This window comes from Alligator mississippiensis, chromosome 10 (genome assembly GCF_030867095.1).
Source record: "Alligator mississippiensis isolate rAllMis1 chromosome 10, rAllMis1, whole genome shotgun sequence".
Classification (NCBI taxonomy): domain Eukaryota; kingdom Metazoa; phylum Chordata; order Crocodylia; family Alligatoridae; genus Alligator; species Alligator mississippiensis.
This window is the reverse complement of record NC_081833.1, coordinates 64,156,587-64,444,944: the sequence shown is the minus strand read 5'-3', so window position 1 is coordinate 64,444,944 and position 288,358 is coordinate 64,156,587. Positions and strand designations below refer to the sequence as shown.

Here is a 288,358-nt window from a genome sequence, read left to right as displayed (position 1 = left end):
ATATGTATGAATATTTTCATCATTCAAATATGGGATCTTGATTCCTATTTGCTTGCTTAAGTTTCAGGGAATGTTGCATTACAGCTAAGTGCTGAAACTTCAACTGAAGCTCATGAAGCCATGAGCTAAGGGAGGATGTGTGGGGGTTTGTGGTTATGGATGTTTTGTGTGTATGGATTTTTTTGTTTTTCACCTCTAATCCTTGGACTGAAGATTCGTAGGTTTATCAGTTGGTTTGTGGATAATACAAGAGATGGTACCTCATAATCTTTCAGTTGCATCTAGAGCAGGGATTCAAGTGCAGGCTTAAGACATGTCACCATCCAAATCCTAAATTAGCTTCTAAATCAAGTTTGAAAATGAGACTGCTAAGTCACTTATGCTTTATAATGATAAACAGAGCAATGTCTAAATACTGTTTAAATCTGGGTAGTAGACTAACTGTGCCTCAACTATAAGTGAATAATATAAAATATGAATAACCGCACTTCTGTTCTTCCCCTAGGTACTATGGGGATAACATTAAAAAATGTTAGGCACATAGATACTATAAGAATGGGAGCCATATACGTACCTTAGATAGAAGTTTATGATTGTGATATTACATATACTGAGGCATTTGTATTGCAGTTGGTGGAGTTATGTGTGATCTACACAAGTATAAATGAGATTAGAATTGGTCCCAATATGCCTACAGATATGTAAACTTTCAGGAAATGCTATAATCTATAACCTTGAAGAACAGGTGGGGAAAAAATACACCGTTCAATAAAAAAGTTTAAAATCAAGCATTATATTTTTAAATAGTAACAGGTCCTGCGTTATCTTGGGCATCCATTTACTTCTACTGGCAGTTAAAATCCTGAGGGTAAGCTTTTAATTTAATGCTTTACATTAAAGAACTATGCTTGTATAGAGCATTTGCCTTCTAGCCTCTGCAAATAAATAACAAGTGTGCCATACATCACAGTCAAGTGAGTTCCATTGCCAAATGGATACAACTGCCTCAGCCATTTTTTGTGGTACTTGAAAACGGAAACATTTATTACATCCATTATAGACAGCGAAGTGATTTAAGAGCCAAAGCATTGTCGTTTATATAATGCTACAATACTTTTTAACTTTGAGAAATAAAATAAGATAGGCCAAAAATGATCTTCCCATATTAGTTTCCACCACACTAAACTGAGTAGCTCTGTAATACAAATGCTAATCCACAGCTAAACTTCTCAGTTGGACACTGAACCCAACCCCCTGACTTTGAAACTATACCCTGTTTGGAATATAATATTTTGTTCACTGTTCATTGTTCAGGTGGTCCGATAGAAACTGGAAAGATATTGGCAGCTGCAGCAAATTGTCAACTGCATACAACTAAATGATAAGCTCAGCCATAGATGGTTCTGAAGAATGCACCTTGGGGTAAAGATGGCCAGCATGGACCCATTTCTCAAAAGTATTTAGTGTAATACCTCTGTCCCCTTGAACCTTGCTATAACATTACTATTCTCAGGGCACATTTAAGATGTTAGCTGCACCTGGCCTACATTCACATAACTTTAAGATACATGACAGAGTGGCATGTACAATCATTCACAAGTGCCAGGAGCAACAAGGGGAACACAGTGTAACTAACTTGTGGTAGGGAGATGAAGCAGGCAGGATTGGGCAAGACTAGCAGGTTTGTGGGATGGAGGACTAAAAATAGCCTTGTCCAGAGTTGGGGTGGATAGGAAGAGCGCAGCCCCAGGGCTGAAGCAAGCAGCTGGGTTTTCCTAGCTCTATGGCTGTGTTCTGACTGCATACATGTGTTTAATAGTTCAGGTTAACCTTTTCCCAATCTAAGTTAGTTCACCTCTTCAGGCCCACCACTTTTTGTCCTATTTAAGCCCTCCATATGCCTACACAGATGAGCATTTCGAATGACCTAGTCCTAACTAGGTTGATCTAAATCAGGCATGGGCAAGACTTTTATTTTGAGTGGAGGACCACTTAACAAGTTTGCTGAGCTGTTGCAGGCCACAATACCTATTTTTGTCCTGATTTGTGTGTGTTTGTATGGTGTATGTAGAAGTGACTGCATAATAGCTCATAATGAAGTCTTACTCTTATGTATTGTGGAGGTGTGGAGTGGTGTGAGTAGATGTAGATGGGTGGGTCTAGGGTTTGTGGAGGGTTGTAGGTGTGTGTATGTGGGGTGTGGGGGTGTGAACTGATGTGGGTGAATGGGTACGGAGGGTTTGGGGGGGTGTTTGTGAGGATGTGTGTGTGTGTGTGTGGGTGGGTGGTTATGAGGTTTGTGGCCAGCTGTGGGGTGTGTGAAGGAGGAGGGTGGGCAGGGGGTGGGGTGTGCCTGGGGGGATCTGGGTGTATGTGCATGTAGCAGGGAGAAGGGCCTCCCTCAGAGGGATGTGGTTGTGTATGGGGGGGGCTTGTGGAGGGTGTGGGGGGGGTGAATACGGTGTTTGTGGGATATGTGATTGTGTGTGGGGGATACAGCAGACCAACTTGGGTGGGGAAGCTCCCCTGCACCAGCTGATCTGCCCCACCCCCTACCAAAGATGGCAAGGTGGGGGATCTGGGGCAGATCAGCTGGTGTGGGGACCCTGTCCCTGCCTGATCTGATCTGTCCCTGTCCTGCTGGCCCCAGGCGGCAGCACCCAGCTCCTGTCAGCTGACAGACAGATCAGAGGCCAACCAGCACCCCCAGGAGGGCTATGGGGGCCATGCCAGAGTCCTCCCCGGGGTGCATGTCCCCTATCTGCTTGCCGGGTGACAGGAGCTGGTTGCTGCTGCCTGGGGCAAGTGGCAGCACCAATCTTCCCATCGCTGGGTGCAGGCTGTGCCCAGTGCTGGTCTGTCATCTGGGCAGATCAGGGCCCCACACCCCAGGGAGGACTCTGGCATAACCCTGGCAGACCTCCTGGGGGTGCAGGCAAGCCCCCAATCTGCTTGCCAGATGAGTGGAGCTGGGTGCTACCTCCTGGGACTGGTAGCAGCAGCGATCTTCCCTTTGCTGGTCCCAGGTGGCAGCACCCAGCTTCTGTCATCTGACAGGCAGATCCATGGCTCACACCCCCTTGAGGACTCAGGCACAGCCCTGGCAGCCCTCCCGAGGTTGTGGGTGAGCCCCTGATCTGCATGCCTGCTGCATTTTATGTTTCCCCATAATAACCTATGGGCGAAATATCAGAACCGCGTTGAAACAGCAAAACACTTTTGACAAAATGAAATGGAACGCTGCTTTCAAAACTAAACAAAATTTGAAACAAAACACTGTTCCATTGAATCGTCAAAATGAAAGTTGAATCAGAATGATGCTGTTTCACACAGCCCTAATACCTGGTGATTTATGAGTATGCTGCCAGTCATGGAAGGAATAACTGGCTTCTGTCATGGACATGCCAGTCATGGAAGGAATAATGGCAGTCTGTCTTCCAGCTTCTTCTACAAAGTTTACAATTCCCATTCCTCATAACATGTAATGTTTTCTACTGGTGTAGGATACCATGGATATGTTTGCCCAGATTCTCTGTTGCAGTCAAGGAGGATAACAGATGATGCAGGACATTCTTTTGTGAACAATAGTGACTTTAGAAAGATGCTTTCAAAGAACAACCTTTATTCAGGGAAGAATCTGGACCATCAGACCATAAAATATTAAAACATTTTGTATGTTTTAATATCAATACCATGTTGCAAATTGGCTTATGAAGATTGACATTAGTAGGAGATATGACGGAGTGAGGAATACAAACTCAGTTCCTCAATAAAATTATGTCTATCTGTTTACATTTAGCTAGTGCTTTCTCTCTAATATGGCTACTGAGTGTAAATAAATACACTCAATATGGGTTTCACCCAGCATTATAAATATATAGCGTATCTCTGTTTTGTCACACTGGAAGTGTATTTCCAATATTGATTTGGAATGCAGATAAATAATAATACTCTCAGTATGGATTTGTCTCAGTTTGTGTGATATTACGCATCTCTAGAATTTCTTTTCTACACTAATAGAAATCTCTCTCTAAATTCCAGCTATAGGTAGCTGATAATACAAAGATAAGGTTATCATTCAGAGTCCTAGACTTGTATATTCATGGGTTCCAGTCTTCAAACCACAAATCCCAGGATAGTGAAAATGGCAAATAACCATATGAGCAGATTCTTGGCATTCATCATACAACGTTGACCATGATTCTACTTAAGATCCAAATATCATTGCTCCATTCACAGCCAAACCTCTTCAGTCCTTCTGTAAGTTTGCTTGTACTGCAAACACATTTTAAATTAATCTTTACCATCACATGGCTACCAAAAGTAAATAATTACATTGGGTGCATCCACACATGCATATTAAGGCTCAGCAATAGACTCTACCATATATTACACCAGAGTTTATTGCTTCTGAGCACAGCATTTACATGTGCACCTGGGACCACAACATGTTGAGCCAGGTCAGAGCAGCCCTGACTGGCAGGGGCTCCAGGGGTCAGCATGCCAGCTCAGGGGTGCTCTGACCTGTCTTAGAGTGCTGTGGAGGGGCTGGCTAGGGCAGAAGGGTACTTTTAATGCAGAACTAGCTGACTGACAGCCCCCGCACTGAAGCACCCTCATGAACCAGCCAGCCAGGTCAGTGTCTATATGTTCATTGCTACTCATGAAAAACTCTGGAGCAGGCTAGTACTTGTATTCACAAATACAGTTTATTCATTTCCTGCGGCCTAATAGGGCCGCACATGTAGACACCAAAACATTTCCTGCAGAGCTGATTAGGCAACTCTGCAGTAAACATCTTATGTAGACATGCCCATTAGGTACCAAAATAAAAATCATTCTCTTGATTCTTCAAACACATATGCATGTGTTTCCACTTGTAAGTATCCCTATCATCTTTATTTATGTGTGTAAACAACATAAGCAGATCAATTTCAAGATCAGGTCTATAGTTCTGATCGTTGTTGACACATTCTCCTGCCCAAGCAGAATTTTTCTCTCATGTGAGTGCATTATGATTTTGTTCGGTCTAGTTTAGCATGTTACCAACTCCCTTGGGAAGGTAGTTCATCTCCTAAGACTTCTCATCACCTGTATATTTTTTTTCTTCATATTTAGCCTAATTTTCCCTGTCTTAATTTAATCCTTTTCTTACTTCCTTTGTATTCTATGCTGTAATTCCTTTTCCTCCACTGTGGTTGCACTTTCCTAATATCTGTAAATTATTATCTGTATAATCATCCTGTAGTCATCTAGTCAACCTACATATATAATGTTTCTAATCTTGTTTCATAAATATTCCCTCCATCTCTTTAATCTTGTTTATAGGTTTTAAAAATCTTGTTTGATGTTTTAGATTTATACTTCTCACATTTATTATTTGTCATCTAATTCTGCCATGTATCACTTGAAGTTTCTTGGCCATCTTAGGTAATGCTATAGGAGGTCTTGTATTTTATAGTAACTCAGTGCACAATTTCTGATAATTACAATATTCCTCTTCAGGAACTCCCAGTATTAATGAATCCACAACTATAAGTTGATTCATTTCATTTTCAAGATGTTCTACTTTCCTATTAGTCATATCAAGGTGGGGGAAATGTTTTATCAGAGGTTTAATAAAACAGACTTACCAAAGTGATCATAGCTTTAAGTTTGCAAATATCAAGTGAAGTCTAGTCCTGTTGCACTGTAAAACCCTGATCAGGATTTGACCATAGCAAAGCACTGAACTGTGAGGTGAAATAATGGAATATCAAGGATAATTATTAAGTAGGACCCAGTGGAAAAAGGTATGCCACTGACAATCATGACTCATGCAGTTAGTCTTTTTCATGATCAGTTGAACTAGTTATTAGGTTTCTATGGAGATTACCCCTAAGCTTGCAATAGTAAATGGTTCAATACTTTCACTCAGGAGTTAAATCAGATATGAAAAATCAAGATAAATCAAAGCAACTCGGCCCATCTTTTATGTGTTTAGATTTGATATGCTTGACTTGCTCATTTTCAGAAAGCAAACTTTGACCTTGGAAGTCCACACCACATTGGTTATATTGCCATCAAGAACATATCCTAGTATTGGAAAGTAAGTATTAGATAACTGTGTTGGCAGTTTCAAATGTTGTATGAGGGATACAAAAATCTTTTAATTTGATGAAAATTGGTAATTGATTTGAATGTTGCAGTTCATTTGGGCATCACGTAATCAGTCTTTCTGAAGTATTGGTAAAGCTATAGAGAATGCATAAATGTAAACCAGGTACAAAGACAGGGTAGATTTGCACCATATAGACTAACCAAAGTATATAGATATAAATATATGTGTGCATCTTTGAATGCCTAAGAAGTGGGCTTTCCAATACTTTTTATCAATATTCTTGATTTTTATGTATGAAAATCCTGAGAACAAAAATAACCATGTCTAGTTCTTTGTACTTTGGGGTGAATTTTTCCCAGGCTGCAAATGAATTTTCTGTACTCTAATAATTTTCTATATGTAAAATCAGAGGCAGAACACCATAGGTAATTAATAAACCACAAGTGTACATGGCACATAGAAGAAGATTTTTTTAAAAGTAATCCTATTTTCTAGGATTTCTAAGTAACTAATGTTATGAGTAATGGTGCCATCCATTTTGCAAGCAATGAACCATTATCTTCATAACTACTGAAAAATGAGCCCCCTTTTCCCCTACCTCCCAAAAAATCAAACAAATTGAAGACCATCCTTGTAATCTCATCAAGACATCATCATTATCAAAATAGAAAACATCATTATGTCATTACACATATCTATGATGCACCCATGTATCGAATACTGTGTGCAATTCAGGTCTTCACATCTCCAAAAGGGTATAGTAGCATTAGAAAAGGCACAGAGAAAGCAAGAAAATTATCAGGGATATGGAACAGTTTCCATACTAGGAGAAATTAAAAAGGCTAGAGCTCTTTAGTTTGGAAAGGAGAAGACAGATATAATAGAGGTCTATAAAATCATGAAGCTCGTAGACAAAGTAAGCAAGGAGCTATTAGTCACCAAGTCCCAGAATACTAGAACTAGGGAGTACCCACTGAAATTGATAAGAGGCAGGTTTAAAATGAATAGGAGGAAGTATTTTTCTATGCAATGTGTAGTTGTGGAATTCATTACCCACAGGAGGTGGTAGAGGCAGATGGCACAGCCAGGTTCAAAAAGGGACTAGACAAATTCAAGGGTGGAAGATCTATTAATACTGTATCTACTGAAATCCAAGATCAGATTCCTCCATTTAACATTGGGGGGAAACACCCCTCACCTTGGAATCAAGTATGAGGCACTGGGTGGGGGCCAGGCAGCTGCTGTGGCTCGGACTCTAGCTCCAGCCCTGATACACAGCTGCTGCTACCCCCAATTCTAACCCCTACCTGCCCCTCCCCCCACAGTCTTGCCCCTGCTGGCTGCTGTTACTGGGCCTGGCTGGGGCTGTGCTCCATGCCCCTGGCTGGACCAGAGCTGGAACCTGCTGAAATGGAGCAAGGGTATGCAGTGGGAATGGGTGAGTCAGGCAGGAGTGAAGGGACTGTGGAGAGAAGAGGGAAGATGGGTGTGGAAAGGGGATGCAGTCCTGATGCTTCAGGGAGAAAGAGGCTGATGGTGTGGGCGAGTTGGTAGCAGAGCAGGCATAGTGAGGTAAGTGGTGAAGGGAAACTTGAGACTAGGGTAGAAGGACAGTTGATCTGACCCAGTATGACCGTTCTTTGTTCTTTATAATTGAGATTTGGATATCTTAAATTCAATATTTTATGCATATCTGTCCAGTTCCATATGGCTTGCTTTCACAGGTTGGGAAACATTGGTACAGAATTCCTAGTTAATAGTTCCTGTCCTTTCTTTTGGACTCTAATAACTATTAAAATACTGACATTTTAAAATATGATACAATCAACTGCACTAGCATCCATTGAAATGGAGCGGTAGTTCACATCTACAAACAATTATTTCAGCCTACATGCAAACTCAAGCACATATATTTGTCTGAAACATAATATTCATGTGCTCTGGTGAGGTGCTGGAGGACTGGAAAAGGGCCAATGTGGTCCCCATTTTCAAAAAAGGGAGGAAGGAGGACCTAGGAAACTACAGGCCTGTTAGTCTTACCTCAGTCCTGGGGAAGCTCTTTGAGAAAATTATCCAGGAGCACATCTGTAAGGGACCAGCAGGGGAGATAATGCTTAGGGGCAGCCAACATGGGTTCATTCGAGGCAGGTCCTGTCAGACCAACCTGGTGACCTTCTACAACCAGGTCACAAAATCCTTGGACTCCGGTGTCACGGTGGACGTAGTCTTTCTGGACTTTAGGAAGGCCTTTGACACTGTCTCTCACTCCATTCTCATTTAGAAATTAGGCAACTGTGGTGTCAATACTTATGCAGTCAGATGGGTCACAAATTGGCTGGAGGGCCACACCCAGAGAATGGTGGTGAATGGTTTTTTTCAACCTGGAGGGATATGGGCAGTGGGGTCCCCCAGGGCTCAGTCCTCAGGCCTGAACTGTTCAACATCTTCATCAGGGACTTGGATGAGGGGGTGAAAAGCACCTGGTTCAGATTTGTGGATGACACTAACATGTGGGGAGAAGTGGGCATGCTGGAGGAGGGACAGGCTGCAACTAGATCTAGACAGGTTACAGGGGTTGGGCGGATGAGAACAGGATGGGTTTCAATACTGACAAGTGCAAGGTGCTGAACCTGGGGAGGAAGAACCAGCAGCATACCTACAGGCTGGTGAACGCCCTTCTAGTCAGCACAGAGGCAGAAAAGGATCTTGGTGTCATTATTGATTCCAAGATGAACTTGGGCCACCAATGTGGGAACACAGTCAGCAAGGCTAACCGCACCTTGCCATGCATCCACAGATGCATCTCAAGCAGGTCCAAGGAGGTGATCCTCCCCCTCTATGTGACACTGGTCAGGCAGCAGTTGGAGTACTGCATCCAGTTCTGAGTGCCGCACTTCAGGAGGGATGTGGACAGTATGGAGAGGGTCCAGAGGAGGGCCACTTGCATGATCAGGGGGCAGGAAGGCAGGCCCTATGAGTGGAGGCTATGGGACTTGAACCTGTTCAGCCTTCACAAGAGAAGGCTGAGAGGGGATCTGGTGACCATCTACAAACTTGCCAAGGGGAACCAGCAGGCTGTGGAAGAGTCCCTGTTCCCCCGAGCACTAACAGGAGTAACACGGAATAATGGCCATAAGTTGAACAAGAGTAGATTCAGGCTAGATATCAGGAGGCACTACTTTACAGTCAGGGCGGCTAGGATCTGGAACCAACTTCCAAGGAAAGTGGTGCTCGCTCTTACCCTGAGGGTCTTCAAAAGGAGGCTAGTTAATCACCTAGCTGGGGTCATTTGACCCCAGCATCCTTTCCTGCCCATGGCAGGGGGTCGAACTTGATGATCTGCTCAGGTCTCTTCCGACCCTACCAACTATGAAACTATAAGGGTTTCTTTGTAACCTTATTAGACAGAATGCTGTATTTTTTTTAAATAATGAGAGGCTTGCCCATACCCCAATTTGGCTGGTCTGCATCTCCCCAGGAGATTGTGTTCAATGCTTTGGAAAACACTGTACTAAACAATCTCCCAGGCTTTAGTAAAAGAAGGGTTGTGGACTGATACATATTAGTGAATTTTTAATAAGAACAGAATAGCACTGTAATTTGCAATACACATTTCAGTATTTGTACCAGAGTGAAAAATTCAAATGAAGAATTTATTGTGACCTATTCTTCTCTCTAGGCATGTGTGACTCCCATAGATGTCAATGGGATTTATTTGGCCTGTAAAGGAAAATAAAACTCTTTTGGCAATAGCAGTATGCCTTGCAATAGCACCTCATTTGTGTGGTAGCCCCCTAGAAAAGGGAACCAGTGAATTTTTACTGATGAAGGCAATCTACTGGCTATTTGTGAAGAAGCAAAGAAGGACAGTTTAAGGGGAGAGAGCCTAATGGAAAAGGTCCTTTCCACATTTTGAAAATATAGTTTAAATACAATAGATGATACATGAACAGAAGGTCAAAAGGTACATCCCACTGATGGTAACACATTTTTGCTAACTCAATCAATACCTACCTGATTAGCAGCATCCATAATCATTACTGGTCAGCTATAGAGAGGGAGAAAATTCTTTGCCGTCTATAAAATACCTGAGAAAGTAACAATATTGTGAAGAAGTGCTATGGCAGTGAAAAATTACTATCTTCATTTTGGCTACTTTAGAAGCAATAGCCACTTTTTTCCAATTTGATCATAACTCTAACCTGGCTCATTAATTGGAACAGATACTCGGTCTATTTGTTTTTTTAGTGGCCCTACTAACTTAAAGGAGCTTGATTTATCAGAAGCATTGACTTAAATTAGTGTACTTACAGTGCCATATAAATCACATATAGATCAATTAACAGAGTTGTTTTAAATGAGTCAAAGTTGCTTGATTGACAAAAGTGGGTCTCAAGAATGCAAGTGACCTCCAATGGGAATTAACCACTTAACTGCTCTTAGTGCCTGTAAAAGATCTCCCTTACAATTGCTGTGCCTTATGCGGTATCAGTGAAAGCTTCTGCACTTCCCCGCTGCCAATATGCTTAAGGCGCTACATCTGAGATGGAGAAAAAACTTAATAAGTCTTCATGTTCTTGGAGACGCTGGCCTGTCTTCTGAGAATGTCAGCAAAGGTGCCAGTTAGTGGTTGGGCTTACTTCTCAAACGCAAAGTAGCCCAAGGTCTGCACCCCATTTCAATATCTATCTACATTTGCATACTATAGATTTCAAGCACTTATTACATTTTAAAGCACGTTTGTTCCCAGTATTTTTCCTTCAGACACTCTACTGGCTCAACTCTAATTTTTCCCCATCTCCGTTAATTTTATCCCCCCACAGGAAAGAATGCCTGTTCTTTTTCAGTTCTTCAATGTAGCTCTAAATATTGTCATATCAAATACAGCTTCTCTTTTTTTCCCCATACCTTGTTTTCTTCATTTTTTTAAAAATTGTTTATACATTGGCTTACAGAGAAGATCAAATGGACAGAGAGAGATGCGTCTCTCACCCCTCCCCTCTCCCCCTCCCCCCCGGCAGGTAAACCAAAGGGGGGGGGGGGGGAAATCAATGTTTATCATGATCCTCTCTCAGTGTGAAATGAACTGAGAAAGGATGTTATGTAGCATGAAATCATGTAGAATGACCTTGAAAGAATTTAAAAAGTAATCATGAACATTGCATCTGAGCCTTCAGATTTATTGCAACACAAAGATGCTGTGAGTTCACCTATTTATACTACTAAGCAAACAGAGGATTCATGATGGACATGTGTGTGATATAAAGCTCAATCCCCAGAGGGTGGTGAACACCACATAATTTACAAGTAGTGAAGCCATGACTGAGATGTTAAAGACTTCCCTCATGCTTGGAATTAATTCCGTATTAGAGATGTTTAGAGTGTAGTATTGTTATGCCACAGAGAAGGAAATGGTAACATGTTTGTTTAATCGAATTTATGTTTTGCTTTTTAATTTCATTTGCTGAGAGTAGGTATCTAGGTACTGTGGAAGCTTTTGGGGACAAATCAGATTCAGTTAGGAGCCCTGGCATTTTAAACTTTTGTGCAATTGTAACTGTTAGGGAAGTCATGAAGAAAATCTGAAATAGATAATTTCCCACCCAAAATGCCATTTTAAAGTTCATAAAATACTGAGGATATTTGTGTCTTCTAAATCACTCAGTCACTGAAATACAAATACAGTATGAGTAGGAATGGCTTGATCAAGTTCCATGTTAGTTGGTGGTTGGGATATGAGTTGGCCTCAGTCCAAATTCCAGAGGGCAGATGTTCAGATTACAGTTGTCATTTAAAGACTATAAAAGAGGACATTTAACAAAAGCCTACTAGGTTTTACCATGGGTGTGAGACGCAGAGCTATGCAAAATGTTTTCAGGGCCAAATCAACCATCTCAAACTGCATTCATGGTTCACTGTGCATAAAGAAAATTCACTCAACTGGGAAATTCATGGACTTCTTTCTGTCCTATAGTTCTGTATCCCACTCGCCAAGAAACCTCCTTTTCTATATCTCTATTTAACTTGTGCATTCAGGAGGAAAAACCCAACCCTTTACTGTTCACTGGTAAGTTTTGGTATGAAAACTTATACTGTACCTTAAGTGAATAGTGACAGGATTATCAGTGCTTCAATGTGAAGACAATGTTCATCATTCCTAAATTACAGAATTCAGTGCATACAGCATGAAGATAGGATTCTTTTTGAACATTAATTGGTTTTCCTTGTAATGCAATAGCACTATGCACACACTTGAAGTGTCTAGCAGCATGTACACACCCGTATTTTCAGACAAATTTTTCAGATTACTTTGGAAGCATTTAATTAAAAATGTTGATTGTAATGCATTTTAATTGCCCCAACTATTATACATATCTCTTCCCAATCTGAAAGGATGATGGAAAGGGGTGGTGTGGGTTACCAAAGTAATTTCACCTAAGACCTAGAACTAACCCTACTAATCAACATTTTAGTATTACTACTGCTTCTATTATTATATTAGTTTACTTTTTTTATTTTTAATATAATGTTCATAACAACTAGATGTCAGTTTGATGATAATCATTAGTTCTCATGCTGAGTTGCTCACATGGCCTACACTGTACATCTTTATTGAACATTAATTTTTGCTGAAGCTCTTAATGTTTTCTGCTTTTCAGAAAGCATCTACTAAATGGACAAGTCAATGTGACAGCCGCTACTCTGGTTTCTATCATTTTGATATCACTTATAGGTGGTAATTAAACCATGACTGTCTACAGGAATTTTAATACTTTCATTTAGCATTCATATCTATATATTCATAAGCTAAAAACTGCTACAAAATGCAATTCCCTTTCAGTACCACTCATTGTTGTCTGTCAAGTTCAATAAACCATAATATGTCATATGAACTGGACAGCTTTTATGTGTATTTTTATGTTTCTTTCAAGTTGATTTTAACAACCCAAAGGCAGAACCATTCCATGTACTGAGTAACTTTGAGATCTCTTTCAAGCCTAATATCAACCACACCTGAGTACATACTTAAAGACAGAATAAAAACTATCTTTAGCTGAAAGACTGAATCATAATTATATAGCACACTTGAGTATTGTTTTCTCTTCCATGGCGACGACTATTTATTTCTGTTTTAGAAATAAAAAGCTATATGTTCTTTTGTACTGAGTTTACTATCAGGACAAGCTATGCTGAAGTCAGAGCAGAGTGGCATTTTTTAGACTAACTCGTTCAGAGAGGCATGAGCTTTCTTAGGCTTCAGCCTATTTTATCAGATGCTATGAATGGACTTGCAAAATATAGGAGTACTAAATAGAAAGGAATAAAGTAATTTAGCCTATAAAGGCCCATCCTGTCCTGCCTTCTGCCCAACTTCAAATTAGAGAGGAGTAGTTCAGTTCCAACACATTTTCTCTGCATCTCTCTCTCTCTCCTGACATGCCACCTATGCTGGGGAGTAAAGTTCTATAATTCACAATCCCTGCTATACTCAAAAAAATTTTTGAAAAACCCAAACCCCAATCCCCCCCACCAAAAAACAAACAACAACAACAAGAAACCCTCCCTCTTCTCAGAGAAATTTTCCAGCTGAAATTTGTAGGTGAACTGCAGCTCATTTACTCTGACTGTAGCACAAAGGAGCTAAAGAATGTTTTTAGAAACACATAAATTGTGGGAAATAGTCTGGATTACAGAAAATGTGGACCACCAGTATGTGACCTGCAAACAGAGAGAACAAAGGATGAAATAGCAGAACCGCTGAAGTAAACAGAAAACTTGCTATTGACTCATCCGGGGCAGAATTTCACCCGCTTAGAATGAATATTTCAAATTATGCTTTCTTAAGTCTCTTCCTTAACATAAGGCCTGTTCGGAGGGTTCAGTCTGGGCATTCTGGAAGTAGGTTGAGTTCTGTTTTTACAACTCCCCAAAAGTCAACAATTTTAAAAACAAGTTGGCTTTTGAAGATTTTTCAAGCAATGTAATCTCTTTTCTCACTTAAGGGATATGCAGTATTGGTGTTTTGACCCCAGGGAAGGGATCAGCAACTTACAACCCATGGGGCTGGATCTAGCCCACAAAGGGATTGGATCTGGCCTGGAATTGAGCCTACATTTTACCAGCAGTGCACTGAAACCCTGCTGCAGCCTAGCTGTAGGATCCAGCCTGGATTCTACATCCAGCATTTTACTAATAGTCAGCTAATCCCCTTGCTGCCATCTCCAGCAAAGGGCTCTAAGTCATCCAGGCAGTGGCGCTGTGCAGAGGGCTGCTCTGTGCCCTGACTCTGAAGCCTCTGCTTACTAAATTAAAGAAGAAGCAAGAGACAATTAAAGTAGAGATGGGCAAAGTCCAGCCCATGGGCTGGATCCAGTCGGCCGGGGACTCCTTTTCCCAGCCACGCCTGCCTGCATGGCTTGTGCTGGTCTCCGTGGAGACCCCAGCCACACCTGTCCAGTGAAGTTCAGGCTGCAGTTGCCATGAAGACCAGCCTCAGCCACCCCAGCAAAGCAGCATAGGGGGCTGCTCTGGAGTCACTGGGAACTTGGGATGGTGGCAGGTTTCTCTGGCACCAGGGCAGAACAGCAATCTATAGCCTGTACACTCTGGACAGGGGGGGTGCAAGCAGGGTATCATGGTTCTGCCCCAGCTCCAAACTAGGCTGTCACCACTGCAAGGAGCCAGGGCAGAGCCCGTGCTTGTGCGCCCCTGCCCAGAGCGTGCAGGCTACAGATTGTGACTGCCCTGGCTCCAAAGCAAGCTGCCCCTGTCCCAAATTCCCAGGGGCTCCAGAGCTCTTGGAGCAGCTCTTGTTAAAGTGCGCTCCACCCCGCCATCCAGTGCACTTGTAGAAGTGCCCTGAGAGAAACCTTTATAAGGGGCACAAACAGACTTAACAGTTGTATGTTATTGAAGGGTAACAATGCAAACTGTTGAACACAACTGTTACATCTGCACAGTTCTGTAGCAACACAAGTGAAGCAAATCAGCTCCAACTTTACTGGTCCCTATGTGCCAATAGGGTTAAAGTTTCCTCTCTCTGTTCTGGCTGTACTGAAGAAATGTGCCATTTGCCACATGGCCCTTCCACAGCCCTAGGATTTCACATTGTGTAAATTTAATATATTTAGCATATAGATACATATGCCATATATAAGATATATGTGTATACACACACACACACACACCCCCATAGAGGCAGACCTACTCTATCCATGAACATACGCTTCTTAAATATGTGATAATGGAGAAAAATGCCAACCCTTCTGTTTCATTTCCTTTGAAAACCCCTCACAATTTATACAGCTGCATTCAAATTAAAAAGGCTGATGTCTCAACATAGAAGTTTAAAATATATATATTGAACTTGTAACCTGTAGCTAGCCAATAATTCTACTATGGCTCCACTATAGCTTAAAATTAACCTGCCTTCTATTTTGACAAAGCTCCCATAAAACAGTTGAATAACAGAAAAAAGACATATAAATAACTATCTTCTAAACTTTCTGTCGACGAATATTGTTTTCTGTCATCACAATTGCAGCATGAAATATGAAAGTTCAATTTCCCCTTCATTTCCTTTTAATAAAACTTCTGTTCATTTCATTTTTGAAGAGAGATTGGATCTAAATTACTTTGACTTCTTCTGGCCTAACTTAGGTGATTGTTACCAGAAAGAACCTGAAGCCCTTTTAAAACCCACCACAAAGAAGAAGGGTCATAGTCTGAGTTTTTGGTACTTACATTCTCATATCTCTTTCAGCACAGATTTTTTTTCATTTAGGGTTGACAATACTAACTGCCCTATACTATTATAAAATAGCATAAATATCTACTGCAGTAGTTCCCATTTAAAAATTAACATAGCGGTGTTAAGGGGTTATCTTGGTGGTAATTTTATCAGTGTTTTGACTTTTCAATGATAGCTACTACACTTCCATCCAGCTTTCTTTGAATTGTGTATTTTTAATACCAGGTGTTGTAATACACATTCTGTACTATTTTAAGGCCCTTTATAATATGAAAACCAAGCCAGGGAAAACAAGGAAACATTTGCAATTATTCTCTGCTTGTCAAAGCATATAATGTTTGACCCATTTTTTGCCACATCCTAAATTAGTGTTAATATATTAACTAAATAACCTCTAATGTCCTGTGAAGTCATTTAATGCATTAGCCAGGATAATGGTCAATCTTTTAAAAACTCCCTAAATTTGTATAGTCCAATTTGTTTCTTCTACTAAGAAAGATAAATAAAAAAACTGCTTTGTAGACTGTGGTATGACTTCATTATGCAGTTATCTATAGTTGTGTCCAAACAAAATCCACTTAGCTGTTGTAAATTTAGCACACTCAAGGTGTGTCTACATAAGATGCTTTACTGCATAGTAAACTAAGCTACTGTGCAGTAGAGCACAGAATTTAAAAGGTAATCATGAACGTTGCATCTGAGCCTTCAGATTTATTGCAACACAAAGATGCTGTGAGTTCACCTATTTATACTACTAAGCAAATAGAGGATTCATGGACATGTGTGTGATATAAAGCTCAATTCCCAGAGGGTGGGTAACAACACATAATTTACAAGTAGTGAAGTAGTGTCAAAGTAGTGAAGTAGTGAATTAGAATTGCACCGTCTACACATGTGCACATTTACTATGCAGTAGATTAGTCTGCTTCACAGTTAGATTACTAGATTTCAGCCCCTGCCTACTCCCTCGAGCAGCCAGCTCCGTGTGACATGGAGTTGCTCCGGGGAAAAGGTGAGAGGGCTGGATTCCCAGCTCCCACCCACAGCCCACAACAGCCAGCTCTGTCCAAGCAGGGCAGCTGCCGGTGAGCCCTGTGGGTCCCTGCTGGGCAGGAGGCTTGCCAGCAGCTGCTCCACACCTGGGACAGGTCCCAGCACCCCCTTGCTGGGCAGGGAACTCCAGTGTGGCAGGGAGCTTGCTGGCAGCTGTGTGTCCTGATGGGCATGGGGCCAGGAGAGCACTTCCAGCTGCAGGGACAGCTCTCTCCTGGCCCCGTGCACATTGGGTCCCCTCCTGATGTGTATAGGGTCAGGAGATAGCTGCTGCTGTCTCCAGCTGAGCTGTCTTGGCCCCATGCTCACTAGGACTGGGCTTGTGCCCCTTGCCAGTCCCCAGGCTAGCACTGGGGGGAATTTGGAGCTTCCCCTTGCTTCTGTAGGGGGGCAGAGCAGGGAGGAAGCAAATCTGCTCCCAAGAGGGAGCACATGTAAACATGCTCTGGGAAGGCTTACTACACAGTATTTTACTGCACAGTAAGCCTACCATGAATTAATAGCATGTGTAGACATGTCTTCAGGGTACATACAAGTGTTACATTTAGATTAACCTAACCAAGATTAAGTCAATCTAAATGGTATTCACAGGGTTTAGGTCACCCTAACAATTGTGCACCCCATTTAAAGTTAGTTTACCATAGAGGCAAGCTAACTTTAGATGGATAAAGGGTTAACCCAGTCTAGGAAGATTTAAGCCAATTTACTAAATGCCTGCACACATTCACAGATCTGGGAAAGACAAACCACTTGTCACAGCCCCAGGACTGTGCCATTCTTACCTCCCACCACGGACTGGGCTACTTTTAGCCTCCCCAACTATTCTGCTGCAGGCCTGCCAGGCTCTTCCCCAGCCTGAGTCACTTACCTCTGGCTGCTCACAATGCTTCCGGCAAACAGTGAAGCCCACATGTGCCTCTCCTATCATAGGTTTAGGCAGCTTAAGCTACACTGCATAAACCTAAGCCAGATACTGTGAATAGTTGCTCGCACTCTTAGTATGTAAATGTAAATTCCATGTAAATTATGGACTTTCACTTATCTGTACAAGGAAATGTCTAAGTGCTTTTTTTTATTACTATTTTTATTTATTTATTTATTTATTTATTTTGGAAAAAAAAGTTTCCTGAAGTCTGAAGGACTTGATTTTTCAGGGCTGTAGGAAATAGCATAGAGGCTGCGTTCAGAATTCTAGCAATGGTATGATCTACCGTATGTTCAATAGTCCTTTTAATATGTATGTCTTTGTGTTAAGTTGATTTAAATGCCTGGGCATGTAGGTGTTCACAGAGCTTATATTGCCCACAAAATAGTACCCCTGATCTAAGTTAGGTCACCTCAGGAGGTGAACTAAATTTACATTGACCTGAGTTAAACCACTCTAAAATAGGACAACCCAGTCTAGTGAACACCTGCATGTGTATCCACAACACAGCCCTAAAGCAGAAAAGCTCAGCCACTTGCCCCAGTGCCAGGACTATGCTGTTTCTACCACTCCAGCCCTAATTGGGTTATTTTTAGTTCCCCAACAAAACACCCCACAGACCCACCGACCCTCCTGATCCCACCCCTCCCCACCCCCCTGAGTGATATACATCTGACTGTCCATGCAGCTCCTGGCAGCAGAGAACACTGCACGCACTGCTCCCAGTTACTTTATGCCACCTAACCTAAACCAGGGGCCATGAATGCTTGTTCACACCCTATAACTGGTACCTTCAGCAAGAAGAAACATTTTGTAAGCCTCCAAAATGAGGTATGAATAGGCCAGGACTGTGAATTTGCCTATCAGCTTTTGTGGTCCCTTAAATGTTAGAGTTTTATGGGAACAATTTATGCTGATGCCAAAAGCGGATGATTTCTGTGAAAGACTGCCCACCCTCCAGTAATGTCATAAATAGATAGGAGAAAGGATGTTCAACTGTGAAGGGATTTACTACATCTATAAGGCTCCAGTCCTTTCTGTGTCTATGCAGAGTTCTACAGAGCCATGTCCACAGACTCCCTAACATTTTTCTGAATGTCAATTTAAGGTTAGTATTCTCTGGATGAGCTACCCTGTATGATATTGGTGTGATTTCATCTAAAAGTGAAGATGACTTTCTCTCTTTACTGTAAGTAGTTCAATATGTTCCAATCTATGCATTTATATCTAGATAGGTATATTGCATATACTAAATCATGTTTTAAATTAATTTTACAATATGAAGTTTTAGCCACAAGTATTCAATGCATATTGTTACCCACTTGTTCTATTTAATTATTAATATGAGTTCAAATTCTGCAAAATATCATGTAAGATGATACATCCTGTCTGCAAGCATGTAATTATACTAGTGTTATACCATTCCAGCAATCCTGTTGTTCACATGGAATCAAAGAAGTTTGGAACAATATTCCATATCTAATTTCCAGTGTGTAATTGAGAAATGTACTTCTAATTTTCTTTGTTCCTTGTTGGCAAAATATTACAGAAACCTTCATCTGACAGACTTGATTTAAAAAAAAGAGAGAGAAAAAAGAAAAGCAAGACCTCAGACCTCAATTTCACTTATTATAATAAATCAATTTCATACTCATTTGTGTTTAATCTCCATTGGAAATTTACATTATCCAATCAGAACTGAACAAGTCCCTCAGGGGAGATCAAGTGTCACATAAAAATTCAACAGGAAATTCATGCAATAAATCAGTGAAAGTAGGACTGCATATATGGAGATTTTAAACCCATCTAAATTCTATTAAAAACCTCTAAATCCTGTTTTAGACAGAACAAGAAGGGAGCTTGGGAACTGTAACATCCCTAAGAGGCCCCTCAAAGTGCACATACTAATATTTAATCATTGAAAAATCTTTATACAACCAAAATTAAGTAATTTAACATTAGTGTATATAACACATTAATTTTGTATGTCCTCTTTTTTCTGACAAGCAGCAGTTTATGTAACATAGCTGAAGTTATACCACTATGTACTTTGAATATTAACCCTTCATCAAAAGCTATTCTGTATGTCGTAGCTTGTCATAAAATAGCTACAAATGACTTTCCAAAGCTCAGCATAAAATGCCATTCGTGTACATTTTTAAGACTTTGAGTTCTACACTACATCTAACACCAGGGCTCATGTGCTGTTCAGTGGCGTTATACTAGACATCAACTCATAAGAGACTACTGACAAAAATGGAAAATGAATGTGCATAAAAGTGTGTGGTTCCTGTGCAGTAGGTATGCCTCTGCTTGTCCCTTAAATGCATGTACTTGCTGCATCGAATGTTACATCAGTTACAAGTGAGATTTCCAAGGCAACACAGGAGATTTAAATACACAATTCTCAATGATTTTCAGTGGGAATGGGGTGCCCAATAGCTTCAGAGTCCTGTAAAAACGCCAACCACAAATTGATATTATGAATTTAGTATGTTCAGCTTTGAAGGAACATTTAAGAACATAGTGGAATAGTATTGTTATACTGTCCATCTTAAGAGATCCCTTCATGTTTTAAGTCTGACAGTGAATAAATGCAACCTACCTCTGGAGTCTATCAATTCTGAAATGACTTTTTGGACATTTCTATACATTCCATAGTGTGTGTGTGTGGTACATAAGTGCATATGCTATTAAAATATGTTTATTAAAAATGAGAGAAATTTCAACCTATTTCACTTTTTAACATATCTATTTATCTGTCCATACATATGTATATACACACACACACGCATATGCATACATACATATATACATATTATTCTTATATTCTCATATACAGATTCTTTTTCCCTTTTTTATCTTATTCAGCCTGGACATTAGATAGGTAAGTCAATTCTGTGTTCTGGTTCTCAGAACATTAAAAGTCTAGCTAGCAACCTTCTAACCTTGGGGTTAATAACTCACCTCTCCTCAACTGCTGGTGAAAACAAAACAGCAATTTTTAACCTATATCTAAAGCAGTACACTTCTTTAGACCCTTCCTCGACAAAAGACATATCTCAGTCCTACTTCAGTCTGCACTGAGTCCACAAGACTGCCTTTAACTCCTATTCTGAATATATTCCCTGCTTCCCTGCACTCTGATTGATTGCCTCAGCTTTTGGGTAATGGTGTGGGGAAGTAAAAATGGACAGGGATTTGAATATTATGCAGAGTTTAACCTGAGATTCTTTTTTGAAAGGATCAGTACCAACTAGTCAAACACAGTCAATATGATCTGGTTTTTAACTACAGCCCTGCAATATTTGCCACAGACAGTTTATGAGAATGGTTAAAATAAAAAAAAAATTAAAGTGTTTCTATTAATAGACTCCATGCCTTTTTGAAAAAACATCTAAGTACTAGGCTTAATCAATTTTTCCGGCTGACCATTCACTTTAATGTTAAATAATATGCAACAGTTCAAAAAGGAAGCTAAATTATATCATTATAGGACATCAGAACTAAAGAAGAAACTTAGGAATGACAATATCCTGTTATCTGCATTGGATTACACCTTGAACAATAAGGTTGATCTTGTGAGTTGTGTCCAGGAACTGTTAAAGCACCCAGAGTGGTCACAAATTTTTAATGTAATGTTAGCAAAAGGTTATGTTAGGGCTATAAAGGAAATGTTTCACTTACTGTATTCCTAATTCTGGATGAAACTCTATCCCTGTTAATGTTAATGCAGAAACTCTCAGTGACTTTGGTGAGCTCAGAATTTCATCCAGTATTTAATTCAGTATTTCATCCAGTGACACCTGACTTTTCGTGGAAGTTTTTTGTTCATGTATTAGCTATTGTCCATTTAGTCAGACATCTAACCTCATCATATCTTTTAATGTTCTTGTTGCAGCCTGCATAACTGTGATGTTACACTCTGTTGCCCAGTTTTATAATATAGAAATTCTTTCTATAAAATAGTGTAATTTATTATATGGAAAAAGTGATTATACAGGATATTTAGTTACACATTGCAAATGTTTACATTTCCAGTTAATATATGCCCTTTGTTTCATGCGCAGTCATGCAATGACTGCTAGCCAAATACAATTCCTATTGAAGTTGCTAATGAATTTCCTGGCACCAGGATCTGCTTCTGCATCTAATGGACTATAGATACAAAGTGAGTTTCTTTTCAAATATACAGAGCTCACCCTGCTTCTAGACTGCACTGCTGCCTATCAAACATACAGAAGTAAACAACCCCAATTGAGAAGACATTTATCATATAAAATGAATGTTGAATGAAGGCTGTCCGATTCAGTTTAAAATCTTGTGCAATATATAGCACCCAACATGTACTGAACAGACATATGGATACGAACAAAATGTTGCAATTTTAAAAATAACTGCCAAATTTAAGGTACAGTAAATAATTATCTTACTGCAAATATTGAAAGCACAGGGGGAAAGATTTACATAAAAATTTATACATAATATTTAGCCAGCATGTTTTACTAGGTGGTAAACCAGAACTTAGTCGGCACATCTACATGAGACACATACTGTAGAGTATGCTAATTAGCTCCACAGTCAATATCTTGGTGTCTACATGTGTAGCCTTCGTACGCTGCAGAAAACTAAGAAACTCCATAGCAGCTTAGTACTTATAAATACAAGTACTATTGTACTGTAGAGTTTTTTCATGCAGAGCAAAGCATGTGTAGATGCTGACCTGGTTGGCTAGGGCATGAGGTTGCTTCAATGTGTGGGCTGCCTGCTGGCTAGCCCCAAAATGAAGCATCTTCATGGCCAAGCCTGCCCCTCCACAGGCTGTTGAGCCGGGGTAAAGCATCCCTGAGCTAGTAAGATGACCCCCATCTCCTCCCCTGGGGGCCCCTTGCAAGCTAAGGCTGCTCCAACCCAGCTGTGGTCCCAGGTGCACATGTAAATTCAGTGCCCAGAAGCAATATAGTCTGGCTCAATATACACTAGAGTTTATTGCTGTGCATTGATCAGGAATGCTTGCTGAGTGAGTAATCAGGAATAGTCATCATGGATTCACTAAGAGCAAGTCATGCCTGACCAATCAGATTGCTTTCCATGATAAGATGACTGGCTCTGTGGATTTGGGGAAAACAGTAGATTTGATATATCTTAACTTTGGCAAGGTTTTTGATACAGTCTCCCACAGCATTCTTGCAAGCATATTTAGGAAGTTTGGGTTGGATGAATGGACTGTAAGGTAGATAGAAAGCTGGCTGGATCATCAGGCTCAATAGGTGGTGATTAATGATTTGAGGTCTAGTTGGCAGATAGTATCAATTGGAGTGCTCCAGGGGTTGGTCCTGGAGCTGGTTTTGTTCAACATTTTTATTAACAATCTGGAAGATGGGATGCATTGCACTCTAACTAAGTTCACCAAGCTTGCAGTTGTAGTAGATATATGGAAGGGTAGTTCTAGGATTCACAGAAACCTCAACTAATTGGAGGACTGGGCCAAAAAAAATCTCATGAGGTTCAACAAGGACAAATGCAAATTCCTTCACTTGGGATGGAAGAATCCCATACATCGCTACAGGTTTAGAACCAACTAGCTAAGCAGCAGCTCTGCAAAGAAGGACCTGTGGATTACAGTGGAAAATAAAGAGGATGGATCTGGACTGTTCTCAGCTATGGCAGATGATTGAACAAAGAGCAATGGCCTCAAGTTGCACCAAGGGAGGTTTAGGTTGGCTATTAGGCAAAAACTTTCTCACCAGGAGGGTAGTGAAACACTGAAATAGGTTACCTAGAGATGTGGTGGAATCTCCATCCTTGGATGTCTTTAAGGCCTAGTTTAACAATGTCCTGGCTGAAATGATCTAGTTGGGGATGGTCCTGTTTGAGCAGGGGGTAGGACTAGATGACCTCCTGAGGTCACTTCCAACACTAATTTTCTTTGATTTTATTATTAAAATGCATGTGTAGTTGTGCCCAGTGTCTGCCATACTAGACTGGAGTGCCCCGTTCTGCGCTGCAGAATTCTCTGACATCCTGAAATAAATTAAAGTAATGTGAACCTTAGTATATTAAATATGTAAATAAATGATACAGTGCTATATAACAATACAAGATCAGTTTAAATGAAAGCATCCAAGTCTACAATGGAATGGTTTCAAGCCAAAACTTGACCCAGTGTGCAGCCCTTGGGAAAGACCTTCCACAGGTCATTTGAAAGGTAGGAGCCTTCTATTCCATTTAGTCTGTATCTCTCATGTGTCTGCCTGGATCTTCTCATTCCTGGGAGTAGAATCTACTGTGTGAAGAAAGGATGCTAATGAATGCCATTTTGCATATCTATAGTACATTTCATCTAAGGATCTCAGAGTTTCATATGCAACTTCTGATATTTTTGTCATCACTTTTGAGAATTATCTGTATTAAGCACATAGGGGATATACAGGTATTACGTTTAGATTTACCTAACCAGGTTTAAGCATTTAGAAGGATTACATGGCTTCCAAATTGGTGTACCCAATTTAAATTAATTCATTTTAGGAAGTGAACTAACTTGGATCGAGACTGAATTAACCCAATCTAGGAAAGAGTTAACTCTATACCCTGACTGCCTGCACTCATTTGCAATACAGCCCCAAAGCTGGGAAAGTCCAGCCACCCACCCCAGCCTTGGGGCTGTGTTGTTCCCAGCCCTTGGACCCTGAATGAGCTAGTTTCAGAGCCCCAATTCTCCCTCAACCAGGCAACACCCCCTACCAGTAGACCCACCCACCCCTCCCCACTTGACTCCTGGGAGTGGAGACTGGCTATACACTCTGCTTCCAGTTTAGATATAGGCAGCTTAAAGTAAATCACATGAACATAGCCTGGGCATGGCAAATGGCTTTATTCACTCATAGCTAGGAAAGATCCACGGGTCATTAAACTTGTATAGTTCAGTGAGTTCTTGCTTTTGTGAAAGCATGTTTTTAGCAGATAGAGAATTAAACTCATTCTCCCTTTTTTAAAGACCAGGCTGCTAGTATATTGAAGGATAATTTTCTGGGTAAAGCCCAGAAGGAGTTACCTCTGTAGCAGATTTTCTGTGGAGCTTTAACCAAAGTTAATTAAGGGGAATTTTCAAAAGTTTCTACTAATTTGAGACCTCTTCATATGTTGGAACTCTTCCAGATCACAACAATCAATGGGGAATTAGACACCTAGGTCACCTAGGTATTGTTAGGCATCTAAATATATCTGAAAACCTGTCCAAATCATTTTTTGAAAATTTAGGCCTGAAGTTCTATCTATAATTTACTACAACTGTAACATTGGAATAACAGTGATAAAATTCCTATTGTAAGTTATAGACATTGTAAATCTATAACTGCACTAATGCATGTTATTAAGTTTCAAACCTGTGAAAGCAAGGTACCACAAAGGTGAAAATATTATTATTGTAACTGTATTAAAAAGTTTGTTTAATGAGTAGGGATTCACCCCTCATGTGAATGGCTGTTAATGAAATACCATATTTCATTAACAGCCATACAACTACTGTGTTCTTTGGGTTTGGTGGACCAATTTCCCTGACAATGTGATAGTGATAGGTTCTATTACAAATGAAAATGTTGACTGTCCAAAGATATAATACCATGAAGTTATGGGAAGCTTGTCATCTCTTGGACATTATCTGAAGTTGAGTGGTGCCTTCCCCTCATGTATGTTTGCCAATTATTTTGGTTGTTTGGGGATTTTTTTTTCTTTTTTTCTAAGATTTCTGTTTCTCAGTGTATGGAATTTATAGGGTCACATGGCCTTTTTTAATTGAGCAGTGGTTTTCTTTATAGTTTATTAGGTGCCTAGATGTCTTTAGAGCAGGGAGGGGCAGACACTAAACAAACAGTTTAGCATTATGCTAGGGGGGAGAAACGTGATACAGGGGAAACGTGTGATATTTTTACAGGGAAAAGTTTATATTTTCCAAAGTAGCATGCACTTTATTTGTGTCTGGGGGTCTTGTATGTGCTTGAGGTCATTGTTTCATGGATAATCTTTTGAGAAAAGTCTAGTTTTAAACAGTCCTGAAATAATAATGATAGTAACAACAACAAATCCTTCTATTTTAAGGCCAAAGTCATCACATCACAGATTTAAGCTCTGATTTTCCAATATGTATATGGGCAGAACTTCTAGCACTTGGGCTACTATACAATGCATGGCAGAATGTCAGATATCCACCTAGATCTAAACATTGGATTTAAAAGTTCAGCTTTCTTTAAAATAATGATGTAAACCTGAACTATTTAAACTGCTCAGGACTTTGTTTTGATTATGCTGTTCTGTGGCTTACAAGGGAGCTAACCTTCCTGCAAGCTCACTGCAGCCGGATGACTTCAGGCGCTCATGGATTTAGGGCTATAGAACTGCAGTCTCTAGACTTCTAAGAAGTTTCTAATCTGTCACTTGCCCTGTCAAACAAAGTCAGAACAAAACCATAGGCAGGGGCCTGGACACTTCTTTTAATATAAATTAAAGGAATTAACAAGGTTGGATGTAGGTCAGCATCTCGGGAACATTTAGAAGCATGTTTGAATTATGGAATCTGATCCAGGCTTGACTCTATCTAATAAAACTTCTGATTTATAACCATGGATTTAAATGGGGGCCTCCGTCTCTTTATTTCTCATCAAATCTTCTACAGTTGTTTGGAATAGTAGATCATTTCTTTAAAGCCATCTCTGCAAAGTGGAAAACAAAGGTAACATAAAACCAGTAATCTACCATATCTAAAGGACTGTATACACATGACATTGTTGGCTGTAATGGTGAAGGTAGTAAAGGACATAGCAGACTCATACTTTTAGCCAGGTGATTACTTAAATGTGAGCATATCACAGAAAAAATTAAGTATCCTTTAACACACATTACTTGGACTCATTTGTGTAGGTTCAGGCTGAAGGACAAGGCTGCAATACAATTAACCTCTTGGTCTCTGAATATTTACATCATTTAACAATAAAAACAACCTGTAAATTAGTTTCTTTTTCACTGAGGAAGACATTATTACAGCGGAGGTTCATTATAAGTGACACACCTGTGCCGCCAACTTTTGTCCATTATTTCCTGAAGTCACGTGTAATCAGAATGGGTAGCCTGTGTGTGTTAGTAGGCCAGAGGTGCTTTAGAATATATTGAAAGAAAGCAGGAAATTATATTATTCATGTTACCCTGACATCGAATGGAAGCAATTGTAAATGTGAATATTTCATGGAAAGCCTAGCACCTTTGGCAGTATGTCTTTGGGAGCACGTCTTTGTACCGTTGTGGAATGTTTAAAGCACATAACTCAAATGGTCTTACTTCAAGAAAATACGGGTGCTTAACTTTAAGACTGTACTTAAGTTCCCAATCAAAACAGGATGATGTTAATTAGAAGCAAGTTAAGCATATGCTTAGAGACTTTCTTAAAGCAATGCCTCTGTGTATGTTGGAGGGAAACCAACCCCTGTCCAGTTAGTACCTGGTGAGAATGCTGTTTATCACCCTCAGCACGCTCCCGCCCTGGGAAAACCAGGCACTCTAGCGCCTCTGTCTCATTTATGCAACCCCCATTTCTTTTTCTGTCTCACGGCACTCTTGTTTCCCTTCCGAATTCTTGCATTTCTCACAAAAAGCCAGTCTTTCAGTGTTCATTAGTTTGCACTGAATAGAATAGATTTGTTTTAGGAAATCTCTTTGTCTGCTGATGTAGAGCACCCATATTAACTCTGTGTTAAATATTACATACAGAGAGCATCTACACAAGATGCGACATCGCCAAAGGACCGCAGTACAGTGACATAGTGTCCACAGGCACAATCTATGATGGTGCATCTATGTTGCTGTAGCAATGCGCTCCCTCATGATAGCACATTGCTACGCTAAAGTAGCAGCTAAAAATAACCGTGCGCCACCGGCACAGCTCAGTACGGGCTGTTACTGCACCATCATTTAGTACATCGAAAAGGAAATACTAAATGATGACACAGTAACAACAGCACCGTAGGAGCACACATAGGCATACTCAGTGTTTGGTATGTAGAAAATTAGATCTAAATTGCTATTCTATTTTAATGCAAATAAGCTAAAGCTAAATCAGAAAATCAACAAAGAACATAAATTAATGTTCCATTCCTACTAATGTGCCATCTCCCCCACTTTTTTGTTTTAACAGAATAAACTGGCAGATACTGGATCACATTATTTTGTTTTATTTACAGTACACCCATTTTGTTAACTTGGCAATAAAGGATGATAAAAGGAAGTGTGTTACTGTAAACTGTAATCTGAAACAGTTATAACTCTTTTTCTTCTTATCTCATGCTGTGAGTGAAAGTCTGCCAACAGTGATAAGAAAGTTCTGTTCATCAGAACCTTTTGATGTGGTATTTTGAAATATACAGTAGTAGAATACTTATTACAGAGATTTTTGATTTGCTGCAGATCATATTTTATACAGATCATTATCTGTTACACAGTTTAACTATTAATATAATGATCATTCTGTTAAAAAAAATTGTTAAATATAGAAAACTTCTATGGATGAGAGCAAATAGATGTATACCAAGAGAAAAAAACTGTGTCTTGAAGTTCATACATACAATGCTAGATACAAAGCTACACACAATGCCTTTTTAACAAACAATGGGTTTATAATTCCCCAATGGACAAATTATAACTTGTCTGTAATAGAACTCTGTAATTCAACACTAGCATACAAGAGTCCAAATTCAGACTATGGCATGCTTAAATGTGGTAACACTGTATATGGTAGGGACCAAAGAAAATGGACATTAGTAGGTAATAGCCAAGTAGCTGCAGGCAAGTAATAAAAAATAGCTGTTTACAACTAACTGCATGTTTTAGAAGAGGCTGGGAAATATAAGTGGGCTCCTGTACCAGAAAATTTAAATGGTAACTTTTTTTTTTGACTGGCTGAAAAATTAGTTGCATCTTGCAATGTTACTATAGGCAGATGACTTAAAAGAAAATCTGAGTGTTTTAATGTAATTTTAGAGTTGCAGGACAATATTATTTATGAAGTATTTGCATTACTGTAACCTTTAGGATCCCCAGTCATTGACCAGTCATGGAGCAGTCCATGAACTAGTATCCCACGTTTAAGACTTATTCATGCAGTGGACAAGCTTGATTAAACAAAACTGTATTTTAGTCAAGAGAATGAAAATGAATAGATTTTAATTTATAATCGTTGTGGTTAATCTGTATAACCATTAACTACTTGCTCTTCTCTAAAATACTTCATTTGGATCAAAATTTCTGTTATTTTCTCCTTATGGAGTCCCCTGTGGTTCAGTGGTAGAATCCTTCTCTGATGCATAGAAGACTTGGGTAAAGTTCCCAGACACTTACACAACTACAGCCATGCAGAAACCAAATATCTAGCCAAACCCAGTTTGGCCTTTGGATTCTGTCTCAGTGGCCTAAAGGGGGATGGAAGGCCTGGGCAGCCTCCACTCCCCCAAAAAACCCACTCCTGCCTAGGCATATGCGTCTAAGGTATGGGTGACCTCATGCTTACACCATGATCCGGAAGGATCAATGGTTGCCAAATGGTAATCCCCAATTTCTCCTTATAGCATACCTGGAGACTTTATATTTTTTCTTTCCAATCACTCGACTGTGAACATTTTTGGAAAACGTGGTTCATAAATGTGGCACGTCTCTATACCACCCTAGGACAGTGCTATCGATCATGACAGAGAAGCACAATATGTTCTATTAATGCATCACACCTAACTTCTCTGTCTCCAGACACACTGATTATTCCTAGTGCCTACGCTGTTCATTATATTTCTACACTTATGCACAACATTTGAGAGATTATAGATTGTCTTTTTTTATATAGATAGAGGTAAACAATTGAATGGGACTTGCTCTACATGAAGTTTGGGCTTTCATTTCTGAAAATACTAGTCTATCTGTAAATGTGTGTGCTGTATAGGATATAAAGCTTAATGGTCCACATGGTTTCATGACTGAAATCTCACTAACTTGTGTTGTTTGTTTGTTTTGTGTTCCTTTGGACCCCCCTTGAAATTGTGATACTATATAAAAATATTTCAGTGAGCAAATTGGTAAATAGAAAATGGTGCTTAGTTGCCCTAAGAAATCCTCTAAAACAGGATTTTTTGAGTTTCATTATTCATTTTGGGCCTTTACATTCACTTAAAATTAAGGCCAAAGCTATACTGTATAAAGCACTAGGTACTTCTCAAGCACCTGAACTAGAAACATTTAAAAGGAAAAAAAAAGATTAATGATGAGATATTAACTCTAATATTTGCCAGCTTTACTCATCCAGGACATTAGGACATTACTCCATCTTTCCAGGTGTCTTAAAATTATTTCATGAGAATGGAAGATTTGAATTTAAAAATGAGCTCCAAATTTGCTTGGTTATTAAATTCTAGATACTCTAAGGGTTCTGGAAAATGCCTAACTAAAGTTAAATGGCAGTTCTATTTGCTCCATCTGTTCAATTTTTATTACTGCCACAATAAAAAAAAATGAGGTATAAGGTTAGTAGTAAAACTACTTATAAAAAGCACTAATTATTAGCCTTGGTGGTTCGTCAGCAGAATACAAGGCTGATATAAAGAAAGAACTTCATGTTTAAAAGTTTAATCCACATGGGTGTCAAACTGAGTGGGCACATGCAGGCAGGCATGGATGTACACACATCACACATGCCAGTGTTCCCCATGCTACAAGGGTTTTTTGACACTGGGAGACCCAGGCCAAGTGCTGGCCCCAGCCTCCCCTACCCCACTTGGGGCAACATGCTGCGTGTCAGAGTGCGATGCAGGCGCGTTTCCCAGAGACAAGCAGCAACGGGCATATTGTACCACTGCTGCTTGTCCCTGGGGAAACGCATGTTCCCGTTCGCGGGGATGTGCCCAGTATGTGCATCTAATATCCCACCTGGCTTATCCAGGTGTGGTGTTCTGACACCACAATGACTAGTACCCAATAATGGCAAGAATAAAGTCAAATGAGGGTTCTTTTGGAATTCTTTCTTTCTTTTGTCTTACTCTTGAGAACTTTTGCTGACAAACTCCTGATTAAATGACTGCCAACAGGAGTGCAGGATTTTAGCATGCCTCTCTCTGCATTTCACAGATGGTCACCTAGCTAGATGCTTTAGGTATCAGTTCAGTACAAAGAAGGGCATGTGGTCTTATGTAGGGCTCAAAGCTTTTAGCTCATTCACCACACAACTTGTGACTTCCCAGGAAACTGGCCTGATAATATGGACAAGTTGGCTAAGAACTCTCTGACAGAATATTTCTTTTTTATAATGTATAATGGAAAATTGCTTTACCGCAAAACAGGAAATTTTTACCCAAAATGTAAACTTGTTCTTGGCTCCCCTTATTGCCTCTCACCTCCTTGGTGTGCCCAGGTATTTATAATTAAACATTCATTTTCTCTTTAACCCTAAGGGGTACCTCATGAAGTAGTCAATACCCAGCTTGAGCCAATTCCTCTTTTATGCCATGCCCAATTTTAACTGAGACTTCCTTAAAAAACATTCAGCATAATTAGCATCTGATGGCTGTTCAGTGACTGTGTGACACAATGGAGATTTTAAACCAGTCCTGCTGCAAAAATACTATTCACATCATAAACATTAAGACCAAAACTGGAACCAACTGCCTATTGTTGACATTCCTATTAGATAGGCCAAGAACGCTGTTCGTTTAGAAAGCAAAATATCCCCTATCTCACTCTGTAGTCGCTCCCTCCAAATCGCATGAATAGGTTTCATGTAAAATAGATCATGCGGCCAATTTCTGTCATGTAGATTGAGGATTTCAGTGTCCAAAACCAGCACTTTTCATGAGCCCTAAATAACTTAATTTGTTTTAAATAAAGTAAAACAAAATAATAAGGCTTTAGTCATTTGCTGGTGCCTTTCCTAGTGTTGTTTCTCCTGCCTAGTTGTTTTCTGCTGTGCTAATAATGCAGCAGCTATAGCCTGTGAAATTTCAGGCCCAGAGTCCTTTGGCCTGATCTTGTTTGTCCCTGCTATGTTACTGCCAATCTCTGCTCCAATAGAACCCTATGGGGCTGTTCCATCAAGGCTCTCAATTAAGTTTGTTCGACTGTTCACCTCCACACTCAATAAACTCCTTTTAGGCTCTCTCCTGGCACATACTCAGAAATCTAAGAATATCCAGAGCCATTCAATCACCTTGTAAAAAACAAAATAGGATCTTGGAGTCTTGAACTTAGCTGACCACCATGGCACAAGACTTAATGAAAATATAAGATCATTAGTGGTAGTATGCAGGGGTTTAGGTTGTAGCCGTGTTGGTCTAAGGATATAGGCAGACAAGGTTCCTTGGGTGAATTTGATATCTTTTATTAGACCAACCCAAATGGTTGGAGAATAGTTATTAAGCAAGCTTTCGGGTTCAAAAACCCTTCGTCAGGCTAAGGAAGCTGCAGCAGTTGGTGTGTGCTCTTCCTGGATGGATAGTGGTAGTATGTAACCACTGCCATCACCTAAGATTCACTCTGGTATTGGCTGACATTGGGATGAAGTGCTTGTCTCTAAAAACAAGTCATTCCTACTTTCAGAGTGTGTGTGTGTGTGTGTGTGTGTGTGTGTGTGTGTGTGTGTGTGTGTGTGTGTGTGTGTGTGTGTGTAAATCCAGTTCCATTTGTTATAGTTTAAATCCGTCATAGTCCAGGTCACAAGTTCCACTGTATGAGCGAAGGATCCGGGCAGTCAGTACATTAACATTCTGGTCTGTTAAATCCTATGCAGCTCTGATGCCAATGGTGATTACAAAACGATGTCTCATGGGTTTCAACATTTGACTTTCCAGGTCTTGACAACCTGTATATATTCATATTTAAAACATACATTACATACCGTAGTGAAAAATGAACGGGATTTTTTTGTTGTTTTTTTTTTCCACTTGGAATAAAGTAAAAACTTTCTGCTTAATTTTTCTTGGCTTGAGACTACAAAAATGCTGTAAAAGCTAATTCGGGGACTGCTCATTTTTTCCAATTCACATCAACTGTAGAAAACAGGTTAAGGATAAATTTAGCATTCTTAAGAAAACAGTTGTGGCTAAGGTTCTCTCACAAGTTGATAAAGGACAAAAATCCTTCTCTTTGAAGTATTAGCTTGTTGTGGTTCTCTCTTATTCATGGTGAAACAACTTAAAACACTATTATTGATATGAGTGCTGTGTATCTTATTAATAGCTATCAGAATAGAAAGTTCTGTTTCTCCACTGTATTGCATTTTGTTTCACTTTTTTACTGGGAGAGACTATGCTAGGGAACTTCTAATCATGGTAATATCAGTTATTATGATAATATATTGCATTACATCATATCAAAATTGCTATGAGCTTGATGCCTGTTAAAGATGAGCTCAGATGACCAAAGAGTGTTTCTCACATTATAGCATTACCGAGACACATGTCTATGTGTCCGCCTACTAGTCTATTAAGAAATGTAAATGCAATATATCAGTTGTGGAAAAGGTATGTCACTTTGAATCTAGAAATTACAGCATGCCAAAAAAGCTCTTTCCTATTTCAGACCTTTCTAAAGAAGCCCTACCACTTGCAAAACAACATGCAAAGGCTTGTGAGAAAAAGAAAATAAGCACGAAAGATTTTTTATTATCACTTATTCCTTAGGCTGCATATTATAACACCAAACCTACATGATTTGTACTGCATAATGTCTGATAGTTCAAAAGCATCACAACTGCATATCAAATGAGATTCAAATCATACAAGGTGTCCATGATTTTTACATTTTAATGTTGAATCTGAAGCAAGGAATTTTGCAGTGTTAGGCTCTTAACAGAATTATATTCAGCCCATTAAAACATGCTAAAAAGCTTTACAGTCCTAGAGCCCATATTATAAGAATTTCTTATATACATTTAAAGGTATACTTCCTTTTTGATTAAAATTGGGTGGAATTAAAGTACAACGTGATTTTATTTCTTAGATCTGTGCATGATCCCTCTATATAGTTAATTGCTCAGTTACAATGAACCATTACACTGGATACAGTTTACTGAGGAAACATATATGGGAGAAATTATTTGATGTTAGAAAGAGCAATGTGAACACTAGAGAAAGGCATAAGGATTATTTACTTGTGTAGCTATTAGGGCTGTGCAAAGCTTTGGTCCCTGATTTGATTCAGCAGAGATTTGGCCTGATATGGTGGCTGAATCTCTGAATCCAAATTGAATCAGGAAACCCTTTAATCTCTCTGATTGAAATCGAAACCCTCCAAATTGATTTGGAAAGATTCGGCAATTCGGACATAGACACAACTTTAAGTGGTTTCTTTCTACGTGTACCAGGCAGCTCATGAATGCTGTGATGCTGGGACGCATGGAGCATCCCACAGGAGCTCAGGGCACTCCCCATTGTGCTCGGCAGCAGACCCGGAAATGGACCAGAAGCATGCAGGGTCCCCCCTGGCTCAGTGACTGGTGCCTCCTGGGTCTGGGGGGGCACCTGGGGTCCCCCCCATGGCCAATCACTGAGCCAGGGGGGTGTGGCGGGGCCTTCCAGTGTACTCCCTGGTGGACCCAGGAGTTTGCCACCAGGTTTGCCACTGAGCACGTGGAATGCCTCCCTGTGCTTCTGTGAGACACTCCATCTGCCCCAGCATCGCACATTCACAAGCTGCACTGGTACCTCGAGGTATATAGAAAAAGCATTTAAAGCTGTGTCTGTGTCCAAATTGCTGATTCTCCAAATCAGCATCAAATCTTCAGATTTGGATTTGGCCAAATCAAATCAGGGACAGTGATCTGAATCAATGAATCGAATCACCATTCCTGATTCAGGTTGAATCCAAATTGAATAGGACCCACTTCAAACACCCTTAATATCTATGAGTGAATTCACTGAATCCTTGTAGTCTTGCCTTTCTGTCTGAACATATCTATTGCAATAGCTGATGTCTAATGCTATTATTTTATTTCACAGATTGTTTCCTTGTGGTAATTTTTTTAACTTGTTTTAAGCATGGCTGGACTGTTGTTAATGCTTTGTGTTCTCCCAGGTTTCAGTTTCTGCCTATCTCTGACTCATGAGTCTTGAACCCAGGATAACTTCTTGTCCCTTTTACTTCCCTAGCAGTAAAAAGAATCACCCTCAATTCCTGACCAATTGCAGGCTCCCTGTGTAAACTGGGGCATGCCATTAATATAACACGTTCCTCATCTGTAATGTGGACATAAAAATGCCCATTACTTATGATGATGATGGAGGAATAAAATTGCATTGATAACTGAGATGCTCTGATACTGATAGCTCAGTAAGTACTTAGTCTGAATAGAAATCTACTGGCACATGCATAGCAAACCAACATTTGAAGATGCATATATAATTTAAACAGCATTTGTACTTAGGCAATGAGCTCCATAAAAGTTTATGAGAGTGACCTGTTTTTCGGGTGTTCTGTGCTCGGGTAGCTCCTGTTAACATTAGTTAGAAGTGAATAAGGATGAAGGTGTAAATGTTGTAGGCACCAAGTTGTGAAAGTATTAATTGCACTATCTTGTCATACTTGACAATTAATATAGCTATTGGAGTTTGAACTGGAACAAAATGTATATAGCCTCAAATTTCCTCTGTAGGTTGCTCAAAAATGGAAGTGAAAATGTTGTAGAGTTTTGTTTTTGTTTTTGTTTTTTTGGGAGGGGGGGGATTGTTTGGTTTTGAAACTAATCTCAGAAAACTTATGTTCAGAGATGCATTCCACCCAGTGATTTTTTCAGGCTTTAATGCTATGCCTTTTAATCCCCAGTCTAGCAAACCGGTTGCAAACCCTGCCTTAATTTCAGTGGATGTCCATGTGACTGCAGAGGGTCATCACAGTGTGCAAAACTGAAGGATTAGGACCCTAACCAACTAACAATGCTGAATTCCTAAACTGGACCCCTTCACAACCCTTTTTGCATGAAAGCAGACAGCCCCGTAAAGGGAGAATTATGACCTCATTGAATAACTAAGAGGAGGCAAGTATTGGCCTTTATCGAAGAAAGAAAACATTAACATACAAATAAATGCATAGGGATTGCAGAAAAATTATTGGCCCACATACATTTTGTATTTGTTTAAACAGCCTTTTTTGACCTGGCTCAAGTGATTCTATTCTGCATGTCTTTCATCGAGTGGATTTTAGAAATATAAAATCAATAAAGTGCACTCTACTAAGGTGCTACTACATGTTTTATGATATCCTTTTGGTTAAAAACCCTTACATTTATGATGAAGTTCATACATTATTAATTTTTTATATTACAGTAGCAGCTACATGCTTTAAGGGAGGCATTTGGCCAGTGATTCTCAAGCAGGGTGAGGTGGTATCCTTGGGTGCCTTGAGACCTTTCAAGGGTACTGAGGGGTTCTATGAAATGTCACCACTGTTGGGTGTATGAACACGATTCACAAGGTAAGCCCAGAGACTTCAAATAGAAAACCAAAGTGTCCAAAACAGTCTGACCTGTTCTGGGCTTTCTGAGTTCTTTGCTCCAGAAGAATTACTCTATTATCTTTCTGTAGTTAAAAAAAACCCAAGTGAAATGAAAGGTCTGATATTTTCTAAGGGATACCTTGAGTCTGATGAGGCATGCCTTGAATCTAACAAGGTTGAGAACCACTGTGTACATAAATGGTAATAGTTCACACCTGTAAAAGTTTACGACCTAAATAGACAGGAGAGGCAGGAGGCAGGAAACAAGGTCTCAGAGAGGTGAAGTGATTTATCAAATGCCACATAGCAAGACGGTTGCAAATCCTGGAACTGACCCATAGTCTCCTGCTTCTCCGGCAAATGCTCTGTGACCTGAATTTACTGTATTTCTAATTGACATTACCCTTTTCCCCCATTTTCTCTGTGACACATTAAGGTGTTTCTATTGTTTTCAGCAATGAGCCTTATAGTTGTGTGCTAAGGGTTGTTTGTACAGTTTTAGGAATAGCTTACACAAGCAACCATGGGATGGTTTGGATGGGGATGTTCCTGCCGTGAGCAGAGGGTTGGACTGCAGGGGGTTGACTACATGACCTTCTAATGTTCTTTTCAGCCCTATTTTTCTGTGTTTCTGTGATAATCATCATGACTTCTTAATTACCGTTGAAAAGTACAAGAGAGCTTTGCAAGTGCACAGAGAAACAAAATATAGCAAAAACTATGAGGCAAATCTGACAGGTTTTATGACAGTAGATTATAGAAGCTAAAAATGTCAGAGAGAAGAGTTTCTCAAGAAATGAGTGAAAATAATAAAAGAAAAGATTGAGAGGGGAAACTATTGGACAAGTAAGATATAGTAGAAGGAAATTAACACAGGGTTGGAAAATATCTGAAAAGTCAAACCAGTTCCCAGTGCTCATGAGGGAGTTGAGATAAGTCGTCTAAAACAGAAACACATTTTTAGAGCATGATGCAGTAAAAAAGCAGGCAGGCACAACCTGACCTGAGCATATCTATTGTAAGCTAACCTTACAAAAGAACAGACATATTCCAGATCATTCCAGCATGTTCTGTAGGTTCCTGTAACAGTAGCATCCCTTTGAATGTGTTGTTAGGCACAGAGCACACGTATATTAAGGGACTGGAGAAAAAAAGATAGCCAACACTTTTTTTTTTTTTTTTTTATTCTTAAATAGGGCCAGGAAATTATAGACTAGTGAACCCAGGCTCCTCAGTAGTAAAGATTCTCAAACCAACTAGATATATAGAGTATGAACTGATAATAATATAGCACAAATAGTTTCAGACGCATTGTATCAGTTTAGCCACATTTAATTAACATTTTTTCATAGTATTATTGTCTTATCTTTAAATCGATCTTTCAGTAAAATGACTGACCTGATAGGCCAAATTCCCTGAACAGTGTACATATTAGGGTGGCCATTCATCCAGTTTTATAGAGGACAGCCCCGTTTTCTGCTACTCTGTCCTCTGTCCTATTAATACAAAGCTGGATGCCTTTATGTCAGACTGGTGAAAGTCTGTGGAGGAAAATAGAGGACATAAAGGTGTCTGGTTTCATATTAGAAGGACAGAGGACATAGTAGCAGAAAACCAGGCTGTCCTCTATAAAACCAGGCAAATGGGCACCCTAGCTCATAAAGAACTGGATATGCATAAGTTCATGTTTGTTCAGTTAACCACCTTGAACGTTGATTATTGTGGGCACAGAACACGCATGTGTTTCTACTTGCAAATACACGTGCAGGATTCTTGAAATTTCCATGTGCTGTAACTAGGGATGTACAGAACTGGCCATTTCATGATTTTTGCAGAAAATACAAAATCAGGCATTTTCTGTGAAAATCGGAGAAATCCACACATAAAAATGGAGCCCTGCAAAAAAGTGGGGCTCCATATGAAACTAAAAGCTTTTTCTTCCTCCTCCACTGCCCCACCTCCTGGCAGCATCCAAGATGGCTGCTGCTCCTGCCCCTGGCTGCTGATTGGGTTGGAGGGCTGCCCTCATGCAGCCTCTCAGCCCTGCAATCTGGCCAGAGAGGAATGTATCCAGCCCTGCTGCTTTTTTTTTTTTATTTGCAGCCACAGCTGCCCAGCCCAGCTGAGCCCATCCCAAAGTAAATGAGTGCTGTGGAGGGTGGTGGACAGGGATGAAGGGAGCGGGGCTGGGCCTGGGGGAGCAGAGCTAGGCCAGGGAAGAAGGCAGTGTGGCCAAGCTGTGGCGGGGGAGCGGACTTGGCTGAGGGGAGCAGAGCTGGGGTGGGGGGACCATGGCCTGGACAAGGGGGAGGGCAATGTGGCCTGGCATCAGGGTAGTGGCAGTCCATCCCTATGTAAGGCCAGGGAGGGGCAGGGGGAGCAGAGCCAGGTTGGGGTTGGGGGGCACTGAGTCCTGGCCAGGGGGTAGTGGAGTGGTGGTGCCCCATCCACACATGGGATCAAGGGTGTTAGACCCTGACTCCATGTGGCACTCAATGACTAGGGAGATGATGATCCAATTGTTCATGGATCCTGGTACTCATTAGTCAGAGCAAGCAGGGAGCAAACACCAGCACACACTGCTTGCAACAGCTTTATTCAGAATGGAGACAGCTTCGGACAAGGGTCCCTCACAGTCACACAGCCCGTGAACCAGGGGACCTGCACTGAACAATAGATTTTTCCTACATTTATACTCTTTGGTTCAAGTTTATTAACATTCACTCCGCCTTCGACCCTCCTCTTGTTCCACCCATTTCTCCTCCCATCTCAAGCTCTGCCTCTGGTTACTCTTTGCTTCATTAGCATGGAATTGCCTATGCATTCATTTCATTTACATGTCTTCTTGCCATGAGTACATGTCTAAGGCCGTGAACTCTTTTCTTTCAGTCAATGGGCAGACTTTGGAGGTTTCTTTACCAATCACCATTCACCGTTTTGCATATGTTCATCTTGGTTACATGTTATCTTCCACATTCCAATCTGTTTTTCTGTCCCATGTTGTGCCATCCCCACCCTTTTTGGGCCCCTGTATCTTATCTCATTCCTTGCTGTAGCTGGTTCACAGCACACAGACTTAACTGCTGTTTTTTTCCCAGAAAAATAGTTTACACAATTAAGATGATTACCTAACATAAACAAAATCTTATATATCTCACAACAATCCTATTATATAGTTAAAACTACTTGCCTAAGCATCTGCAAGGTTATTTTAATACACCATTTTGCCTTGTGGTCAGCAGCTTTTTCTGAGACACGGGTTAAAGCCTTGTTCCAGCTGCAAAGCCAATGCTCCTCAATAATCCAAATTATTGTTACCCTAACAAAAGGGACTTATTTTTTCCCCCATGAAGGTCAGGGCTGGGTGAGGAGAGGGGCCAGGTTAGGCCAGGGGGCAGTGGATACCCCAGCCAATCAGAGGTTTGTGGGGGGGGTGGGAGGGTGGCTGAGATCTTCCTGCAATATTGAAGCCCAGGGCCACAGAGAGCTGTAAAATTTGACCCTGGGCTCCATTTTTGAATACATCCCTAGCTATAGCAATTTAAAAAACAAAGAAACTATGGGATACTGTAGAACTGTATTTATTAAACCAGGGGTGCCAACTCATCCAGGGCTGGTCCATGGGCCAGATCAGGCTGACAGACCCCCACTTTTTACCTCTCCTATGCTGTATCCAGTGCATGTGGTGCCCTCCCTGCCTGGTCTAGCAGTGGGGCACATCCCAGCACGTGGCATGGATCCCAGACTGGCTGGAAAGAGCACCATGCATAGTGCATGTCCTGGGATGCATGCTGCATGCATCACCTACTCCAACCAGTCTCTGATCTGTCTGGCACTCCTTCTTGCTATGTAGGCAGCACCCTGCCTGCCGGTCCAGGAGGTATATCACACATGATATAGTCCTGGACTTTGTGGAGGAGAAAGGGAAGCTGCATGAAGTGCAGATCTCAGACCACCTAGGGTTCACTGTGTGTCCCAGGCCCTGTGCACATCAGGGCTGGTGTGGTGGTGTGTGGATCAGCTCAGACCCAGAGGCAGCACCAGACAACATGGATCTGCATGTCAGATGCAGCCCATGGACCGTATCTTTGATACCCCTTGCTTAAACTAATACATCAAATGAAGATTTTCAAAAGAGAAGAGTGGGGTGACTCAATGTTTAAGTGCTCAATTTAAAACCCTTTGAAAAGACTTGGTTTTGGAAATTGCTGAAAATCATACCTGATGAAAGCTGAGCTTTTTAAAGATATTCCAGGTTAAATACTCACCTGTTTCAGTGCCTAAAATGGCTATTTTCATTTAAAACTCTGGGTCAGTGTCAGCATATTTACCACAAAAAAAAAAAAAAAAATGTATGCGACTGTTACTATACTATACCATCAATAGCTAGAGATATATAATGCTGGTAAATGCTGTTTCACTTTCCAGGACCATGTCAATCCCCCAATTCAATTCTAGTCATATCTCTGGCTTGTGCAAGCACTGATAATTTTACTGAACTATGTGATTTAGACATAGGCCTTTTCATGGATGAAGAGGAGGCCACAAATACAATTTTTTGTATTGACCTAACCAAGTTTTGTTTGAACCTAAGTCTCCAGAGGTATAAATAAAGCACTTAGATATTGAGTCCTGGAAGAGAAATGTTCCTGGAATTTGAGGCTCTATTTGATAGGGAAAGCATTTTGAAGACTCAGTCAAGTGATTCAGGCTCATAAAGGAAGAAGGGCATAGGTATAGGGTTGGGCATTCTTGTGAAATACAAAGACAGAACTAATTTTTAAAATAAGTTTTTTCTATGCCACCTAACTTATTCCTGCAAGTCAGTTTCTATCGCTTTCTTTAAAATGGTGAACTATGTTTAATTCAGTAGAGTAGTAAGTATGGTGCAGCTTTTGGGGTCATATTCATTTATTCCCATAATGCCTATAAATATTTAAAAAGTGCAAACTTCAGTCTACAAACTTCTTGCAAATTTGTATTAATTTCTTCCAGTGGTAGCCAGATCTGCTACCAGTATTTTAAATTAAACATTGTGTCTGATATTTACTCTTGGAGTGTGCAAAAGTCAAAGGAGACAATTTGTCAGCTCATTCATATTATGCTTCTGAAGCCAGTTAACTAATCAGTCTAACAGAAAAGAACTAAGATAAATGGAGGCCATTTTACCATGTAGAAAAGTATACATGAAGATAAATTTTGCACATTTTGCTTCATTTCATCTGCAGTTATCATTGCCATAATTGCTTCTGAAAACTCAAGGTGCTCTTCATATTGCTGGTATGTTATAAACATTTTAAAGCTGTCTTGCAAGACGTGTAGTTTGTAATACTGACATTTCCTTTACTCTGTTTTAATGTACATAATACACCAATCCACTAAGAAAAATCTATCATTTAAATTGGAATTAATTTGGCAGATATAAAAAAAGAACTATTAACTAGGACATGTAAAATTGTTGGCTTCCTTTTGCCATATTTATGTATGTAAGAAATCCTGGGATTTTTTTCCCCCATGTTTTTATAAATCTTATTGCCATTTCCAACAGAGGGTCCCTTTGTTCATAGTGAAAAACGATGACAATCCAACTTCAAATATTCTAGATGCAAGGATTTTTTCTGCCTGCCACATCTCCCATTGACTCCAGTAAGTTCAGAATTTCCACCTTTACCTGCCCTAAATTAAGGAGGCTAAAATCTGGATGCAGTTGATAATAGCTATTAGAAGTTTATCACTGCAATATACTGCGCTAACCAAGGGTGAAGAAAGATGTGAAAACTGAAGAAGCCCTGAAGTCCCAAAATGCATTAAAAAATGACTCAGTATGAAAAATTTATTTCAGGGGTGAGGGTTGGATTTTCAAAGCTGGAATCATTGGGTTGCGTGGAGTGTAAAATCACTTCTGAATAGGGCCCTGATCATTTTCAAACATTTTCTGCATCCTCAGGTGCCCTGCTCTGACTCTATCAGCTTTACTACATCTGAGAATTCCACTTTCAAGCCAAACAGAAAGAAAAGTTGTAAAAGACCTTTTCATCTATCCAGCTAAACCCTGACATTATGAATTAATTAGTTATGCTGGAGTATTTAGATTTATATATAAAAATATCAGGATTTGTAATGTGGCTCAGTTTTGTGTGATCCTGTGTTGGATGAGTGTCCATATGAGAGAGTAGACCCAAGGGGCCCATATTAAAGTTGCTGTAAGGGTTTATTAGTTTTTCTCAGTAAGCCAGATTTCTTCTGTTGTAGACTGTGAGATTCTTAAATAGACCCACTCGTCTTGGCACCCTGCATGCTTAAAAAAAATCTCATTATAAAAGCTTCAGCTTTGTGCCAGAAGAAGCACAGGAGTGGGACTCTGTTTGCTTTTTAATGGCTTGTCAGAAATTTAATGCAGTTTTATTGCATTACATTTTCAACTACTCCAGCTGCCATAAGAAATATATAGCTAAACAATAACCTCAAAAAGGTAAGGCATGCGTGATATTCTTAACATACCGATGCCAACTGGGGTTAGTTCAGAATTTCCAATCCCACATTGCTTTGGATTATTTAGGCTCTTCAGGCCTTTTTGAAAAAAGTCCTTATGAGCTTAAATTAATATAGTTCACTGGCAGGAGAGTTTATGCTATAAGCCAAAAATGTGTGGGTCATCAAATGTTTTAAAGCTACATAATGAACTTCATTAATAATTTATTATATACATAAAGGGTTTTTTAAATAAAAAGTTTTTGTTTAATTTAATTACAAACAGTTTTCCTCATTCGTTCCATCTTTCACTTGACAACTTTCAGATTTGTCCCTGGGATCCATGCTTTATAAAATCTCCAGTTTGGATTCAGACTTCTATTTATTTGTTAGCATTGAATTCTTGTCCATTTTTCCATCTAATTTACCATATTGAATCAAAAGTTTAAAATACGGAACCTATAGCCCTGGAAAGTTTAACACACTGAGGAATAGGCTTTATAGTATCATCCATGGAAATTATAGTTTTAGCATCTTGCTTTATACAGATATTTAACTTCAAGTTATGCTGAAGGTTATGTTGAAGTCTAATGGAAGTCCAATAGGATTGCTCATTTGCTTAAAATTAGGCATGTGCTTTACTAGTCAGGGCCGTAAAGGGTGGTATATATCTGGCACATTGTTTGTATGCACTCCATAATCTTCATTGACTGTTTCTCATCTGACAATGCTCAGATTTGATCTTAGGTACCTAAAGCATTAGTTCCAGTGCTGTTTAATCAAATAAGCTGATTTGAAAAGAATGCTTTTCCAATATGAATTTTCCACTGAATTCATCGTGAGTTCTGAAATTTACAGAACCATAAGAAATAATGAATATGCAGTGGTCATCTGAATCCTTATGATGATAATCCTATAAATAATAACAAACTGAACTTATCCATGTTGTATATTAAATATGTATTAAGGACCAGTTCTATATGGCAGGTTTACTAGTTTTCCAAAGAAACTTCCTTCCTTAGTTCTGCCAAATACACAATAATATTTGTAAGGTATACATAAGGTGATCATATTATTTTGAGGAAATCTGGGACAGGATAAGGAAATCTGGGATGGTGGGGTACACACATGTGTATGCCCACCCACCCACAGCTCCCAGGGGCCCTGATGGCGGAGCAGGGCAGGGTGGGACAGCATGGAGGCCTGTAGCCAGGCTCCATCTCCTCAGCACAGTGGCTGGGGCTGAAGCTCAGGCACCCGTGTGGGACAAGCCCACCACTGCCAAGGCCCAGGCTGTGTATGGCGGCCCTAGGCAGCTGCCAGCAGTGGTAGGGAGTGGCCCCTGTATGGCACCTCCCAGGCTCCTTCAACCCACACTGCATGGTCACATGGCACCTCCCCATTGCCACTGGCAGATGCTCAGGGCTGCCACATGCAGCCCGGGCCTCAGCAGCAGCTGCAGAACCAGCACACATGGCTGCTGCTGATGGGCAGACATCCTGGTTCGCCCCACGCAGGTGCTCAAGCCACTGCCCTGTTCTTATCCCAGGCAGGAGGAGTGGTGCTCAGCACATCTCCCCCCTCTCCCCCCCCCCCCCCCCAGCTTTCATCCACGGCTCAGGAGGAGGTGGCCCAGGCACATGCAGGTGGCATGGTGCCACTAGTCCAGGATGGGCTGGCCAGAGGCTTGGAACAGCCAATGAAATCTGGAACTGTCCTGGCCAAACTGGGACATATGGTCACCCTAGGTATATAGGCTAAGTTTCCTAAGACACAAATAAATCAAGAACTAGAATCTTCAGCAACGAGTACAGCGAGCTTCCATTTCCTTACTGAGCTAGCCCTACTGAGCTAGTTCTTCTACTGCACTGGGCTGTCCATGGCCAGCTTTGTTACCATTAATTACAGTAAACACATATCTAACCTTTCTAGGAAACCTCACAAAGAGTATTTATAAAGAAGGGGATTTGATTTTTTGAAATAATGGGATACAGACAAGGCAATGGCTTGCCTTTTCTTTCCCCAAGATATATGGTCCATTTCAAGCAAGTTACATTTCTCTTTTGTGTCCTTTAGCCTACCCCAAGTGGCTTGCAGTGTTTATCAACTTTAATCAACATGACTGACAGGAAACCTGATAATAGAGAATAGCTGTCTCCACTGGTGGGGCAAAAATCTTTTGAAATGTCAGTAGTGAATATGCTGTATTTACATTTCTTTGGGACTCTAGCTCTTAAAAGATTTTCATCTTTTACACTGGAGGGATGAAAGTAAAGGTTATTTAACTATCCATCAGAAATTGTATCTTATGACAGCATGACAAAATATTCCTGCTTTTAAAAGTACAGAATGCCTGTCTTGCATCTCCAGCAGCCCTTTCAATTCCCTACCAAGTTCATGGCCACTGTTTGTCCTCTAATAATGAAAAAGCTGTTCATCATTGCTTTGGTGCTAGCTCTGGAAGTTTCCTTTGAAAGCCCATATTGGTTTTGTATATGATCAATATATTCCTTTACTGATAGTTGTGGTAAAGAAGTAAAACAGATAAGAGAAACTACAAGGCCATCTTAAATTATAGCAAGGGACACCCTCTGTGAGCAGAGAGTTTCAGAAGAAAACTTGGAAAACCTATCTTTAATTATCTTTGGAGTTAAGTTAAAGTGATGAAAGTCCTCTGGTCTTTCCCCATCCACAAAAGTAAAGAAGCTCCAGAGCAACTAATTGCATACATTTTCTTAACCCAGTGGATCCTACAGATGACCCTAAAGAAACTTTAGTGAATCAGCAACTGCTTTGGCCTCTAACATTTCCATTCTTTAGAGCAGTATCTTGTTTTCTATTCCATAGTCTGAATTAGGTTTCCCTTTGGATTTTAAAACCACCATGCCTTCCTGACATCATCTCACAAACTCAATAAGATTAAAAAAAAAAAAATGGTGACAAGGGACTCTGGGACTGGGAGCAGAGAACAAAGTCTGGAACCTGAAAAAAATGGGGATGCTCAGGAGCAGGAACTAGCTAGCTTTTAAGACCTAAATTAAAGCAGATTTCCTAATCTCCATTGGATTTGTTGATTATTCTGTAGTATCTTGTGTTCTATTTAACTGGTCCAACCAGTGATATGCAGAGCTAAGACACTCGAGCAGAACTAATCAAACATGAAAAATATGGTTTCACTAAAATTTCAAAAACTGGTGTTTGTTTTATTTCACAGGGTTTCAAATGGACCATTTTGTGGTTGAATATGATTTTTTCCAAGGGTTTTTTGTTTGTTTGTTTCAGACTTTTTTTACTGATTTTTTTCTTTTTTTTTTTTTTACAAAGGTTAATTAGTAAATGTTTCTCGCCTTTCATAGTTGTTAGGGGCTAGAAGGGACTTCACAAATCATTGGGTCCAGCTTCCTGCCCCCCGCACTTGGACAGGAAAGACTGCTGGGATCAGATGACCCCAGATAGATGAGCATCAAGATGTTTTTTGAAGATTGCCAGGGTGGGGGACTGTACCACCCCTGGGGGGAGCCTGTTCCAAACCCTCAGCACTGGACTTGTATAGTTTTTCCATATGTCCAGCCTGAAGTAATCTTCAATTAGTTTGTAGCCATTATTTCTTGTCCTCCCCTGGGGGGCCTTGGTGAACAGATGCTCCCCCAGGCCCTGATGTATGCCCCTATATACTTATAGGCCACCACCAATTCACCTCTGAGTCTTCTCTTCTCCAGGCTAAACAGTCCCAAGTCTTTCAGCCTCTCCTCATGTGACTTGATCTCCAGGCCTCTAATCATGCATGTGGCCCTCCTTTGGACTCTTTAAATATGATTTTGGTAAAATTTCAAAATACTTCAGAAAAATTTTTGAAAACCTGAAGCTGACAATCTTTCCCGCTACACAATTACTTTTCCCTCTTTTAATTAATTCCATTTTCAACAACAACAAGTGGAACGAGTTGACAGAAATTTTTCACAACCAGGTAGACTTATATATTTGTTCTTCTCACTCTTTCTTATCTCCAACTGTTTAATAAATATTTTAATAAAGGAAAGTTTATAAAGGTGAAGTTAATCTTATTGATAGATTGATTAGCCAGGGCACTTTTTTTTCATCAATTTAGAGCCATTAGAAGGTCACCTGGGGTTCACAACCCAACCGTGTGTTCTTTTCTGCTTTCTTTTTAAAGCACTATATAGCTAGTTCCAGTCCGTTCTACCCACTCATTGCCCAGGGGTGGAATCACATAGGTTGACACATTCATCTACTATCAGACCAATCAGTATCCAGAAAGAAAGATAACAGGAGGCACTGAGCAGCTTTCAATCATTTCCAAGAACCTTCACTGACAGCTTTGGTAAGGGAATCGGGATTTTGCTGGCTGGCTGAGAGACAGCTGTAGTTGCCTTAAAGGACTAAGGGGACAGTAATTGAGCTCATTTGGCAACTGACAACTGTTGATGAGAACTGAGCCTGGCAGAGCACATAGAAGTGCAGAAGTCCTCACCCACCAGAGGTCTCTATCTCTCCTGTCCTTGTGATCCCTTTTCATGCTTCAGGAGGCTTTCTTCCACTCCCTTATACACCAAAATATCTTCCCTTTGTTCAGGATGAGCTGTCTCCCCCAAGAAAAGATCACTGACAGTTAGAAACAATATGCTTTCCAGTTCTGTGCTGCTTTTTTTTTTTTTTTAATTCACACAGCTGCTACAGGATAGAAAACGGGCACTTGGACAAGAAGTGATGAGAGACAATCCATTAAAGGAAAAAAGTGTGTGGATTTGCAATTTGATGTGGAAAAATTGGACCCTCTCAATCACTTTACATAAACTAATTTGGAGTCTTGCTGTGGAGATGAATCATTACCCTGTTTATATATGCCATCAATAGAAAGATTTAGGATTCCTAGATTTGTTACACAAAGTCAGCCTTATTCCATTTAATCTTCATCAGTGCTTCTGTCTTCCAGTTTATCTTCCAACGTGTTTAATGGAAAAGAAAATGTATAATCAGGTAATTTTCTGGAATTATTTTTGGTATTAAGAAGGCTTTCTTTTGACAACAGTGTTAACTATACTTTGTGGCATATGCATTGGGATTACATGTGCAATACTTGGCAAGTCAAGTACATTGAGTTGTATAACTACAGTCACACTCACTTTCTCATTTAACAATCAAAATGCTCTTATCTCTAGCTCTGGCTCTTTTTTTTTTTTTTCTTGTACCCATGATAACTGCATGCAAGCATGGCTTTATATGACAGCTTTTTGAGCCAGTTTTACTATAATGGCAAAATTTTCAGCAAACAAAGAAGGAGGCCTAGAATTATATGCAGTATAGAGATAATTACTATTTCAATGTTCTGTGTGGCTAGAGCCAAAGCGAACAGTTATATTCACATGCTGAACTACAGGTGATAATACTGCCTGAGTCATGGGCAGTGACTCTACAAGGGAAGAAAACTATGCCAGCCCTTCTACTGGCACAGATGAATTTGCCCTCTGCAGGAGCTCTAGCACCTGGGCTGACGCACTGGAGCAGGGCCAGTGCTCTGCATGCTCATTTGTTTTTCCCATTTCTGTCTCACACACCTCAACAAGAAAGGGACCAACAAGAGAGTAGCAACTGCTCTCCATTGGCTATAGGCACCAGCTACAGGCACTCCACATAAGTGCATTTCTTACATCTGATTTATCTCCAATCCAAGTGCATAGGAGAATGTATAGTTGAGCCCAGTTGTTTCAGACATTTGCCTGATACATGTGGAAGGATGTTTAATTCTTAAAAAGAGACTTACAGAGATGATTCAGGTATTGGATTAGAGCTGAAATATCTGAGTCTGAATGCTGCAGGAATTGCTGACAAGCAATCCCATGGAAAAACAAGATAATAACCAAATTGCAAAATAATTGAGCATATAGAAAGACATAAGGAAGAAGCAGAGTGATACTAATTGGTGACTGTGACTACCCAGACATACAATAGTGTACATTGGTGAAATAAAGCTAGAGAACTGTTAGTGAGGTAAAGCTAGAGAATTTTGTATGGAAGGAGCACTGGAACACCTTTATATGCATCAACTGAAACTGAAAAAAAAAATGATAAATTCTAAATGCTGAAATACCACATTAGTAGGTATAAATGAGAATACTATCCTAGGGAAGATTAAGTCATAACATAGTTAGTTTTCATATGCAAATCAAAGTTTGACATTATCATTTCAAATCTTTCTTATGGAGATGTATTTTGAAAAGTGTAATAGGAACCTAATAAAACCTGAAAGCTGAAAAAAGAAAAAAAAAATGACTTCAGAATGGAAAATGTATGTAATAAGTAGGAAAGATTGGGTAGAGGCAGTAATGAGGATATAATATTTTACTAATGTGGCTACTTTTCTCCAAGAGTCTCAGAGTACTTTGCAGATATTATATAGCCTCATGTTCCCATTTAAGCTAAGTATTATTTTTGTGCCCATTTTTAGAAAAGAATATGCTGACACACAGAGGTCACAGAATGAGTCAAGTGGCAATCCAGTTCCCTCTGTCACCAAGAGACACACTTGAGAGGTGAGCTGCAATGGAAAATAGGTACTGCTTAATTTAAAGGTGTCTTCACATAGCATAGCCCATGCACGTGTTATGAGTAAAATCACATTTGAATGAAACCATGGTGTTCTACATAGGTATGAAAAGGGAGAAGGGAGGGGAGCACATATCCGTTTTATTTGCCATTAGGGCTGTGCAAAGCTTTGGTCGCCAATTCGATTCGGAGGAAATTCAGCCCGATTCGGCAACTGAATCTCCAAATCCAAATTGAATTAGAAGACCCTTTAATCTCTCTGAATCGAATCAGAAGCCTCTGATTTGATTTGGAGAGATTTAATGATTTGGACATAGATTCAGCTTTATATGTTTTTTTACATACCTCAAGGTACCAGGTGGCTTATGAACGCTGAGATGGTGGGGCGGATGAAGTGCCCCACAGGAGTGCAGGGGAGGTCCCCAGCGCACTCATCAATGGACCCAGAAGTGGAGCAGAAGCACTTTTGGTCCACTTCCAGGTCCACTGTGGAGCACAGTGGGGATTCCCCCCCACCCCTACCCCCCAGCTCAGCGATTGGTACCTACTGGGTCTGGGGGTCCCCCAGGGTCCCCCAGCAGCCAATTGCCAGGTCGGTTGCAGCCCCCACCCCCCAGTGTGCTCCCCAGTGGACCCAGAAGTGGACAGAAAGTACTTCCAGTCCACTTCTGGGTTCATCACTAAGCATTCTCATAAGCATTCTCACCCCATTCTCATAAAAGCACTAGACAACTGCAGCATTGATGCTTACACAGTCAGATGGGTGTCTAATTGGCTCAATGGTCACACCCAGAGAGTGATGGTTGACAGGTCATTTTTGACGTGGAGGGGTGTGGGCAGTGGAATTCCCCAGAGCTCGATCCTCAGGCCTGTGCTATTCAACATCTTTAGCAGCAGCTTGGAGGTGGGTGTGGAAAGCACGCTGTCCAAATTCGCTGATGACACAAAGATGTGGGGAGAATTGGGCACACTGGAGGGGAGGGACAGAATCCGACTAGATCTAGACAGGTTACAGAGGTGGGCAGATGAGAATAGAATGGGATTCAATGCAGATAAGAGCAAGGTGCTGCATCTAGGGAGAAGGAACCAGCAACACACTTATAGGCTGTGGAACACCCTTCTCCACAACACAGTGGCTGAAAGGGATTTTGGAGTCATTGTTGACTCCAGGATGAACATGAACCACCAACATGAGGAAGCAGTCATAAGGCAAACTGCACCTTGTCGTGCATCTACTGATTCATCACAAGCCTGTCCAGGGAGGTGATCCTTCCCCACTATGCAGCACTGGTCAGGCTGCTGTTGGGGTATTGCATCCAGTTCTGGGTGCTGCACTTCAAGAGGGATGTGGCTAGCATTGAGAGTGTCCAGAGGAGGGCCACTCACATGGTCAGGAGGCAGCAGGCCAGGCCCTATGAAGATAGACTAAAGGGCCTGAATCTATTCAGCCTCCACAAGAGAAGACTGAGAGGAGATCTGGTGACCATCTGTAAACTCACCAGGGGGGACCAGCGGAAAATAAGTGAGGCTCTGTTCCCCTGGGCACCACCTGGGATAACAAGGAATAAAGATCACAAATTGATTGAGAGCAGGTTCAGGCTTGGTATCAGGAGGCATTACTTTACAGTTAGGGCTGCCAGGCTCTGCAATGTACTCCCAAGGGAGGTGGTGCTCTCCCCTACCGTGGGGATCTTCAAGAGGAGATTGGATAGGTATCTGGCTGGGGTATTATGATCCTAGCACTCATTCCTTCCCAAGGCAGAGGGTCAGACTTGATGATCTGTTCAGGTCCCTTCTGACCCTAGAAACTATGAAACATGCAGGAGGTGCCCCTGCACTCCTGTGAAATGCTCCATCCACCCCAGCATCGCAGCATTCACAAGCCACACCTGTTACCTTGAGGTATGTAGAAAAAACATTTAAAGGTGTGTCTATGGCCAAATCAATGATTCTTCGAATCCGTGTCAAATCTTCAGATTTGGATTCAGCCAATTCGAATTGGGATATTGATCCAAATCAGTTAATCAAATCACTGTCCACCAAATCAGGCCAAATCCGAATCGAATATGGCCTGCTTCGCAGACCCTTATTTGCCACGTTGAAAACTTGAAAAAAAACTTAAGTTGAACAAAGCATTTAGTCTTTGGTGTATTTATACACATTTTTGTAGTCTGGAAACAATATTCTGAATAAAAACAATCAACATATTTCTTTTAGTTATTTTCAAAATAGGGTTTTAACTTTTGGCATTTTTTTTTTCCTTTACAAAAACAATTTTAAAAAGTGGTAATAATTAATAGGTTATTTTAATCTACCCACATCTTAATTGTTTTGGTGACAAACATTTCAGCTAAATGTTTGTTTTTTCTGGGCAGGTCTACACGCGCAATTAATGTGCTTCAGTGAAGTCTGGCACAGTTTGCTGTTGTGTCACCTGCTCCCGGGTGCAGCATCTTATAGAATAATAGAAAAAAAGAACCAGAAGGGACCTGTAAGATCATCAATTCCAGTCCCCCACTGCTCAGATGGGCTCAGCAAGATGCCTATCCAGCCTCATCTTGAACACCTCCAAGGGGGATGATAGCACCACCTCTGCCGAGAGTGTGTTCCAGATTCTGGTGACCCTTATAGAGAAGTTCTTACTTATAACTATCCTGAATTTACCCTCTATTACCTTATGCCCCTTGGTCCTCATCCTCCCTTGGGAGGCCTTCCTGAAGAGTTGCTCCCCTAGTTCCTGGTGCTCACCTCTGATGTTCTTCTAGGTGACTATCAAGTCACTTCTTAGTCTTCTCTTACTCAGGCTGAACAGACCCAGTTCCTGGAGTCTCTCCTCATAGGGCCTATCCTCCATGCCCTTGACCATATGGGTGGCCCTTCTTTGTACCGTCTCAAGCTTATTCGTGTCCTTCTTGACATGCAGTGCCCAGAACTGGACACAGTACTCCAGCTGAGGCCTCACCAGTGCTGAGTAGAGAGGGATCTATTGGCCACACATCCACTGATGCATACCAGAGTTCTATTTGCCCTTCTGGCAAGCTCATTGCACTGCTGACTCATATTCATCTTTTGGTCAATCATGAGCCCCAGGTCTTGCTCAGATGCTGTACCAGCCAGTGGAGCACTACCCATCATGTAGTAGTGATGAGGGTTCTTCCTACCCAGGTGAAGGACCTTGCACGTATCCCTGTTAAACTGCATTCAATTTCATTCTGCCCAAGATTCCAGTCTGTCAAGGTCATCCTGGATCCTAGCCTTATCTTCCAATGTGCCCATGTTTCCCCACAGCTTGGTATCATCCATGAACTTAATCACTGAGCGCTCCACCCCATCATCCAAGTCATTAATATATTGAAGAGCATGGGTCCTAGCACTGATCCCTGTGGGACACCACTGGAGATGGCCCTCCAAGAGGAGACCACCCCATCAATTACCATGCTCTAGGAGCAGCCTCTGTGTGAATTGTCCACCCACCTCACTGTACACTGGTCCAGCCCAGCAGCCTCCAGTTTGTTTCAGAGTATCCCGTGGGACACAGAATCAAAGACTTTACTGAAGTCTAAGTAAATCACATCAACCTTGTGTCCAGATGGCTAGTTACCTGGTTGTAGAAGGACACAAAGTTTGTCAGGCATGATCTACCCTCAACAAAGTCATACTAGTTCCTTCTTAATTCTTTGTCAGCTACCAGCTTGTCACTGATGGTCTCCTTAATACATTTTTCAAAGATTTTACCCAGGACTGAGGTCAGACTAACCAGTCTGTAGTTTGCAGTTTCCATTTTTTGAAGATTGGCACCACATTGGCCATCTTCCAGTTGTCCAAGACCACTCCTGAGTTTCATAGCTCTGCAAACAGCTTGACCAGTGGCACTGCTATAAGCTTAACCAGTTCTTTCAGGACTCTTGGGTGCAGGTGGTCAAACCCAGCAGATTTGAAAACATCCAAATGTCGTAGGAGTTTCCTTACCTGCTCAGGACTGATTTCATGTGGCCTGTTGTCTTCACCATGCTCCTCAGGCCTCTGGCCAGGTGAAAAGTCCTTGTTTGATTTCAGGAATACTGACGTGAAGTATGTATTTAGGAGTTCTGCTTTTTTCAGGGGCATCATAGAAGGACTTTTATTGTCTTTTATTGTCTTTTATTTTGGTGGCCAGCTTGATCTCCATGCTTGCCTTATCCTTCCATGTTTTATATCTACAGGCCATAGAGAGACAGGTGTATTCTTCCCTGGTTGCCGAGCCTTTCTTCCAGTGCTTGTATGTTTCTATTTTTCTTCTTGGCCCTGAGCTCATGTGAAGACACTGCACCCAGGAACAGCTGACATGGAGCAGAGGGCCCAGGGCATCAGCCTGGGGCTGGATAAGGAACAAGGGTGCTACAATGTGGGGCTAAGTGGCAGGCAGCTCCTGCACTATAGCACCTTCATGCCCCAGCCAGCCCTGGTCACTGTATGCACATGAGTTTGATTGCATGTAACTACTCTGCTATCAAGTTATCTCAGGCAGTAGTATCCTACAGTGGAGTTAATTTGTTTAGGATGCAGACAGAAGCGACAATTTTTGCCCAATCTGACCACAGAAAGCAGTCTATAGCCGTTACCAAACATAAGTGCATGGCTAAAAACAACTTAAAAATGGCCAATTAGGTGAAAATCTGACCCCTCGTTGCATGAGGTATCAGATAAAGATGTTTCAAAATGTAGCATCTTCTGTAACTTGGGTCTGCAGAGCTCCCAGCCTGTCACTGCTTTCAGAATAGGAAGGGGGAAAGGGAGTTGAAGGAATTCAGTGTAGGGTTTTTTCAGGCACCCCTGGAAGGTGGGTGGATGTATTTGAGCACCCCCCGCAGGTGATGCCAAGAATGAGCTCCCTCCCCTGCCTTCCCCCCTCCCATTATGAAAACAGGGAGCCCTGGCCATTGCTGTGGGAACCTGGCTACAGGCTCAGCAGCTATATTCCCCACCCCCTGTAATGAACAGTGAACTTGTTTGTCTGGAGTAATGTTGTAACTCAGAGCACTTTGTAGAAATCATTCTGATTTACAGCTGGGAGCTGCACTTCTGTCTTCACCTTTACTGAGTCCTAATATAGGCATATGTGTAGACTGTGATCTTTACTGCAGAGCTAATTAGTCAACTTGGGAGTAAAGTGCATGTGTAAATGTGCCCTCTATGTACAGTGTATATGTGAATATTGGGTAAGGGTGCTTTTACTGTCTGGTAATAGAACCAAATTTCAAGACTTGTGCCATTACTTCCATATTTCCAGTTTGGTGACATTCAATCCTGTTAGTGGTATCCATTCTGTAGGATTTGGGGAATCACTTCCCTAACATTCAGCACACTGAGCTTGGCTGGGTACTGAATATCTGATTTGGAAGAAGTAACAAACTGCGAAGTAGCAGCAATGTTCTTCCATCAATATCTCAGTCCTTTCACCTTTTGGGGTTGGGAATGCAAGCACCATCTTGTCTGTTTAATAACAACCCCAAATACACCACTCTTGTATCTCTCACATTCCTGGGGACAGTTGCACAAAAAGTCTACAAAACTGATCATTAGACTAAGCAGGGAGGCTTTATAACTCTACTGATACACTGTAAATCCTGACACCTGATCAACAGCAGAGGTTGTTTCTGGGTAGAAACCTCAGTACTTGCTGAGAAAAGCATCTATTAATATATTTGAGCCTTAGTCTCTCCATCAACAATATGTACAGAATAGTACTTGCATACCTCAGTGGAAAGGCAAGATGCACTCTAGAAAATTATTCTGAAATCCTTCTATAAAAGAGCAAAGTATTATTATTATTATGTATTACCCTTAAGGCAAAGACAGTATAATGAGCCACTATTTTGTAGTTCTCATCAGGAACTGTAAGAAAAATTGTGCCCTGTCGCCACAGTGCAGGATCATGAGGCCTACATGATGGCAATGTGTGCACCAAAAAATTGAGCATATACACTTAATAAGAAAAGCATAACTACTCAATTGAGAAGGACAGCAAAGAATGAATTTCATTGTTTCCCTGTTTCTGAAAGGGCAAGTATCAGCCACACACTAAAGTAAAAATTAACAAAATATTATATTTCTGCCATTGAAACAGAGCAGAAAACAAGGCAATCAGAACTATGAAGAGTTGACAACTCACCAGCCACTGGTAAATAACTGCCCAGAATTCTGAGGGAAGTACTAAATGAAAGCAAAAGCCTTGTTTAAGGTGTCCAGTGACTTGCTATACATGACCTTAGAGCAAGAAGAGAAGCATGGATTTTTATTTAAGAAAGAAAAGCCAAGGAAAGGATGATGAGAAAAATGGGATTGAGGAAGGCTGAGTGACAATGACCATATCTCCAGGAGCAGTGGACTGTGCAGTTGTTAGTGCACAATCATTTAGTACTTACATAACTGAGAACTAAATGCCAGAGCAGAAACTCGAGTTACTGCCCAGTAGCGTCCCTGCATGGTTTTTTTCTGATGCTACTGTGCAGTAGCAATGAGCTGCACACAGTAGCTCATTACTACTGTGCAGTAGCATTACATCATGGTTGGTGCTTCCCCCTCCTCCTAACACTACTGCGCAGTAACTCATTGATACTGTGCAATAGAGCTCTGTGAAATTTCACTGGTTGTTTCATTTTGACACTCTTTCAACTCATTTCAAGCTCGAAACAGCAAAATTGAAATGAAGAGAAGGGCTTTGAAACAGCCTCGAAACAAAATGAGGCTATTCGAAGCATTTCAAAAGTTTTGAAACATTAGGAGTTTCAAAGCAGCCAGCAGCCAGGTGGTAGGACATGGAGAGCCAGGGCTCCACAGCCCCATGTAGCTCATCCAGGCAGGAAGCACAGCTCTGGCCCTCCCCACCTCCCATGGCCAGGATGTGGGGAAGCCAATCACAGTACAGGGAAAGGGAACTGAGCCCTGGGCTCAGTTCCCTTCCCCAGCACTGCAATTGGGCTGGGGATCCAATCACCCAGTTCCCCTTCCCATCCTTATGATCATTCTGGGGAAGGCAACTCAGCCCAGCTGGGCTGAGTTCCCCTGCCCAGTGATACAATCCCACTGGAGAAAGGAACTCAGCTCAGCTGGGCTGAGTTGCCTTCCCCAGCATGATCATAGTGCTGGGAAGAGGAACTCAGCTCAGCTGGGCTGAGTTGCCTTCCCTAGCCCGATCGTAGTGCTGAGGATGGGAACTGAGCGATCAGTCTCATTTTCCTTCCCCAGCTCCCCTGTCCCAGGCGGCAGCACCCAGCTTCCCTCCCTCATCTGGCAAGCAGACCAGGGGCCTGCAACCCCAGGAGGACTGGTACAGCTCATGCAGCCCTCCCAGGCTTGCAGGCCCCAATCTGCCTGCTGGATGAAAGAAACTGTTTTAAGCTTTCCCATTATAGCCTATTGGCAAAATGTTGAAACAGTGTCACTGTTTCGACAAAACGAAACAGAACAGCAGTTTTGAAACAAAATGAAATTCAAAACAAAATACTGTTCCATCAAATCCTCGACATGCAAGTTGAAACACAATGGTGTCATTTCGCACAGCCCTACTGCACAGTAGCATGTTATGTAGACATGGCCAATGAGACTAGAAAATGTTTACCTTCCTAGGGGGTCCATGTGGAATTATAACTGTATGAAAACTTAACCATTCAATATCATTTTCCACAAAGTAGCTTGCAAAAAAATCTGCATCAGTCTACACTTTAGGAAAATAAAATAAGTAATTTGCACAGGCCACAGAACACATCTGAAGGCACAGACATTTCTGGGATGAAATTCAAGAGGGAAAAGCACATGCAGTAATAGAAAATAATGCAGGAAAGGGTTAGTTGCAATGTTAGAAAACAGCATATTGGGGTCACTTTTGTTTACTGTATAATGCCTTGACCTAAATTTGCAAATGATATAAATAGAGAAGGGAAGATAAAGGAATTATAGAAGAACAGGACAAATGCATTTGAAGTGGTCTAAATATATTCAATTTAGAAGCTGATAAGTAGCTTGTTCAGTTCAGTACACAGAAATGTGAAGTAATAAGATTACGGACCAAAAATAATCAAAGAAGATATAGCCAAAAGGAAAACATGACAAATAATATAATCCATAATGACTGGGTCCTTTTCACTGAGGAAAAAGCAGCACTTTCCAATACAACCTGTTGCATGAGATCTTGTTAGCTTCATGGAACACTGTGAAAGAAAATGTCAATTCCCTTTGCTTCCTTATCCACTTAGCCCCTTGTTTAGAAAGTTATATAAGCAGTTGGATCACTTCAGGCTGGTGACTCCCATTCCCCATTCCATAGGTAGGGAGTAGTAAAGCCCTGCAAAAACCACTGAATTAAGTATGTTATCTTAGATAATTGGCTTGCACACTGGATGTTCTGTGCACTAATTGACTATAGGAGATACACAAGGAGTAGTTATGTATGTATTAGTAGTATGTATTTACTTCAGATTACAGAATTTATAGTATGGGGCAAAGGTCCCTGAACCTATGAAATGACAAATTAACCCTTGTAGACAAAAAAAATATATACTGTTCACTCCATTTAGTACAAATAGTTTAAAAACAAAAAAAAAAGTTGTTTTGATTTCCATAGACTGGTGGCATCACGTCCTTTGCAATCCAGGTGAGATGAAGCTGTAGGTTGCAGAGGGTGATTCATTTGATCATTCAGAGTCTTTTTTATATATATATATTTTGAGTATCAGAAACTTGAGTCAAGATCAAGTTCTGCTAAAGGAATGCTTGTTATTGTTGAGGTGCCCAGATACAGTGGAAAGAATACATATGAGTTTTTATCAGAAGTGATCCTTTACCCAAATAATTAAGGAACCAGTTAGCCTATGTCTAGTTCAAAGCCAGTTTACTATTTATATTTTTAAGAGACAGTTGCTGTGTTGGAGGAATTACACTGAGCGTTTTCAGTACACTATTGTCTAGCAAAATAACTCCTTAATTGGATTTGTTCAAAGTAATGATAACAAGATTTAAAACACAGGGTTGACACAAGAAAATATAGTGTAGAAAGACCATTCTGTGTCTTGAGCTGTCAACTAAAACTATATTGAATTTTGCAGAGCAAATTCAAATAAAAGTGTTGAGATTAAAAGTGATATAGCAGCAACAGTGAGATCAGAATCCCTCCAAAAATTAGATTAAAACCTCCTCTGGGCCATAAAAACCTTATTATCTCGACATGACTAGATCAATCATTGCAAAACAATTATCTTAACAAGTTAAACTAGTGCATTGGTATGATACAGAGAAAGTTAGACCATAATTTTCCTCTAGTTGGTATGAAAAAATAGGATATAAAGTCCAGACAATGTAGAATTCCAAGTAAAACAGACACTTCTCAACTTCATTGTGACAAATAAGCCACAAAGTCAATCTGTAAACATCAATACAAGCCTTCTTTAAGCAACAAAAGTTTGGGTTATATTGAATTGTGAAGTAGGACAAGAACAGTAACTCTTATGGCTTATTCATTTTTGTACAAACTTATTTAACACTATTGTTATCTCTTCACTTCCATTACTCCAAGTAGCCCCGTTTCAGTGAAAACAATGACACATTGTATTTCAGTGGTGCCTATCATGAGAGGACATCAAGGAATATGCTATATATTTCCAAATTAATTTGATATAACTTCATATTTTATCTAATGTCTTGGAATCCGATGTGTGGTAGTATCATTGCTTTACGTCTGGGAACCAAAGCACAAAAAGGGTACGGGTGACCTGAGAATGGCCACTAAAGTTAGTGACGGAGCTAGAAGTTCAACCTAATTTCAGAGCATTGTAACCCTATTCTTAGCCACAACTCTGCACTCAAAAATAAACATTTGCTTTGTTGATTGGATAGTGTATTAAGCTTAATTTGATTTGTTCTATTTGAAATCTTCTTTTCATAACATATTTTTGTTCTTTTTGTGAAGCAACATTTTTCCAAATCCTACAAGTTTTATGAAAAAAAACTCACTAATTTGGTTTCAAATGTGCAGATTTTTGTCTAGGTTAATTGCATAAAAAATAATTCTAAGATGAACATGATTTATGCCAAAGGACATGTTGCACATGAGCTCTTATTATAGCAATCCATTAGCATCCGTTGACATTTTTGCCTGGTGGGCTGGCTGGTGGTCAGTCTGCAGGCAAAAGCAGCCAGTGGTCCTGATCTGGAAGTCAGAGGGGGGTGCAGCAGGGCCCCATCTGGATGTGTGGAGGAGGGTGGGGGGCAGCTCAACCCCCAAAGCACCTACAGGGGAAAGGGGTCTTCACACAGCTACACCCCAACCCTGTGAAAGGAAGCGGCATAACCCAGCTCTGATCCAGGGGTGTGGCCTGGCCCCAACTCAACCGTGCAGAAGGAATAAGTTGTGTCCTAGCACTGACTTAGGCACATGGGAGGCGGGGCATGGCCCAGCTCCAATCCAGCCATGGGGCTTGGGAGTTTAGCAGGGGTGGGGTGGGAGGGGTGGTAGCAGTATTAATTGCCACTGCTCCCTCACTGCCAAATTTCCTGACCCATGGGGCGCCCCAATAGCTGAATGCTATGGCACCGTAGCCTGGGTTTGGCCCACAGATTGGAGGTTGAGCACCTACATTAGCATCATTTCCAAATAATATATAAGCTTTGTCTATATTTTACACCTTTTGAGGAGCCTATTTAACCATCATGTTTATAAGCAGAATTCCCCCTTGAAAACAGTCAATTACTTTCAAAGGGGAGTTTGGCCTAAAAGACAGGAATTTAACATGAAATCAATATGAATATAATTGGGAGTTCTTTAAAAAAAAATTATGAATGTTGGGTCCCAAATGAGCAAAAAGTAATTCCTTTGCATTATGAATTAATTGTCTTGAAGTGATCATTACGAGAAATGATGCAATTTTTTTATATTCACTGAATAAGATCACTGATGAGCTTGTGACAAACTCTTCATATCAATTTTGAACTAAACATTATTCCAGTATGCAGATACTGTAGGATATATTTATTTTGAACACATTTTTATTACCAACTTTTATAAATTCCTGGAAATAAAGATTCAGTACATTCAAAATACTGGAAGTCATTAACAATGGTGGGAGTAGAGATGATACTGAAATAAATGGCTTCACAGATCCATGAAGGACAGCTGGTATCAGATAGCCATACATAAATAATAAGTTTAACATTTCATTTTTGTATAATTGCCACGTAGTTCTTCAGGTTTTATTAGCCCAGACAACTCATAATAATTATGATAAACAGACATTGTCATTAAAAATCAGGAGAAATTTGATAAGATTAAGTATAATGCAATACATCTTCCTTGCTTGCAGATTCAGTATAATAAATTACCCTTAGGCTTCAGAACGAGGCATTGTATAATTGAGGAAAACAGATCAATTTTTAAGGATACTTATTTAAATGCAAAATAGACTTTTTGAGAATGGTAAACTTGATTAAAATCCCCCTTTAAGTGCAAATCATAAACAACAATATCTAATACTCACAGGCCATAACCATCATATTAATAATACAACTTATTGTTTAGATATAACTGTAAGGCCTTAATGACATGGCAGCTGTAATTTACTTTAAAAATTAGAAATTATGAACTCTGAAATCTTCTAATGTGACTGAAATGCACACAATGACTAAGTGCATCTTGTAGTTTGTAACTGAAAGGCTTTGGATCATAGTTTGAAGACTCGTGATTTGAAGGTGCCACACATCAGTTTCCTCCCTGTGATTTTATGTTCTGTATGTCTGTAGTTTGTGGTGGTTTGGCTTTTTTTGTTTTGTTTAGTTTTACAATATATTGAGTTTAGGTCTAAATCTGAAAAAGGGCTGATGAGGCTAAAATGAGACTTAGGTACCAATAAATCTCCTCAATTCAAAAGTATAATCTCTGGGTATGATCTGCTGAACGGGTTAGTGAAAACAGGCAGGTCAGATTCCTGTGTAGCTAGATCACAAGTATAAGAGATTCAACGAAGTTGGGCCTTTAGCAATAAGCCCCAAATAGCCATAGGGGAAGTTGTTGCTTCTTAAAGATTGGCTACATTACTTCAAAATTATGTATGGCTATATAATTGCCAAAGGCAAAGGTTGCATATATACATGTATTGGTATAAGTTATGTCAGGATTGTTGCAGTGTAGTTATTAGATTGTTAAGAGTAGAATTAGAGTAGGACTCTAAATAGAGATTTAGTATTTGGAAGCATTCACCAGTATTGGATAGAGCAAAATTCAATCGTGTTTTAAATGATTCTGTCTTGTACTGTGATCATTCCCCTGCATGATGACCCCTCTGTATATCCTTTTATGTTTAGGAGAGAGCCACATTACCTCTTAATTGTTATCCTTATGTTCTGGAATATTAACTCAAAAAATAAATATCAGCAAAACCAAGCTTAGATGATGATGATGATTATAATAATAATAATAATAACAATACTATTATTATTATTATTAGACAAATCAATAAGATGTCCTCAGATATAGCACAGTCAGAACAGTTTCTTTCTTATCAGGCTTTCTCTACACAATTTGTTCTGACTGATCCAACCTTGGACAGACCCTCTGTTCCTTTTCCAAATAGTTGTCTGATAAAGATAAGAGCTTCTCTTGTCCTACTCACAGGAGCAGAAAAAAGTGACCATCTCTGGGGAATATGAGATGAAAAGAATAAAATTTCACTGCTTCCAAATTAGGATCCTTCTGCCGACTGAAATCTTATGGATTCAGAGAAGACCCTTAAACCCAGCATTTTCCGCCACAGCTGAAGCACCAGCATGTTTTGCAGGGAAAGCAACATATATAGACTCATGTTCACCAACAAATATGGTCTTTAACATCCCTTCACAAAATGTCACCATCCTCATCCCTGCCATCTCATGATTATAAACAGTTTCAAGAGATTTTCAGCAGAATCATATAGATTTTTCAACTGGAATTAAAGACTATACATATATATATATTTGATGTTATTTATTCTGCCCTAGCAAATTGAATGGAGGCGACTATCATTGAAGACAAATCTTACCTGCCTCAGAATGGTGTTGTACAGAATAATGATTACTAAATATTTGTAGATTCTTGTCACTTCTCCATAATTTCTCTTCAGACACTAGGGCTGAATTGTGGAAGGGAATAACACTAAAACCATGAAACTCAGTTCATGCTTTGGCAGATGCATGCTGTTTGCTACATGGAAGCACTGTTGAGCTTATGATGCATTTACCACAAATAACTGCATTTTACCTCCTAGGGCCAATTTTGGAAGAATGTAAAGAAAATGTTATCTCACATAATGTCTTATGACAATACTGTCAACACGGTAGTACTCCTCATGGACTGCCATGCACAGCTATCTTAATAGTTGTGTTTGGCAATGTGCAGCATAAATACCTTATGCACTTTCTCAAGCTCTTTCTCTGATTCATATTTACGCCAATGAAAAGCCAGCCATCTGAAAACACTGTGACAACTCATTTTGCTGTAAGGGCTAGCTAAATCAATGAACCATTTTGTTTTACACTACCACAATGTGTTCAGTATTGTCCACACATGCCTTGAAGAGCCTCCAATCAAAAAAGAAAAGAAACAGATGCAGAGAAGAGAAATAGAGGAATAAAACCTATACTTTTATGATCTCTCAAAATAAATGTCACCCATCCATAACACCTATTTCTATTAGCTCTCCATTCTACAGTAGATAGGGAAGTAGGAATTCTTCAGGAAAGATTGGAAGAAAGAGAAAAAATAATGCAGAAGAAAAAATGCAGCTAAAGGTGCAGTGTTGAGACTGGCACTGTTGGTACAGAAGAATGATTGAGGGTAAAGCAAGAGATGTGAATAAGTAAGTAGGAAGATGTAAACTTGTGAATAGTGCTGAAGGAAAGAAGTAGAAGCTTGGCCTTGATGTGATAGAAAGGAGAGATCACCAAAGAGTTATGGAGGGACATGGTCTAATAATTGGAAATGCAGTAGATAGGGTTATTTTTTTCTGTTTCTTTGGGGTTTTTTGTTTTGTTTTTGTTTTGTGGGTTTTTTTTTGTTTTGGGGGGTTTTTTTTGTTTTTTTTATTTTATGGGGACAGTTATTAAGGTGCTAGAGAGGCAAAGAATGGGACGCAAATGGGTTCCAGAAGAGACATTTGATAAAATATTTACAATAAAAATACAGGTTAAGTTCTCATAATAAATATTTATATTTAAGCAGATCTTTCTTATTTAGATAACGATACCATTGCATGCAGGATTAGATGGACTACTGATCTCAGCGATTAAGGCATTCCTCCATCTCTGTAATAGCAAATAGCAGACTAGTTATTTCAAGCAGGACTGTCCAACTGGCAGCCCATAGGCCATATGCAATCTCTGTGCTCTCACCCAACCACTGCTCCCCACATTACTCTGGCTGTAACAGAAACCAGAGACTCTGGATTCCCCCTCCCTCCTCAGGCTGCTCCTTGCTGCCCTTGTTCCAGGAACAGGGCACCAGGGCCAGCCCATCCATGCCTGAGAAACCTGCAGCCAGAGGGGGCCCTGCAGCCAAGGGGCCCCATGCAGCCGGTCACTCACCACACCCCGACACCCCAGGCCGCCAGTGCTGCTACCAGCTTCATTGGCCCGCATTAATGCATGGGGAAATTGGGCACGTGCCCAGGGGCCCCTTCCAACTCAGGGCCCCCGGATCCTTTTAAACTTAATGCCTATTTTCAGCAAAAAGTTTAAAACTATGGCTTTCACATTTGCTTCCCTGGCAGCTGGAAGCAGGGCCCCCCCCTCCACCAATAGGGCTGAGGGAAGGGGGACAGGTCTGGGGTCTTGCCTGTAGAGCCATACCTGCAGGATGAGTGGTGCCGCACCTGGGCAGGAGGGGGCCAAGATGGGCTGGGAGAGCCTGCCTCACTTGGAAGGCAGTTGGAGCCAGGCCGGCTGGGCCAGAAGCAGTGTGCCATGCTTCACCTCTGTGAACCATAGTGCTAGAGCCCCCCAAAATTCATGTTAGCCCCCCACAGCTGAGCTACCCCTCCCAGGGCTGCCTGCCTGCCTGCAGAGACATGGCGTGGCACTCCCCACTGGGCCCAAACCAGTCCAGTCCTCTGAATCTGTAGAGCTGCTCAGGATGGCCAAGCAGCAGTCCCCTGCAAGTGAGTGACAGGGAGGGTGGCGGGGGGAGAGGGTGGAGGGCTGTCTGTGTGGGGGGAGGGCTGTGTGTGTGTGATATCTTTTATTAGACCAACTAAATAGGTAGAAACATTTTTCTTAGTAAGCTTTTGAGTTTAAAAAGCCTTGGTCAAGCTGGGGAAGCATCTGCAGTTGGTGTGTGTGCTTTTCCAAAGAGGATGCAGCGGTGGCAGATGACAGATCAAGGAGCAATGGTCTCAAGTTGCAGCAAAGGAAGATTAGTTTAGATATAAGGAAAAAACGTTCTCACTAGGAGGACAGTAAAGCACTAGAACAGGTTTTCCATAGAGGTTGTGGGATCCCCATCCTTGGAGGCATTTAAGAACCAGCTAGACAAAGCCCTGGCTGGATTGATCTAGTTAGAGATCTTCCTGCTTTGAGTAGGGGGCTGGACTAGAGGTCCCTGCCAACCCTAATTTTCTATGTTTCTAAGTTGAAACAACTGGATGACTCAGAAGGCAAGGGATACACATAAAACATTTTATAATTGCATTCATTGGTACAGTCCAACCCAGGCCAGTTAGGTATCTGTTTGACCTAAGTGGAGTGGTCTAAGCCTTTTTTCTAGTGCATGTTCCAAAAATCACAACCAATGAAAATAAGCATTAATAGCTAAATTATGGAAGTCTTGAACAAGATTTCCAGCTGTGTGATTTCCACTGAATGTTGTGAGAAAGCACACTTTTAGAAAAAATTGTTAAGCTTTGAAAGCTTGCCCTTAAGGTTATAAATAGGAATAAAAAAGCTTTTATGTATCTTCCACATATGATATTTTGAAAGAAATTAAACATCAAACGCTACATTTAGGTAATGTCATTAAGATGCTTCTAAAAACAGAAAAAGGCATGGAAATTCAAAGTTAACACTGACAATCCATCTTCAATGTATTCCCATACAAAATGTAAAGAAAAGGCCTTAGGATGATGTGTCAGTTTTAATTCAGAATTTTTAGGCTTTTTCCTTTGTATTACAAGTCTAATATAAATTATGTGTGTGTGTGTGTACATATCTTTTATTTTATTTTTGTTATAAAGTCTATTATCATGAATAATTAATTCAATAACTTAAATATTTCTAAAGGATCCTGTATGCACAAAGGATCATGTAAATGCAATATGACTTTTTACAGTTTACATTTAGTCTATTTATATACATTTTAGTATAAACATAATACGCATATGATTTATTCTGCTATTGATATATATGCATTAGTCTAAAATCGCGGAGGAGATAGATACCCTGTGTTTTGCTTATTATTTCAAGTAGCAGGAAGGCTCTGGTTCTGGGAGGCAAATACAATTGTAAGGTTTCTGGTTTGAAATTGTGTGTTTTTTGCCAAAAGATTTTTTTATTTGAAAAGCCCATTATGGGTATTGAAGGATTATATTTTTAAGAGCCTTTTTACTTTCAGAGTTCATGAATAATAGACCAAAAAATATAATACTTGAGAGATATTGCAATGCACTTAGTTAATAATCCAGTCTCTAAACATGTTGGAAGGATCTGAAGTAGTGAAACATATCAGTTTTCTTTATATGTTAGACAGGAATATGTTGCTAGACCTCATGTTTCCTTTTATAATCACTCACACTGGAAAGTAATACAATAACTATGTATATGCTGTGAAAAGCAACACAGGAAGGGAGAAAAAAATTCAACCTATGGACAATTTTGGGAAGAAAATGGGAAAACAGAACTACTTTGTCCCATTGTTGAATCTCCCCTAGAGAAAGATAAAAATTCCAGTATATGAAGTGACTGCAGAAGAAGATAGCATGCAGTGTGATTTTAGGAAACCCAAGATATTTAATAATTTGTGTACTGCAGAAGTCTTCTGCAGTACACAAACCTGACATGTTTGCAACTATGCTACTGAATTGACAATCAGTTTAGTATAGCTCATCTGTGATGCCAACTGCAACGTAATCCCAATAATCTTAATAAAATAAAATATGGGAATGGACACTCACCCAAGAACAGGTATTAGAAAAAGTAAAATGATTATCAAGGCACATGTTCTGAAGTACTTTATCCCAGGGGAGCAGCAAGCACTACAAGTGTGATGCCTTAGAAGCTGATGGACTAGTGTTAATTCAAAACAACAGCTGTATAGCACTTGCAAGAAGAGCTTTGACAGAGAAAAGAAATATGCTTAGGTAGAAAAGGAGTTGTTGGCTGTGTTCTTTGGGATGGGAGGATTCAGTGAGTTCACCTCTAATCACAAGGTTTAGATCACCACAGAAAATGTACTGGAGAAACTCCTGCCAAGTGCAGCTCAACAACCATAATGCATGAGATTGAATCTCCAAAACAATGAGTTAAGGATAAGGTACTGCTTGGAAAGTCAATGTTCGTAGCAGATGCGCTAGGACATACTTAGCACAGTACAGCAAACATGGCTTCATTGAACATGAGAAAGCATATCAACACATCTCTGTTAGGAGGTCCCAGGCAGTCTGACAAAGCACCATATAAGTTGGATTCTACAGACAACAAAATAATTCATATACCAGTACTAGTCAAAACACAAAGAGAAAGTGGCATTGGAAACTATCTCCTACTACTTACCAGGTGAAAGATGGGTTGGTTATTTTCAAGCAGGTTTTGTTTACAAGGAACTGAGTAAATAGTACTATCATATTTCTGACCATGTATTATGACGTGTGTGTGTGTGTGTGTGTGTGTGTGTGTATGTGTGTGTATAGATAGATAGATATCTCTATATCTATATAGAGAGAGATATCTATCAATATCCATATCAATAGATATAGATAATTATCTATATCTATATCTGTGAGAGGGGCAGTGAAAGCCCCTCTAGAGGGTCCTGGTCCCTCACCCTACATGCCCCGAAACCTACTACAAGGATCCCAGTGAGTGGCAACTGGGAGGAATCATGGGCACAGGTTCCGCCTGCAGCTGTGGATTGGCAAGAGATGAGGGTGGAGCCTCTGAGAGTTGCAGGCTGCTCAAATAGCAGCTGGACAAGCAGCTGAGTGGCCAGCAGAGGGAGAAAGAAATGCCAACCAGGAGACGCCAGCTGCGGGGGAGGGAGATCACCCAGCTGGGCACGGAGGGAGAAGGAGACGCCAACCAGGAGATGCCGGCTGTCAGAAGGAAGATCGCCTGGCTGAAGATGGGAGAGGTAGAGCTCGAGCTTCCAGGGAGGAGATCATGGACACTTTTCTACTAGAACAGTTCCTCATAGACCTGGAGGAGAACACCCAGCGATGGGTACACTGGCACCTCCCCAAAACATCACAAGAGGCTCTCCAGTTGGCAGAGGACTACAACTGTGCCCAGAGTGAGCTACCCTGGGACTGGGTGGGAACGTATGGGAATACTAAACTTAACGAAATGCAGGGAGACTGGGAAAGTAGAGCCCCTGCCTGAACCCTGCTGACAGGGTCAATGTGTTTCTGTTGTGGAAAAAGGGGTAATTTCTCAAGAGAGTGCCCAGCAAACCCCTGGCTCATGACCCAAGAGTTGGAGGGGCAATGAGATAGCCGAGGCAGCCACCCCACACCATGAGACACATCCCCAGTTGAAATAATGGACTGTAGCTTGGGTAGCACAGAGGAAGCCACCCAAAGAAACAAACTGATGGTGATGGCGGTGGTGGCAGGATGGGCCGTCCGTGCTATCCTGGACATGGGGTGTGATCAGACGCTGGTCAAGGCTGGACTGGTATCAGGCGATGAAGGAACCAGGGTTAACTCTATCAAGATGCTCTGCCTGAATGGGCAGATCTCCACCTATCCCAGACAGAGGGTTCAGGTGACCATACAAGGGGTCACTACAGAAATGTCCGTGGGGATCACGGTAGACCTACCCTGCCAGATGATCCTGGTCCGGGATTGGCCAGAGATATATGAGGTCCTGGAGGATAAACAGACTCAGGGAGACTGGCGCCAGGGGCTCCTAGGAGAAGGAACCAATGAAGACTGAGGAAAGGAAGAAGGAGATATTTGGCATCTGGGGTCCCTCACTAGTGGGGCCCAGTTCCAGGAGGCACAACGAGAGGAGCCAACATTCCAAACCTTCTGGGAGAACAAAGTCACCAGACAGGACCAGCAAGTGGTGCAGCCAGAACTTTGCAACCAGCTACCCCATTGTGAGGTGAGGGGAGGGCTCCTGTACCACATTACGAAGGGACGGGGAGGAGAGGAGCTGGTAGCCCAGCTCCTGGTGCCCGAACCATGCCAGATACACCTGTTACGGCTGGCCCATACAAACCTCCTTGGAGGGCACCTGGGCTGTGAGAAGACAGCAGCCCGGTTGATGGAGAGGTTTTTCTGGCCACATCTCCACCAGGATGTGAAGCAATTCTGCGCCACTTTCCCCGAGTGTCAATGGGTAAGCCTGAGAAACCCCCCTACAGCCCATACCAGTTATCGGGGAATCCTTTTCACGGGTGGCCTTAGACATTGTAGGCCCATTGCTCAAATCCTCTGCCGGGCACAAGTTTATACAAGTATTGATTGACTATGCAACTCATTACCCAGAGACCATCCCATTGAGGTCAGTAGCAGGTCCTTGGGTGGCAGAGGGACTCCTTAAGTGGATCTCCTGGGTGGGAATACCTCGTGAGATTGTCATGGATCAGGGTACAAATTTTGTCGCATGTGATGGGAGGCCTCTGTCGGGTCCTGCGTATAAAACATCTGCACATCTCAGTATATCACCCACAAACAAATGGGTTAGTGGAGCGCTTCAATGGGACTCTTAAGACCATGCTCTGACAGTGCACACAAGAGGACCTCTGATGGTGGGATCTGCTGATTCCTCCCCTATTGTTTGCAATAAGGGAAGCTCCCCAAATGTCGTTCAGCTTCACTCCGTTCAAACTAGTTTTTGGGGATACCCCTCAGAGCCTATTGGATGTGGCTCAGGAAGGATGGGAAAGACCAGAGTAGGGGGGAACCCCTTCCTCCCAGTATGTACAGGCATTGAGAAAGCATCTGTAGAAGGTGAGCCAGGTGGCAGGGGATAACTTGAGAGGTCCAGAAGCGGCAAAAATGGCAGTTTGACAGGACGAATGGGAGTTCCAAGTTGGACAGAAAGTACTCATGCTACTCCCCAGCTCCATGAGTAAATTCTTGACCTGCTAGCAGGGACCATTCCAGATTGTCTGGAGGATAGGCCAAGTCGACTATGAGGTCCTGAGACCTGGACACCGGTGAGAAAAACAAATCTATCATGTTAATCTGCTGAAGCAGTGGCAGGAGCCAGAAGAGTTCTTAGCTATGCCGGTATTCAAGAGTGAGGAACTGAGCAGGACCTGAGATGAACCAACAGGCAGAGAAGTATCCATAGACCAAGACTTGATGACTGAACAGAAGAGACAGTTGGCCCGCCTAGTACGAGATTTTGCCAATGTGTTCAGCAAGATGCCTGGGAGAGCCCGAGGCATGGTCCATAAGATTGTTGTGCCCGAAGGGACAATAGTCAGAGAAAGGTGGAAGCAAATACCGTATCACCAATATCCGGTGGTGAGAGTAGAGATAAGAAAGATGCTAGAACAGGGGATCGTTAGGGAATCTCAAAGTCTGTGGTGCAGCCCTACAGTAATGGTCCCAAAGGCTGATGGGAGACAGTGGTTATGTATTGACTTCCACAAGCTAAAGACTATCACACAATTTGATGCTTTCCCAATGCCTCAAGTAGGGGAGCTACTGGAAAGAATAGGGCAAGCATGGTTTATATCCACCTTTGACTTAGCCAAGGGTTATTGGCAAATACCTTTATGCCTGGAAGATAGGGCAAAGACAGTGTTTGGGACCCCGTGGAGCCTATATGAGTTCTGCAGGATGCCCTTTTGTCTCAACAGAGCTGCAGCAACCTTTCAAAGGTTGATAGACTGGATACTAGCCCCACATCATCAATATGCAGCCGCATATATTGATGATATTGTAGTGTACACAGAGACATGGGACCAACACATGAGGGCACTTTGAGCAGTACTGCAGGAGCTGAGACAGGCAGGCTTGATGATTCATCCTAAGAAATGCATTCTGGGCCAAGCCAATATGAAATATCTTGGGTTTCTGGTGGGACAAGGCCAAATTAAACCCTGGGCTGACAAAGTAGCCACTATACAGAGGTATGAAGTCCAGCAGACTGAAAAACAGATATGAGCATTCTTAGGCCTGGCCAGCTATTATAAACGGTTCATTCTGAACTTTGCAAGCCTTACAGCACCCCTTACAGACAACATCAAAGGGTGGGGGAATGGAGCCGTAACACTAGGGGAAGAGCAAAGGAGGGCTTTCAAAGAAGTCAAATGGGCCCTCTGCAGGGATATGGTTCTAAACATGCCAGATTTTTCCATGCTACTTGGCCTGCAGGTCATCGCATCACGCCAAGCGCTGAGTGCCACCTTGTTACAAAAAGTGGAGGGAACCGAAAGGCCTGTAGCTTATGCAAGCAGGGAACTCAATGATCATGAAACAAGGCAGAAACAATTGGTGACAGACAGGGGGGGATAAGGCTGAACTCCTCAACGAGTTCTTTGCCTCAGTTTTCCTAAGTGAGGGGCATGACAAGTCTCTCACTGGGGTTGTAGAGAGGCAGCAGCAAGGTGCCAGACTTCCATGCGTAGACCCTGAGATGGTGCAGAGGCACCTGGAAGAATTGGATGCCTTTAAGTCAGCAGGCCCGGATGAGCTCCATCCGAGGGTGCTGAAGGCACTGGCCGATGTCATTGCAGAGCCACTGGTGGGAATATTTGAAAGCTCGTGGCGCATGGGCCAAGTCCCAGAGGACTGGAAAAGGGCCAACGTGGTCCCCATTTTCAAAAAGGGGAGGAAGGAGGACCCGGGCAACTATAGGCCAGTCAGTCTCACCTCCATCCTTGGCAAAGTCTTTGAAAAAATTATCAAGGCTCACATTTGTGAGAGCCCTGCAGGACAAATTATGCTGAGGGGAAATCAGCACAGGTTCGTGGCAGGCAGATCGTGCCTGACCAATCTAGTTTCTTTTTATGACCAGGTTACGAAACGCCTGGACACAGGAGGAGGGGTGGATGTCGTATACTTAGACTTCAGGAAGGCCTTCGATACGGTATCCCACCCCATACTGGTGAACAAGTTAAGAGGCTGTGACTTGGACGACTACACAGTGCGGTGGGTAGTGAATTGGCTGGAGGGTCACACCCAGAGAGTCGTGGTGGATGGGTCGGTTTTGACCTGGAAGGGTGTGGGCAGTGGGGTCCCGCAGGGTTCGGTCCTTGAACCGATACTCTTTAATGTCTTCATCAGTGACTTGGATGAGGGAGTGAAATGTACTCTGACCAAGTTTGCAGATGACACAAAGCTATGGGGAGAGGTGGACACGCCGGAGGGCAGGGAACAGCTGCAGGCAGACCTGGATAGATTGGACATATGGGCAGAAAACAACAGAATGCAGTTCAACAAGGAGAAATGCAAAGTGCTGCACCTAGGGAGGAAAAATGTCCAGCACACCTACAGCCTAGGGAATGACCTGCTGGGTGGCACGGAAGTGGAAAGGGATCTTGGAGTCCTAGTGGACTCCAAGATGAACATGAGTCGGCAGTGTAACGAAGCCATCAAAAAGGCCAATGGCACTTTATCGTGCATCAGCAGATGCATGACGAATAGGTCCAAGGAGGTGATACTTCCCCTCTATCGGGCGCTGGTCAGACCTCAGTTGGAGTACTGCATGCAATTCTGGGCACCGCAATTCAAGAGGGATGCGGATAACCTGGAGACGGTCCAGAGAAGGGCCACGTGTATGGTTAAGGGCCTGAAGACCAAGCCCTACGAGGAGAGACTAGAGAAACTGGACCTTTTCAGCCTCCACAAGAAAAGGTTGAGAGGCGACCTTGTGGCCGCCTATAAGTTCATCACGGGGGCACAGAAGGGAATTGGTGAGTATTTATTCACCAAGGCGCCCCCGGGGGTTACAAGAAATAATGGCCACAAGCTAGCAGAGAGCAGATTTAGATTGGACATTAGGAAACACTTCTTCACAGTTCGAGTGGCCAGGGTCTGGAACGGGCTCCCAAGGGAGGTGGTGCTCTCCCCTACCCTGGGGGTCTTCAAGAGGAGGTTAGGTGAGCATCTAGCTGGGGTCATCTAGACCCAGCACTCTTTCCTGCTTATGGAAGGGGTCGGACTGGATGATCTATTGAGGTCCCTTCCAACCCTAACATCTGTGAATCTATGAATCTAAGGTATGCCACTATTTAAAGGGAATGTTTAGCCCTAAAGTGGGGAATAGCATATTTTTGATATTACCTGCTGGGTAGAGAATTCACAGTCATAATGGCCCATGCGCCCTTGAAGTGGCTAAAAATGGCTAGGACAGACAACACTAGGATAACACGGTGGACATTGGCTCTTCAGTCATTCCAGTTCTCAGTAGAATACAGACCCAGGAAGAATAACGTAGTAACTGACTTTTTGTCCCACTACCATTCAAGGAACACACCAAAGGAACCTCCAGATCGCTGAGAGGAAGACCTAACACGCACACAGTCAGTGCCAGATTATAATGGAAGAGCGACTACCGACGTCTTGAGGGAGGGGATATGTGAGAGGGGAAGTGAAAGCCTCTCTAGGGGGTCCTGGACCCCTACCCCATGCACCCCGATACCTACTGCAAGGATCCTGATGAACAGCAGCCAGGAGGAATCGTGGGCACAGGCTCTGCAATTCTGGAGCTGCCTGCAGCTGCAGAATGGTGAGGGATGAGGGTGGAGCCTCTGAGATCCATGGGCTGCTCAGATAGCAGCTGGAAAAAAACAGCTGAGTGATCAACAGAGGGAGAAGGAGATGCTGGCTGTCAGGAGGAAAATCGCCCAGCTGAAGACAGGAGAGGCAGAGCTGAGCGGCGAGCAGAGGGCTCCAGCCTGGCAGGGAGGAATCCCTAGCCAAGGGAAACCCATGTTCCCTGGGAGCAATTCTGTGGCCCCACCAGGGAATCCAGGTACAGTGGCAGGAGGCATTGGCAGGGAGCGGTTACTCCCCATGAGGGGCATGGTGGGGAGACAAGAGCAACCCGGCTTGGGAACTCCGCACCCCACCACTGATCCAGGGAAAATGGAGAGTGACCCCAGGTCAGCCGGGGGTCCAAGGTGGCCAAACTGAGGAGGTGGATCTGGGAGGGGCATGGGATGGCGGCCCAACCCTACAGTCACCCAGAGCACAGGGACGAGTGAGTACCCCATGCTTTTGCTTCAGTTTCTCTATTTTTGAGCCATCAAGAGGCACTGGGAGACAGGATCCTGGGGTCATTCGATGGAGGCCAGATGTTAGTTTCAGTTGGGTTCATCAGATGCCCTAGCTAGCCCGAAGACGGGGCAGGCTTATGCACCCCAGCCGGACTGAAGCCAAGGAACTGGCTACGGGGAAGGTGGAACTGGCCTGGAAGACTCGATCTAGTCCAAGGTGGACAAGTTGGGCAAGAAGAGAGATCATCCAGGAGAAGACCTGCTGAGTCCAGCATTCGTCCGGGCTATGAATGTGGTAAGGGTGGGGTAAAGGGGAGGTTTGCAGCCCCATGAAGAAAGAACCGGGATTGAAACTTCTTCACTCACTGAAGGAAACTGTCTCCCCAGCAAAAAACATCAAAGACATGGCAAGAGAGTAGGAGTAGCACCCATACCATCTAGGTGGTACCTGAGCCTAAATCTCACCCTGATGTTGCTTGGAGGCAAGGCGCCCATCAAGAAGAGGCCGAAGCCTTATAACACCTACCAGCAACAATATCGATATCTATATATCTATGGATATAGATATATATGCTTCACTCTTGCAAATAGAGACATATTTGTAATAGCGGACCCCAAAGTTCTGGAGGTAAGGCCATTTCTGTACCATGTACTAGCTAGTTACCTCTGATCATATGGAGTTAGCAAACATTTGAACAAAAGACATAGCAGCAACAAAAATGGTTCGAAGGAAAGCTCTAGTAACTGTTATGTAACTTAGGCAATTGAAAGGTTGCAACAGGAAGGTAGACTGTTGGGACAAGCCAGAATGTGAACTGTAGTAGTTATAACACTTCTGTAAATAATTCTCTTAAAGCCTGGTTTAGTTTTATAAGCATGGAGTCCTCTCATGTTATTACCTACCTAGCAGGTGGGACAGGAAATGCATACTTTTAGATTCCAGTTCTTACACTTTGCTAACCTAAAATCTAGGCCTCCAGGGTATTGTAAAGAAAACAATACTTTGCCAGTTTTGCCCCTGGGGAAAAAAAAATCTCAGTGAAAAATGTTGACCAGCTGTGATAATAATCTCTTTTACTGACAAAAGATAGTGCCTTTCACTTGCAAATTCATTGTCAATCCCATGCAACTTGATGTGTAAATGCATAGGTCTTGTCCAGGCCATGAAAATCAATGGAAAGCCTAATGACTTCAGTATGCCCTGGGTGAGCTTCCATGTGTCAGCTCTGCCTTTTTGGGAATTATATAGAACAGTGTTTATTTTTTGTACTTGGAATAAATCTATATTTTGAGCATATCTTAATGATATAAATATATACTTACATCTACTTAGAATTATTTTATAAATCTATATTAGATTTCATATTACATCATTATAAATGAATTAGCTATAGCTGGATAACATTAAATAGATATATAATTTACTCCTGACTCTGTCACTCTTTTATAGATAGTATATTTTACACGGGATATTTATAGTGGGCTTCCTTATTTAACCACTGACATTGAGTGATCCTTCCAGCCTTGATTCAGGTATGATTAAACAAAGATGTTATAGCACTTAGTGACACACAGAGAAGCAAGTTCTCTTCTTGGTTATCTTATATATTCAGCATAACTAGTGTGTGAAGGAAGCTAGTCAGTATCTTTTATAAACCAATGAAAGGAAGAGCAGAATTTGCTGCACTGTGCACATCTACACAAGATGTTTACTGCGGAGCTAATTAGTAGGGCTGTGTGAAGCTTCAGGTGCTGATTCAATTTGAAGGAGATTTGGCTGGATTTGGGAGACCAATAAAAAGGTCCGAATTGATTTGAAGCTCTCCAAATTGATTCAGAAAAGATTCGGAGAGCTTCACAGAGATTCAGAGATTCGAGCAGTTCCTGCTCGATGTGGCAGGGAGCTGGACCTGGACTCTGTGTGGTAAGTAGGGGCTGGGAGGGCTGGAGGAAAGGGCAGGGGCCCATTGCGGGACCCCCACCAGGCCCCATCCCCTGCCTACTCCCCCAGCCACCCTGAGGTCCCCCCCAACCACTCTCCCAGCCTTGTCAATGGCTGGCCCATCCAGTCCCAGTGCCCTGGTGCTTTAAAAAAAAAACAAAAAAGCCCCGCACTCACAATATCCTGCCAAGTGGTGGGGGAGGCAATCCCTGCTTCCCCACATTGTCCCACACTGTGTGGAAGGGGGGCCTCTGCCACAAGGCCCCATCCCCTGCCTACTCTCCCAGACCCATCAATGGCTGCCCTGCCTGGCCCCAGCGTCTGGCTCTTAAAAAAAAACAAAACAAAACAAAACAAAATCCCTGAACTCACCAGCTGCTGCAGCATCCATTTGGCCTTCTGGGGACTCATGGCAGAGCCCTCCCCCATGTAGCGTGGGGCAGTTGGGAGACAGTGGGGATTGCCCCCCCCTGTGTGGCAGGAGCTGGTGAGTGTGGGGCTTTTCTTTTTTAAGAACTGGGAATCTGGGGCTGGGTGGGACAGCCATTGATGGGGCTGGGAGAATGGGTGGGGGATGGGGGCTCATGACAGAACCCCACATGCAGCACAGGGCAGTGGGGGGCAGTTGGAATTCCCACCTCCTCCATCCCACCTGGCAGGAACAGGTGAGTGCGGGGCTTTTTTATTTTGCTTTTTTTTTTTCCTCGGGTGGGGTAGTCATTGATGAGGCTGTGATAGCAGGTGGGGAATGGGGCCTGTCTGATTCAGAGATTCAGCCGACAGCAGCAGCCAACTCTCTGAATCAGATTCAGCTGAATCGATTAGGGACAGTGATTCAAATCACCGAACTGAATCACTGTCCCTGAATCAGCTGAATCCAGATCCAAAGTGCATACTAGCTGCTTTGCACAGGCCTACTAATTAGTTCCACTGTAAATGTTTTGGCATCTACATGTACAGACCTATTAGGCAACAGGAAACTAATAAATTCTACAGCAGGTTAGTATTTGTAAATACAAGTACTATCCTGCTGCAGAGTTTTTTCATATACAGCAACTCGTGTAGATGCTGACCTGGCAGGCAGGGATACAAGGGTGCTTCAGTGCAGGGGGCTGCCTACCAGCTAGACCCGCACTGAAGTACCCCCATGCCCTTGCCAGCCCCTCCACAGTACTTGAGGCAGGTCAGAGCAGCCCCAGGCTGGCAGGCTGATCCCCCTGGGCCCCTACCAGTCCAGGGCTGCTCCAACCCAACTTAATGTGCTATGGTCCCAAGTGCACATATCAACACAGTGCCCAGAAGCAATAAACTCTGGCATGATATGCAGTGGAGTTTATTGCTGTCCATTAATATGCATGTGTAGATGCCCCCACTGTGTAGAAATAAAGAAGCACTTGTTCTGAAAAAAAAATCATCTCTTGAAAAATTTCATATCACTATCCCTAAATAATGGAAGTGTCTTTTAATAATAATAACAATCTTAATGCCTGATGTGGATTATTAAATCTCTATCAATTTATTTCTGAAGGGGAACAGCTGGGATATATTAGTAAAAATCATGGAACATATACAAGGAAAACTGAAAGGTAAATAAAATGGAAGTGTGGTATCTGCAAAAAAGTGCCAGACTACAGACAGGTTAGCCATTTAAACAGCCAAGTTAAACAACTACATGGATTTATTACTGCCTAGAGGCCATGCTGGCACCAGCCATGTAGAACTCTATTAGGGGAACCCCTATGTCACTTCATTTGATTGCTATGCTGCTTTCATACAACTGATTATTTTTTGTATATTTGTTTCCCTATTATTTTGATTTCATATACATTGAACGTTGTATTTTAATCTATGGATACATACATAATTTCTCCAGAGACATTGAAAGTTATGAATTTCTTTGATGGATCTGACATTGTGAAAGATGAACCTTAATCTATCAATAATCCATACTTGATACATAGCTGAAATATTGGTAAAATGCAGCTATATAAAACAATGCAAATACAGTCATTTTAATTACAGAGTGATCTTTACTGAAGCAAATAAATTCCAGCCAGGGACAATTAACATATAAGCCAAGAGCAAGTTAAGTTAACTCTTAAAGTTATGAAGTGAAAGGAAAAATTAGAGACATTTGAAATGAGAGTGGTTTCCAGAGCTAGATTGGCAGAAGAGATGAGTCAACCAGGAGGCAATAAGGAGAACAAAGTTTATTATCCTTCTGCCTTCTGATCAAAATTTTCTGAAATGTTGATGAATATTGGCCTGATACAAGAAGCCTGTCACAAAATGCAATCTCTTACACCCCTACATTAAAACACAAAAAATAAGTGAAGTATGTGGGAGAAGTACAGTAGGGTAAGAGGATACCTACTAGGGGTATATGAAACAGGCTGTATTAGATTTGGATTTGGATTCAGCCCAAATCAGGGACAATGATTCGATTAATTGATTTGGATCGCTGTCCCCAATTCGATTCAGCCAAATCCAAATCTGAAGACTCAATGCTGATTCGGAGATTCAGCGATTCGGCCATAGACACAGCTTAAATATTTTTTCTACATACCTCAAGGTACCAGGCGTGGCTTGTGAATGCTGTATGCTGGAGCAGATGGAGCATCCCACAGGAGGGGGGTGGGGGGTGGCCCTGCATGCTCAGCGGTGAACCCGGAAGTGGACTGGAATTACTTGTGGTCCACATCCGGCTCCACTGCTGAGTATGCAGGGGGGCTCCCCCATGCCTCCTGGCTCAGCAATTGGCCACAGGTGGACCCTGGGTGCCCCCCGAGACCCAGGAGGCACCAGTCGCTAAGCTAGGGGGCTCTGGGGAGGTGGCCCTGCATGCTCCCCAGTGGACCCGGAAGTGGACTGGAAGTTCTTCTGGTCCATTTCCTGGTCTGCTGCTGAGTGCACTGGGGACCTCCCCACACACTCCTGTGGGATGCTCCATCTGCCCCACCATCACAGCATTCACCAGCCACTTGGTACCTTGAGTTATATAGAAAAACTATTTAAAGCTGAGTCTATGTCCAAATTGCTGAATCCTTCTGAATGTCGCTGAATCGATTCAGAGAGTTATAATTCGATTCAGAGATTAAAAGGTCCTCTAATTTGATTTGGATTTGGAGATTTGGCCACTGAATTGGGCCTAATCTCTGCCTAGTTGAAGCAGGGACCAAAACTTCACACAGCCCTAATACCTACAACCAAGGATGGTATCTTTCATACCGTGCAAAACTGAAAAAAGATTAGAAAACCTGAGCACATTTGGAGAATAAAGAGTGTTTTGTTTTATGTGGTGTTTTGTTTAAGTTTGCCTCACGTAAATCTAAGTGGGACCTATTGAAGTGAGCACTGCAAAAATTTTATGAATTTTGGTTTGGATTAGGCAATTTGAGTTGTAGGCTATTTAGGGATTTAGTGCAGATCATTTCAGAGATAAATCAGTGAGATGTGATTTTTTTTTTTTTTCAAATAGCAATGTCCAAAATAATATCCAGTATGGATCCAAGTCACATCAGAAGAATATCAGTTTCATCAAAGGGAAGCTGAAAAACTTTCACTGTGGATACACATGCTGGATATTTAGAGGCAAGTGGTCAGATAGCAAAAAAGAATGATGAGATCTTGCAGAAGGCACAGTTATCAACAGCTGTGCAAATAGCACAAGCCAGAAGGTGAACTTTCCTTGCCAGCATACTGAGAATTTCAGATTACAGGCTCCCAACACAAACTCCTGGTAGCTCCAAGGCAAAAGAAGAAAGGTTGATAGCTGAGCCCGCTGGACCTTCAGATATCCATGTGTGTATGGTCTCTTCCTCATCCACACACCCAACCACTGAGAAATGACATTATTTTTGGCTATGAGCTGATATCAAGGGGTTTGCTTCCTTTTCCCATTCCCCTTTTTCCTTACACAAGAAATTATTGTTTAAACTTTTATAACTCTAGAGACTGTAAGAATAATGATAAGTCTTAACATTATTTTGATTTCCCCCCTATACCAGGAGTGAGAAAATAATGTTGGAAGGGACTTTAGGAGGTCATCTAGTACAACACTTTGCTCAAGACAGGAGCATCCCTGATTAAACCATTTTAGTCCAGTGGCTGTCTAAACTTCTGTAAAAAATGGACAACTTCCACACCTTCTGTGAGTAGCCTGTTCAAATACTTGAACACTCTCATAAGCAAGAAAGTTCATCCTAATAGCCAACCTAAATTTCCCTTGCTTCAATTGAAGACAGTTGTTCCTTGCCCTGTTCCCTGTGGAGAAGATTTGCATTCTGGTTGAGAAATTTTAAAGCCTTCTAAGTTATTCTAAATCTTTATCTACTTATATGAAAGGACAATTATAATTCTCCTTGGGTATTCAATTGCAGCTAAATAATAAAAATGTAACTATAGCTAAATAAAACTATAGTTAAATTTAAATAAAAACGAGTGCAAAAAATGGCAACGGCTTCCCCTGTACTCTGGGTGCCCTGATGAATCCTTACACTGCTGTTTTGTGGTCCTTTTTGCTTAGGTTTCATTGATATGAACAGGGCAATTCAATACCAACAATGCTGTATGCGACTAGCTAGAAACAAGCAGAAAGGAAATTTCTGAGACTAGCAACAGGAGGACCTCTGAACACAAACAACGGTAGAGCAATCAATTCACAGAAACCACTTAAGGAGGTTTTAAAGAATATCCTTATCAAAGTTCATATACCTTTACTGTACCTGCTTTATGATAACTCGTGAATCATTTCTCTCTTTCCGTATCTTCACATTACTGGATTTTGCTAACTCCGATGCTGATGTTTTCACTTCTAAATTCAGCTCTTTTAAAACGAACCTTTTTCTGTGTCATTGCAGGAAAGGCTGTCAAGCTGCGAAAAAAATATTAAAGAAATCTTCATTAACGACATAGGATCCAATTCTGAGCTGATATATAGGGTGAACTAACGTAGAAACTTTGACCATGATTTTGGAACCTGAGAAGAAGCTATACCTTATATATATAAGGTAGCTATCTATACTTTATATGTGTTATCTGTGATTAGCTAGCATGTTGCATTTTTCCATACTGACTTTTCCACGGTCATACATGCTGTTGTCACTTTCAGGTTGAATTAATGGTATGTTATTCTCTTTAGGCTATCTTGAGAACCAATGAGAAGTTCCAGGCAGTGCGTATATCAGTGGACTAGGGTTTAGTATAGCAGGTTGTTATCACAAAGCTACAGCTGTGCACTGTCTTTAGATCTGCTTCTGGCTACCATTCAAGTTACTGGTTCAGTCTATAAAACTATTACATGGGAATCTGGCAACCTTAAAAAAACAGCTTGTCTGCCTATATACTGTAATGATAGCTAAATAACATCTCTTGGAAAATCTCTGGATGCAAAGCTGGAAATTGGAGGCAGAAAATTCTCAGTGGAAATTCTCCAACTATAGAACTTTCCTTCACTTTCCAAATTAAAACTTTGGTATATAGTGTATTTTTTCTTCCAAGCCCTTGCCTAATCTGTAGCATCTCTTCCTATGCATACATATGCAGCTTCTTTATTAACTGAAGTGTGCTTTCCTATGTAATATGCACAGATGCCATAGAAACATGGAAACCATAAATTGTTTTTTAAAAAAGAAAACAAGTCCACTCTTGACTGAATTACATTCTGCCCATTGTAACTTATGAAATGATGTGTGAGAGGCAAATAGAAAGAGACATTATTCATCTGAAAATTCCCATCATTTGCCCTACATAAAGTAGACTCTGTATCTTCAGTACTCTCTATTGTAGGTATAAGTGATTCTGTAAATACAAATACTAGCTATGTCTATTTATCAATGGTAAATTTGGTGGGATTTTAACCATGTTTACTCCTATATGAGAAATAATTATATAATTTATGTACTACATCAAATAACCCTACAGTTCACATTCCTCATCAGTAGTGTAACTGGATGGGGGTAACACGGGTCAGCTGCCCTGGGTACCACCATTGTGGGATAGCAAAAAAATAGCTGTGACTGCAGGGGCTGCTTAGCTATCCCTTTGTCTCTTACAGAGAGTGTTTGTTTGTTGTAATGCCTTTTCTCAGATTTTTTATCATATGAAAACTCAATACAAAAGGAAACAACAACACAGGATATAGGGATATAGCAGCTTGATTCGAGCTCCATCAAATACATGGAAGTCTTTCTTGGGCAGTTAGATCAGGCCCCTGAATTATTTTCTTTGCTGTAACTGTATAAATAGGACCTCTATACAAAAAGTTAACTAATTATATAGTCTTTTTTATTTTATTTTTTTTGCATTCATCAACTACACATGCATTTAATTGCAGAAGGAATCAGGACTCATGGTAGAAGTGATATATTTTATTAGGCAACTAGATTTTTGCAAAAAAAAAAAATCTTTATTTGCAAGCTTTTGGGCACAAGCACACTTCTTCAGACATAAGAGAAAAGCTTGTAAAAGTTCTTCCAGGTAGAAACGAAAGCTCCTATTTCATAGGAGAATTGAAGGGGTGGTAAAATCTGCTGTTTGGAACAGTTCATATTATGCAGAGTAGGCTCAGAAAAAAAGTTGGACTAGTCTGTTTACCTCGAAGTTGTTTGGTGGTAAGCAGGATGTAGTCATATTTCCTTCTGGTTATGGTGTTTCATATTTCACAGAAGAGTAAAAGGATGGAATGCTCTTCTGGGCAAGAATTTCTTATGTGAGGTATCTCTGGGCTCTGTGATAATGCAAATTACCTCGAAAAAGGCAGGAGCAGGGTCTCAGTTTTCAGGTGATAAAACTTGTTTCCTCCTTGTAGAATTATAAAGATTTCATATTAAAAATCAGTGAAAATTCAATATCTTCCATGTGTCAGGTATCCAGGTGGTAGCTGTATTGGACTAGAGGCAAAAGGAATCAGAACTCATGGTAGAGGTGATACCTTTAAATGCAAATGCATATATGTGTACATAATTTTGCAGATCAGGCCTGCCGTGTCAATAATCTTAACCAATAAATTGCTTTTAAATTGTATCTATTATAAGTGGAAAATTAGAAGTAAACTTGTTGACTCTGCTATCTTCAGAGTCAACAAGGTATCATTACTGAGATACATGTTCACTGGAATACATGTTTCCCAGAGTTGCTGTATTTTCCAGCTTGTTTTGACAGAAGCTCATGAATTTGTAGATGGTGACATGATATCTGTTTACATCTTGTTGTTAAGGTCAACATCAAGATTTGATGTCCTCAACAGCTTGTTAGTATCGATAGTTCAAGTTTCTCGCTCGCGTATCACCTACTTGCTGTTAACTACTTTTCTGCTGGCTTCTCAAATAAATATTCCATTCCAAAGGCAATGGCAAGTATGCAGAGAAGCTTGAGTATCAACATTTTTATTTGTAATTATCTTTTTTTCCTTTTCAGGTCAGATTTTTATTATACAGTGGAAGAGCAATGGGTATGTGAAACAAGGCTTTTATGTTTATAGTTCCAAATATAGCCCAAGTTTGGGCAGTCACCATATCCTAGTTAAAAGTTTAGAGACATATTTTTGTTTGTGTTTTTTTTTTTCAATTCAGTTAACATGGCTTTCATGAAAAAGTTATTTAAATTGGTCTCTCTATACAGGTATAACCTTTGACCTTATCTTGGAAACAAAGAAAATAAGCAATCAGTAGTAAATCATAGAATCTTGGGTTGTGTGAAGCTTTGGGTGCTGGAAGAGATTTGGCCCAATTCAGGGGCTGAATCTCTAAATCCAAATTGAATCAGGCAGCCAGTTAAAAGGTCCGAATTGATTCAAAACTCTCTGGATCAATTCTGAAAAGATTCGGAGAGCTTCAGTGATTTGGGCAGTCCCCACCCACTGCAGCAGGGAGCTGGACCTGGACTCTGAGCTGGTAAGTAGGGGGTGGGGAAGTGGGGCTGAATGAGGCTCTTGGTGCTTTGAAAAAAAGGCCCTACTCAGTGGCTGCTGCCTGATGGGGGGGGGTGATCCCCGCTGCCCCACAGTGCCCCATGCTGCATGTGGGGCTGTGCCATAAGCCCTCCAACCCCCACCTGCTCCCCCAACCCCCCATGGCTGCCCTGCCTGCCCCAGCACCAGCTGTTTATGGAAAAAAAAAGAAAAAATACCCAAAACTCACTGTTTCCTGCAGCAGCCTCTGGGCTTCTGGGTGCTCATGCAGAGTACTCCCATCTGGTTTGGAACAGTAGGGGGCAGCGGGGATCCCCTCCCACCAGGCAGGAACCGGTGAGTCAGGCCCTTTTTTGTTTTTTGTTTTTTGTTTTCTTAAAGGGCCAGGAGCTGGGGTGGGTGGGGCAGCCATGGCAGGGCTTAGACAGTGGAAGGTTGGGGGGCTTATGACACAGCCCCCCATGCAGCGTGGAGCAGTGGGGGGGCAGCAGGGATCACCCCCCTTGCCTGGCAGCAGCCGGTGAGTGAGGGCTTTTTTTTTTCCAAAGTGCCAGGAGCTGGGGTGGGCAGGGAAGCCATTTCCGGGACTGGGAGAGCGGGTGGGGGATGGGGCCTGTGTGATTCAGAGATTCGTCTGATTTGGCAGCAGCCAAATTTCTGAATCAGATTTGGCGGAATCTATTCAGGACAGTGATTCGAATCACCAAATTGAATCACTCCCCCTGAACTGGCCGAATCTGAAGCGAATACTAGCCGCTTCACACAGGCCTAATAGAATCCTTATTATGCATGTGATATGCTGCCGGTTAGATACACAGATGCTTCAAGCAATGTACAAGAAAATAAAAAGGCTACTGATTAATCATTCTAAAGATAAAGGTGTAAAAGATGAAGGTTCTCTCTTATCTGAATGCTGGTAAGTAAAGCAAATCAGATTAAAGATGAAATGTTTGCCTCTTGTCCCTTAGCCCTGGTAAAATCTGTGCTTATCTGCAGAGAGTCAGCTATATTTGTGCTTCAAAATCCAAACATCTGTCTTCAGACAATGTTTTCTTTTTTTATTAACCTCCATCCCAACCCAGCATCTGTGCAGTAATTCTGAATCAGAGTTCTAAAGATTTTAAACATCCAACATATAACAGAGATCAACCTAATAGCATCTCTGAATATGAAGAAAGAAAATAGATGAATCAAAAGCCGTGTATTAACTGAGTGCAAAATTACATTCACTCAGTATCATTCATTTAATTTCTGGTAGAAACACATACCTCTAACATTTTCATGATATACTATGGCTACATCTTTATGATATCATGGGAGATAAAATCACTTTCATTAGAAAGAATGGCACATTATTATAAAGGTGAGAATGCAAAATATAAACAAATCTTTATACCACAATATGGAACAATGGCAAATAATCCCTTGCTGCTGGATAACAAGCAACCTTGCTTTCTTTTTGTAAAATTATTTATTTCTAAGAAAAAGCAAGTGATCAAAATGTACCAACCAAAATAAATAGAATGTAGTTTTCCTTTCTTTAGCTGACATTACAATGAAAGGAGAACAACATGTTAAATCCAAGTATTATAACATGGCACTATCATTGGTATCATTAAATATACAGGAAATGATTGATATTTAAAGCCCTATCATTTTGTATCATGCTCAACAGTTTTGGCTAGCCAAAATTTTAAAACCACACATTTTCTTGGTCATAACATTTAATTAAAATATTTAACCACCCTGCAAGATATGATCACAAAAACTATTTTAATTTTTTTTCAGGTTTTTCAAGTATTTGCTTTAAAGCATTCTTTTAAAAAGATCAGCAAACACAGTAAAACTAAAGTGATTTGATTTAAAATATTGCCCATTCACAATGGTTGGCTTCATCATCCATTCTGTGTTCAGCTTCCCCAAGTCTAAATAACTGTGGAAGTTGAATAGATGGTGACACTTATGTTCACTGCTGGGAAAAAGCAGGAATAGAATTTCTTCCTGGCTTTGTAAAAGATCTGTATTAATGCTACTATTGAAATTCAAGCTGTTGTTGACAATTCATATGTGCCTAAATTCATATATGTATGTGTATATATATATATATATATATATGGCTCAGTTATCTGAAGGGCTTAGCACTCGCACCACCATAAATGTAGATACCTAACTTTAAGCACCCAAGCATGAATTTAGGTGAATTCTTGACACCACTTAAGCAAAATGGGAGTTTCGATATTGATTTTAGTAGAAGCAGTATAGTAGAAACTCATGGCAGCATCCTGAGTCTTTTCATAGTAATTTTCAGCTAACTATTTTTCTGTGTATTTGTTTATAATTTAGATTTCCCTAATGCACCAAAATAGACATATTAATTATTCTGTTATTATGTATCACCAAGAGTGAGCTCAGAGCAAAATGTAGAGAGACTCCTTCTTTGCTCTGATGATCTTACAAGTCTAAAAGACAAAGCATATAGGATGAACTGGTAAATCCAGGGAGGAAATACCTTAAAGGTTTTTAATTATTATTATTTTGAGCTCAGTGATTGTTACTGTTACAGAAAATGTAAGGTTTTGGGAAGGATTTGAAAGAAGAAATAGTGGTTACCAGGCAACCAGGAATTGAGTATGTAATTGAGTGTGTAGTAACCTCACTGTTTTCATCCCTCTTATTACTTGGGATGAGTGGTACTAGCCTAGGGAGCCATTTTAAAATTATTGGTAGACTCTGATTCTGACGGATATCAATTTCCTTCAGCATATTAAGTAGGAAAGTGATGGTCCCTAGGAAATGCTTTGGACAAGAGATGGTCCACACAATCATTAACGGAAGAGGAGGTAGCTCTTAAGATATTAAGTTTACTCTCTTTGGTCTGTACTATGAAAAGCCTGGAAAAAATGTAGGAATCAATTGTAAAAATAAACTTAGACCAGGTACACACATTATTTTTTAGGTGTTATGTACACCCTATTGGCCCGGTGCCTGGGTTGGGGTATAGAAGCCCACTGAGAGACCCCCATGGCCACATAAGCAGGCATAGTGACAGGGAGCAGACTGGGCTGGAGATGTCTGTCACTGACTTGGCAGTGCTCAACAATCTCCAGGAACCTGGGGAGGCTGTGGTCACTCTGGGAAATGTGCTTGTGCACCCCCAACCCACAGGCCTGGCTCTGGCAGTGCGTGCAGTCTCACCTCTCTACCCTCACTGAAGGGCAAACTTCAGTTCTGTTCCTTTCTGACTTAAAGTAGGGTGCTTACAGAAACCCATGTAGGTTTGAGCCAATTCTTCCTCAGGCTTCTTAAATGTCCGTACTTAGCCTTATTCAATTTACTTGGTTTCTGGTGTGCTTTCACTATCATGAAGTATTAATCTTTGGCCTGGACATGTTTGTTTCACTTTATTTCGTTCCTCCATTAATTTATATTATAGGTTATGTTTATAGACAGATGAGATTCTTTGAGTAGATATGATGTCTTTTATTAAAACAACTAAATAGTTGGAAAAATTGTTCTTTGCGAGCTTTTGGGCACAAATATCCTCTTCAGGCATAGGGAGAGTCTGTTGGTGTTTGTGTGTTCTCTTGGCTAGAATAGAAACCAATATGCATAATGCAGGGCTATAAAAATGCAAATACATAGCAGTGAGGATCTGAGGGAATGGGACACAATAGAGAGAGAATAGAGACAAGAGAAATGGGAGAAGAATTCCCTCAGATCCTCACTGCCATGCATTTGAATTTTAATAGGCCTGCACATGGGCAACTGGTGCCTCCAGAGTCTGAGGGGGGTACCAGCAGCTGATCTCTAACTGAGAAGGAAGGTCCCCCAGTGGCCAATTGCTGACCTGGGGAGGGGGGAGTGCTCTTAATGTTGCCGCCACTTCTCAGTGCTGGCCTATCACCAATCTCGGGGGGGGGGGGGGGATGGGGGACTGACCAGCACTTCACTCAGTGAGGGCCAATCTCAAGGGGAGGGACATGTGCCCCCCCCCCCATGTTCCCTCTACGCAACACCTATGGGCCTGCATGTGGCATATTGGCTTCTATTCTACCCAGAAAAGCACACAAACACCAACAGACTCTCCCTCTGTCTAAAGAAGGGTGTTAATGCCCAAAAGCTTGCAAAGAACAATTTTCCAACTATTTCGTTTGTTTAGTAAAAGATATAATATTTATCCAAAGAACCTTGATTGTCTATGTCCTTAGACCAACACGGCTACATCCAACAACCCTGATTTATTTTTCTTGCACTTACCAATTGGCAATACCTTGACTTTAATATTTTTATCAGTGACATAAAAATAGTCTGAGATTTCTTTTTCTACTGGATGGAATTAGAACTGGCCAGTAATTTTTCAATGATTGAAACCATTTCCCCACCTGCTGTGTATATATTTGTAGACATACTATTTGTTGTCTGGATTTGTTTATTTTTATGTGAAATTATAACAACAACATGACATTATCCAAAAGTTAACCTAGACAACACTCAGTTTAACAGCATATATATAGATAAATGGGGGAAAATATAACTGGGTTAACTCCTCACTGAGTTGTGTATGAACTGGGACAAAACTTTTAAGTTTGGTCATTCATGATTCATGGAAAACTGACTGCTTATATGAGACTGGATATTCCACTTGTTCACAGATCCTCAGTTAATTAAAACTTTCCATATGCTACCTTTCTACATAAGCAGTTACTATAGTGGACAAAGGCAAGTTTTGTGTTTTCAAATGTGCCAGGAGGTGGTCCACAAAATCATTAATGGAAGAAGAGATGCTTATAAGATAGTACATTTACTGTCTGTTGTCTGTTCTATGAGAAGCCTGGAAAAAAAATCTCCCTAGGTTAAGTGCATGTTAAGCCTTATGATCTCCTTGACATGTAGCTATTCCTCTAGAAGCCTTTTTTTTCTCACTGCAATTGCTGATACTAATAATTTATTTCCATTTGAATAATGATTCTGTTCTTCTCATAACATGCTTTTCAGCTACTCTGAATATGGGGTGGTTGGGAAGTAGGAATAAGGATAGTTATCTATTATTGTCCACCCTAAAGTGATTTGTTTCCTAGTATTAGTATTTAGCTAAATAAGGGCTGAGGAAATATCTTATTCCACATACTGGTGCTTAGTCCTATGACATACCCGACTAAGGTGGAGAATCTAATTTGTTTTGGTGACACATTTTAATGAATTTTGTCCTTAAAAATCTTAATAAACATTAATGTTTAAGTTTTTATACAAAAATCAGAGTGTTCTTGTGGATTACTGTGACAGTTACATATTTATTTGGTTCAGTGACTAAGTATGAGTTAGCAGGAGGAGGTCATCATCAACCCTCATACTGATAGTCAATCTGTCTGTCAGCAATTGGTGGCCAAATTTTCAAATTATTGGATGCCTAAAGACGCAGTTAAAATGTAGAATTTTCAAAATTGTATATGCATGTGTCTAATGCTTATGACAAATCTGTCCCTAGAAAAGCAGCTGAAGGGCAGGGAAGGTGTTGGTGAAGAATGACAACATGAGCAGAACAGTCATCACAAATTCCAAGAACCATTCATCTCTAATTCCACAGAGCACTCCCCCATCAAAACTTTAAAGAACCAATTATCCCCAAATAGTAGAGGGTTTAACTGAAACTAACAATCGGGTAACTTGCCACCTGGACAAGGGCCTTCTCCAATCAGAATAGGGGAAATGAGGTTGATGTCATATACATGGACTGCCAAAAGGCCTTTAACCTGGTCTCCCATAGTGTCCTCATGGTCAAACTGGGAAAACATGGCCTTGACTACTTTATGGTCTGGTGGCTAGGTAACGCTCTGTGGTAGGACCCAAAGGGTATTGATTGATGGAACTGAGTCATCATGGTGGAAAGTAACCAGTGGCATCCCTCAGGGTTCAGTACTTGGACCAGTGCTCTTCAACATGTTCAGCAATGATTTAGGGTATTATAAGCAATCTGGTACAGATTGCTGACAGCACCAAACTATGGGGAAGCATGATCACGCTCAAAGATAGGCTGGCAATACAGGCTGACCTGGACAGGCTCATGAAGTGGGCGGGCCTCAACCTGATGTCATTTAATACAGAGAAATGCAAAGTGCTCCATCTGGGGAGAAATCACCTACAACACACAGGCTTGGCAGTGCTTTTCTTGCCAGCACTACAACTGAACGGACCTGGGTGTCATGAATGACAACAAAATGAACATGAGCCAATACGATGCCATAGCTGGAAGAGCTAATCAAACACTGGCATGCATACACCAAAGCATCTTGAGCAAGGCAAAAGATCTTATCCTCCCGCTGTACTAGGCCTAGGTGAGACTGCAGCTGGAGTACTGAGTCCAGTTCTGGGTGCCACACTTCAAAAAGGATCTGGAGAAGCTCAAGAGAGTCCAAAGGAGGGCCACGCACATGATTAGGGGTGTGGAGACCAAGTCATACAAGGAAAGGCTGAGGGTCAGCCTGGAGAAGATAAGGTTCAAGGGGGCCTTGGTGACAGCCTAGAAATATATTAGGGGAGTACATCAGGGCTTAGGGGAGCATCTAGTCACCAAGGTCCCCCAAGGGAGGACAAGAAATAATGGGCACAAACTGATTGAAGATCACTTCAGGCTAGATGTAAGGACAAACTTCTTTACAAGCTGAGGGCCGAGGGTTTGGAACAGGCTACCCCCAGAGGTGGTACAGTCATGAACCACCTGGTGATCTTCAAAAAAAATCTTGATGCCCATCTGACTGGGGTCATCTGATCTCAGCAGTCTTTCCTGCCCAAATGCAGGAGGGCTGGACCTGATGATCTGTAAGGTTCCTTCCATCCCCTAACAACTATGAAACTATCAAATATTTTCCATTGGATTCCTGTAGGGAATATAACGTTTCTTATATTGCCTCAGAATTTGGATAGAAGCATTAGTGGGGCCTCTGCTGCAATCACTGGTCTTCTTTTGGAAGAGAATTTATTACAGTAATTTCTGCCAGTGGGCACAAAAACTCTTCACTATGAAACAGCTGAGGATAATCTCTGTAAAGGTATATGGCTGCCTACCTCACAAAGTGTGCCAGATCTATACAGATGTAGTCTTGATGGAAATATCCTTATGCACAGGATATAATATGTTGCTTTATGTGAGAACGCTTGGAGTTGGCATGGCAGAAAGAAAGAAAGAAAGAAAGAATTGTTGGTAATCTTTTTAACAAAAGTTTTTTACTCCCTTTCTTTGCATTGAAGTTCCTTTCTGTTATGGTGATGCTACTGACTGCTGATGGCATACTAGATTTTGTGAACCCCTCCGCCCAGTCATTTTTTGATATTTTTTTTTTTTATCCCTGGTCAACACATTCATAGCTTTTCATATATTGTCTAGCTGGATAATTATACACATCGGCACATAGAGTTCATGCATACAAAAGCATTGGAAGTCCCTGCATACATTCATTCCCTAGGGATTGTCACCATTACAGTATACTTACTTCCTTGGTTACCAAAAGTCCCATTACCATAATCATAAATGTCCTTAATGTGAATCCCTAATATTTCATATTCCTCTGAAGCTGGAGCCCTGATTATACTATCTAAAGAGCTTAGTAAGGGGATGCAAGCTAAAATTTATGATAAGGCAAAATTCTAAACTTTTTAATTTCCAGAAAATGTATCCATTCTTAACTTGTGCTGCCAAAGCAATAATTTTGTGTTATATTCCTTCTTTCTGGGTTCACTTAAATCAAACTCAATGGAGAAGTCAAACATTTGAACTGGGGAGAAAGATAATTTCTTTGTATTATTACTTGTTTAGATCCTCAATGTGATGTCAACAATATCACAATATTTTCTATGGTGTTTAAGTACAGGTAAAGTCTGTACCCCAATACCTGCTGCTATATATAGGACTCTTACTTGCAGGCAACAGAAATTAGCAGTGTTTCATGGGCAATAGCTCACTTCTACCTGCTGTTACCAAAATAGCCCATTTTTAAAAGCTAAAATCATACCAGACTGTACTGTGTTCACGTTCGGTTACTTTGTGGCATAAGATAACAGGCAACCTACTGCAAATTGACAGGCAAGTTATGCTAAATAGAGACCTCATACTGTTTTGTTCTAAGTGCATATGAAGAATCATTTAGGGTGATGTCTGTGCTGCCTATAAGTAAGTGGAGGTAAATACACAGAACAATTTGTAAGAATATGGCATATTCCCCAAATTTAAGCATGTTATAGAGTAGTGTTTTTATTTAGCATCACTTGTTTTAACATAAAGAAGCTTATATTCTAACCCTTATTCACAACAGATTTGACTTTACTCTGCAAGGGTATGTACAAGCATTTCATTTAGCTCAGCATAACTAGGTTTAGGTCAATTTAAATGCCCAATTGTGTAGGTGTGCAGAGGGCCCCAAAAATGGTGCACCTGATCTGTTAGTGCATCTGAATAGGTACACTAACTTAGATCGAGATCAGGTTAACCCAACCTAAGAAGGAGTTAACCCAATGCCACGAACACCTGTACATGTTTGCAGCATAGCCCTGGGGCTGGGAAAGGCCAGGTGCTCACCCTAGGCATTATTCAGACCCTCCGACCCTGACTGGGCTATTTGTAGCCCTCCAACCTTCCCTTCACATGGAACCACTAATCACCCCTCATGGACCTGCCATCACCCTCTGATCCCTCAACCCCCCCCCCTTCCATCCTCCCCACCCCATCCAAGACCCACTAGATCCTGCCCACCCCTTCCCCCACCCCAAATTATTTACACTGGTTTGCCTGTGCAGCTCCCAGGAGTAGTACATGACTGTGAGCACCCCAGTAAATCCACTGAAATCACAGGAGTTACTTGCAAAAAAAAGTTAATACTCACATCAGATAAAGGGGGCAGAACTTTAACTAAAACTATTTGCCAACTGAGGGATTTGGTGATTGTAGGTACACCATCCAAAATGTTTTGCAAAAGTATCATGGAGCAAAAGTCCTGATGGTAAATTTATATATATCAATCTGATTTTTGAAAAAGCATGATCTATCTCTTGTCCACAAAAGTTAATGCATTATTTGTGCAGGGAGAGAAGACTTTGGTTGTGAATATAATAAAGCTTAGATCCAGTGCATAAAGCCTATAAAATATATTCAAGATGCAAGTACAAGGAATTTTTACATTTTAAAATAAAAAAAGTCACAGGACAGACATTTTTCTTTGAGTAAGATCAGGCTAATGGTAAGTAGGACTTTTATTGCCACTATCCAGCATCCAATATGTAATCTCTAATCAGGCTTCTTTATTTTTATTTTATATGTTTTGTAAGTTCAAGAACTTTTTAAATTGCCTTCACTAGATGAAGAAGGTCATGCCCTTTAAGACTCTTACTCTACTGATTTGGAGGAAAAGAATTTCTCCAAGAAGTTTTCCAAATTTGAGAAAGCCTCCAGATAGCTATAATTTTAATGAGTGGCTCTAGAAATAGAACACTTCTCTTTTTTCCCACCCCTTTGGAGGTACATGCTATATAATGTTTTTTCATATTATGTTTGAACTTCTTTCATATTTGAAGCTAACTGCACATGAAAACTGAGCCTTCTCAAGCTACTTTTACCATTTGGACTCAAAGCAGAGCAATTTTTATTGCTGTCACTTCTCCTTTGTTATCTTATCTTTCCATCACACTCTCCATTAGCTCGATCATAGGACTGTTATGACTTTTACTGCTGCTATTATATATGGACTATTAAATCATTTACCATTCTCCAAAACATATTTGTTCATAAAAGTCTAATTTTAAGGGTTAAACATTCAGCTCAACATTATCACATTGGTAATCAAAGGAGTAATAGCACAAAATAATCCAGGATAAGATGCACTGTAATTCAGTTTTAGGAACACAATCTATTTGTAGCTGTAAAAAAAAAAATATTTGTTTGGATGGTTGGTTATTTTTCTCCTTGTGCTGCTTACTTTGACATTTTCTCAACATGGAAATAAAAGAGGGGACTATAATATGAGATGCAGCAATACAATGCACACTTCATTGGACATTAAGCAACTTAACTGATATGTTTTAATAATTTTTTTGTGGGCCAAATCCTGATTACCAAAGCTGTGCACTGCTGAGTTCTAGCAGTACACAGCTCTCCTCATGGCTTGGGGTAGTAGCAAATATATAACTGCTGCAAAGATACCTCTCTTGAAACAAGGTGAAGAAAACTTAGTTGCAAATCCAACAAGCCTAGCACTGCTTCTAGCCACACAGCTCCCAATATGCAGACACATGGAAGAAATCTGTATATATATCTGGATATCCAGAATCTTCTCTCCTCCTCCTTGGCCATAAGATTTGTCATACACAGTAAGATTTGTCACTCTGTTAAAAAACAATAAGATAATATTTCATACATCCCAATATTAACATATACTAGTAATACTATTATATAGCAACAATAACATGAGGAATGTTGTCTGTGTGATCGTTTCTTCATTGATCATGCAGAAAGCTCCAAACCTGAGTTACATAATCACAGGCTCTTTTGAAACACTGTGGTGCAAACAAAACATGTGTAGTACTGTTTTCCCTGTTCCAAAAGATCTAAAAATGGGGAGATAAACCCCAAATCAGCCAAAGTCCAATGGAAGTCAAAATGCTTTAAAAAGTTAGGCAAACACTTGAGAAGCTAAACTCAGTTCTTTTTGAGTTTGGTTTTAGAAAAAGTTTCAAGTTCAAACTGGTACAGGGAAAGAGCAGCTAGTACTGTGTTGGAAAAAAACATTTACTTATGCCTAATTGAAGTCATCTTCCTGTCTCTAATTATAATAACAACTGAAAATGTGCTAAATGTAATGGGACAAATTCAGTGCCCTTGAGCCTAGCTAGATTGTGCAAGGTATAGATCATTGCGAAATTGGATGTAATGTGGTTTTACTTCTATGGGCTTGCATGCTTTAACCAATATTCACTGTATGAGGTATATACCAGTCTTTTATCCAATGTCTTATTCTACTTTTCTGTTCCTAAAACCTCAATGTGACTTAGGTAGATGATAAGCTAACTCTGCTGAAAAAAATGCTCAAGTGTCATCAATACCTATAAACAATGTTTACTTTCCCTTCCCATATTCATGTCAGCCTCATGAGCAGTCAAGAACAAAAACATTGCAGTTCCGCAGCTAATTCCTTGTGACACCTTGGAAATGTAAGAACAAACCTCAATAGAATGCAACCATTATCTACAATCTAAAGTAAAATGTAATGCACTACATTACGTTAAGCCATAAGATATAATTCAGCATAATGCATCTTTAACTGGATGAGGTTGTTCGATGGGTAATAATATCATAACAAAATAAAACAAAGAATCTCTGTCACCTACTGTTTATGGTTTGTAAAATCTCTACTTAAATCATGTTCTCAAATAAGAGATTAGGTATTATAGCCTTTATACATGGAAAATAAAATTCCATTGTTTTAGGTTTGCTAGTAAAGCAGTCAGAAAGATATATAGATATATCTATATATAGATATAGATATATCTATATAGATAGATAGATATCTATATAGATATACCTATATATATTCCCGGAAGTATGTAGAGCTCTCTCTCTCTCTCTCTCTGGGGATTTTAAGAGTATTTCAGCATTCAAGTTTACAAGCCACCTTATTCAAATACTTAGTTAAGTACTTGCTTACACATCTGCTTAAAGTTATTTTTCATCAAAGTAAAAAAATTTAAAATGAAGCACTCAAGGAGAGGAGAGCTCTCTTCCAGTACCTGATCCAAAACCCTTCAATGTTAATATCAGTAAGCCCTGGGTTAGGCCTTTTGTTAAACCTTCAGTTTCTGACTCATTCTACCTTCAAAAACTTCCTACTTTTTCTAATGTAATTATTGAATAGATGCATTGACTTATATTATAATGAGTACTGTCCTGGTCTATACTGAATTCATAAAGTAACTTTATGTTTCAGGATACATAAAGATTAAAATCATTGTTTGCTTTTTTCAGAAGTTTGGCTGAGACATTTTTTGGCTGAGGTCTGGCCTTCATCAGGAACTGTTGTGGAAGACTCATCTTTCACTCTGGACGCCTAACTTAATGAAGCTGTTGCTTGCCAAGTAAGTGCTAAGGATGTTATGTAAAGAACACTGGAACACCGAAGGCTGGATGGCATGGGACCACTCTTGCCAGTATCAGTAAAGCATGCTTAGTTTCATGTTTCTGATGCATTGATATAGGATAATAGAATCATAAAAGTTCAAGCTGGAAGGGACTTCAGGAGGTCCTCCAGTCCAGCCCCCTGCTTGAAGCAAAACCATCCCCATCTCGATCATCCTAGCCAAAGCTTTGTGTAGCTAGGTCTTGAAAACCTCCAAGGATGGAGATTCAACACCCTCTCTTGGTAACCTGTTCTCAAATTGTTTACTACCCTCCTAGTGATAAAATTCTTCCTAATATCTAACTTAAACTTCCCTTGCTGCAACTTGAGACTGTTGCTTCTTGTTCTGTCATCTGCCACCACTGAGAACAGTCCGGCTTCAGCCTCTTTCGAATCCTGCTTCAGGTAGTTGAAAGCTGCTATTAAGTCCCCTCTCAGTCTCCTCTTCTCTAGACCAAATAAATCCAGCTCCCTCAGTCTTTCCTCATAAGCCATGTCCCCTAGCCCTCTCACCATCTTTGTTGCCCTCTGCTGGACTCTCTCCAATTTATCCACATATTTTCTGTAGTGGGGGTCCCAAAACTGAACACAGTAGTCCAGATATGGCTTCACCAGTGCTGAATAAAGGGGAATAATCACTTCCATTGACCTGATGGCAACACTCCTACCAATGTGGCCGTGGATGCCGTTAGCCTTCTTGGCAACAAGGGCACACTGCTGGCTCATATTCAGCTTCTTGTCCACTGTAACTCGCAGGTCCTTTTCTGAAGAGCTGCTGCCCAGCCAGTCAGCCCCCAGGCTGTACAGGTGCATGGGATTGTTCCCTCCTAAGTTCAGGACTTTGAACCTGTCTTTGTTGAACTTCTTGAGATTCCTTTTGGCCCAATCCTCCAATATGTCTAGGTTACTTGGAATCCTAGCCCTACCCTCCAGCATATCTACTTGGTGTCATCTGCAAATGTGGTGAGGCTGCACTCCATCCCATCTTCCAGGTCATTGATGAAAACAGTGAAAACAACTGGCCTCAGAACTGACCTCTGGGGCACTTCACTTGATACAAGCTGCCAACTAGACATTGAGTCATTGATTGCTACCCTGTGATCCTGATGCTCCATCCAGTTTTCTATCCACCTTAGAGTCCATTCATCCATCCCGTACTTCCTTATCTTGCCTGGGAGAATGTTGTAGGAGACTATCAAAAGCCCTGCTAAAATCAAGGTACGCCACATCCATCAGTCTCCCTGCATACACAGAGCCAGTCACCTCATGTTAGAAGGCAATCAGGTTGGTCAGGCATGATTTGTCCCTGGTGACTCCATGCTGACTATTTCTAATCACCCTTTTTGTCCTCCAATTGCTTGGTAATGGATTCCTTGAAGATCTGGTCCATGATTTTTCTTGGGACTGAGGTGAGACTGACTGGTCTGTAGTTCCTTGGATCCCCCTTTTTTCCCTTTCTTAAATATGGGCACTATGTTTGCCTTTTTCCAATCATCCAGGATATGCCAAGTTTCTGAATGAACAATAGTTTCAGGGTTGAGAAATCACCTAGGATGAAATGGAAAAAGAATAACCATACTTAGTATTTCTAAGGAAAGAGGACCAGAAAAGAAATGAAAGGGAAAAGTTTAAGAAAGAGAGAACATTATTTTTTTTTCCTTAAAAATCAGCCTTTACACAGATAAAATTCTCCAAAATAAGGAATTTGTAAAGACAATTTGGCCTGTTGTAAGTTTTTTTGAAGAAGTTAGATGGTTACTACTAATGTTTTGGGGAGTAGGGGGAATAGCAGCAGTGCTTTTAAGATATCAGGAAAAGATACAGAGAGATTCTTGCCACTTAATTGATTTTAGAGCTGGTAAGTTAGATGCTAGATGGTTATGAAAGTTTGTCAGTGCCTTGTAGTTTATGCTCTCAACAGGAACAGTTGAATTCATATTGAATTTTGTCAAGTGTGTCTACCCAGTAATTACCCAAACTATTCTTCAAGAAGGTCCAGACAGCAGTTGGATACATTTCTAGAAATTACTTGTCAAATAAATGAAATGCAAAAAAAACATGTAATACTCAGCAAAAGAATACGTATACAAGTATATACTGGACTTAGTGTATATTATTTAAAAGACTGGACAATAATGTGTTTGTTTGGAAAATGATAGAGAAGTGTGTTGGCTTTTGGGTAACATTTACATTCATTATATTAAACAACTGGAAGAGTTTGAAAACACAACTGCATCCTTTTATCTTTGTAAGTAGAAGTGGCTGACAAGATATTTGATGGGCTATCTCCCTTCAAAAAGTTTCTTCATATCCTGCTGAGAAAGACTGACAATGACTCTGAAGGATAAGAGAAGACACAGAATTTCTATTAATTTCTTGAATTGTAAGTTATAAGTACTTGTCTAATGAATTAAGCATTTTATTCTGTCCTTGGCTTTTTGATCTATCAAGCATTAATAGTGTAGTAATAAACCACTCAGAAAAGGGTTGTAACGATAAACACTAATACCAAAGCCCTGTCTTTAGACATGAGGTAATCAGACCACTGACAACTTCCTGTTCCACTGAAGTTACAAGGATGGAAACCAATATTTTAATCCAAAATTACAGTGCCATGAAGATAAATAATGAGTCTTAGGTAAATATTCATGATGTATCTCAGTTGTCAGCCCTGCTATATCTGTTGATATTATTACTTTGTTTGAAATAAATAGTTTAAATTTTAATTTCTCTAGTATTTTTTAACATACGGAAAAGAACTTGCATTACTCAAGTCAATGCCATTGCCTAACCCACTGACTTCAAGGGCAGAGTGCTGGTTCAGATTCATGTCCACTAATGCAAGAGTCTACACAGCTAAGATAATAAAAAATGCCTTTTATAACAAATCAGAATATAATGTCTTGCAGTGTTCTTTACCTCAGGCTACCTGACTAGAGAGAGATGTTTTCCTGCATTCATTAACAGGAAACACTGTAAATCCCCATAAAGTTTTAATGTCAGCCCTAAAACAAAGTATATACCCATGCACGTATAATATATTTCCTGAATAGGAGATGTTGATGATAACCTTGTTTTCCAGACAAATACAGTATTTATGAATGTCACATTGTAAAAATATGTGCAAATGTAATCTAAATTATGAATAGCTTGATTAACAAAAACCAAGTGAACTCCTTCCATTGAGAAGGGTTAAAAATGAGGTCATGGTTTTACATTTAGCCATTTTTTGAGTAAATAATGAATTCAGGCAGAAGTGTCTCACAAAAGATTTCTCAAGCTAACAAGTTGAGTCAGGACAGTACAAATGATGCCAAGGGACAAATACTCATATCATTTGAGAAAAATGGAATTGAAGGGTATAGGACAAGAGCAATAAGTGTCAGTGCAGGCAGAATGTGACTGAATCAGTTAATGTGAGTAGATTGGAGATGTCAATTAAAATAGATGCTTGAGCATATCAATAGATAAGGTTGAAATCACAGTATTTGCAACATTCAGAGAAAGTACACTGCCACATCAGGCTATGTTAAGAGCTTTACACCTGTGAAACTAAGTAGAATCAAGTCGTGACAGTTCTCCTTATTTTGGAAATACAGCAAGCATGATTAAGTCGAGTTCACAGAACATTTTCATGTTAGTGACATGTCATCCATGTGAGGATATCTCCACACATCTACCATACTCCATAAATTCCATTGTATCAGCCCTTTCTGGAAAAAACTTGATTAGCTACCCATTGAGTAGCTACCCCATTCTGCCTCAGCCTGGGATAAAGTACCCAGAGATTGAATGTGCATTGAGTTGCTGACCTCTTACACTTTCTCCCACCCTCCCTTCCCCTCCCTACTTTTCTGCCCTTTGTCCTCCTAATTTCCAGCTATTTGCTTTTTCACACACAGCCTCTTTTCTACCTTGAATTATTAGGACTGAAGAGTCTCCCTTGTTCACCTTTGACTTTTTTCCTCCCCCACTTCCCTCCCTGTCCCTGTTTTATCTTTTGCTTTCCTAATTTCTACTGATTTACATTCTCATTGACATCCTATCACACTTTCAGCTTCTATCATTCCTTGGAGCCTCAGAACAGCACAGATTTCCTATGCCTGAAGAAGGGTGATTGTGCCCAAAAGCTTGCTAAGAACTTTTCCCCAACTACACAGTTCATCTAATAATAGATATCACATCTACTCAAAGATCCTTGCATGCCTATGTCCTTAAACCAACATGGCTACAACCAAAAACCCAGCAGCATAGAGTTGACTAGCAGCAGCTTCCCAGCCCTTTGGGAATGTCCAGATATCCTCACGATGATAGCAACCTAGACAATTATTGCATTGGCTCAAAGAAAGGATGGTCAACCTAGTTACCAGTCATGGAAATAAATCGCCCAGGCAGAGTAAGATGGAATAGTGGATAAATGTGGTATTGGCCACTTTTTAGTGAAAAAAATGGTTATACATGTACCTCCTCCAATGAATATATTTTGTTCAGTGAATTCAATGTATTCTTTAATATCAGTCTAGCCCTATTTTTTTTTCAGCTGAATTTGCCTCAGCATAGCACCTCTTCTTTCTATCTCCACAGCATCAATATTTACATGGTCCATGTAAATATGTAAAATACTAAGCTAAAATACCATGTAAAAAATGTAAGATACTAAGCTACTAGTAGCAGTTTATCACACATGGTCAGCTGCCATAGCATCTAAGAATGAGCGCCTATGATCGCCAGCCATGTTTAGCAATCATTTTGTCATTAACTAGTATCTTGCTGGGTTATAATAATTATGAGAATCCCTTAGAAGCACTGGTTCTCTTCTGTTTGGCAGTGGGTTAGCCATATCATTCATCACTAAAGGAAGCCTAGAAATGGAAGATTAATCTTTGCAGTACTAAAAAGTGGAATTTACTGCAGAAGAAGAATTATTTTACATTGGAAAAAAAACAAACCAAAGGGAGTGAAAAACTAAAACCATAATAAAAGACAGAAGGCATGGCTTCATGTAGCAGCATGAGGCTTTTTCTAGTTATGCACCATGTTATCTGAGGTTTGAATGCTGCCTGAGGAGACTGAGTAATCCTGCTGAAAGAGTGGCTCTTCAACTCCATCAGGATAGAAGAGAGGTGAAAAATGTTTTCATTTTTCATCAGTATTCTCTGATTCTTGCTTGTGTTACCAATAAAGGCAAACATCAGACTATCTAAGTATGCTCTGTCTGCAAAGAGGAACACTGCCTGTTCACTAGTACCAAGGTATCAGTTCTGGATGAATGTCACGTAAGCAGGCTTTAGATTTCAAAGTGGGGTTACCAGATGCATTAGCAACATTTCCATTTCCATTAACTTTTATAGGCATCCAAATAAGGCTAAACTTTATGGTTGGACCTGTGCAGAATTCAGTTGGATGTTTCCAAGACTTCAAAATTGTTAATATATTTTTCAATTGTATATTATTTCTATTCAGGTGATATGGAATTTCCTCCTCCAGATCATGTCAAAATGCTAATTGTATCTCTTTCCAAGGTCATCTGCTTGAATCAAGTTCTTCTTGGTTATGTTGAGAATGGGTGTAACAATACCCACTCCTGTGTCTATTCCAAGTCATTTTAAAGTGACATTGAAATGTTGAGTCTGAAGACAGTCAGGCAAGAATGCTAAGGATGGTGGTGCGTCATTACATGCTCTTTGAAGTACCAGAGGTACCACAGAATGTCTGCTATTGAAAGTTTTCCTTAATTATTATTTTTACTGCCAGACTTTTAAACCATACAATATCAGCTTTCTTTAGACTTTGCTTCTCAGTTCCTTTTATGGTAAAGCTGAATACTATGGAACAGCTGAAAGTCTGCCAAATATTTAAATGACAAGGTTATAAATATACAGACAGAAATGTCCACACTACACCTTTCCCCCTTAAAAATACAGTTCTGTTGGTCTGAGCCAAAACAGACATTAATTCAGTACATGTAACTTGTTTTGTCATTAACTTTACAATTTATAAAGTGTCCAGGGTCTCCCAGCCTTTTTAGACTGAAATAGTTATTCTGAGCTAATGTGGCTACGAGAGAATTCTGGAGCAACTATTACAGAGGGAGATTATGTTCTTCGGAGAAAACAGTAAAATGCCTTACAAGATGCAGAGGCCAAGATGCAAGGCCCTCTGCTGTCTTCTGCCCCCCACCCTGATTTTTATAAGTAGGATAAACTTCATTGTGCAAGCTTCCCCCATTCTGTATGGTAGGTGGGAGATTAACTATCTCTGTTTCCAACTCTGTTCCAGGCCCATGAATTCATGTTTTCTGTATACAGAGACTCAAGACTTGGTAAACAGGGACCCAGCAGGCCTGGAATGGGGTATATTTTTCTCCCCTCTGGGGTTGTGTTATCTTTTCCTCGTTCCCATGACTTCTCCCTGGCATCTGTGGCCAAAAGGGGGTCTCTTTTCCACTAGGAAACAAAGGCAGAAAGCTGAGACTGCTGGGGCACCAAGTGCCAATACATGCCCATGGGTCCAAACTCTGTGGAGTGGATCTAGTTTCTCTCATATTCCTAGGGACTTGTCTGGTTTAAGAGTAGGTCTTTTGGACAATTCCACAGAGGGCACAAACTGTTCACCTAAACAGAACAACCAAAAATAAATTACATAAGAGATTGTTCATAGAAATTTCCTTCTGCAGATCATACCCAGCCTCAGGATTTCCATGTCAAGGAGATTTTAGTGCATCTTTCCCTAGACTCTTTGTCACCCAGGACCTGGTTCTGTCATCTTTGCTCATGTCAGGCCTGATTCTCATTTAAAAGATATGAGACTTTATATCTTTGTGTCACTGTACCAGAGTGTCAAAGTAGCAACTCTATTCTCTTCTATTCAATTTTCTATGTTATCTCTATCTGCATCATACCTTTCATTTACTGCATTAAGAGAAATGAGTAGAATCTGTCTGACTTCTTTTATTTTCTCTCTGAGATTTCCCTCTGAAGTATTTTGTTTTGGTAGGATTGTATTATTTGTTTTTATTTAATGTACAAGCCATATACTTTATTTTTAAGTAGGCACTGTGTACATGGAGTAGAAAGTCATGCTTGTGAGATCTTTACAACACAGACAGAAGTTACATTTGTTGCATGATTGGTCCTTTGAAAGCACTCTACAGCTGTGCCCTGACAAAAGTGCACAGCTACAGAGCACTTTAAAAGTGCCTGATCACATGACAAATGAACTCTTATTATTACCTGAGGGGTCAAATGAAAGTGTTGCAAAGTAGAACACCTTCATTATCTTCTGTCTGATTGGGGTATCAGCCCGGGCCTTACCCTAGTGCTGCCTGCATGATGGGAGAGGGAAGAAGGGGTCCAATCCATCCACTCCCACTTCAGTGCAGGTTGGGAAAACCCCAGCCTGATCTCCCTTCCCTCCTTTCTCCCCATTCCCATCATGCAGATAGCACTAGAGATGGGGGGGAGGGGTTATGAGCTAGAGGAGAAAAGCTGCAGATGTGCAGCTCCTCGGCTGGATTGACTCCAAAGTTTGCTCTCTCACCCTCCCAACCCAACAGCGAACATTGGTTGGGTCAGGAGGGTCAGTCTAACTCGGGGGTGTCCAACCTTTTTGAATGTGGGGCCGGACTTTTTATCACCCACTGGGCTGGTAAGCCATATTCAAAGATCTCACAGGAAACGATATCACATCACTCCCCCACCCCCCAAATCAAAGTCCAGTGTTTACTTTCCTTTCCCATCACAGCACCTCGGGCCTCAGAAAACAGCTTCGAGGGCCACATGGTGGCCTGCAGGCTGTATGTTGGACAAGCCTGGTCTAACTCATGGCACTTTCTGTGAAGTGCCATGAGTTAGACCAGGGAGCTGCATATTTGTGCACACCCTCAGTTACTGTAAGAGCTCATTCCAATGTCTCATACAGGTCCTAAATAACATCCTGTCTTCTGCTCAGAAGCACTTTTCTGTACTATTAAAAAGAACCATATGAATCAGCCTTAACGTAACTCAGATTCAGGGACATTGGGCATGTCTACACGTTCATTCAGTTACTGTGCATTTAAGTTAATACTTGCTTAATGAAGTACTACTTAAATGCATAGTAACTTGTGTTACTGCATAGTAGTACTGGCACTTTTTTTGTGATGCTTACTCTGCAGTAGCCTAATAACACGGCACAGTATCATATTAGCACGATTTTTGACCAGCCCGCTACTGTGCAGTAAGTGTCTCATGTAGACACTAGGCTCTGTGAAGTGGCTAGTATTCAGTTAACATTCAGAATGAGTCAATTTGGGGGACAGTGATTTGATTTGGTGATTCCAATCACTGTCCTGATTTGATTCAGCTGAATCTGATTCAGAGATTCAGCTGCTGCCAAATCAGCTGAATCTCTGAATCAAACAGACCCCATCCCCGGCCTGCTCTCTACCCCATCAATGGCTGCCCCACCTGGCCCCAGCATCCTCGCTCTTAAAAAAAGAAAAAAAAATTCCCACACTCACCAGATCCTGCCAGGTGTGGGGTGATCCCCGCTGCCCCCCACTGTCCCATGCTGGCTGGGGGGGCTCTAATCCCTTGCCTGCCCTCCCAGCCTCCCCCCACCCCAGTTGCCTCACCTGACCCCAGCTTCCCAGGTCTTAAAACAAAGAGCTGGGAAGTTGCTAAGTGGGAAGGAGGGGATCCCCACTGCCCCCCACTATCCCATGCTGCATGGGGGAGCTCTGCCATGAGCTCCCAGAAGCCCCATTGTCCACTGCAGCAGCCAGTGACTGTGGGGCTTTTTTTCTTTTTTCTTTTTTTTTTTAAGATCCAGATGCTGGGGCCAGGTGGGGCAAATATTGAGGGGCTGGGAGGGCAGGCAGGGGATGGGAGCTCATGGCAGAGCCCCCCATGCAGCATGGGGCAGTGGAGGGTAGCGGGGATTACCCCCTGCCTAGCAGAGTGTGAGGTGAATGCATGTCTTTTTTTCTGTTTGTTTTAAGGGCCGGGATGCTGGGGCTGGGCAGGGCAGGCATTGACATGACTGGGAGAGCAGGTGGGGGTCAGGTGCTACTCAGGGGGGCTGGGGGATCAGGCAGGGGATGGGGCCTGATGGAGGTCCCCCATGGTCCCCTCCCCCCAGCCCTTCCCCCTGCCCCCTACTTACCAGCACGAAGTCCAGGTCCAGCTCCCTACAGCAGCGAGTGGGGACTGCCCAAATCTCTGAAGCTCTCCAAATGTTTTCCAGATTGATTCTGAGAGCTTCAAATTGATTCAGACCTTTTTATTGGCCTCCTGATTCAATTCAGATTTGGAAATCCGGGTGCTGAATCAAGCCGAATCTCTTCTGAATTGAATCAGCACCCGAAGCTTCACACAGCCCTAGTAGACATGCCCACTGGATAAGCGTTTACTCCACAAACATTTTCATTCATTTCAGTGCAATAAGTTATGGGCCAGCCAAGAGAGCCAGGGTAGCAGAAAGATACACAAAATAGTGAATGGGGACTAAACTTAAGACAACTGTTATAAAAAAAAATAACTCCAGCACTAAGCTGTATGCGTGTTTGGAAAGCTATAAAGTATGCTTGGTAAAATCTGGCATATGTAATCCAACCACTTGCTCTTGTAATATATTATACTATTTTTGACATTGGGTTCTGTGATTAAATTGCATAAAAAACTTGTGAAAATAAGGCTGTAATATTTTGTCAGCAGGATGTGTTAGGAGAGGAGAGAGTTTGTGCATGTATTTATTTCTCTACAATTAGTGAATGCTTTTTGTGATCATAACTACTAAATGTTGCCAATACTATTAGAATTACTAGTATAGTAAACTCATGCCATCACCTTGAAACATTAAAAGGCAGCTATATGCCATTCAGAAGTATAACTATGCCAGAACTAGCACTCATTTAAAAAAAATAGATTATTTTCAAACAGATGGTTAAACTATCCCATACAACCATAATCTAAACTCTACATAAGATTACCCTCAACCCTGACACAATACAGACCCAGCACCCTAACCTGCCACAGGTAAAGCAGGGAAACCACAATGTCCCGCTTTTATAAAATGCTGTCAATATATGCTCAAGAGGTCCTGGGTAGAAGGATACACCCTGTACTGCAGAGGAAAGCGAAAATTCCCGCAGTCCAAAGCATTCTAAACATGGAGTAAAATTCCGTCCTGACTCCAAATATGGTGATTGGTCTGACCCTGAGTGGAGGTGCAAGGCCCTCTAGCCAGGAACTTCTGGCTTTGCTCCAAGTAGGAGAATTGGCACACCCCAGTTGAAGTCCCCAGTCTTAGCTGTAGGCAACATCTAATGCCTCTGAGCAGACTTAAAAACACTCTGATGCAAATAGCAGAAAAAAACCAGAAGCATGGGAAAATATCCATGGTAGAACAAAACTATGCCTACTTCATCCTTGACACTGACTATCTAACCTCTTCTTGAACACTGCCAGTGATGGAGAGTCTACAACTTCCCTAAAACTGTCTATTCCGCTGCCTCGTGATTCTTACAGTGAGGAAGTTTTTCCAGATATCCAATCTAAATTTACTTTGTTGCAATTTCAACCCATTTGGTCTGTGTCCTCCTCTGTGCAGCAAGAGAGAAAATTTCCTCTTCTTCATGGCAACCCTTCAAGTATTTGAAGATGGCTGTCATGTCCCCTCTTAAGCACCTTTTCCACAAGCTGCTTACTCCCTTTGGCTGCCAGTACTCCACTGCACACGTATTTGTTGCTGGATGCTAATAGTATCAGTTGAACCCCACTGCAATGTTACTACATTCCTGGTGCATTCAGTCAGCAATATGCCACTTGCAGTGTTCCAGGGAGGAAGAGTGGCTTTATGGTTAAGGATTTAGATTGTGATGATTTGAGTTCAGTGCATGGATCTGCCACAGGCTTCTAACATGACTTTGAGCAAGTCACAGTCTATTGAGTGCAAGCCATTTACCAAAATTTACCAGCAGGAATGAAATGGTACTGAAGTGGATCTCAAGTCTCTATTTACTCTATTACTATTATTTACCATCTCCAATTATTGATCCTCTTCCCTATTACCTGAAACAGTCCTCTAGCCTCTGTGAATGTGTTTACTTGAGGCAGCAGACTGCTTGGTCATGCTACCAAGGAAATAAACCTCACCCAAATTCTCCTGCCTCATATGTGTCAACCCCAGAAAGGAGGCTAGGAGGACATTCTTGGGGCTGTTACTTTGAAATCTGATGGAAACCTAGGTTTTGGGCATAGTGCTAGGGTTGTCCCTCAAGGCTTCATTGCCCCCTAATTTGGGGGTTTGATGCATGTGAAAAAGGGGTGGGTGGAAATGGCCTATTTCCTCAGTGACATAACCAAACACTCTGCTCCACCAGAGTAGACTTTGTAACATGGTTGGGCTTTGTCACATGTTACACTTAGCATGCATTTTATACTAAGCATTACTATGAATTAGAAAGTTTTCTGAGCAGCTGCATGGTAATGCTTACTATACTTTAAATAGAACATGTCCTAAGCATTGGAGCCATTAAAGACTCAAATGGGTTGCAGTGTGCTGTGGTGGCTGGGACCAACAAATATCAATCCCAGACTTCCAACCACCCTGGAGTTGGTTCAATCAGCCATGTTTCTCTAAAGAATAGAGGTCCATTTGCCAGTCCCAGCCTTGGCGCTGCACTGGAATCCCCTGAACATATTACCTTCATGAAGCAGTCAGACCTTAGGTCAACATGTTAGGTAATATGATCTGAAGGTAATCTTTGCCAGAAAAGTCCTAATTTTGCTACACTATGATGACACTTAGCATGTGTTTACTGCTTGAATGCAGAGATGGTCACATTTTAAAGAGCAGTTAGCATGTACTAAGTGTAACTTGTGACAGTTTCTCTTCAGAGACCCGTACAGAGTCGCAGCAAAAGAGAGACTATGCATGTTAGTCTGGTAGCAGCATTCTTTCAACACCCAATGTCTTGAAAGTGAGGCTCTTGGCCACAGGCCTTTTCCTGGTGGTTTTTAGGTATCAACCTTCTCTGCAGCTATTTTTAGCACACAAATGAGCTTCAACAAAGGGTTTAACAATTCCATTTACTTTAGAGAGCTCTGTGACTGACTTTGCTTCCAAGGCTCCTAATAACTAGGGAGATTATATTATTTTTAAGGAAACCTGGGACACTGCCCCTGCCCCTCAAGTCAGCAGTGCTGCTGCAGGCAGAGGCAGCCAGGCAGGGGCATGGGGTATAGTCCGGAGGGAAGGTGGAAACTGCCTGGCACACCATGCTGCTCTGCCTCCCTACCAGACTATGCCCTGTGATTCTGGGGCTTCAATTTTAAGCTTCACCAACCCCCAGGACCAGCCAGTGAAATCTGGGACTGTCCTGGCCAAACCAGGATGTATGCTCACCCTACTGATGACAAGCTACTAATGCCTTTTTCCTAGAAATAGCTGTGAGAAGCTAGGACACAATAAAAGAACTTGCCTTATTTCTGAATAGAAAAAAAATATTTTCACCCCCTCTCAATTACTCCTGCTACCCAGAAAGCAATGGAAAACATTTTGCTCAAGTTATGACTGAGAAAACAACATATTCAAAAAGATATCAACTGAAATGCCCCCATCTACTCTTTCCCCCTTACCATCCTGCTTTTTGCCAGGAAAGGGAATGAAACAGTACAAAGGGATGTTTGGTTTTGGATAAATGAGCTTGCCCCCAAGAGCAGAAAATGAAGACTGCATCCCAAGAGACCCTTCAAGGGCAGAAGGAGAGCTGTGCTATACAACATTACAGAGATTCCAGATAATACTGTGCCCCCTGGGACTGCCTAAGGAAACTGCTGTAACTTCTGTCAATCCCCAAGTATGTCTAGTTATGTTAGAGCAGCCCAGGGGAGAGTGTGTGTGTGTTGGGGACATAAAGATGATTTAAAGCCATCTCCTCCTGGGATGTACTGTGTGTAACTTGGAATATTTCCAATTATTCCTTAGATAAGTTGCTATGTGATTGGCCCTCTATACACATTACGGGTATCGCACAATCATTGAATTAATTGCTCAATTACCTTAAAACCAGTAACACGTGCAAATTACTTATTGCATGACAAAAAGGTCCAACCAACTATGAAGTTAGACCTTGATGATGTGTACTAGATTTATAGCTGGTTGATATCCAGTTCTAATTTGCACATGTAGCAGGAGCTGGGAGCCCTATCAGCTGACAGAGCTCCTAGCCACAGAAGTGCACCATGCCTAGCATGAAACCCTTGGGCTTACAGTTTCATGGCAGCCACAGTCCTCAATGTTATGGGGTGTGTGAGGCTCCAGGCTGTATAAAAGTATTCCAAAGTCTCCAGGGTGTATAAAACCTCCGGCCCCACATGTGCAGCCAGACCAAGGGCCCTGTCAAGTGCAGGACTCTCGATCCCAGCTGCACATGGCCCCTGCAGCTGGGACTCCCCCCCCCCTCAGCAAAGGGGGCTCCCAGCTATAGGAGCATGTTTCTTGCTGATGCAGAGGGAGCCCAGGATCTGGCTTTCCCTACTCCAGCAATAAGGCACGATTAGATCTAATACATGTTCCCGCAATCATACCTCCTGCCATGCACATGTGGCATAGTTCTGCTAGCATTATGAATTTTTGTTTTCTAATGCAAGGAAATGACAATAGTTCTGTGTTCTGTTCTGGTCTATAGAAATGTAACTATATCCATGTGCAATTTTGTTCTGTTTTCCAAGGTGGCTAACAATTTTGGAGGGAGCTGTTTTGTATGTGTTTTCCTGAATTTTTTTCCTGAAGTTTCAGGTCCAAACAAAATTTAACACTCAAAGGAAATCTCAGTTCAAACTGCCAAATCTTGCCTGGCTTGAAATTGAAGCTATGCAAAACCTCCATATTTAGTTCAGTTCTGAATGGCTGCTATAAATCTCTGCTCTGATCCCAAGAGGTGCATTAAAGTTCACTCCACACTTAAGCCAAGTTTCTTTGAAATGATTACTAATTTCAACCCTTTATGTACCTTCTGCCAAGTTTTAGGTTTGTAAGAAAACCTGATATAAGAAAAAAATTGGCGGTTCGCCCTCTTTTTTATGTGCCATTGTGAAAGTTTGACGAAACTCTAAGTGTGACACTGGCACAGCATATGAAAGTCAGCATATCCTTGGGATTTTTTTTTCATGATTTCAACCAAGTCAAATCACTAGGGGCTAAGTCCCGACCCTTCAATTTTTTCCGCCCTCAGGCAAATTCCTGTTTAAATCAATAGAATTTTCTTAAGTAGGAATCAATGACAAACCCAGTATTCAGAATCTGGTCCTTGGAATCTTTCATCTGAACCTGCATATAGGACAATATCACAAAAGAGATCACAATGCGAATAATCTTTGGAGGGTTTTATTTTTCTTGAGATAAATTTACCACATACATGGATGTAGAAAGACACATAGGTATGTACAGCCATTACATTCAGTTTGACAAATCAATCAAAATGCCCATTTGTGCAGGCATTCAGAGAGGTTAAATCGGGCAAAATGGCAGGCCTGATCTGAGTTAGTTCACCTGAGGGGAACAGGTTAACTTGATCTATCAAACACCTTTATGCATTCAGAGTGCAGCTTCAGGGCTGGGGAAACCCAATGCTGACCCCCATCCGAGGCTGCCATCTTCCTACCTGCACCCCCCCCCCTCCAGCCCGACACTGGACCCCCCCACTCCCCCGCAGGGACCATTAGCCCCTCCCCTGATCCCACCCCATGTTACTTACCCCAGGTTGCCCATGCAGCTCCCAGCACCAGAGAATGGCTGTACATGTGATTTCCAATCTGTTCACGTGGCTTACTTTAAGCTATGTGAATATAGACCAGGTGCGGCAAATGGCTGTATGCACACATACATTACAAAAAGGAATGGCCTAAAACTCTGTTCTTGTCATTTGTTCATTATTAAGTTTATTACCTCTGAAATGAGGCTGCAGCAGTTATTCTATTCTCGTGCTGCTCTGAACATGCACAGAGAGTTGTTTATTAACCGCTCTTTTGTTTAAAGAGGATGACAGGGTAAGCTAAGTGAAAGACTTGGAGCTGCTCAGCAGCTGGGGAACAGCTACGCGGGAGTGTTTAACATTTGAAATAACTGCCTGACCAAAACCCAACTACCTATAAAATATATTTACTGCTGAACAACAGACATCAGCTGAATAGGCCTCTGCACTAGTAAATGTAAATTCTATTTGGTAAAATCAGTGGCTGCAGCAGTACATGAATAACTACATGAAACTTCATGAAAATGTTTAGTTCACCGAAAAATGTTTAGTTGTACTAAATGAAAATGCTTCTTTTCACTAAATATTTTGTCTGGAATCCCACACTTTCAAAACCTACATGAGGGAGATTTGGGAAAGGAAGTCTCTGTAGGAAACCCACTGCAGACAGCACCGTACGTACACTCCCTGTGGCCCCGGGAGAACTTTTAGTATTGGGGTCTCCTTTGCCAGAGATAATGATAATAATTAAAAAATTACTATTTCTGCGGCCCCTTTCTGTCTGGGCCCTGGGTGGCCGCCCAGCTCATCCATGCTTGTGTCTTCCCCTGTCACCCTGCTTGGTTTGAGCTCTCTCTGGAGTTAGCTGAAGGCCTGTCCCCAACCCTGGAGGAAAGGATTCAAGAGCACTCATGCAGAAACCCCTTACCGCTTTACTCCTGGTGCTCTGGCCATACCATGGGTGCCTGCCTCAAATGGAATCTCACCCTCCCATTTTTGTAACAGCCCCCAATACATCTTTAAAGAGAAAGCATCCTGAGACTCTATTATGATTTGGGCCGGAGCTGGAAGTAAGTACTTGTCCCTGGCCTACCTTCTCTTTCCTCCTTCCTCCATACTATAAATGTTCCTGAATTCTTGAACAGCCTCCACAAGGTCCAGAAAAGAAAGGCATCCTGGGAAAAAAAAATCACTAATCTCATTCTTCCACTTGGGTGGAGAGGGAAAATCTGTGCAAGGAAAGCATCTCCTGCAAGCAGATTTAGGTGGGAATGATCTGGACTAGCATTTTTTAACCCAGGGCTACTATAGGAAGTTCCTTTCAGCACGGTTGAAAGCAGCTGTTTGCACTGTATTTATCTCAAATAATGTGGGATGAGGATTATAAAGTAACTTTGTTGTTGAATATGGAGCCTAGTCCAAAATTTTGAGAACCACAGAGCTGGTTTATTACTTTGACTATGATTTACGTAAATTAAAAGGGCCCTTTAATTTGAAAATTATGCTTCTGTGCAGACTTCATAAGTACTTAAGCCATCAAGAAGATAATATGCAGCAACTCAGGTACAACAAAAACAAAAGCAAAGTAAGAAAATACTGGACTTCATAGCTATGAGATTTTTTTGCCTAATATAGAGAGCTACTAATCAGATATGTGACTCCAAATGTATTCTTTTTCATTAATTTCCGAGTCATATTCTCTCCATTTAAAAGATGAAATCCCAATCTAGTAGTTAAAGGTCAAGCTGTGTTCCCCTCACTTCCTAAATATCCTTAGTAAAAAATATTCTTCAGTTCAATTCACATGAAATAGAATCCAGTTTGTTTTTTCCATAGTTGAAGTGGTTCTGCATTGCTAACCAGAAGAAAAGGGCAATGCTTGGTAAAGTAAGAAAGCCTAAATGAAAACACAGGCAGTGGGTATAAAATATGTTGAGTAAGATTGATGTCACAAAAGTTACCTCAAAAAAGTGGTATGCTGTAAGTGCCTTTCCTTTTCAGCTCAGTATTATTTGTTCATCAGTCAATAGCCATAAAAGATAAACTTAATTGAGTTAGAGGAACAAAAAGGGGTCTTAATCATACTATTTTCTAGGGACTATCAAAATGAAAAGGATTAACGATCCCACAGTTATTTTGTCCATCAGTTGACTAGATGGACATAAAATGCATTTTGCTTTTCATTATATTTTATGGTTCCCTAAACATGTATGTTTTTGCGTTTAATACACACATACACACAGAGCTGGATCTGGCTGAACATTGAAAACCTATTGCAAAAACATTTGAATTTGTTTTCATGAAATGTTTGTTCTGAAAGCTGGCTAAGGATTTCCACTTCGGAAATACATCATATGTCTACTTCGGAATACATCATATTCCTATGTTGACAGTAAAGTCTCTTATGATTTGGAAAGAAAACTTCTTTGTACTGTTTTCCATGTATAGTTAGAGACATGCTTGGCTTGCTAAGTTTAGAACTGAGCCTTGTTTAAATCCAAACTCTACCTCCATTTGAGGCCCATTTTTAATTGTGACAGCATCAGTCTTTTCAGGTTTTTTAGAAATTAAGGCCGTGATGTTTTCTTGTACAATAACTATTCTTTCTGTCTTTAGTCTACCTGATGTCTGCCTGAGGGTGACTGGTAGTTTTGCTACAGTGGATCTTTTTTACATTGATTCTGGCCTCTTACATGTAGACTATGACCTAGAGGATTGACGGTTGTCTACTACTAAATAGTTGTACACTAAAAAAAACCCAACAAATTGCATTCAACTGTTCACATAGTTGTTACTGTATTTGTTAAAGTAATGAGGAAATAGACATTGACTTGATTTGAATGATACTGTAGGTATTTCTGCAAAAGGAAAAAACATTTCTCTTCTAAAATACACCTGTTCAAAAAAATATAAAACAGTTACAGGAAAGAATATATTATGTGGAAGCTGTGCTGAAAATAAAATACATGTGGTAAACAAATGTTAACTTTCTGCTTTGCCCCTTAGAAAAAGGAGGAAGCTTGTAGCATGGTAATTAACACCCACTGATCACACTGCACAGATTAAAAAACAGGTCCTACCCTCAATACCTACCTTTATGAAAACAATCTCTTCAATTAATCTAATCCAGAAGAGAACAAGTTTTTCTTTCATCTCCTTGTTATTCTGGCCCCCCACCCCCTACCTGTTAACTCGTTTTCCCCATTTACCACACAGAAATCCATATATCACTTTAGGGTGAAAATTCCCTGACCTTAAAATACACTCAGCTAAGCCCTTTCAAAAAGAGATTGAGATGTCACAGATATAGGAATTATGAAATCAGGTTACCCAATGTATGTTGGAACAGAAATGTAGTTCTTACAGTGGTCTCTTTGTTACATAGAACAATTTCAGCTCTGAAAGTGGGCACTTCCCTATTTGGCCAGCCATCTAATAGCAAGCATAAGAGCTAGGGACAAAAACTACACTTATATTGGTGTAAGTCATTGGAAACCAGTTCAAATCTGTAATACCACAGAAATTTGGTACACAGAAACTGCTTTCAAAGTGGCCGAAACTGGTTTAAGACAAACCTGGATGGATATAGTATCAGACTTAACTGATTTAAGTTAAATCAGTTTAGTGAATTTCTGTCCCAGATCCCCTCCAGATTCAAGTTAACCCACAGCATCCCAGGATGCTTTGCACCTCCCCCACAAAGACCCCCTTGCAGGGTGGGCAGGCTAGCCTTGGCCCAAGCTGTCTGCTCTAACGGAGCAGGAAGGCCTGCTCTAGCTTCTCCCAGTTTCTGGCCTGAGCCACTGTAGGCATGTGGCTACACTTCAGAAATCAAAAGTGGTTCACTTGCTTATTGGTTTTGTCTACAAAGCTTAGGCTAACCTGCAAAGATTGAATTGATTCAACCTTGGACTTTTTGACTGTCTGTACTTAGCCAATGAGACAGATAAATAGCTGCTATCAGAAAGCACCAATAACGTCCATTTAATTAAAATGCGAAGTAGGAATTTTTTTTTGTAATGATTAGAATGCATATTATTGGGCAGATGCTAGATAGCTTTAAGTTGACCAAATATACCTGTAACATGCTTGTGTAATTAGGATGATTGCTTGGACAAATTGGGTTGCTTTATATTTGGGTTAGGTTAGCATACAGAACAAGTGGTACATTCACATGTGCAGTCATGATACCTGTGAATTTCAATTAGATGGTCCTTTTGTATATGCTGCTGCATGTCCAAATATTCAAAAAGCTAATGGGTACTCATTAGCAGTTTATAGGCTTTCTTCTTAGTTTTATTTTTAAAATTTATTTCTCATTGCAAATATACAGCACCTAGCAGTGGCACTGTCAAACATGCTGCCCTTTTCCCTACTGGCTATCCCCTAAATTGGAAGTAGCATAGCCAAGTACAAACAGCACCACCAGCAGGTAAATTAGCATGGGGGCAGGTTAATTGGTCCTATCACTCAGCAGTGCCAGTTAGACTACTTGAAGTGCCATGTGATTGTAGTTATATTGCTTCTGATTTAGGATGCAGCCTGTCTGGAGCAACATGGTGTACCTCAGGGTAGTGACCCTGCTACAGTCATTTTACTGTGTAGCTAATATAAAGATTCCTACCCTGCTCCATCAGAGTTATGTACAGAGTATTCATGGTACGTAATTTTCATTTTTCCCTTTTATCCTGGTTGTGCCTTATTCACAACTCAAATAGCAAATACCCTAACCTGGCTGCTACTAAGGTTTCTTTGTACAGCTGCTTCTCTCAAAATCTCTAGTGCCTTCTGCTTCAGACACTAAATTCCTTTTATATGTTAGTTGGAGGGAACATGATGTATATCCATGAGTAGTAATAATTACACTTTAGCTTCATGCTGAATTCTAGCACCTGAATTTAAGGTCGGGCATCAGAGGATTCCTGCATTCTCGTATAGGCAGAGGGTAAGGGAAGTTGAACTGGAAGGGCATGTGTTGTGCTGATGAATCCATTTTGAAGTTCACTTTCATTTTCACTAACAAATGGGCTCTGCCCCTTCCAAGCACTTATATGGACAGGACCACATACCCCTTCCATTGATTTGTACAAGTTGTTTTGTTTTAAAATGTAAAAAATGATTTGGTCTAAAATATAATATTGTCTTCCTCCTTGGGCATTCCTGTCCCACATGAGGACCACATTAGGCAGTGCCATAATAAAGCAAGACATTCCCACCACTATGGGATTACTTAGGGGTATAGAGATAATGTTGCCACCTTGGCCATTTGTAGACATGCTTACCATTTTCCAAATCTTATTAACTAATTCACATCATGCCGTTCAAATAAAATTTCAATTTGAATTAAGGATTAATAGACAATCATTGACCATTAGGGAGGTTTTCCTGCATTTTTGCACTTCAGGGCCACAAAACTGTACTCACGTGCTACGGCACTAGCAATAGTGAGCCCTAGATACCTTCCATATATATGTTAATTAATAGAGTTTAAATTGCCTAGTTTGGACTGCCGTAGTCTGCATTAACTTTAATCCTTATTCAACGGGGATTAGTTCATTTGGACTGGAGCCAATTTTAATTTGGACTACAGATGTCCATGTGATGGCTGTAGTCCAGATTAAACCTAGCAAAACATAACAGCCTTTAAATGGCCCTTAGTGCTGTACTAGAATCAAACCAATGAATGCCTCCAAAGCAGCAAACATATGGGTGTGTGCTCACTGTTGGTACTGGATTTAGGACCCAGCCCTTATACCTTTGTTCCGGGCGAGCAGAACCCTCAAACCGACCATGACCTTTCCAATCGATAATAGGCACATTTATTGATACAGAGTGATAACAAAAAAGCAACAATACAAACAATCAAGCAATTCTATATCTATCGATCCTAGGGCTGTCATCAGAATCAAAGTACATCTGGTCAGGATGCAGGCTCCACTCTGAGGCTCTCTCTCTTAGGTGTCTGCAGTCTGGAGGTGGGATGCTGAGGCCCAGAGCCCTCCTCCAGTGGGGTGCATGAGACAGGCTACTGGTATGCCTTTGGTCCATGCAGACCTTGGGGACCCTTCTCAGGGGACAAGGTCAGAGCAGAGATGGAAACAGGGACAAGAAGAGACAAGACAGAGGGAGAGAAGGAGGGACAGCAAGGAGGACCAGGGAGGAACCTTTTGTTAATCTCAAGTCTCTGCTTTTGGATTCTCCTGCCCTTCTGATAGCTCGTCATCTTGGCTATCTCTGATTGGTTGTCTCTCTGGGGTCACACATCCACATAGCCTTCCAAGCCTTCTCCTAGTTTGGTTTGTTCCCCCATAACTTGGACTCAGCCCCCATCCTGCTCTGGAGCCTTGTAGCTGGTGTCACATAACTTGTGTTATGGGACAGTATGGTACATACTTCCTTGGTTCCCAGGCTATGCATCCTTGTTGTGCTAAACAATCTGCCTGCCTTGAAGGCTGTGATCTCGTCTTATGGCATGCTCCCCTTCATTCTCAAGCTGTGTCCATTCATTGGCCTTGTGCTAGAGAGCCCATCTGCTTTCAGGGCTATATGGAACTGTGTGAGACTCAAGCTCTTTAGAAATCAGTTAACCCCTGCTGCCCATCTTGAACCCTTATAATACATATGTCTATACCTATAAGCCAATTACCCAAAAAACAGACCTTTAAATACCATTTTCAAGCCAACACTTAGCACTGTCATAATGCATCCTAGATTGGGCTGCATATGAGTTAGGCAGAAGAATAAGTATTTGGAAAATTTGCCAGGTTTTAGCCTGAGCTAGAGTTCTGAGCAGCTCAGTACATTAAGATTTAGGTGGGTCTACCCCTAAACTCAGTAGGCACTTCTACATGGGCATTAATGCACCATGGTTACTGCACATTAAGTTTAGTACCTGTAATAACCGGGACTAACTAAATGCATAATAACCAGTTCTACTGTGCAGTAATGCCAGCACAGTAGCATGGCTTTTCCTGTGACACACTAATGCACAGTAGAATTAGTCTACTGAACATTTAGCCTCTTATTTAGATGTTCCCAGGAGTACCTAAAAGTTAGCCATTGGCATTGCTTTCAACTTAATCTGCAGGTTCCAGTTTCAGTACCCACCAGCTCTTTTAGAGCAAGCTATTACCTTCATGCACAGGCTGTAGCTATTCCAGGTATTGTTGTTTCATTTCTGATACTTTGTTTGTATGAAAGGAATTGAAATCCATCTTCTTGGGTGCTCTTTTGGGAGTAACTTAGTCCATTAATGTCATTGAACCAGAGTTGTTAATTCTTGGGCATTAGTTGAGCAATGGTAGAAGCAAGTGTAAGAAGGGAACGAAGCTGATCATTAATGATCTTACATATGTTTGAAGCAACAATGAAAATTTTCAATTTCCACACCATTAGGAGCTTGAAGAACTATAAAAATGCATTTTGCAACCTTCATATAGATAAATGATTACCACTCTCAGAGCCTTGACTATCATTTTAACAAATGATTATTGGCTGGATTCCAACTTTGGACCTTGACTTCAGCAATAATATAATTTTAACTACATAAAAATAAATTGTTATTGAAACCATTTCCTGTAACCTCTTCACATTACAATTCCTGATATAAAACACTAAATTGAAAATGTCTGGGAAATAGACTGTCATGGAACTGATACCAAGGTTCTTTAATCTCTCTATTCTGGTGAATTTATAGGCATGCCCATGTTGATTTATTATTGAAATTTATTTTCCTTAAAGCAGCTGTATGACATAGAAGCTAGGATGACATATAAAATGTAGTCAAAGGTAAATTAAAGAACTTAAACAGTAAAATAGAAAGAAGTGAGTAGTTATCATCTGATTATAACTGAGTGCATTAGACAGCTCAGTATCCTTGCAAACACTTAATATATTAAGAACATCAGTCATTAGGGTAGTCATGAGAGTCTTGCTGCTATTGTGTATCACTTTTATAAGGAAATGAGCTCTTGAGTTCTATGTAGGATAGAAAAACAACATGTTCTTAGAAAAATGGAGTTTTCAATGCCTATGCGTACTACAATGCCTAAGGCCTGATTCCCCTTCTCTTTATACCATGTGGATTTAGAAGCCACTCTATTGGAATTACAGGCATAGGCAGTGTATAATGGGTGTTGAATTGGATCTATGTGAATGTCATTTATTTAATATACATAAGGTAAATAAGGGGGCTTTCAAAGTGAGTTAGGTAGTGCTCTGTGCATCTGTAGGAAGAAGGTGTAAGAAACATGCTCAACACAATGGCATAATTTCATGACTGGATGAGCATGCAGAGGGTACCAGAGAGCAATAGACAGATTCTCAGAGTGTTCAGGGAATTCATGTTGTGGTGGTGGTGATAGATAATACTAGTTCTTATGCAGTGGTTCTCATCACTGGATGTTAAAGTGCCTTACAAAAGAGACACACATCATTATCCCAACTTTACAGACTCAGAAATATTCGCAGCGCTCCCATGGGACAAAACTAACACTTGCTGCTCCAACAACATAGTCCTTACATGAGTGGCTCTGTGAATCATCTATCAGTTTTAAAGCAATTTAGGATACTTCAGGTGAAATCGTGTCCCCACTAAATTATTTCAACAAAATGCCCATTGATTTCAATGAGGATAGATTCATGAATTTTTTTCAGCGTTATAATTTGATTTTCTAGTACTTTGGAATGATAGACACTTAGGTTAAATAGATAAAACTCCTTTAAAAAAACAAAAAGTTCAATACAAAAACCTAATTTTTGACTGACCTTAAATAATTTTCCTGCTTTTCTATCCAAAATGAAAAACTAAAAAATGGTTTCATTTTATTTTTTGATTTTTTAAAAATATTTTTTCAAAATTAAATGCAGCTAAATTTCAAAACAAAAAGCAAAAACATTTCACTTCCGAATTCTCAAACTGGATCATACTGTTTTTTAATCATTTTCTGGGGAGGGCATGCTGAATATGACATAAATTGGTCAACTTGAGTGGACATTTTGGATGAAAAAACTATTTAATAAAAAAATTGCTCTGTTCAGAATAACAAAAGACCTTACAAACTAGCTATTTTGAATGTACTTTGCAGAACTAACAGAAAAAATATTTACAAGAGCAATGCAAGTCCACTTCATGGTCAGTATGCCTCCTATCTTTTAAAAAAAAAATTTAAAAGATGCAGCCTATTTTTACATCAAAAGTCCAACTCATTGAAACAAGGACACCCTGTACTATGGACACCAAAGAAACATTGCATACTAATTCACAGGCCTTCACACACTGAATATTTAATCAATATAATACATAGAACATATTATTATTATATTATGCATTTTAGCTGTAGGATATCCCAGAAAAAAACGCAAAGAGAAAACAATAATGGGCATCCTGAGTCTAATCCACAGAAAATATAGATTTGAGCAGATCCATTGATGTTAATAGACCCATGTAGTTTTATACTACCTGAAGATCTCCTACATATTTTGGAATTCAATTTAACAGGGAAGGTATATGTGCTGAAAATAGCTAAACTACTGTTAAAGTCTCAGAGGGCTGTCCACCATGCTTGAATACTAAAATTCTGGACATTTTCACGCTACATCTAGTCAAAAATTAAATGTAAAAATGCAAGGAAAAAAAAATCAAATGTAGTATTCTCCCCACTTTCTAGTCCACACACAAGTGCAAAATCATAATACTAAACTGATGTTGATAAAGGAAATGCTACAGTGGATTGTTGAATAAGGTAGAGAAAGTCCATAAGGTTTCATCGTTTCATAGTAGCTAGGGTCAGGAGGGACCTGAACAAATCATCTAGCCTGACCCCCTGCCACAGGCAGGAATGAATGCTGGGTTCACAAGACCCCAGACAGGTGATCATCCAACCTCCTCTTGAATTTGTCCAAGGTAGGGGCGAGGACCACTTCCCTGAGAAGTTGGTTCCACATTTTGGCCACTCTAACAGTAAAATATTGCCTTCTGATCTCTAACCTAAACCTATTCTCCATCAGCTTATTACCATTGTTCCTTGTCACTCCAGGTGGTGCTGGGGAGAAAAGGGTTCTGTCTATTTGCTGTTGATCTCCCCTGTTGGCAGCCACCAGGTCCCCCCTGGTGGCCAAAAGTCACATAGAGGGGGAGTATCACCTTTCTGGACCGGCTTGAGATGCACCTTTGGATGTATGACAAGGTATGGCTGGCCTTGCTGGTTGCGGTCTGGCATTGGCGCCTCATATTCATCTTGGAGTTAATAATGACTCCAAGATCCCATACCGCCTCTGTGCTTTCAAGAAGGGAACTCCCCAGCCTGTATGTATGCTGTGGATTCCTTCTCCCAAGGTGCAGCACCCTGCATTTGTCTACGTTGAACCCCATCCTATTCTCATCTGCCCACTTTTGTAATTGGTCTAAATCTAGTTGCAGCCTCTCTCTCCCTTCAAGTGTGTCCACCTCGCCCCACATCTTAGTGTCATCAGCAAATTTGGACAACGTGCTTTCCACCCCCTCGTCCAAGTCGCTGATGAAGATGTTAAACAGTATGGGCCTGAGGACCAAGCCCTGGGGTACCCCACTGCGCACATCTCACCAGGTTGAGTACAACCCATCTACCACTACTTTCTGGGTGCGCCCCATCAGCCAATTTTTTACCCATCCAACTGTGCAGGCATCAGTGCTGCAGTTGCTTAATTTATTGATGAGGATGGGGTGAGAGACAGTGTCAAAGGCCTTCTTAGGGTCTAGAAAGACTACTTCTACAGCGACACCATCATCCAAGGATTTAGTTACTTGGTCATAAAAGGCAATCAAGTTGGTCTGGCAGGACCTGCCTTTGATAAACCCATGCTGATTGCCCCTGAGCATGATCTCCCCTGCAGGCCCCCCACAGATGTGCTCCTTGATGATTCTCCCCAAGATCTTCCCGAGCACAGAGGTGAGGTGTACAGGCGTATAGTTACTTGGGTCCTCCTTCCTCCCCTTCTTGAAAATTGGGACCACATTAGCCAGTTTCCAGTCCCCTGGCACCTGGCCAGATGATCACAAATGCTCATACAGCCGGGCCAAGGGCTCCACGATGACCCCTGCCAGCTCCCTCCGCACCCTTGGGTGTTTGAATTTTAAGAAATTTTTAAGAATTTCTTTAATTTTAAGAATTTTTAAAGCTTGTAAATGGAAATAGTGGAGAATAAAGACTTGGGGGTTAATTTAGGATAATTGTGCGATTCAAAATATATAATGGGCTTCTTTGACTTATCTTCAAAAAGGGAAATTCGAGGAAAAGTTAAGGACTTAGATCCTCAGTGGCTGTAAATCATAAGTTCTGTAATTTATATCTGCTAAGGACCTGTTTGCAAAATTATTTTCCAGCAGTATCTCTGGGAGTTCCTAGTTTACACGGGCTATGCTATCTTATCAGCAAACCTTTTCTTGGGAATTGGAGTATGGTGAAACCAGCAACTATGCAAACTATTCCATAATAAACTGTTTTAACAGCCACATTTTTAAAACATCTTTTCCAGTCTGTTGTCAACTCAAATGCTAGACATTAATTCTCAGTTGCATCATAAATGTCAAGTATATATGGTTTAAATGAGTACATTCTTTGTTCAATCCACATGCATCTTTCCTGCTTTCTCAAGTGTTAGACACATAACACAAGAACAATGCAAGAAGAGGAAACTGGTGTTCTGTTAAAGTTAATTTATGCTGCACTGATCAGGAAAAAAGGCATAAATAGGAATTTTTATATTGCTTTAAGGTAAGACAGTCATCATAACAGTTATGGTTCCAATTCAACAGATCACTTAAATATGTGTCTAACATTGAGCAGAAAAGCAATTCTACCCCTATTCAGTCAAGTATGTTGGATCAGAGCCTAAAACAGGACTATAATTTGCAACTGTATTGCAAACCTTGAGGTTGTCTCTGCCATATTAGACCCCCAAAGATCTAAGTAATTACCCTGGGATGTTATGTTAGCATAGTCAAGCAAGTACTATTGCTACTATTAAAAAAATAATTATTTGTGCTTTCTATAGCTCTGTCAATGCTTTACATGCTATTTCTCATCTTGATCAGAGATTACCATTTTTCTAATAGATAACATGCTAAAAAGTCTCAACTGATATATAAAATTGAATTCATAATGGCTAATATGGCTCTTCCAGCATCGACTTTGTTTTAATAATGTTTTCTTCAAATACTTCAATTAATACCATGTGTTCTGTCTGAATAATTCTTCCTGGACACGATTCAAATGATGTTTGACATGCAAGTGAAAAATGAAAGACAATGTATTCTATATCAGGTATACCATAAGCATGCCAGTTTTAGATAATGCTAGTTAATCCTAAATGAACTTTACTGACCTGTTCAGTGTCACTACACATAATTTATAGTGTGCAAAGATAAATTATGCTGATTTTTCCCCTGCCCTCAACAAAGAAGACTCAAGAGCAGATTGCTGTCACAAGATCTCGTATCACTAAAACTGTGTTACAGACATTCAGGCCACCCAGTCTAACTTACTTCACTCAGGCAAGGACCTGACACTAGTTAGGTAGATCTAAGTTTGAGTTATACAGGAGTTCAGGAAAGTTAGATCAGTCTAAAAATAGTTGACTCAATCTAAATTAACCCCACCTCCAATGTACGCCTAACTTAGATAGGGTTGGTCTTTTTTAGTATGATCTAATTGTCCTGAACTTTTGTACAGATCCCATCACAGGCCGAGGGGTAACAGTGCCCAGCCACTAGCCCCAGCTGTGAGGATGCACTTTACCTACCCCCCCCCCCATGGCACTGAGCTACTTTTAGCTGCCCAGTTCCTCCTCCCTCTCCAAGACAGACACCTCCCACCTGCCAACCCCCACATCCTGCAAGTTGTTCCAAGCACTGGTTTTACCAGCAATTGCCAGTGTTGAGAGCAGAGAAATTAAGTCAGAAGAGATGGCTGGTAGGCAGGATGCAGCATGGTTCATCTTAAAATAGCTCCTGGTCCCCGAGTGGGGGTGTGGGAAAGAGAGTCCCCACATCCTAAGCCCCACCACAGATCCTACTAGTCCTCCTGATCCCACCAAACCCTCCAAGACCCTCCCAATTCCTCCCTATGGATGTCATCTTCCCCCCAATCCCTTCCAAAGGCCCTGCTTTCCCACACAATCCCTTTCACACTGGGAAAGCACAGCCTGTGGGAGTGATCTGGGGGCAGATGGCATCCATAGGGAGAAACTGCAAGGATCTTGGGTGGCTTGTATCCTCACCCCCACTACTAGTCCCCCTATCCCAATTTACTTTAGATCAGGTGGCCATATTTAACTTAATCTAACCTCCCCCTAACTTTCCTGAATGTCTGTATCCAGTCCCAGTCTTCATCACTGTTACAAGATACAACAGTATGTTGACTTACACATTAACATCAGTCATTAAATTTTAGTTGTCAAAAAAAACCCCATGAGGTTGTCTTTTTAATGCATTGTCTTTGTTTTTTATTGTTTCCTAATTTGCCATCATTTTCCCAACTATCAGTGCAAATTAGCAAGGTTGTACTATATTTCAATTAATCAACAATGGAAATTGCCTTGTATTCTCAAGGTCCAAAGATCTTCAGATAGTATGAAATGTAAGTCTTAACAGAAAATTGAATAGTATGTTACTATAGAACTAAAAACTTCACTATCTTTCAAGGATTAATTTAAGAGGCTTTGTGAAGTGTTATTTTGCTATTGGCTAGGAGCACCTGGAGATGGACAAAGTTGATCTATTATTGTAATAAGTGTTCTAGCCTCTGTTTGTTTAATTTATTTGTAGTCAGAAGGTCCTGCTGAAGAGAGAGAGAAGTGAGGAGATGGTGGAGAGATATTGGCACATGCAACTTTTGAGCTCTAAACTTTTCTGTATGTCATGAAATGGATGTGTTTTGTTAAGGATTGCCAAGCAGATGTTCTGTGGTTCTTCAGTACACAGGAAATGCCTGGCTTGCATACTAATGGGTATATCAGGAGTCTATCCAGAACTTCTAGATACATGACTTTTTAGGTATAGTAAATACTAGTTGTGAAACAGACAGTATGGGAAGCAAAGCTACAAATTCTACATTTAGGAGTTCTTTCTCAGAAAGGGGGAATATATATGAGTAAGCAGCACTGTTCATTATTCTTGGCTTTCTTTGCTCTTACTCATGGGGGGGTTACACAAGTAAGTGATAATTCAGTTAACACTTCATTTAATTCAGTACTTCTCTAGAAAAGGCCTTGTTCACAGTCCAACATCTCTATTTCATTTTTTTTTAATAATTCAGAAGGTGGGTAGCCTTTGCTTCTCTGCTTGATCTTCTGGGGGGGGGGAAGGGTGTTGTTCGTGAGGGCAGATAAGCAATCTACTTGTAGGTATCTAGCCCAAACTATCTATAATTTAATTGTATCAGTAGTGACACAGTGGGAAACAAGTAACAACCATCTCTTCTATCTCAATTTTAAAACGAGAGGAACCATCAGCCTTTCGGTGGGATCATGGCTGATTGGAGACAACCGTAATGGCTACTCACAGAACTGAATGTGCAGGCCTTGTTTTTACTTTCATTCTCACAACCATCTCCTTCTCTTTCCAAAGTTGGCAGTTCTGTGTCTTGGTCAGAGAGACTTCTCCCATCTCACAGATCCTTCTGACCTAGATTTGACCCTTTCTTTGAATGGTTGTAAGATGAACATTAATTACCCAGATAACTGCAACCTAAGACTGCCGGATGAATTTAAGCAGTCAACCATCCAACAAAGAGATTTTCATCAATATTCACTATACTTAAAGTGCAGCAGAGCAGATATGCAAAGTAATACTGATATTAATCTGGCAGAGAACAAGTGTGTTGGCATGGTTATGGAAGAAGAGAGACAATTCTTTTCCCTGCTACCTGCCCTCTTTCTCTGAAGTGTGGGTGCTCATGCTGATGTATGTCGTAGTTTTTTAAATGGCAAAAGCAGCTCCCATACATCATCTTGTTCTTAGACCTTAAAAAATGGCATGGTTTTTCCTTACATTTCAGTGGAACAAGTGAAATTCCAGATTAAAATAAGGCTGTCTTGGGGCCCAGACTTCTGACTTCTTTATAGCCAGTTGCTTAAATTTTTGGTTGATATAAAGTTTAAATTCAGAGAACATAGCTGCACTCTGGAAGACAAAGATAAAACAGATAGACTTACTGAGATCCCCCAAATGTTTGTTTGCCTCCAATTTTTTAAATATCAGATTACATTTGTATTGTAATTGCTCTGTATTGGCATGCTGTCGCTCTGATGATACAATTTCTGTTATGAAAGAAGCAAAGTTTTCCAGCTTGAGTAACGCTCCTTAGGTGGCTTTCTCAGATTTTAACATAGTTATTGGTGTTCTCAAGTGAGCCTTTAACAGAAGTGAACCATTTAAGGGTTTGCCCTCATCTAGTTATAAATTAGTGTTTGAATATCTATCAGTATGCAAAACATTCATTTGCTACCAGAGTTAGAGCTCCTTATTATACCAGGAAGAATTTGAGTTTTAATTAGCATTTTCTCTGGTGTACTAAACCCACAGAGATTACTACACTTAGTAAAATTTAATTAACTTGACAAAAGATCCTAATTGTTTTCATGCCACTGGTCCTTTGTGGGACTAAAAATAATACCCTTCAAATTAAGCAGCTACAACCAACCTTTCTTTTGGCTGTCCTACATTTTAAAAAAAATCAAAATTATATTTGGTAGGATGTTTTGTACACTGTGGGATCGGGATTGTTTGCTCAGAAATGGAGATTTTCTGGCCATAGGTAAAGATAAAAGCTTGTTAGTCAAAAGACCTCAGCTGACATTATTCTTTCAGTCATCTTATTGGGATTTACAAAGCAGAGAATGGGAGGTTTATTGATTTATGTAGGTGCACAGAATAATCAACGCGTTATACTATTAATTTAAATCAATAAATGGGATAGTGCAGGGGGGAAGAAAAATTAACGTATAATGTAATCAGAATAAACAACCTATATCAACCTCAAGTGAAAAATGCTTGAGAATGACATAGAATTTAAAAATCTTCATGTATCACCCCACTTCTCCCTGCATCTCAAATGCAGCAGCACACATGATATACTGAAATTTGTTTCATTAATGAAACTTAATTCCTTAATGTTTGGTAAGCCCTGTGAGCTATTCAGCTTGGAAGAACGGGAGTAGAGGAATGTTTTATTGTCCACCGTCTTTGCTTGTTTGGGAAACACTGTATCCCAAGTGATTCACTCTAGGAACATCAGATCATTATACCTATTATAATACTGAGGAAAAAAAAAACCCAAAAAACTTGAGTCTCAGTGTGTCTTTACACTCCATAATTCAAGATTAGTTATTTGTGAAAAGAGATCAGGAAGAATACCAGACGTCTATAAGTGTTTCTACTAGGCTTAGGTGGCACATGCTGTTGCTAATAAAACCAGTTTAATCAGCTACAGAGGTACAATTATGCCAGTATAACCCCTTATATGCTCACTTTTACTCTTCTTGAAAGACATAAACTGGCATTTCTATCCATAATGAGAACAATAAGAGTGCCTACCTGGGGATTATGCTGGGATAACAAACCTGATTCAAATCCATATTTTAATTGATTTAAAAAAATCCCGTGTGACCAATATTCTATTCTGTCTGTGCCTACCATCCTCAACTTCTGCCTCTGTCCAAGCGCTTGGTTGTTTTATAACTTCTGATAACATTATCTCAGCAGGAGATCCCTCCAGATTGGCTGCTAACACTTCTTTTTTCTGTTTACATGCCAACCTCCTCTTGTGCTTTCTTTCCTCCCAACTTCAGGGAATGCAGAAGGTGCCTCAATTCTGCATCAGGATTCATTAGTAAAATGATAGTAAATAGTAATCTTTTTCTGCGTAAATTATAAGTGTTTTCTGAATTGATATGGACAACCCCTATCAATCCAATTTTAATTAGCATAATTAAATACAGATTATATTTATTTTACCCTAATAAACACATTGTGAATGTTACAAAAGACTGCTTCTTGCTAAGCACGGCACAGTTGTTTTGCAGCAGCATCTAGTGATATAGAGAGGTAAACATTTAGAATTAAACTCCCACTAGTAATTCTCTACAGGTCTAATGGAAATTAATCTGAAGTCTTGTCAGAGACTGTGACTTTACAGATATAAGACAAAGGGAGCAAGGAACAGAGACACAGGCTATGAGAAAAATCCAACTTCAAAAAGTACTTCAGAAAATCACACAAAGGATTTGCTACAAAAGACTTTATGCAACTGAATAATGCTTCTAGATGTTGATCACAATGCTATTGTTCTGATTATATATTGAGTTTTTCCTGTTACTGAAATTTAACACAGAAGTTACACAAGGCCCCATTTAAAACTATCAAGAATAGATTGGTTATTATATGCAAACTTGTAGAGATTTCCGTCTGAAAAAAAATTACACCCAGGATGCATTCATTTCTGGATATAAGCCAATAACAAACAAAATGTAAAGAATAATGTAAAAATACTGAAAACTGTGTGTGTCTACAAGTTCATTAAAGCACTGTAGTTATTGTGCATTAAGTTTAGTACTTGGTTAACCAAGTACTAAATCAATGTGCAGTAGCACCAGCGCGCAGGTTCTTAGTGACCCTTACTGCATAGTAGCCTAATAGTATATTAGCATGGTTTTTGAAGAGCACACTACTGTGCAGTGTTATCAGGCTACTGCACAGTTAATGACTTGTGTACACTTGCCCACTGAATATTGCCTTGGACTTAAGCATTGTACAGAACATTAGTGTGATCTGGATCCTGGTAGTTCTGGAAATCACACTATAATCAGCCAGGATCAAGGGTGTGGCAGAGAAAGGAAAAGAACATGGGAATGCAAGGGGCTGCAGTTTTGGGGGGGGGGACCTAGCCCTAAGGTTCAGCATTCACTGGAACATGCCCACCAAACTTGACATTGTTGGGGGTAGGAGCAGGTGAGGTAGCAGCTCTTCTCACTTGGTAGCCTCACTCCCAGAAAGACCATTTGCCAAATATCATGGATGCTAAGACGCAGATTGGAGTGAATGTGAGAGGTGTATCTAGCATCAAAAGCAACAGGATTCTGTAGTATGGTACAGCCTGGGGAGGGTGCCATTAATTAAAGCAATCTATGGACTTCTCTAACTTTTGCCAACAGTCCATACAGTAAATCAAAATTTAGATAGCAGAAGATTGGAGTTAAGCCCCCTTGACACTACATTCCACTAGTCCTTGGGCTTGCCATCTGTTATTACGTCGGCTTCTCAAATTGTAGCACAAATCTGCCCTTCCTCCTCCACTGTCTGTGTGCATGTATATGTACGAATATGCACATATGCAGAAAGGAAAGGGGAACATATATATATATATAAAGCTTTCTTGGCTAAAGGGAACCTGAAGACATAACAAGTTTCAGAAGAATAATTAGAACACAGTAGAATGGCTTTTGTAGTTAGCTAGGAAGTAAAAAGGGAATGGAAGATGTGATTTCCATAGAGGGAATAAATGTGTTTTCCAGAAAGCTATGAGGATCAATAGCTCAAAGGCCACTGAAATGTCTGTTGTGTTAAGTTTTAGCATACTATCTACCACTAGCTAATGGAAAGTGAAGGAATCCATTTGTCATATGTATTGTGATAAAACTCCATAGTCCTTGTTTGTGAACATATAATCACATTGTAAAGCAAGAGGAAGCCTATGTTCTTTGTTTCATAATTTAGAAATATAGACTTGTTTGGGGTTTTTTTTTCCCACCAGACAGACAGACCAGTCCACATAGGCATTGGACAATGTTTTTTTTTTTCTCCAAAGGTAATATTTTATACCTTAAAGTTTCATTTTGTTCAGTTTAAAATGTGCAAAAGCCACCCTTTCCCCATATTCTAGGCTTCCTTGACATAATCTAAAAGCATATACCAATAAAAAACACCTAACTAAAAATTAGTTATACTGTCCAATCTGACCCCAAACAGAAACCTAGGCAGATTATAGGTAAAAAAACTCAACTTGCAGACAAATTGCCTGCCAAATTTTTACCTACTTCCCTCAGTGCACTCTGTTTTAACCTGGCCGGGGGGGGAGGGGGTATAGTGCAGTGCCCTTCAAGCCAGCACATTCAACTTATGCCTGATGAAGGAATAGGTTGAGTTTCACAACCAGAGGTTGTTTCTGACAGAACACATGAACTGTTTATGTATTTTATATGAAAGAGTCATAGGGCAAAATACATAAACTCCTTGGCACAGAGATCAGAACTTAAGGCTCCCTCCCTGTCTCTTCCTTCCCCATCCAAGCCAAGAAGTGCAATAAATACTAAGGAGTCATGCTCAGTAGGGCTGTGCAAAATTTCATCGGCAGTTTCGTTTCAACACTATTTCAACTCCTTTCGAGCTTGAAACAGCAAAATTGAGACAAAACAGAGAGCTTTGAAACAGCCTTGAAATGAAATGAGGCAAGTAAAAATGTTTCGAAATTTTTTAAATGTTTTGAGTTTCAAAGCTCAAGCTGGGCTTGCCTGCAGGAAAACAGAAACAAAAGTAAGGAGAGGGAGGGGGAAGGGGGAAGGGGGTGGCGGGGCGGGGGGGGGGGGAGAGAAGTACTGCTCTCATTATTGACTGTGTAGCTGGTCAGTGACTGTGATCCTTCCCTGAGGTCTCTTCCAATCCCAGTGCTCTGGGGGAGAGATGGAAAAAGTGCATAAAAGGCAGCATTGTTTGAACTGCCCTGCTTTCTGCCTTGGTGTCAGTTACTGAGCTGTGTGTTCCAGTTTTGCCTGTTAGCAGCTACAGGTGCAGGGCGCCAGAACCCAGACTCCCCCTGCAGCTATCTCCTTGGCAGCTGGCAGGCTTTGTGGCCACGGCAGGGCCTAGCAGGCCTGCAGCTTTCACACCCCTGTGCCCTAAGACAAACACAGTCAGTTGTACAAGCACCCATGTCACAAGTTTTGCCTGTCAGCAGTTACAGCTGCAGGGCCCCAGAACTCAGAAGCCCCTGCACTGATCTCCTTGACAGCTGGCAGGCTTCATGGCCTCAGCAGGGGCTAGCAAGTCTGCATCTTTCATCCTGCTGCACCTTAACACACACAAAGCATCACCCATGTCATGAGTTTTGCTTGTCCACAGCTTGAGGACAAGGGGTCCCCAAAACCCCAATACCTATCTTCTTGAAATTTGGCAGGCTTTGTGGCCTCAGCAGGGGCTACCACCCTTGCAGTTTTGATCCCACTGTGGCTTAACACATACATGTGACATGAATTTTTCTTTCCAGAATTTGGGGTGCAGTTTCCCCGAAACTCCAGCACCTAGCTCCTTGAAACTTGGCAGAATTCATGCCCTCAGAGGGAGCTACCATTCCTACCATCTAAATCAGGGCAGAAATGACAAAGTTATAATCTGTTTTGAGCTTCTCCATTATAGCCTATGGGCAAAATGCCGAAACAATGAAACTGTTCTGATGAAATGAAATGGAACAGTGGTTTCAAATCAAAACAAAATTCGAAAAGAAACACTGTTCCGTTGAAACGATGAAACATAAGTTGAAGTGGAACGGTGCCATTTTGCACAGCCCTAAACTCAGTTTAACTGTCTATCTCTGTTCTAGTGGATCTTTAAGTGTTCCATCCGTAGTGGAAAAACTCAGCCGGAAGGGCTGAGCGTGCAGCTCACACGTCCACCATCTGTACATAATATTTAGTTATATGGGCAAATAATCAGGGCACTCTTAGTGGAAATGCAGATTTGCATCTCCTTAGATGGAGAAGGGAATTTAGCCAAGATCTGTTGCAAAAGAGGAAGTGGATATCCCTCCAATGTTCTAGCAGACTTGATTTATTATGAGCTCTAGTTCATGCCTAATCCTCAGTGGGCTTCTCAAACCAGGCACTTCCTTGTCTGCATTCTCCAATCACATAGCCATTCTCTCATCATGACTAACATTCATAAAAGACTACCAGATAGGGCTGTGCAAATCTTTAGTTACCGATTTGATGTGTCAGAGATTTGGCCCGATTCAGCAGCCAAATCTCTAAATCTGAAGTGAATCAGGAGACCCTTTAATCTCTCTGAATCAAATTGGAACCTTCCAAATTGATGAGAGAGTTGATGATTCAGACATAGGCACAGCTTTATATGTTATTTCTACATATCTCAAGGTACCAGGTAGCTCATGAATGCTGAGATGGTGGGATGGATGCAGCATCCCACAGGAGCACTGGGGGGTCTCCAATGTGCTTGGTGGTGGACACAGAAATGGACCAGAAGCACTTCCAGTCCACTTCTGGGTCCACCACAAACCGCCTGGGGGATCCCCCCATCCCTTGGTTTGGTGATTGGTGCCTCTTGGGTCTAAGGGGCACCCGGGGTTCCCCCGTGGCCAATTGCTGAGCCAGAGGGGTGGGGGGGGGTGTCCTCCATGTGCTTAGCAGCAGACCCAGAAGTGGACCAGAAGTACATCCTGGTCTGCTGTTGAGCACCTGGGGGCTCCCCTCGCACTCCTGTGGGACGCTCCATCCATCCCACCATCTCAGCATTCACAAGCCGTGCCTGGTACCTTGAGGTATGTAGAAAAAACATTTAAAGCTATGTCTATGGCTGAATCGCTGATTCTCTTAATCAGCATCAAATCTTCAGATTCAGATTTGGCCCAATCAAATTGGGACAGTAATCCGAATCAATTAATCGAATCACTGTCCCCGATTTGGGCCAGATCTGAATTGAATATGGCCTGTTTTGCACACCCCTACTACCAGGTGCAAGAATGTTTGGGCTGGCATGTATCCCATTGTATGCAATAGTCCAGGCATTCTCCTGGGTTTAGGGGTATGCAGGTCTGAATCCCTACTCTGCTTTATTTGAAGCAAACTCCTCCAGGGCTTCTGTACAGTTGCCTAAAGAATGGGTTCTTTGCTAATGTGGGATGAATCTCTCTCAATCTCTCCTGTTGAAACTGTTCTATTTTGTACAAATTACTATCAATAGGATATTGCATGAATAGGGACACAGCTGTGTGTCATTAAGTCCCATGAAGATACCCCAGCTCACATTTCCACACTAACCCATACGCAGATTGAGCAAGATGGCTGACAAGGAAGATTATCTGAGAAAAAAAACCTGCAGAATCAGGTCTTGAACTAACTGGGCTGCTGTGAAATTTTATGAGAGCAAGTGCTCACACTGCAAGACTTTTTCTTTATTTAGCTCACAGCATTAACTACAATTTCTGAAACAAAAGCTCTTTGGGGCAAGGATTATTTCTCTGTTTTGTTTGAAAGGGACATACCAAAACCAAGGTCCTGGCTGAGGTTCCTGGGTGCTGCCACAATAAAAAATAATAATAACAAGTAATGATGCAAAATTGAAGTGAAAAATATTAAGCCTTTTAAAAACACAGCACTGGAACGTTCTATTGTTATTCCTGGCTCTACAAAATGTCTTCATTTCCTCCAACACTTTTAGTGCTCTAATGCCATGCAGCAGCAGCCTCCTAATAGGGTGAGATCATACAAAAAACTATTTTCCTCACATTCCTTCTCATTCTTTCGGGAATGTTTGCTCTGATTGCAGTCACTTTTGATTTTGTAACATTGTTGGAATCTCACGCTGTAATAAGTTGATGATGATTAGGGCTGCTCTCTTGTCTCATCCATTGCCCGGAAGCCTTCAGCGTTAGTCTTTCTACATGATAGATGTGTTAACACCTTACATGTCTCAATATTTTCTTTAAATAGTGAATCCGGGACAGAAAAATATGAACAGCTTCCTATTTATCAAACGAAAGACCATTTTGACAAAGAGGGGGTATTTCCAAGAGGGAGGAGGAGGGAGGCTCACAATAAGTCTTATTTGTATCTGCAATTATTAAACACATATGTTAAAGGGCTGTAATGGAAATGACAAGTCCAGCTCAGACCTCCACTCTCTACTGTTCAATAATATTTCTTGCATCTTTTAACAACATACTAACAGCCTCCCCATCATGAAAAAGGTCACTGTACATTTTCTTATTTAAAGTAATATGCAGATACCATGTATTTTTGCCCAGCTTGACATTCTATTTAAAGAAAATTGGTGCAAAAAGTGATGTCTGTCTTTCTCTTTTTTCTTTTCTTTGTACCGTTAATGAATCATTGATGGCATTATATAAAGAAAAGGGACTTTACCTCACTGATTTAACAGCCTGGGAATAGCAGCTTGGAATATTCTAATATTCTCATCATAATTTATAGGAATGCATTAGCTCATGGGGGGGGGGGGGGAAAGGACTGTTTTCAGCAGTTTTCCATGACCTGACCCACTGTTCACCTCTAGTATTCAACATTTAGCATCTATAATAAGAAGGTGGATATTTAATAAAATAATTAATCATGATACAATTTTCTGATCCAGCATTTTCAGTCACCTTTGGAATTCTACATTCTACTTTAACAATGTATTCATTTTGAAAATTAAAAAGCTTAATTGAAAATTGTAATGACTAAAAGCAATTCTAATTAGCATAAAGTACAGACATTTAACAGGAATGTTGAAGACACAGGAAACAATCAGAATAAACTCTTGAAAAAGTGTGAAGTTTAAAATGTCATTAGCCAGAATACACTCCATATTAACCATGGTGCTTTTGGGAAAGATGGGAGAACACTGAAATAATCTGCTTCTCATTATCTTCTATATAGATCCAGCTCTATTCATCTTGTACTATTCAAATAGCCTTTCTTTTTCCATGTTAGATGCATTTGCAAGAATGGAGTATTTTGAATAAGGCATATTTTATGTTAAAAGTACATATTATTTATAAGGCATTTAAGAAAAAGGTACAATTTAAAAGTACATTTAGAATGTGCTTTTTTTTTTTTTAAAGGAAACCTTATGAAGAAAGAATGCATGCTAAGTCTTAAAGTTAAATCATTGGACATTTTTAGATTTTATTTTTTTAATCACAGATTTATCACAGGTCCTTTATCTTTAATGGCGATAACAGTCTGGCCCTCAGCAAAATACTACTTTTTTTGCTGACTTGAGCTCATGAAGGTGTGCTTGCAATATACCTGGAGGAACATAGTGTACATTATGGAGTTAGCTTATTTGGGGGGCTAAGAGACTTTGTCAAAATCTATGGAGATTAAATGGTAGTAACCTCTGATATTCCATTACGAAAGGCCTTTATATGAGACATAATTATAGCAAATTTTAAGTTTCTAGATTGTGAGTGGTATTTCTTTGCTCCAAATAAATACATTTATTTTAAGCATATATTTATTTTGAATTAAAATCTTTGCAAAACAGAATGAGTTATTAACAGCCAGCTCCTTAGGTAGTATAAGTAATATAACCCCATTGATACTAGTAGTTATGCTAATTTTCATCATCTAAAGTCCTAAATTATGAAAATGGTGCATTTTGCAAGAAATCTGTTTATACCATGTTTAACCAGCCAGTTACACTGTTAATCCACAGTGACAGATTTCCTTGTGAATACAGCAGAGATGTTACTTCCTCGTGGCACCAATTTTCTTCCAGTTTGATGCTGTTTCCTAAGTTTTGCCAATCATGAGCATTTTCAAGAACATTGAAAAGACAAGTTAATAGTTTACTAAGGAAAAAAAAAACAAATTGATGGGGGGAAAACAGCTGCTGCATTTAAAAACTGATGGAGAATGTCAATGCAATAAATGAAGGCAGTGCAATTAAAGAAAAGGAAAATGCTCAGAGAATGTAATTTGGGGAAAATGTTTCTCAGCTTTGAATTTCTGTCAAGGGTGGTTTAAGCACTTTCTCTTGATCAACAAAAATCACAGTTGTATTACAGTATTTTCAGTCAAGCTCAATGATTTCAAATGAAGATCCACAAACTAGACGGTAAAAGTAAATGAAGTCGAAGTGAATCTTCAAAGCTATGTGTGACTGTGTTTCTTTTTTCCTGATCTCCACAGTGAGTTGAGCTCTGTATTTCATACAGCATATTGCATATATGTGCTTTTCTAAGATAGTTCCACTTACATATCATCTGTACTGAACCATATAAAGTAATAATTTGAGACCAATACAATAGCAGCAATGATAAAGCAATAAAAACCTTTAGAAAATGTTGTCCAAGCAGATTTTCTTGAAACCCACTTCGAATTTGAGCCGTGTTTCATTTGTGTGAGGGTATGTGTATGGGTGTGAGCATGTGAATTTTTCTTGGCCTTCTTATGGTCTTTTAGTAACAGCTTTAATTATGATCTAAGAAGATTTATTCTGTTTTTCCTCAAGTGCAGCTCCATGGACTTTAGAAGAAGTACTTGTGGGTTACAGAGCTAGGAGACCTGAAGGAGGCCCAGGGAGAGATGATTATAAATAAGTTGGTCTAATCAGAGGCTAATAATTTCAATTAAAAACCTTGGTAAATTCAGGTGAGAGGAAGAAAAGTGTTTCCTTTTATTTTCTGTCTTTTTTTCCTGTCCTTTTTCCAAGTTCACATTCCCTCACCTTTGCACACCCTCTTCAGAGGTATCAAAAAGAAGAACCTCTTCAGTAGATGGAAATGATCCAATTCCATACATGTCTTTACTTATACAATGATCTCTTTTTAGCACACAGCAGCTCTTCACACCACTAAGTAGTTTCCCTGTTTCTGAGCTATTCAGATTCAGATTCATGGTGAAGTTATGCCAAGGGTTGGACCCCAAAGATTTCTACCCTTTCTTGCACAAGCCCAGATCATCAACATACTAAGGTTCAAATAGATCTAAATACAAGTCAGACCTAATTCCCATTGATTTCAAAGGAAGGTAAGGCACAAATAGGAATTAGATGCTTAAATCAGCTCCATCGGCTCCCAGTGCTCCTCCACAAGCAAACAAAGCAGGAACTGACCAAAGCAGGATGGCATGGTGTATTGGAGATTAAAGTGAACTATATCTGTTCTTGAAAGTTTCTTAATCCATAGATGCTTCTCAAGCAAATCCCAGGACGTCATTATCCCATTGTACTCAGCCTTGGTGAGGCCACAGCTGGAGTACTGTGTCCAGTTTTGGGCTCCACAATTCAAAAAGGATGTGGAGAAGCTTGAGAGAGTTCAGAGGAGAGCTACGTGCATGATCAGAGGTCAGGAAAACAGACCTTATGATGACAGGCTGAGAGCTACGGGACTCTTCAGCCTGGAAAAGCGCAGGCTCAGGGGTGATCTGGTGGCCACCTGTACGTTTATTAGGGGTGCTCACCAGGATCTGGAGGAACATCTGTTCATCAGAGCGCCCCAAGGGATAACAAGGTCAAACAGTCACAAACTCCTTCAGGACCATTTCAGGCTGGACATAAGGAAGAATTTCTTTACAGTCTGAGCCCCCAAGGTCTGGAATAGACTGTCGCTGGAGGTGGTTCAAGCACCTACTTTGAACGCCTTCAAGATAAATTTGAATGTTTATCCTGCTAGGATCCTGTGACCCCTGCTGACTTCTGCCCCTGGGGTAGGGCGCTGGACTCAATGATCTTCTGAGGTCCCTTCCAGCCCTAATGTCTATGAAATCTATGAAATCTTAATTGGAAACCCCTAGCATCCCACAGGCCATGCCAATGTGTGTGGGCAGCTTGTGTAGGCATATCTGACTAGCCCTGCACTGGCAGGCCCAGTCTTTGAGAGCTGCTAAGTACTTACCCAGGTTTCTGAGTGGGCTTAAGTCTGCTCCTAAGCCTACTTTGCTGTGGCTAAGTTCCTGCTATTAACCTAGCCAGCTAGCGTAAAGCTAATATAGAGATTTCTGCATGATACCTCTGTATTGCAGTGTAACCACACCAGCCAGAGATTGGTACACAGGTGGATCCAGGGGGGTGCAGTGGTGCATTTTCACCCCCCTTTGATTCCTGGCCCACCAAACTTTAACTGGGGAAAACTCTTGTGTTTATATGATGATGTGTTACCCCCTCCTTCCAAATTCTAGATCTGCCCATGTCTGGGTAAGAGCAAATGTAGGGTGGCAGGAAACTACTTCATATATACCCAAAACAGAGTCCTTAAACCTTTTGAAACGTTTGGAAAGAAAAGGAGACATAGCATGGCAAATAGAGCTTGGTTCCCATTCAGTGTGAGAATTTGCAGGTTCCAGGCTACCTTTTGATGGCAGGAATTGGAAGCACATGGTTACTTTCAGGGAGACCACACCGCTACACTGTCCCTGCTTGCAGGTCTTTGCCAAAACACCTGTGCTCTGGGCAGAGTATTATCAATGAACCAGATAAATGCAGTTCAGACAGGCCAGCTTCTCTTGTACTGTCCAGCCCCATGAGTGTTAGTCCTTGATCACTTTAAATTCCCCTTGCAGTCAGTAGGAGTACCGACTTAATTAGAGCCCATCCTAGTAGGGCCAATAGTGTCAGCAGTCACTCCTTTCACAACTGGGAAGTACATTTTAATTAGTATGGTAAATTATTATAACACCTGAATAAATGAAAATGCATCCAACAGAAGCCCCCTTTTTTACCATTGACAAATGAACCCACCCTTTAAGGGGGAGGTGGGGAAGCAAATACCTATAACATATATTAAGCTTCATTTCTCTGTGGATTTTTTATTCTTGTTTTTATTCTAACCCTTTAACATCATCTGTCTTGTCTCTTGTTTTTGCTTGAGTACTACAAAATGATCTTTCACTCTATTACTAGCCTTTGCAGACCATTATCCTGCCCCAGAGGAAACTCTATATCTAATGTTTCTCTCCGGAATTCTACAATGCTTCTAACCTTTGCCTTGCTTCTATAAAGCAATGCACTCTGGCAGACTCTAGCTGTCTCTTATCTCTCTGATCCATACAAAGGTGTCAGAACGTCCCAGGGAACCATTAATCAACGGCCCCGTTCTGACATCAGCTCCTTAGAAGTATTCCTGCACCCACAGTGCATTTGGAGATCGAGAGCAAATAGTCCAAGGAAGCTTTTACCACTGGTATCTTTCATAGATTATCTCCCCTGATAGATGACAGTATTGATAATTAAACATTTATGTTTTAGAAGCCTGGAAAAGTATTAAAATACATGGTTTAAATTTACATGAGAGGAACAATGTCATTGTATTCAAGATACTTGACATAACAGTTTGGGAAAGGTTATTGTGCCGCTGCAAATGCCGCATTGATTTGCTCGGTGTCATTATTTCATTTGAAACACCTTTATAAAGGAAAGATTCAAAGCGAGAAAATAGAGAGAAAGCAGAAACAAAAAAATACAACAGGAATCCCTCCATCTGCCTGTCACCCCTGGATCATTAGATTATAGGGTATTTCAGAGAAGGGGTAGGTCATGGATTCATGTCTGTGAAGCAACATGTGCACTTAAGGCAAGATCTATATGCCTCATAATAATTAATAATTTACTACAACCATATCATCTTGGGCTTTGATCTCATTGGGCCCACTAAGAAGCTAATTAATCATTAGGCCTGATTAGTATGTGGATAAGAGACCTTCTGGAACAACAAGAAACAAAGTGCTGTTAAACGTGCTGTTAGCAATTCAGTCTCAATCTCATCTCTATCAGTAGAGAGTACCCCGGCTCTCTGGAAGTCAATTCATTGCATGTGATGAAGTAGCCTGTAGCTCACAGAAGTTTATGCCTTTCTGAACAAGCTAGTCTTTAAGGTGCTCTCCTGGGCTGTCTTATCCCCATCAGCATAAGGGGCATTGTGCTGTTAGAGATGGTGCGTATTGCATGAGACCATTTTTGCTCCTCAAAAATCCTGGTGCTTTTAATAACTTTTTAAGGGTGCTAAAACCTAAAAAGGGTTTTTAACAAGTCATTTGGGTGTGTGATGAAGGAAGCTAAATTAACTGGATTCTGTTTGCAGTTCTGGTGGGCAGCACGTTGCGGGGCTCAGTGTGGGCAGGCTTTACCTTAAAGATTGCTTGTAAGTAGTTCCTTAAGTAAGCCATCTAGATGCCCTTTTCACCCCAGGGCCAGGTGGCAATCTAGACCTGACAGCAGGTCACAGAGACTGCTCTTGGACTCATTCCCCGTGACACATGTTTCATTGTATTGGGTGAGGTTGTACCCAGGTTAAGACCAAAGTTTTGGAAAGGTTTCGTTGCAAATGTGGCTGATTGGGCTGGAGAAGATGAAAAGCTCTGACAGAGCTGGTGGAGAGAGGAGATCCCAGGGAGGGTAGAGTAAAGTCTGAGTGAAGACAGAGGGAATTGGACCGGCACAATAAAGACTGGCTGTTCTGTAGCAAAGTCTGCTGTGCTGTTTGGGATGTTGGCACTCTGACTACTCCTCTTGAAAAAAGAAAACACCCTCTCTCCTTCCTGGGAGCTGGCCAGACAGGAGGAGCTCTCAGGGGTGGGGAAGCCAGGGACTGAACAGAGCCAGGGTCTCAAAGCCAGATGCTTGCCACTTGTGAAGCCATGCTAGGGCTGGCTGCAGGAGGTCTTCGCAGGAGATGGTGACAGAATAAGGCTGTTTCTGGGAGAGTCCCAAGGAAGAGCTTTTCGTTTCCCCTCAAAACGGGGCAGGTTGATCATAAGCTTGTTTTTTGGTGACATGGGGAAAGTACATTTTGTTTGCTTTCAGCACCAACCAGAGAGAACATTCACTTCCTTTCCTTAACCTTGTGAAGTAATTTTTCTGTGCTGTGCAGGTCTACCCCACATGCAGGAGGATTTCAATGATGCGGAAAGTGAAGTGTAACTAGCTATAAAGGCAAATATTGCAAATTTTCACTGCAAATTCAATCAAGGATTTGCATGAGTAAGGGTGTACAGGATTAGTTTCATTCTTTTCAAAGTGCTTGGGGCTGATTTAGGATTAAAGGACTGCAGCAATAAGGTTTTTCTTTTAACAATGAAGCTGCCAGATAGGAGGAATATATCCTTAGTAGTTTACCAAGAGTTTTTCCTGGCCAGATTGATTTGTCTAATCCATTTGTAGTGAGGGAGGCTTTTCTATTCATCTGGAAATACAAAGAATTTCAGCCACATGATCTACATAAGACAAAGAATGCAAAGCAAACAAATGCATATGTAACATTCTCCCCTCTGCAGCTTAGATTCACATTCAAACTGTGTCTGAGTGTGATGCACACATTATATGGATCTTGTATTGTCTATCTCTGAGTATGAGGAAGTTACAAGTGTGGTTCTCACTTTCTCAGGAAAATATCAAGCATGTAAATTAATTCTTTCTGTAGGTAGATTTAATGTTCCCATCAACACTGTCTTAGTTTGCCTCCAGGAACCTATACAATAAAACAAAATAATCTTGTTAATGTAGACTTAGGCTTGACTCGCGGCCTTCTAGAACATTAACTTCAACAAAACTGAGACTTCTAAAAGTAAAGCAGGACATGAAGTTAGGTGCAAGCTAGTCAAAAGGCCAATAGACGTAGGAGACAGAATTGGCCAGTATGGTATTAGCCTTGCTGTCTCATTACATATACTTTTGGGAGAAGAGGGAGAAGAGTTCCCTCCTCCACAGAGACTGAGGGGACTCCTCATCTTAGCTCATGCAAGAAGCAAGGATAGATGTAGTGCAAAATATGAATACAAATTCTTATTTTTCCATAAAGCTAAGACAGTACCCTCCAGTTTAACTTCTTAGAATCTAAGTTGGTTTTGAGCAGCGATGTGGTGGGGCCATCTTCAGGTGGCAGTGTGGGTCCAGGGCTGGGTGGCAGGATGGAGGCACATTTGGGCAGTAACAGAGGCAGCACAGACCCTGGGGCATGTGGCAGTGTGGGGCTGCACTTCAACACCAGAGTGGGACTTTGCTTGTGCAGCAGCATGGGCTCAGGGGCTGCTGCTGATGGCCATCTCCTTTGGGTCCAGGGACCCTGTATTCTGTAGCAGGCCACACCCTGAACTTCCAGTAACCCAATGGATTCCTGACAGCCCAAATGAAATGGCTCTGCAGGCTGAATCTAGCCCCTGGGTCATATGTTTGATACCCCTAGCTTAGATGAAAGCAGAATATAAATGCAAGTTGTTACTTCCCACGAAGACAAGCCTATGTATGTTCCCACAGATTAGATTTATTTTGCAGAGGTTAAAGGCCTAATTTTTCAGGAGTGCTAAGCACTCACAACTCCATGTGAAATCAGTGGGGTCAATGGCACCCTTGGAAAGCCATCTACATGTTCTGGCCAGGATCACTCAGCAGATAAGTATCAGAGACAGAGCAAAGGGGGAAACCTGAATTCCATTCTGCTGCTCTAAGTTTCTAATCAGTAAAAATGCTGCTTCAGATCTGAGTTTCCAGGAAGCCATTTATATGCTAGAAATACATCAATGCTATCCTCCCCTTTAGAGAGTACATATGAATTCCATTATAGCCCATATTCATTCAAGTTTACATGTATCAGTAATGAAGATGCCTTTTAAGTTATAGTATCGGACACATTACATGCTAGATAGCTTAGTATTACTGAAATGTCTCTTTATGCAGAAAGTATCCTGAGATACAGACATTTAATTGAAGTGGTCAGGACTTTCCCATCTCAGACATATAACATACTAGCTTTTTTCAAAGGTTTTATTTCTGTTGAGGGTAATTGCAAAGAGGAAAATTAAAATAATTTTTTTTTTTTTTAATGTTCCTCAGTTTCTTGATCAGGAATCTGATAAATGGTTGTATAAAAAGTCAATGGTTTCTTTCATAAATGACACTGAATGGGTTGCAAGTCTGCAAGGGAAGAGTTTTTGAATATGTAAGTCTATGAGAAAATGAACAACAACATCTCAAAAACATTTTGGCCCTTAGATTTGCAGAATGCTTTTCTGTGCCAAGAAAGAGCGAGCCGTTGTCCTCAGGCACAGTTCGATGACTAGAATCTGATCTAAAGACCACTGAAAATAGGAGAGAGTCTGGAAACAGGGAGACAAAGTTAGAGCTCACGGCACTGTTGTGGTGGGGCAGAGAAAAAATAAGCATGATTGATTTCTTACAAGGTGCTGGAATGTCTTTCTGATCATCATTGGGAGGCCATAACAGGATGGAGAAGCTAAAATTCATCCTTTAAAGTGGTGAAATGAGGACCATCAGGTAAGTGATCACATAAAAGATTGCTATGGACGGGTTCGAAAAGATTAAGATCCCCCAAAATAAAAAGTTTTTGTTTTTATTTGGGGGGGGACGGGGGTGTTGCAGGGGTGGAGTTTACAGCTTTTTACTTCTACATGCCAAGAGCAAACTGTCTAAAAATGAATTGCTTGAGACACTTTATATTCTATTAATGCAAATAGTTTAGTTATTTAAAATACAGGTTATAAATGGCATTCTGTAATCTTCTTGGTTAGTTACAGAGAAATGAAACAAACATCAGATATGCACTTTCTGGTCCTACTGTACATAGAAAAACAAAAATCACATAGAGAAACTTCAGACAAAATGTGTCTAGAGTCCAAGAATAGACTTCAAGAAGATCCCAAAAGAGCCATTATTGGAAGAATCAATTGGCGAGGCATAGTAAAACTACAATGGTAATTCATTCAGCAAAGTGAAGTGTATTATTCATAAAAGATCACACGTAGCCCACATATACTCTACCTGATTGCAACAGAAGACAACAAAAATAGGCTTGAAATAAATGTGTAGCATAGAAATGCTGTTTTATTTTAATAAGTTGTGACTAAGTAAACATTTGTCCTATAGGGGAAAACAGCGCATGCAACAATGAAGAGGAAAAAAAAAACCCACTGTAGCATTTTTTAAGGGAGACAGTATTTAATTATTTTGCAATTGCAGCATTATTGAAATGATGTTGTATAAACAAGTATTAAATGACTGCGCAGTAACCTGAGTTACTATACAGTAGTGCCGACAAACATCTTTTTTGTGATGCTACTGCACAGTAGCCTAATACTACTGTGTAATAGCATCACATCATGGTTGTTATCACACGACACTACTGCATAGTAGTATCAGGCTACTACTGTGCAGCCAGCGTCTCGTGTAGACATGTCCAGGGTATAGAAACTGAAGCTGTTATTACCCAGGTAGCATAACTGAGAACAACTTCATTTTATAATATGCTCACTTTCCTTCTCACCACACTCTTTAGGGGAAGCCTGGCTGCGTTATTAGAGTCATGTACAGAAGTTACACTTATTGCGCAGTAGGCACGCAGAAAGCACTCTATAGCCGTAACCAAACAGATAGTCAGGGCATGTTGAGCACTGTAGAAATGGTGGATCCTGCTCTAAGATAACCCTGGACAGATGCAGTATCAGACTTCAGCACTGTAGGTTAGAGTGCCATAATGGACATCTGTACCATATCCCATTTTGACTCATAGTAGGTCGCATTCTGCCAACATCCCATGGAGCATTGTGGCACCCTGCTCACCCCTTCTCCCTGGGCAGTGCTCTAGCCTTGGCCAGAGCTCACGTGGTCTGCCTGAGCACCGAGCTGACCCTTCCCCTGGGCTGTCACTAACAAGAGTCACTGAGGCCCTACCTCCCCTGAGCTGAGCCTTGTTGCCTCCAGCCAGTTATGAGCCACTGTCTGGTATTATCACTCAGTGTGCAGTTTCCACCTACCCCATCTGGGCAGTTGTAAAGATTGCAACTTTTGATTAAGTGCTGTGCTGAGTGTGAAAACCGCATTCACAGAGGGGGGCTGTCGGAGACGTTCACCTTGTACAGTGTTGTTTTGAAGCATCTGTATCCAGATCTTAGTCTGTTTAGTTTGACTCACACTTCTCTGTCAAGGTCATGCCCAATGGGGGACTTTTTGGACTTGGAAGGAATAGATTTCAGGCAAGATTACTCTGAACAATCATTTCATTTTCATTCACCTCACCCCTGCCTAAACTTAGCACGACACACAAGGCCACAGTATCCAGCCTGCCGGGCTCTCCTCAGGCCCAGACACCTGGCAGCAGGGGGTGGTCGGGGTCTATCTTCTTATGCCACTTGATCTAATGCCCAAGAGTAAGGGAATACATCTGTGTGTATTCTAGCGGTGCATCCCATTATTAGTATCTGTGCATTGTTAAGTGCAGTGTTGAGCTTCATAGTGCGACAGCTTTTGGATCATACAGGAGCACAGTAATCTGCTGGGGCATATGCCATTGTAAATGCGGATCTATGCACTTTGAAGTTGTGCTGTCTAGACATCTTAAGACAGATACCCAAGCAGAGACTTTACTACTGACTTTGTGAATGTGACGGTTATAAGTAAGGGAGCAGTCTAATGCGACTCCTTGGGAAGTTGGGTACGCTCATGGTGAAGGCTCTGGTTGCCTACTCTGATATTTAGCATTTTCTTGACTTAACTATTGTCTATGTGGGAGACTGATGATACTGATTTATTGATGCATCTCACCAACCTCATGCCTCTCAAACAGCCCCTTTCTCCCCCATCTCTGCCCCAATTCCTGCATCACCTGCTTGGAATGAAGGTACAGAGCCAGAATCAGTCGCCACTACTGTTGTTGGAGGCTAATCAGTTTGTATTACATTGGATGGGGCCATAAATCTGTGTAATTGGCAACTGGCCACCCCATCCCTGAAGGTCGGGTTGCTTTCCTGAGAGAGGAATTCTCCCTAGCAACTCCCCTACACACCATCCCTCCTCCTGGGGAACCAGAGAAGGCTCATCCCCCCTGGTCCCTGAAGCCTGGGTTTCCTACCCAACCCGGCTCTCACAGAAGGGAAATGGAATCCAGGTGTCTGGGTTTTCCCAGCTGGGAGATGTAACGCAAGCATTTTATGCTGTGGTCAGTGCTGGGTCATGAGGAGCTGTGCAGGTTCTGGCCCTGAGCTGGGAAAGGGTCTGGACAGGAAGACTCACCAGAGGTCCCTTGCAGTCTCCCCTGTCTGCAGGTTCCACATCTGTGCACAGGAGGCCTGGTTGTGGAGCCCAGGATACTGGATCCAGGATATTTGGCTGGAGACCTGGAGACATGTGCATGGATGGTGCCAGCAACCTGAGGACAAAAGGGCACCTGCAATGTAGGGTGTTGAAATGGGCAGGTTGGTGACTGCTTGTGCCATGGCACTTGAATGTGCTGCCCAAGCTCAGGAACGTACTGTGAACGTCCAGGGACAAGTTCTCCAGATGGTTGCCACTACAGAGATGAGAGAGTCACACTGCCAGGAGCAGGAGTTCACGCACAGGGTCAAAGATCGCTTGGGCTTTTTCTATAACACCCCGGAGTGGCGTCAGCACCATCTCCCAAGGGGACACTGTTGCCCTCCTAGGCTGGAGTGGTGGAACAGACTGCTGCTCACCCCCTGCCCCCCAGCATGGACAGCTCTGCTCTGGGGACTCCTCACTGGGATGACATACCCAAGCACCCCAAGTGGGGGCCCTGGATGGCTCCCAAGGGGCAATGTTCCACACTGCTCATTGACTGGGAGATGCTGGGGGGTGAGGGGACCCCAGGACAGCAGATATGGCATGTGGGAGTCTTGGACCCATGATCGAAAAAGCCAGGAAGGCATTCAGTGGCACCCACTCTGGGGAGCAGTAGTGCAGGAGGGGAGGGGGACCAGGCTGCCTGAGACCTTATGCCAGGGCCAGCATTGACTCAGCCCTCCTTCCAGGGCCAAGTCCCTACTCCCAGCCACTGGTGGTCAGCAGAATAGGTGCACAGCCCCAAAGGGAATGAGGGCGAGCAGGCCACCAGGCCAGGTCACTGCAGATGCAGGTCCTGCTGTTGGAGAGTAGTGCAGCCTCTGCAAAGAAAGGCTGGGGTCCAAGTTCTGGAGCAGGCAGGGTTCCAGTTTTCCTTTGTTATGCACACAAACAGTTTGGAAGCTGCTACATTAAATTAAATGAAGGGATGGCAGTTTCATGTGCACATTCCCGCTGCTGTCCCACGGTTTCATGTTTTGTTAATTTGAGCCTCCATGGCTGCCCATCCCCATCCCCCACCCCCCCAACATCATAACTGCCCAGTGCAGCCAGGGTCTTTCCCCAGTCTCTCCATGTTAACTGCAAAGAAGGTTTTCAAGTTCTGGAGTGGGCAACATTGCACCGTTTTTGTTTAATAAACACACTAAAAGTTTGGCAACCACATTTTAAACTGAGATACATCTCTTCCTCACACCACATTCCCCTGCACCCTGGCATGTGCCAATGTGGGGGCACAGTTGGGGGTGGGAGAGGAGAAGCAGGGAGGTGCTCAGGCAGCCTGGGTTGCGGGCAGAGGAGCCCGTGGCAAGAGACCCATGGTCCAGTGCCAGAGTGTGGGTACTTCAGCCCGACTCAGCCTGGGAAGGTTCCTGGTCTATGTGGGCAAGGAGCTACTCACCCAGGGCTTTGCAGATCTGGGCAGCCTGTGGTGGAGCAGTGCTGGGACTACCAATATCATCAGGGATGGGATACAGGCATCCGAGACATGCACATTCATGAACACACACACACAGAACCCAGGTGTTGAAGCACACACATACATTTAGCAAGTGCAGGGCATGCTGGGTAGGCAGGGGCAGGATGGCCACCTGATAACTCAGGGCCATGATAAACCGCTGCTGCATCAGGAGCAGGCAAGTAGCCATGATGTCTCCCACCAGCCAATCAGGGGTTGGACGGCCATTCAGCTCTGCCTGGGAGTCTCTGACAGCTTAGGGAGCACATGAGGCATGATGGGAGATGTGCAAGAGCCCCCCTACCTGGTGCACTTGGGCTGTGTAGACCAGTTCTGAGTCTTGTCCCCCTCGCCCCTGGGGGAACCTGTGTTCTGCTTCCTCCCAAATTAAATCGGGTGCTTAGAGTAAAGCTCAAAAGTTAGAGCTCTTCCACCACTACCTTCTTGAACTCCTGGACTTAGCCTAGGTGCCCAGAGATAGCTGCCTACTGGGATTTTCAAAAGCACTTATACCCCTAAACCATTTCAGTCAGAGCTAAGTGCCTGGAAGGATTTTTACTACTTACTTTCCTCCATTTTTAGGCAGATAAGTATTTCTTAACTCCCTCCCCGCTACAGTTCCTTTTTTTTTTCTTTCAGGCCCATTTTTCTGAGATGCTGAGCATGCTCACCACCTCCTCACAGAATCAACTCTTCGTGGTGAGCTCACCGTACGAAAAACGAAGTTACAAGAAGAATTCTGTTAGTTTAAAAACCTTAAAAGTAAAATCCCACTAGGGAGAGGAGGTTTGGAAATAAAGGGATAAGCTAATTAGTTTTAATTAGGTCAGACTGGGTAGGCTGATTGCCATAATTAACATAGCCTAATGATTGTCCTTGGGGATTGCGCTTGGATGCACCAAGTGAAATCTGGTGAAGGTGGGAATCTACTCTGCTTTTGTGGTGTGAGAAGGTTTGCAGCTTCTAAGATGAATATGTGAGCAAGGAGCGTGTGTGGGAGGCTGAGAGCTTGGAAGGCTCAGAACAGAGCATGTGTTACAGATCACTTAGGGGAAATGTAGGTTAGTGTGCTGGGAGGTTGCATGGTCTGGGTTAAAGGCAGTTCCCTCTGGAGGGAAGCGTGTGTGGGCTGGGAAGCACTGACGGGGTAATGACAAGGGAACTGGGTGTAGTCTAGAAGTGGTTAGAGATCTCTGCATCCAAGCAAGCTGCAGCATTGCTTAATTTAAGATGAGTCTCTAGGGCCTAGAAAGGAAACACGTTCAAGCAACTTACATATCCGATAAATCCATAGACCCATCCTGTAGGTTTTCTTGCAGGCTGAGCTGACTGAACCTTATAAGCCTATAGACCTGTGCATGTAAATATTTAAGTGCACGTAAAGACTCGTGAGCATTAGACTTTAACATTCTTATAGTATAGTATCACTTCGTTTTTGAGCCTCTGCTACTGAACGTACGTAATACGCTTTCCCTCTGTGTCTATCTCTGTGAAAATGTCTTACCTTTAAATCAGCAGGTCTCTGCGACTTGGCAATAATTATGTGAAATAGGCTTGGATGCTAGCCAAAAGGAGAGAAGTAGTTAACAGTTAAAGAGGCTAAAAACGAGAGAGAACAAGAGACACAGACTGATCTAACAACCTGAGAAAGCAATGGATAAACCTCCCTAGTGCTTCTGGCTCCTGGTTGCTTATGAGGAAGGACTCAAACTTGAAACCACCCTTGGCCTTACCCTGTTAGCCTCATTCAAATGCATGGGTGAAGCAAGCGGAATATGTTTAGTCCGCTCAGTCTTCCTGAAAGGCAAATCTAGGTAACAGGAAGAAAGGATCTTTTGCAAAGAGATTTCTCGGTTCAGTTTAAAAAAAAAACCCTCTACTCTTAGAGGTACTGCAGTCTGGGATCTTGTGGCTTTATTTCACTCAATTACAAACAGAATGGAAAGAAAAATTTTCTGTTACAAAATCTGAAGTCAGCGGAGGAAGGGTGCGTGGCACTCTGGGTAACTGGCTGCCATCATGATCGTTTTAATACAGGATATGCCTTCTTTGGTAGACGTCTTGTAAATTGAAGGGCTGGATAATGACTCAGCTGAGAAAGCCAGGCCTCAAGTTCTTAACCATGTAAGTGGAAAAAAATGACGTGTGTAGAACTATAATTTTTCCATGAAAAGAATATCAATTCTATTCTCTTATTTATTGTTAGCATGACTACTTGATATGTTTCAAAGTGGTTTAACTTAAAGAAATACAGGCTTTCTTCTGTCTGGCAATGACCCGTACAATGTCCTGCCAGCTGTATCTTAAAACAAGAAAGAGTCAGCTTGAAGTCAGAAAGAACAGTATGGGTAATTCTTCAGGTAGTCGGGTCCTTGTTTCTCAGGTGGAGTGGGTAAATATCTGCTTGAGTTACTACTATATTATAATCTTCCAACAGCAGCTAAGTGGTTTAAAATCATTCCTAAACTGTGAACCCAGGAAACTATTGATGGACACATTTGTTCAATCAAAGGGACTGTTATTTTCCCTACCATCTCCTCCAGCTAGTTTCAACAACCCGCCATCATCATCTTATCTTGTGGAGATTCATCCAACTCTCATCCATGGCCCAGTCACAGCCAGACATTTAGCCCCACCCTTACTACAAGTTTTCTTGCAAGCAAATGGTGACTGAGGCCAGCGTTTATACTAGTATATTGAAAATTAGGGTAGCTTTGAAAAATCAAAATGAGAAAAGATCATAGTAGAAATTAGGGGATGCATAGAAAGTGCACTGTACCTCTGCAATTTATAGATGTGGTACACAGCATGACAACCCCTTGGTCAAGCCAATGGGTATATTCAAAAACTGACGAACAAAATGAATGAGTCCTCTTGAAACTTCTGCTAAAAGAAACACTACACACACTTAACTAGCATAAGCTAGTTCATTATAACAAAAGAGTACCTTCAAGTTTAAAACTAATGATGACTTTCAGGCATGGTGTAATTATTGCACCACTGGGACCTCATATGTCACCAAACTTTCAAATGTAAAGGTTGTGCCAACAAAATTAAGCCATATACTCCTATTAATTGAAGCAGTGGATTTCCAGTTACACAATATTAGTTTTAATGTTAAGACTATTAGAAACCCTATGACTTTCTTCTGACTATTGATTTGCAATGCTAAGATGGCACCTTTTAAAATGATCAAGGCTAGTGTGAGGATGGTATTCACACAGGTAGTATTATAAATAAAAGTTACTGTCCTAGATGTCATCAGCAAGTTAAGCATTTAAATAACCTTGGAGGAGTGGTAGTTTTGCAAGCAGAGGGTAGAGAACCAGCTAGAAAAATGTGGATGAGGACATCTACTATTAAAATAACTTCCTTCAAAATTGCCTTTATCTGATGCTTTCAAAGCACTTTACGTTCACGAAACCTTTCAGAATCTTTGTGAAAAGATCCAGAAATGCAGGCACCTTTGCCATACCACTTTGACAGTGAACAGTGACACCCGGTAACCAGTCTGAACAGGAAGTGGAATTCCATTGTGGGGATGTAAGGATCTGAACCGGAATTTGACCGGGGCACATGGGTTAGCAATCTTATTCTTACAAAATAGTATCATGAAATCCTCAGAAACTGGTGCTCAGGACTTCTGTCTTGCATCTGAGCTGAAAGACAGAAATGCTTTCTGCAACACTGTGAAGGAATAAAGGCAAGCACATGAATGACAGCTGGTTTTTGTTGTAATGAAAACTGATCTGCAAAACTGCCAGCAGAAACACTCAGAAAATCATGACTCAGACCCACCAAAATGATTAATTTAAAACCCTGAGATTTAAAAATAATAAATGTGGGGTCTTTTTATTTGCCTTTTCATTTTTGAGCCTTTACATTTACATTTTCCACCTTTCTTCTAGAACCACAAGGACTGGAGATAAAAGAGGAGATTCTCACGTTAACATATGACTCCAAGAATTGGTATGTTACTTAAAACACCAAAATAGTGCAAGTCCCCTGATAAAACTACTTGGAATGTTGTTCCGTCTTTGAGGCTCGCTCTTTCATGACCTTCCTGCACGCCTCCCGTTAGACGGGTACTGGCAAGCACCCCTAGATACCCACGAGTAAGAGAGAGAGTCTCTCCTCCCATGAGTATTATGGAAATCAGATTTCATTGGTTACCCAAATCTGAATGTGCAGCAGATTTGCTTTCCTGCTGTTTTCTCAGAGACAAACCATATATGGTTCCAAAGCAGAGGTAGAGACTCAGATTTGTTAGCAGCTTTGCAAACCTGTTTGAAAGTCAGTTCAGCTCTCACAACTGAAAAATCCTTAGTATTTATGTTGTAGGACTTTCAAACTACCTTTTTGCACTGGACTTCTTTAAGCAAACTTTACATGCTCTGCTACATTAGATAACCATACTGTTATGGTAAGATTTGAGTATGGTTCAAATATTAAAGGAAAATAAGATCTATCTAACAATACCTACGCTTCAATTCACAAGCCATTCTACCATGGTATTTATATGGCCCTCATTGCCATAATTGTTGGCACTGTTTGTGTCTATCCTCAGAACAGCCTGGTGAAGAAAGCATTTTCTTTTACACCACTTCATGGGGAGTTAATTGGGACTCAGCTGCTCGAGTGATCACAGAGGTCTTGAACCTAAGTCTTAAGCAAACACTCTATTTGCTGGATTGTCCCTATCTTGTAACTACTCTCATATGTAATATAGTAGAAATAACCACATACGGAAAAGCTAATGTAGTGGTTATCAACCTGCAGCCAACGGGCTGCATGCAGTCCAGGCAGCACGCTACTGCATCCCATGTGACATCCTGTTAAAATATGGATGTTTTAAATGGATACACAAGCAGTAAGTTGTGTGGGTGCAGCCCACATAACACATTGAAAGCTGCAAGTATGGCCCACTGTGGCAAACAGGTTGAGAACTAATGGGCTAATGAAATGGTCCCTAAATAACCACCAACCTAATGCTCATTTTAGTAATCCACAGGAGGCAACCTCCCTGATTCATACAAACCTCTCTCACTTGCATATCCCATTCTGCTTTCAGCAAGCCCCATCATCATTAGAAAGGGCCACTATTGAACAAGCATGCTTTTTTGCAATAAAACTCTTTTTTCAAACCCCTTACAAAGACTGGTGATTGTTTTTTAAACCCAAGTTAAATCATAATATTGCTTGTTAAGTATCACCAATAGTTGATGTGCCATGGAGTACAGCAGTTGCTACAGAAGCTGTATTTAAGGACTATCAAAACAATTAGTCAGACCTATAAGAAAACAAGAAATTTAATACCAGTTAAATCAAGGTTGCTGGACTATACGCTAATCTGCTGGAAATCTTAAATTAGATTCACATATGTCAGCATGAGTCAATGACATCTTCGCAGAAGCAGGAGAAGCAGTTTTACTTGGAAAACCAATTCTAGGAATCGCTGTAATCTACACATGAAAAATTCAATAGCTATAAAAGGTAAAATACAGAATCAGCCACACCCACATGACATAAATACAAAAGTGTTTCTTGCATCACCAAGGGCCTATGCTCTGGAATAGCAGTCTCCAGCTGAAAACTGCAATGAGTAATCCTATGTCAGTTAATTTGCATCAACTGTCCCAATTTGCATCAACGGTCCAAAGCATTACTCTACCACCCACCCTGAGAAACTGCACAGCTCCAGGAACAGATCAGGAATCAAATGTAGCTCTGATAGTTTGGTCTGCCCCTCATTTTTGGAGGTAGGCAGAGGAAATGAGCCTTGCACATTGCAAGCTAGTTGCCCATTATTGCTCTTTTGATGCATCTACATGAGACATTTACTGTGGCACTGATGAATTAGCTCTCCAGTAAACATCTTGGCATCTACATCTGCAGGCCAGTTAGGTTGGAGTAAACTAATTTTTCACTGCATGGTAGTGCACATGTAGATGCTGATGAGGGTGGCTGGGGCATGAGAGTGCTTTAGTGTGGAGGCTGCTACTAGGCCTGCTGGTCAGCCCCACACTGGAATGCCCTTGTGCCCCAGCCAGCCCCTCTGCAGTATGTTGAGTCCAGTTGAAGCAGCCCTGGGTTGGCAGGTTGACTGTCTGGGCCCACTGCCAGCCAGGGCTGCCCCAAACCCTGGGTGCATGTTCAAACAGCACGCCTGGGAGCAATAAACTCTGGGGCAATAAACACTGGAATTTATTGCTTCGCATAAATTGCATGTGCAGCCACACCCTTCGAGGAATTTGGGGCAATTTTGCTTTAAACTTACCCCTGCTCCTTGATGGCAGGGGCTTCATGAGGCCCCACTCTGCGGTCACAGAGTGACCTGATCAGAGCAACACTCGGGAAGGCTCAGCTCTCAGTTCCTACTGGAAGGTTTGTGTGGGACTGTTCGAATTTAGGGGGGAAGCGGGGGCCATTAATCTGCTTAAATGACAGCTTTTGCTCTGTTTATTTGCTGCTCTTTCTTTATTGTTTTTCATTATTTTTAACTGACAGTATTGTAGGACTGTGGGAAAGATGAACTTTCCATCTACCGAGGTGCTGATTGCAATTGACAGCCTATCAGCCTGGGTAGAATATCAGCTCTTGATACAATTGACTAAACTATCTCCGAGTAATCCATCGCTTGGTTTCCTGAGTCAGTGCTCAAAGCTAGGAGCTTTGCTAAAACCACTGCAGCTGCATCTCTCAGAGCTCACAGGGCCCAGTTCCAGGAAGTGCTAATACCACCTGAGTATCTGCAACTTCCTCATTATCTCCAATTCCCACTGAGCCTTGCCATCTTTTGCAATCAGGCCCCAGTTATTACCCAAATAAATACTAGCATGAGGCAGACCTGTAATATGCATTTTATTTATTTATTTATTTATTTTTAATGCAGCAACATATATTTTGCCTTACAAAACATTTTTACATAGAAATGCTGCAGAGGTACTCCAGAAAAATTTGGCTGAGACACTGACAACATCAGATGCATGTATTAGTCAGGCAGTGTTGTTTCAGATGAATATTAATTTCACCAAAGAATATGGAAACAGAGGGCTTTTCAGCTTCTGGTTTCCGAACAGCATTTTTCTTTCTAATAATCGACCAATTAAGAGAAGAAAAAGACCAAACAAAACAGATTGCCTATATATTTTGGAGCAATTGCATATGATTTTTCTGTGAGACTTTTGCTGAATCTCTGGGTGTCATTGGCACATTATCAAACCTGAGATTGACAGGTGAAAAATTCTATCCCTACTACAGGTTAATATTGTCCAAGTTTACGTGCAGCTATCTCTGCCTTGGCCAGCATTAACTGCTGTGTTGTGATATATAATTGCATGAACTTAATGAACCCTGGCTTTTGGCCTCATGAGTAAAATAATTTTAAAAGGAGGAATTGTAGCACAGATGCTGGTGTGAAGTAAAACTATGGGATGAGGAAGGGAAAAACCCAGCAGAAGGTATGGTACATGAGCATGTATTACAGATACTAAAAGTCTTAGTTCTTAAGGCAATGAAAACTTTTGTTTCGTATTAGATTCAAAAGGAGTTGTTGCATTCTTAAAGCTAAGCACGTGATGATAGGCTTTGATGCAGCCTTCGAGCTGGCAATATTTCTACTGTACTGCTTTGTAATATTCTTTTATTCTTACTAGTTAGTATAAGGTAGTGGTGATGCCAGCAGTGTTTATAATAAGGTTGTTACAGAAAATATATGAAATCTTCCCTAGGTATCTACTTGTAAGTGCTTGTTAAGCATTCAGTTTTTTACTGCCATCCAATTATGTTGTTGAGTAAGGTATCATTCTTCAAGCAAAAGGAAGGAGTATAGCTTCAGTCAGGCAGACGGTAAGATAGATTTCAGCTTGTAGAGGGGTGTGTTGATTAAAATATTATCATGCTGGAGAGTTAAACTGTTTTATAATATTGCCTATAAAATTCACTATAAGATTTTTCCCCCTCCCATTTTGATTCACAGCAATTTCATTTATTTAGATAAAAAAAGAAAACAAAAAATAATGTGGTTAGTTCCATAATTAGGGAGAAACTTTCAAAGGGTCCCTGGTAGTACAAACACCAATCCTGTTAAAAGAGGAATCTTGAGCAATGCTTTGAAAATACCCCCCCTTAGTTTGGGATTTTTTTAAAGTCTTGCAGCTGGCATCTGCAGAGTGACTTTGAAGCCTCTTTCATGATTTTTTTTTTTAAATGCTGTTGGCACAGGGAAGATTTAAGGTACTTGACTAATTTTTAATCAGGGACATGAGTGGGGATATAATAGCTATGAGGATTTCTTTCACTCGACTTAGCTTAGGAGTACAGTAGAGGAAGCCTGCTGATTGAGGAGTAACACTCCCAGTACTGAAGATGACTGCGCAGCATAACAACAGAGCATTACACGCTTCATTCTTTTGTTGCCAAACCAAAGGAAGGAACAAATAGAAGAATGGATGTTAAATAAATCTAGTGCAAATGAAAGCAATTACTCTCAGGCCAAAAGCCAGTTTTGTCTTTCATGAAACAGATGCAAGAAAAATATTCCCTGGAATTCTAGAGACCTTGGGGTTTGGGTAACGTAACAGTCACATGAATAGCTAATTATCAGTCATTTCTCACCATTTAGCTGCTGTGGTTCCATGACATTGAAAACTTCCATGTAACTTGTTAAAGATATAACTGCATTTTGTTTCCTTAAACTTGCATAGAAATTCCATCATGAGAAACCATACTGAACCCCAAATTTGGAGTCTTCATCAGTGCACAGGGGTGGACCCAGAGTGGGTACGGTGGTGCCCTCCCCTCCTTTCAGACCATGCCCTTGGAGCAGCAGCTAGGGGATTAAGTCCCTGGATCAGATAAAAATTCCCGTTCTCTCCCCAGTGACTGCTGGCACAGCAGTGGCAGTGGTCCTGGGCACCCAGTCACCCCAGGAGTTCTTTGAGAGCCTGGGGGCAGGCTCATGGAGGGGGAAACCACCCATCCCCACCACCACCACTGTCCCCAGCCAAGCCTAGATCCCCACGTAGCCCATTTGCATTTGCAGCAACTTCTCCCATCCATGGAGCAGCCAAAAACAGGTAGAACAATGATAGCTTCAGGCAAGGAAGGGAGGATGGGAAGTGAGGGCCCATGTCACTGAGCTTGGAGGGGAAGGGGACAGCATTCTTACCAAGTTTGGGCACTTAAAACAGTCCCCCAGCTGCTGCTGCTCCTCCTGCAGCATCGTCTGCCCACCTAAGGGGGAATAGGGGATGCAGCCACTCCTGAAGCACTGATCACTGCTCCTGCACCCCACCTTAAAAAAAAAAACCCTGCACCTGCCCATGGCAGTGCACGATCAGAGGCTCTGTGGAGATGTTGGGCAGCACACGAGCGTTACAAGGCAAAACGTGTGCAGCTCAGGCAGAATCTTTAAAGAACTGAATAGCCAAACCTCAGCAAACACGTGAACTGAATTTTTTTTAAAAGGCTTATCCTGGCAACATTTCGGCACAGTTTTATGGGGACAGCTAAATATAAATCCCTGACAAAAAGGTTCCCCTCCTGCCAAATTTCAAATCCCTGCTCCAAGGCATGAAAGCTTTTGATCTTTGCAATGAAAACAGTTGTCAGAATTATTTTTAACATGGTAAAACAAAGCATTTCCCCTCCTCTTGCTCACGGAGAAAGGCTGAAACTTTTTTGCTAAAACTTTCTGGGGGAAAAAAAGCTTGAAACACAGGCACCATGAAAAATGTCAGTCCCCCACAGTTAGCATGCTAAAGAATGGGTGACGCAAATTATTTTATAATATGAAGTCATGGTGCTACTCATTCTGACTCACAGAAGATTTAGCAGGGCAACCTGACAAACAGTAGTGATCAACCCTACCCTGTGGTAAGCAGAAGGTATACTGGGACAATTTACCCCTAAATGAATGGTACACTGAATTACCACTGTTTAGCTTCCACTTACTGTGGGAAGAGGGCAAGCAGATAAATGTTACTGTTTCAAGCTGATATAAATCTTCATGCCCCTTTAATATGGCAAACCTATTTTCTCTGCTCATACCCTGAGATCAAAGTGGCCTCTTTTATGTCTTTCAGTCCCAAAATATATGCAATGTTTTTTAAAGACTATAACAGAAGATGCAATATGCTATGCATCATTGCATCTAGCACATATGTCTTTTTCGTATAGGATGTTGCCATTGCGCAAAGCACAATATATATAAGTAAATTCAGTCAAAAAATGAAATCAACCTTCGATTTAAAAAGCAAAACAAAAAAACAGCATCGTCTGCACATCAACAGTCTACATTGAAAGGCAATCCCAGATTGTAGGGGAAATAGCTGCCAATCTGAATAAGGAAGAACATAGTCAGATGGCAGGGAAGTATTTGTACTAGTTGTATTAACAGAAGCAGTGACCTTTACACACTCCAAAACAAGCCATATGGGCCTTGGATCACAGCAACCGTGTGTCAGACAACACTCCTGAATCATTTTTTAACATGGCAGAAATAGTCCATTTTCAAGACCAATAGAAAACATCACATAAGAAATCTTTGTTCTTAGTATCCTCCATTTTAAAAGAAGGGAAATGCACATTTCTGTGTAACCACTTCTCAAAACCTTCACCAGAAAGTTTGTATAAATGTTGGCCTATCTATTGTTTCGGATGGGAAACAGATGGGCTGTAGTTTATAATTCCATCCACAGGCCAAATTAAATTCACTGGCTTGTTCTTACTAGAATTAATGAAAGTTGAATAACATGCACTGGCAGCCCTTAAAGCCCTCTGACTTTTTTGGCAATGTAAGACTACCATGCCTGTAAGTACACATACAGTCGCATTCTTCCCCAGTGGAACGCCACTGAATTCAGGAGATTTAAATTAGGGGTGACTTTGGCCCAATGTCCTCACTATGTCTTCACTGCTAAGGCCTTCGTGCTCCTGATAGTCATCTGTGAAGCAGGAAGAACTGCAAAAGTAACTGAGCATAGGAGTTGTGTTTATCCATTAAGCCTCTGAGAATCAAATTGTATTCCTCCTTGACAGATCTTCATCTGAAACAACTTAACCCAGTATTGTAAATTTGCTTGATGAAGAGTAATATGCTGGCTTTTGCATGCAGTTGACAATTATATTAATGGAGTATTCAAGGTGGCTGGGGTGGTAAACAGAACAAATTTAAAATGTAATCTGGAAGATACTGGAAAAGAAAATAGCATCTCTCAGAGTCACAAAGCAAAGACCAAATCCATTTTGTGACCTTTTCTTCAGTGAAGCTAAAAACAGGCTGAACTATGTTTGGAGAATCTCAAATAGTTTTGTAGTTCTTGTATCAGAAATGTGAGTCTAACCAAGTCTTCAGCATTGCAATGAGGAGGGCTTCAAAGTATTAGACCAACGACCAACTCGAAGTGTTCAGAGGGAAAAAAATGAGAATGAAACCATCTGGTAGATAAATAACTGAAAGTTGGCCCATTAAATTCAACAATGCTCGACACCTCACTTGGCTATTCAGCTGTGAACCAAGAGACTTCAGTGAACTCAGTGCTTAAAAGATATGTTATGCTTTATAGCAGTACTCTAATCTGACTTCTTCCACTGCCATGACAGCAGAAATGTTCCAAACCAACAGGGCAATCTCTGCATGCTGCAAAATTGGAAAGGAGCCCAGCAGAGAGGCAGCCAGGCTTTCCAGGTTCTGTCACTAATTTTAAAAGTCAAAGGAGTCAGATGCTGCAAAGAAAGAGAGATTTTAAGAACTGAAAGTTTAGATCAGGCAACTATGGCCTCAGTCCAGTGGAATATTGCACCCCAACAAATCTCCAGAGCCCTTCAGATATAAAGATACTACCTTCCACCAAGGGCCAGAACATGCTTCCTCCACATTTTATGATCCGTAGAGCTATCACCAAGCTATCGCTCACACTCCTGCCTGTCTGTGATTCTAAGTCAGTATATTCCTTACGTTATGCCTATCTTCCAATGCCAACCAAATTTCCTTTAGGTTATTATTAGGCCTGTAGAGTGGTTTTCACTGATCAGAGTTCCATCACAGCTCTTTTATTATCTATTTTAGTGCAGCTTGCAATCGGTTAAAAAAAAAAAAAATCAGTTAGCAACTATGAGGCACTTTTGCTGCTCCTCCTCCCCTGCCCCCAACACTTCTGAACCAGCATCAATATGACCTGAAAAAAAATAGCAAAGTTGAGGCACTCTGTCCCTTCTCCACCTGTTTGAGTCCTTGGGTCCTAAAATGCATGGACTGTCACTTCTGTAAGGTAGCCTAGTTTCATGCTGTGAAGAGCTCTTCAATGCCTTTTTAATTCCTCACCCATACATATTAGCAACAAAGCACTTGGTGTTGCAAGCTTACCATTTAAAGTTCAGCCAAGAGATTTCTGAATGTTCTCGTTTATGCTGTCCACTGCTGAGCACCATCCTGTGAATATTATATGCTGGATTGCAGGTAATGCAAATGCCATACTGCTAATTTATATATATGTGTTTAATTTTATTTTTTTTCCTGTGTACCCTTGCTCACATGTAAGATGACTCCTATACATATTTTTTATTACCTTTATTACTCTTTACCTTTATTACTCTTTTGTACTGAACAAGATGACCCTGCCACTTTCAGATTTACGACTGCAAACACTTTTAGCTTTGCAAGTCTGGACGGAGGTACGGGGGAAAAAATAAAATATGTTGCACTTTTATCATGTGTGTTTGTGATGGTAGCCTGGTGTCAGATGCCAAACTGACTGCCGATTTGCAATGCCTCTGCTTTCCCTGTCCCCCCCCCTCCCCTCCAGCCCTCCCACATTTGCACTTGGTTTTGACTTCACTGGCTTTTCTCAGCACCAATGAAATACCTTTGCAACCAGCTGCAGTGCCATGTAGGAAGTCTTGGAATAAAAAGGGCATGTTTTATTTAGCAAAGCTACTTGGTTGCACATGCTCACAGATTATGTTCATCCAGTCATGCAGGGCTGCTTGGATTACATTACAGTAGTGTCACAATTATATTTTACTAGATTTACTAAGCTGAGCGCTACCCTTTCTTTTCAGTAGCAAATGCTTGATAGTAAAGGTATGTAAGATTAGTTTACCAGAAAATAATGTCACAATTGCATGTAATAAGGAAATCTTGTGCTGATAAGCATTTCTAGGTTTCCACCTTAAAAACCAAAATGGGCAGTAGCTTCTCATAGTTATGAGCCTTTTGGTTCAAAATGTAGTGCTTTCAAGTAAAATGCCAGAAGAAATTAGATTTCTCAGACTAAAGGTGCCTTATTACTGACAGCCCTGAAGAAGAGAGAGCATGTTCAATGAATGGCCTCTCGAGGATAGGTCAAATGTATACCAGCACTCAACAGACATCAGGTATCTACAACTTTCATTGTAGACATTGTACAACACAAAGAGGTTCATATTAGCAAGTACACCAGAGGGAAAAGATACCTTGTTTCAGTTTTTATATTCATCAAAACTCACTTGGAATTGATGACTAAGCAACAGGGTTGTTTTATATATTAGAAGAGTGTGCAATAGACCTATGACCATTGTAGAAAATTTTATTAAAAGATCCAATAGAACCAGCAGAGACCATCTGAATCTGCCATTATCAGCAAGTCATTATAGAACTTATTAAGTGAAGGTTTGGTGCTGTCATAGATCCTAAAGGTTGACATAAATTTTTCATACACGTTGAACTTTGCTAAATGTGCTTCCAGTTGATTAATGATGTCTTTCTTCAGTGTTCTAATAAGAACAAGAAAATATGAGATCAGGCTGTAGCTAGGAAAGTAATCTACTGCATGGGAGGACATCTTCAGCAATGGTGGAACAATAGGACCTTGCGAAAGAGCCTTACCTAACGCAGTTTATTACCTTGTGAAATATTGCTTCTACTACTCAATGACCAAAGTCAATGGCACAGCGCACAAGGTGTGAAAAGTACAGATTTCAAGATTATTATATTCATAGGAGTGAACTTATGACCAATGAGAGATAAAGGAAAATATAACCTATGACTCTGGGACCTGGAAAGATGTTTTTTGGTCTTGAAGGAGTATTTAGAAATTATAGTTTCATATTTTTGAATCAGATTTATGAGCTGAAGAAAAAGATGACTGTTTCTGGTAGCACTGAGAATGTACCCTGATGTCCAAATGTATGCACGAAAGGAAAAAACAAACTACATTTGCAGTTTTGTTCCAAAATATTCCTGTTCAGACTACTCTTTTAAAAAGCGAAAAATTGTTTATACTGCAGTAGGAAATGGGTGCAGGTGCCTAGTCTTGCACAAATTTCAAATCAATGAATGTTGTGCTGCTGGGGAAATCTCACATAACACTTGAACTCTAGTTGTTGTCTGACTCCTTCTCCTCCTCAAAGAGAATTATTTCAAAGCTATTGTTCATTCATCTTCATGTCATGAAGATGAATGAACAATAGGAATATTGACAATTGCAAACCGTTGAATTAGGCCCCAGCACCACAGGACTGGGATTGGCTTAAAGCCATGAGATAGTTTTGTTTCATTTTTGTTATGTTTTGGTTCTTTTCATTCACCTTCTACAGTTTGTCATTTTTAGGGTTTGTATTTTCAGATCTTTGTCTTGTTCAAGGACTACTCCCACTGAAAAAATGCAAGCCAAGATTCTTAGGAAATCCCTTGCAAGAGCGATGGCTCCAAGATAAAAAATACATCAAATATTGAGAGACTTGGGATAAAAATTGTAGTGCTAGCAATGCTGCAGAAGTCAGCTGCTCTCCTTTCATGAGTTTGTCACTCCCGTCATTGTGAACATGCCCTGGCACCTAGTATGCTCTAACAGCATGTCTGGGTGGACCGCTCTGCACAAGTTCACATTACACCTCAGCGACAGGGGCAAGCCCAGACAAAGCATAACAAATCAGTGGTTTCTTTTTTTTTTACATGAATACAGTAAGTAACGGTCATAGTACTCTTGGACTAGGTTGAACTGCTCTTTTTTTAGCAGCAGAATGACGAAGTAGGTGTTCTGAGAATGATGTGTAGGTCAACCAGAGCCACATTGGACAGGCAGATTTGGGCTAGAGATTAAGATGACTGCCTAACATAATAAAGAATCTGTGATGTGTCAAATTACACTCAGTGATCCAAGTGGGAAGATCTGTAACACCATACAGTGAGGGAGTCCTTAATTCTATGAGTAAATTAACTAAGTAAGGTTGCAGCAATGCACATTGAGAAGATTATTTATTCCAATGTATGATTTAGTTCACCCAATGCAAAAAACTTTTCAAAAGTGGGTGTCATTCTATTGCTTTTTTAGTGTCTACCTGGCATTTTTCGCCCTTCTCTAACCAGATAAATCTATTCCTGGATGTGTAGCTCTGCGCATGTGGATAACTATCTAGGTGCACAGATTGGGATGTGCATTGTCAGAAAATTATGTAATTGCCTGAGACTTCCTCTCTTCTCCCCCAAAACCAAAGCACTGATAATAATCAGAGAGCATGGTTTCCTAGTCTTCCCTTTTTCCACAGAAAAAAAAGGGGAACTTGAACCTGGGCCTCCCTGATTTCCTAGCATAGTTCATTAACCATCATGTTACAAGTCAGCCACTGTTGAGGATGTTCTCAGGTACTCCCTTTAAAGCTGATCTCCTTGTCAGCTATGACAGGAAGAAATGTGGAAATATATAGGGCCATGGTGCTGAGCAGCTGGATTAAATAGGTGCTGTCCTGCAATAGATGTGTGCCTATGGTTTCTAAACCAGGCTCTTACTACTAATGGGGTAGAAAATTCCCACCTGCACGCCTATCTTTATTATTTTCCCAGCAGCAACGATGATAGTAGTGGTTCAGCTTCAAAAGGTGGAAGTACAGCTTAAAAGGCTGATGTGGTATACCATTTGGTGTACTCTGCTAGAACAACCAGAAGCCCAAGCTCAAACCTCTTGGGCAAGCAGGGCATAGAGCTCAAGTTCTACAATATCCTGGGTGAGTGCCCTGGCTTTATTTTGGATGGCGAGAAGTAGGATTCCTGCTTTTCTCTTTGCCTCCTTCATGAGCCTAAGGCGAGGAGTCATGCATGGGTTTTAATCAACTCCAGTCCTCAGGACATAAGGATCACAAGGGATTTGTGTACAAGACACCGCGGCTGTTACTCACTCTGCCCAGGCTGCGTGTCTGTTTTGGTACATCTACACAAGGCTACACAACATAAAATGGTGCCATCTAAGGAACACGGGTTGGGTGTTAGTAAAGTACTAGTGACTTAAGATGGGCTTAGCCAGATCACATTATTTTTTTTTTTTTTGCTTTCCTTGGAGGCAGCAATGACAATGGTAGTGCAGGTTTTGGGATTCAGCCAGCACAACATTTGAAATGTGGCAGGATAGCACCCATTAGCAGCAGCTTCAGGCACCTGTACCCCACCCCAGCCCCAGGCGATCCCTTCCACCAGAACTTAAGTGGTACATGACCTGAGGCCTAGAGAACAGGAATCCTGCTTCTGATGGCTTTGGAGGCCATTAGGAGGAGGGGAGAGGAAGAAAGGGAGGGAAAGGTGGTTGTCGGGGGGCAGGCATGTATGTAGTTTTCTTAGGTGCTGTGTGTGGAAGGGGGGAAGGTAGGGTTACCATACATCTGGGTTTTCCCGGACAGGTCCTCCTTTTTTTGACCCCTGTGCTGTATCCAGGCAGGGGGGCAGGGGCTGTGGGTGGGAGTGAGGGGAACTGGGGACAGGATGGGTGACTGTGGGTTTGGGGTGCAGGGCACTGGCAGCACCAGGGGGCTGTGGGTCAGGAGTGAGGGGCATCAGCAAGGGGTGGAGGGCAGGGTACTGCTGTTCAGGAGTGAGGGGCATTGGCAGGGCTGGGGTCAGGGGGCCCAGAGTGAGGGGCAGCAGCAGGGCTGGGGGGGGGGGGAAACGTGTGGCTTGTCAGTGAGGGGCCACAGAATGGGCAGAGGCAGGGTACCACTCCCTCCCCTCCCCGCCCAATCATACTCCCCCCTGCCCCCTGGCAGTCTGGTGATAAGCAGCAGTGGTATATGCGGGTGGCAGGGGTATGTGGCAGCAGGGCAGCGTTGTCACTGGGATTCAGACTCTCTACCTGCCCCCCACCCCACAACATGCCCCACGCTCAAAAACTTCTCCCACTGAAATAGAGAGGTAGAGGAGAATTGGAGGAGCTTGGGGCTGGAGCAGGGGGCTGGGACCTGGGAAATAGAGAGAGCATCCAGGGATCCAGCAAGGAGTCCCAGGATTTGGCAATATTTCAGGCACCTAGGACTCATTAGACCAGCGGTCAGCACATTTTTGGGCAGACTGCCAAAAGCACCCGCAAGCTTGACTTGTAAGATATTGCATGCCGGGGCAGATGGCAGGGGAGCTGTGAGATGCCCGATCCTTGTTGTGGCAGCACAGCTCTGACCTCTTCCCCACCATCCACCCTGAGGCACATGTGACAAACAAAATGTCTTTACATGCTATGCTCTGGCACCCATGCCAGGCGTTGCCTACCCCTGCATTAGGCCTCAAGTGGCAAGGCTGCATAGCTGGCCCATCTGCCAGGCTGTCAACCCTGAGCTCCCTCCTTCTGCTGGTAGAGAAGAGTTTTGGAACTGGGCAGAGGGGACATACATCTATGCAGATGACTTTTTGTTGTGTTTCGAAGTGGTTTGAACTGTTTCAAATTGTATGTCTGGCCACACCCCATGGCTGTGGCGGGGGCAGGCAAGTGTGTGTGTGTGTGTGTGCGTGTGTGTGTTTGCGCGCATGCTGGTATGGGTGGGGGGTTGAAATCATGGATCAGTCTTATGCTTAACCCAGTTCCCCATTCTATCCCCCCAACCCCTAGCCCTTAACATAAATGTTTCAAGATCTTGATAGCATTAAGCTCTCCACTCCCCTACCCCCACACACAGTCTCATGCCTCTCTCCATCAATTCAATCCTCCCTCCCAGCAAGACTTCTGTGTTAGCTTTAGCAGTGGCACTAGGATACTTTCTTTTTGCACAGAGGAGAGGTGTCCCAGAGCTGAGAGAATAATTTAAAAATAACTAATGTTGTAGCTGTATCTATCGAGCCAGTTCCTGTGCACACAGGATCATTTAGAAATATATGATGTGACATGGCAAAGTACAGGGAAATCCAGGGGGTGTTGAATCATACCAGAAGCAGGGCCTTAGGCAAAATTTGCCAATGAGGTCACTTAATGGAAAAAACAAAACCAAAAACCAACACCCCCCACCCTTACCCCCAAATAAGGTGCCCAAGGGCCTCATGCAATGCCTGGAGAGAGTGTGCAAGTGAGTTAGGGTCCCAGGAATGTATCTCACTACGTGGTGAGCCACTGTCTCATGCTAGTCACTAGGGAAGGCTGCGGTGCAGTCTGAGGGCCATGCTTCATGGGCATAGAGCTAGATTGATGCTGCAGCTAAGGGACTCTCTGGGCCTCTGGATGCCTCCAGTCAATGCCTTCCTCCAGTCAATAATTATTGTGCTGCAGTGGGTCACCAGGCTCACACTGCCTCCTCCAGCTTCTGTTTCCTAGGAGCCAGCCAGCACTGCCCATGCAACATGGCAGCCTTTGTGAGCAGTGACTTTGCCTAAACTGTCACATACCAGAAGGGAGTTAGCACACAGTCCTAAGAAACTTGGGTGCAAGTCCCTGCAGTAAATCAGCTTCACTGTGGAATGAAAATATAGTGCCCTCGTCCTAGGCGCCATATACCGCACATGCCTGGCTGTCCTTTGGTTTGGGCCTCATCTCCTTAAAACACTTACCAGAAAGGCCAGGACAGAAGGAGGCCTGGTTAGAAAAGTCCACTGGGACTAATACGAGAACAAGGTGGTGCAGGGGGGTTTTGAACCATTAGCAGCACTGTGCATGACCACTAGCAGAAATGCAAGCGTTTCCCCTGATGGGCCCATCTAGCAGACATGCTCTGAGTATGCCTAGTATAAAGTAAAGTAAAGGCTTACCCTCGCCCCTCCACTTTTAATTTTAAACCTGTAATGACACGTTGGTGACCAGATTTGAGTTTCTTCATGCTTTTATCCAGCAAGAGCCACAGAAGCAGACTCAAATCTGTATTGTTCCTGGTCAAGGACCTGATAGAGTCCCCCAACCAGCATACTATGAAGCAGGCAGACTCTAGGCTCTTGCTGAATGTGAGGACTGCATGTGTCAAAGGGCCAGATGCCCGACTACAGGCAAGCCTTTGAGTCTGGCTAGGCTATTCACCAATGAGATGGTACATTTATGTATTTAGGTTTATTATGGTATATTAGCAAGTCATTGGTTAAAAAGCAGACCTCACCATGGGTGCAGGAACCAAAGCCAAGCACTTTGTTTTTGAAGGCATGAGGCTAAAACACCAAGGGTGCAGAAACACGCGCACCCTATTGACACATGGCATAGCATTCTTCTGGGCTTATACATCTTGCACATTTGACTGCCTGCCCACTGGATCAGTGTCAACAGTAGGGTAGAGAAAACCAGGCTTCCCCTACAAGGGGCTGGTCTAGTGGATTGGGCTCTTTGCAAGAACATAAAAGATGTAGGTTTGAAGCCCCCCCCCGGATGAGAACCCAGTTTCTTGACAAGTGCTTTTTAGGTGAAATGGGAGCACCAGCACAACCACATGTAATAGTTGCAGCTGCGCTCAACTCAAACACACTGTTGATACCTAAATGCTTGGCATTACCTGTCTAGTACCTGCGAAGCTGAGTCACACTAGGGAAGCACCTAGGTCTGCCCATTCACTGTATAGGAAGTCTTGGCACTTCACCTTGTCACTATGGATCCCCTCCTTGGGGCAAGGTACCTGCATTTCAGGTGGATGTGCCTTAGGGTAAGGTAATATCCACAGCTTAATCCATGGTGTTGAAGAAGGTAGGTTACTCTGGAAAAGCAGCAAGTGAAGTGGATGTCACTACATTTTCCTTGCTAAAAAGACCTGCCACCTTTTGAATTATACTGGTGGTTGAGTTATATTTGTGGCCAAAAGAAAAAAAAAGATGGTTTATTCTGGCTCCTCTGCAAGTTTTAGGTGAGTTCAGTAGGAAGATCAGGAGGAATACACTAAACTGTTAGTCACCCCATCACAGCTCCAGTTTTGAATGGTGTCCTATAACTCTCCAGAATATAAAATAAAAGGTCTAATTCTTGTCATACCCATGTCAATGGCAAATCTCTTCCTGCTGATTGTAGTAGGAAAAGTATGGTAACACACGTCCTCTAAGCATGGAAACTAATATAACAGAAGCTACTAACAAATCATAAAGCCTAATAATGCTTTCCAGCTAGGCTAAGATATTCAGACCCAATACATACTAATTCATCACTGTGTTTCCCAAGCAGACAGTGCTGAGCATTTTCATCATGCATTCAGTCCAATGTAAAGTGATTTTTTTTTCAAGTGAGCCAATGTACACTTTGCTGGGAACAGTAGAGCAAAATTACTGAAATGATTACAGAAAGCAAATGTTTAGGCACTTACACAACTGAAATGGTATTCCTTACATCAGTGGTGGTGGGGGTGGGCAGCCTTTTTTGGCAGGCATACCACAAATTAGCCCCATGTGCCACTCCAAGCCTCTTTGCAGGCCCAATGTGCTGCTCTGATTTCTGCTTCCTTTCTTGTGCTCCCTACCCAATTTGCTGCTTTGCTTTCTGCTTCTCAGCTCTATCTGCTGCTGTGCTTCCTGTTCCTTCCCCAATGTCACTTGGCACACACAGAAGCTGCCTTGGCCCCTTGTGAAGCCCATCCTACCGTTTGGCCACCCCTTCTTTACAAGGTGAGTGTCTTGCACTTAGTACAGGGATTTAGGTTGTAGCCGTGTTGGTCTAAGGACATAGGCAGACAAGGTTCCTTGGGTGAATTTGATATCTTTTATTAGACCAACCCAAATAGTTGGAGAAAAGTTATTAAGCAAGCTTTCGGGTTCAAAAACCTTGTCTGCCTATTGCACTTAGTACTACATTTGCATACACAGTTGCTTTGTGTTAGTGATGATACTGGGAAGCACAGACAACTATACACAGTGCACTGTCAGTATTTTGTATGAGATGGGGCAATATGTAACATCACTGGGGCACAGGCTTTCTGTGAGAAGATACAATTACATTTAAAACCTACACCAGGTTAATGACTGTTACAATAGCCTATTTTTCTAGGAATGATAGCCTGTGGGACAAGATTAAAAGCATCATTTTGTCTGCTACTCTTTCCATACCAGTCCATCTCCCTGAACAGTTTAAGCATTATGGTGTCTTCTCTGGGCGTACTCTCTAGTTGTGGATCTAATCCAATGCCTACTGAAGTCAACAGGAGCCTTGCTATTGACTTACATGGATAATGGATAGAGAATTTCATGATTTAGGCTTAGCCAGTCAAGAAACAGAGACATCCAGTGAGTGACCAATGCAAATCAAATGACATCCTAGGATGCTCAGTCCTTAGGGCATTGTCACAAGCAAACACCATAGCTTGCAGTCTACTTCACATTATCTTAAAGACCCTAGCTCAGTGTACAGCCACCTAGCAACTGGAGAAGCCCTGGGGCTTATGAGCTTTGAAGACACAGCTGGATTTGGGATTTGGGCCTGGAGTGAGGTTTGTGTTGTAGAGCTCATCACAAACAAATATTGCTTTTCTTTTCCTTTCTTTTTTTTTTTTGCAGGAACAAATCATTTTGGTGAGTCTACCACCTCAAATTTACAAATGACGTTCCCATAAATCCATAGCCAGCATTGGATGGCATCAACAAGGAGTTAACCAATAATCCTTTCACATACTCAAATTTCATATTCACTGGAAGGAAAAAAATCAGTAATTGCCAAAGGAAAAAGGACAAGATCAGCAGGGAAAGAAATTTATTTTCAAGCTTCTAAGAGAGCGCTACAAACAATAGAGACTAAAAATCAAGCATTTAAAACTATTGAAACATGTACTTGACAATGTCCTTATAAAAAAAATAAACATAAAAATGTAAAATAAAAATGCAGTTAATAATTCTAAAACTTCTCGAATAGCAAAATAAAAGCATACAGCATCAATGATGATGATGGAAACTTACCAGTAGTTTTACTTTTTTCTCTGTTAATTTGTCATTTTCCCCCCTTTATTTAAATTTATGTTGGAGAAATGTGCAAAACTAGCAAAATATTCTTTGGATTATAAACACTGAAAAATCAACAACCAAAGAAATCAGAACCAAGTTAAGAAGAATAAACTACAGACTTATATAGAAAGTATATAAAGTGAAATATTATGACAAAACATTGTATAGCAAATTTGCTCTTCTGCAAACTCTGATCTATACAACATAGGGATATAATGGGGAAGGTGAATATGGATATATAGTTAAAAACATTTTTCTTAATTTTTAATTAAATTTATGACTAACTAAATACATGATCTTTACATAAAGAATACATCAAATATAAGATTTCCTCTTGGGTGAAGCATTTGGATACCTGACTGCAAATATAGGATGGGATTTATAATGTAAAAGATGGAAAAAATGCATATCAATTCTATTTATTGCCTCTTCCCATATTGCAGCTGTTGAGCTCTGATCCTTGACAGCAAACTATATTGAATTTAGCAGGATTACAACTGTACACAGATGCTGAAAATGTTGATGCACAGAAGAAATTCGGATCCCTTGCTCATTCTGAACTAGTATTAAAAGTTATAGAACATTTTTAGATTAAAAGTATACATTACACAGAACAACTTACTCTGAAAGAACTCTATATTTCTCTTATTAAGAATTAAAATGTTTTGTTTTCTGTAGGTGATGCAATTTAACTGCAGTAAACTAAAAGAAACATTTTTTTTAAGTGCCAGAACCATAATTAATACTCAGATAAGGTAACTGTCAGGTGCAGCAGTCTATAGGGATCTTATCGTTAAACTGGGTCAGGTGTAAGTCTTTTAAACCCATAGAAGCTTAGCATGGAGATTAACAAGTGTGGGGTAAATTGTAAGTGCAGTGTATTGCCATCCATTTTTAAAGTTGTTCTGATATCCCTAAAAGTTCTACACTATAAGATAAATACGCATTACATGGGAAAGTTTAAAAGAAATTAAATTAAATCCAGAGTGCAATAGTTCTGAAAGGTATTGCTGTACTCTGGAAACAGCCACAAGCTGTAGCTAGAGACGCTACAAAATGTTCACCAGACATTACAGATTTTTATCTAAAAACATTTGTAAAATGTATTTGATTTTAAATAATCACTTAACAAGGCAACAAAACAACTACAAACACATAATAAATAGGGCTATTAAAAGTCATAATTGTAGTAAATTAGTCAGGACTAGAAATGGGATATTAGAAACACTATGGGTTGTTTTTTTCTTCTTAAATGCTTAATAACCAAAACAAGAATTAAAAAAGAATCATTTTATTTCAAAGTCTGCTTCTTATATTGAAGCACATATTAAAGCAACAGTACAATGTTCATAAAATATAAGTGTGATGCTGTAACATTTCTTACATGTCAGAATACTGATATTTGTATGTATACTAAAATAAGAACTTTAAAATTGTACAAATAGATACATTAAAAATGACATAGAAATAGGGCGCCTCCCACTGCAACAAGACAGAGTTTTTATATCTGGCACGTATTAGTTCAAGATGAAAGTATAAGCAAAAAGATTTACAAGAATCAGCAGTAACAAGTTTGATGCTCAAGAGACATTATAATTGTACATTGTACTGTACATACATCATATGGGTTTAAGCTGGCTGAATATTATATATTTCAAGTTTAAAAATGCACTACCATATAGAGTGTCCATAGTTTAAGGCGAAATTACAGCTCAGAACTGTTGTCCTCTCTAATTTGTGGAAGCTTCTTTGACATAAAAGATTTAGATGTTCATAATACATAAAAGATATCCCTCATTTGTAGGTTCACGTTTAGAATTTTCCTTCATTTAAATATTTTGTACTTCATAAGTGGTTTATTTCTCTAGTGAAGTTGATAACCAACTTCTGTATTTGCCTTTTGTAAGAAAAGGTACTTCACAGTATTTACCACTTTGATGTCCTTTTTAATCAAAGGAATCCTCTCTGTCAAACTTAAATGTTTAAATGAGACTTTTCTTGGTTTTTAAAAAAATACCTGCTTACATTTCTTCTGGATTCTTCAGAACATCAGACACAGTTCTTAAGGCCAAATTTGTAACTTTATTGTTAAGAATCATCATCAAAAGTGTCTTTGGAGCCATATAAGTCTGCAAGTTTCTTAAATCGAGGTCCCCAGTTTTGTAGATAGTCATAGTCCAAATCAGAATCTGTTGTCGCTGACTCTAAGGAGCTAAGTGAACCAGCCACTGAGCCTCTTCCTTCATAGCCATAGATCTGAATAGAGTCATAAGGAGGAGCAGTTGGATCATTATCAGCCTCTTGTATTCTTGTGTTGATAAAATCATCAACATCAACACTATTTGGAGCTGGCCGAAGCCCTGGCCTTGGCATATACTGATACTCAGGTTTTATATCTTTACGAGGAATAAATCCATTGATGCCATCAGGGTTCTGCAAAGTAGCAATGTCAAAGGCTTCAGTGTCCTCTTCTCCACCCCCTTCATCATCATAGGTAATAATGTTCTCTCGGACATCTTCTTCTTCAAAGACAATAAGGGGCTCCTTCTTCTGCCTTTTCAGTGTTACAAACAATACTACAATGACTACAGAAAAAAAAATACAAGAAGGAAAGTTAGGCCACTCTCCAAGTCTACTTTCATACATGCTTAGGCGGTTTCAAAAAACCTATCTGAGCAATCCTCAGGATGTTTCTGGTGCTCCACGACTTCTGTCACTGGCAAGTCTCCTAAGCTACTTATTTGTCCCTTTTTCCCCCTCAACACAAGGGAGATTAGAGTCATATAGTAGACACACCTCACTGCATTTTAGCACAGTAAGGAACCTGACACCTGGAAAAAAATCCTCAAATCAAAAACTTTATGCCCTGACTCTTTTAACCACTGTTATGGACTGAGTAACATGATGATTCGTAAGGGGATTTAGAGGGTGCCCAACAGAGTTTATCAATACTGTCCGGAACACAATAAAGAGCATACATCAGGCTCGATAGGACCATTACTCCAGAGAAATGGAAGCAAAGGCTTTTAAAGAAGGGGACCTTTTGGGGAGAATATAACAAATATCAAATGTGGATAAATCTGGATGAACATTTAAATGCAAGCAAATGAAAGAATAGAAGGTAGGGACTTTCCTTACCTAACAAAATCACGATGCAAGCAAGAATGGCAATTAAAGCTCCTGTGCTAAGTCCAGCATTGAGGATGTAGGCTTCAGCATTACATGAGAGCATGGAGCCCTGACTATCACAGCCACAGACTTTAATAGTCAGCGTATTGGTGCTGCTCATGGGAGGGATTCCACCATCACTTATAACAATAGGAAGAAGGTATAGGTCCTGCTTTTGTCGACTAAAGCCTCCACGTCTAACGAGAACATCTGCTGTGTTATCTGCTTGAACAAAGGAAATACTCATTAATCAGACAATTTATCCTCAGCCTTGTCTTGTTCATAAATACTGAAGTTATATTTTGCTGCAGTTGCTTTGACCTTTCTAACGCTTTATTCATATCAGTAAAGTTTTTCTTTCCTTCCTAATGGCAACAAGAGCAATTAAGTATTATACTTTGCTACACACAATACTGAATTTTCTACTTTAGGTATTCCAGTTCAACATGTAGAATTCCAATGCGAGAAAAAACGCTCACTTAAAAAAAATAAGCATGTCACAAGAAAGGACCCGATTCTGCTAATAATCAACATGGACTATGGTGCTCACTGCTGCAAACAGGACTCCATCCAACTTTTCCAGGAATTCACAGTCCACAGCACTAAGCCACAGAGTAAGCATTGCCAGGACACTGGTTCTCACCCAATAAGGCAATGGGGACGTGGAAAGAAGAACACCCATTGATTTACCAAATTTTGGTATCGGCAGCTTTTGTTTCACTGATCATGGTATCAAGATCTTTGTGTTCAAGAGAAACCGGAGGACTAAATCTTTCTGAAAAAAAATATCCTAACTGAATACAATGCTGTTTGAAATCAAAGTAAGATATACACAACAAACAGCCAAATAAGACCTCCAGTATTCCGAGTGGCCATTATGGTGAAACATATTTAAGTGAATAATATTTGACAGAGCAATATATCATCGCGAGACTCTTTGATCCAAGAAAATATAAACCATGATGACACAAAAACCTAAACAACAAATTACATCATTTTTCTGAACAATCTGAAGTGTTTCTTTTTTTCTGAATAAAGTTCAAGTGTTTTTTGGAGCTATAGTTTACAGTGAACAAGTGTTTCACTGTAAACTATAGCTCATTACTTTCCTTTTTATCTTAGTGATGCAGTCTGAATTTCAGTTTGGATAATATCTCAGTATTATCCAAATTATTATCCCAGTATGGGGCAACAAAATTAACCAGAAGACTACGTAAAATCTGATGCAATTTGCATCGTTTCCCACTTCTGTTCAGTCAGGAAATACCACGAAAACTTGAACACGGTTTGTGGTATTTCTCAGCCTGAACCAGAACGCACAAAACTGCAAACCCTTAAGATGTGTGGCAGAAATAATTTTTTCCAAGTTGTTCAGACTCTCAGAAAAGTTTTGATTTATTTAAAATCCAGATCAGATTGCCCAAGCCTGTTCGTCAGCCCCTTCTTCATCTAAGAGAAAAAAAAAAACAAAAAAATGTAAAACAGTTCTTTTATCTACTGAAAAAAGTTTCTTCCCTTCCTCCGACCAAATGGCACCATTTTGCTTCTGCTTTTGGGTACTACAGGTGATTAATCATTTTCCTGTGGAAGACTCAGCGTAAATTTCAGAATTTAATAATGTGATTCATAAAACTTCATTTAATGATCTGACCAGTGCCATTTCTATAAAAAGCTGTGAATAAATTAGACCTAATGGGAAGATCCTTGTTTCTTACATTAAAACTAATGGAGAAAACTTTTAGAATGAAAAATTGATGGGGATTTCTTTGTGCATATTACTACAGGAAGGGAACAATATCTGCCACAGTTGCCAGCCCTGGTGGATCTACAGGTGTCCGTAGGGGATTAGGGTCATCTAATAAGACAGCGAAGACATTCATTCTGTGGGCATGAACAGATAACACATTTGTGCCAGTGTTGCTTACATTGCTTTCACACATTGAAGTAAGTTATAATGGGCTCCAGTGCTGAAAGATGAGCAGCCAGCTTGGGGAAGCTGCATGTAGTGGTTGTTATTACAGAGCCTTGCTGATAGATGTCAAGAAAACGGGTCATAGCCTACTTGCTTTAAGCAAACAACTCGCTTAAAATTGCTGGAAACATGATCTTTACACAGGTATAAGGTATTTACACTGGTATAGTTTTACCCCTCTTTCTTTGGAAAAACTAGGCAAAGATACTCCAGTGTAGGAGTTCCTTTTGTTTGCCTGCTCCTTTTCTACACCAGATTGAACGTTATCTGTCCAAGCCGCATGCCCTCTAGCTTTTTTGAAGATGGAATCCAGCAAAAGTGGTTCATGGAAAGGATGATACTGCTCAGCTCTTTTCCATACAAGTCCTATTTGATTTATCTTTCCACTGTCACCTAGGCCCTCTTTACACTGGCCATGCATTGTGCACCCACCTCTAGCACAGACCTCAGCCTGAATGAGGAGGGCTCTGCTATACCAGAAGACAAGTATGCTTCCACAGAGGCAGCTGAGTCCTGCCAGATGGGACAGCTGTTTTGCATGTTCATAGTGGGCACGAACCGGTCATTTTGGCTTTTTTTATTTGGAGCTCTGAACAGACTCGCAACAATGTGCTGTGTCTTGAAATTTGGCATCTGGTGCCTTATCTGCATTTTTAGCTTTAAGTAATATCAGCAACTAATATGTTGCATATTGACATACAGTCAAACCATTCCACAGCATTCTCTGTTCTGCAGATAATGATCCATTTCTTGTCAGGCAAATAAAGCCTCACGAGAGGACAGATTTCCATCATGACAAAGAAACTCGCAGACTGATGGAGGAGGGTTACCTCTGCTGTAGTGGATGCAGCTGCCTGAAAACTACAGATGAGGCTTTGAGAGCACTACTTCCAGATCCAACAAATCCCAAATTGTTATCTGCTAGGCAATCAAAATACTTACAATTTATAGTATTATCTGATCGGCTAATTCCCTTGGTGATTTGATTACCTTATGGTAATGAAACTTCAATGTAATATTACCATATAGATAGGCCACAAATCAAAGATCTAAGCCATAGTCACCTTTTTCTTGTGTGCCATACGATAGAAGATCATTTCCACTCTGAATACCTTGTATGGACTGGCAATTTGGATTGTACTTTGTGCAGAGTTCATCAAATTAATATGTAGCAATAACTGTGCTATACATACAGTAAATTTTACCTCTGAAGCTGATAGTTTTAAATGCACTATACTTTTGCTAGCTCTTGGCAGTTAAAAAAATATTCCAACACTAGAAATAAGAAAAAGATGGCAAAATTTCAGCCCAGATGTCAGTTGGCAAAACTCCAGGGAATTGGATAGAATTACCCCATGGCTGAATTTGTTCCCATATCTAACTTAATTCCTGGTTCTGTGTTTTTCTAAGTATTCTTCCCCCCACCCTCTGCCCACTAAATGAGAAGTAATTAAATACCAAGGCTATTTATACAGTCTTGTAAGTTTTTCCATATTTAATCTGTAATCACGAGCCAAGGTTTAGAATGGGTAAGTCCGATAAAACAACTGGGTGAACATAACTGAAAGATCCCATTTTTACCTCAACAAATTACTTCTCATTAAACAGCATCAGCCTCCAGGTATTCCAGGGAGTCAGAAAAAAACTTTGAAACTTATTTAAACATTTTTAAAGAGTAAAAAGGAGGGCCAATCAAAAGCAACAAAGAAAGATCAGGGTTTCTGTGGGTGCTCTTTTACTGGACCAACTGCATGGTTGGGATAGACTTAAACAATCTTTCTTCTTCAGGTCAGATAACACTTGACCTGAAGAAAAATGCACTGCTTTCAGAAGCTTGTCTGTGTCTATCCTAATCATGCAGCTGGCCCAATAAAAAGATATAAGCTGCAAAAATCCTTGCTTTTCAAATATTTCTTGTACCATCATGGTTACAACATCATTGCAACCCATAGGAAAGATTAGTTGCTTCCTCTACTTTCCTCATGTCCATGACTCATGTCCAGAAAGAACATATTATCTGAAGGAGACAGGAAAAGCTTATTAAGATAAAGATATTATATGATCCAGAATAGTACGTTCATCATTTTCATGTCTCTGCGTGCAAAAATACAGCGTAATTTGTGATCCAGGTAAAGTGATATTTTTAAGCCAAGAAACACAAAAAACCGCAACTGAACAAAATAGTCCTATTTTTTTCTGACATAGCCCATGTTGCAACTACTTGGCTAGCAATCTAAGGTAACACAATCCCAAATACCTTCTTGCTACAATCTATGAAAGAAAGGACTTTCATTTTTTCAGGCTCTGTTCTCTGAGGAACCCCATCAGCCAGGTATCACAAAGTGATAAGGTGACCAGTAGTCTTTGTGAAATTATTAGCATTGAAAGTAAAAATGGCATCACATCCACCATTATTTATTTCCAAATCTTTCCTTTTCCTCTTTGCCTCTAAGAGTCTTGCCAAAGGTTTCCAAGTTCCTTTCTCCACAAAAGTGACTGTTATTTTAGTTCTATTATACTGTTAATGCATTTTTCTTAAAGAAACAAACAGTTGTTCGATAAGGGAAGCTAACTGCAGAGTCCATGCTGTTATCTACTTTTTCAGAGGTGACAGGGTTGACTCAGCAGGGAGGACCAAATGACCTTCTGGCTCTAATTGCCTTGAATCACCATCAGGCAGTGATTATTACTGGGGAAAATTTCATGATAGAAAAAAAAAAAGGAGAATCGCACCAGTGAACACATCTATTATTGAAGGTCTCAAAGGATCAAAGATGTGCCACTGAAAGTCTGAGAGCATGTTGGTATTGAAATAAGATTGAATTTCGCCACTTCAATGGCAGTGCGATTGGATCCTGAGTCTTTAGGAAATCTTTTTATATATTTATCCATTCCAGAATATTATTTCAAATTATCAGTGACAAGGAGTAAGAGGAGAAAATTGGTCCTTCTGTAGAGGACTATACAAGGCTAAGACACCACTTTTAACTCTGTTAACTATATTTGGTCTTCTGGTGGCTCTTTTCACAAGATGAATTGGTCACAATGGCCTTAGGGTGGATCTGGGGCTAAAAGCAGGAAATGCATGTCTGAGCAATCTGGCGCTTTATTTTAGTTTTTTTCAAAGCTAGTACAGGCCTTTCAAAACACCCTGCTTTCAATGGAAATAGGGTCAGACATCAAATGTATACACGGTCTGGGCAAACGTACTGATGTTTACTTACATGGTATAATGTAAATAAACACTCAGCGCTCAAGTAATTTGATGCTTTATCACAGCGTGAGATAACCCATTATCTCATGTTTTCTATGGAAAATAGTCTCAGCTGAAAAACTTGGTAACACAGTAGGCTATTAATAGGATATAGAATGTGATTACTTTTTTGGATTACTGCAATATGTAATTACTTCTGGAGCTGGTAGAAAGAAACTCTATTAAATGATAATTATAGGACTGTATTCACTATAAAGTTCTGTAATAGACCTAAACATTGGAGTTTTCATTAACTGGTCTCCACAGCTAATAAAGCCATTTTTCTTTGAAACTAGCAATATCCCCTGAAAAGTGGCATGATATAAAAATTACTCTGATTTACAAATGAAAAAGAAACTTTAAATGATCACATAATTTATTTCACTTGCAAATTGTAACACATCCTCTCTCTGAAACAGTTTACTATCTTGAAGTACAAAGAAGTCTAACTTCTTCATTTTGCATTCTAAAATAATCTTTTAAGTTAAATTAACTACTTTGGTAAAATTTTCTTATAAAGTGTAGGTGAATATATTAACTACATTAAAGAATGTATAAAAATTCTGGAGATATAACATAGAAATGTAAAAGGAAAGGAAGGATTTTGTTACACTGTTATTTATCTTCTCTAAAACAAAATAATGTGGACTTAAAACACCATTGTCTTTTTTAAATAATCTACTGCAGTGGTGCCACATAAAGCCATTATATTCAGTAGACCACCAGCATTTCCATTATAAAGCCTTCAATCTGGGTTAATTTTTTCATTGAAAGAAAAAAAAAAAAAAAGCTGAATTTGATGCATGTGGAAATGGAGGATTAAAAGAATTGGCTGGAGTTGGGCACTGCTAACATCTCCGTGCAGCTGTTTCAATGAATCTTAATTCTGACCTGGGATGCCCCTCTGATATTTTAGACCTGAATTTGTTTGAATCGATTGCCAGTTATACAAAATTATGCCAATTTTTCTGGTAGGCTTGTGATACAAACTAATATCCATTAGGCATTTCACTGATACTGCTAAACTCATTCCTAATCTCAATTTGAAACAGGTCTTTAAAGGTGAAAGTCTAGCCCATTATCTGTCTGTGCAGTCTTGTCCTTCCCAGAGACTTTCAAGGTGAAACCTGGCCTACAAGATCTCAGGTGAAGAATCTCAAATGTTCTTGTTTTTTTAAATTGTCTTTTAAAACAACATATTCAATTAAGTTTACTATTTTAAAGTAAAGAAAAATTAAAAAATAAATGTATGTTGTATGCAGGGACCTTTATCTGTTTCATATCTGGCTGTTCCAGATTGAGGTTTAATTTTAAGTACCCATAGTCCTTCAGTCTTATTAAGTGCACTGCAAGATATTTGGCCAGTGAATTCTGATGGTATTTCTATTTCAGGTTAATATTCAGGAAGGAAGAAAAGGTGCCAAAATAAGGCAGTTAGTTTTATAAGTCTAGTAAATTTTAAACCAGAGAATTTCATGGGTGAATTGAGTGGCTCAGTACTCCCCTGTGTTTTTATGATCATGACAATCTGGAGTAACCTCTTTGATTTCATGATTTAAATCAATACAACTGGGACCACAATCTTAAGAAACAAGCTAGTTCTCTCTCAAGTACTACGCTTCAATTTTTAAAAATACTTTCCTGGAAAATTAAATACTTTGGTTTCTGTGGCAGGAAAATAATCATGTTAATAATCATGAATTTGTGGAACTATTATAGCATGTATATGATTTATATTATGTGTGTGATTATGAAACCTACCACGTGTCTTTATAATATTAAGGACGGTGAACATGCACTGTAATATTCCAAGGAAAATCTCTACCCATCCAATTGTTATTGTTTGGTTTGGGGGTTTTTGGGGAGGAGGGGGCTGCAAACCTTAAGAGGCAGATAGGCAGTCAAGGTTAATGGAAATATTGCTGTATTATATTATAATTGTCATTAGTTTTCTATGTTCACTTTTCTAGACACAAGTATATAATGAACCTTGCTACAAACCTCTGTTGTCTCTGAGTGTAAAATTTGGATTATGAATAATTTCAGGTGGTAAACTGAAGATAAATCTTGGTCCATTGGCAGCATCATCCTTGTCATCAGCAGTAATTGTAATAAATGGCTGAAAAAGAAAGGTAGTCTGTAAACAAGTAGATCCTTTGTGGGTACATTGCACATTGCATTCTAATAAGGCTTTTAATATTAGGAATTTTGAAAGCCAAAGGTAAAAAGGAAAAAGGAAAGTATTTACTCTTATAAATGTGCTGAGGACAAAAGCTTAAATATATTACCTTTTGTATTACTGTACTTAATCAATACAAATCAATACAATATGAATGAATTCTGGGCAGATTTGAGGATATCCGTATATGTCCCTGAACTGGCAATCGTTTAAGCTGAAATACTTGGTTCATACATGGATCCATATTCTAGTTCAGGGGTTGTCAACATCCAGCACGTGTGCCACAAGTGGCATGGGCAGTCTGTGTGTGTGGCGCACAGCACGTCAGAGAGGGTACAGGCAGCACCGTGGCAGATAGGGCAAGGAGTGGAAAGCAGAGCAGCAGATCAGACAGGAAGAACAGGGCATCGAACAGAAAGCCAGGCAGCAGACTGGACCAAGAAAGGAGATTGGAGTGGCACTCTGGAGAGCAAGGGGCTTAATTTGTGGCACACCTGCCAAAAAAGTTGGCCTCTACTCTTCTAATTGATCCTAACCCTATCCAAAAGCTAGTGGTAGGAAGGATAATCTTAACTGATTTATATATGGACAGAGTGTGAATGTATACATGTTTGGGCTACACTGTCCCAGAAAGCAGTGCATTTTTCTACTGTCTGAACGCCCTATCATTGTGCTTCTGCTGTATGAATGCTGGCATATGCTTATGGGCTGCACCATTCAGAATGTAGACTTTAAAGTGTTGTGGGTTTGTACTGTTTTGTTTCACCTCTGCTGGCAAACAAAAAAGTGCTTCTTTATTTGCTCAAAGTACCTATGCCAAAACTTTAAAATAACAGCCCAGCTGCTAACTCCCACACAAAGCAGAGCTCAAACCCCTAAAGAAAGAATGTGCCCGCCAGGGGAACATAACAGACAAATGATACCTGATTGCTCTGAGAATTTTCACAAATAAATGCTTCATAGACTGCTGCAAATTTTGGAGCATTGTCATTGACATCAAGGACCTTAATTGCTACAGGAACTTTGGCTTCCTGGTGTCGATTGTCTATAAGAAAAAATAAATAAATAAAATAAAATGGAAACAAAAATGCTATTTTGGTTCTATCAAAGTACAACCAAATCAAAAAATCAAAAATGAAGCATTTCTGCTTTGTATTATTTCAGCTGCTGTATGTCATATAAACAATGAGAGCAATACAGCACTTGTATGACTGAGCTAAAATCCTCAGTGGAAAACTTACGAGCTTCAGTTGCAAAGACAGAGATGTTATGCCAGGCAATTTCTTCCCTATCCAGAGGTTTTATGGTCTTAATGTAACCATCTTCTGGATTGATACTAAAATATCTTTCAAGGTCAGTGTGACGATCGATTGAATACCTAAAAGAGATTGAAATTTCGTAATTAAACATAAGAATTATTTACTGGCATGGTGATTAACTGTTTGTTTTATAGTATATTGCCTATTATATTGCTTGTTTTACCACAATTTTCAAACATCCACTTAGTAGTATATGTTTTGCCAAATAAACATTTTAAATAGCTTTATACCTTAGTTAATAGTGAGGAGATGAAACTATAAAACACACATGTGAAATACTCAGAAGAAAGAGGGTATACAGGAAAGCTGTAACTTGGAATTAAAAGTTAACACTTAGTTATTTCTATTGCAACTGCGCTGGTAGAAAAAAATTCCTACAATAGTACCTGTTTGGTAGTTTATGGCATATATACCATATAATGGTAGTTGGTTTCTGTGAATACTGCAATATCTAAAATATAAACACAGCTATGACACATTTACATCAAACATTTCCTAATTATATGACCCTGAGAAAATGTGGAAAAGGACATCTTATGCAAAGACGTATATAAACATACTATATCATTGCACTTATTTACATTGTCATTAATATTGTTCCTTCCAAAATTTAGGAGGTCACCTAATTCTGTGTACCAACTGAAAAAGTCAACCTCTATCTATTTATCCATCCATCCATCCATCCATCCACCCATCCACCCATGTAGCCATACAAACAAAGTATACCTTATAGCACTATTTGCAACATCTGGGTCTTTGGCATGTACTCTTCCAACCACAGTACCAAGGTTTGAATTCTCCTGTACTTCAAGGATATAACTGGGTGCTAAAAAGATAGGGGGCTCATCAGCATCCTCCACTGTAATCTTTACAGTAACTGTATCCTTGAAAGGTCCATTGCTGATGAACTTAGGATCAATATGTACATTGGCTGCTTCTACCTTCAGACTGTAGAACTTCTGGGTTTCAAAATCTAAAACCTGTAAGAAGATGGTGCATTCATTGGACAGAGCTAACAAAATTGGAAAGTTAAGAGTCAACATATATGGTCATAAGCAATTCCTTAGTGCCTGACAACAGAATGCTTATAAAACAGATACATGGTAGGTTTCAATATATCTGGAGCCAAGTGTATGAAACTTTTAAAATATTTGGGGCTAGACCCGATGATCTCTTGAGGTCCCTTCCAGCCCCTAATGTCTATAATGTCTATGGAAAATGTCATACAGATTGAAAGAAAGGGGCTACACCACCGATTTTGTGAAGAAAAGGGCTAAACAATGAGGAAGACCCTTTGTCCTGCTCTGCATTCACTATGTTGCTCTGGAAACCATCCCCTTCTCCTCAGCTGGGGATGTCCTTACTGATTTGCAGTTCCAGCACCAAGAGTATGTTATGAGGAGGATGCAGTAAGGAAAGGAGGTGGCTTTCCCAAGGTAGAGCAGAAAAGAGCCGTAACTCTCCTTTTTATGCCAAACAAGCCTCCCGCCCAGGAAGAGAAGCTGTAGTGGCCCTATGCTAAATAGTGAATGCTCCAGAAGCTGACTCCATCTGCTTGAGAGTCGATGGTGGTGAACTGGAACCAAATACCTACCACAGAGTTGAGGATCTGGCATATATAAGGGAAACAGATGCTGGCATTGATCATCTGACACAGTTACCAGATCATACAAGCTCTTCCTAATGATAAAACTATTAACTAAATTGTATTTGTGCTTAGCATGGTGTCTTTCTGAATTGAATAGCCAATTCTCAACAGGTGAACAGAACAGCCCTTAATGTATAAATATTAAGATACTAGCAGAAAATTGCTGGTTCAGGACACGTATGAAAAGGAAATGAAAGATATAACACATGTTGTCTTTCATACGTTCATGCTTGAGGAAGCAAGGAAATGACAATTCATACTAAGGATTGTTCTAGGCATACTTCAATAGTGATAAAAACTATAATTTAAAGATGTTCCCTAACTAAGGAGACTGGGAAGCATTGGGAATTGGAGGACGGTTTCTAAGTTCTGAGAAGAGCTGGGACTTGGGAGATTGTTTCTCAATTAAGCCAGTTAGTCAGAGGCAGACATAGGGCTTGCTTACTGGTCCAAAATAAATCCTGTTGTGTAGTTCTTCTCATTCACATAGGCCTATGTTTATTGAACCCAACAAGCACTACAGCTTTCAGGCACATAATCTAATGCATCTGAACTATTTGGCATAAGCTAGTCAGCAGCTGGGATCCTATATGAGACCTTGAGAGCTAATAGCAGCAATGAAATTGGGTATAAGGAGGCTCCTTTTTCAAAAAGAAATGCGACTGGATAATTGATAAATTCCAGTTCAGTTAACTGTACTAAAACACATTGTTATCTAAATATTGTAGGGGCATTAGCTTTGTAATTATTTCATTAGCTGAGGATCTGGTGATAGACTAGGAATACACAAACATCCCTGATTCTGTACTGCTTGAATGGATACTTCAAAAGCAACAGATTTCTCAGTACTGGCATGACAGAAACATGGGATTAAATCCTATTATCCCATGTTAATTAGTTACTAGGATGTGGGTTGCATTCATAGGGTATGGGAAGATGAGGTTTCCATAGCCATTTCTTCTCTGTTATTAAAACTAGGCTTGGACCTGCTAAATGCTGAGCACTTCTTGTTATCACTCTCAATTTTCACTGAAAGCAATAGGAGTGGAGATTGCTTAGAGTCTCACAGGACTACTCGGTACTGCACTGGATTAAAACCTGTTGGTTTGGTAGCTGATGTGAGACACAGATCTCAGATGTTACATTGTTAGGGTGGGAATAACACAGGGCACTGATTTGTTTGCTTGTCATATTTGCTTGTTTGTTCAAATCCAGGTATTGCCTTTTTGATGCAACAGAGTAACAACATTGTTACACTAGAGATTCAACTACTCATCTCTTAGGCGCATATTCTTATTATATTAGAGATTTTATTAAGCTGGCAGGCATGTCCATGGCATGGCAGTATGGAAAAGAACCCCCTCTTCCCAGTTGAGGTCCTGATTTTGAAAAAAAAAAAGTTTATCCCCATAAAAATTGATTTAGAAGCAGGCCAGTTAATAGATAAATGTCCAATTTCTTCCACATTAGCAGCTGTTTGGGCTATGATTCACATAGCACAGGTGCATATTGCAGAAGGTAACAAGTAATGAGCAAAGCAGGGAGTGCAGTGGAATAAAATTCTGCATTAATGAGACATTGCTGCTTGGCCCTCAAGGTACAGGACTGAAGCCAGAGAAGGGAGCTTGTAGCAAGTGCTCATGTGAATTCTTAGGACCATGACCGCTCAGAAATGCCAATTCTTAACTTGGATCCAATCTTATTTTTACCCTGCTTTGAGAGTAAGGAAGTGAGTGCATAGGAAGCTCCAGATTTCACCCTTGGGGAGTATGCCTGAGTTTGTCTTAGTTGTTGCATGTACAGTTTCACTTGCCCCTGAGCTGAAGGGCAGTGATGCCACAGCTCTTGGAATGACAATTTGAGATCAACACTTTCTAGTGATGTAAAGAACAGAGAACCTGCGGCCATCTCAATACAAATTAAACCAACACAAAGTGTTTGGTTGGTCTCAGTGCTGTGCAAGGCTTTATTAGAATAGAAATTTATTTTAGCATGGCTTTCTATTAGGTGTCCAGATTGCTATTTGCAGTCACATTAGCAATGTATCCAAAGGGAACTGTTTCAGGGTTGTGGACACAAACTATTTGAGATGAGTCTAAGTTAGTCAAACTGCAGAATCATTTGATAGGGATATAAGATTGTGCTATGTGCTTTTCTTACTTTCACAGAATCATAAAGTAGAGAGCACTACCCTTTTCATGCCATGTACCCCAACCCTTTTCTTTCTATATATACAAAATGTCAGGGAAGGAATGCTGATTTTAAAAAACAGTGTAAAAAAAAATCAAAATACAAACCCTCTATGTTTTGCACAATTTTTAAAATTCAGGTGACACTGTCAACTTGAAAATGAATACTTGATTAAAACCAAAGTAATCCCAGCATTTATTTCTGAATTAATACTCCGTATGTCTTGAGGAGCAAAAGGTGTTGATTGCTCAAGTGGCAGCTGGGCACAGAATGACTTTAAAGACTAAAAATATGTTAAAAAGCACAGAAAAGTCTTTATGTAATGCTGCTTTCTGTTCATAAGTATGCCCTTCCATTCTGGTTCAAGGCATGATTAGATAACAGTGAAATGGGATACTGAAACTTAATCACAGCTTCATAAACAAATTACATAAAATTGCATTTATCATAATTTTAGCTTGAGTACTGATCTACTGCTGTTCTAGTTTATCTCAGAAAAGAAATGAAGAGTGAGAAGTACAGTGACAAGTTGGAAAGAGCAGCATTGTTTACCTTCTTAAGCTTTACAACACCTTCCTGAGTCTCATAATCCGTTGTAATTTCGAACATATCCATACCATCTCCATCAATGATGCTGTAGCTCACTAAGCCGTTTTCTCCAATATCTGGATCTTTGGCCTTCACTCTTCCTACTTCTTCACCTGGAACGGCTGCTTCTGATACTGACATCTGGTACACACCTATGCCAAAATAATCATAATGTACATATTCAGTTGGCTTCTTCCAGTATTTGTAGTTTGGCTCATTCTATTCATATGTGTGAAGAAAGAACAAGAAATGGTTTAATTTTCAAATTAAGCAAATGCAGTAGTGTTGTCCTCCAAAGGAATGGTCATACTAGAAATTTCTTTGAAACAGAAATCATATGTGAAAGCTTAGACTGTGTTGGTAATCCATATATGTTAAAATTACCTTCCCAATTTCATATACTACAACCTTTACTTCTAATGCTCCTAGAGCAGTTAAAAGGCCAAATAGTCATTCAGTCAGAATACAGGAATTATTGTGACAAAGTTATCATTCATATGAGGCACGTTATTACAAAACTTGAGAGAAATATTACATTTCAAATGACTCATGGTATGACCTTCAGTTCCAAGAAGTCTAGCAAAGTACCTTCCCCTTCATTCAGAAGCCACAAATTATGGAGCAGGATTTGGATCAGACCTCCCTGCTGTGTCATCTAAAGGAATAAATCTGTTGCTTCCCAAAGCTCTAACTTAGAAAATGAACTTGTATTCATTGAAAATACTGAAACATCAGATGGGTCAGTATGCACTCGCTTGTGTGTGCATAAAGAAAAGAATGAGGAGGTTTTTCTACCTTAAAGCTGTACTTGAACAGGATGGATACATCAGTAGCCCTTGTTCAAGGGAACTGATAGACTATACAACCCACTGACCTCAGGATACATTCCTGCAGAAAGAGGGCTGCAATATAAGCACACTCCCTATATACAAGGGTTTCCAGGAAAATCACAATCAACAGCTCCTGTTGCCCCTTGCCCATATCTGAGCTTAAATGTTTTGACTCACACATGTTAACTATTTCAGCATTCTTTGCATTACCAATAGCCTTGGTGTTGACATGAGTATAATCAGAAAAGCATGCAGCCATGAAGTCGAAATATACTGGAATAAATCCATGCCTGCTAACATTGTATACACATCAGCCGCATTCTACCGTGCTTGAACTTGTCTCATTAACTGCAAAAAAAAAAAATTGCAAGCAAAAAAAGCCCAACAAACCAAAACCCTAGCTGTAGTCAGAAAACAAAACACATAACCAAAGTATATTAAACAATACAGGTATGAGCTGTGGCTAAAAAATCATTAGGGCATCAAAGGTATGTAGTTGTGTTAAATGGGTACATTTGTATAGCCCAAAGATATCATGTTTCTTTGTGGGTAGGGAGAAGGGAGTTTTATTTATTTATGTATTGTTTTTATTTATTTATTGTTTTATTTATTCACATCATCCAGTGATATTAAATACAGCAGACAATGGATGACAGAATCCCCCTGCCCTGCCCTGAGAATAGGATTAGTTTTGAGGGGCCATGCCTATGCGTCCATATAGTTCAGAAGACTAATTTTGCTAAATTCAGTGGAGAATAATTAAATGAGATCAAATACGTGTGAAAACTGAATAGTCAGCTTGGCCATCAAAACTCTTATTTGTCCTAATGAGCATGCTTATACCACCATTTTGAAATTTTAATTGAGCTTATTTTGATTTGTTCTGCCATTTGTAGACAAAACTAATCAAAAGGGAGTGATGGTCCATCCTGCAACCATGGACTGTATGAACAGTCCTTAATTTTATACAAGTAAAGACAGTAGTATTGAAAAATACATAAAATGGAAAAGCACGATGTTCACTCACTTATTGGGTCATCTAAGAGCTGAAAAAATTGTTAGCAGGATGTGCAATGTTTTTTTTTTTTTTTCATCTCAGGCCAAGATAAGCAAGATATGCCTAGCCTGAGAAATTCCTAGGCACTGGAGGGTGCAGCCGACATGAAATAGCATACATCATCTGCCTATATCCATCAGTAAACAGAAGAGAGACAGAAGACAGGGTAGAGATACACCTGATAGACTAAGTGAATTGTAGATGTATAAGCTACAGATGTATAAGCTACAGACTACAAAAGTGGACAGATGAGAATAGGATGGGGTTCAATGTAGACAAATGCAGGGTGCTGTACCTGGGGAGAAGGAATCCACAGCATGCATACAGGCTGGGGAGTTCCCTTCTTGACAGCACAGAGGCAGAAAGGGAGCTTGGAGTCATTATTGACTCCAAGATGAACATGAGCCACCAATACCAGACCGCAGCCAGCAAGGCCAGCCATACCTTGTCATGCATCCAAAGGTGCATCTCAAGCCGGTCCGGAGAGGTGATACTCCCCCTCTATGTGACTTTGGTCAGGCCGCAGTTGAAGTACTGCGTCCAGTACTGGGCTCCGCACTTCAAAAGGGATGTGGCCAGCCTGGAGAGGGTTCAGAGGAGGGCCACCCACTTGGTGAGAGGGCAGCAGGACAGACCCTACGAGGAGAGACTGAGGAATCTGAACCTGTTCAGCCTCAGCAAGAGGAGGCTGAGGGGGGACCTGGTGGCTGCCTACAAGCTCATCAGGGGAGAACAACAGCAAATAGGCAGAGCCCTTTTCTCCCCAGCACCACCTGGGGTGATGAGGAACAATGGTCATAAGCTGATGGAGAATAGGTTTAGGTTAGAGATCAGAAGGCAATATTTTACAGTTAGGGTGACCAAAATGTGGAACCAACTTCCCAGGGAAGTGGTCCTCGCCCCTACCTTGGACAAATTCAAGAGGAGGTTGGATGGTCACCTGTCTGGGGTCTTGTGAACCCAGCATTCATTCCTGCCTGTGGCAGGGGGTCAGGCTGGATGATCTGTTCAGGTCGCTCCTGACCCTAGCTACTATGAAACTATGAAACTATAAGCTCTTGTAAGCAAGAGCTCACAGGGCCACAGGGCTAGTTACCTCAATGTTATTGATAGAAGTGGATGCACAGCTTAGCTGTAGTTTGGAAATAGCTTGGCCAAATAGGTACCGCTATTATACTTTTATTAGTATAAGTGCTAGGAAACTGGTCTAAACCCATAACAGTACAGAAATTTGGTGTGCATAAACTAGTTTAAAAATGGTGGAACCTGGTCTATTTTAGACCTGGATCGATGTGTACTCAAACTTAATTGATTTAGGCTAGACCAGTGCATCAAACTTCTGTACCAGATCCCTTACCGATTCTTGTCACTCAGGTCACTGTCTGCCAGTATCCCAGGTGCCTTTGTGGATCCCTACTAGTTCCCCTTGCAGGCAGGTGTACTACCATTTGCCCTGTATGCCCAGCCACCCTGAGTGCCCAGCCAGCCCTCCCACCAGGCTCTCTCGGAGCCAAGTGGCTGACAATGATATGGGAGTAGGCATGCTCACCCATGCCCTGCAGCCTGCTCAGGCTCCCTGTGGCTGCCCCCACTCATGGGGGCATAGGGTCCCTGGGTGGATGTGTGGGAGCCCACCCTCGGATCCCTGCGCCCCCGTGAGTAGGCACAGCCACAGGGAGCACGGCCGAGCTGCAGGGGATGGGCGAGAAGCCTACAGTTGACAGAAGCCTGTAGCTGACAATGATGCGGGAGGCGAGGAAGCATGCTTGCCTGTGTCTGGCAGCCAGTCAGGGATGGCCCAACCACTCAGCTCCTCTCAGTAGTCTCTAGCAGCCCAGACAGCCCATTGGCAGGCATGCAGGAGTGCCCCCAATCTCCTGGCCTGGCCAGTGCAGGCAACCTGCGTGCCACCCTCCCCTAAAGTGTGAATGTGTGTTCTGTTCAGTCCTGACCTAACGCTTACAGAAACCTGCATAAGTCTTATCAATTCCACCTCTGCCTTTTTGAACATCTGTACTTAGCCAGGGAGAGCTGAAAGGCAGAGGGCAAAGCCACGTGCAAACCTCCTTAGAGCACTATCTGTCTCCTAGCAGGAGCCTTCTTGAGTGTATAGGCTGCCATACGGTGTACCCCATGATCACTGTACATCTCCAAACAGAAGTTTTTGATGCACAGGATGTGAGAGTTTAGAGACCTAGTCTTTTAACTCTTGTACCACTTCCTTCATCATACTTTTGGCAGACTATCAAAGATTTCATCTGGTTGTTATAGTGTAAGCAGAATGTTAAACACAGGACCTCTACTCTGAGCAATCTTTTACCTTTTCAGCATACACATCATGAAAAATGGAGTTGTAAGATATATATCAAGCTCTCCAAGGTAATCACTACTGCAGTGCAAGTCTTTCCCTTAAGGCATATTTTCCAGTGCTTTTGCCAGCCTCCCGGTAGCTGACTCAGTGATAGGGACTTCCCTCCTTTCTGTAGAAGTCTAGACCACAGCTGACTGATCTCACCATAGGTATGTTTTTAATATAAAATGGTCCAGTGGCTTTAAAAATGAAATATGGAGCTAGAAGCCTCCTGAGCTTTAATCCTGGCTTTGAAAATGACTCACTTTGTTGCACTGGACAAATCATTTAAATGTCTCAGCATGCCATTAGTAAAACTGGGAAAATAATACTGGTTTCATATGCATGTTGCAATACTCCACTTCTCAGCATTTCTCCAGAGAGTGTAACTGCTTTATATTATGGTTAGTAACTGCTGTTATTTCGTAAAGGGTTTGCCACTTACTCTGTGGGAACTTTGGTGGGTTGTCATTGACATCAGTTAGTGTAATTGTCACTTTGGTTGTCCCTGAGAGTCCTCCCATGTGTCCTCCCATATCCTTTGCCTGTATTACAACGTGATATTCTTCCTTGGCTTCACGGTCCATGTTGGGAAGGGCAGTTCTAATAATGCCTAGAATTAAAATAAAAATAAACAACTTAATTTTTTTTAAATAATGAAAAGCAGCTCCTGCATTTCTTACAGTGTCTTGCAGATACACCACACTTATTGTGTATAGCAACAGTGGCCAAATTCTCCCTTATCTTTTGAACATTGCATACTATACAGGCACAGCTGAACCTATGAGTACTTGGGGGAATTCTCCATGGCACAGAGCCTACATAGTTTCTGTACCATCACCATGCACAAGGGGAATGGATCTGTCTCAGTGACAGCTCCTTAGTATAAAGGTCCCTAGATGCTCTAAAATGTTCCAGGAGATGAATTTACTGAACAGCTTAGCCAGGACTGAGGGAGAATGAAGTGGTGTAAAGATATCTACACACACACACACACACACACACACACACACGTGCACGTGCACACACACACGCACACTACACGCACCCTTGGCTGTCACTGAAAGTCTGAACCAATATGTATAATTCTTTATTTTAACAGACTCTAAAAAGCTATAATAGTCCACACAAATAAACCCTGTTCAGTAATACCTGTTTGAGCTTCCACAGAGAAGTACGGTTGACCTTCAAGAATACTATAAACCAATTTGGCACTGTTCCCATAGGTAGGATCATCAGCATCTGAGGCTGTTACCTGAATAACTGATGTACCTTAAAAGGACAGAAAGGGAGAAAGGAATGCTTGTTAAAAGTAGATGCATTTGTAAAAGCCACTCTAAGATGTTTTCAGCTAAAGCACAGAGGTGCCTGGTATGCATGGCTGTCTCCAAATTTTATTCTTTAGATTTAATAATTACTGGGACTAACTTTGCAATTTATATACTAAGCAACAGAATCTCCATAATGCTTAAAGCAATTTTGCAAGGAAGTAATAAAAGACTGTAAAAGGAATTAATGAACATTTCTGACCAGGGAATTTCTATTCCATCAGATACTTTTTCTTTAGCAAAGATTGCATACTACTACTTTTGATAATAAATAGCCACCCAAGACAGCCTGTTTGCTAGGATTAGCTACATTCACTTAGCTACAATCTGCACAAATAGGTTCACAGGAATGTTGATAACTGGATTCTCCAAAGCAGAGGTAGGCTTTTTGTTGCTTGCTTGATTTAAACCAGGAGAAAATATAAGGGAAAATATGGTATCATTCCCTAGCTTATGGGTTCATTAAGCAACTCAGTCAAGGAAATGAACAGCATTGTACACCCTGAACCACAAATCCTGGTTAGAGCCTTTTCATAGTCTTTTAGTTGGAAGAACGACCCTATTTCCTGAACTGCTTGCACTGCTACTCTCACAGTCATATTCAGTTTCTGTAGCAGAGCTTGAAGTCTTCAGCCATTTGTTCTGACTCTCTGATAATATTTCAGCAATTAGTTGAGACCAAATAAAATTTACCTCCCGAAGTTTGGAAGATGATACTCAGTTCAAGTTGAGATGTCAAAGCTCCAAAAATGGAAACTAAGCCTGTATTTTTCTGTACATACCTACATTGGACCTCTCTGGCACGTTGGCATGGTAGTTTTCATGAAGAAACTCAGGTGGGTTGTCATTTATATCTTGAACTTTAACAATGAACTCTGAAGGTGGTTCCAAAGGTCTGTTAGTGTTCCTGTCTACAGCTTGTGCTGTTAGAGTGTATTGAGCTCTCTCTTCCCGGTCCAGTGTCTTTGTTGCATGGATGTTCCCTGATTTGTCATCAATAACAAAAATGATTCCTGCGCCTTCACCTGAGAGAATGTATTTAATGTTTCCATCCCCAGAATCAATATCCGAATGAAGCTATAAAATGAGAAACAGATATACTGTAACATGGGAATATACACTGTAAACATCCAAGCCTTAAAATATTGAATTACTATGTATTTTGTCTGGATTTACCAAAATTTTGCCTTGGACTGCAAGCCCTTGCGATTGTGGGTATGCTTACACAGCAGCTACAGAAGTGACGGCAGGGAACCGTACAGGTAAATGAGCTACCTGTAAATAGCTAGCACAGGATCTGGTAGCAGTTTTAACTGAAGCAGTTTGAAGCTCAGCATGGGACAATTTATCCTCTGTTCCTCAGCAAAGTAAAATTAGCCCACACTCCTGTGGCTAGTTTATACTCCTCACACTACATGGTAATCACTAGTGTGATGGCAGTAAAATAGGGCTGTGTGAAGCTTCGCTAGCCAATTTGATTCGGAGGAGATTCGGCCCGATTTGGGGACCGAAATTCCGAATCCAAATTGGATCAGAAGAACAATTAAAAACTTTGAATTGATTCAAAGCATCCAAATCAATTCGGAAAGAGATTCAGAAAAGATCTGGTGATTTGGCCATAGACTAAACAGGCAGCTGACAGCTGCCTCCAGCCATTAAGTCTGTTGGGGTTGGGGGATGGGGGAGGGAACAGGCATGGGGGAGAGAGGGATTGGGGTTGGGACAAGCTGCCCAGCTGGGGTGGGGGGCACAGGACTTGGGTAGGGCAGTTGATGCGGGATGCAGGCATGGCAGCACTGGGAGCAGGGGCTATGCCCTGCTGCCGCTTGCTAAGCCAGGCTGGGAGAGGCAGGATGTGGATGTGGTTCACTCCGGGCAGAAGGGGACAAGTGGCAGTAGGGCATAGCCCCCACTCCCAGCACTGCTTCACCCGCATCCTGTGCTCCCCCATGCCAGCTGGCAAGTGGCATCAGGGCATAGCCCCCACTCCCAGTGCTACCGCGCCTGCATCCCATGCCCTCCCATGCCAGCTGGCAAGCAGCCACAGTGCAGTGTCCCCACTCCCAGTGCTGATGCAGGTATGGCAGCACTGGGAGAGGGGGCTCTGCCCTGCTGCCGCTTGCCCAACCAGGGGAGGTGGGGGAGGAGGCATGATGTAGGAGTGTCTCGCTCAGCATAGAAGGGGGCAAGTGGCAGCAGGGCATAGCCCCCACTCCCAGCGCTGCTGCACCTGCATCCCACACTCTCGCCCTTGCCGGCTGGCAACTGGCAACAGCACCCACCCTTCTGCACTGGCTGGCAAGCAGCGACAGCACAGACTCCCCACTCCCAGCACTGATGTGGCTGTGGCAGCGCTGGAGAGGGAGCTTTGCCCTGCTGCCACTTGCCCAACTGGCACAGGGGTGGCAAGATGCAGATGTGGCTTGCTCTGGGCAGAAGGGGGCAAGTGGCAGCAGTGGCCATGCCTGCATCCGTGCTGGGAGTGGGAGCTGCTGCTTCCCCCTACCACCCAGAAGGAGCCACACCTACACCCCTCCCCACCCTTGCCCCGACTGGGTAAATGGCAGCAGGGCAAAGCCCCCACTGTGAGCACTGCTGCGTTCGCATCCTGTACCCTCCTGTCCCCCTCCCTGAGTAATGTGCCCCTCTGCCCCAGCTGGGCAGCTTGTCCCAGCCCCAATCCCTCTCCCCCCACACACCCCTTTCCTCCTCCCTCCCCCAACCACAACAGACTTTCTAGCTAGAGGCAGCTGTGTCAGCTACTTGTTTAGTCTATGGCCAAATCTCCGAAGCGACACCAAATCTTTTTGATCTAACTCAGCCAAATCAAATCAGGACAGTGATTCAAATCTCTGAATCAAATTACTGTCCTCCACATCGGCTAAATCTGAAGTGAATACTTGCTGCTTCGTACAGGCCTACAGTAAAGACATAGCTCGTGTCTTTGCATGTATTTGCACAGCCCCTAGCACCATGAAACTATGAACAGTCTCTAGCTGCAACTGCAACAGAAACAATAAATTATAATAGGAAGAGGATCAACCTATAAATGTGTTCAGACTAAGAGTTGCCTGTAAGAAAGATTCACAAAGCTCTTGTTCCTCAAAGCTAAAATATATTTTAGACACAAAGGGGTGGGAGAAGTAGAACTATGAGGTAGTTATTGCCTTCTATTTGTTCAAATTAAGATAGAGGGAAGAGACACTTAATGTGAAGGGATTAATACTCTTCATATTAATCAGATTTTGCTAAACTGCATTTAAAAGTGGTTCAGTGACACATGGGGCTGTTACAATTGTACCAAGCATTGGTTTCCAGCCAATTTCCAACTTGCCTTAGAGTCTAAATTTGACCTTCTATTTAATATTAAAAATACTAATTTTGCTTTCCAACATATTCACCCTGTGATATTGTATAATAACAAACATAGTAAATGGTATTACAGTAATTTGTGAGTGTTTTCTTAACTTTCTTAACTTGTAGGAGTAATACAGACTTCTTGGGACAAACTGTTTTTTCTGGCAGAATTTGATTCCCTTGTTCTGATTCCCCATCATGTTATATCAGACTGATGCTAATTCACAGGAGTAATACACTCCTAAGACAGGTACAGCACATTGAAACATCAGGCTCAGTATATGCTACATATTCTAACATATTTTAATCATAATGAGTAATATCTTATAAAGCAGAAAACAAAGATATGGTAAACTCAGCAATTTACTTTTCTAATATTGGTGTGTCAGGTCAAATCCATTTTAAATGCTTATTTTAGGACTCTTCTGTTTGGTATATAGGTTGCTATTTTCTAGGCCAGCCTTAAAACAATGAGAAAAGTATTCTAAGTGACAGGAAACCAAAACTAAGACAGATATGAGGTTTTATTTGGACAGATTAGCCATTTGGGGATCAAGCTTGTTGTCCATTCAGAGTCAGCAGAAAAGTGCTAATCTGCCTTAAGTAGTGATTCAGAGCCTACTGAAGTCAATGAAAAGACTCCCATTAACTTCAATGGACTTTGGATTGGACTCTCACCAAACTACAGATTAAATGATTAATATTGGATTTATCAGCAAGTTCTGATTAGGCAACTGATGTGGAAGAGAAGTACGAGAGGAACAAAGCATCTTATACATGATGCACGAAATAGCACATACGGAAATATAGATATTTCTTACCCTGCCCACTAGTACAGGATCTGGTCCTGTATATTCTTCTATTACAAAGAACTGATTCCACACCCAGCCTCTTTTTGAACGATGCAGGACTTGCCCTTCTTTTCCTTTTTCATGGTGACCATGAAGTGACGGCCTTGAATGGTTAAGCTTTTCCGTAGACGTAGCATGACTATAGTACAGCATGCCCAGGCATATAAGAGCAGCATGTAAACAACTGTCCTCCTTCATTTTTGGTTAGTTTATAGGCACAGGAGTATTGAACAATCTACCCCTTCTAGCCTGAGCCACCTTGAAAGTTGAAAACTGAATTACTGGAAAATTTCAGATGTAAAGTCCTGTGTATAGGATGCCACCACTCATGAAGTGCATCACTTTAATGCTCTGCAGGTTCCCAGATCAATTCCTAAAAAAAAAAAGAGAGACACCAAAAATGTCAGTTCTTTCCTTCTCTTGAAACAGTTATAATTAAAAGCTAATTGCCATTTTAAAATTAAACTAGCATCAATTTAGCATAGGTGTAATGCCCATTGTCCACTTCGAGATAATAACAGCACTCAGGAATACTTTGATACAATAATTACCAACTATGAATGCTTTAAGTAACAAGGGTTTTCTTTGGTGGTTTGCCAGTAAAATTCCTCGCTGTCAACTACAAAATCTGTACAATTTTAAATTGTAATTTTCCTTTTCTCTTGGTTTAGTAGAAAATGATACAGATAAAGCTCTGCTCTGGGGTGTGCCTACATGGTTGATCTCTGGCTCTTGGTCTCTAGCCTTCCCTAGAGCAGCTGCTGGAAATGATTATAGAGTACTTGCACTGCCGTATGCCAGCAGGTTGTTGGGGTATACTTGGGGAGGGCTCAGCCAGAGCTCACTGGCTCTGTGGTGCAGTCATGCTCTTGAGCACCAGTGTCTGGGATCCACAAAGCCCCATCCACAGAGTTGAAAGCAACATAAATCTAGTGGGAAAATAATAGGAGATTCTGAGGATGTGCGGTTGTCTTCATCTTTCACTCTCTGAGACAATGGTTCTTTAGGCTGTAAGACGTGCCTCTCAACTTGCAATTCACAGCCCTAAACTTTGTGATGAAGGTATGTGTCAAAGTCCTTTGTTTCAAAAACCAAAGAGAAGTCAGCTTTTACTTTCCAAAAGTGGTAGCAGTGATGGTGCCTTTCCCTTTATGCAACAGATCAATAGGTGAAGCACACGCCAAAGCCATGCAAGAGCTAAATTCAATTTCCTCCTTTGCCTGATGGGATATGTACACATATCCCCCACATCCTGGGAGAATGCATCAATTACCAATCTATAGGGTTGTCTGAGGTGGGAGTGCTCTCAATACATCCTGTGGAAGCAGAGATGGGAACGCATGTTTCCTTATTATCAGCACAAGACCTATGCTCATTTTCCTTGCAAGGCAGAACATCTTCTAAATGGAAGGACTGAGAGTGCTTCCCCCTCCCCAGAGTGCAGTGTAACAGGGGGGTAGAATATTTCCCTGGAAAGTGGGAGTTTGAGGTTCAAATCCCCTAAGGCAGAAAAGAGAATTTCCTGGCTTGGTAAGTTTCTAACCACTGAGGGTAGACACAATCACTCTGTAGTCACACTCTCAAAACTAACCTGCTTTGATTGTTCTGAAAATCCTTACTTGGTCCGGCCATGAAGGCAAAATAACCAGAACACCTAGCTGGTGGATCTTAATGGGGCTTTCATGTGCTGCTTAGCACTGTTAAGACAGAGCGCATCTACACATGCGCTTTAATACACAGTATCCTATTTTACTGCACATTAAAGCATTGCATTAAAAAAAATGCAAATACTCTAATGCATGGTAAAATAGGCTATTGAGCATTAAGCATCACTAAAAAAAAATGTACTTTTGCTACTGCACAAGAGGGTAGTATAATATGCATTGATTTAGTACCTCACATTGCAGGTACTAAATTCAATGAGCATTAGGAAAAGTGCATTAATGCATGTGTAGACATGCCCACAGAGTAGCTTCTGGATGTGACCGGAAGCCTTTCGGCATCTCAGGAACTTTTATGTTAGAAATTTAGATGCCTTTGTACTTTAAGGTGCTCTCAACATTAGGATCATGCTAAAAAGGGGTTCTGGGAATCTAACTTTTGGACTCAGGCACTTAAAGTGGCAGTTGTGTACTTATGCCCATCCAAAACTTCTCTGTGTATCTAGCCCTGAATGCCTTGACATATTCCCACATGCAAATTCAGCCCTTTTCTCTACCTTTTCCATCGACCTTAACTATCATAAATTAATAGAAACATCTGCAGACACTTTTATAATATAACCCTTGGCAGCAGCAACCATTCTCGGTGTTTCTGACATTTTAATTGTTAGGATGACATTATCCATTTCTTCATTTCTGATCATTTCTCTGAAACTAGGTCAGAGTCAAAGTTTGGACCTGAGACTGCTTGATACAGTGAATCCTGCACTAGGGCTACACCTCCAGGGGCTAACTTCCCATCCTAAAGAACCATTTTTATGCATCCCTGGGGTTTCTATTATGGTGTTTTTCAATGTGCTTCTAATAATCAAGAAATTCTTACTTGTTTTAAATTTCAGCGTAATACACTTTGGGTCTGCTACAGAATACTAACAAAATACTAATTTCAGCCTATATTTTAATATCAGGCACACACTCATACATACATATGCTTCCCAATTTATATATATACATATATATAGCAGCGCAGAGGGGACATACATGGGAATTCTGGAATAATGAGTGCTAAATGTCTTGCTTTCTTTGTGGTGGGGATGGTTGCGCCAGTTTTGAGATGGTTGACTTCGGAAAATGGAGTTGGGAGAATCTTGACCTGGAATTTCCTTTAAAAAAAGGTTACCTATATTATATATAAACCACCCATATATGTCCCCTCTGCACTGCTTTAGATTCAGACACTCAGATTTCAGGAATGGGGTATGTATAGGGCTTTTCACATAAGGCAAAGAGACTAAGCTCCCATTTTTACTGTCACCCAAAAAAACCCAGCTCGCCCCCAGCTTTAATTATGTATCAAACTCAGTTTCAGTGTATATATTCTAGTGACTTCAATGTGATTTATGCATATATTTTAAAATATAATCTGGCACAGGGGGAGGAATTGACTGAATTTTCTTCCTTAATCATATTAATTGAAAACAGTTTTACTATCCCTTTTAATTCCTTCATTATTATTTCCTTCATGTTATATTATAGAAGAGTCATAAAAGGATAGGAGTCTGGAAAGACAAGAACACTACCTACCACTAGTACACACAAGAGAAGAAAGCCAATATTGCTCAAGATAATGCTTTGAAAATTCATTTTAGTCAGAAATACATTTTAGCTAAAAATGCTACTTTAAGTTTTCCTTCCTGGGTTTATTTCTGGTAGCCACTTTGTTAGTAAATCAAATTATTTTTTATACCAGAAGTATAAGAGGCTGAAAAAAGACTCTTAAAACCCTTGTAATAGTGAGTTATTTAGGGGGAAGAAGGGGGGAACATCAGTATGAAATACTTGTATCTCTGCTAATTAGAATTTTTTTAAGAGAAAATGGACATATATTGTATCTTACATTTGAGTAGAAAAGTTAAACTGAAAAACTTATTATTAGCTAAACTTCTCTGGCAGTCTAGTAACCAATTATTAAATCCTGCTCTCTGTCATGATCCTGAGTTACTTAGCCTATACTAAGAATGTTATAGAAATATTTTCTAGAAAGCATCTTTCCAACTAAAGTCAATGCTAGTTGCACAGGAAAAGTACATTTACATCCATCATGAAGTGCAGAAGTGCAGTAATTAATTTTGCTGGCACTTCCATTTTTGCAGTAGGGTCCCAACACCCTCAGGAAGATGGATGGGGAAGGCTGCCCTGTTTTGGTACTGATGTATTGTTAAAACCTATTTAAGTGCCAGTTTAACAAATGAACACTTTCATTAACAGATTTGGGGTAAAAAAGCTTTAAAAGAACAAAAATTTGCACATCTGAATTCTGTTCTATGGGTCATTAATTTCAAATGATGCTATCACCCGTGAAACAAGAAAGTAGACAAATATTTCCATTATAACCAAAATGTCATATAACTTTAGTATATGTATTGTTATGTAACTTTCAGAAAAAGCTTTATAAAAATTGCTTTACAAGACAGGAATAGATGTCCTGGTACACACATGTGTTTACTACCACTTATTTAAGCATGAAGCACTAGACACAAAACATTAACCATATATCCATACTTACTTTACTAATTAGGGTTTAAAGTGGTAATTAGTAGGGCTATGTGAAGCTTTGGTTGCTGATTCAACTTGGAGGAGATTTGGCCTGATTCAGCAGCCACATCTCCAAATCTGAATTGAATCTGGAGACCAATAAAAAGATCTGAATTGATTCAAAGCTCTCCCAATCAATTCAGAAAATATTCAGAGAGCTTCAGAGAGATTTGGAGATTTGGGCAGTCCCCACTCACTGCTGCAGGAAACTGGACCTGGATTTGGCCAGTAAGTAGGGGGCAGGGGCTGGAGGAGGGGAACCATGGGGGAACCCCTGCCAGGCCCCATCCCCTGCCTGCTCCCCCAGCCCCCATAAAAGCCCCCTGCCCACTCCCCCAGCCCTGTCAATGGCTGCCCTGCCTGCCCTCAGCATCCTGGCTCTTAAAAAAAACAAAAAGCCCCACACTTAACAGCTCCTGCCAGGCCAGGGGAGTGATCCCCGCTGCCCCCCACTGTCCCATGCTGTGTGGGGGGCTATGCCATGAGACCTCAGACCTCACCTGCTCTCCCAGCCCTGTCAATGGCTGCCCTGCTTGACCCCAGCATCCTGGCTCTTTAAAGAAAATAAAAATAAAAAGCTCTGCACTCACTGGCTGCTTCTGCAGCCTTCGGGGCTTCTGGGAGCTTGTGGAAGAGCCCCCCACACAGCATGGAGCAGTGGGGGGCAGCAGGGATTGCCCCCATGCCTGGCAGGAGCCAGTCAGGGCGGGGCTTTTAAAAAAAAAATTATTAAAGAGTCAGGAGCTTGGGACTTGGAGTGTGGGCAGGAGATGGGGGCTCACGGAAAAGCCCCCCACACAGCATAGGGCCATTGACTGGGCTGAGAGAGCAGTGCGGAATGGGACATGTTTGATTCAGAGACTCGGCCAATTTGGTGGTGGCTGAATCTCTGAATCAGAATTGGCTGAAACGATTCGGGACAGTGATTTGAATCACCGAATTGAATCACTGTCCCCCGAATCAGCCGAATCTGAATCTGAAGTAAATACTAACTGCTTCACAATCTTTTATTTTTAAATCTCAGCATATGTGGGTGTGTGGGCACAGAGGGACAGGGTTATGCATTTATAATACAGATGTTTCCACTGTATCTAAAAATGGCTCTTTCTAAGTCATGCAAACATTTACTGCTGGCAAAACCAATGTGACTGTTCATACTAGCTGCTTCATGTACCACGTGTTGGGCAATAACATGGAAAGTTTCCATGACTGTAAAAACTAACTGATTTTTTATTAAAATAACTATTTACCCAGAAGCTGCAGCTACATATAGAATTCTAGCTAAAATACTGAAATGTAACTCAGCTGTTGAGGGCAAACCATTTGTTAGGCCTTGAACCAGCCAACATGAAAACACACAAAATCAAATTTATAGCCCAGTTCTTCTCTTTCTTTTGGCTAACACTAGAGGGAAAATCCCTCATCATTCCCAAAGCATGAAATAAGGATCTGGGAATTGAACTTGAAGCAGATGATTGGACTGTTTCTCTGGTTAATATCCATAAATCCTCAACAAGTACAGTTTTATTCAGATGCTATATGACATTGCACATCTACAGAACAGTTAGAATAATTCACTGGAAATAGTGCCATTTTTTATTAAATCATTTGTGGGGGGAAATATATTTAAAAATTATTATTCACCTGCTCTACGCTCTTCCTAAAATATGACAAACAATCTAGATGGATCTGTATTCACAACTGACTCAAATGCCACAGCCTGAATTTTGCACTGTGGTTTGGGATTGCGTAAAATATAATTTCTGAGTTCGAACTAAAAATTCTCCTTCAAAATGACTACTAATCTAACTGTCTTACTCCTTTCTATACTTACCAAGAATAACCTATAATAATGGTTTGAGATAATATGGATTTAGAAGCAGCTAACAGATTTTATTTGCTAACAAATTCCTGTGTTATGGATATTGAATACTAGTCCTACTGTGGATACAGAGAAACAAGAATGAATTAGCTACCTCACACTATTAAATCATAGAAACACAACCAGACTTGATTTATGCATAATGGTTACCTGAAATGTGAAGGACAAAGTAAACAGGAATTCCACACTGAAAAAAAGTAACATGGTGCATCTACGTGAGATACTACATTGCCATTGTGACAAACTACAGTGACGTATCTCATGCCTACGGTAATGTAGCATTGGCGGGCATGAACTGTGATGCCACTGCTACTGTGTAGTGGGATTGGAAATGACCCATGCAGTGTCGGGACTGCGCAGGACCAGTGGTTACTGTGCAGTCAGGCACGCATGTAGATGTGTCCACTATAGTGAGATCGACACGTAGTGAGTGGGCATACCTCTATACCAGGGGTGGGCAAAATGGCACATCCAGCTGACGGCTGGACTCCATTTCCTAGCAGTCCCTGCCCACATTGCTGCTTTTGGTTTTCCATGGAGACCCCAGAAGCAGTGGTACGGTGACATTGCAGGGCAAGGGTTTCCACAGAGACCAGCCTCAGCAGTGCTGGCAGGGGTGGCTGGGAAATGGAGTCCCCCATGGGCCTGATCTGCTAGGCAAGGACCCTCTTTACACCTGAAAACCATTCTACTATAATTGTGGTATATTTCCCTGTGGGCTACCAACCTACTCCACAGGTTGCCACCAAGTAGGAATGGGGCTGGGCTCCTGTCCGCTTTGGAACAATGAGTTCCCCAAGATGCATGAACGGAGCAGTCCCTGGCCGTCTTGGTACCCAGAGATCATAATTCTGCTAGGCTTTCACAAGCAAGAGGCTAGGAGAGGGATACATTTTTCCTTCTCCTACACATACAGGTGAGGGGTAATTAGAATACTCATATCTAATTACAAGTTCAATATTGAACCTACACCGATTTAACTGTATTGTGGATATGGATAGTTCAAATAATAGCAAAATGCAAACACTAAATTCTGTTCTTCACAACAGATCATCTTTAGTGAATAACATTAAGCTATGGTGTAACCCAGCAGAATTTGTTCCGTTCTGTGTAAAATAGTTCTCTCTGTAAAAAGGCAATTTGCCATGCAAAACTTCAGTTTAAAGACTCAAACAAAAACCGTGATGATTATTTACTCATGACTCATAGACAAAACTAAAAAGCCAGAAGAGATTATTTTAATGACAAGACCAGAGTCTCGGAAGTTGTGTCTAGCCAATTTTCAATTTCTTTTTCTATATATAGCAGAAATAATCCCGATACAGCCAAGTTAGCATCCCATGTGTGCCACTATTAAACGACAATATGCCAAGCTATAATAGACTAAACAATCCCTATGAGTTGTCTAGCCAAAGACTGTTACACGATACATTAAAATAGTAGTTGTTCCTCAGGGATACATTTGACACCATATATTCAAGAGTATGTTGTAATGACAAAATGATGGATGATTGTATTTTGAGCGATTTTGCAGAAATATTGAGTAAAATTTCACAAATGCAGAGTCCAAATAAAAGTCTAGCTGTAGGAAGAATTAGTTGAGAGAGAGAAATAATCCTGTTTTCTTTAACAATAATTTTATTAACATAGTTGCAGTAGAATTTCAGCATAAACTCTTCCCTGAATAAATGATTAAATAGTACATTATGGTGGTTCACATTAGCTTTTAAGTTGATATTTTGGTGTTGGATTTGGCTTATAAACCTGCTAGTATTCAATTGTAAATCACTCTGTCAATCCAAACAGGACCTATGTGTTTCTTTGTACTTAACTGAATGAGCTACCACTACCCGAATGTGAAGCAGAACAGGAGAGACAACAACCAGTGGGCATCTATTATACTCTTAACTGGCAGTGCATACATGGAAATGGGTGGGAAAATGACACAACATTAACGCCTCTTCTTTACATCTATCCACCAGACAGAACAGTTTAGCCAGCATGGAGGAAGAATTTGAATCCATTCTACTCCTCAACATGTCCATTTTTAAGGAGTTCCTTATATGAAGCCCGATAGGCTGTAAGCAGTTGTTTTAACTAACCCAGGACTGATTGTCCTGGGATTTGACCCAGATTAAAAAACGGTATGGCACAGCTCTATACCGAAGCTGCCCTTCCAAACTGCATTTCTGCTTCTGTGTCAGTAGGTGGCAGTGAGAACACACTACCTGACTAGCATGTCCCTGGAATGAACCGCAATAAATGGGCAGACATACAACAGGATATCCCAGGAAAAGGTACTGGTGTGTTTTATCCAGCATACTTCAGAGGGACTTGAAGCCGGATAATGGATGTGTATGTCTATGTGACCCCAGGAAAAAAAAAAAAAAGCTTTCTTCTGGGACAAATGCAACATCTGTTCATAGCTACAGTAATTCCAGGATCTATTCTTCCGCAGCTAAAAAATCCCCTTTCTCCTAGAGTGATATGACTACAACTGCACTATGAAGCAAGCAAGGTAGTAGTCCCCCAGAGTAACTGGGAAGGTACTAGTATCAGAGATGTTTGCATTAAGAAACCAAACTGGTTCAAGAGAGCCTAAACTTGTTCCTCTTTAGGATATGCTATGAACCTATTTTAGGCTTTTATTAAGGAAACTAAGTTGAAGGGGGTGGAGAATGGTTCACTACCTGTGCATACATTCACAAGTGAATGCTATTTTTGAGAAATATGTTTATCCTGATACTGCATGTTTAGGGAAATTTTATCCCTGCTAGTTTTGCATCTTAAAATGATAAATACCCACACACATTTTACTAAATAGTTTACAGATATGTACATAAATGATTTAGTGATAAATGTTATTGAAGGAGAGTGGGTTGCCAATTCTTAGTGCAGGGGGAAAAAAATCTGTAACTGCAAAAGGTATAGCTCTAGCCACTCGTTTTCACTGCATGTTGATAGATATCTAGTTTTTAAATTACTGCTTTTCAGCAGCTAAGGATTTTTTCCCCTCTTCCTTTTGTCTCTGTTAAAGAAAATGTCACTTAAAGGTGTTCAAGTAAATCTAGTTTCTAGTTGAGAATTTTTTATGAGGCAAAGTAATATATGCAGATTCAAGCAACTTAGCACAATAGCACATTGAAATGTATTTTCTTCTCCCTTTTTAACTGAGTTCTTTTTTTCTTTATCAGACCAACTGATGCATTCTCTTTGCTTTAGAAAATCACACTTGTGCAATGTACCTGTGGGATGTAAGAGACCTCACATTTTATATATCCTAGGTATGTCATCATGCAGAAGTCTGCTCTGCCATGTCATCATGCAGAACCCTTACATTTTATGTCACGCTTAGAAGGACAAATGGTGACACTGCAATCCTGAGAAGTACTAAGAACCTGCAGTGAGTTGTTGGGTGCTGGTACTAGATCTCAGAAGTGGGATTAGGACCATCTTTTCCCTGTCTCTGGTGTGGAGGATGGAGATGAGAGTGGTGTGAGAACCAAGAATGTCTATTGCAGGGATTGCACCATGGGAGCTAAAACATCCCAAAAGGAATTGGAAAGAAGTAAAAGAGACTGCCTAGTTGCTAAAGTGACCAGGTCTCCTAAAGCAAGCCAGAAATATTATGCCAGAGTTTGGTAGCTTGTGCACCCCTCCTGTACATCAGGAGAGACACACATCTTTCCAAACTTCCTTTTTGCTCCCTCTACTTCCAACAGCCACCCTGGTTTCATGCAGAGCTGTGGTCTCTAACCAACACATCTTATTGGAAAGGAAAGCAAAAATGAAGACCCCAGCCTCAGAAAGTAACTTGACTAGTCCCGTATTAAACTGTGAGATCATTCACAAGTTAGGTATGTGCTAGAACCCAGGTCTATAAAACCAATACAGCCTACTGTAAAACATTTGGACTGAATGGGTAATCGTGAGAGTAAAGCTAGAATGATGTGTTGTATAAATTAAACCCCCACAATATGCATATTGCTTTACATCGTAGTTTTTCTGTGGTGGGCTAAATATGCTTGGTGGGCTTCAGTAAAAAAGTGCTGTCAATTAATTTGATAGCTTCACATTTTCTTTTCTACTAAAAGACAATGATTATTACTCAAATCTCTTGTTAAAGTAAAGATTTTCAAGTTTTAGCCATGACTGGTGAATCTCATTCTTTCTGAGGAGTACATCAAACACAGGCCACCAAAGTCCCAATAGGCACTTCTGAAGCACTCAACTTTTTCTTCTCTTTGAAACCTAATTCTGATCCCAGTGGAGGAGTAGCAAAAAAAACCTCTCACTGTTTTCAATGGTAACAGAAAATAATTTAACTCACAAAATATAATTATGTTTTCCTCACTGAATTTAGTCCAAATCCTGCCATTTTCCATATTTATTGACAATTTCTACCTGAAGTATTCTATTGGGCAATAGTCAGTCAGCCAGTGTGTGCATAATTGCTGACCCATGCGATAGTATCCTCAGCAGCCATGTGCAGTTCCTGTAGTCTGCCACTGAACTTAGTCAGTGGGAAGTCACTGACAATATGCAACATGGTGTGTGCTTTTCCACAGCTAAATCCGGATTGTCACAAAGACCCCAATGGTAGAGGTTGGTCAACTAGGCAATGGTGAAACTTCCTCTGGTTCCAGGGGTTGCGAGAGAGGGATAAATAACTACTGTTCTAGGTCCCCATCATGCACAGATTTAGCATTATGCATGGCGGACAGTGTAACTAAGTCTTCTCATTCTGTTCTGTGTGTATGACTTCTCATTTGGTCTGTGGCTAAGCTCCTGAGTGCTACCATAATATAAATATCAACAAAGAATAATGAACTTTATTGTTACTGCTACTGTTGTTTGCAGGATTGGAGGATTATTGCTTTGACAAATTTTTACCTTAAAAATGCTCCACGGGTTTTGTCAAATCCTATTCTATGTACTTTTATCGAAAGAAATCCTCTGCGTTTTTGTATTTGTATTATTGTATTTTATAGTACTGTATTGGATTACTGAGATGTTTAAATCCAATAATCCCCAGATGTTCCTAAGCATAGTTTTTGAAATGTAGCCATATTTTTTCTATGGCAGTTTTTGAGATTCAATATCAGGAAACCATAGACTAAAACATAAAATGATGGCTCTTTGAAAATAAAAGTCATTTTGTAGGAAGGAGGAGGAAAAATAAGCATCCTCACTAATATGATGTGATATTTGCTTTCAGTATCTGCCTCTGAAATCATCACTGAAGGAAATTATTTTTCCCTGACCTTAGTTTAATTTGCAGTCATTCAAGGGGAGTGAAATTGCCAAGCACTGCACCCAGTACAAGCAGTAAAAGGAGGAAGACAACTCAGTACATTACAAAGTGAATGACATAGCAATAGGCCTGAGAGAGTGATATTAAAAGGCTTGGGAAATGAAAAATGGTTGTAAACAGAGTTTTACATTTACTTGCTGCCCTGGGGAGATCCACTTGAGATAAATGTGACAGAGACTGTCTTTTTTAAGCATAAACTCTGCGGGAAAATAACTAGCAGGAGAAAGGTAGTCTTATTAAAGAACATGGTGATTGATAGAGTCATTTGAAATAATGACTGAGGTCCTGGAAGAGTTTATTTTAAATAATAATTGTGTACTTGCGCATCTCAGAGAAAGTAGAACTCCCATAATATACTGTGAGCTCAAAATGCAATATAACTCTAGCCTAGGTCCGCTCTAGTTTTAAGACGGTTTGCTATTATATAAGTAAGTGGTTATAGATGATGCCCTGAGGAGGAAATAACTGACAACCGAAGTCAAGTTTCTTTGGACTAATACATGTTATGTTCACATGTAAAGAACTCTGAGGATTTTTTACTAAGAGCTTGTACATGAAAAGACAACATTGCCCTCACATGTTTATGTTAATTTGATTTCAGTCAAATAAAGCACTGAAATGGAAAATCAGAGTCAAAGACCATTTGAAAGACAATCCAATGTGTCCAAAAGCTAAGTACTAAAGGATGAGCCCACCTACAGATCAAAAAATAATCCTGTGCACATTAGGTGAAATCCTTCTATTTACACCCAGGCACCTCTGAGTTTCATGTTCTCCCATTGATGTAGCAAATCAAATTGAGTCAGCAGGAAAGCTCAGAAGTTCTTCCTTGGAAGCTGTTTTTAAAATTGCTATTGGGCGCTTTAAACAAATCATGATACTTTGAGGATGTTCAGCAATGTAGGGAATTAGTTCATCCAGGGCTGCTCTGACCACAGCCTTTCCATAGGCAGTGGATGCATCTACATGTGTGCTTTACTCTGGAGGTGACTAATTAGCTCTGCAGTACAGTGTCACTGTCTACACATATGCCTGTATTGAGGCACGGTAAATTAATTAACTCCTCTGTAAAATAGCATTGGCCAGGACAAGTACTTCCCTATGGCAGTCATGTAGTGCACTAAAATGGATGTGTAGACTGGGACTGGGACTGGCTGGGGCACAAGCATGCTACAGTGAGAGGGCTGCCTCCCAGCTAGCCACCAACTGGAGACTGGGACTGACCCCCAGGTCCCCTGCCAGCCCAGGACTGCTCTGCCCTAGCTCAGATTGCTGTGCTTCTGGACACACATGTATACACTGTGCCCAGGAGCCATTAACTCGGGTGCAAATTGCACTGGAATTTATTTCTGCATGCTAACTGCATGTGTAGATGCACCCAGCATCACTCACTTTGAGCCAGCTATAGGACCCTTGGTAGAGTTGAAGCTGTAGGCATCTTGCCCCACTACCAATGTACCTTTAAAAGATTTTTCAGCTGTCAGGTTTTCGGTTATCTTGGTCAAAATCAATGTAACTGAGTAGTAAATCTACTATATAATATTCAATGGATTTTGCACAGTCTTTCCTTTCCAGCGAAGACCAAATGATATATAAGTTTATTGCCATTTATTCTTGAGCATTTTCTGCATGTGGGAATAAGTAATATGGAATACCTTTTCAAGTACAATATCACTATTCCAGAATGGCTTAACTTTATAAGCGCTTCTATGATACAAGTGAGAGAAGCAACTATGTCAAATAATTTTTTTTTTTTCTTTTCAGGATCCTACTATAGAACAATTTATCCTTTAATATCTATTCCAGTCAACTTCTGCATGTAAACATGGTGTCTGGAATATGTTTTTGCCACTACTAATGCAATCTGATTAGACTACTTACATCTACTCTGCTGGGGATAATCACTTCATCAACAAGTGCAAAACATTTTCAAAAGACTGGAATCTATTAAAGTCCAGCAACCATAGTGGCTATTATTTAAAGAGGTTTGCTTAATTAGATAGTAACACTTATAACAGTGGACAGAATAGTGAATTACTAAGGGCACGTCTACACACAAAGATCACATGGGTCTACAAGTGATCACCAACTACGTTGACATAGCGGTTGCTTCCCAGTTATAATGTGCCCGTACTGCTCCATGCTTTAGTACTTCCAAAAGGAAGCACTAAAACACAGCAGCGTGTAGATGTGTCCTAAGTGTCCCATTCATTTGCAGGAGAGATAAGGGTGAGAGCTAAACTTCTAATCAAAGGCTCTGTTCTTTTTCAACTCTTTTTTTTTTTAAAACTACTGAAACCCAGGCCAGGTGCAGACATTACACTTTTTCCGGTTTAGGCACTTGGAAACTGGTGTGTACCCGTAACAAAACAGAAGTCTGAGAGGCACAGACTGCTTTAAAATTGGTAGCTCCAAGTCTAAGATAGATCTGGATTAATGTAGTATCAGACTTACTCGAGCTAGGTTAGACCAGTGTATCAAATGTCAGTGCCAGGTCTGCTCATGAATCAAGGTAGGTCACTGTTCACCAGTATCCCAGGTGCCTGTGCTGTGCCCCACACCCCACCTCCCTTGCAGGGAGCTATGGACAACCTAGCTGGCCTCATTCCAAAGCTCTCTGTCTGTCAGCTGCAGGCAGGATAAAGACAGCGTGACTTGTGAGCTGCTGGGTGGAGGTGGTGCCAGCTGCACACCCCAAGTTCCTGGGCCACAGAGAATCCCTCCCCTGTCCTGAGCCCCAGGACCCTCTGCTGGAGCAGCCCCAGGAAAGGCTCACAGAATTTCTACCCTGACGCCACAAAAGCCAGTGCCAAATTTCCAGCTTCTCTGCAGATGCAGGTTCAGTTCCCTGGGGGTGCGGCAGCCATGCCCTTGCAGCTGCATAGAAGAGGCTTCAGCCATGAATTTGGGACTGTGCCCGGGATGAGATGAGGGGTGAGGTTGGGAATCCAGAGTTGCTCCAGCACATCCCCTCCCCTGTCCTGAGCCCCAGGATCCTGGGCTGAAGCAGCTCTGGGAAGAGCTCACAGGATTTCCCTCTCCCCAGAGCCAGCCCCAAATTTCCAGCTGAAGCCACTTCTCTACTAACATGGGCTCTGGTCCCCAGGGAAGGGTGGCAGCCATGCCCTTGCAGCTGTAGAGAAGTGGCTTCAGCCAGGAACTCGGCACTGGCTCCAAGGGAGGGGCGGGGGGAAATCCTGCAAGCCCTTCTCAGAGCCTCTCAAGTGCATGGTCCTGGGGCTCAGGACAAGTGAGGGACACACTGTGCCCTGCTGACCCAGCTGGGAATGCAGTGTGTGCTGCTGGCACCACCGCCCCCTAGCAGCTCATGAATCACAATCTTCTCCTGCCTCTGTCCTGTCTGGGGTGGACCCCAACTCCCTCCACCCTGGACAAAGCCCAGAGACCTCCCATGCTGCTGAGCAAGAGCGAGCATGCCTCCCTCCACTGGCTACCTGCAGCTGTCAATTGCAGATGATAGGTCAGCGGGGGGAAGACATATGCCCGACAGCCAATCAGGGATGGATGCATTTGGCTGCCCTTGGCAATACCTGGCATGCAGGGAGGCATGCAGGATCACCCCCATCTTCTGGCCTCAGCCACTGAGAGCATCTGCCTGCCCCCCCAACCAAAGATGAAACGTGAGTCCCATTCGCTCCCAGTCAAATCCACACAGTTTAGAGAAACCGGCATAGATTGGACTGATTTTGCCCTGGGCTTTTTGAATCTCTGTATTTAGCCCCAAACTTTGACTTCAGCATTATTATTATTTTATATAGTGTTTGCATTAATGTGGCGCACTGATTGTTCTCTCATGAAATGAAAGAACACATCTAAATGCAGGACTAACAAAAAACAATTTACAGCAATCCTTTTCATTTATATCCCATGCAAAACAACAAAGGATAAATTCTGTATGAATAGTGTTTTATACAAACATGTTCAAAAAGAAATTAATTTCAGAATGAAGGAACAGATGAAGAACTATTTCAAAGGTGCAGGAAATGGAAAAAACAAGGATTAGGAATTTCTGAGCTATAATCCTTACTTTGCCACTAACTTTCTGGATGGCCTTTTGCAAATCCCTTCACTTCTTTTTATTTCAGAAGAGAAATACTCAGAATTATTACCACATTAAAGTTTGTTTTTTCTAACAGTTAATGAAGATCTCTAGGCATCAAAAGTATGCAGTGTTCTATGCAGGTGGTCAGCTCTACCTACAGAGGTACAGAAACAAGCTGAAAAGTCTGGGTAAAAGAAGATATTGCAGGTGCATTTTAATATAAGCACCACGTGGGAATCATCTTGTTCAACAGACACCACTTAAGATCTTAAATATATAAAAGCTTTCCCAGATAGTGCGTGTCTACTTGTAAGCAATTCAGTAAGTTTGAAGGATGAGTCTATTTTTTATTTAGTTCCTCTACGTGAAGGTAAGCTTCTCCAGGAAAGGGCATAAATGCCACATACGAGTGAGACACCATAACTCATTTTTCACAGATGTAAGATTATGTCTGAACATAAATGGCATGGTAGCCTTGATTCACCCAAATACCTTGCTTATCCAATGACAGGAGCCATGGGAAAGGAAGCTACCAAATGTGCCCAATGGCAGGCTAATGCAGAAAAGTCTACAAGCATGCTTTTAAAATAAAGTAGCTATATTCCAACAAGTTAGCTGGATTAGTGACTATCATTTTGAAAACACCTGTATGTGTATTCATACAATGCTTTTAAATTTGCTTGTCTTGCTTCAAGCACATCTTGCTTAAAGTGTGACAGTGGGAACACTGTCACATTTCACTTCCTCAGTCCTTAAAGCTACCACACAATAGCAATATTTTCTCAGGCTGAGACATCCTAGGCTAAGACTGTCTGTTCTTCTGTGAAATAGATCAGAACTGAATCTTTTCAGTGTTCTTACCCCTTTAGGTGAGGATAATTTCCAAATTTGGTCCTGTATGCTGCTAAAATATGCAGTTAGAACAGCCACTGAATCTTAGAGATAGGTAGATTAACCTGTCAACTACTGGCAGAGGTGACCCGAGCAGGGTGTGGGGCCTAAGGCTAATCAACCCATGTGGGGTCCTGCCCCCGCTTTGATCCCAGACCCAAAGAACCTGCTGCTCCCATCGGCAGCGGTGGCAGTGGGCGGTTGTGAGTAGCTGGACGTGGAGCCGCCGCTCCGCCAGGCTCTGCACCACCGCTGCTCCGTCCAGCTCCAGGGGGCCCCCCCAAAGCACACCCCAATTCACACCCTCCCCCAGGACAGCCCTGACCACTGACCACTGGGCCTGCCCACTTGTAATCAAAATCAGTATTTCATTTGAACAATATATTTTTTTTAAATGCAGTATGTTTTTCATTGCATTTTAGTCTGAGTTCATTCTGTTTACTGAGTTCATTCTATTGACTATCCTCCAAAGGAACCACTATCATTTCCCACAGATTATTATTATTTGGCACTTATCATAGAAGAAGAGGGGGGAAAAAGAAAACAAATTAAAAAGAAGAGTAAGAGTGATTAAACATGTACATCTGAGGAAAGACAAGTTCAGCTTAAAAAGATTTCATAGATTTTAGGGTTGGAAGGGACCTCAGGAGATCATTGAGTTAAACCACCTGCCCTGGGCTGGAAAGAGCACTAGGGTCAGATGACCCCAGGCAGGTGCTTGTCCAGTCTCTTCTTAAAGACATCCAGGGTAGGGGAGAGCACCACCTCCCTTGGAAGCTCATTCTAAATTCTAGTAACCCTTACCATAAAGTTCTTCCTGATGTCCAATCTAAATCTGCTCTCTGTTGGTTTGTGACCATTGTTTCTAGTTACCCCAAGGTGCGCCCTGGTAAACAGAGCACAGGAAACCCTCACTATTCGTGGGTTTGGCATTCACGATTTCAAATGTTTGTGAATGACAAACCTGCATTTTACATACACTTTAGACACTTATAGGAGCTCCCCAGGAGCTCTGTGCTTGCTGCCGCCGCCACGCTCCTGCCAGAGCCATGCCCCCCCCAGCCACTGGGGGCACTGCATTCATGAACACAGACTGCGTTCATGAACATAGTGCCTTATTCGTGGATTTCGCCATTTGCAGGGGATACAAGAATGTATCCCCTGTGAACGGCGAGGGTTGCCTGTATCTCCTATTCCTGGCTGACCCCCCTGATGAATTTGTAGATGGCCACAAGATCACCTTATGATCAGCAATAGACTAATTTTTCATATGGAATACACTCTAAAGTTCATCTTATTTTTATGAAAATATTATTCTCAAAAAATGTTGCACAGATGAGACATTTCAATTCAACCACTTTCCAGTATTAAAAATCTCCTCTTAGTGATAATATTAAATAAAATGCTCTTGGAACAATTATGCTTTTCTGGGAAAAGCACTTTTAGGGAGAAGAACTGGGAGAGATTATGCCTCTAAATAAATCTCTCTAAATATATATATGGACTTTTTAATATTTATTGGACGAGAAAAACATGTGGAAAATGTTTTTCCTATTTTTTTTTCCTTTTTACCTGGCACTAGAAACCTGAAATGACAGTTGACAACACTAGGAACTTCTACAGAGAGTACATTAAGGACAATAGAGCTTGGGAGTCAATGGGAAGCTCTTAAAATCTTTTATGTCAATCACTGCACAGCTAGTCTAAAACAAGGATTCAAATTACCTAACATTTTAGAAATGAGTAACTGGTGGACAAAATGTATGAAGGTGAGTGAAAACACAAAACTGATGGGTAGGTACACTGGCTATTCTTGCATTCTGCATTCAAGTGAGTCTACAGCTTGTTTGCTAGAGTTTGAGACTTTGGAGAACTGGTTGCTGTATTTGTTAAGAAGATTTTGCTTTAGGTCATTAATCAGTTCAAACTCCTCTAACCTCTGTCAGTTTTATCATTTTAGAAATAAAGAAAAGTGATGCTTTCACAGTTCATGGTCTAATCCACAAGTAATTTTCTGAATATGTAATTTTATGTTTTATACATTCTTCCCACTTGCTTACAAGTCAGTCTGAAATTGCTAGTTGCAAGGTGCTGAACATACCATGAAATGAGTTTCTATTTGTTTTGAGATCACTTTTAATAATTGGTTATATCTTTGACTCATACTTCTAAAAACTGGCCATATACTGTCAAGAACCTGTGGCATCTCATGGACCAGCTGCTAGGATGCTTTTATCTATCATTTTGTCTTTACCTTAGCCATGAAAACCTCAGAACCTCAAGCAGTTCCACTATGATTGATACTCCACTACATTTTGCTCAGATTACACAAGTTCTCTCTCAAAGAACCTGGTGTGTATCACAGGGAAACCTATGACATAAAAAATTCCAAAAGGTCACTAGTATATGTTGTATAGTTGTAATACTGAACATGCATATTATCCCTTTTGTATCTCTTCTGTAAACAGGTTTCAAAATACTTAAGGCAATCTGATTGTGGAGCGGTATTCAAACTATGACCCTTTACATTATTCTATAGAGAACTGATGACAGGTTAAGCTTCTGGAACATCAACCCCATCTTCCCCTATTGTGCAGGAGAGTAAAGAAGTAGGGTTTCTGCTAGAAAACATGCAAGGAGTAAAACAGAGATTTGATACTGTACATCCTTTCCCCAATCTAACAGGTGCAATTCCTACCCCATGTAGGCAGTACAATGCCTGAGGTGAAGAAACTGGGTAGGCAGCATGGAGTAGCTTCAGCATCTAGCAATACAAGAGCTCACGTCTTGCTTGAATGCAAAGGCTTTCAGGCTCTGGTAGATACAACACGTAAGATGTAATTAACCAGTTAATCACATCTTAAATAGTAATCCAGTCACACGTCGATGCAGTTAACAGAGTGATAAAACAAGGAAAGGTATACCAAAATTGTTATACAAAATATGTGTAATAGCTCTGTGGCTGATTCCCATTACACCTTAAATTAAACATGGGGCCAGACTGTCAGAGTAGGCACTGCCTGAGAAACTTCTCAAGGAAGTTTGAGCAAGTTTATCCTCTCTTTTCTTTAGCAAGTGCTAACGATGATCTGCAGGCTAATCCAAATATATACCTGTATATGTGGCTCAGAATTAGACCCAAGGAATAATACATAATTTCATCAAGAAACCACTTCATCCTCTGGGTTCTATGGGCAAGACTGCCATGTATACTATACTGCTCAATCTATATTTTAGATTAATATAATGCACAGATATCTACAGATGCAGACAAATGTTGCTCACATATGCATACTTCATTTATAGATGGGTATATCCAGATATAGGTTTCATCGTATAAAACAAATTGGCACAAATGAGTGGTGAGGTAACAATGAGGTGGAGAAAGCAAATGTTAATTGAATTCTTGTCCATTAAGTGGGTTTAATTAAATAGTGTAAAAATTAATTGCTTTTCCACAGTTAAGTTATGCAAACTTGTTAAAATTCCACAGCTCACAGGTATAGTAAGTAATTCTATATCATCAGGGCTAGGGAGAGAAATTACAAATAAACTAATATAAATGATCGGAAACCAGTTCAGATCTGTAAGGCTAGGGACAGACATTACACATAAACTGATTTAAGTGATCAGAAACCTGTTTAAACCTGTAACAGAACAGATGTTCAGTGCACATAAACCAGTTTGAAAATGGCTGAAACCAGTTTGAGATAAACCTGGCTGAATGTAGTATCAGACTTAACTGATTTGGATCAAATCAGTTTATGCAATGTCTGCCCCAGACCCCTTCCTGGTTTAAGTTAAATCAGAATTCTCCAGCGTCCCAGTTGCTTTGTATCTCTGGGTGAGGCTCTGCTCTCTGCTCCAACCCAGCCTTCTGGGTTATCCCTCCCCTCTGCTCTCTGGCTGTGGCTCTGGCAAAACCTGGAGGTACAGGGCATCTGCCTGGCTTCCTCCTGCTCCCTCCCCTGCCCCACCCAACTCCCTGCTGAAGCAGGGATTCCTGCCTCCCTTCTGCCTTACACAGACACCTCTCAGCATTAGCTAGAATACTACATGCTGGCTACGGTCCATGCTATGAGAAACAAGGCAGACAGGACAGTGTTGCTTAGGGCTTTTTGGAGCTAATCAACAGGTAGTTGGTAATGTCCCTTGATTCCTTCTTTGGAACAAGTTGTTTAAGAAGAGCTTGAACTAATCTGAGATCCATTCATTTTGCTGATGGGGTGATAATGCCCCCTGCCATGTAACTAACCTGCAAAGATTGAATCAATTCAGGCTCAAGCTTTTTGAATGTCTGTCCCTAGCCTAACAGAACAGAAGTTCAGTGCACATAGAACTCTTTAAAATAGTTGAAACAGGTTTAAGATAATCTTGGATGGATGTAGTATTAGACTTAACTGATTTAGGTTAAATTGGTTTATTTTTCTGTCCCAGAACCCCTCCAGATTCCAGATTAAAGTTAACTCATAGACCCCCCAGCATCCCAGGATGTTTTGCACCTCCCCCACAAACCCCCCTCCTCTGCAGTGTGGGCAGGCTAGACTTGGTCCAAGCTATCTGCTCCAGCTGAGCAGGGAGGTGTGCTCTAGCATCCCAGCTTCTGGCCTGGGCCACTGAAGACATGTGGCTGCAATTCCAGAATCAACGGTGAATGTCTGTTCACTTGGTTATTGGTTCAGTCTACCCAGCTTTAACTAATCTGCAAAAATTTAAGTGATTCAGCCTCTGGCTTTTTGACTGTTTGTGCTTAGCTCAGAAGAACAAAAGACATTACTGTTAACCATACATGATTTCACATAGTTTAGAGAAAGTAGATTCTGATTTGGAAGGCAAGAAGAAAATGTGAAGAATAAGATTTTAACTTAACCAACAACTGGGCGAACAGACAGCTATATATATGTCATTACACCTTTTTTTACACCATTTTCTATAGGTGTGGGGAAAGAAAGTATTTAAAGATAAATTAATTGTTCTTTCCTCTATGTATAAGGTTCTCTATTGAAACATCCATAGTTCTGCTTTCTCCTAGAGTCATTGAATGAAAGGCTATTTTTGAACAAATACAATTTTCTGCAGAATTCTAACTCAAAAAACTCTATTGTATGTTACACCAGGTATCCTGAATACACTACTATTGTATTGTTTTGTTTATGTTGCAAGAATGCAGCAAATCAGCAGTAACCGCTGGGTTATTGGCTTTGCTGTGATATAGCACAACAGAGCCTTTGTTAGGCTCTCTTTGGAGCCATTTGTACATTGTGGTTCATTGAAAGAAAGGCTGTTTCCTGGGATAACATTTTTTCTCCAATGTTTAGGTAGGGAAAAAGGGAATAGTATCTATGGACATTTAAATAAAAAGAAAAAATATCTATATATTACACGCTGAACACTGAAATGAATAGAACAATGTACAATGCACAAAATAAATTAAAAATACAGAATTCCCCCCCCCCAAGATAACTGAGTTTTAGTAACTGTTAAGTGTTACTTGTAATTAGAGTAAGCAAAGAACTTTTCTGAATGACAGGATTTCTTTACCTTCATACCACCTCAACTCAACAAAGTATAAACAGTGAATTTATGCAAGTTGTCAATCTGGCTAGCATGCTTATTGGATTGATGAAACTTTTCAAACTGTGTGTTCGTTTTTCCTTTAGCCCTATGCCCAATGCTAACTCCCTAAGCACATTGATACAAGACTGGCAAAGCAGGCCATCTGTCTCCACAAGGGTCATTTATCTTCAATAGAGGAGAATGGGCTACACTACACACTTCTTTTTCTTCATATATGGGAAGTTTCCAGCAGAATCAGCCAATACTCATTGGAGTCAAGCTGAGACCACTAGTTATCTGCCCCACAGAGACAGTACACACCACAGCAAGCTTATTTTTTGCATTTAACATCCTAAGCATATTGCACAATGTCATATTTGACTTTTAAACATGTATTAGGCTAAGTACTACATTTCCTGAGCCATAGGCGACTGGTTGAGGGCACACAGGGGTGCACATGCCCCCCTGGATGGGGCCAGTGCCCCCCCAACAGCTGACACTGATGCTGTCAGTAGGGCTGGTGCCCCCCTGACAGGGCCGCTGCCGTTGGCAGGTTCTGCCAGTGCCCCTCCAAATTCAGGAGGCACCAGTCACTCATATCCTGAGCTCTCCCATAACCTTGTAGCCTTCAATAAAAGACTGTTTGTTCACCTTTAGAAGCAGTCAGCGTATCACTAAATCTCTATTGTGTGAAATGTCTTTTGAAAATGTGTGCAAAACATGTTACTCGTGTTCCTTTTGCACTATGTTTTTGTGCACTTAAGAGAGTAAGAAAACATGTTACATTGACTCCATTGCACTTTTAGGCACAACATTAGGAGAGGGGTAACTCCAGGGAGTAGCTTCAAGGAACACCATCTCAGACAGCACTGAGCTGTTTCAATTCTTCCTTACTTCTTGTTCTGGACTAAGAAATAGTTATTTGCTTCTGGCTCTATGCACCTACTTGACCGGCCAATAAATGGAGGGAAGACTTCATCCACTCCCTGCTTTCGTCTGTGGACTTCCATGGGGTTAATCCAATATACAGTACAATCCTCATTGGTATATACACACAGGGCTTGAATTATAGTGGAACTCGGGGGGGGGGGGGCTGAGTCCCCCCATAAGAGATGAAAGCCCCCCAGCTCACCCCACGCCTCAGGCAGCAGTGGTGGCTCCTTCCAGCTGCCAACACCGCAGACCCCCCTCAAGTGTCAGAATGTCATTCGAACCCTGTATATGCATATACAAAACCATGCCCACACATATGTATGTGTGTCTGTGTGTACATATATATATATATATATATATATATATATGTACACACCTGAATATATGTTTATTGTTTTGCTTTCATTTTTTATGAAATATTCACTTCTTATCAAGTTAAAAGCTATAGATTAGTTGTCTGTGGAAATGTTACAAAATATTACATCTATGAACAGAGTATGTATCTCAAGTATAGCTTTCTCTTGTAAAGGACTAGAAGTATAGGTTTTGCCTAAAACCTTGAAACAAACCTTCATTTATGAGATAGGGGAATCATTTTTATTCCACTACATGAATTCAGTGGGCTGCCACAGGCCAGTCATAATCTGTTATTGTTTCCCTGCAACCCTGTGCTATTAATTTTTCTTTTTAATGAACTGTCCAGTCTAGTTTAGCTATGGGAACTATGATGGAGCTGCAATATAAATGGTTTATGTCATGCCTTTGTCAAAAACCTTTCCCCTACAGCACTAGAATATAATTGAAAAGCCGTTTCAAAATAAAATAACTGAATGGTTGCAAATGCAGGTTGTCAGGAATAAAGTGGGAAAATCCTATTTCAGAAATGCACTGTATTAGATCTAACCAATCCCAATTTGTGTGACTTTATTAGCATTCTTTATACAAATTAATAAAACCACATAAATCACAAGGTTGGTAAGGTCTATTAGTATGTATTTCAGAAAGATTCCTGAATTTATAAAGGTTGTTCTTTAGCAACGAGTAAGGCGGCAATAATTGGTCCTGGTAAATGTCTCAAGTGAATTAAATATGCAATATGTAGGGATATTTTTTATAATATGCAGCACAACACCTTGCTTGAGGCAGTAAATTAGCTTCTGGGTACAATTCAAGGTATTGTTTATTATCTACAAAACCCTGAAAGGTCTACCACCTGCAATCTCTTTCTAAGCCCTATCTCAGCGGTTGCACTTTGATGGGACATATTTCTGCAGTGAATCTCCAGGGAATGAATTTTTGAGGCCTGATTAATTTCAATGGGAATTAAAGGCTAAATATTTTTGAGGACCTGATCCATATGCATTCTTAATTATGAGAATGGACTAATTTGTGTTTTAGAAATTATTTTTTCTAGTAGTGTCATTCTAGTAGTGAACATTTAAGATACAAGAGAAGCATTATAACTTTCATTCTTGATCACGCTTTCTACTTCATGGATGGCTTTGACCAGCGTTTACGTTATTCAGGGTAATTTTAATATATTATCATGTATGTTTTTATCTATATATAATGGCATAATTAATTTCCTGAATCTGTTCATTGTGGCTTGAAGGAGGTGAGTAAGGATTGACACCACACAGAAACATTAGTTTACCAATTTAAAGTTCTAGCTAGCTTTCCCCAATCTAAAGCATGCAGAGCATCATGGGAGTCCCACAAGTCAATATTGTGAGTGATGTTGTCTGGCCAACAATCCAGCAAAGTATTATGTGAGAGTAAAGCAGCCCAATTACATCTCCCAGGAGGCATTATGGTAGCTCAGTCAGTTGTCGAGATAATCTTTGTTCACTGACCTGACCGGGAACAAAATATTTCATCAACCTGACCCAACCCAAGAGCAAATATAACAATTTTGGCAAAACTGGCATGTTCGGCTGAAAACTGTAATATGAAAAAGATGTATTTTCAATTGAAAAAACATTGACAAAAAATCCTAATTAACCATATGAAGAAGCAACACATGCTTATGAAAGATGATAAAGTGGGAACAGATTCTTTCTTTTTATTGTGTTTTGTGTACCATAGCTATATGTAGCAAATTATGCTACTATATATATAGTAATGCTTTGAAGAGGAAACGTGTCCTGTATCTACTTTAACTATCTTTCCAAAGATGGGATTTTTTTTTTTGCTCACGCAACTTCTGAGGTATTCCCACAAGGCAGAGTTTGCATATGCTATTCCAGCTTGTCAAACTGACTATATTATGAATGAAAGGGACCTGGGGGTAATAACAGACCACAGTATGAATATAAGCTGGCAGTGCAATACTGTAGCCGGTAGGGCAAATAATACTCTGGCATGTGTCAACTGATGCATCTCCAGGAAAATCAAAGAAGTGATTCTTACACTTTACTCAGCACCGGTGAGACCATGGCTAGAGTACTGTGTCCACTTCTGGGCACCACACTTTAACAAGGACATGGACAAGCTTGAGAGAGTCCAAAAAAGAGCCACCCATATGATCAGAGTCTTACATAGCAAGTCATACAAGGAAAGGCTGAGGGATCTGGGACTCTTCAGCCTGAAGAAAATAAGGCTGAGAGGGGACCTGGTAGCAGCTTATCTCTACACTAGGGGAGTACATCAAGGGCTCGGTAAGCAACTGTCCACCAGGGTACCCAAGGGAAAAACCAGGAGTAATGGCCACAAATTCCTGGAAGATCAATTCAGGCTCAACATTAGGAAAAACTTCTTCACTGTCAAGGGGTCCAGAGTATGGAATAACTCCCTCCAGAGGTGGTGCCTACCCTGGAAAATTCCCTCCAGAGGTGATTACCTACCCTGGAAATCTTCAAGAGGAGACTGGACAGTCACCTTGCTGGGGTCACCTGATCCCCACTTATCTTTCCTGCTTGGTGCAGGAGGCTGGACCCAATGATCTTCCAAGGCCCTTTCTGACCTTACAATCTATAAATCTATTAACTGGGACTGTTAATAAACCAATCTGGCTCTCCAAACTTACTCCAGGAAAGCACTCATACATATGATGAATATTAAGTGAGTATTTTACTGAAGCCAAAGGGACTACTCAATAGCTAATTACCTATGATTCAGTGTTTAATTTAATCCAAACCTTAATATCCAACCAAAATTTATGTAGTCACCTACTTCTTCCTAAATATCAAGTGTTTAATCATGTAATTAAGATTTTTCTTCATATACTGAACAAAAAAAAATAAACTCTAAGATTAGGGACAGAAGTTATACATAAACTGAATTAAGTAATCAGAAACTGGTTTTAATCTGTAACAGAACAGAAGTTCAGTGCACATAAAGCAGTTTCAAAATGGCTGAAACTGGTTTAAAATGAACCTGGTTGAATGCAGTATCAGACTTAACTGTTTTGGGTCAAACCTGTTTATGAAACTTCTTTTCCACAACCCTTCCTGGTTCAAATTAAAACAGAGTCCCCCAGCATCCCAGCATTTTGTAGCCCTGGGCTGGGCTGCGCTGCCTGCTCCATCAGAGAAGGGTTGTGAGGGGGTGGGGCAGGGACTTCCCCCTCCCCAGGCAAAACCCAGCTGCAGCTTAGGGCCAGGGCCAGGAGTTAAATTTCCCTTCCCCCGAGTACAGAGCTGCCCTGCCCTGCCCTGCTCTGCTAAGAACTTACTGCTGGCTGTGACTGCAGACTACAAATCACAGAGGTACCTGGAAGCAGGAAGAGGAAGAGATGAGCAACCCTGCAGAATCCTTCTGCTGTGATTCTGAACTGCAAATCCCAGAGGCCTTGGGGGCAGCAAGAAGAGGAAGCAAACACACAGTCTATGCAGGTTATATGCCAGAGAGGTGTGGTCTAGCATCCCCTGGCTTCTGGCCTGAGCCAGGCAGGTATGTGGCTGCATTTCCTGAATCAAAAGTGAATGTCTGTCTACTTGTTTCTCAGTTTAATCTTGGCAGCTTAGACTAACATTCAAAGACTGAATTGATTCAGCCCTGGGCGTTTTGACTGTCTGTACTTAACCTAACAGTCTGTAACCCTTTACATCCAACTACAGGATGGCCATATAAGCACCGGTTTGCATTTCCTCATACATTACATAAGGGTCTGCTACAATACTTATTTTCTCCAAAGATCCTAGTATAGAACATGAAATTGAATTCCCATAATTTGTTAGTGTAAGGTCACCTTGTATATACTGTTCACAGTAACTAAACCAACTGCTTAAAATTCATAAGTACAGGTCTTAAAAAGCAAGTAAATACTGAAGTAGGAAAGGAAACATGATATATGTAACATGATATATGTTTGTGTGCAACATAATAAAGCAAGCTGTGGGAGGCCTACTGTATTTTCGAGATACAGTTAGATCATATTCAAATTTACTAAAACTGCTAAAAGAGACGAGCATTTTAAACATATGAAGCCTGAACATTTTCTTCTTATAGGACTGGTACAAAAGCAAATATATGAAACTGCCTTCTTTCAGTCTAAAAACATCTTTCTTTCAAAAAAGAAGAAAAGGAAGAAACTGTTGCTAACAACGTGTAAAAATAATTCAGAAACTGTATAACTGAGATACCCAAATCCAGTGAGATCAGTGGCCATCTTTATTTTAGGCCTCTAGAAGATGTATAAATAAAGGTGTGGTGGAATTTGATGCAGGATCCCCAAAATCACACTTCCTACCATGCCACAGGTGCATGGGAGAAGGTATGACTGTGGGATCCAGCATCAGATACCATCACATCTTATTGCTGGTGCAGGAGGAGCCAGGGATCATGATCCTGGGTTCCCCCTGCACCGACAAATATCAAGCTCCCATATTGTACATCCCTATGGCTGGGAGCTCCAGCCTGGCCACAGATTCAGTTAATGGTATGCTAGGAACCAGTCACAAAGTGATTACACATTTTTTGCATAATAACTTGTGGCTTATTCCTTGTTTTAACATGCCATTAACTGCTTTCACATGTGAATAGGTTTCAACATGAGTTGTGGTTAACTGACAGTCTAAGTTTAACGTGTGCTAGGGGCCTTAGATCCTGTTCCTATAGGCTCTGACTTCAGGAGAATATCCATGTCTGTAGCTAAGTCAGAGCTTTAGAGCTTCCTCATTTCTGTACATGCGCCACTTTGCAGCATAGGCAAGGAAGTGAGGGCCCAGGCAGTGTCCAAGTTTGTGTTATGTGAACAAGCTCACTAGAGGCATTCTGTCGGCACTCTGCTCCTTTGTTTCAGTAACAATAGCTGGACATAAATATTTTACCTTGGTTACTGTTTGATTATTTAGATACTGAAACACATTTGCATCCCAGAATAGACACAGCAGGAGTGAAATCATTTAAGAAAAAAAAATCCTTCAAAATGAAATGGAGAATTTCAAGAGCCATATGGATACTCAGGTTTACATGACAATCAACAAGGCAATGCTTGTTCATTCTTCTTTACAGGGAGGCAATTCAAATCCCAAACAAAGTGGATATCCTGAAATCACTCTGCAGGGAGTCTTCTTTTAGAAAGGGTTGCATCCTTGGTAACTTCCCTAACTCTGAAATGTAAAAGAGCCCAAGGCAGTTAACATGGGGTGTTTACAAAGTAAGATACCTTATTAACTCAAGTCAAATATGGACAAACATACATTTTAGCCACTTTAAAAGGGAGTGCCCGTCATTCCTCAGAAGCAAGAATCAGCTGTTATGCTGTAACTTCTATCGGCTTGATACCTGGGTCCTATGAATTAACTCAGAGATATCAAACCCGCCTGAGACCCCAGACTGGATTCAGACCATCGGACTCCTTGAAGGATGGATCCAGCCTGGAATGTGGGTTCAGCTGCCGTGGCCATCGCAGTGGCAGTGGGTCTGGAGATGGTGGTGGTGGGTGTGGGAGAAGGGGTATGAATGCATAGCAATGCTCAAGGAGTGGCAGCAACAAGCTAACTTGCCGCTGATGGCCATGGCCAGCAGGGCCAAAGGGCCTCCATGGCAGGCCATAGCTCCAGGCAGGCCAGATAGAGAAGTTCCATAATCCATATTATTGGCATTGCTGAGTTAGCTAAATCACTCTAACTTTGAACTGAATGAAACATGACTACACATGTATCATAACAGAATCGTGCAGATATAACAGTTGCATTGTAATAGCTTATATTAGTTTCCTTTGGTAACACAATTGTCACATCTGTCTATATCTTTAGATTTAGGCTTCAAATAATTTTAATTTCTTTTTACTTTTTTCAAGTGCAAGTGGTGGGTCTTTTATTTTGCCTCCAAGTCTGTTATTCAAAGAAAATCTACTTTGGAGTGCAGGTCTGAGCCAATAATAATCAGAGCAGAAGTAGGCCCAAGGAAACCAGAATAAGAAGGGGTGCCCCAATAGACAAGCTAAACCAGAACTGATTAATTCTACTGAGAGCCTTGATAACTGAACTTCAGGTATTCACATGCACATGGTAGGCCTAATCCTACTTCGACTGAAATTGATTTCCAAATCCTACTCATTACATATTCCAGGGTCTGCCCAGAACCATTCATTTAGAGCAAGTTTTTATTTTTCCTTTGTAGTGCAGATTTTTGTGCTATACACATGTGAACTGCAATTATTTGAAGCCATATCCTGCACCCTTTACTCAAGCTAAAAGCTCTTTATCTTCATTCTTAGAAAATCAAAAGAAGGAAAAAGCATAGATAGCAAAATTTAGCTCTTGAATTTTGGTAAGGAAGAAGCCTTGTGAGAGACACAAAAATACATGGACCAACTTCTTCCTAGTTTAAAGGAAGATGCACATAGATTTCCTCAAGAAATAAAATGAGGTGCTGTCAGTGAAGCTACTGAATCCATTCTGTTGCAGCACAACACTAATTGCTGCAGTCTACCTTAACAACTGAGCGAAACTCAGATACCCACATCCTATGTAGCTGTTCACAGGAATGTTGTAGTGTACTGCCTATTTGGCTGCCAGAAATAAGGTTATCATCATTCAAGGACATTTCCACAGAAATGAAGCATCTGTCAAGCAGGACTTCAGTGCCCCAAATGTAAGAAGCTGAGAATGAGTCAGCTAGACACAGAGATTATATATTCTAGCCTTGTATATTTTATTTAAAACAATTCAAAAGCTTCTTTACATCCAATGTTGTTAAAAGTGACATTATATACAGAGTGTAGGTTTGTGCTTTCATTTTAGAAAACTATAGACAATTCTGTATTCAAGAAGTCTCACTTCAGGGGAACTACTCATACCAGGAATAGGACATCAGAAAAACAAAGACTGTGAGAGGTTAAAGACTGACGGCTGAAGCACTAAGCAGCAGAAGCAAAACCATTTTTAAAGTTTGTAAGGTTTTCCCTTACAGCCCTGGCTCCATATTGTCAGCAGTGTCCTTCTCCTAAGCCTAACAGTCAACATCAAAATCTCATGTAACACAAGCATAAATGACTGTTTTAAGATTAATGACATGCAGAAGATAAAAAACAGAGAGCTAATGAATGCCTTGTCCATGTAGACTTGAAATCAAAATATTACAGAGCATCACATCTGACTGATATGATTATCAGCCCTTGTTTTAGAAAATTCTTTAGTGTCACTCCAGCACCCTCAGTGATACGTGTCTTTTTGCAAGTTTGCAAGAGATGTGCTGTGAACTTTTAAGCACAAAATGAAATGTGTGCAATATGAAGATTGCAACTTGTTAAGGACTGCTTCATGGGACCATCTCAACAAGATAGTCAACATCCTAGGACATACCTTGCCTGAGCAACATTTAATGCCAGTGGACACCTACTATGAAGAAAATCAATAGGTAAAAGAACAGGTTACTAGTTACTGAATTTTCGAAGCTTTTGTAGCAACAAAGTGCCACCTGCACATACATAAATTATCAAGTTTAAGTTCATAGAATCAGACTTCTTACTCACCTTCATCCATTGGTAACTTGCTGCCAATTTATATAACATATTCCACCCATTTGAATGGCCACTTAATGAATCTGTGATGATAGTGCAGATGTATGTTTTGTGCTGCCACTTATCCAATAGCTCAGCTCTTGCTGCAAAGAATGAAAAGCTCATTTGAAATCACAGGCAACATTGCAGCCACAATAAAACGAAAGATCCCTCCACCATCCCCAAAACACCCTAATTTTTAAGTCACCCATACAGCTCAATGATATTTGGAGACTGGCAGTTATTACACACTCTCACACACACACACACACACACACATGCTAGTGACAGAATTAACAAGAAATGTTATCCACACAGGCCTTTATTGGAAAAATGTTCCCATAATTAAAGTGCTGGAGGTCATATCAATATCCTCTCATATCTTTCTCTCTACCTCCTGGACAAATAGGATCTATTAGGAAAAAATGTGCTCTGGAAACATTATTCAGTGCAACAGACACTGTAGTAAAAAAAAAGAAAGTAACAGTACAGTTACAAATCAGGTATCGTTGGCCAATAGGAAGATGCTTCCAGCATTTCTAAGTGCTTTAAGGCATATTAAAAATCAGTTACTTCAGTATTGTGACTAAGAAAAGGTATTAAATGGAAACTGCCTGTATATTAGCGAACATATATTTCTATAGTAAGCTCTACTGGGGAATTGGAAAATAAGCTACAGCTGCCTTTGCTGACTGGCAGGTAAATGGAGTACACCTATAATTGGCAAGGCAATGCCATGGTCCTGGCAGTTTCCTTTGGAAGACAAGAAAATTAACTGTATTTACATTATTTGATTTGTTCAAACATCCTAGAGCTATATATGGCTTTCCTGATGCTTCTATATAGCCTAGATGGAAGTGTAGTCTACTAGCAAGAACAATTATTTTCTGATATTTTCATTTGCACTTTCCTTTCCATACAAATATAAACAGTAGGTGCAGGAGAAGGAAATTAAAACTCAAGTACTCTTATTCCTACTTAAAAACTAAGCAGCAGCAAAACAATAAAACAAAAATGGAATAACACAGCCATTTTACAGAGCTAAACAATTCTAAACATGCTATAACAACAGATTAACCCCTGGGAAAGGTGCTAAGGCTTCATAGTAGCTGAATAGTTGAGGGATTACACAATGTTCACTCTTCATTTCTTATATAAGCAGATGTGTCCAACCTAAAGGTGCCAGCCTACTCCTGAAGATATCTATAATATATTTTCCTAACATTTCTTCCAGGTTGCGGTGAGTTAGAATGTTTCTCCCGAGCTCTATAGGTATGACCTATTTGTTTGATGTCTTTCTCTAAACTCAGATACTGTACCCATTCACTTTCACAGCCAATGCACAATTGGTCTGGCTATGGCTTCATTAATATGATTAAAAGAATGGGAATTATTTCTCAGATTAAACACATGTTCTTAATCTCACAAGTGCACAGATGACAGAGCTAACCAAGATGATGCATAGAATGGTTATATACATCCACAATGGAGAGCCGTTTGACCTCTCTTAGAAATATCACAGAAATGGTAGATGCCTGGAAGATACCTTCAGTGGCTGAGTCCAGACATGCACGGCCATGTGGTATGTGATGCCACAGAGCTGTCTGTGATGCCACACACCACGCATTCAGGCATTTCCTATGCTGCTACCTTGCAGCGTGGGGAGGTGGGGGGGGTGGAGAGTTGATGGTGGAGATCCCGGGGTCAAAAAAAAGCCCGTGTAGAAAAAAAACAGGGTGGCACACATGGCTGCAGTGTGCGCCAACTAAAACCAAAGCCTGGCCTGCAGGAGCTACTCTCAGGTTGCCAGCCAGGCTCCCAGCTGCAGGAGTCTCACAGCTGCAGATTCCCCAGCCCCCAAGATCCCAGCTAAGGCCGCTGTGGCCAGCACAGTTGCCGGCCCTAGCCTCCCCTACTCGACCCAGGGTAACCTTATGTGTGCCAGAGCACACGTGGCTTAGGAATTCCCCAGGGACAAGTAAGAGCGGCACAAGATGTGCCGCTACTCCTAGTTCATGGCAAACCATATATCTGCACTTGTCTGGACATGACCAGTAAGGTCTGAACGCTCACTTTTGATCCAGATAAAACATAGACTCTACAGGTGCTTACAGGCAATATATTTAGATTGACCTAACTACAGTTAGTTCAAGCTAAATATCCAATTGTGCAGGCATTCAGAGAGTTTAAACAGACCAAAACATGGTACCTGATCAAAATTAGTTTACCTCGGGAGGTGTACGAGGTTAGACTGAGAAAGAGTTAAACCAGTCTAGGAAAGGGCTAACCCAATTTTGCTAATTCTTGTATGCATTTGCAGCTCAACCTCGGGACTGTGAAAGCCTAGCCTCTTCAACTAACCCCCTACCCTTACTGGGCTATATTTAATCCCGAGGCCATGACTGGGTAACTGTCTCCATGGACCCAATTCCACCCCGTACCAGCCGAGACCTGTTAGTCACTCCCCCACCCTGAGTTACATGGCTCCCAGCAGTGGAAAATGCCTGTAACACACTGCTCCTGGTCTATATTTAAGTGGCTTAAAGTAAGCTGCATGAACACAGACTGGGTGCAGTCCATGTGCATTTGGGATAGTTCTTCGTATGCTAAAGAACATCCACTTTAAAAAAATATATATTTAACTGCTTGATTACCTAAGGGAATATATTGGTATAAAAAATATAGTTGTTGGATCCCTACAGATTTTGATCGTATAAATTCTTTCACTTAGAGAAGTGCATAAATGCTTACTGATCCTCATTGTGTTTGGAAGCGAAACATTATTTTGTTCTAAAATTGTATTGCCCATCTATTGCTATTACCGTATATGGGCATGCATGCCTGTACTATGTGTGTGTGTAAACTATGTATATTAGCAGCTGCACTCATATATTTAGTTTATGTATATTTATAAAATAAATCCTTTTGTAGTTCCATTTTATATTCTTAAATACATGTCCTTATATAAATATTTTAAGTATAAAATTCTAAACTAGTTTTTCAGTCTTTCAGAAAATATTACATACCTCTTTCTGCACTAACTACATTAAAAATATTAAAGCCTAATGAAAGCAGTTTACCATTAGTAGGCATCAGATTAATGCTAAAATAAGGCTCAGTCCTGTATAAATATCCAGGAGGAGTTTCCTTACATCAAGCAGAATTCCACATGCATATAGGTGTCAAACTGCACAGATTCCCTTAGCAACAGTAGGCCCCTAATTAAGAACACGCATATGTAATTAGAGAGAACTGCCACATTACACAGAATGAAAACAGTATGATTGTTACTCCAAATTACCCAATGACCACTACTAAAAGCTAATCAAAGAGAGATGCATCTTATGTTCCTAGAGCTAATGCTATGCAGGTGACACAATAATTACTAAGTACTTCAGCATGAAATAATTACAGTGGGACAATTGCTGCCCTCAGTTATACTTGTTCAAGCTGGGTGAAATCAGTGGGAGTGCACAGGAATAATGAAGGAAACAGTCTAACCATGTAACCCCCAGTAAACTGGATTATTCAAAGAAAAATCTAAGTCTGTATTTCTAGTAAAATAATAAAATTGTATACATTTTCAGAAATATGCTATTTTTCCTTCCATGACAAATTATTTTCTTTACAGATGTTTAAACATTTCCTAAATATTTAAATAATAAATATGTGATATAGCTGTGGACCAGCTGTAGGTTTTGGTCTCTTTAAGATTTTCTTTCTTGTAATACATTTACTATATCTTGTACAGTTATAAATTTCTCATATGAAATATTTATAATTAACACATTACCTCAGATCCTGAGTTTTAACCTAGACCTACACAGCTCAGGAAAGGCTTGCTAGGATGATCTTTATGCCTAGGTACAGACATGATATGTACTGCATGCAGAAAGCACTCTATAGCTGTAACAGAATAGACATGCATGGCTCAGAGAGCATTTTAAAAATGGTGGATCCCACTCTAAGTTAACCCTCGATGGAAGTGCTATCAGACTAAAGCGCTTTAGGTTACAATGGTTTTTTGAACGTGTGTGCTATATCCCATTAGGTGTTAAACTAGATTGCACTTGCTAGCATCCCAGGGGCCCCTCGCAGGGCAGCATACACGCCTCATGCAGAGCTTGTCTACTCTGCCTGAGCACTGAGCTAGCCCTGCCCCCTCAGCGGTCACTGACCTGAGCCAGTGACAGCCTCTGATCCCAGCCCCATGTTCACCCTCCAGCCAGCTGTGAGCTGCGGCCTGGTAGGGGCAGGGAGTGGAGAAGGTGGATTTCTGTCTGAGCAGCCACCCCAGTCCCTTGATGTGCTGCAGCCAGGCCAGGGGGCTCCTTTCCTCCAGCTGCAGCCAGGAGCTGCAGTGCAGTGGCACCTTTCACCATGCAAGGAACTGTGGAAGGGCAGGCGGTGTAAAAGGAGCCCCTTGCCAGAAGGGCTACCCCAGCTTCCCATCTTGGGTCTTGATGAGTGCTGGGCTGGGCCAGACCCCTGCCCCCCATATCAGGAGGGGTTTTTTCCACCCCTCCCCCTGCCAGAGTTCCTGGTGTAGCGAAAAGCAGCACAGCCACACACTACCACTCCAGCTGGCTTTCTGCTGGGAGTGGGATTGGGGGGGCATGTGTATATGTGTGTGTGTGTCTGTGTGTGCGCGCGTGTGTGTGGGTCTCCACCCTGGGCCCAGTGGGGCCATGGTACAGTGGAGCAAGGAGTGGAGGTGCCATTGCTGGCATTCAGTGAGGCATTGCACATGCATGCAAGTGTATGTGTGTGCATGCATGCATGTGTGCGTGGGTCTCCAGCCTGGCCCTGAGTGGGCCTATGGCATGGTGGAAACTGGAGCTGCTACCACTGCTACTTCCACTGCTGCTAGCATTTGGCAGAGCATAGGGCTTCGGTGTGTGTGTGGATGCATGTGTGTGTGTGTGTGTGTGTGTGTGTGTGTGTGTGTGTGTGTGTGTGAGGTCATGGCACATCAGGACAGGGAGCACAGCAACTGCTGCTGCTGCTGCTGTTGTTGCTTGGTGAGGTACAGGATTTAGCGGGGAGTGCCTGTGTCTGTGTCCAAGTTGACCTGAGTGATCCTGTTCTCAACCTCTCTTATCTCCTTCCCCAGTCCATGGCAGATCCAGGTGGGACAGATGCCTCCATCCCCCATCATGGCTCCGAGATGACTGTGGGCCTGCCCCTGCTGACATTTGGCAGACAGGCTCCTCTGCCTGGATCCAGGCCCCTGGGTGTCTCCAGCCTGGCCCAGAGGTCCCTTCCAGCCCTGCTTCTCTGTCATTCTCTGATTCCTGCCACTGATGGAGCAGTAAGTGGGGAAAACTGCTCCCATGCACCAGACACCCAATCAGGGACAGCTTGCCCATTCGAGTTCACGTAGGAGTCTCCATCATCCTGGACAGTCTGTGGAGTATGCTGGGGGGTGTGCAGGAGCTCCAACAGATAGAACACTTATGTCATGGGCTTTTTGAACATCTGTACTTAGCCTATGTCATCCCAATCTTTGTCTGTCTAAGGGCTGGGCCAGTTCAGTGGGATAAGGTAAAGAATTTTAAATGCTGCTCTAGATTATGTTAGTCACCTAACGCAGGTGATTTGGCAGTCGCAAATCAGCATAGTTTAAGAAAGCCAAGCCTTCTTTGCCAGAAGCTGGTAAGGAAGGAAAGCAATGGGGTCCCTCTTCAATGAAAAGAACCATCTTTCATCAGGTATACTGGCTTAGGTCTAGAATGCACAAGGGTGTTAGAAAGATCAGCCACACTATATCCTTAGGCCTAGGCAAATTTATTTCACACAAACTATCCAAGTGCATGCCCAGATGATAAAAGTTTGCCAGTCTTGTAACTGACTGAACATGTCAGATATGCATGGAGGTCCAATATTATGCATGGAGGTCCAACATTATAAGGGACTGAACACTTCCTAGAAGGTGTATGGAGTCCTTAACTTCCCTTGCTTTTAACCTTCAATGAGAATGCTTTATAGCAGGAGTTCCCAAAGATTTTATGCTGCAACCCAGCAAACCACGGCCCAGAAGTGGCTGTGGCTCAGCAGTCACAGCTGACCACAGCTGACCACAGCTGGAATTTCCAGACAGAAGACTGGTAAGGATACCCTCACCCCCTGGGCGGTGGGGTGGGCCAAACCCAGTGCTGCCGTGGGCCCTGCAAAAGAAGCCACAGCCTCTCCGCCCAGGTCTAGAGGGCCACGGTTTGCTGGTCCACAGCCACTTCCGGTCTGGTAGCTGACCGTGCTGCAGACCAGCAGCCAACCTGCCACGGCCTGAGGATTGAGAGGCCATGCTTTATAGGGTCAGAATATATGTTTCAAAGAAATCACAAAAGAAACTTCTACCAATGGTAGGTAGCACAGCTGTTTGGATTTACTGCAAAGCAGTGATAGAATTGCCCCAATATGACCTTGTGGTGTAGATGTTCATGCTTTTGATGACCACCTGATACCTTTACATGCTCTTTCAAAGGGAGGACTTTACCAAGTATGCTATCTCATCCTTTACATACTAGTAAATAATCTTAGCAAATGGGACAATGTTATAGCCGGTATCTGTTTTTAAAACAACTGTCAAAAAATTATTAAAGGACAAAATAAGGGCAATTATTGCAAAATATTCTCAGAATATACACCAATATAATTTTAAATACATGCAGAAACATTGGAATTATGCAGGTATTGCAAATGCTGGTCTATTTGAACAGTTTTGAAATTAATTTACATCAGTCTTTCTCCCCCTGTGAATTTACTTTCTGTTCACATCAATGAAATCAATATAAAAAAAATACTTGCAAAAATATTGAGAGAGAGAAAATTTCAAAGTTTCATGAACAACTATTCATGGAAGACAATCTGAAATTTGCATAAGTATTTGGATCAGAAACACTTCTCACTCACCTCATCCCACCACAGAAAGTAAATCATGGACACTGACAGACTTGGGGAAAAAAAGGCACTCAACTGGAAGTAGCAACATGTTAAATTCGATCCACCTCTACAGAGTGTAGATGGACTGGGCGCTTCAGTGGACTTTTCCAAAGCTGATTCAATCAGCTATTAGATAAAAGCACCAAAAAGCTTGACTAAAGGACCCGATCTTTACAGATGTTGGAAAAGCTGGGTACAATTAATGTGCTGCCTCTTCTGGACATTTGTTGGCTCAGCAAGGGAGCATGCTCAGTTTCAAGTAAAGTGCTATTTGTTTTGGTTTTTTTCTACTTGCAAGCAGCCCATGTGACTTATTTGACCAGTAACAACTTCAACAACCAAGACAACTTGCAACTTCAGATATCTGTAATCAATCCGTGGTTGAAAAAAAATGAAAAATATATTCACCGAACACATTCAAATAATGAGTAAAATTGACGAAAAGCTCAATCTGCTCATGGATATTTTGCATGCATATTAGGTTCAATGGAAGAAAACTAATGTAGCTGCTATGGATCATGACGTAGTATGCAATCTCTCAGTGACTAATATGCTAAACACTTGATTCATGAATATACACCATGTTGACAAGGTTTTTATGCAGTGTACTGTGAAGAATACATTGCACTCTTAAAATAAAGGTTTTTGCAATTAAAGTCCTTGTTTTTTGTATAGGTAACTCACTGTTTGAAATGATACAAATGAAGCAAATGAGGGTAAGACTGGAAATGGGATATTTTTTTCCATTTTGATTCATTGCTAACTTGATCCCAAAAATATTTATGGATGCCTCTGCAAGACAAGATAGAGAACTTTGTAATGTAAAATTCACTTGCTTTTTGAAAAACCCATCCTCAATGAGTTGGAAGGATATAGATTTCCATTCTCAGCGCATGATGTAACACATTTATGTGCTATCGATTTTTAAAATCTAGTCTGGACTTAATGTAGGTTGGGTAGGAATCATCATGTTGATTGCCAGTCTCCAGCTCTAACCATTATAGGCAATGAAGCTTCCTCATGTACATTTAAAGATGTAAGACAATGGAGTCACCAATGCACCTTATAATTTAACTGTCAGACAAAGGCTCCATTACCCTTACGCAGCATTTATGTAGTCAACATGGCCTACAAATCAATATTTCTTACTTATATTGATCATTCCTTGCAGCAAATATCAAATAATTTTGCATTTTCACCTCAGGGAAGCAGAAAGAAATTCCATAAGCAATGATTTTTCATGACAAACATGCCTGAAAACTGTTCTTCCAGTCCCATCTTGTACATTAGTACAGAAAGTATAAAATATAATTCAGCTTAATAATTCTGATACATATTTAAAGGATACTACCCTACATTGTCTGAGCTCGGATTTTATGGGGTTTTCCTTATCCCATCACACAAGCTGTATGCTACATTGCAACCATTTATTCAAGTAGTACTGTGGTTTACAGTCTCTAAAAAAAAAAAAAAAAAATCTAAAGCACCAAAAAGCCTTCTGTATTTACAGAAGACCATTTTAAAAGACTAATTATAATTACAAGAAAACATTAATAAACAGCCAATGCACAGTTCTTGTGTTCCAAATGGATTTGACATAGTGGCCCTTTAACTTCAACTCTTAACAAGATTATTTCTTTATTTCTTTATTGCAAAGTAAGCCATGTCTTAAGAGTTGGTTTATATGAAGTGACAACTTTAGCAATTTTGCAAGTGTTGTTAGCTACATGCAAAAACCCCATTGTCACTATGGTAATTACTTTACAATGCCTAATGTTAAATGGACAGTCCTGTGGCCCAAGAAGCAGCTGAATCCTGCATTGTCCGTGCATGAAAAAAAGATTTGCGAGTCTGAAAAGCAGAGGAACGGAATCTCACAGCTTCTTAGACTTTGCACTGAAAGGGCCATTGTAACATCATCATAAATCCTGGGTTCCCTAGGCACTTGACAACTAAAGCAGTGGACAATAGAATTCTTGTGTCGAACAAAACACTCCTTGTCTGCCAAAGGGCTTATCTGCTTCATTTACAAATGTCTTTCATTGTACCAAAATAATTCCCTATTAGAAAAACTATTAGGAGCAGAACTAAATAAATATTCGCAGCTCTGTGGTACGTTCAAAGAAATGAATAAAATAATATAATCAAGAAACATGAAAAATATAAGACTTGTACAAACTCTTTTGCTTCTCTCTGTGCTCTGCAATTCCTCTCACTGCATCTTCGGAGCTATTTATTCACTACATCTATATTTCATGAAATGGATAACATCTAAGGTACACTGCATTTACCAAAATAAAGGAAGCAGGTTGTTTAACTTGAAGGATTTCACGTAAGAGAAGAAACTGTTGTAGGTGCTGCAGAAAGAGCTAAACGCTTTGTTGTTTTTTACAACCTTCACAGCAGAGTGAGAAAAAAATATTTATGGGGATAAAAAGAGATGAAGAAAAGAAAGAGAAAATTTAGAATAAATATTAAAAACAAATGTTCCTGCTAGTAAAAGATATCAAGGTATGAGCCAGTTTTCAAAGTGAAATGACAGTAGCCAATATCTTACTATATTTAACACTACTTTGCTCAAAATATTGGGATATTTACAGTACAGTGATGTGAGCACTAAAACAGAAATACTTCCAAAGTATTTATTTGTACCTCTATTGTCTTTAATTTCCACAAACTTTTTTTTAAGCTTAACAAGATAAAATTATTCAAGGAGAGAGAATTTCTAGTCCGTAACAGACTCATGAGGAATAACCTTTACAGATATTGGTGAAATAACAGCAATTGGAAAACACTTTCAAAGACATCACAATAATCCATACAGCTAAAATATAAAATAAAGAGGGGTTGAGATTTTGTAATTATTTATTGTGACTTGTTTTTTCTTGTTTAACTCTGGAGTACAATTTTACACTAGCAATGCAGATAGACTGGATGATATAATTGTTTCCTTTCTGGTCTAACTGCTAAGAATCTACAAAAGGATATAAGAAATGGTCATGGAGAAACTGAATATAGAATCTTTAAGAAAGTGCCAGAAATTAAGTATCCAGGATGCTCACCTTGGTCAGGGACACCATAGTTAAAAATATCTCAGAGAGTTTAAGAGAATAAACTATAAATACACAAATTACAAAGATTTAGGCTTGTAGCCTCTTATGAAAAGGACACAAAACTGGATGGGGATTCAGATCTATCCCCACCTCTGACATAGACATGCTGTATGACCTCAACATAAATACGAAAAATATTTGAGATATTGAGAATCATGATCAATGGATATTTGATCTTATACCTGTATGCAAATGCAATATGGCAGAGGTGGTCAGCCTGCAGCACACATGCCACAACTGGCACAGGCAACCTCTGTATATGGCAGGGACAGGCAGCACAGCTGCAGAGAGGGCAGAGAGCAGAAGATAGAGCAGGAGATCAGGAAGGAAGCACAGGCTGGGAAGCAAAAAGCAGACCAGCAGATCTGGCAAAGGAAAGAGATTGAAGTAGCGCAAGGAGAGGATGTGGGGCTAATTTGTGGCAAACCTCCCAAAACGCTTGGCCACTACTGCAGTAAGGGAAATGAAGAAGGTAGTACATAAGCTTTAAGACTAGATTATATCCAACCACTCTAGCTCAGAAGTATTTCCAAAACAGAGAACAGAAGTATGATATTTAACTACCTTGCACCTCTGAGAAAGAAATAGCATGAGCACACTGAAGCAGACTGGGCAGGGTCCTGAACCAAGCTCCTTCAAGTTCTAGTTAAGTGTCCCCACTATTAAGTTTTGGAGTAATTTCCTCCTACCTCTCTTTGGCTCTATCCAACATTTAATTATTTATGCAAGTGAAACAGCTTCAATAACCTGTTGATTAGGGAAGTGTGTTAGATATAGAAGATCCAGGTTCAACTCTAACTTCTTTATATCAAGCACTTGAAACTCTGTCTCCTACATCCCAGGGCATGTCCTGACCTCCTCATTGTTGGCTGTTCTGCAGAGTCTCACTACATTTCTCTGGTTGAAACTATACTACTTTGTAGAAATAATAAAGGCTTAAGATCCAACTCTGCCTGATTTAGACCCAGGGACTTACACCTGAGTCTCCCCATCCAAGGTGAGTGCCCTAAACACATCAGGGGTACATCCTTTTGAAATCACGAAAAATGTTATGGGGCTATTTCCCATACAGCCTTACCAGGTAAGCCTTAGTCTCTACTGTGTGTCTCATTACATTACAAAACCACAGCACCTTTGCCAGTCCATGCTCAGGAATGGCTTATGATGGGAATAAAAAGGGTCTTGCTAATCAAAACTGAAATGCTTTCGTATAAGCATCCATCGCATTTAACCACATTGGGCCTATTATTATCAAGTGACACTAGTCTGTCACGTTATGGGCATCAGGTTATTTCTACAGGGTAAATATACTTGTTTCAGTGGCAATGCCTTCAAGTACAGTGGGCTGCTCTGGGTGGGCTGCCTCTTAAACCAGAAACAGTGTAACTGCATCTGAGCTGCTCCAGGTGCGCTGCCTGCCACTATCACTCAGCAGTCACAGCTAACCAACTAGAAGCCCTCTGTGGAAGCAGCTAAACAGCTTCCAGTTTAAGAGGTGGCCCACCCAGAGCACTGCAGAGAGCTTGACATGAAGCTGCCAGGGATAGTAAATTCACCATAACGACAGCCTTTCTAGTTTAATCCTGCACCATGCTAAGTACCCTCTGTGGATGCAAGGAAAGCTGAGGTTGGTTGGCCTCTCCTAAGAGATGCTTCCCACAAAGGAAAATATTTTAAAGGATAATAGTACGCCAGCAATCCAAAACAATTCATAAGAAAAGACAATACTGAAGGAAAATGTCCAGATGCTTAGCTCTTCCCTTGGTTTCACCATTTCTGCTAGGTAATGTACACTTGTGAAACAAAGAATACATGTGAAAAAAGAACACATGCAGAAACATAAATCCTACAGAGAACATAAATGAAAACCAAACACTGAACTAAAGAAATAAAAAAAAAATAACAAGCTGTGTAAAGAAATATATACAAATGAATCTGTAAATGCAAATTACACAGGGCGAACAGAGCACAGTTCTGTATTGGGAGTTCAGAGCCATCATCAGAACTATTGTCTTGGTCCAGGCTGCTCATGCCCATGTGCATAATGGATAGCAATGGTGGTAGGTCTATTCAACATCTGCTGCAGCAGCTGAGGGTGCTCACCCTTCCCATCACAAGAGAGTTTTCCTTCCTTTCATATTTGTATCTGCAGGCAGAAGATGGGCCTTAGGAAACAAAATCCATATTAATCAGACTTATGCTTGTCTAGCCCACTATTGTTCAAGCACCAAGAATGCAAGTGGATTCAGGGGCCCACGGATCACGTCCTGCATTACCTTAAATACCATTAACCAAGTCCTCTGTTTCTATAAATCCAACTTCCTTGAGCTAAATTTTAGGAGAGAATAGGGAAATCAAGTAAATCTGCCTGTATAGATTATGTCACACATATATTTATGTGAGAACTAGCCCCAAATCTGGGAGTATATCCACAGACAAACATTGAGCGTGAAGGCAAAAACATGGACAACCCAGGAACAAACCTGGAAATCAATGGAAGTAGCAGATGGAAATTTCCTGCATTTGGAAATATTTTGAGTTTGTACACTAAAAGGTAGCTTTCCTATATCAAACTGTCCATTAGACTAATGTATAATAAGTCTTCTAATCACAGGGGGTAAAACTATGCTGTATATTTTCCCATCAGGTTAATACACTGATATTAAACATAGACAACAAAGTTGATAAAAGACAGAACAAAACCCACCTTTTTACTCTAAATTGGGAAAGATCCTTCTTTCCTACTACATTTTACTCAATCAGTGCATTTCCCACAGTAGCAATTACAGAGAACCAGGGTTAGCCTGACCCTCTTAAAATCACTGGGTGGTTTGCTATTGCCCTCAATGTGCCCTGTTATGTCGCCCTGTCTCCATTAAAGCTCTGACCCCTCATAAGAAAAAATGAAATATTTTCATACATTTTAGCATCATATTTTTAGTTCAGGGATTTTCTTCCCCCTCCCTCCTTTTTGTTTTCAGACTTTTCCCCTTTCCCACCCGTCTTTTCTTTCTATCCTATGTCGAAGGGCCTGATCCTATTTCAGTTATGACCAATAACATCTTTCCCACTGACTTCCCTGAATTTGGTCCCTACTGTATCTTTCTTTCCTGTCATCCTCAGTTCCTTTCCTCTAGCTTTCTTCTGTTCTTTTTTTCAACTTCTCCTAGTGACCTGAAAAGAAAACCTAAAAATTGAGAACTGAAGTATGCACTAAATCCCCCTATTAGACAAGCTGTAGGGGACACTCAGCACAAAAATAAACTTCAACTAACCTTTCAAAAAATCTTTATATAATGTCCCATAAAACCATCCTGCTGCTTCCAGGTCCACTACAGACTCCCCAAGAAAGAATAATTCCAGGACATGAGACAGATCAGTAGGCTGCTTTAGCTCAGAAATGGGCCAAGGGCTCAAGAAACAGATGGAGCTCTTTTGTCTGAGGTCTTCCCCCCCCCCCCCCACTTCCCTCTAATATTAATAAATAAAGATAAGAGAAATTATTTGAAATCACTGCAGAGATCTGATATTTCTGAATCCACATATGTTTGATTCAAATGACTGAACTGGAGAGCTGTATGATTCATTTTGAAAGCCTGCACAAAACCCGAAAAAGACTCTTCAAAGGCTTTAAAGATTTTTCAAAAGTTTGATTTCAACTTCTTTCTGTCCTGAATGTCCCTTAGCATTACCATGGCATATTCATGTATATATTAATCATAATATCATTTTTGAGGTCACCTTTAAAGTGCTCTCTTTCTTTATTTCTCTCTCTCTGCCACCTCACCATCTTTTTCTTTTTCTTACAGGGTAGAGAAAGAAAGATAAACAACCCCATAACAGAACCAGGTATGAAAAATGTACCTTGCATTTCATGGGTGGTATTTGTTGAAGTAAAAACTAATAAAAAAATTAGGAACATCTCGATCCTAGCAACAGTCTCTTTAAAAATCCCTAGTAGAATTGAACAATGTTACTTGACTGATGCTATTCCTAACAATGTAGCATTTTTAAAGATGTCATTTCCAGGAATAAAATTAAAGATATTGCAAAACATCAATGAATAAATATAGTATTTTGAAATATTTGCAAGCAATAAGAGTATTCCATTACAGTGTGCAATTTTCTCCAAAACTAACACAGCTCCCTGGATATTCAGCTATGTTTATAGTTCAGATGATATGATATTTTATCTCCTCTCAGTTCAGGCTATTTTACTCTAGAAATTACAATGTATTTCTAATAGGCAGTTATTTCCTCTGTATTTAGTAATATGCCTGCCTATCTAGTTTTGAGAGTGAAGGCATAAATACTGTGCTTCAATTCCACAATATAATGAAATGCTCATAATTCTGAAGTTCACAGCTAAAATTAACCATAATGTTCTACAATATTAATTTAACATTTCTCTTCTGTTCATTATGTTTCCAAATACCACGGAGACTTTAATTTTCTATGTTATAATTATTATAAGCTATGACCAAAAGCATATTATGAGATTTCTATAAAAACTGTTATTGAAATATTCATATCCAAACAACAACATAACAAATGTATGCTGTATTCAAGAGCCAGTTGTGTATTGCACACTTGAGCAAAACTCCCCCTCCAGCTAATGGGAGTTTTCCTGAGTATACAATCTCCACTCAACCTACAGAAATATATTGACTTTAAATAATGCTAAAAAGCCTCTATAGTAGCAGCCACTAACATCAAGACAATTACAAATGCAGACTTAACAGCAAGACCATTAAAGATGCAAACTTATTTCAAAATTTCAAAATCTAGCTATGCTAAAATGTTAGGGAAATAGGACAGGAGAACCTGTAGTTGAGGCACTATCTGTATTAATATATGAGGTACTATCTATATAAGAAACTAGTCTCTAGATCTCCCAGTCATGTCTTTCAAAAATGCTTTGGGATGTTCTTTCTATCCTTGAGCTACACCAGACAATTCTGATGTTAACCTTTACAATCAGAACCCGCATTCATATGACTTAAATACAGAACACAGGAGTAGTCTATGGCTAATAATAGATAACAATAAGCTCAAACAACTCAAAATGGTCCCCTTTGGTAGCTGTATAGCAAAATAGATCTCCAATGAAAGAAGGAAGACAACTATATGCAAGAAAGCTGAATTAAAAGTAATTGTATGTATTCATATGTTGGAAATCGTCTCCCTTGTGACCAAATTGGTATAGAGATAGGAGAAGTTTCCTGGCCTGACTCTCACCACCTGTATGATCTTGGGTAAGTTCCTGTGTTTCCTTCTCTAAAAAGAACAGATGAAAAGGATTACCTATGGTACCTCATATGGATACTGTGAAGCTAAATTATTTCACATTTGTAAAGCATCTTACTATGCTAGAACTTTATAGTTCCAAAATATTCATTGACAATTCCTATGTCTATTTCAGTCATAGTTTATTCCTATAGGTACCTTCAATTTTCCTCTAATGTAATATATGAAATGCTATTATAGCAAAAATGGATGAGGGAAGTTGGTAGCAGAATGGTTAAGGTGTCTCAGTACAATTCCAGAGATGTAAGTTGGGCCCTACTCTGGACTCATGCCAAAGGCTGCAGTTGACTCTGATGTACATGGATACCTGGCCATTTGGCCTGGGAAGTCAGAGACGTTGAGAGGTGACATCATTCCCCTGTATAGAGAGGTAGTTAGCCATGTTAACAGAGGGCAATGGAAATGGTTATGGAGCTGGGGCACATGACTTAGGAGCAGAGGCTGAGGGGACTGGGCTTATTTAGTCTGGAGAAGAGAAGACTGAGGCAGGATTTAATAGCAGATTTCAACTCCCTAAAGGGTTGTTCCAAAGAGGATGGAGCTGGACTGTTCTTAGTGGTGGCAGATGACAAAACAAGGACCAATGGTCTCAAGTAGCAGCAAGGAAAGTTTAGGTTAGATATCAGGAAAAACTCTCATTAGGAGGGAAGTAAACAGGCTACCCAGAAGAGCTGTGGATCATGCTACCCAGAACATGGTTGTGGAATAGGTTACCCAGAGAGGTTGTGAAATCTCCATCCTTGGAGGCTTTTAAGACCTCGTTAGCAAAAGCCTTGGCTGGGTAATGTAGTCCTGCTTTCAGCAGGGGGTTGGATTTGATGACCTGCTGAGGTCCTTTCAACCCTAATTTTCTATGTATTTTCTACAATACTGTGTTAGTTTGAAGTCAGGCAGAAAGCAGGGTAGATATGCACCTTATAGATGAAATAAGATATATATAGAGCGTAAGCTTTTATGAACTCGAGCTCGCTTCAGCAGATGCTGTGAAAAGTCAGGCACAGAGAACACCTCTGGCAACAATAATTGGCATGACTGAACTATACCAGCCTGTGTGCCACCAGGCCTAGGTGGCCCTCTGAAAGCTATATTTACAGACTTAATATTCAATTTTACAAGCAGCAGCTGTTGTTCTAGTAATAAAACGGCTATTCATGTATCTTCACTGGTACTTTGCAAATTAATCAGAGGTGTGGATAATCTGACTTTTCTAAATAAACTAATTATTTTGAGTTATGAAGACACTAAACCCAGGGAGAATTTCTAAAAACTAATTACCTAATAGGTTTTACCTGAGAGTGGGTGGACACATTTACTGCAACAAGTTGCTGAACCTCTACTTAGTGTTCATGGCAATTATAATGATCATGTAGTCATTTTATAACAGACAGTCTTTTTTAACTTGTCATTTACCATGCTAAACAGAAGCAGAATTGCTTTTAAAAAAGTCCAAAAAATCCCTACTGTTAAAATTATGAATGGGTATATGGTAAAGTTTGAGAATAAGGGCATTATTTTTTCCTGATTAATGAATAATCTAGACCAGGGGGGAAAAAAATCAGAGTGTTACTATACTGGTGTCTACAACTACCAATGCATGTATGGAGAGAAGGGGGGGGGGGGGGGGGGAAGGAATAGAGATAGAATGAGGATGTAATGGTGACTCAGTTTTCAGAGAATGTTGATTAATGAGAGTTAATCATGGTTCTGCATCAGATTTTTGATATGCAATGATCTTTTATTTTTAATTAGCATTTTAATAATGAGTCAGCACATAGAAAAAAGCCACTCCTAATGCCCACTAGGAAGCTGAGCAATCGCAAATCAAATAAACTAAATACAATTTTCATTTAAAAGTGGTGACAACAATCTTCCAGGGTAGCTTGTGATGCATCACTAGATTGAAAATAGTTAGTCCATGGCATCCTGCAATAATCTATAACCTCAGAAGGTTACTCAAGATGTAACATGTTACCACTGTATACTCTATATACAGAATTTTCACATCACAGCAACTTGTGAATCTCAAGGTTGACTTCTGCACTATGCTGCACAAGCATCCTGGGATGCAGAAAGGAAAGGGGAAGTGAACATGCAAGAGAGCCCTTCATAACTTAGTGAAAGCACATCCTTTGGATGTTTTGTGTCAGCAACTGTACAATGTCCACAATGGTGTATATTCTGATATTGGTAGACAATAACAAGCAAATCACTCAAGTTCTCATGGTTTTGTCACACAGGCTAGGCACAGACATTCAAAAATCCTGACCCTGAATTGATTCAATCTTTGCAGGTGAATCTAATCTGGATAGGCTAAATCGGTTTGTAATTGCACAGACATCCCAGAAATGCAGGCACATGCCTGCAGTGACTCAGGCTAGAAGCTGGGGGGCACAGTCTTCCCTTGCCTTCCACAGGGCTGAGCTGAGGGGAAGGCATGGCCAGGCCCTGGCAGGATGCTATGATTAGGGAGCTCCCCCCCCCCAAAAAAAACAAAACAACCCAGCAGGCAGTTGATAAGACAGTGTTTATCACCCCTAATCCAGTGTTTATCAGCCTATTAAAAAAACAAAGAAAACAAAAGCTTCTCTCCATTAGTTCAAGCTCTTCTTAAACAACTTTTTCCAAGGAACGAATGAAGGGACGTTATCAACTACTTGTTGATTAGCTCCAAAAGCCCTAAGCCGACACAGTCCTGTCTGCCTTTGTCCTATTTTCCACAGCATGGACCATAGCCAGAATGTGGTCTGCTAGCTAATGCTGAGAGGTATCTGTGTAAGGCAGAGGAGAGGGGGGAATCCCTGCTTAGCAGGAGTTGGGGGGAGCAGGGGGAAGCCAGGCAGATGCCTGCAGTCTCTGCCAGATCCAGCCAGGGAGCAGAGGGGAGGGACCAGCTCTGCTGTGGAGGAGAGCCCCACCCAGTCCAGAGAACATGCCAGGATGCTGGGGGAATCTGGTTTAACTTAAACCAGAAGGGGGTCTGGGACAGACATTGCATAAACTGGTTTGACCCAAATCAGTTAAGTCTGATACTACATTCAACCAGGTTTATCTCAAACCAGTTTCAGCCATTTTCAAACTGGTTTATGTGCACTGAACATCTGTTGTGTTACAGGTTTAAATCAGTTGCTGACCACTTAAAACAAGTTTATGTGTAATATCTGGCCCAAGCCACAGTCCACAACTAACGCTTTTCCTTCATACAAACCTAGCTGTAGTAAGATGCTATCCTTCATGTTATAATTTGCATTCATTTCTAACATGTCACTCTGACTTAAACTTTGATATTACCAAAAACATATGCACAAATCACTAGGTTGTTAATTCCCTCCCTCCCCCCGCCCCCACACCTTATTCCCCAGTTCCATCATCTCATGACTTTCCTTTCAATAATTAAAAAAGAAATGAAACTCTCTAGAGACTTGTGTGTCCAGTTTAGATATACTTTTAATTCTTGCAATGAACAATAATGGTTATATTTTCATCAGCCCTTTTTAACTATGTATGTGAAAATAATAGAGAAGATTGTCCAATATGATGGATGGATTTAGGAACAAAAGTTGGATTGATAATCATTGGGACCTGGCTCCTGAATCCTTCCAAATGCAGTTGATTTTCAACAAAACTTGTTAGAAAATTCTTAAGCATTTTTGAAAATGTTCTCCTCAAACAGCAGAATCAAACCTCACATTTTAACATGACAAATCCTCAGGTGCAATGAAAGTAATCACATAAGCAATTTCTCAGTACCTTTGTGCAAATGTGTGTGTGTGTGGAGGGGGGAGGTCTACGTACAAAACAGATTCACTTGTAAAATGCGAGGACCGTGTTTAGTGGTCCTGATAAAAATAATAATTTCAATCCTTAAAAGTATAACTGACTAGCTTTGGTGAGCCAGCAGGCTCCCATGTTAGCCATATGCCTTCATATGTCTCTTTAGTAGAAGTGTGTTACAGCTCCTGCTGTTTCATTCTTCATTCTTAGAGAAAATGTTACAAGGCCATAAGGACTCTCAAACATTTGTTGACATTTCTTTTGGGTCAGCCTTAGGAGACATGCAAGAGTTCAGCCATATGGCAATGTTTAGTTGCATGAGGGAATGGGTCATTTCAATGAAAAGCAGTATTTAGCTGCAAAACACTTCAGTCACCATGAACATTTCTGCTTGGCAAAAATCCAGAAATTTCACATTCTCAGAGCAAGCTGCCTGCTATCGGTTCAGTTATTATTCTGAAATATATTTGTACAGACCTTCTCACCAATAATACTTAGAGATGGAATGCCAGGTCAAAATAATTTTACTTGACTTTACATTTGGAAAATGGTGGGAAAGAATATGTGCACAGAATGCAATTGCCTAACTTTGTCAATTAAGAGCTGTTGCTTTAATTCTGAAATGCAGAATACTTGATTACAGTGATAAACAGTTCAGCAGCAATGGATGCAGATTTAAAATGGAGGGAAATGAACTTGCAAAATGTATTTTTTTCCATTTCTATTATAATGCCACTTCTATAATCATAAAATAAAGTAAATATCAGTTGGCTGTAAGCTCACAAGTACACTTGCTCATGCTGTTTGTGCTTTGAAATTAAAAAGGAGCACATGGCTAAATCCTATTTTTGTTCATCTAAGGAACCTTCATCATAGTTTGCCCCCCCCCCCCCCGCCCAATGTAGGGATTCAAATTACCCTGATAAGATGCCCCCTAAGCCAGGGGTGGGCAAGATGTGGCCTGCCAGATGCAGCCCACCAGGCCATTCTATCCAGCCCACAGGACCCTTAAAATATTTAGAAAATTAATATTTATCTGCCCCTGGTGGCCGGCATGTGGTCCTCAATGACTTGCCAAAACTCAGTAAGTGGCCCTCCGCCCCTGCCCCCCCAAAATAATTGCCTGCCCCTGCCCTAAGCAGACAACAGAGAAGGAGAACAACCCACCCTCCTTTTGCCCAACAGCTTAATGGTTACAGGAAGAGAAATATTATTTTTGGAGGAAGGGACCCTGAGTTCTGACCACTTTTCCCAATGCTGTTTATCAAATAATTAAATAATAGAGAATGCACATATGGTCCATGTAAGAATGCAAGATGGAATTACTCAGCAGCTTAATGCTAAGGGTAACCCCTTGGAAGTGGACTTCATTGGTTCTGGTTCCTGTTCCCCAATGCTGTTTCCCTATTCTCTCCTCCCTCCACATGATCACACTCCTTTGTACTTGATCATTGGAAGCAAAATGGAATCTGGGTCACAGAGCTAAACCATGACTCTGTGACAAACAGAGAGTAAGGGGCAGTGCACTGCTACACTGCTCCAGGAAATACTGCAAGCTGAGGCACGATACAAATATTGTGACATAAAACGGAGCATCTGGTGAAAGGACAAACTGGCCCAACTGGATCACAAGAGATAAGTCATAATGCTGTAGAGGCTCATAGATGCATAGATTGTAAGGCTGGAAGGGACCTCGGAAGATCACTGCGCTCAGCTACGTGCACTAAGCAGGAAAGATAACTGGGAGTCAGGTGACCCCAGCAAGGTGACTGTCTAGTCTTGTCTTGAAGATTTCCAGGGTAGGCGATTGCACCACCTCTGGAGGGAGCTTATTCCACAGTCTGGACACCCTGACTGTGAAGAAGTTTTTCCTAATGTTGAGCTCCTCACCCCCACAGCACAGAAACCTGAAAAGTGGAGAGTCAGCACAGAGAGGCAAAGCAGATGCATCTTCATATTGCCTTGTATGAAAGTACTTCTTGTCCCACAGCCTGGTCCATTAGCAGCACAGCACAGTGTCTAAATGTTGTTTAAGCAATGGGTTGTTTTTTTTTTAATAAATAGGGAATTGAGCCCTTGCCACAAACACATGAAGGTAATTCTTCACCTTAAAAATACTCCCACTTGCAGCAATCATATGCTTTCCAAATGGAAAAAAAAAAAAAAGGTTATACTTGACCAAGTGTCAAAAAACAATCTTTGAGAAGATGGGTTAGTTGGAGATGTGCCGTAGGCAAGCAACCACGGAATGTGAGCACCTAGTACTTGCAAGTAGTTCCAGCAGATAACTCATCAACAGCTAATATACGGATTTAGGAATCAGAGGATTTTAATTGGATTTTTCAGGAGTGTTAGCATGTCACAGAATTTTGAATCAATGCTGCCATTAAGTAAGCTTCTCTGGGACAGTAGAGAAGAAAAGATTAAATGAGTTAATCCTGAAAGAAATAAAAAGGTACTCAACCTAAGCATTCCCACACTGATTTTGGATACCATATGTCCAAGTCAAAATAATTGTTCAAAGTTGGCTGTGGTGATATAGTTGCAATACACTTATATATAAATGACTGAGGTAGATAGAAAAAAGTAACCAAATTTACAGATGAAAATGAATGATGATTTATTTTTAGCAAGTATAACCTGAGTTTTATCCAGGCAGTTTCAAAAAGATATGTGCATTATGCTCTGAGCTTCTTTGGGAGTTTATTAGATGTCACTAAGTGGTTGAATGGACATATTAAAAACTGTTCAACAATTGTGTTGCTGTTTCATCCCAATTACAGCCTGTAAAACCATCAAACATCATAACCTTTCCAATCAATCAAAGGACAAGGCTAAATACAAGGGTTCTATGTATATAACTGAAATCTATTTAACGATCAAAATAGAACAGAAAGAAGACATTAAGTAGAAAAAATCACAAGATCCAAAACAGAACATGGGGAATGTGTATAATGCACAACTGAGATCCTATTTTCAGCCAGACTTCATCCCAGATAATGAAGTACTTGCAGCCGTATTTTAAATCCTACAGTGAATCACATAAACAAATACTAGGACTCTTTATCGGGTTCCTGGAAAACAGGCTATAATTTTTTTAAAGGCCCTATTTGTTGAATTGGCTATTTTTGGTTAAATGTCAATTAAAAAAATATGAAGAACAGTGGAATCAAAACACAAATAGTGGAAACTTTAATAATAAAAAAGCCACATTCTAGGAGTCCTATAGCAACATGAGTTAGTCATGACTGGCCATATGGGCTATGGACATAAGTTACACATAAACTGGTTTAAGTAATCAGCAACTGGTTTAAACCTGTAACAGAACAGAAACTCAGTGGACATAAACCAGTTTCAAAATGGCTAAAACTGGTTTAAGATAAACCTGGTTGAATGTAGAATCAGACTTAACTGATTTGGATCAAACCGGTTTATGAAACCTCTGTCCCAGACCCCTTCATGGTTCAATTTAAATCACAGCCCCACCCCCCAAGATCCCAGCATGCTTTGCCGCCCTGGGCTAGGCTGTGCTGTGCTGTGTGCTCCAGAGAGCAGGGCTGGCCCCACCCCTCTGAACCCTAGTTGGAGAAGTGAGGGCTGGTTGACCAGGTGCTGGTGGGGAACAATCCTGGCTGGGGTTGTGGCCCAGTCTGCAGGGGTGGGGGCTGTCCCACCAGGCAGACCCTGGCTGGGGTCTGGGGCCAGGGAGGGGAGTTAAACATCCCTTCCTCCACTAAAGTTTACTGCTGGCTATGACTGGATTACAAACATCCCTTCTCCCACTAAAGTTTACTGCGGGCTATCACTTCTTCATGGAAGCATCATGAAGAAGTGATAAGCAACCCTGCAGAGTCCTTCTGCTGTGATTTTGGACTGCAAATCCCAGAGACCTCAGGAGAAGCAGGAAGAAGAAATGAACACACCGCCCATGCTGGCTACATGCCAAACACCCATGCTCTAGCACCCCCTGGCTTCTGGCCTGAGCCACTGCAGACATGTGGCGGCACTCCCTGAATCAAAGGTAAATGTCTGTTTACTTTCAATTCAAACTCTGCAGCTTAGACTAACCTGCAAAGATTGAATCGATTCAGCCTTAGGCTTTTTTACTGTCTGTACTTAGCCCCACTGTGATCTGAATGTTGTTAAATTTCACACAACTTTCACACCCTGAACAAAATAGTGTACATACTGTATTTAGTTACTTATCAAAAAGTTTTATATTGAGTGGTCTGGCAGAAATATGGATAACTATCCTTTCAGAAAGTTTTGCAAAACAGTAGTTTACTAAGAGTTTGCAAAATGTAATTTATCATAATTTGAAAATTACCTATCTAATTACCTATTTTATTTTAATATTATCTCTTGCCACTAAATTGTTTCATATAAACCAAGTGAAGCCAGGAATTTGATGCTAAGGAGGGCAATATCACAGATCATGAATATAGACCAACAAAAAATTAAAAATATGGCTGTAAGAATGAACTAGACCTTCAGAGGTAGCATTAAATCAGACAAACACTAATTGCTAGTCACCTGGACTCAGACTTGATGAGACAGGGCCACTGAAAATACTTCAGACATATGCTAAAGTATTAGCTGAAGAATTTGGCTAAAAGAGAAGGCCCAAACTGTTCAAAGAAGAAAAGTTGCACTTTCTAAAGAAGCTAGTGTCCTCAACGGAAATCCATTGTAGGGGAAAAAAAAAACCCCCTACTGCACAGCCAATGCCAATAAATCAAAATTAGCAGTTGGAAACAAATTGTCTAACATAGCAGTACCCCAGATGGTAACTGAATCTGCAGCTTATGGATATGGAAAGCCAGATGGATCAACTGATATATCACCAGAACAGAAAAAAAATAACAACCGCTGAATAAAATGGACTATGTGACTTGGTGAAACTTCAGTAAGGGAAACCAGCAAAGAACCAAAGCAACCAGCTTGTAGGGGGAAGAAGCATATAAAATGCTAAAACATTAACTTTCGGATTAAAAAGAACATCTCCATATTCAAAAAGCTTCATTCAGTCACAAATTGCTCTAGTTTTTAAATGCTTGCAAAGTTTAATAAAGTTGGTAACTATGATAAAGCAACTGGTAGTTTAATAAGGCGTCGTTTTTAAACTGAATTCCCTCTCTCTCCAGCACTGTAATAGGGGATTGGGAAAATAAGTTCAATTTTCCCAAAAAACCTTAACATACCAGTCAGCATTGGTCAGTAGATTCAGGATGCATGGAGCAACAATAGACCTGTACAATCTGCTGGAAGAAGGTCAATGAACTCACAACATTTACATCCCAGAATCCCTGCAACAAGTCCAACAGGACAAAATGCCATATTCTGCCCCAGGATGTTACGGTCCTGATTCAGACCAACAAGCCAGGAATGCCACACGTAGTTCTGCAAGGCACATTAGTGGTTTCAATTAATTATGAGCCCCTTAATTAAATAAACAAGGTTTGAATTCAGATCTCATTTTTGCCATGATTCTGCAACATGCAGTGTATGCATCATTGCTGCTCCCTCTGTTGCGTGCTACATATTGTGCGACACAATATCATTCACTGGCTGCAACTTATGGGTCTCAGGATTACAGCAATCTTCATGTTTTAGAGGTCAGCGATTTTTTACTGGGCACCATGTGGATGCAATTCCAGAAGGTGTCAGTTGTATTGAGAAATAGCAAGTCTCAGATACTGAGATGCTGCTGTTATACAAATCAGGAACAAAAACTCAGTCTTCTGATTCACAGCTGTGGGCTGCATGACATCTGTGACATCAACTGCATATTTTTAGAAGAGACCAGAGTCCTGCTATATTGAATTGTTTGCTTCTAGAAGAACTGAATATGAGGAAAGACCCAGGCGTTCTTTTGTTTGCCTAAAGAAAAAAGACCTTCCAGAGACTTTTTCTTATGCTATATTGCAGAAAATGTATCAGCTACTTGGCTAGCTAATTAAGACAGTGCAATGTATATTCAGCTATCTATTCTTCCCTCATTTTCATGACAAGAAAATAAAGATGTTCTGATAGACCCATGGGCTACTACAAGAACTGTATGAATACTGCCAAAAATATTCTATAAATATTCATTTTAATGTAATTCTTTTTGACCAGGCTCTGACGCTGTGTATTCCATTTTCACAAATATTCATTGAATAAGCTTACTTTACTATCGGGCCTATTTGCTGAAACACAAAATGTTAAGTGGCTATCACAGAATGGTCTTAGAAAGCAGATTTTGAATTTGTAATTGCTAGTATTCAAACCAGAAACCTAATTCTGGAGCTGCACTTAACCACTGACAGCGCTAAATTCTACCATATAAGTTTTATATCCAGTCAAAATAGCTTTGAATGCATCCAGTGGCTCACAAACAAGTAACAGACTTAATATATGATCCCTTAAATAATGCACATCAGTAACTTTATGCTTTCAATGTACTCGGGTGCATAAAGATGCTGACATGCATAACTGTTTGTAGAGTTATAGGCAGAAGGGAGTGAACTCGTGTATAGTTTTCAAAGTCTAAATTAAAAGACAATGAGTGGACATTTTGCAATCAGAAAAGAAAAATGGTATTCACTGAATAAATGATGCATCATAAATTAACAGACAACTTTAATAAAATAAAATAAACTACACTAGCAAAAGCTAAAAGAATATATACATATATATGATGGATATTACAAAAACATCCATGTATTATGCAAGTTTTAAAAATAAACTTTGAGGAATATACAAATCTGAATATTAATTACAGAAAAAAATTCAGTAGGAGTTCATTCCAGCTCTTCTCAAATCAATTAGTTTTTCAGTTGACTTCAACATCCAATAGCTCAGGCCCAAGAGATCATCCAGTATTCAATTAAATCAATATATATTAATAGTATAATATTTTTAGTTTTAAGAATTGCTATAATAATCTACTTAGAGCTTTTTTCATTTATCTGATACGATTACAAAATAGATATAATCCATTACTCACATATATAGACAGAAATGCATGAAAAGATCAACTTAGTTCATGTTTACAAATATAATAAAAAATGTTATTCAAAATGAATCCTTCCACACTAATGGTACAGCAATATTTGTATTTTTTTGCTTGCTCGGCTTCTTGTTGAAATCTTAAATAGAAAGTTCTGATTTCTCAAGATGACTTTCTCATCCTAAATGAGCTGGCTCATAGGCCACTGACTCTCAATCAGGATGCCGTGGCACTCTGGGGTACCCTACGATCCTTTCAAGGGTGCCAGGGGGCACCACACAATGTTAGCACTGTAAGGTGTGCAAACATGATTCACAAGATAAACCCAGCATTTTCCAACAGGAATCTGTAGAGTTAAAAACATTCTAACTGTTGTGGTCTTCCCAGTTCTTTGCAACAGAAGTGCTCTATTTTTTTTCTGTAGTAAAAAAGGAGTGAAAACTAACACCTTGCATTTTCTGAGAGGTGCCTTGAGTCAAACAAAGGGTGCCTGCAGTCTTAAAAGATTGAGCACTGCTGTCATAGGTGTTACTTCTTTCTACTTTGTTGCCATCTAACTAAACATACTTCCACACTTCATCATTATTAACATGACCATGATCAATCTGAAGTCTCAAAAAGACTTTTGTTCTATTCCCTAGTATCCTTCTGTACTGTAATATTACAGTTACTGCAGGGTTATCAAATCTAAATGGCTCACTGATAAAAGCTTATAAAGATTTGCATGCTATGAGTTTTTAATCACTTCTGCTGCTTCTAACAAATATTCTGAAGTATCCTTTATTCTTCATAGCAAACAGCTTGCGGGTATGTGTCAGCTATATTATGCTTGCTTCATGTATATTAAATATCAAATGATATAGGTGAGATTATCAAGTTTCCTAATCTTAGCTGTGGAGATATGGTACGATAAAAAGGTCAAGCTCAAACACAGTTTTGAGCATGGTGTAACTGCTGTTTTTTTCCAGCTTATCTCATCATTGGAAATTCAAATCACAAAGCTTGACTGTGATCTTATGTCAAGTTGTGACAAATCTTTAAGATGATTACAATACTCATAGCTAGGACGTCTCTTTGGGCCATGACATGTTACACTTAGGATAGATTACCTGCACTTAAAATGCACACGTCTATGCACTGAAGCAGTAAGAAATATGTGCAATTGCAGCAGAGCAAAGTTACAGCCTTTTGCAGAAAGAGTTTCTCCAGCTTGTGTTACATAACACATGTTCAGCTGTTGTTAGACTGATTCACGGAGATAATGCAAGTTCATTGCTACAGTGTAGCACAGGGGCTGACACCAACAATCGGTTGCTTGTCAGGCCCAACCCTGGCTTGCATAGGAGCTGATTCAAGACTGCCAGCAGCAGAGATGTGGTTTGCCCAGTGGATCCAGCTGCACGTATATGTCCAGCAGCAGAAGCAGCACCCTCTCCCAGGATCAGCTCCCTGTGTCTCCCTCTGTCTGCCGCCAGCAGCAGAAACCTGTCTCACCCTAGGATACCAAGGGCAGCAATGTCAAGCTGGGCAGTGCTCGGCACATGGCAAGGAGGGCACGGGCTCTGGTAGCGGGGGTTGTGCATTCTTCCAGTTGTGATATGAGATTTAGCATCCAGTGCCAGGGTCAAGTTGGAGGGGAGGGGGAACAGATGGCTCCTGCTCTGTCCAGAGCAGGCTGAGATCATAGCAAGCATTACCATGCAACTGGTCAAAACACATTGTCACTTTTAAAACAGTAATGCTTACTGCAATCTAAATAAAACACATACTAAGCATCCTGTAAACCAGGGCCCTTTATCTTAGATAACCATTCCCAACACTTCTGGATGCTCCCAAATTTTAACTACCTGGAGCTCAGGTTCTAGCAAGAAATATTAAGTTACATATGAGCAACCTTGCCCGGCAGCTCACTCAATGTTAAAGTCACAAATGCCAAGCAATAATTCCTATTATAAGTCTTGGAGAATTGGAAAGGTTTGTCCAAGCAAAGAACTTTTTAAGAACCAAAGTAAATGTACATAATAAATTAATTTAAATTAAAAAAATAATAATCCCTATTGCATCTAAACCTGGTGCAGCTCTCAATTCAGCCAATGTCATCTTCTTTTGTTATCCAAAGGAAAAATATAGCAACAATGAGGTGGGTGGCTGATTCATTTGCTATCTGCCAATTGTTTAACATGAACAGTCCTTTAAGGTCAGGTTATAGCAAAGAAGCCAAGCATTTCACCTGCATGGTTCTGAATTTTTTACAAAGATATTACCACACTGAAATACACTAAATTGGGCTGTAATTCTGGCTATGTGATGGTAAGATGCATTCCTGACACCACATTATTACAACTGTCTTAAAGTCTGAAGCAAGCACCCAACTGCCCTGGCTTCTGGATAGAAATTTAAGGTCTGATCCCAAGCATGTTAAGTAGACATAAGCAAATTTTTCCTAGCCCTGGTTCGTTCACTTGGATAAACTAATATTAACTTATTTTTAATTTCTTGCATTAAACAAAAGCAGTACATTGTCAGGTGCCTCTGGTTGGAGATTAGCACCTTGAAACAGATGTGTGGGCTTCCCTCATCTAATAGTAACACAATGTTATCTAAGCTGAGCTAATATATTTGGTTGATTATATTTTTGAGCCGAACACAACTTTTGCCCTGAATGACTGCCATGGTATTATTAGAATCCATTTGTTTCATCCAGCATGCCAATACCTTGCCCAATTTACACCAAGAGTTAAGCTAATTTTATTTAGCAAGTACATATTTTTAGCATAGCATGCCTTACAGCTCATATTTCTGACACCGTTTCTTCTCCTGTTTATTGTGGATCAAAGCTCTTTTTCAGTATGCAACACTGAGTTCCAGGAACATGATTTTCTAAGCCTGCTATGGGGTTTTTCTTGTATTCAGAGAAGCTGAGGACAACATTAAAAATCCAAAGCAATATATATAAAATGCAGCATAGTAACAGAAAATAAGGTGCATGTAAAAGTTTTATTTAGAGCTATTTCTCTCACACACGCACATACACAAACTCACACACACGCAGCGAAGATTTCATAGTCTCATAGATTCATTTAACTGCTATCATTTCCAGATGGTCCACATTTTGAAGAGTAGAAAAGAACATAAACTGGAGAAAAAGTAAATGACAGCACCAACAGCATAAAAGCCAATTTTCATATCTGAAAACTGAGGACAAATTTACTTTCAAGTCATTATTCTAATATGTAACCATCTCATTTTAAATTTGTTACAAGGTTAAGACCTCCAAAACATAAACCCATGGATAGATTTCACACAAAACTATTCTGACTGACAAGAAACAAAGTCCATAGATAGTTCCACTAAAAAGAATATGCATATGAACCTCAGGAGTGACTCCTGCCACTTGCACCTTGAACCCCTTCCTAATGACTCCTCACTTCTGACAAGGATCTTTAACAAAAGACTTGGTACTTCCCTGTCGCAATAGCTGTACCTGAAAAAAGGGCAAACTGGTTGGACTGTACTCTAAGGAAAGCTACTATCCAAGTGACTATGTAAAAGTAAGGCAATAAAATTTATAACTTCGCACTGATGCTTCCTCAGTTATCAAGAATAATGAAGTGCTTTTATACACAGCCAAGAAGTACCAGAAAACCAGGTGTGTTGCAATAATATTTGCTTTCATGGTGGGCAAGAAAGAAAAGAGATGTATTGATTTCCTGGACTCTTTCATCCCTGTTTATTTAATACTGACATATCTGAAGATCCAATATATAATCAAGTCCTGGAGGGTGTTTTTCCTTCCACTCCGTGAAAGAATTATACTGAGTTCAGGTTGGGTCTATAAACTGAAGAGAGAGGGAGAATCACAATAGAAAGCATCACTGAATACACTTCCCTAAATAAAGAATTCAGAAATGCTTAGCATATTAACTTGAGAGAATGCCAAACAGAAAAACCCAAAGAAAACAAGAAATAATAATGAGGAAACGTAACGTATAAACTAAAGATACAATAAAAGTAATTAAATAAATCATCATCATAAATAATAATGTCTTGCACTTAAAATATTTTACATAGAACTCTATATGTGGAAAAACAGTAGATAATAATGCAGTTATGTACTGTATAATAATGCACGTGTACAATACATATATTTTGCAAACAACCTTACTACTGGCATTTCTGAACTTCAGAACACTTAATTTTGCAAATGGACCTGTATAGCTTTGTATATAATAATAGTTTATTGAAAGGGGACTCTCATGAGCTGATGCTTAATCTTTGGTTGCATACCACTTTTCTCAGGTATACATACATTTGGTTCTGCTTTATGAGCATGTTTTATGCAATATCTGGGTAATGCCTAAAGAGACAGGCAAGTCATTTGCATGAGGGGTCAGATGAAGACATTTCAAAACATAGCATCTTCTGTAACTTGAGCCTGCCTGCCGGCCTTGGAGACATTTTCAGGATGGGGGGGGGAAGGAAACAGGAGGGGGGTCAGTCTGGGTTTTTTTGAGACCCCAATGGAGGGTGGGGTGGGTGGATTGGGGCGGGAGGAGGGCTCCAGTTCACCTGCCCTACCCTTCAGCACTGGCTTGGGAACCCCTAGAAGGAGCTCCCTCTGCTCCCCTTCCCCCCTCTCATTCTGGAAACAGCACCCAAGCTGAGAGAGGAGGGGACGTTGCTATGAGAAACTGGCTGGAGGCTCACAGCCAGCAGATGGGCTTCTCAACTCCCACACTTCCCCGGACCCAACAGTGAACTTCTGTTTGGTCCGGGGAATCATTGCAACTCAGAAGCCTTCCTGAAAAGCATTTTGAGCTACAGCAAGGAGCTGCACTTCTGTCTGTACCCACAGAGAAGCAAAAAGGCATGCCCAAGAGCACACATTCAATAAGCAACAGAGCCCCAAGAATTAAACCAATGTTTTTTAACTGTTCAGTAATCTAGATCAGAAAACTATCATGCTAAGCCATGTACTCTGTTCATTGGTCTGTCTACTTTTCCAGTCTTTGAAATTCTTCTATCATTTGCTATTTTTCCTGTAACATTATTTGGTTAAACAATGTTATGATATTGAAGGAGTTTTAAACAATTAGGATGAAATCAAGAGATTGTTAGGATAGTTTCCTACCAAAACATGTCCCAACCTGCCCAGAACATCATTTAGACCTGGTATACACTTAAAACATTCGTCAGCATATTTATGTTGGTTAGGGATGTGATTTTTTTTTCCTTACCTAGAACTAACACGTCTCTGCAGGTAAATACTCTAGAGGAGAGAGAATGCTTCTGGCAAAACTGTAACAGGTACTACAACATATTTCTTCTAAGGAATGGTATCCTTTTGCTGGTATAAGCTGCATCCACACTAGGAGGGCTTGCTACTCCAGCTGCACTGGTACAGCTAGACCAGGAAACCCTTTCCAGTATAAGATGAATAAAAGAAGTCTTTATAACAGATACTTTTAACTTAGAATATTCTTTATATATTTTTAACTTGCTATAACTGTAAAGAAGTTTAATCTTAAATAAAAATGTTTTGGGATAGTTAAGGAAGATAATTTGTTTAAAAAGGGGCATGTTTTTCTTTGAAAGTGAATTTTGTTTTCTATTATTGACCAAACCTAAAACCAATTATAAATACCAATAGGGATTAAAGAAGTAATTTCAGACATCTTACCTATAAAGGGTTTTTTCTATATCCTGCAGCTCCATCAATCTTGGCTAATGGCTTTTTTCTTTTCTCAGAATGCAGAAGCAGCTGCCAACGATGGCAGAAAAAATATAAGCACCTTCCATTTTCCACAGATTGCATATAACGGACCATATTCCCCAGTGCAATTATGGGCTGCAAGACTCCTTAAAGACGCTTCTGGGATGGGGTGTGGAGAGGCTGCACAGTGCAGACAGGTTGAGGAAAGCTCATGCAGGATGAGTACCACATTTATTTTAGAGTTGTTTTTCATATGGACTTCAATCAGTCTAGCAAAAAAAGCAATCTGTGGAGTCACTTTATTGTGCAGGGGCAGATAATGTCAAGCATAGCCAATGGATTGACAGCTACTTTCCAGACTTGTGCAAAGGTGGACCCAGGACAGAGAATTGGCCCATGTAGGGTTCTGTCTTATGCATAAAATCTCTTCATATATATTTTTTCAGAGCTATATCCATAAGTCTGGTCTCTTGCATTCAACTGTTGATTCTACCATAGTGGACATGAGTGAAAATAATAACAACATGTTATTTGACAAGTTAAAAGACATGTCTACAAAAGATTTAAAACCTTGTATCAACTCCAGGATATAGAACATTCTCTTCTAAGTAAGGAGGAGACACAGAAAACTTGGTGTGCTTCTTTTCTGCCCTACATTTAATCTAACAGATGGACAAAAAGGCTGGTAGGGTTCTGTGAGAGACTGGGAAAAAAAGATACAGTTGAATTCAGAACGAGTTTTATATTTCAAGAATCTGCCATGGCTGTGAAAGCTGGATCTGAGTAACAATCCAATTTAATTTCTGTGTTTTGCAGAAGGAAAGAACTGAATATGAAGTTGGAAACCGATTCTCAGATGAGTTATTTGCTGAGTATGCTACAGGATGAATACATGTCCCTCTGAATTGAATTTTTTTCAGGGAAGGGTTTCTACAAGGTCAGTCACAGTGAGAAACTATTATCTTAATTTTGTGCCCAGTCCAACTTTTGGGGAACAATGAATTAAAAAGAGTGAAAGCACTGGCTCTTTTCTATATGAGGAAACATAAGCATTATAAAATCATAGAAAATGAAGGGACCTCAGGAGGTCATCTAGTCCAACCCCCTGTTCAAAGCAGGACCATCCCCAACTAGATCATCAAGATCCCCAACAAGGCTTTGTTTAGCTGGAGTTTCCCACTTCTCGGGGTAACCTGTTCCAATGTTTTACTACCCTCCTAGTGAGAAAATTCTTCCTAATATCTAACCTAAACTTCCCTTTTTGCAACTTGAGACCATTGCTTCTTGCTGTCATCTGCCACCACTGAGAACAGTCTGGCTCCATCCTCTTTCAACCCCCCCTCCCCTTCAGGTAGTCGACGGCTGCAATTAAATGCTGCCTCAGTCTTCTCCAGACTAAATAAGCCCAGTTCCCTCAGCCTCTCCTCATAAGTCATGTCCCCCAGCCCCAAACCATTTTTGTTGCCCTTCACTGGACTCTCTCCAATTTGTCCATATCCCTTCTGTAGTGGGGGGCCCAAAACTGAGCCAATACTCCAGAAGTGGCTTCACCAGTGCTGAATAGAAAAGAATAATCACTTCCCTTGCCCTGCTGGCAACACTCCTACCAATGCAACCCAGTAAGCCATTAGCCTTCTGGGCAGCAAGGGCATACTGTTGGCTCATTATGCCTATCAGTAAGATAGAAGAGGCTCTCAGTAAATTATTTTGAGTCTTGTTTGTTTGAAAAGAAACTGAAAAGGGTAATAGGTTTAGGAATAAGCAGCATCTGCTTGAATTCTTAGTACCTGGAGACTATGCATCAGAGAGTCCATGGTGATTAATGTTCTTTGTTTTGCAAACTGCAATAGCTTTATTCCTATTAAAGCATCCTTGGGTGACTAGTAAACAGTGAGAATGATCATCTGGAGCATTCTGTGTTTTATAATATCTTCATCCTCTCCTGAGAAATAACAAAGTGGCAGCATATTTTCTTTCCTTCCCTCTTAACCTAAGGAAAAAGGACCTGAAACAAAAAAATGGTTTTGTAGAACTGCCTGAAAAGAAAATTAGAAAAACCAGAGTGTGGATGACACCTTTAATTCTAGCCCTTTCTATTACTGTTTGAGCTAGAGTCTTTCCAAAAGTCTCTCTTTAAAAGGATAAGCACAGTGGCCAGGATCATGGAGAGGTCAGTTGATCAAGCATGTAACTCGCAAACTTCTCCGGGCATTTATAGATTCATAGATGTTAGGGTCGGAAGGGACCTCAATAGATCATCGAGTCCGACCCCCTGCATAAGCAGGAAAGATTGCTGGGTCTAGATGACCCCAGCTAGATACTCGTCTAACCTCCTCTTGAAGACCCCCAGAGTAGGGGAGAGCACCACCTCCCTTGGGAGCCCGTTCCAGACCCTGGCCACTCGAACTGTGAAGAAGTTCTTCCTAATGTCCAATCTAAATCTGCTCTCTGCTAGCTTGTGGCCATTGTTTCTTGTAACCCCCGGGGGTGCCTTGATGAATAAATACTCACCAATTCCCTTCTGTGCCCCTGTGATGAACTTATAGGCAGCCACAAGGTCGCCTCTCAACCTTCTCTTGCGGAGGCTGAAAAGATCCAGTTTCTCTAGTCTCTCCTCGTAGGGCTTGGTCTGCAGGCCCTTAACCATACGAGTGGCCCTTCTCTGGACCCTCTCCAGGTTATCCGCATCCCTCTTGAAGTGCGGTGCCCAGAATTGCACGCAGTACTCCAACTGCGGTCTGACCAGCGCCAGATAGAGGGGAAGTATCACCTCCTTGGACCTATTCGTCGTGCATCTGCTGATGCACGATAAAGTGCCATTGGCTTTTTTGATGGCTTCGTCACACTGCCGGCTCATGTTCATCTTGGAGTCCACTAGGACTCCAAGATCTCTTTCCACTTCCGTGCCACCCAGCAGGTCATTCCCTAGGCTGTAGGTCTGCTGGACATTCTTCCTCCCTAGGTGCAGCACTTTGCATTTCTCCTTGTTGAACTGCATTCTGTTGTTTTCTGCCCACTTGTCCAACTTGTCCAGGTCTGCTTGCAGCTGTTCCCTGCCCTCCGGTGAAATTATGAACATTTCTTATTCCTATTTGTCAATAAAAGGTCTTGAGCAGTAGCAATAGAGACAATAGCTTGCACCATGGGCAAAATCATATGCTGTGCAAGCATAGAAGAGGTCTTAATTTTTCTGAACTGTGTTCAGTCATACAAATACGGTTCTGGAGGAATACAGGACATTGATGGAGGTGATAAAAGAAATCTGCATAAAATCTTAGTATCTTCTAATTTCATTCTTGTCGCATTATAAATATATTCTTTAACAACATAATTGCCTTCCATAGGTAAGAAAGATGTCTGTTCTCTTTCACACCATTGCAGAATTAACTTCTGAAGAGGTAATTCACAACTGAGCTTTATCAGGTGTCAGGCTATATAATTTCTGCAGTACAGAAGAAACTGAACATTTTCTATCAGGCTCAGCCCAGGTTATAGTAATTAAAGCTTGCACAGCTGAATGAGTTGGAAGGACTTTATCAGCTTATCTTGATCATTCAACAGGAGAAGCTCTTCTGACATCTCCTTAGGCTTAATGCCTTTTTAATATTCCTGCATAAATAATTCAAATCCTCTTCACTCAACTTCCTGGCAAAAACAGCAGAATCTGGGTCCTCTTCAGAAGACTCCCAGCGGTGTTTCCTTCTAAAGATGATGAGGAATATCTGATCTGTTCCTTATTGTGCTTTTTAGAAACCTGAAAATCATTTTACCCTGAATGAAACTTTGGGAAGCACTTTGTTATGTGACTTTTCTAAATTAAAGCCATAGCAGGACTAAGGAAAGCCTTAATTATGCGCTATGAAATAGCTGGCAGAAGGCTATTGAGCAAGGCACTGTACAAACACATTGGATGAGATCCTAAACCAGCTGAAATCAATGGCAAAACTATCATTGACTTCAAAGAGGCAAGGTTTTCATGCAGATTGGGAGATAGTTCCTACCCAGAAAACCCACCAGATTAAAGGGACAAAAAGACAAAGCACAACACAGAAGAAGGGAAGGCACAAAGATGTTAAATAACTTGTTTAAGGTCACACAGTAGGTAGAAACCAAGCTTGCTGATGTTCAATCCAAAGCAAGCAATGAGAAATTTTGTTGAGCAAAAGAAGGCACAGGAAGCAAAAAGACACGCTACAAATACCTAACTACCAGTATAACATCCTTTTACACGTGTTATTTCATACAAGCTTAATTTATCTGAATAAGCATCGCTATCTGGTTAGCATAGGAGTTTTACTTTTACCACAGATGATTAGTAGATGCTCTTGCACCACAGTTTCCTCCTGTACTGGCACGGAAGACCATCCTGTGAGGAATCACTCTACCGCAAAGTTTTCTCGTCCTTTCCCAATAAATAAGGAATGATTTTCCTTAAATACACAGACTTTTCTAGCAATAGATGAGTTCTCTTATCACTCATTGCCATAGTGCTGGGCTTTGCCTGAGGCTCACTGATAGTACTACAAAAGACAAACCAAGATGTGGATGGAGTGAAACCACTTTGCCTTAGCTAAATTTTGGGATAGGTTTTCTTCTGGACTTTTTTGCTTTACATTAACCACGGTCACAAGGAAATTTGTTGGAAGTTTCTCAGAGAAACACTGCTGCATGACCTGTCTTCAGTGATGCAAAGCAAAGCTGAGAGATAATTATCTTATGAGCACAAAGTCAGTGCAGTGTAAAAAGGTACCAAAAATTCCAATACTGTCATTAGCTGCTGCTGGCTGCTTGTTGTCTGAGAGCTGAGAACAACCCGTCATTCTGTACTGGTAGATTGAGAGATGGGAACATACCTTGTACACCACTGGATATTTATAAAATCTAATCATGTTGGAAGAAAAAAAATATGAATTGTCTTACAAAGAGCTGTAGCACTTATTTCAATGACATGACATTTCATTTTTCCTCTAGAGTCGGCAATGTCATATCCCTGATCCTTTTCTGATTTAAAACCAAGAGTTTCCAAAAACCTATTAAATATTGAATGTTGGTATATTTCCTGAATTGGAACAGGGAAGAAAGAATCAATGAATTCATTAGAAGCATATTTTGTCTGTTTCCAGTTGATCTATTTCTTTTGAAATTGAAAGCTAAATTTAATGGAAAGATGTCAACTGTTTTTTTTAATGAGAATTTTTTCAAAATTCAGGTAAGACTACAGCACCCATTAAATAGCACAATCTAATTTTAAATAGACTGCTTTATACTCCTATATTGACGATGTTATGCAGACAGGCAGACAAATTGTGCAAATGCAAAACATTGTCATAATACTAGACTGAAAAACTGAAAAAATATAGGATTTTTTTTTTTTATTATTTTCTTTCAATAACAGTAATGTTAGATAAGACCTAACTACAAAGGAAACAGCTTTTTCAAACATATATGATTATCAAGTGGACAGTTACATTATAATTTTGTCTGTGAAAAAATTGTTTACAATATCCCAATATTTTCATTAAGCATCATTAAAGTATTAAATGCATAACTTTTAGTTGGTTTACGTAACATGTAACTTTTAGTTGGTTTAGCTGGCCAACTTCTATACTCTGTTCATGGTCCATACCCACGTAAAACTTCCAAATATTTTATCTTCATTTAATTTCCCCTCCCCCTTTCCCACATCTCCTATCAAATTGAAAATCACACTTTCCTTTTCATAAACAAATATGCTTACATATCAGATTTTGACTAGAATCTATGAAATGCTAGCTGATGAGTTAAAGGGCAGGAGAAAACTATGTATCAAATAGAATGAAAATGAAATAAAAAGCAATGGTGTGTCCCTGGATACAAGCATGGGTGAACACTGGATCCGCAGATTACAATATATTGGTTTTACATTGTAAATTTGAAGTAAAGGGCTTTTTCATGTCAACAGGATATTTAGTGAATTTTAACTATAAAGCTCTCTTTATAAATTGGAAGCAGCCCTTAGTTTACTGGAAACAGAGCTTTAGTAGGGCTATGCAAACCCTGAGGTACTGTTTCATAGTGATTCCTCATCTGCACCTAGCAGTTTTAATACCCAAGGCTTGGAAGCAAAGGTGTAGTTTGAGTTTAACTAACCCACTCCCCAGTTAGAATGCCCCACAGAGAAAAGATCTTTAGATGGTGTAACCTCTCATTGCCCTACTGACTTCTTCTTCCCCCTTCTCCCCATTAGCACACCCCTTTCTTATGCCACGATGTGGGTTTCTGCATCTGATAGGGAGGAAAAACAGGAAGAAAAGAATGTGTAGAGGAAGAAGGTGCAAGCTGGCAGCTCCAAATGAAATTTTCACAGCCCATATTTAATCAGCAGTTACAATCATGCACTGACATTTGAAAACCTCAGACTTTGAAACCAAGTTGCAATACAAGTGGGTTTAATGTTCAATGAGATTATTTTGCAGAGATCTCAAAATTAGCTTGGTTTGACTGACAGTTCTCATACCACATGCATGTGCAGAATAGAAGAATGACTTAAAAGGTGCACGTTCCCTTCTTTCACTCTGGGCCAGGTGGTACTTAGATATCATTATGGGGAGGGGTATACTGGACTAACTCCACGAACAGGACAGACTAAGATGCAGTTACCCTTGTTCCAACCCTCTGTTTGTAAAGCTTTTCCCTCTTGCTATTTTCTCTTATGTATTTTTAATCTTAAGATTTGAACAGAAAACTCAATCAACAGCTCGTTTTTGGGGAAATAAGAGAAAAACAGAGGAAAGAGAATGGAAGAAAAATGGTGGTCAAAAGCAAGGTGAGGTAACACTCACGAGGATTTCTATGTTGTATATGATAATTTATGAAAACTTGACAAAATGTAAGTAACGTGGCCATTTATATGGCTGCATAATTATGACTCCATAATTATGGCTGCATAATTAACATAAGGCCTAGCTGTTGCATGAATAATCTCCAGACTGATCTTTTCTCCCTGTCTGAACTTCTAACTTTTTCTCAGAGGTTAATTGGCTTAAAATGTGGTTGTTGTACCCTTTTTAACCCTGGTGTGTTTTATCTGCAAATGTGCATACATATTAAATTCTTATTTACAGTACATTTAAATTTACAGACTGTAACTGCCTATTAAGTCTTTTATGATTCTTTTGTATAACATAGTCCATAGAAGAATATATTAATTTATATTGCTGTGTCTTCACCCTTTGTCTATGGAGTTGTTGCACCATAGCTAACAAATTGCTTTCTGAAGAATTCTGCATACGTTGGAATTAAAGTATCTCCCTGTTTACTTCGTCTGCCACGTCTTGATTTTTCTTTATATCAATTGGGAGGCTGCCCCCCAGTCCCAGAGCGCTCTTGCTGGCATCTAACCAACCAAAGTGACCTCTCTGGTTCTTTGAACTCTCTGCCCATGAACCCAAAACTTCATGGCTCTTTGTGGGTGCTCCTTGTACCCCGGTAGATCTACTCATGCCCAGTTGGCACTACTCAGAGCTAGTGGTCACTGCTGTGGTTCTTGTGGCCCTATGTAAATCTTAATGCTCTTAATTGTGGCATCCAGCTTCCCTCATAGCCATGCCAATACCTCACAGGAGTCACTCTGTTGCCATTTACTATTCTTTATAGGTTTTGGTCCTCTTAGGGTTAGCCAACAAGTTACTTTGGCCACAGGCTTGTTTGGGCTGGCCTTTCAGTCTCATACTCTCATCAGCCTCTGGCCACCAGTGTCACCCTGTTCTCACTTAGGCTCTGGCCCTTTTTGTCTAAGGCCACCTTTGTCTCACCGCCTCTGGGCTCAGGCTCTGGCCCTCTTGGCCTCAGGGCACCTTGGCCATTCTCCCCTTCCCCTGGGCTCAGGCTCTGGGACCTCTTGGGCTTGCCTATGTCTCGCTCCCAGGATCAGGCTCTGGCCCTCTTGGCCTCAGCCTGCCTTTATCTCCCTCTGTCTTGTCTCCTGCCCTTGGCAAGGCTCCTTGTATGTCCTGAGGCACCCATGTGTTGCTTCCTTACTGCACCTACATCCACCACCTGGTCTTCTGTTACCAAGTTTAAAAGCAACACAAATACAAGTAACCACTTCCAACTGAAAGATTCAAAGTCCCCTTTGGGTCACCATGCCACCGCAGAAGCCCTCTCCCCAATCACTGGCTTTCCTAGCCCTTGCAAGTATCGGCCCAGGCCTGTCTTCATCTGACTACAGCAGTTTCTCCCCTTAAGTAACAAGAGCCCCTATTCCCTATTACAACCAAAACTGTTCTTAATTTATTACAGAACTTAAAATACTCGTAAATGTCAGATTTCTCATGTGCATAAACAATTTTTTCAAGTATATTCACTTTTGGAATATGCTCCCCTGCTAGTTTTTTCTTAGCTTAACACTGAATAAAAGCATTTACCTCACAATTTAAATTTATAAATTCAGTACATTGCTAACTACTGAAATGACACTGGGCATGAATTAAATTATGTATTAATAAACCCATTTTAGTGAGTGCTTCCATGAAAGGAAAAAGCAATATCTTAAATATCCTTTATACTTAAATATAGCAGATTACTAAATGAACTAAAGAACTTTATAATCTGGAAAGCACAATGTTTTACTATTAAAATGCATGTCTTCTGTTAACAACTATTTATGAGGAGTAACTACAGTGGGGAAGGAAGGCCTATCTACAAAACACAGAAAAACTTGCTCCTTTTCAATAAATTACATCTTAAAAGCTGACTGCAGTTCTGTGCTTAACTTTTTATTCAATGCACTGCCAAGAAGTATGATTGTCTAAAGCTACATGTGTTCTGCATTTGTGATGGCAGATCTCCACAAGGGATTTTATTTGATCAAAAGTAGGCAGGTTGAGCAAAATGTAGACCTTTATAGACCAGAACATGGAACAATTTACCCTGAGCAAATGGCAGCCAACTGTGCGAAAGTGACTGTATTATATTTTATTTATTTGTATTATGTATGAAGTGCAGCATGTGCCACTGTATCATGTATTCAATTAAATAAACAAAGTTGTAATAAACACATGACATTATTAAATTTCTTCCTTGGGTGTTCTTACTTGAGTAGCTTACAGGTCTCTGCCTAATACATACATTTTAATATAATCTTGGCTTATTCAAAGATCCAAATGGCAAATCTTATGCTATGGCTGTATTTGTGACAGGCTACAAAGGACCTGAGTATGCAAACCAGCAAACATATTACAGTGCTGTCAGCAGGGCCTTTGCCACAGAGTAAGTCACAAATTTAGCAAAATCCTATCTTTTCCCCCTTCTTAAATTTAGCAATATTTCACAAAAGTGTTGAATTATCACTTCTATCTTCCAAAAAGCAGTTTGATTCACACAAATGAAACTAAGCTATGGAAATGCATATTTCTGGTATTTTCATTACTGTACCAGGTTTACGCCCAAACTAAGATACGGAATGACCAAAACGACAAGTACCATTGCATTGCACAGGTGAAACTGATCTCTTTATTTTCAATAATGATAACGCTGAACTTAAATGTACAATAGCAACCCAGACCTGAATATGTTTATCCCGGCTTTTTTTAGAATCAGATAGTATAGTCAAATTCTGCACGCTTTCCCTTAGGAATGTTCATCTTTCAGCATTACATTTTTTTACGAGGACATTTCTGTTTAATAAACGAGCTAGGGAACTCACTCAGAGTCTGGTGAAATTGAATTAGCAGGTTTACAGAAAATAAGTTATAACCAAAATTACAAAGTTGGGGAGGGGAAAGAAGGTAATATATCGGCAAGATGCAACCTATTATGTAAATTTGTCGCCACATGCCACACATAATGAATAAACCTTATGCTCTTAACACTTTGATTATAGACTGTACAGACAATGCAAATTAAAATTCCTGCTGCTGTATAAATGCAATGAGGAGAAATTATGTAAATTTTAACACATTAGATTGATTTGGTTAAAATGAAACCTGTTCCACTTGATGTTTTAGGGGAAGAGCCACAATTACTATGATTGAGAAAGTGCAGTGTTAATGAAGTGTGTTATTGCTAATCAATTCCTCCTCCTCTGGTAATGGCACAGGCATGTGCACTCTTACTATATCATTCACAGATGAAAATAACCGCTCACACCACTGCACAGTATTCACAACAAGAAGTCAAGAGTCTGTAAACGGGCCTATCTAGCTCTACTTATATTAACTGTATTCACAGCAAAGAAAACACAATATATGAAACAGAAAGTTTAGTTACTTAGTTGAAAATAGTGACTGACTGCATTGCAACCTGCATAGTTATTTCACATTTGTTCAGTCATACCAACCACACTATTTTATTTATTGCTGAATTACTTTCTGCTTCCAGTAGGTCTGTTCAATTGGAAACTACAGAATTAGACGACCACAATTTCAATGTGAGATTAGAAGCAAGATTCTGTAGTTATAAGAAACATATTCTACTCCATGTGAAAAGTATGAAAAACCACTCGCTTAAAATAGCTCTATCGCAAAAAAGCATAACTTAGTTTTTGATTCTACTCTAGTTTGAATTGCTTCAGATTTATTTCATGAGTTTGATTCTGGTATAATACTTTGGTCTGCATATAACTGTCATGCAGTGAGTGTGGCTGCAGTCCACGTATGAGTTATCTGGCAACACTGAGCCAATCTGGAAGGGTAGATTATGCTTCCCTTATTTTACGTGAAGAAGCACCTTCTTCTGAGAGTAGGCCCAATGATTTCAATGAGATTACACATTCAGTAAGTAACTTGCCAACATGAGTATTCCTGGCCGTGTCTGGCCCCGGATGATTTTGTTTACTTACTCTAAATATCAAACATGTTCTATTAAATAACCCAGGAGAGCATTTAGATCAATTAAAAAAAATCAGCTAAAGATGGCACACATTTCATACTGCAAAGATTTTTCATGAGAGTTTATAACTTTGGGTTTGTCTTTCAAATACATTTTCCACTGAGCAAAGTGACATTTATCACTTGTCTCCATTCACTTGCCTTGCACTACTTTAATTTTGCTTCCCTGCTGAGTTATACAGATAGGCCTCCAGGTGCTCTACACAAAGAGATCCTACTGCCTTCAGTGGGAATTCAGCACACAGAATAGTTCTGGAATGAAGTCCAGGAAGATATACTCTGTGCAGCAGGTGGGTAAAACAGGCTCAGGTACAAGGCACCGTTCTGTCATGCACTGAAGATTTGGGCTCTCTGTCAGCTGCGCAGAGTAGATGGGCCAGGGAAGAATCACTTGATCTGTGATTGTGTAAACCTACTAACTAGAAAAACTTGTTTACTTACTCTAAAAGTATACATTATAGGCAAATGCAAGTAGTGAGAAAGTACTGACATTTCCCATTTAAACAGATCATAGTGCATATATACCTCCATCACACACACAGTGAAAGGCCTAATCCTGTCTACACTTACTACATGAGAAATTCACCTGTGTAGTCTTATAGAAGCCACAGCGTGTATGGGAGGAACTGGAATGGGCCTCTATGGGCGTGTCCAGACAAGTGGGAACGCGTGTTTCCCCATGGACAAGTAGCGACACGACACCTTGTGCCGCTGCTACTTGTCCCAGGGGAATGCCTGTGCCTTGCGTGCTCTGGCACACAGCAGGTTACCCAAAGTGAGATAGGGAAGGCTGGGGTCAGCAACTGTGCAGGCGGGACAAAAACATGAAAAATTAAGGAATGAAGTCATTCCTGCTTGTTTTTTGAGAATTGGGACTCTTTTGTGTTACTGTGCAGCTCTCTGCCATGTTTCAAGTGTTAGTAATGCCAAGCAGATGTTGCTTGGATAACGCAGAATCCTGGCTTCATGCCCTCGTGGGTCAATAAAAGAGAATCAGCTATTATATCAGCTTCAACATCTTCTTTGATGCCCCACATACATTTACAGCTGGATTTCTTGGGGTATTCTGGACCTCATCCTTATTGCTTCCATATATAAAGCAAATGTCATCAATTTAACAGAAGTTCTGTACACGGAGACAGTAGGATCAGGGTATATTCTTTGCCCATAAATTCTAGTCATTAGACCATTAGGCTAGAGGCTCTGGCGACTCTAGTAGATTTGTGAGCTTTCCTCTGATCACCCTTAACATAGGCAGTTTATGCCAGATGACAGCTTTAAAATAACACTCAATATATGTAAAAGTTTCCCCTGTCATTTAGATGTATATTTATTAAGAAGTAACTATGGAATGATTTACAAAGCAGACTACAGAACAATGTTAAAATAAGCAACAATATTAAAATGAATGGGCTTACGGGTGTTGAGGAAGCTCAGCATTTCATTCGGTGCTTTGCAAGACATAGTCCAGATGTTTAGTTACATAAAATAAACACAAGAAATCACAATGGTAAATATCTCACCACACAGGAGTCACCTTAATTTCCAGCTCACAACGGTGTGGGGGAAACGAGCCTCTCCTCTGTCTGCTTGTCTCTCCAGCCTTTGCTTGAATTCTTTGACTTCTGGCTGCTTTGTTTATAGGAGAAACTCTCTTTGATGTTGGAGTATTAACAGGAATGAAACAATAAATTCCCCATATTCTAATATCCAGACATCCTGGCCTTGTTCAAGGACCCCTTGATTCATGACAGCAAATAATTAAATTACCTGAGCTTTGATCAAGGAGTTGCTGTAATTCTTTTTTGATGTAGAACTTGGCAGTTCGAAGCTCCAGACAATCTGGCCTATACTTGGCTTAACCCTTTCTCACTGCCAAAAGCATTTTTGCAAGATCCAGTTTTTTCCAGCACTTAAAACATGACTTGCAATATCAGCTTTATGGTGCTGAACCAGTGAGTCAGTCTTGTATCGCAGATGTGGGAGGCAGGATTATAGGCATTAAATCAAGCTCCACTCTCCGCCGGGCAGGGGGAGAGGGGGGGGATTTTTCTAATTGAATTAACTTGTCTTCATATTTACATCACATACCTAGCATGGGGCAGAATCAGCCACTTGTGTCTATAACAGATCATCATAATGAAGTGGCTTTCTAACTGAGTTAACAAGGTGGTTTCCATGTTAGAAAAGAAATCCATATTTAGAGCCAGTTTTTCAAACTGTGATGTCCATTCCACATCCAAAACCGCATACTCGAGTACACATGCCAATTACAACAGATTGCCACCAATTTGCGTGTGCAGGCATATGACATTAACTGAATGCAGGGAACAGAATCTGTATGTGGAAATACATGTCCTTTTGGCACTGATAACTCTGCCTCCAGTTTCTGGAAATATAACCCCTCTTGATAACTGTGATCACTGCATTAGAACTAGGAGGAAATAGGACATTTTTACTTAAAAATGTAAATGCAGTTAGAATTGTTATGTCTTGGAATAAAATACCCTCCTCTGCAAAAAGCCAGAATAAATAGATGTTTCTACCCAGAGCATGAAGAAGGAACAAATTCACACGCTCAGCTTGCTTGCAAACTGTGGAACTGTAGAGCACAGATCCTATGAACCCCGAAAGAGATTTCCGAATTGCTAGGTCTACACAATCACAGATCCAATGCCTCTTCCCCTGGCCATCTACTCCGCAGACAAAAAGCCCACGTCTGCAGTGCATGACAGAATAGTGACTATCACCTGAACCTATTACACCTACATTCTACACAAAAATGGCATGCATCCTACTCAAACAAGAGGGATTACATCCTTGAAAAATTATAACCTGATTTTCAGAAGTGAGAAACTCCAGTTGAAGTGAGGTCAGAATGCTAGAGCTAACACCACGTTTTAAAATACTTTGCACACATTTTTTCCAAAAAACTGCATTCTGGAACTTAATTCTTGTATAGCCCTGCACTAAAGCTTTGAAATCTTCTTTTATAATTGCCTCCATTAAAAATCCCTCAAAAGTAGGAACTCAAAAGTATTTAGTATACTTAACAGCAGACATACATTTTATAGTTCTCATTCAGGCACACCCAATTCTTATTCATCAAACAAACACTAAAATTGTCTTCTATTTTCTGATTTTCAATTTGCACTGCTAGCCAATAGTAAACATTTGGATTACTTGTCTCTCCAAACACATCAAGGCTTCAAAGAATGTATTTTCTTAAATGTAATACATTTTCAAAAGGATCATTATACAGTCAATGTGGACAAGATTTCAGGTTTTCACTAAACTTGAGAAAATTCAAGGCTTAGACATTATCATGCTCATTATCATCCACTAATCAGAAAAAAACTCTGCTCTTTAAAAGATGTAAGCACAACTCTCGTGGTCTCAAATATCTTGCACACTTCAATGCTATTCTGATAACAAATGTATGTATTCTAAAAGTTTTGTTTTTATTGCATGACTACCCTGGCATATTCGTTCTGAAGAATGAACTGAAGCTCTAGAGGACCTACCTCTACATTAAGCTATAAAAACATGTTTTAGGTTTCTAAGAGAAATTAACTAAAACACTTGAACAACAGCTGTTCTATTATTCACAGAACCATAGAAAATTAGAGTAGGGACCTCAGGAGGTCATCTAATCCAATCCTCTGCTCAAAGAAGGACCATCCCCAACTAAATGGTCCCAGTCAAAGCTTTGTCGAGCCAGGTCTTAAAAACCTGAAAGGATGGAGATTCCACCACCTCTCTGGGTAACCTGTTCCAGTGCTTCACTACTGTCCTAGTGAGAAAGTTTTTCCTTATATCTAATCTAAACTTCCCTTGCTGCAACTTGAGACCATCACTCCTTGTTTTGTCATCTGTCACCACTGAGAACAGTTTAGCTGCATCCTCTTTGGAACCCCCCTTCAGGAAGCTGAAGGATGCTATTAAATCCCCCTTCAATCTTTTCTTCTCCAGACTAAATAAGCCCAGTTCCCTCAGCCTCTCCTCATAAGTCACGTGTCCTGGCCCCCTCACCATTTTTGGTGTCCTTCATTGGAGTCTCTCCAATTTCTCCAGTCTCATCCACATCCTGTATTGAGGGGTCCAAAACTAGACACAGTACTCCATATGTGGCCTCACAAGTGCAGAATAGAGGGGAATAGTCACTTCTTTCAATCTGCTGGCAGCACTCCTACTAATGCAGCCCAGTATGCCATTACACTTCTTTGCAACAAGGACACATTTGGATCATATTCAGCTTATTGTCCTCTGTAACCCCAAGTCCTTTTTTGCAGAGCTGCTGCTTAGCCAGTGGGTCCCCAGCCTGCACCAGTGCATGGGATTGTTCTGTCCTAAAGTGCAGGACTTTGCACTTGTCCTTATTGAGCCCTGTGAGATTTCCTTTGGTCCAATCCTCCAATTTCTCTAGGTGTCTGAATCCTAGCCCTACTCTCGAGCATATCTATGACTCCCCCCAGCTTTTTGTCATCATCAAACTTGCTAAGGGTGCACTCCATGACATCTTCCAAGTCACTGATGAAGATATTGAACAACACCAACCCCAGGACCAACCAATGGGGCACTCCACTTGAGACCAGCTGCCAACTAGACATACAGCCACTTGAACCTGATGATCCAGCCAGTTTTCTATCCACCTTATTGAGATAATGTACTTCAAAACTCTACACAGTGGCAAACAACATCATGAAGGGAAGCTCTGGACAAGGGTGGGGTCCGAAGAGAAGCAGAAACTCGGCTACCGTGTCTGAGATTAACTGTCTTTGTACAGCTCTTGTTCATCATAATTCTGGACAGCTGCATAAATGAGAGCTGTAGAAATATTGTGTAGGCTAAGGTACAGATTGCATCTCTTCCCTCACTGTCATAAGTGACACCAGAAAACCTATATTCACAGAATTTGACATTGGTTCATGGAGACAGGAAATGAAGTGGACCCAAGTATATAAAAAGTCAAGAAGGTGCTGAAGAGGATTTTTGGAGAAACGGTCTTACTAAAATGCCATTTCCAGCTACTGTAAGGTTTAGGATTCAATGACTCAAAGGTGTTCTCATCTCTGTAGATTCTATCTAATCTTCCCTCCCAAAAATGACAGATCATTGGGCCATGGAATACTTTGGATAAGCAAACTATTTGAAATACAAAACCATATCTTTCAGCTTTTCCAAACGTTCCCCCCATGGAGGCCTGAGCTTACATTCTTTTTCACACAACACAACTCAAAAATGTCAATATACTTAAAAATTTCTGACAAATTAAACTTAATACAAGTTTATCGTACAAACGGGGCATGATTCTTCCCTCAGTCTAGTAATGAGAATACACCTTTGTTACAATGAGAAAAACAATCAATGAGAGAGGCAAAGATTTCTTAGGGCAGTATCTTGTATTGGACCTATCTTGTAGCTGGGATACAATGTCTTGCATCTGAAAGCTTGTCTAACTCTATCCCAACTAAACAGTTGGTCCAATAAATGTTATCACCCTAAGAAACCCTTTCCTCTCAACCATCAGTTGACAGGGCCACATCACTCTTACACTACCAAAATCAATCAGTGCATTCACCAGACTTTCAGTCCTTCCTCTCTAGAAACACACACCACTCAAGATATGGAAAAAATATTTTGATGGAGTTTCTTGACTTGTCCTCATGAAATTTCCTATTTTTGTGTTATGGATGAGAAACCCAGGGGGACAGGAAGGTAATTAAAACAAACCAGAGGAGACATGACTTGATCATTTCACATTCCTGATATTGCCAGTGATTGGTAGAAGTAGCCTCACCAAACTGTTGAAAACAGTTTGAGAGAGGACTTCTGTTATATCATTCATGACAGAAAGGTGTTCTTCCTTTAAGACCCAAAGGGAAAAAGGAATCAGGTAATTCAAACTGACATCTCAATTCATAAAGGTGCAGGCTGCAGAAGTCTTAATGGATTACTAAAGATAGCAGACACATTGTTTTTGTGCATGTGGATATACTGATGAATTAATGTCTTTTAATGTAAACATTTGCTGTGTCACTAATTTGTTGTATAATAAAGCTTGTGGCCTTTTACGCAACCCCAAAGGGCAAACGTGCATAATGGTTTGGGAAGAATGGCAGAAGAGGTTAATGTGTATAGGATTTTATTTGTATTCTATTCAGTCACAGGGGCTAGATGCATAAAAACAGGTGAAATAGGAAACTATCCAAAAGAGTAACTCCTAAACTACCTGTGCATCATCTTACCTAGAAAGAAGAATTGAAAAATAAGAGATTAATATAGGCCGCTGACCTTACATACAAGAAATTGTTGACATTCATTACATCAGAAGTAATAAGTTGTCAGAAATGTTCAGGTGGTGTGTGGAATATTTGTAAGAAAATGCAGAAAGTTTACAATGGAAGGCTCTATGCATTTCATTTTGAACTTGAAAGTGGGATGTGTGTAGTACAACTGAATTAGTTTTCAGGTGACTTTGGCGCTAACATCATAGGAAAAATTATGAAAGTGAAAGTAGTAATTTTATAATTATGGGTGAAAGAAAATATAAAATAACAGTTCAATATTAGACACACTCCTTAATGTCTACTATCTTCAAAAAATAATTTTCTAGTTTTCTTCAGGTATAAAAGGGAGGTTCATAAAGGCTAGATTATGTCACTATCTGTTTATATTAATGTTGGTCATAAAAAAACAGCATTTAATGGCTATGTGAATATAGATTGGAGGCTGTTTAGTTAGTAATCTGATATATGTAGACAATCTGGTTCAAGTCTGCTGCAGTGGCTGGCCTACAGAATCTTATGAGAGGAGTAATTACAGCTAGCATCCTTTTTTGACCTCTAGCTAAACATAAAAAAACAAGGTCATGACAACGAGCAACTGTCACATCTTGGTAAGTATCAGACTTGGCATTTTCGCTATAGACTTGATTATTTCAGCCAAACTCATTTCTTGTTCAATTTGATTGGAAAATTAAACTTATATTAGTGCAATTTCTCACATACGATAGTGTGTGTATTGCATGCCTAATGCAGCTCACCTCTGAAGTCTGTTTAATCATGAAAAACATTCTTACAGGAAGGTCACTACTAAAAAAAATCTAGGTAATATAATAACAAAGCTACATTAAAGAAAAAAAACTGGCAGAGTTCTTTCTTAAATATTACTGTTGAAAATCAGAATAACTTCTTTGCCTTAAGTATTGCCAGTTATAACAGAATGACTGTAGGCAGAATTTAGATCACTTAGGGCACATATATACATGTAGCTATGGTGATGTTGCTCCTTTTGGAAGTACTGAATCCCCGCGCAGTAATGGTCCATACTGTGCTGTACACGTGGCACATGGTTATTTTTAGCAGCTACTTTGCCATAGCGGCGCTCTATACCGGGGGGGAGCATATCACTATGGTGTAGTAGCTGCTGGTCAGGGGTAGATGCCCGCAGATGCTACGTTGCCATAGTGCATTACTACAGCGACATAGCATCACATATAAATGGGCTCCTAGGCTAGGAACACACATTGCATTTGTCCCTGGATAAGTTATGCCAGTGTTTGTCCAGGAACCGAAATATCCCAGGACAAGCATGCACACATCTTGCTCTAATCAGGGTTTAGTGAGCAGCTGAATGCACTACTACTTTTCTGCTATTGATTCAATGATTCAAGGCAATCCCAGGATAAACTGTTAGTATTTATATTCCTGTGAACCTTTGGCTGCATACATGTTCAAATGATCTGGGAGAATACTCCCAGATTTGTTTTCTTGGTAGAAAAACTTACCCTGAGACCCCTGAACAGACGTTTGAATGCTGAGCTAGCATGCACCAGGAGGCCACTATGCACACATCTCAGCCTGCTCTGCAGGCTCACAATCTGCTTGGCAAGAGATGACAGCAGCACAGAGGCAGTCTTGATTGGCTGCCTCCCAGACCACCTCCCAGGCTCTGTCTCCCTGCACCAGGAGGAGATTGTGAAGAGCCCGGGTGAGCTGGGCTCTGCCTGGCTGGAGCAGCAGAGTCCAGCCCAAGTGATAGAGTCCCTGGACCCATGGGGGTGAGGGAACTGGAAGGAAAGCACGCTGGGATGCCAGAGGACTGTGCTGTAGCTTCACTCAGAAGGTACTTGTACAGAAGTTTGCTGTACCAGGAAGAACTGTCCCAGAAGCTATTGAATCCTAGTTGATTCCAGGTTATCAACAGCTCTCTGTTTTCCCAGGTTATCAACAGCAGCAACTGTCCCGGGAGAAACTGGATGTCTGTACACAGCTTTTGTAAGGTTTATCCCAGGACAATAGACATGGACAATAGATATGAATGACTGTACTTTGTCCTGAGATAAAATGTTTTATTCCTGGACAAATGTGACCTCTGGAATTGAAAGGTATTCTGTTGTTAGCCTGTTTTCAAGTATGTGCAGATTACATTTCAATCATGATCACTTATTCTAAATAAAATTAAGCACCTAAACATGTGCATAAGTGATTTCCATGAAAAGAGATGGTTTTCCAAATTAAGGCCTTCATTATTAATTATCTTTCCTCTGTTCTTTTTTTCATTTGACGAATGTTAATTGATGTCATGCATACAATAGATTAGCAATCCTAGGACTCTCTTCTGCACATAACTAATTTAAAAATATATTTGTCAAAAAATTATATCAGTCTATCAGTGAACCAATAAATCTTGAAAGGGTACTTCCACACATAAATTGTAAGCTTTCATAACTTTCCAAACCTGAGATCTCCATTTGTGAGGTTACAAAGGGATATCTGACATATTAGCATCCAAAATGTACTTTAATTTTCTTCCAGCAGAATCCATCCATCCTTGATAATACCAGCTGCCACCTCATACGTGATATTTTTGAACACACTACAGAATCAAAAAACCCTACAGGAGTATAAAATCAACCTCTGGGTTTCAAGCATTAATAGAGTTCATTCATGTATGTTACTGAAGAACTTGAGCCATGCAAACTATAAACTGTGCAAACATATGAAACAAGGGAAATTAAGGCACCCATCATTTTTTTTTTTCGTTCTAACTGTAAGTGACACATTGTACAAAGACAGCGAACACATTACACATCACATATTCTACATAAAGACAACAGAACTATTTAATAACAGGCAGGGCGCATCTACATGAGATGCTTACTGTGTAGTAGCGTCCCAGTCAAAAACCATGCTAATACACTACTGCACAGTGTTATTAGGCTACTGAGCACTAAGTGTTACAAAAAAACCCATGTGCTGGCACTCCTGTACAGTAACTATAGTTACTGTGCATTTAGTTAGCATTTCATTAAGCACCTGCAGTGACCTAACAGGTATTTTCATTATTTTTTCTATGATTGACAGTGTCTTGGTCTGAATCAATTATGTGAAGGTTGGATTTTGTTGCTTTTAATCCACAGAAAATATTTAATCACAAAAACCTGTTCACTATTACAGGCGACCCTCACCTTTTGCAGGGGATATGTTCTCGTATCCCCTGCGAATGGCGGAACTCGTGAATAAGGCACTTCATTCATGAACTCAGTGCCCCTGGCAACTGGGGAGGGGGCACAGCTATTATGGCGATGGTAGGAGCCTGGCAGTGGTGGGGGCCCAGCGGCGGCAAGCATGGAGCTCCCAAGGAGCTCCTTTAAGTATATTTAAGAAGCAGGTTCAGCATTCGAGAATATTTGAAACTGTTAAAGCCAAACCCGCAAATAGTGAAGGTTTCCTGTATTTATAATTTCTATGATTTTGCCATACACCTGGCTAAACAAACAAACAAACTAAAGATAAGTCCTGCCCTTGAAACCTTATAAACTTAGAAATGTGTTTAAAGGGACAAGTAGCAGACATTAACCTCCATTCAGTTAACCAGTGAGGACTGGTAGAGCATGGTGGATTTAAGAGAGGAGCTTATTCATTTTGGGTCTAACAGCTAAATGGGGAGAGGAGGTTGAGAGGGGAGAGGAGTAATGCCTAATGCATTTCAGATCCTCTTAGAAGGAGTACTTCTAGCATTCTATGCATTCAGAAGGAAAGGGTATGTGGTAAAAATCATTTAGAGGCAGAGATGATGACGTGAGAAGTGACAAGGTTGGCATTGCAAGGAAGAGTTATGCGGTCCTGCAAGTGATGACAAGAAGTTTAAACTGCAGGCAACAGAAAAGCTAATGAAATGATACAAAAAGGTTGCGATATACTTAGGCCAATGGGTAAGGAACACGCTCTAAGGTTAGGGCAGTTGACTGATCCAAAGAGTTGATGTAGGAGTCTAGGAAACTAGCAAGGAGGCAGTAACATTAATCAAGGTGGACTGGATAATGAGGGCTTTAAATTTTAGCCTCAATAGATAAAAAAAGGATAACTCTTAGAAACTCTGCAGAAAAAAGCAAAAGAATTTATATGCATTAGATTTGGAAAGACAAAAACAAAGAAGCAGTCAAGAACAACCTTGAAAGTATAGCACTTGAAGAACAATAATAGTGACCATAGTAACAGAAATGGGAGGAAGTCAGGAAGAGATAAGAGATCAATTTGGGTCATATTTTATTATGGAAGAGGATGTATCAGAGTGTGACTGAGCTGTATGACTGAATTGATTGAGAAGGTCAGGTGTGGAGTGGTATACATGGAAGGTCAAGTGGACAGAAGGATAAAGAAACCTCCACCTGGTACAAAAAGAACAAGAGGTAAATTCTGCATGGCCAAAAGGGGAAAAGTGAGAGCATGTTAGAGATGGAAGACAAAAAGGGAGATCATAGTGGAGCCTGTCAACATTTTCTTTAAAAATATTGCAAGATCCTTTGTGAAAAGGGCACAGGAAAATGAGAAAGCTGGGAAGTTTCAAGATGGAGGTGGAAGTTCCAAATGTCTCATTTCCATTTGGGTTTGAAATTGGCTATCTTTCAATGCATCGATTCCCCCCACCCCGAAACCCAGGATATAAAACTTTTTACACTACAGTAAATCAGTACTCACCTACAAAGCCCCTACATTCAATAGGCCTTCACTGCCTATGACTGTACCTTTTTAAAATAAATATAAGACACCTAATAGATTTTAAAGCCAAAAGTGACCATTACAATCATCTAATTTGATCTCTAATTACTTGACTTACTATCTAATCAATCTTTTTATATAAATGGATTTGCGTTATACTTTATTGTGTTTCTCTTTAAAGAGAAAAATGCTATATAATGTTATGATCACAAAGAAAAATATTGCACAGTATTTTAACCAAGTTTATTCTCTAGGCTACCTACTCTGTAACTAGGGCAGTGGTAGAACACTTAATGATAGACAAAGTACAAAGTATTTTCCATCTGAAACAAACCCTTACATATGGATTTTATTCAAACCCTACTGAAGTTTTCCTGAACCTCTAAATCCTGGGAGACTGTCCTTGAAATCTTGCAATAACAGTAATTCTCTCTCAAAAATTTAGAACTGTTTGGCTTTAAAGGGAAGTGCAGTTGTAAAAAACCTAGGCAAAACTGAAAAATAATGGGAGAGGACAAAGTATCTTCAAATTAATTTCTGTTCAGGTTATGTTGTATTTTGGATGAAAGTCTGAATTAATTCTTATTTTGGTTGTATTGTTTTGCTCACCATTAAATGACAGATGGGGACGTATAACTGTAACTAGAGCTCTTGATTACTCTGGAATGAATCTACCAATTCAACCCAATATGGATTATTCTTCCACATAATTGTAACTACCCAGGGTACAAAATAATCCCAGTAAAGAAAGCCACTGAAGTCCATCTTGTCTGGGGAGCCAAAATGAGCTGAATGATAATAGTCAATTCCTAACTAGAGAATAATACGTTGACAGGCACACTATAGGTGAAGAGTTACTGTTCAGGGGAAGAGCTGATATGAAAACTCTGCCTATAACCAGACACACAAAGGTCTATGAAAACTGAAGAGGATAATTTGATAGGAATTCTGCAGGTGCTGTTGAACAGCCGGGCTCTGATACTTTTAGTCTTGTTTAGCATTATTTTAGTCCTCAGAAGTCAGTGGAACTTTCTGTGGAAGCCAGGGTTTCAAAATAAGTAAAGGTATCAAAAGTTGTCCCACATCTTTGCTAAAACGTTGTATTTCCACACATGGTCTAAAGGAGGGCAAAATATAGTCCTGTATAAACAAGAATGAATTTTAAAATAATGCCAGTAAGAAACCTTCTATCACAAAAAGGTAGCATGTTTACTTAATTTTTTATCTTAAATTATTAAATCATTTGTTTCAAAAGCAATGCATAAACCCTTTTCAATTTCGTTTTTTATTAAATAAATTAAAAGTTTTATCCTTTTATATCATCTAAGATAAAAGATAATCCTCTTCAAATAACATTCTAGAAGACACACTATCTACTTGCCTATCAAATATGTTGAAGTCATCTAAGGGGAGAAAAACCTGAAGGCTTGATTCTGAAACTACTTTTCCAGGGACTATTATAGTTTAAAATATCCTGGCAACTTTATAAGTATATATTTAACTTGGTACTAACATTATAACACCAAATACCAAACCAAGTTTCCACAAATCCATTTCTTTTGTTTGCCTTCCAATGTCTACCTTCAAGGAAAAATGGGTAGATGAAAAAAGAGGAAAGAGGTAACACAGTTATTCATCCAGCACCTAAGATCTTTGAGATAATTACTTTAAATCGAGAAGGGACAGACCATATAAATTTATGAGTTAATGCTGGCACGTGTATGCATTAATAAAAAAGTTAAGCATTAATGGAAATAAGGTTTAGTTTCCTGATTCAGATAGAGCTATCATTTTTGGTTTACACTGAACTAATGACTTATTCTTGGCAGAATGATATACATGCATACATTTAAGTATTTCACTTAGCCATGGAGACCAATTAAAATGTTTCTAGATTTTTATTTCATTTAAAAATACTCAACAACAACCTCATTTCGATCATATAACATATAGGAAGCATCTCTTCAGCAGCTCATATAACTGGTAACAGGATAATGAACTTCTTCAGTTCCACCCAACTATGGCTGTTTTAAGAGCCCATGTGAAGTGAAACTCTGAACTCATTACACTTCTAAGAGGAAAAAAAACCCCATTCTATATATGATAAACCTGTAACTTTAGTTGTTGGTTTCAGGCAAAAGACCAAGTGTGCTATGGACCAGAGGAAGAAGTAACTTCCCACGCCTAGAGGCAATACCTGCATGGCAGAGGACCATGGGAAATCTTGCACTGACAGCATTGCACAAGGCCAGTGGATAAATGGAACTACTTACTGCTGTTTTTTCTGTCAACAAGTTGTCAACTCTTACAAACATTAAAATTCTGCAAATTGTGTTTTAAAGGGATAACGAATTTAATTCCTTCTGTACATTACCCTAGTGTTTGAGCAATGTGGTCCCTTCTCTCCTATTGGCATAGAGAGGATTTGTTGAGAGCAAGGTTAGGTCTTACCTGTCCAAATGTATGAAATCTGAATTGAAATTACTTTCTAGTCATATGGATACTTTCTATACCATGCGCTCAGTAATCAGCAGCAATACACTTCAGTGTTGTCTGCTTCACAATGGGCATGTCTACATGTGCATTAATGCGTGTTGTCTAATGCGCATTAAATTTAGCACCTCCAATGTGAGGTACCAAATTAATGCCCATTAGGTTGCACTAATGCTCAGTAGCACATATTCATGCTTTTTTAGTATTGCTTAATGAGCAGTAGACTATTATACTGCACATTTACATGTCACCGTTTTTATGTCACTTTAATATGCAGTGAATTAATTTACTGAGCATTAAAGTACATGTGTAGACACACCCACTATGTACTAACCCAGTTCTCAATTAGCTAAAGTTGCACAATCCAAACATTTTTCTGTAGCTGTAGTAACTGCACATATGCTCATTTCTGATGCATTTTACTTTTTGGTCGATGAACTGCTATGTCATCATTTAAAAAATAAATTATAGTTGGAAACATAGTAGCATTAAACCAGTTATTTTGGACAATCCTTCGCACACTTTTCTACTCAGTTACTTAATCCGTGTTCCTATAATCCATTTACATTGATTTCTACTACTTCAACTCAAACCTTCCATTCCAATACAATTAAGAACTTTGATGAACTCTTTTGCTGATTCAAAAGGAAGAGGGTTCTTTCTCACTGCAAAAGTTTGAAGCGACAAACTAGCACTTGCTTAAGGCAGCACTTTAAAACTTAAGAGCTAAATTATGGCTGAGGGAGCTAGTTGAGCGCTGTGGGGTTGGGAAATGGAAAAGCCACTGCACCATCCATGCGGTTATGGAAGAAACTATTTCTCCTTTGTCAGGTAAAAGCAGGCATAATGCCTTGTTCTTCCACAGTTACAGCTCAGCAGTGCCAATGCCTTCTCCATCTAATATTAGGCTCTGAATGAGAGCTGGCTGCAAGCTGGGAAGCCCTCTCAGCATAACAACCAAACCCCAGTAGTCCCTTGTGAGCTATTAGTGCTCCACTGGCAACAGTAACCATCCACCCACCACAAGCACAACGAACAACTTTCTCTATGGTTGCACTGGGGATGAGAGAGGAAGGGTCTCAAACTGCACAAGACATTTCAGTAAGCCCCTGCAGAGATATTTTTCTTTAAGTATGTAGCAAGCCTCTAATCATTGCACACTTAAGTGATTCATATTAGCCATTATAACTACCATTACACTGTATTCATAAGCATTTCAGGTGCTGCAATAATAACCATCCATTTCTGTAAGTCACTTAAACTTTGGGTTGCAGGCCTGGATATTGGCTCGAGTGGTGACAACACTGAATCAGAAATGATGCTATGTGCTAATTACAGATCAATTTACAATTTCATTCACTAATATTTAGAATTGACACTTATTTTTATGCCCGTCTGCATGTTATTAGTAACAGCGTATGTTCTACTATCAGCTGGAGCTTCACTTTATAAACCCAAATGGCAGCCGGCCAAAACACTGGACTTAATTGCACTGGTGCATAATCTAATGGCACGCATTCACTCTGGGCACACAAGAGCAGAATATGGCCCTCTGAGGGAAATAAATGCCTTTTTTCTTATCTAAAATGTCTCTCGGTAGTCCTCAATATCCTTCGGGAAGAATATACTAGTGTTACCTTTCTTTTCCTGCATATTACTTTTCCTTTCTCTTTTTTTCCTTTGCCATGGCATAAAGTAATACTCTTTTTTTGGAAGAAAGAGAAAGAGAAAACAAATCCCTCAAAAATCACTGCTGCTGGGAGAAGCAATGCTGTTTATTTTACACCTAGACTCCAGCTGTGGCACCCTTCAGACAATCTAAAGTTACACGATTTCAAACTTTGTAGTGAACTCCAAGGTGGTAATATGATGCTGAAGGTAACACGATCCACTGACTAGAAAGATGTTAATCCTGACAAACTGCCTAAGCATTAGCCTGAACCACAGCTAGATTGAATTCTGTCTCCCCTGAGAGGACCAGCAATGCTGGTGGTAACAAAACGTCTTTTCATAGTGCCCTGAAAAGCAGATGGGCCGCAAGCAGTGATTTAGAGAAGAGCATCAGTGCCCTCTAGTGTTTGCATGTGTAACATTCCTGAAAGAACAGCCACCAAGTATTTAGTGCCCCAAATTTCCAACTAGCATTATATACATGAAAAGGAAAAGTTATATCTTTCGTCTATTTACGACTGCAGCCACTCTGGCCTCGGAGATATTAAGGTACATAATGCCTAGTTTGGTATACTGGAAGGAAATCGAGTAAATTATTTCCACCTCTTTGATGTCTATTCCTATATTTTTTTCTGAAACCTAAATATGTAACAGGCTTAAGTAGACCTGCTGATCAGTTTTAAATAATAACAAATCCTAATAATTTATGATTTATTTTGCAAAATGCTTGCGGGCCTTTAGTAAAACCTATCCTCTGCCTTAAAAACACCAAAAACTGTCTTATCACCATACAGTCATTTTCTAATTAATTTAATTTCTTTATTTACATGGAAACAAAAAATGAATGGATTTAATCATTCTGTATATTCAGTTTTGGCAAACAGTATTGTAAATGTAACAACAACTATATACTCTAGTAGAATGTTTTGGAATCCTACATAGGGTTACATTTTTTTTCCATAAAAGGAAGGAGATTTTTGGCAATATATATTCAACTTATTATTAGCCTTATTGAGAAGAAATGAAATAGAAAGTAAGATGGACACAGCATGAGCTGCTAGGAGTTATATATAAAGTAAACCTTCTTAAAACATATGCATAAAGGGCTTGATCCAAAGTCTATTAAAGTCAATGGCTGCCCTTCCTTTTACTTCTGTGGGATTTTGTTTGGGCCCACCAAAGGAAAAATGAAAAATGGAGTGCCATTTTAAAACAAAGAGGCATGATAATGACAATGGTATATGGAATTTGAGCTTTAAATATGAACATGAAGGCTATGCATCCCAGAAATGTGTGTAAGAGGCATGATGCTTACTCTTTCGGGTGAAACAAGTCCAAACGAAAACACAGGACAAACATGTGACTTTCAAAATCTATTCAAATAATTTTAAGGTATCCTGGGCAAAAAGAGATACTACTAAAAAAAAGTTTGAAATCACTCTATATTTCCAATATCTGAATTGCAAGGATCCTTTGCCCCTCTCTTTTTGAATCTATTGTAACCAAGAAAAAACCACTGGCAACTTCACTATATAAATATATTTTGTTTAGTCTCATTTTTTCTAATGATCTTTAGAAAATGTAGCCTCTTAAACCGCAGGAACTCTTAAGTTCAGGCATATATCTTGAACTGAACAAAAGGAAATGTGTCAAACTTTATTAAAACGGTTCATTAACTGCACTTGAACTCAGATAACATGTGAAAAAAAAACTTTTATCAACTAAATCACAAAAATCTTTCTAACCCTTGTAATCGCTCCATATTGTAGAACAACAGAATATTTCTGTCCTTCTACCTCCCAATCAATCTTTTTCCATAAAGGTCTTCTTTTGGAAAGGACAGGTCATAAATTGCAATGACTTAGCCCATTTATTGACAAAATGTATTGTAATAGCTTCTGTAGTAATGAAAAGCCTAAATCTTAATGCTTTTTCAGACCAAAAAAACCCCACCTTATATGAGTAGACTTTATAAATTTCAGCAAAGTTGATGCAAAAAAATAGCATATTTAGATAACACTTATTCCTTTATGCGATAGGCTTCAGGTTTGAATGCAGATCCCATTGTCCAGAATCAACAACCCGTGGGTCATAGGGAGAAAAGGTGCTTTCTAACATTTTTTCCTACTAAATGCTACGTGCCTTTGTGGAAACACAGTCCTTTCTTTTTGCAACTTTATTTCTTTGTTCTCATGCCACAGCAAAGGAGGCTGTTTTCAAAGTGGAGTCTGAAACTTCAGTTTTCTAGAGTATGCTGAGAAATGTGCTGAAAAAGGCTTCTTGGATAAAAGATATGAAGCCAGCTTCCTTTGCTCTCGCTTGCATTATTCTCTCTCCTGTTCTTTATTGCTTATCTCCCAACATCATGAATTGTGCTGATGCCATGCTATAAAATTCTTGCTCATAAGAAAACATCTGGATTTCCATGACCAAGTAAAAAAAAATAAAAAATTCAAAGACCCAGAACAATCATGGACTTGTGTTTCAAATCCCAGTGGGAAAGGCACAGATTGAGGCCGGCTTCGGATAACCCCCTGGTTAAAAACAAAACTTATTTATTGGCAAGGGAAAGGCTGGAGGAAGAAGGCAAGGTGGTTACCTGAGAAAACACATACACTTTGAAAATACTCAGAGAGTCAAGAAAGAAGGGAAGCTAGACGGAAGGAAGGAAGGAAAAAGCTTTTACCTACTTGCCTATATCAGTCTGTCTGCTTCAAATTAGTTATTGCTTCTTTTTTTTCATTCAACAGTTTCATTATCAAATCATTAAAATATTTGATGTCTTAACGGAGGGTCGATGGTCTGTGAAATTCTTATTGGCTCATCAGCACAAACGGAGAGGAAGAAAGTCCTTCCCCGGGAGCGAGTGCCGAGGCGCTGCCGCGGGGAGGAGGAAGGCGCTTCCCCCGATGAAGGGCCGGGGTCGGAGCCAGTGACCTCATTTGCTAAAGAGCCTCCTTTGTCCCGGGCGGCCCGGAGCTCCGCGCCGCCGCCTGCCGCAGCCAGGCCCCGAGCAGGGTCCGAGCGCTCCGCTCCGCTCCCGCACACGCGCGGGTCACGCGCGGGCGGCTCCCGCAGCCTGGCACGGCACGGCACGGCACGGCACGGCTCGGCTCGTCCCGGCCCGGAAAAGTTATTGGCTTGTCTGAGGACCTGCGGCTGGCTCACCCTCCCGGGGCTGCGGGGCTGTGCCAGCCGGCCCGGGAGACACCGTGTGCAGCCTGCGGCATTGCGGGGGGGGGGGGGCGGCATCATCATCATCATCACCACCACCAGTGTCACAGTCCCGGTCCCCTTCCCCTCCCTCCTGCCCTGCCCCAGGGCTCCTTGCTTGGTGCTTTCCCCTCGCGGCCCCTTGCCGCGGGGCAACGCGCACGGACACACACACACACACACACACGTATATAGATACGCACGCATACATATAGACACACACACACACACACAATAAACACATACGCGCGCGCACACATATAAACATACACAAACATAGACATACACACGCACACACATATAATACACACGCGCACACACCAGCGCGCTTCCCCGGCTGCAAACGCCGCTTCTGCCCCCGCCGCAGTCTCCGCTGCTCCGACCGCCCGGCCCGGGGCGGGCGGCTGAGAGGTGGCGGCGGTGCGTGGCGCGGCGCGGCGAGCGCCCGCCGGCCCCTCTGGCCCCACGCGAGGTCGGTGCCCCCCCCCCTTTCCCCCAATCCAGTGCGTGCGCTCCGCGATGTGCCGCTCCCGGGTCCGCGGCGTCCGCATCGCCCCGCTCCGCCGGCCCCGGGCTGCGCCTCCCGCGGCCGGCAAGTTTCGAGCGCGCGCGCGCGCGCACACACACACACACACACACGCACACATCTGCATACACACACACACACACACATCCCCTCTTACACACATACTCACACACATCCTCACTCCCCCCAACATACACACACGCGCGCGCACGCACCTTCCCGGTTCCCTCGTCCTCTCCGCCTCAAGATGCTTCCAGACGAGAGCGGACTCCCCGCTATTCCCCGGCTCCCAACAGGATCCCCAACCCTGCACGTCTCCTCACCCTCGTTTGCTGCCCTGCCCCAGACACACGCACACACACACGCGCGCGCGAATGCACACGCACACAGACGCCCCCCGCAGCGGCGCTCGGAGCCGGGCCGTACCTGGGGTCCCGCGGGGCTCGGGCGGCTCCGCCGCAGGGAGACGAGGCAGGTCCCATCCAGGAGCGGGCGCGGAGCGGCTCAGCCTATTCCAGTCCCCGGCAGCGGCCGAATGAGGCTCCGCGCTAGCGGCAGGAATTAGAGGCGGGAGGGAGCGGGGGAGGGAGGGGCCGGCGGGAGGGAGCGGCGAGCAGCGAGGGGGAGGCAGGCGGGAGGAGGCTGGAGGCTGTTGCTCATTCCCGGCTTCTTTCTCTCTCGCCCCCCACCAAGGTGGAGCCGGCTCCCCGGGGCCCCGCTGGAGCTGCGCGGAGAAGGGCACGAGGCGCTGGGAGACGGGGACCCTGTGCCCTCCGCTGCAGAAGCGGGGCTGAGGCTGGAGCTGGCAGGGGGAACCCCAGGCTAAGCGCCAGCCCCTCCAGCACAGGGATCCTGCCTCTCTCCAGTCCAGGGAACCCCTCCTTCTTGCT

The 288,358-nt window shown here is 40.8% G+C and overlaps 1 protein-coding gene and 1 long non-coding RNA gene across 5 annotated transcripts; one reads left to right on the top strand and one right to left on the bottom strand.

The window, feature by feature from the left end:
* The first annotated feature begins 153,078 nt into the window (after nt 1-153,078).
* LOC106738672 (uncharacterized) lies at nt 153,079-168,842 on the top strand. Its single transcript, XR_002091944.2, has 3 exons — nt 153,079-153,188; nt 167,482-167,595; nt 168,481-168,842. It is a non-coding gene; the product is annotated as an uncharacterized LOC106738672 (long non-coding RNA).
* A 1,354-nt stretch (nt 168,843-170,196) lies between these two features.
* On the bottom strand, nt 170,197-288,021 carry CDH11 (cadherin 11). 4 transcript variants are annotated; one of them, XM_006273673.4, is made up of 13 exons: nt 287,895-288,020; nt 225,828-225,958; nt 194,982-195,384; nt 191,586-191,880; nt 190,628-190,747; nt 189,921-190,088; nt 185,203-185,390; nt 181,539-181,792; nt 180,735-180,871; nt 180,417-180,538; nt 179,316-179,433; nt 172,060-172,311; nt 170,197-171,506 (listed from the first exon to the last, which is right to left on the bottom strand). In XM_006273673.4, the coding sequence occupies exons 3-13, from the start codon at nt 195,207-195,209 to the stop codon at nt 171,010-171,012; spliced, it is 2,379 nt and encodes a 792-aa protein (XP_006273735.2). In that variant the 5' UTR covers nt 195,210-195,384; nt 225,828-225,958; nt 287,895-288,020; the 3' UTR covers nt 170,197-171,009. The 4 variants fall into 4 exon arrangements, with proteins under 4 accessions (XP_006273735.2, XP_019348462.1, XP_059569869.1 ...); XM_019492917.2 differs by lacking the exon at nt 287,895-288,020 and adding an exon at nt 287,264-287,340; XM_059713886.1 differs by lacking the exon at nt 287,895-288,020 and adding an exon at nt 286,420-286,587.
* Nucleotides 288,022-288,358: the final 337 nt, after the last annotated feature.

What these genes read in the sequence shown, in the direction of transcription:
- CDH11 (XM_006273673.4), bottom strand. Translation starts at nt 195,209, where the DNA reads ATGAAGGAGGACAGTTGTTTACATGCTGCTCTTATATGCCTGGGCATG. An exon ending in ATCCTGTACTAGTGGGCAGG is followed by an intron (nt 191,881 to 194,981) that starts GTAAGAAATATC and finishes CTCATTTTATAG; the next exon opens with CTTCATTCGGATATTGATTC. An exon ending in CCCACCAAAGTTCCCACAGA is followed by an intron (nt 185,391 to 189,920) that starts GTAAGTGGCAAA and finishes ATTTTGGCATAG; the next exon opens with GTGTGTACCAGATGTCAGTA.